The 288,358-nt window shown below is 46.9% G+C and overlaps 1 protein-coding gene, 1 long non-coding RNA gene and 1 pseudogene across 9 annotated transcripts; all 3 read right to left on the minus strand.

Annotated features, from left to right (window-relative positions):
* Window positions 1-16,281: 16,281 nt before the first annotated feature.
* On the minus strand, window positions 16,282-17,722 carry LOC136009985 (uncharacterized; annotated as a pseudogene).
* Window positions 16,347-233,672, minus strand: HDAC4 (histone deacetylase 4). 8 transcript variants are annotated; one of them, XM_065669696.1, is made up of 28 exons: window positions 233,535-233,672; window positions 216,313-216,407; window positions 206,303-206,551; window positions 149,262-149,333; window positions 122,164-122,408; window positions 110,776-110,926; window positions 106,039-106,159; window positions 100,763-100,884; window positions 91,079-91,210; window positions 88,917-89,029; window positions 83,915-84,031; window positions 83,625-83,823; window positions 80,740-80,969; window positions 71,124-71,381; window positions 69,665-69,851; window positions 61,440-61,573; window positions 55,656-55,776; window positions 51,952-51,998; window positions 44,049-44,156; window positions 43,493-43,548; window positions 42,660-42,747; window positions 41,373-41,492; window positions 39,517-39,614; window positions 30,978-31,096; window positions 28,638-28,771; window positions 23,535-23,619; window positions 22,083-22,224; window positions 16,347-21,591 (listed from the first exon to the last, which is right to left on the minus strand). In XM_065669696.1, the coding sequence occupies exons 3-28, from the start codon at window positions 206,322-206,324 to the stop codon at window positions 21,552-21,554; spliced, it is 3,261 nt and encodes a 1,086-aa protein (XP_065525768.1). In that variant the 5' UTR covers window positions 206,325-206,551; window positions 216,313-216,407; window positions 233,535-233,672; the 3' UTR covers window positions 16,347-21,551. The 8 variants fall into 8 exon arrangements, with proteins under 8 accessions (XP_065525768.1, XP_065525771.1, XP_065525773.1 ...); XM_065669699.1 differs by lacking the exon at window positions 216,313-216,407 and having other exon boundaries at window positions 106,045-106,159; XM_065669701.1 differs by lacking the exon at window positions 216,313-216,407 and having other exon boundaries at window positions 80,740-80,954.
* A 16,226-nt stretch (window positions 233,673-249,898) lies between these two features.
* LOC136011043 (uncharacterized) lies at window positions 249,899-265,596 on the minus strand. The gene is made up of 5 exons (XR_010611164.1): window positions 265,499-265,596; window positions 260,197-260,364; window positions 256,038-256,188; window positions 253,759-253,881; window positions 249,899-250,377 (listed from the first exon to the last, which is right to left on the minus strand). It is a non-coding gene; the product is annotated as an uncharacterized LOC136011043 (long non-coding RNA).
* Window positions 265,597-288,358: the final 22,762 nt, after the last annotated feature.

Below are 288,358 nucleotides of genomic sequence, written 5' to 3' on the forward strand. Positions count from 1 at the left end.
TCATTAATGACCCAACCCCATGTTGCTGTTTCAGATTAAATTGTTCCCAACACTATGCATTATTATTTGGGAAATGCATGGTTCTTTCGCATATGTCTTTGACCTATAAAATGAACATCTCCCAAAACTGAAAGGTTATTGCCAACTACAACGTGTTTTCATTTCTCGTCTTTAAGCACATTTCATGCTTTGCCAGAACTTTTTAGAAGATTGAAACTGAAGGTCTTAACTCAGGAAAACACTTCAAACGCATGCCAAATAGGACTTGAACATACACTTGCATCTAAAGCACAAGCTACAGGCCTGTGCTGTTGTGATGGCTTCCCAAATTGGTGCAAAAACCCATCTTCCTCTTCATTAACTCATAGACTCTCGATTTCTGTCCTCAGCTTTATTGACAGCCACCTCCAGGTGAAGTTTGGCTTGCAGATGTGCAGCTCCTACAATGCAGAGCGCAGTTAACGTGTGGGGATTGCTAGCTGGGGCTTATGGAAGCCGTAAAAAGCCAAAGTAAGTAGAAGTGGGTGTGATATTTTTCAATGGATATTTTTAAGCATACAACCATTTGCAGCATTTTCAAGGAGTTTTTGCTTGTAACAGCAACAAAATCTGGCAAACTCTCAGGAAGGCATATTTCTGATGTTCCTAAAGGAAACTCCAAAGAGACTTTGATTCAAAATCTCTTCTTCTTTCTAATTTTTACAATATAAAGCAGTCAGCGTCCAAGTACAATATCTCACTTCAGGCTGGCTCAGATATCTCTTTCTATTTATTTCTTTATGTACTTTGCCTGAAATGCCCAAAGTTTCATTTTTCCCTTCATCCCAAATCAGTATTCCAACTTTCTGGGTTTGTTTTTTTTTTTCCCCCCAGTTTTTGAAAAAATCTGCTTATATCCTGAGGACTGAAAACAGAGCTGGGTAAAGGGAGAATACAAAAGGCTGGTGCTAAAGTTTGTCTGTAAGAACTTACCAGTCAGCTGGGAGGAGTTCAAGCTATGGCACACACTGTGGGTATCAAAAGACACGGAAAACTGTATCGTGCTTTCAGGAAAGAAACATTTCATCATTACAAGGGAAAATACCAGACGGAGACCAGCCTCTCCCCATACTCCCACTGCTCCAAGCCTTCATCATTCCTACCTGCACTGCTAAATCCCCCAATCAAGCCACTCTTGCAGCGTGCCTTTTGTCTCAGCAGCACAACTCTCCTCATGAAAGAAAGCATATATTCTGTTTCAACACACTTCTAACATAGTAATGCCATTAACCTGCAAAGCACGGTTCTCACAGGAGATGTTTGAGCTGGGGAATGGGTGACTGCAGCTTCCCTCTTGAGAGCAGTCCTTGCCTTTTTGGGGTGAGGTCTTCAGTTCAAGACCTTGGACAATCATAGCAAAACTTTGCTTGTCCTTTCTAGCTGCAGAGAGCAGGCTGAGAAGTGTCTTGATTAATGACCATGTGTGATTTGCCCCACCACAAAGACCTTAGGAAAGGCTGCTGTGATGGAAGATGCAGGAACACACAGTTGGAAGCACTGTCCCCTGTTTCGGAAGCATGGTGCAGTGCCCTGAGCAGAGCAATGATGGCAACTCAGGAGAAGCTGCTTGTGGTGGCTCCTCTCCTGCCCAGATCAGTCCAATCACAGAGCCTCAAGACTGCTCTAAAAGACATCAACACTGCATCCAGTGATCATCCCACCGCTAAACCTACCCTGAGCAGACTGGAGAGGGCGCTTCTTCACCAGTATGCATCCCCAGGCAGTGCTTTGGAGATGGTCTTCCCCATGCACACAGCTTACATCAGCAAAGCAAGGGGAGCCCTTCCACTCCTATGGCTACCGTAGAACAAGATGGCAAACAGAAAAGGGAAAAATGCCCAAATCGCATTTTTTTTTTGATCCTCATAAACTTTGGTCACTCCTGAAATCATAGAATCATGGAATGGTTTGGGTTTGAAAGGACCTGAAGATCATTCAGTTCCACCCCCCCATTCGCAGGCAGGGATACCTCACACTAGACCACGTCACCTGTCAATCCTGTCTTTGAACACTGCCAGGGATGGAGCAGCCACCACTTGCTTGGGGAACCTGTTGCAGCGCCTCACCACCCTCACAGTAAAGAACTTCCTTATATCCAACCTGAACTTCCATATCAGTACAAAATGAAGAGGCTTTAAAATGCAGAGTTGAAAGAAGCAGTTAGGAAGGTCACTTGGTTCCATTCCTATTGTGAAATGGTAAAATTATCTTCAAGATGTCAGATGCCTGTGAAGCAAACAAAGCCCAAAGCACCAACTTCCTGACACCTCCCTCAGCAAGACACAAGACTCATGGACATTCATGGACACAAGGCTGCAAGACTTACATGGAAGGAATAAACCTCCTTGAGAAGGGCTCTGCCAAAGTTAAAGGGAAAAGAGGTTAGGAGCATTGGTGGGAAACAGTGCTGAAAGGGAAAAGATGAAAGAGACCAGAAAAAAAGAGGAGGAAAGAGCAGAGGGAGAGGACTAGGGCTAAGGCTGTGCCAGTCAGGAGGGATTTGGCTGGATGATGGTTTCACTGCATTTAAATGTGTAAGATATACTTTGATTAATTCTACTAGACTACACCAAAGTCATACTTGCAACTCCCAGAACGCTAATTACAGAGAAGAGGCGGACAGTGACTCATGTTGGAAGCTTCCCAACTTCCAAAAAGGGGGGCGGGGGGGGTGGGCAGCAGGAATCTCAGTGCTCAGGCAACCACGACAGTCCCATGCTGGGAGAAAGGTCAGGACTGTTCCCAAGTAAGGCTGGCAGGGAAGCCACCAAGAGGATGGGGGGCATGGGGAGAGGTGGAGGTACCTGGCTGTAGGGTTCCTTTCTGGGGCTGGGTTTGCCTCAAGATCTCCCCATCTATGCAGGCAGGGCAGCTGTTTCCATCAGTGCTAATCCCATCAATTGGAGTCAGGGATGTTGCCATCTCACATCAGAGAAGCCCTTGGAAAAACATCATTGAGGTCTGCTCTAGGTAGGATATTTCTCCTCCCTGGCATCCCAAAACCAGGTGGTGACAGAGGGCAGGAGCAACGTACCACCACCCTGTCACCAAGCCTTGCAAAGCTGAAGTGCTGGAGCCATGGACTTGCAGAGACACAGATGGAGCCCACCAGCTCCAGACTGCATGAAGGTCATGTGTGGTCACAGAGGGAAAACCAAGTCACAGACCCCATGTAAAACCTCAGGTGTTCCACTCTGTTCCTGCATGGGAAGGATCTCCCTCATATCAGCATTTAGCATGGAGGAGATGCACACACACAGATGTTTGCTCAGCAGTGATTACCACCAGCTCTGAAACATCTCCGGGAGAGACAGCAGAGAAACTAAGGGGGGTCCTTGCCTGATATTTATTATCCCATCTCAGCTCCATTCTCATCTACTCATTTTTATTTTGCTGAGAAGCTGACAGCATCAGAAACTGAAGCCAGAGCATCAGATTAACAGCATCTTTCTTCTCCACGCTTTTGGCCGCATGTTTGAATTGGTTCAGCCCATGAATAAAACTGAAATCCCTACAATCTTATAGGCTTGAGACAGAGGCAGGAGGTGGGGATGACAGATTTAATGCCTTGTATCCAATTATAGTTTCAGTTCTTTAAGGAGAAAATTACTTTAAACAATTATCTATATACATATTTTTAAAAGAAAGCAAGAAGCTGCAGGATGTGACCCCCCCCCCCCATCACCCTGGCTTAGATCACAGGGATGTGTTGCATGGGTACGCATCATTCTAGTTCTGAGCAGGAACCCATCTTGCGGCCTTCAGATGGCGTTAAGGAGGAAACGAGGCATAAACAAGCCTGCAGCACTGTGCTCCGTGACTCCACCACAGACCCGGCCGGCTCCATAGCCACTAGAGGGGGGTGGAAGGTAACTAGTGGAGAAGATGATTTCCTCCTATTGTGTCCTCCTGAGAAACAGACATCAGGCGGACTGGGGAGTTCTGCAGTCCTGGGTAGGATATGGATGTCCACCACACTCTGAGTTCACAGCATCCACATGAGAAGGTTTTCCCCATCATCCATGGCACCAGCATGCTGCTGAATCAACCTTCTGAATGGAGGAACCACGTGGGATGTCAAACTTGTTCTCCAGAGTGGGGTTGCTGCGATGCTGGTTGTGGAATGAAGCTGTTTGGAGTTCTCCCTTTGAAGAAGGGAAAATGAATGAAACCACAGGTTAGAGAGCTACGGAAACAGGCATGAAATGCAGAGATGGGGCAGCGCAGGTGGTGTGAGGAGGAGTTAAAGGCAGTGTCCTAATTCAAGATGTATGTGATCGGTCCCCTTCCAGAGAGGTCACAACCTCTCTGTTGTGCTCTCAGCTGGGATTCTGCCGTGAGAAATCTTCTGTGGCAGCAAATAAATCCAAACCCAATTAAAAGCCCATCATGTAAGAGACTATGAGGCACCTCATAGGCCACCAGCAAAGTCCTGGAGCAGCATTTGGGGAATGCTGGTAAACAAAGCTGGATGATAGGACAAGAAATGATGGGTTTGAACTGAAACATGGGAAGTTCAAGTTAGATATAATGAAGAAGTTCTTTACTGGGAGGGTGGTGAGGGTGCCCATCTGTGATTCTATGATGAAACACAGACTGGAATTACCTTGTTCCACAGTTATGGAGTCCAAAACTCAGTGCTGCAAGTGTATCAGGGGCGGTTGGTTGAAACACTTCACAGCAAGATGCACGGGCTATAACATACATGTTGCGTAGTTCACTGCAGACAGCCTTGGCTTCACCAGGGTCCTAGGTCTCTGTGGTGCCCCATCAGAGATAACACCACGAGGTCATCCAAGTACTCCCCTCACTATGGGACTTGGCAAGTGAGATCTTGCCCTATATATTCACTGATCATGAGCACTAGGGCTTCTCCTTTTCCTGTTAGCAAGCAGACCAGGCATTCCTCCTGGAGCACAACACACAAGTCATTGGGAAATGCTGGGCACAGTGGAGATGTACATTACATACAGGAAATGGAGTGCCAAGCCTGTGACATGAAAAACATTTCTGGTTTTGCTATTGCGAAGCTACATTTTACTGACTTAGGTCCCCAGCCCACAATAAGCTATTATTAATGCACTATGATATTGAGATACCAAGCAAGATTAATAGCTCAAGCTCAGAACCATGGTGGGCAGGGAGAGCTATCCGATTAATATGGTATTTCTCCTTAGGAGCACAGCAGAAGCAAAACCATGCAAGCTGGAGGAAGGGCAATCACTGAAGCACCTTTTCAGGCCATTTCCCCCCCACCCAGAGCACTGTGTTTGCACATCCCTGTCCCTGCTCCTCTCCCTTGCATCACACTTCATTCGCTAACACAGGCTTTGAGGAACCAGTGGCATCCCCCTGGGAAAGGCAGCTGCAAGGAAAGCAAGATTCCATGCTTCACTTTTGCACGCAAGCCCTGCTGTGCTCCTCTCCTTGACAAGTCCCCCCTCCCCCCACCATGGGGGAAAGCTTTGCCCAACAGGAAGCAGGGAGCTCTGCAGCTGAGCAGCAGGATGCTTGGCTTCATCACTAGCAAAGGGGTCAATATTTTTGCTCATGTCACTGAAACATGTGCCCTATAGTGCAATTTGGCAGGCTCTGAAGAGGTCCAGCTTGGCTATGGTAGCTCAAAGCACTGCCTTTCCACACTGCAGCATTTATTACCCTCTCCCCCCTAGAGAAAAAGCATTACTCCATATATCTTCTCGAGGTGACTGGCCTGGGCTCTGGTCTAATCAGATAGTTTCCCCCTTTTATCTCCCCCTGATCTGTCCAAGCAGCTCTGGAGTCCATCAACCCAGTGATATCATCCCTTGGCACAGCCCCTGCCTGTTTGCTTCCTGCCAGGATGAATCCTGTAAACACTCACAAGAAATCACAGCAGGCCCTGGGAGAAGCACTTCTTTTACCTCCTCCCCTCTAGAGAAAGGGCCCATCCCTCACGGCTCACACGAGATGCTGGGGAGGGAGAGGAGGAAAAGGAGGAGGGCTGGGGATGGAGCAGTGTGGAATGATGGAGCAGCGAGGATAACCTCCATAACTATGGAAAGCAAACAAAGCCAGGGATGAAGGAGCCAGCTGGGTCCTTTGCCAGCCACTTGAGTCTATGGAACTCTTTTCTTTTGCTGTTTGTTGTGGCATTTTTTGAAAAGGCTTTTCCTTGCTGTGTCAGAAGCATTGCAAAGTGTGGGGCAGCCAACACCCAGCTGGGACTGCGCCTAACCTGGCAGCCTTGGTCTGCTTACTTAAGCAAATGGGGCTCTGGGGATGAACAAGGCATGTATCTGTCTGGTTGCTTCCTTTCTCCTTCCCTCCAGCTGACTTCAGAGCCCATTCCTGGTTTGTGGACTAACTTAAATGGGAGCAGTGATCTCGGAAAGATTCAATTCTTCACAGTGCCTTGAGACTGCTCTGGCAGATGGATGGGGCTGACTGCAGCCTGAGCCCAGCCCAGCTTAACCCAACATCCCAACATGGCCAAAACCACCAGATGAGCAAACTGGAGCACACCAAGGGCTTGCAGGATGCCCAAAGCAATGCGAGAGGAGGTGGTCCACGGTCACCTTGTCTCAGTAACACTGCTGCTGCTGTGTGGTGCCACACAGACCACGGGAAGGCCTTTCTCAACCTAGCTGATTCTATGATTCTGTACATTCCTATTGATGAACAGGCAATTGCAGCCTCCTGCCAGTGTGAATTTCATCCCATTTGATCACACAGGAGCCTGTAGCACTGAGTTTCCTCATTCCAAGTCTCCTGCAGCTGGAGAGACCCTAGGGATACCTATAGGACAGTTGCTTTGAGCTGCCATCCCTGCCAAGCCTTGCACGCAACCATCCTGCAATATATAGAGGGAAAAGGGAAAAGCAAACTCCTAAGCAGCATAAACAAACCTCGGAGAGCACTCTGGCAGCCAGGATGATTAACATTCCTTAAGGAAGGAGCTGGGGGAAGGGAGACATAACACCCTCCTGCAGGTCCCACCTTCCCACCTAATCCCCCCATTGCCATCTGGCAGATTTACTGGCCGCAGAAACGTCGCTCCGACTGATATAATGAGGAATTGCAGGCGGTGCTATATTTCCTCATGAATTTCACTTCCCTGCCAGAAGAGTTCAGAGCTGGGTCAGACTTTTATATATATTTATGTACATAATATATATATATCTCTATAAAAACACATATATCTTCTTCTTCTTTCCAGGTGATTTCCACCTTTCCCCATCGAAGAACTCATTCATCCTCATTCATCTTCCTTACTCACCAGGTTTTTTACTGCTTGCCTAAATGGGTTAAAGAAAACTGAAGGACCAAAGCCCGCATCCATCCCATCCCCTCCAGGGTGCTTCTTTCTGTGGGTGCTTGGGGTGGTTGTGTTGTGCTGGTTTGTGTTGCAAAGGACCTTAAAGCTCGTTCAGTCCCAACCCCTGCCACAGGCAGGGACACCTTCCACTAGAGCAGGGTGCTCCAAGCCCCTGTGTCCAACCTGGCCTTGAACACTGCCAGGGATGGGGCAGCCACAGCTTCTCTGGGCAACCTCCCTCACCCAGCACCCCCAAGTCCTTCTCTTCAGGGCTGCTCTGGTTTCAATCAAGCTCAGCTCCAGCTTAACAGGCTCTAAAGAAGAGGTGGGTGGTTTGGACTTCAAACAGTTCTGTCCCTCCTCCCCCATCACAGTCGTGGTGGACTGCCTTCGCAGGGTCACGATCAGAAAGGGATGTGCACCAGCATCCTAAATCACTGGTCTCCAAGCTTCTACCATGCTGCTTTATCTCACGCGTATGTCTTCCATCCCAGCTCAAGGCAGGATGCTGAGAAACACAGGTTGGAGATTTTGTGGGTACCCATCATGGCGTACCTGACTTTCCTCCCAGGGATGGGTCCACATCAGTGCAGCAGGAGGGACAGCAAACAGCCTCCATGCTGTACTCTGCAGCAATAGGTGCCTTGGAGAAAGAAAACAGTGGCAGAAACCCTAAAGTCATTTGCTCTGCACCATTTACTTGCTCCTGACTACTGCCGCATGCTTCTGGGAAGAGAGTAGGACAAACAAGGTTTTCCCTCTCCACTGGGATTAGGGGATGGGAATACATGGAGAGGGAGGTCTCAGAAGACACAAGCACTAAAATCCCTGGGGACAAAGTGACCAAACAACTTTGTGTGTCGAGCAGCTGAGCTGCAGCACTGGTACTCCTTCATTGCCAGCTCGGATGCATGACTTTGCAGTCCCATTTCACCCTTGTAGGAGAAAGGCAAACACAAACAGGTGGAAATCACCTTTTCCCTCATCCCATGGCCAAACATGAGAAGCAGGACAAGGCCACGTCCTCTTGGTATCAGGAGAGGACATCAGAGACCTGCATTTCTGGCTGATCTCCTGTAGCAGCCTCTGCTGCCCTGTATTTCCATGGACACATTCCTGACCGCAGAAACCTGGATCACACCATTGAGGAGGGGAAGGAAAGGACTTGCTGTACCTAAAGGACTCCAGCTCCTTCAGGAGATCACTGTTTTAAAGGCATCCTTGTTAAATACAAGGCTATTGCCCTGAAGGAGCTGCCTTTGCCCCTCCCAACACCATTCCCAAGCAGGTCACACATCTTCTCACCAGTGGCTGGCTCTAAGCTGCCTTTTTCCCACCATTCGTAAGTTTTACAGCCAGCATTCCTCATTTTCCATGTCATTAATCTCCACGGGCCCTGGCTCCAAGTGGGCTGGAAGCCAAATCCTGCCAGACAGGTTCAAAGTGGAATCCAAGTTGTCTGGAAAACGCGAAATTCAACTACAAATTCAATAAGCACATGAACCATGCACTGGCTCTCATCAACCGCAACCACCCAGCAGGGCAAGCTCAAGCCAACACATGGGTTTGGTGCCTCTTCCCATTCCAATTGGCTTTTCCAGCAAGCAGCCAAAACATGAAGGGTTATTTTGAGCTAATAGCTTTAATCCCCACCAAACAAGAGAGATTTCCTTGCTTTGGGAGTTGCCATTGAGCACTGTCAGCATTTTCATAGCATTTTTGCAATGACTTTTCATTTCCTCTGCTGGCATCTGAGTTGCTTTGCTGTGAAAATCCAGTTCCCCAAGGTCCCAAAGCTGAGGACAAGACAGGCCAAACCTCTGTCAGACAGGGCAAAGGAAGGAAAAGAAGAAACCCATTCTACGATAGGAAAAGGGAGAACAGGAAGAGCAAAAACTCACCTGGACATCCCTTTAAGCTAAAAGAGGGAGATTCAGGCTGGATGTGAGGAAGGAATTCTTTACGATGAGGGTGGTAAAACACTGGCACAGGTTGCCCAGAGAAGTGGTGGCTGCCCCAATCCCTATAGACATTCCAGGGCTGGATGTGGTTCTGAGCAACCTCATCTAGCTCAAGATGTCCCTGCTCATTGCAGAAGGGTTGGACCAGATGAGCTCTGAAAGTCCCTTGCTACCCAAACCATTCTTTGATCTCTATAAGTGTCTCAAAACCAGCCCTCTCCCCATATTCTGTAGGCTGCCTGTGCAGTTTGTCTGTTCCAGAGGGTGATGCTCAGCACTGTAGGAACAACACAGCTCTTCACCCCTCCTGCAAGCTGCAGGTGATGTGCACATTAGACATTCCAGGCAGGAGGACTTCCTGTTATCTACCATTTGCTGTCAGTCTCTTTCCAGCATCTCCAGTGTTAATAGGGTGGCCCTCAGGGCTTTTGCTCAACATCCACCTATACTGCACATCCCTTGCCAACACCCCTTCGGTTGTCTGGTTGGCAGGACTGGCTTCCCTTGGGCGCGGGCTGTGCAAGAGCTGCCAATGAACTCAGGAAAGCAGGTACATCAGAGCCCAGGGCACAACCCAAGGCGCCATGTTCTTTGACTCAGGTTGCATGCTCTTTGCCTCCCTCCAGTAACAAACCCGGGCAGGGTCAAACCAGAGGAGCTGTGTGGCTCTGCACCAGGAATAAATGGCTAACCAGACCAGCAGCACCAGTGTGTTGAGCCGGGATCCTTAGGAACAAGGGCTCTGACAGCCCGTGGCATGATCCATCACCTGCCTGAGCCAAGCTTTCTGCTACAGCAAATCCACGATGCGCTCTTCCTTGCCCCCTCCCCCCCCCCCCCCCCCCCCCCCCAAGCCTCTTCAGAACGGAGCTTGGAAGCAGTCTGTGGTACTTAAGTCCTAAGTCCTGTCTTTCTCGACTCACAAAGGGAACCAAAAGGAATTGTTTTGGAGTAACAGTGCAAATCGAATTACCTGTGGCAGATAAGGGGCAGAGAGGTCAGCTCTGAAGAGGCTTTAGATGAAAGAGGCATTAGTCTGCAACCCACAAGGAATAACTCAATTCGTGTATCATTTTCAGCACCCCCAGAATCTGGCGAAGCAGAGGTTCCCTAATAAAGCCCAACAGATAAACCTGGCCAAGAGGATTTGTTGTCCTGCCGAACACAGAGCCATTCCACCAACCACATGCTGAGCATCAACCATCCCCCAGAAAGGGGAAAGTATAGCAATGTATTAGAAGCCATCATCAATCAACCCAGAGGAAACCAAGCAGCCCTGGTCAGGTTGCAGGCCAAGCCATGAGAAGCCACTCTGCGGTTTGGGGTTGCAGCCTCATGCACACCTCCTCCTCTTCCCAAGCTGCATCCCATGGATGCAGACACCCCCATGGCACCTTGGCCAGGAAAGAGATGGGGGTCGGGGTGGGGATGTGCAAACCCTCTGCTCTTGAATGCCCCAAAGGTGGCAGGGTTATTGATGGGTCTGGGACATGCTTGGGGCTCCCACCGGATGTTTTCCACCATCTCTGCTTCAATTCTCTTCCTTTTCACAGCAGAGCTCTCCCCACCTTTCCCAAAGATTCCTCCCTTTGGTTGGAACCTTCCTTCTTCTGGAGCACAGCAGGAAAACATTTGAGACCAGACCCAATGCAGCCTTACTGAGGGCCAAGCAGGGACCCTCACCAGCGCCAAGACCCACCTCATGGATAAATAGGCTCCAGGAATTCCTGTCACTCACCACCAAATGAGCCCAGCTGGCTAAAAGGTGGTTGCTAAGCTTGTGCTGGCCGCATGATCCATAGGGACTGGGGGGGATTTCAGGAACTGCTCCATGCAGTGGGGGAGGAGGGGGTTTGGTTTTTGTTATTTCTTCCTTATTCTCTTTCAAAGGAAAACATCTCGTTGAAGAGTGAGATTTGGGAAGCTTTCTCCAGGCCTCCAGGCATTCAATGCCTTTAAAAAACAGGAATTGCTCCCCATTCCCTTCCTGGTTTAAAGGGAAACAGGGCTGTCATTCCTCCAGGCCCTCTGAAACTGCTGACCATTGGATAATTGTGCCTTGATGGAACACAAACTAAAGAGCACGACACTGCCTGTGACCTTGTCCTCCTAAATACAGTAAAATGCTTTCTTTTTATTACACTGCATTGAATTTGCAGATTCCAAACATTTCCCCTTGCTGCAGGGGAATGAATTGATGAAAAAATAGATTAAAATGACTTCAAAGGCCTATAATAAAGCAAATAGAATCAAAGAATGAAACTGGTTTGTGTTGGAAGGGACCTTAAAGCACATCCAGTTCCAACCCCCTGGCATGGGCAGAGATACCCGCACAGTAAAGATCTTCCTTATCTCCAACCTGAATTTCCCATGTTTCAGTTTGAACCCTTTACTCCTTGTCCTATGAAAGGTATCCTAGATAAAAGGTACCTGTCTGTAGCTGGTGCACATCAATGTGCAATCAGGACTGTACAGGATAAAATGGTTTTCCTGCCACTGCCATGTGTTTTAAGCTTGGAGCATGCACTGTGCTGCCTTACTTCTCAAGGGGTGGCTGCAGCTACTGCCCCACCGTGTTGGGCTGGGGATGCGCGGGATGCAGGTGCCCATGACGGAGAGCAGACCCCCTCTATTCTCACTGCCCTCAACAAACCCAAGGGCTTTGCCGGAGAGGTTTGTGGTCCCTTTCTGAGCTCAGAAAGCAAAGTACATGACGGCAGTGGGCTGCTGCCCAGCGTTAGGGTCCCATGGAGATGATGCTCACCTGTTGCAGGGTAGCTCACCTCCTGGACCACTGCCATTGCTGCTCCTCTGCCCTCAGCCTGGTCCCAGAGGAGAAGTTGGTCCCTGGAGCAGTGATTTGGGGATCTGGGCAAGCACCGGTTGCTGCTGCTTCAGCCCCTGAGGTTTTCTGGGCACCCCCAGGTTTGGATAGCATGAGAGCACAGGAAAGAAACCTAAGTCGCGGGTGGCTTCCCACATTTCCACATCCTTATAATCACACTGGAATTCCACAGCCCAACGCAATGAGCCCCTCAGCAAACTCAGACACCATCCGCTTTTCCCAGAGCCTGTAATTAGCTCGAGCTTTGCTTCATCCCTGCTGAAGCCTTTCATTAGGTCTGCCTATGGGATGCTATTTGCACAGCCATGAAATACAAACACACTGTCAACCCTCAGCAGGAGACGCTTGTGCTGAGTTACACTGTTGTCAAAGAAGGCAGACTGTGACCTCCACACAACGCACAGAATTGGGGTGTTATCACCTTCACTGTTATTCAATACATTCCTGTTCTCCTGTGAACAGCTTTTCCCGCACCTCCAGAGATTTGCTGCCCACTGCTGGTCCCTCAGCAGCTCGTGAAGGAACAGCTCGCCATTCAGAGATGCTTGCCATCGCTTTCCTCTATTTTCCCTTTCTTCTTCTGCTTTGCAGCATTCTTTAGCCAAGACTTTGCACAGCTCAACCCTCCTGGCTCTTTCACTTACTAACCTCTCTTTACCCATACCCTTCTCTCCCATCCAGGCTGGAGAGCCTCACCCTACCCTTACCAGGCACATCGAGGACTCACGTTAGGTTGTTCACATCTTCATTCCAACCTGAAGCCACCAGGGTGTTCCATTGTCCAATCTTAGCAGCTGATGCTTGGGTGTTCTTTTGGGAAATGCCCGGTGTTAATGACTATAGAACATGGAATCCCAGGATGGTTTGTGTTGGAAGGGACCTTAAAGCTCATCCAGTTCCAAGCCCCTTTGTTACAGCCAAACCCCATGGCAGACTGCGAGGGCAATTGCTCTCCAATTCATACACACATGGCTCCATCCCATTGCTCTCTGTTTATACCACATACCCATTTGGCCAGCACCAGGCTTTCCAGAGCCTCTGAACTGACTTTCCACATGGAAGCAAACACTTACTGGCATTTGAAAGGCTCTGTCTTGGCAGAGTTACTGTGGGGTCTCTGGGTATTCTCCTTCGATGCTTTGCCTTGGACTCCTACAGCTCACCTACACCCCCTCGATTCAGCTCCCAGGACCTCTTGAGTTAAATTCCTTGTATATGTGATGGCTCTTTGGAGCTGGATTTGCTGCTGATGGATCTCACATAGGTCTCTGCTGTCTGCAGGCAGGACAAAAGCGCATCAGCTTCAAGCACCAGCTCCCCATACAAAGGGGAGCATACAAAGGAGCATCAGTTCTTCCTTAACATTGCGGAAATCACGGCAGTCACACCCATAGGGGCAGATTCTTGCCTCTTTGGCCAGGTTTCAGCCTTTCCTCCAGTACTCAGGCAGAAAGCCCTTAAATTCCCAGCTATGAGCAAGCTATTGCACCTTTCCACCATCTATCCCATTTTGCTCCAGGGGAAACAGTGTGAAACACCTCCCAGCCTCTCTACACTGGAAACTCCAGCTCAGCCCCCCATTCCCTTACTGCGAGGGTACCAGCATCCCAAAGCACCCAGCTTGTAGCACACATCCTATTCTTTCTGGCACCATTATTGCCACGTGTTTTCCCTAAAGCCATTACCACTTAAAGGCAACTGCATTTAAATTCCCACTTACTGGTTTTCAATAGTAATCCTTCCTTGCTTAGCAACAGTCCCTTTTGCAGCAGGAAGCCCTAAGCTGAACTTTACTTAGAAAAGAGCAGTCAGGCTTCTTGGAAAAGGACCGCATGAGAGGAAACAGCTTTTGGAGCCAGCCTGGAGCTGGGCAGCCTTGTGTTTATAGCTACCTCCCCTCCCGTGAGCAGCAAACCCACTCCTGACTCCTGTGGGGAACAGCAAATGACACCCCAGGGCAGTTCAGCGCATTGTGTTGATGTTTCTGCTTATAAGATGCAGGCAGGGGGAACAAAGGAGTCCCCAGCTCCCTTAGTGATGCTCAGAGCAGCCCATAAGAGATGAACCATCCACCAGCCCTAGGAGAAAGCTTCCACTCAGCAAACATCCAAATCCTGTCGTAAAAGCAGGATGTTTTTCTGGCACAGGCTGAACTCTTGCCCCCTGTGCTGTGTATTTAATACTGGACCCTGCTCTTTCCCCTGCAGCTACAGAGACGTTGATTTAAGGCAAAGCCTTGACTTGCTGCCCACAGTGAGAAACAGCCTCTTCCTCCTTTAAAGAAATGAAGTAATAAAGTTAAAATCAAACCCATCTCACTCGGAAGAGCCACGGGAAGGGTGTGGAGCAGTAGCCTGAACATCCCACTTGCACCCAGGCACAGGCTCCCATTGGAAGGAACCACCTCAAAGGGACCGGGGCAGCACAGACGCTGTTTTCTTTGGGATGAACAAATCTCTGGCTATAAAACTTCCCATGGCTGAAGCTGCAGTTATTAAAACACATCATTCCATGCTGAGACCCCGGCTTGGGTGCCGCACCATGGAGTTCAAACCTCCCCGCTGCATCGCATCAGGTTTACGTCCATGCGCTCACAGTGAGTAGCGAGAAATGAAGGCAGCTCTGGATCGCAGGTGCATTTGCAGGCCTGACATGTCAGCACTCACAGAGCAGGTCCCACTCCCTTGCAAGCTGCATGCCTGGGGCTGGACCTGGGGTTGGAACTGGTGTGTTCAGAGAAGGAAAAGGCATTGCTGGAAACACGGATAATCTAGTACTGCAGGTCCTGCGGATGCTAAAGGAAAGCCCGTCACAGGCTGCCCTCCAAAGCATCCAGGCCAGCACTTAACCAGCCCCACCCCCCCCACCATCCTCCTCATTTGTAGGGTCTCAAATCCACCACTCAGCAATGAGTGTTCATCAGAGCCCACAGTGCGCATTTGGGTTTGCAGGGCGAGACCTGGGGCTTCTTTAAGGATTAGCAGCCTCTGACAAATGCACTGCACAGAGCCTGAAGCTGTGCTGGAAACAACCCTCACTCCTCCCAGAACGAGCCCTCCAGGCTGTCAGAGCTGGCTGGAGCCTGGCAATGGAATTCCATACCCATGGATGAACTGGAAGACCCTTCTCAAAGTTCTGCCCAGAACAGCGCCCATGGCCATGCTGGCCCGTGTCACTCCTGGTCCCAAAGCAAGCCCCATCCCAGGCTGTCGCCCTGTCCACAGGTACACGCTTTGCCTGCTCAGACCTTCCCAGGCTACAGCTGGAGCAACAGACGATGCTCGGTGTTCCACAGCATGGTGCTACTGTTGCTGCCACAACAGCAGGGTGGGGATGGGGGGACACCGCATCGATCACCGCTTAGGCTCTCTTTAAGAACAGTGGCTTAGGTGGACTTTGGCCATGATCCTCCTTTTCTCCTTTTCCAAGAGGAAAGGCATATGCATCTGGACAGCTCTGTCCCTGCGATGCTTTGCTGCCAAGATGCTCCGAAGATTGCAAGTTTTTCCATGTGCTCTCCCCTACCCCTGCCCGTGGCAGGGACTTGGAACTGGATGAGCTTTAAGGTTCCTTCCAGCCTAAATCATTCCATGATTCTGCTTCTCCCACCTTAACTTGAAAGCAACACTGAGAAGCTCTCCTGAGCCTCAGAGAGTGTGGGCAAGTACAAAAGATCTGCTCAGACTGGGCATGGAATGATCTGTGGGTTTGGAGGAGAGCAGAACTGGATAATGAGGCATGGAAATGCGACTTGCCCCGGAGCGGCAGGACATCTTGGGAGGTGAAGGAACCAGCTTGGGAACCGGCAGGTATATACCCAGCTCCGGCTACAGCAAAGGAAAGTACCAGCTCCATGAGGCAGAAATGGAATGTCATATTTTCCCTCCATTGGTTTTCCTGGTTTTCACTCACTGGTGGCTTTTGTGGGGAATTCAGCTGCTCCCAGAGATTTCCTGCTGGGAATTCTGTTCTTCCATCACTCTACAACCCCTATGTGCACGTGTCAACACACACCTAGGAGCAGCAAGGAAACAGGGCAGAAGCTCCACCATGGGCATCCTTTGACCAAAAAGCCACTTCAAGCACCAAGGTCTCATTCACGACCTCAAGAAACCGCTTTGCTTAAAGCAGCTGAAAGCTCACATCTCCTCCCCCCCACCCCCAAAGGCACCAGATGAAAAGAAGCTCAGCAACAGAAACCAGGGTGGTTCTATAATTAACTTTGTCTTTTTATTTACACCACAAGAATAACAAGTTGTCATAATGTGGTACAAAATACTGGACTCCTAATAAAGTTGAAATCGAAGTCGGTACTGTCAGAGAAAGACACCATTGGCCAGTTCGAAACAAAAAAGAAAGAGAAAAAGAAAAAAGGGAGAAAAACCCTAAAAAAAAAAAAAAAAAAAGAGCAAAATAATAATTAAAAAAAACCAACCCAAAACAACAAATCCAAAATGAAAACAAGGAGGAAAATATTCCAAACTCCATCAAGGAAAAGAAAGGACCATCAGAAAACTTAGCACGAGGAATGCTACCATCACTTAAAGTAGGGTCCATACAATCTAAGAGCGAAACTGTGTCTAAATTACAGCGCAAACTGGGAGCTGCTACCAATGGTGACGTCATACTGAGCATGTATTAGGTATAAAGTAGAATATAATATAGTTACAACTTTTTGATACTACATATCTGTAATAAGCTCTCGGGTGAATAATGTTTCAACCCCTTCCCCCCCACGCCCTCCCCACCCCACTTTTTATATATATATTATATATATAAGTTTGTCATCCTCATAAACTGGAAAATAGCGCCTCCACTATGGAGCACAGAAAAGTGTTAACTTATTTCTTTCTTTCAATAGGATACTTCTTTCTCATCAATATCAAAGACAAAAGCGAAGTGCAGGCTGAGAACGAGCCCCACTCCGCCACAATGAAGAAACACGTTTTCCTTTCGCTGTAAAGTCTTGTTTTTAAACCACAGTGTTGCACAGTACACGACTGCTTTTAAAGTGAAACCGAGCAAGAATACATCATGGAAAAGGAAGCTTTAGAAAAGTTCACGCAGCTGTGCTGAAGAGTTAACTCGTTGAAGTCCTCCTCATTCACCTCCTCGGAAGGAATGACTCTTAGCTGTTGCCAAAGGGTTGCATCCAACCTCCCCACCCGGCCGAGAAAGCAAAGCAAACCTCCCAACCCAAACGAAAAGGAGAAAACTTAAAACCCCCAAATGACACAGGCAGTTTTGACTTGGTGTGTTCTGCGTAGTCGCCCTAAAAACACTGTTTCCACATAAATACAATAAGCTCTATTATTGGTAAGTTACAAGTGCTAGATAAACATCTTTTTTTCTTCTTAAAATGAGAAATGTTTAAGTAGTCATTTTTCATCTTTTTTTTTCCTTTTTTATGTATTTTTAACAATAAAAAGCACAATTTCTCAGTTAAGTTCAGTAAGACGCAAAAAAACCCCCTTCCCACTCTCCTTCCTTCGCGTGTAGCTGTGTAGGTGCATATGTGTGTGTGTGTGACAACAACATCCCGACCTTTTGTCTCTGCAAATGCCACGAGAAGAAAAACATAACACCCCCCCCCAAAAAAGAAATAGTCAAATAAAAGAAAACCAACCCAAAAAACAACCCCCAAAACCACACGTTTTTTATCCTTTTCTCATTTCTCAAAGCTGCCAAGTTTGGCGTGCAAAATCTGGGTACAATATAAACGCATGCCAACCTTACAGACCATGCAACCTCAAGGTGTAGGAAACTTAAAAAAATAGATTCATATATATCTTTATCTATATATTTATATATAGCAATGCCCGGAAAAGACGTGGGCCCAAGAAGGTTTACAAAAGGAAGAATGGAATGAATACATGGCTGCGACTACTAAAAAAAGGAATGTTTTGTCTCGAAAGTAAAAAACAAAACACAAATCCCTCCCGACCCCCATAAAAACAAACCACTAAACCCCAATGATTACTTGTGTACTGCAAACTGGGCCTTGCTTCTCTGTAAAGAGGATTGAAAGATGCTCCTTTCTTTCCAAGCAGGTACAAAGGATGTGCTGGGGGCAGCACCGTGCTGGGATGCAGGAGCATCCCGGGCTTCCACCACAGCAAAGTCATCTGAAATGAAGAAGCTAATGGCTCAAAAGGTGAATAAACCTCAAAACAAGGGCTCTTCCCCCTCCTTCTCTGAGCCTGCCCTGGCCCTGAGGATCATCCCCCCTCACATCAGGAGCGGGCACCGCTGCAGAACAAATTCACGTAGGTGGGAGTTAGGAGGAGATGAGCTTTGATGTCTTGGGGAAGGGGGGAAAATCTTTCCATCCCTGGCCAAAAGCTGAGTGAAAACGATGGAAAGAAATGATCCTGACAAGCTCCTCTGATTCCCACAAAGAAACCGGCTCAGCATGGTCAGCAGGCGGCTCTCGGAAAACACAGAAAGAAAAGCAATGGCTTTGCCACAACCAAGAGAAGAAACTACAACAAAGCCCCTCTGGGGAAGAGCTGACGAGAAAGGATGGTATAAACATGGTTGTTACTGCCCACAGCGTGGACACAGCGAAAGGAGAAGTTAAATCAGTTCACCAGATTCGGCAGTCAGGTTCATTTTAGATCACAGCAGCAAAGTGGTCAGTTGAAAGAAACAAACCCCCAAAACCACCACATCTCCAGGTACCTCTTGTTTTGACACAGGAAGATCACTTCTAGACTATGCTGAGGATGGTCCTACACGACCGAAGCTATTCATAACTTGAACAAGTACTTGGGTTTGCAAACCTCAAATACAGTAGTGTCTGGTTTGTAAACTGCATTCTAAATCAAGGAAGAAAACACAAAAGACTCTTGCATTTGCTCACAACGCTTCCAATTCCTCCCATGAGAGTGAGTCCTGAATGGAATGAAAGTGGCTTCTTCGAGAACTGGAAGGAAGGAAGTAAGTTACTGGAAGTGACCCTGTCAGTCATCATTGAAACAGAATCAAATGAGAATTACAGAGAGAAGCTACACTTGGTTGTTGTGAGGAGGACTGTGTGCTATCCTACACTGCTGTAAGAAGGCATGCATGTCAATCCGGGCTCCTCTGTGCTGCTCCAACTCTTCGCGGCAGGGCTCTGCTGCTTCTCCCCTTCCTGTCTGCAGGAATGGGGAGTGGGGCAAAAATACCTTCAGGAAAAGTTCTCCAACCCTACCAGCGATGGGAAGAAGAAGAGGAGAGAAAAAGAGGGAGAGAAAGAAGACACAGGGAGGTGTGCGTGCGTGTCTGTGTGTCCGTCTGTCTGGCGGAGAGAAAATGCCAGTTGTCCCATGAGTGTCCCACAAGCCTTTCCCAATGGTAGGCAGCACCAGGAGCCGCCAATAACCCTGGCTTCGATCCATGTGGAGGACAAAGACATCACCCATGGGAACACTACTATGTTGAAGGTAAGAAAAACTCTTATTTTCTTTACACAGCTACTATAACAGAACTGAGGCAATATACAGTCGGCGGTATCATTACACAAAAGAGCCCATCCCGGTTCCCTCTTCCTTGTTAAAACGCACCCGTTGTGGAAAATAAACCTCTGCCATGGTTCCTTACACCTGCAGAAAGCTGCTCACTGTCCAAAAGACTCAAGGAAAAGACAAACCCAAAGGAAAAATAAACAAGGCAAAAAAGAAAACGTGGAAGTGAGAAAAGTGGGAGGGGAGGAAAAAAAGGGGGTTCGATGCTATTGCCATTCGGAAACGAAACCTGCCAAATGGAAAGTAAATGTCAGAGTCACACAAACAAGGCTTCTGGAGGGTTTTGATATAAAAATTAACATCAAATTCATAGTCTTTGTTATAAAAAACTTTTTTTCTCTCTTTTTGTTTTGATAGAAAAAGGATCACAACTAAAAACCTTAAATTAAAATACAAATGTTTAAGGGTAGTTGCCCAGTGGCTTAACGTGTTGGCTTTCTGAAACACTTCCCAACTTGTCATCTCCAAAGTCCTTGACTTTCAACCTGGATCCTTTTCCAAAAGCACCTCTTACATTCCAATTCACAAAGCTTTCTCTAAGGAGCTTTCCAATGGCTACTGTTAAGAGTATGCATTTATTAAATGTAGTTTTCTATAAATGCATCCTAAATATTTTGTTCTCCGTAAGAATCCGGTTTTCTAAGCTTGGAATACATTTGGAATATACATTATACACATAGATAGAGTTATACCTAAAAATTTAAGCAATATCTCATGCTAGCTGCTTTTCATAAAAAGCATTCCAGTCTGAAATCCTGCAGTTGTAGTCTAATACATGCTTCAACAACCAAATTGAGAAGTTCAATTCAGAGATAACGTAGAAGAGAGAAAACGTTGGAAAAGTGGGTTTAAAAATGGCTGAATTTCAAAGACCCAACAGTATTTGCCACTTTTTTTTGGCAACTACCTTAATTTTTTTTTTCTCTTTTTTTTTTTTCTCTTTAAACAGCAATGAAAGAAACCAAAACAAATCCAAACTTGGAGAGAGTTTTTGGAGACGCTCTGTTCAGTTGATGCCTGCTTCCCACCACCATGCCAGCACAAGCCAAAAAGTCGTCTTTCCTGATGGCAGTTCTTGGCTTTCCCAAGCAGAGGGAAAAAAACAACTATTGATGAACTGCTGTGTTCTTTGTGAGTGTTTTTTGTGTGTGTGTTTTTACTTAAGGCATTGTTCCTCAAACTTCAGAAAATCCAGCTGCACCATATCCATCCATTAAAAAAAAGGCACAAACTCATCTTCAGATGGCTTTGGAGACAATAAAGCCGACTCCATCTGGGCTGTTTCCCCCCTTTCTCTTTCCCTTTCCTTTCGCTGTTAAGATGAGTCTCTCTTTCCCTGTCCCTCCCCGTTAAAAGACACCATCTCACATTGTCTTGCTTTTGACAAGCACGTCGTTGACTCACAGGCAGGCAAGAGCCGTTGGAAAAATCCAAGAAATGAAACTACACGATGGGTTTGAGTGGTTCAAGCGGAGATTGCTGAATCGTGGGTGATCAACTTGGAAAGCACCAGTTTTACTGTAAAGGTTTGTTTTCTTTCCGGTTGTGGTGTTCAATCTTTGACTTTGTTATTTCTTATCTCTTTTCATTTTATGGCAACTCTGCCAAAGACTTCACGGGCTTTGCTCCTCTTTGCTGTTCCCACTGAGGACCAGAGGAAAAGCGCCCAGTGGCAGTCCTTCACTGCTCTTCACCAGCATTTTTCTGTTTCAGCAAATAGATACTGTAGACGCATATAGATATGGAGAGATTGTTTTCTGTTGCTTTGTTTTACGCCTGGTTGTCCTTCTGTATTCTGGAGAAAACCATGACAGGACGCAGGAGTAACAAGAGAAAGCCTCTTGGCAGAGCTTCAAGACAGAAGACGAACAAACAAGAGAACTCCAGCTGGAAGGTGAATGCTACAGGGGAGGTTCCTCTTCCATGGGTTCATCATCGGGTCTGAGTGATTTCACAGCCGGGCAGGTAGGATGGGAATGGGAGGAAAGAGAGAAAAGAGAGTTGAGCACACAGAGCTGGACAATTTGTGGTGTAAAGTTTTATGCCTTATGTTCGCACCCCCTTCCCACCCAGGCAGTTGCACTCAGCTACCTCACCTGCAATTACAACTTGACACCAAGAACGGGTTTTAGGCAATCTGTGCAATGTTAACATCTTCTGCAGCAAAATCATTTTCCTCTCGCAGTCTAAACCCATGTTCAGCTCCAGTTGGAGCAGAAGGGTCAGGCACAGTATGCCTCATACTAAGGTCACACTGCTCACAGCACTGCTGTTCTCCTGCAGCCCAGGAGGTCTTTAGCGAACCCACAAAGGACAGGAGATATGGGGAATGTGTGTGATAGCTGAAAGAGGAGGATTAACCGAGAAAGCTGCCCACCACAGCTCATCCTGACTGTGAGATGGGAGGACAGACAAGAAGGAAAGCAACTCACCTCTTCTCAGCTGGCTTCACGCCTACTGACAGAGATGCCATGGCTGTTACTGTCTCTGCTTCCTCGTTCTCACACTTCTGAGCCTCAACCAGGGAGTACCCCACCGTGGAGGCATAACGCTGGAGTGAATGCCAATACTTGCCTGGGGTAGAGGTGGGAAGAGAGGCAGTAAGGTCACCTGTGCTGTTAGAGGTCCAGCACCACATTCCCACTTTCCCAAGCCCAAGAGATAGCTGAGAACTACCTGGGAAAGACTCAACATGCCTGTGCAAAATGCAACCCTGATCTGCCCTCTCTCTCAATTCAAGAACTATCTTGGAGTCCCAGGAAGCTGCAGGTTCCTGGGAATGTATGCCAAGGGAGTCCTTGGCTTGTGAGCCAAGGACAGAGAGACCCCTGTGAGATACATGCCATGCCACTCTAACAACAGAGGAGCTGCTATGTTTAAACCATTGTCCTGTCACCACAGTCCCTGATGAAGAGTCCCTCTCCATCATTCTTGTAGCCCCCTCCAGATACTGGAAGGCTGCTCTGAGGTCTCCATGCAGAATGTACAAGGAGTGTCAGAGGTGAGAATCCAAGCCGCACAGAATTGCAGATCACCTCTCTGCCTTAATGAAATGAGGTACTTAGGTGCTTGAAATAGAATGACATTTCCTTTTTCACTTCAAAACCCTCAGAAACATTCAGACCTAGAGAAAAATAAGCAAGACGGATGTAGTCCAGATTTGGGCTGGATATCTGCATTCAGTTGCTAAGTGCCCCATTCTTTGTAGGCAAATCACCCAAAACTGAAGAAGTGTAAGTTGCATTTCTCTTCTATGGTGGAACTTTGCTACCCTTTTTCAGTGGAAAGAGCACAGGAAAGCTTTAGAGGGAGAGAATGGAGACCAGTCCCCTCCAGCCTTAGACCACAAACATTTGAAGTCAGAAGATGTCAGGACATAGCAGTGGGATTCCCATGTTACTCCATCTCCCAAGAATGTCCCTAGGAAAGGGTCAACTACAATGATTTCAACCTCCCCAGCTAAATATATCAGCAACTTTAGGCCATACTCTGTTGAACTATCCATTTATAACTAATGGGTGCCACCACATCCAACAAAACTTAACATCACTCAGGGATACCTGAATTACTTTTGAAGGGATAAAAGCCTGCTCTAAGTGCAGGACAGCCTGTCCCTTACTGAGATTTTAGAGGTTTTAATACTAATTCCTCCCCAAATGCTAAAGCATTTCCCTGAATCAAGTGCTTGCTGTGCATTGCTTGATCAACACTTGCAAGCACAGCAAGACCAGCTTGCAGCTGCACAAATGCAGGTCACAAGGGTAGTGACCACCCATAAACTAGGACAAAAGCACACAGAGTTGTCAGTATGATGGAGCAGTCAAATGGGTGTCCCACAGGGATACCCAGCTGGAAAGCAGCTGGGTGACTGGGGCTATACTCACTGTGTATCTCGATTACTTTCTCCATTGAATGCACGGCATTAGCATTTGCTCTCTGCTGGAAAACCTTTTCTGGAAGAGGGTCAAGCTGGGAAGAGAAAGGAACACCAAAGAAATGTTATCTTAAGAGACCAGACACCTCCACTTCACTCCCCTGGTTCCTATTTCTCCACCTTCAGTTAAATAGGCAAAATACACAGACTTCCCAAGTGCTCTTGTGATACTCAGTGCAGTCTCCTCCACCCTGATGTTCCTCCGCACATAAAATGCTGCAGCTCAGCAGCTGTGCAGCACAGAACCTGCTGCAGCCACTGATGTAAACTCAATGTAGAGGCACTATTACACAGGCCAGACAGAATAAGGCCACTATTACTATTATATAAATACCTAATTTGGTGTATTAACTCTTACCACCAACCCCCACCATTCTGAAGATGGGGAGCTTCACTGAGCAGCTTGCCACTGCTGCGAAAACAGAATTCTCCAGCCCATGGGTGCGAATTAAGTCCATGGGTGTGAATTAAGCTCTCCTGGTGAGGAGGTGGTTTTGCCTCTGGATCTGTATCTTTGTCAGAGGTCCCTGTATCCCACTGGGATCAGTCAGGGAACACACACCTCTGCTAAGCGGTGCTGGTTCATAGCAGAGACTGCTGAGCCCACACTTTGATTAGCACAGTTGGTTTAAATAAAGGCATTAAATTGCTCCTAAGTTAAAAGCACTCAAAAGCCAGAAGCTTCTGCAGACTTGAGACTTGCTATATAGAAAAGGAATGTCCAACCTAGGTGCGTGTATTGCTTGGTTTTGGATACAAGCTCTCCTACCATGCAGGAGAGAGCTGTCCTTTCAGTCTGCAGTCAGGAGGTTACAAAACTACCTCCTGACCTACCAAGGATCCACTTCATCTTTACATCAAGCATGGACAAATGCACCTATGGTGACTGACAGGAACTCCAGAGCTCCCTTCAGCAATGAAGGGCATCACTTTTCCCATTTCTTTTCAGAGGCACGAAAGTGCTCTGGCAGCCAGGGCAAGGGAAAGGAATGAGGAAAGTGGGAGAGCAAGAGAAACGCTCTTCATTCTTGACAGCATTCCCTCCTATTTTCTAGGAGATAGAAAGCTGTGTCTGTATCCATCCCAGCCCCAGCAGCCTTCAGTCAGTACAGAAAGAGAGAAATTAGATCAACCCCCATGACAACTATATTCTTCTGCCAACTGTTCTCTTGCCCTTTATGAAGTTATTAAACCTTTGAATGTTGTAGTTATGATGCTTTGATTCACAGGAGGCAAGAAACCTGGGCTCAAATCAAACTAACGCACAGCTACTTGTGGTTCGTTTGGTTTTGAAGACCCAGCAAAGACCCTAAGATCCATTTCATGCGGCTCCTGCAATCCTTTGGAAACAGCAGCACAATAATGATAAAAAGGTCTTCCAAGGAGCGGAGATGGGGTTATTTGCTTTCAACAGGTGACAGTGCAGAGATTCCTGGTTTCTTCTGGCACAGCAGAGGTGTCTGCTTGGTACATAAAGATGTGCCAGCAGAGTAACCCTGCTTGGCTCACATACATGGTCAATGGCTTGGATTAGACCTCTCACAACCAAATAAATCCTCAAAGTAAAACTTACAGCAGCTCTGATGCTCTCCAAAGCCCATCTTTTGTTTCCTTCTTTCCCCCTGACCGCTGTCCCTACTTCTTCACCAAGAACATGGAATTCATCACAGACCTCCAAAGCTGGGTATCCAAAACAAGGGATATCCTTGTGTTTGAAAACAGTGGCCGAGGCCCAACCAGGGTTATTCCCCATCAAAGCAGCAGACACAGCTCAACAGTTGCAAATAGACAAAACTGACAGCAAAGTTCAACTGCAACTTGTGTTCTAAGCCAAGAGAAGCTCCAGCCAAGAGATGTGCTCTTATGACCATGTGGCAGCCATTCGCTAGGTCTTCATGAGGACTGGAAGATGCTCCATTCCACATTTAATAATCACAGATGGTGCTTTTTATACCTCTTTAACAATAACGCTGGTCCAGACTGGCTTCTGTATGACAGAAGTGAAGGCAAAAGCAATTCCCGGACGTATCTTTAAGTAAGAGCTTTCTAACGCCTCTCAGTCGATCTGACAGAAAGCAAGCAACATCAGGCAGCCCAGCCATACGTGAATCATTTCCATTGCACACTCCTCCCCTTGAAGTAATTCACAGACAACAGCTCTCCTGGAAAAGGGAGGAAACGCCTCCAGGCATTAGGCAAAGGTGTTATGCCACTGCTTATTTTCACCTTCTTGTTTATTTGGAATGATACCTGGATTCACCTCCTGATGGTTGCTGCTTCCTGTGCCCTCCAACCCTGCTATCAGAGGCCCCTTTAAGTCGTGATGGTTTACTGGTCTAAATTACTATAAGCACATCTTCCCTGCATCATAGAATAGCTTGGATTGGAAGGGACCTTTAAAGCTCATCTAGTCCAACTACAAGCAGGGACACCTTCAACTAGACCAGGCTGCTCAGAACCACATCCAGCCTGGCCCTGGATGTCACAAGCCCATCTTTGATTTCGCAGCTGAAGTTGTGTTAGTGTTGCACAGCTGAGTTTGCAACCAAAGCAATGTACATTCATTTGCAAGCCACCTTACCTGGCACTAACTGATTTCACATTAAAATGATCTGCTGCAAAGCTAAAGCTCTGGTTTAATTTCCTGGACAGTTGGGAACAAGACAGCTCTTGCCTTCGCCTAACACTGCATAACGCAAGAGTTTTGATCTCTGCCTGTGAACGCAGACACTCTGGGGACTGGCACCATTCCCTTCATTTCCTACCATTCCCTGTGTAACTCCAGCATGGCTCTTCAGGAGGCAAAGCTCCCCGCAGCCCGTCGCGGCCGCAGCTGGCTGTCCATGTGCACGCATGCAAGAGCCTCTCACACGCTGTACATCAAACTGCATCAAAGGGCCGCGGGACAAAGCAACAGCAGTTCCCTCCAGCTTCCTTGTGTTAAAAAGAGGGCATAAAAGAGCTTGATAAAACTAGTGTTTCCTGCTTTTTGATGTGGGGGTAAGGCAAAGAACATGACTGTGATCCCTGCACAGCCTTAGAGCCCACCTAGGAAAAGTGAAAACAGGTCCATCTCCAAGTATTTTAGTCCCTCAGAGCTGTCCTGATGCAGTGATGAAAAGTGCTTTTTCACCTTGAAGGATCATTATTAACTCTAAGTGAAACTACTCAGGCAGTTGGCAGCATCCAAGCTATTGTGAGTGCTGAGAGGCTAAAGCCTCGCACTTCCAAACGTGTTTGTGGCTTGGATCAGGCACTTATTTATTGCACACAGATCCTCACACCACACTGCAGTCACCTGCCTGCATCACAGGAGCACGTTAAGCAAGAGGAATAACATCCTTCACATGTTTTTTGTTCTGTCTCCCCTTCAAAGGGCATCCTGCATTAAAACCATCTGCATCCAGAGGGGCTGAGGAATTGTCTGTGGTGACAACAGTGCCATCAGCTGCCACCTTGAGAGAGATGGGTGCTGCAATAAAGACTTCACTGCTTCCATGCTGATGTAGTAGTTGTCTCATGAGATTTTGGCTGTCCCAAGAGCTGATCACAGGCTGGACTGTTGGATCAATTACCTGTGCTGAGAACTGCCTGGCCAAGCACGAGGATGCTCTCTGCGTGCTTGGAGATGGGATGCTGGATGATAGAAGCAGATGCTTTTTATAGATCCCAGCTGTTTTATCTCTTGGACTGATGAGTGAGGTTTCCCCAGGCACTGTTGTCCTTCATGTGGAGTGTGGATACTACAAGACAGAGCACTTCTACAACAAGCTGGAAGTAAAACATAGCTGATCTGCACCTCCACACAGATCCTGCTCCCTGTTTGTGGTGGCTCACCACCATCCCCAGAAGTAAGTTCCTGCTGGAGGCAGACCCCAAGCTAAAACACTGCTTGGCCTCTCCTCTTTGTGGTGCTGCACCGTCAGGTGTTGACCACATCCTCCCTCAGCTCCTGCTCCCAAGGGCTCTACAGCAAAGGTGGTGATGAAAGACCCTGGATGTGCTCTTCAAGACAGGTGAAAGTTTTAGGAGGAAACACCTCCTTTCACCAGGACAGGCAGAGAGATGTCTTGTGGAAGAGGCCACTGTCTTCAGAGGTCATCTCTGCAGCCTACTCATGTCTTGCTACTCTCCCTGGCCTTTGAGATTTGTTTTTTATGGAGGGCAATCTCTTACCTGAAGAGGAAGCCTAAAAACATTCAAACACACGTACTTCTTTCCCCTCTGCTGCCCCTGCTTCTCCACTAAGAACACGAGTTTGTCACAGATCTCCAAAGCTGGGTATCCAAAACAGGCCGTTAAGGCTGCCTGAGGTTTCACGGCCACCCCTGACTTCCAATTGGGGTGGTTGCTTTTCCCCCAGGGCTGAATTATTTAGCTCTATGGACTCACACTCTGCTGTTATCACAGAATCCCAGACTGATTTGTGTTGGAAGACACCTTAAAGCTCATCCAGTCCCAACCCCCGCCATGGGCAGGGACACCTTCCACTAGAGCAGCTTGCTCCAAGCCCCTGTGTCCAACCTGGCCTTGAACACTGCCAGAGATGGGGCAGCCACAGCTTCTCTGGGCACCCTGTGTCAGCGCCTCAGCACCCTCACAGGGAAGAGCTTCTGCCTTATAGAGCAATACAGCAATAGACAGAGCTATAAAATATAACATCAAGCTAAAACACGAAAACAATGTCAAGCAAGCTGCCTAACACAGCAAGCACAGGCTGTTGGTGTGAATTAAGTCATGGCAGGGGCAAAAATGATCTTTAACGCTGTAGTACTAGAGGGGGTCTGCAAAAAGGAGAGCTGGCTTGGACAGTGAATTCAGAAAGCAATTCAAACAGTTCTTCTCAAAAGAGCAGAAAGCAACGTATTAGCATAAAGAATAAACCCTAATTCAATTCTTAGTGGTTTCAAGCCTTACAATACACATTATTAAACACAGGTAGTGAAACAAGTAAAGCATGCAGTGTTTAAATCAATGTGCGTCAAAAGGACCCAAAACCAGAACAGAAATGAGGTGGAAGTTGTGGCTCTTGGTTTTTTGCATGTCTTCGTACCTCGTTTCCCAGCAAAGCAGAAACACAAGCTTCGGAGGCATCACAAATAGCCGTCAGGTCATGGCCTCCTTCGAGGGCCAGGACAACGCGCCCCCCAGCCAGGCCCATCAGCTGCTTCGTCAGGTACCCGAAGCCTGCAAAGAGGGAAAAGAGGAAATGCAGGAGAAGGGCAAAGGTTGTGGCTGGAATCAGGCTCCTGGCAAAGGATCAAAGAATTATAGAGAGGAATTACATCATATTAAAAAACCACAAGGGATCTGAAAGGACTCAAAGCATAATATAAGCCAGGTTGGATTTTAATATGCTTGCTGCAGAATTCCAGCCATGGTTCCCTGATGGACTGCCTCAGCCGCGTGTGCATGTGTTGGGATGGATATATATCTGCCCCATGAGCTACAGTGGAGTTTATCCCAGGTGAGAAGCAGCACTGTCGCTCCTAACTCCCCTCAGTGTCCCAGCTTAAATATCATAGAATCCCAGCCTGGTTTGTGTTGGGAGGGACCTTAAGGTCATCCAGTACCAACCCCTGCCACAGGCAGGGACACCTTCCACTAGAGCAGGGTGCTCCAAGCCCCTGTGTCCAACCTGGCCTTGAGCACTGCCAGGGATGGGGCAGCCACAGCTTCTCTGGGCACCCTGTGCCAGCGCCTCAGCACTCTCACAGGGAAGAGCTTCTGCCTAAGAGCTCATCTCAGTCTCCCCTGTTCTGGCAGGTTAAAGCCATTCCCCTTGGCTGGTCCCTACAGGCCCTTGTCCAAAGCCCCCCTCTGGATTTCTTAGTAGCCCTTTTAAGGTATCAAAATAATTATATATAAAAAAGTTGAAATAAATATATAAAAATGAATATAATTGAAATAAATATATATAAAATAAATAATAACTATAGCAGTGAATAGCTCCTTTGGAAGGAAGGAAGGAAAGAGGGTGGAAGGAGGCAGCTTTATGCCCGCTTTGGAAGATGCTGTCAGAGCAGTCATGGGGGAGGGAGGAGGAGAAGGGGAAATCAGTCAAACTGCTGCTGGTGCTTTCAGCTGAGATAGCAGCATCGGAGTGCCCCAGAGATATTTGACATCTAGTTCTTAACAGACATTTCTTCCCATATATAATACACTATAAAAATTCCTGGGGCAGCCAGGACTTTGATCAGATGACACACAATACATTTCTACCCTTTAAACAAAACAGAACCAAGCTGCGAGGGTTTAAAGAATACGGCCTCAAAGCAGCATCCCCCCCTCCAAAAAACCTCAACACATTCAAACAGAAGAAAATCCAGGGCATTTCTCCCCCCACCACCCCATCCATGCTCCCTGCTTTCTGCTTTGTAGTGACCTCCACGAGTGCCTTTGTGAGCTAGCAAATTAACAGCCAGGCACCAAGATTCATGGCTGAGCCCATAACATTTAGTGTTAGAATAGCATTTAGAGTAGCAGAGCATGGGTAATTCAACAAGCAGGTAAACAAGACCTTGTCATTACAGTGTTTCTGGACACCTTAAATAACTTATCTCTAGTAAATCTCTCTCACTTTATTCCTATAGGAAGTTTATAGGCTCAGCTACCTTACAAGGTTCTCAAGTTCACTGCACAGAAGATTCCTGGCTGAAACAAACTCTTCAAAAGTAATAATAAAATCCTTTTGCAAGAAAAATTGTCCTTGCGATTGACTGCAATGAAACAATGCTGGGAATAAGCACAGCATAACCAAGTGGAGGAATTTCAGTGCATCTCCTGTGCGGTGTAAACCACCAAAGATCTAAAGCTAAAGGGAGGTTCTTGTGGGCCTGTATCACTGCTGCAAAGGTGGAGAACAAAAATGTTCAACTCTATTTTTTATTATATTTATATTATTTATAATTTATATTTTATAATTTATCATATTATAGAATCTATAATATAATTATAGATTATTTAATTATACTCCAGGTATCCTGGAAGAAGGAATGGACTTTGGCTACTATTCAGAGCAAGGTGCCCTGTTTACATCTAGCATTGCCTCTTTCTGCAGTTTGCCGTTAGAACAACTGAAACGCTGTGATTCAGCATCTGTCTTCCGCATGTCAAGATGTGACTACAACTGAATTGGTAACTTATTTGCAGTCAAAACTGAAATATTCAATGCTTCAAGGAACTGAGTGCTTCAGCCAGACCAAAATATACACAGTGCAGTGACAAAACACATCAAAATACAAAGGAAAAGGCTGCAAAGTTTGCCATGGAAATGAAGGAGCTGAAGGACAGACCCCAAAATGTAAAACCTGCAAATAGTGTACTTTAGTCCCTAGGACAGCAGCAGTTTACACCAGTTTCAGCTCTCTGCTCTTGTAAATCCACAACTTACATTTTGCTGATAGATTATATCCTCCAAGAGGTGTGGGATGGCCTTCAACTGCATCAAAACCAGATGACACCAGCACAACATCTGGGGCAAATTCGTTGGCAATGGGCATTACTACCGTTCTGCAACACAAAGTTAACAATGGCAGACACGTTATTTTGGCTCAGGAACACTTAAACCACCCTGAACAAACCCCTTACAAAACCTTGTGCTATCATTCCACAGTTGGAAAGCCCATCTCCTACCTTTTGACGAGGAGAGAACACCATGCAGTACAGCTTGAAAGTCAATCTCATGTTTACTGTTATCAGTGAGGTCTATTATTTTCTCAACAGCAATACATTTTGACCAGGGAAATAAGTTGTCATACACTGTGTTTCCCATTTGGGATCATGTCTTGCTTTGCACAAGGGGATAAGGAGAAAACAAAAGGGCCTCTGGCACAGCCTGCAAATCCACCTAGGAAACCCATCCAGTGACTCGTGGTCCTTGTCTCTGTGTTCTCCTCTGAAATTCCTCCTTTAGCCTTCGCAGCACCTACAAAGCTCTTTATTTTTCCCTTGCTGCACTTTTCATTGACCATAATGAAAGGCTGGGGATGTCACACAGGGCAAAAAGCTTTCAGAGGCAAATGCTCTACCCAAATACACCTCTGCAAACTCTGGTTCCTCATCCTCTGGCATTTAGTTCACTGCAAAAAATGGCCTGAATTGCTTAGCATCCATAAACCATTGGCTGTTAAGGCTGGTATTTAAATGAAACATGAGGTCTGTGCCTGTTGTTTCTCAGCAAAAGGCCTTTCCCTTGTGGTTTCTCCCTTCAACCTACTCAAAACCAACACAAGGTTGCAAACACCCCACTTCTCAAGCCAAGACATCACGTAAGTGGAAATCTGAGCAGAGGAACAACTAGTTGCTTCTTCATATAACAGCTCCAGCACAAACATGGCAGAATCGAAACTACAGCAATTAAAGAAGTCAAAGGAAGGGAGCTTGGTAATGAACAAGATGCAGACACCCACACACTGTGCTCTGACCAACAGACTGTTGGATGAACTCCTTCTCATCTTCACGTTGGGGTAAATACACACAAGGGCTTGAAAGTTGTTTTGAAGTCTTCCATTGGGCACTGATAACAATAGGAAATGGTGGAAAAGCGAGGAGGTGAACAGATGGTTGTAAACCTCCACCTCAAAGCCCTTCATATAGAGTGGTGTTTTCCAAATGATGGGGTTTTTCTATTAGAAATGAATCTTGAATGTATCCCTAGGGCAACCTGCCCAGTGCCATCCCTTGCTGGTACTGAAGACACCAGCTTTTCCTTACTTCCCCAGCCTAGGAAGAGCTGCTGGCAAGGTTAACTTTCTAATATATGGAGTTATTAATATACCAAAGCATGAACCTGTAAATATCTTTGCATTCGCTTTTATTGAGTAGAGCTGTTACGTGACACTCCAAAACCCCAAGAGCGAGCCAAAAAAGGTCTGTTTAGTGCTGAGATTGCTTAAGTGCTATCAAGACACCCATAAAAATTCACATCTCTTGCTAGAATGCTGTTAAACAGCCACAAGACATCTGCTGGTGTCAGCAACTTGTATCAGCCCCAGCACTGATCTGAGCTGACGCACAGGGTTTACTTTTAAATGGAGTATTAACATCTACCACTCAATAAGCTTCTAGCGTCAGTCGAACCCATCAAGCAGTTTCCACTGCCACCACTGAGCAGGAAAGCAAGGACATGACGCATTGCATGGTCTGGTCAAGGCACTCAGACATCCCGTAACCCAAAAGAAGCATGTCTTGAGCTTTATGTTTTGCCAGCTGATTGCCACATTAACCCAAGAGCCTCCTGCAATCTTCGCACACACACAAAGACCTAGGCAAAAAGAACCTGATTTTCTTTCAATTCTTACAAAAGCTGGACGAGTTTGAATTCTTTTCCTTACAATCGACAAAAATCTGTTGAGTGCAACCCACAGACATTTCAAGGAGAAACCACCTCCTTCACAAAGGACTGAAGCAGCAGTTTTGAAGCAAGTGCACATGGGAGAGTTCGATCCCCCCCCCCCCCCGCCCCGCCCCAAGCTCTGAACTACTGCTGAGCTTGAATTCTAACCAAAGAAAAACTGCTAAAAGAACCAGATTTCCTCCCCATCCCCTTAAGTTATATTACCACAGGAGCTGCTAGTACATCAAGTGATGTGTGGGATCACTGTATGATGGTTGCAGAGCAAGCCCAAACCTGCACTCCTGAGCTATGGGCACGGTCTGTCCACAGCCCCAGATCAGTAACCATTTCTGGGCTGCGGGACAGCTCATCGAATCCCAGCCTGGTTTGTGTTGGAAGGGACCTTAAAGCTCATCCAGTTCCAACCCCTGCCACAGGCAGGGACACCTTCCACTAGAGCAGGGTGCTCCAAGCCCCTGTGTCCAACCTGGCCTTGAACACTGCCAGGGATGGGGCAGCCACAGCTTCTCTGGGCACCCTGTGTCAGCGCATCAGCACGCTCACAGGGAAGAGCTTCTGCCTAAGAGCTCATCTCTGGCTCCCCTCTGGCAGGTTAAAGCCATTCCCCTTGTTCAAAGCCCCTCTCCAGGTTTCCTGTAGCCCCTTTAGGCACTGGAGCTGCTCTAATGTCTCCCCTTAAGGAGCCTTCTCTTCTCCAGGCTGAACCAGCCCATCTCTCTCAGCCTGGCTCCAGAGCAGAGCTGATCCAGCCCTCGCAGCATTTCCACGGCCTCCTCTGGACTTGCTCCAACAGCTCCATGTCCTTCTTGTGCTGCTGCCCCAGAGCTGATCAGGACGGCAGGGGGGTCTCACAAGCTCTTATCAGCTCATCTGCTGACAGCCAAGGACGAATGAACAGGGACAGCCTGCGAGCAGTGCTGGTGATGCTCTGCTGAAGGTCTCCGCGGTGACAGCGGTTTGAAGATACCCTCTAGTGGCACAGCCAACACACAGCCAGCACTGAGATTTCACCGTGATCCAAAGCTGTATAAACTTCAACCAGAAACTGCTGCTTTTTCTCTCCTAAAAGTGAATCCATGGATATTTCACAGCAGGTAAAAAAAGCTGCTTAGAGATGTCCAGAGTTTTCTACAGTGTCGGATGGGGTGACCTTCCAGCTACAACTGGTTACTGCAGCAAGTACCCTCAACTCTGGGCAATTATTAGTGGTGGTCTGTATAGACACAGTAGGTTTTAACAGGTCCCTCAGATATTTAGGAAACATGGGTCACAGATCCCTATGTTTCCTCATCCAAGAGGAGCCAGGACAGACAGACAGTTTGTGCCCATGGACAAGTGCTGCATAATGCCCATCCCAGACAGAACCTATCCAGGAGCTACGTGTGTTGAGAGGAGAAGTGCAAGGTGACAAGGTGTCAGAATAAAGATGATGCTTTTGGTACCTTGACCATCACAAACTCATTCAAACACAACCACTCTCAAAACCAGACTTGAACCCTTTCCTTCACCCAATGCCTCCCACCCAAAATCTCTTGCTTCTGACTTTCTCCTAAATCCAGTACTCCAAACCTGCAGTCCTAACTCTGATGCTCTCCAGGTACGTAAAGCACCTCTATCTTTGGACATAAAACCTGACCCAGAAGGGCCAGAGCCCTTCTGCCTCTCAGCAGTCCCTCACTTTGCCTATCAATGACTATCAAGGAGGTGAGCAATTTTGTCTGCATCTTTTAATGAATGGCTGAGGTGGCTGTAGAATTACTGAGGAATGAAAGGGTTTGGAACCCTCAATATTCATTCAGGCCACACACAAAGGTTCATATTTCCTAAATGTTAAAATTTACATCCTAATGTAAAAGGGTTGTTTTGCTTCCTTAAAATAAACTAAATCCTTTCATTTAATTCTGATTGCAGCTAAGCCGAACAGCTCGGCATTAAACCAATGGCTGTGGAAAGCAAAAACTACCCCTTGTGTTCTGCAATCATTTGGGAGAGAAAAAAAGAACCCAAACAATGATTTTTGATGTGTTTTCCAGAAGACTGGGTAATTTTTAGGCTGCTATTAGCCAATTCACCAATTAAATGTCTAATAAATGACAGGCAGATTAAACAGTTCTACAGAGGATTTTTTCTTGCTTTTAAATGCTCAATTGCAGAGAGGAAATTGGCGAGATTTAGAAGGTTGAACACTTTCTTTCCAGAGACTTTTTCCCTACTGTTGGCCATATCTATATCTGTATCTACATCTGTATCTAACAACACATTATCTGTTGCTCCTACATCTAATCCTACATACCTAAGCCTCCGTCTTTGTTTCTCTAAGCAGCCATTGCCACAGCCATTTACTATGTCAAAAGGGATCAGGAGTTTGAGGACAAAATCAGCATCAGGAGAGCATGAAATGTGAAAGACAGAAACAACCATTTCAGGCAAAACATCATCTATCCGGCCTCCCTCTTACTCACTCCTGAAATGGTTTATGGATTGAAGGGAAAAACTAAATCCCCCCTCCAAATTGGCTCCTGAATTCACTGCATGCTTCAAAGCAGGAGGAGGGACCTTTCAAATATAGTCCTGGCTTTTGCTTCTGGTTGAGGTGTTTGCAATAAAACTACTATGGAATCAAGCTCTATTTGGAATTATAATTGTGGACGAGACCTCAGGGTAGGGGAAAAAAAATCTCTGAGACAACACAACTGCTGGAATCAGCAGGAAAAACTTGCTTATAGTAAATTCAGAGTAAAACTCCCGTCAATAAAATAATACCATTGAATTTCACCAAGTAGTTGCTGGGTTATAAGTGTAATAGGGAACTAGCTGCAGTCCTCGTGGTTTTACTGCAGGTCTCTTAGCTGGGTTTGCACACTGTGCCTTTGAGGATTTCTAAAGCAAACCTGCTTTCTGCTTGTATAACAAGTGAGGGAACAACAGACCCTGGTAAAAAAGAAGAAAGAAAACCCCCACGAACACGCTGGATTTTACAACTGTTTGTTTCTATAGCTACTGCATAACAGTGCTGAACACACGCTGATGAGTTAAGGGCTTTCGAAACTATATACCCTGCATTTCTCACATTAGAGTTTAACACATTTCTGCCTCATCTGTGAAATATGTATTGCCCACATACTTTAGTGTTGAGTTCAGAAGTGGGACCTTCGCCCAGCCAACGGTCAGCTAAATTAGAATGTCACGCTGTCTCGGGCAGGCAGAGCCCGAGAGCCACGATGGGGATGGAGAAGCGCCAAGCAAACTCCCCAAATCCCTTCTGCACTTCCTATTAGTGACCAGGGTGACTCCACCCTATACCCCCCCCTCCAAACACAGTAATCATGATATCACCCCAACCTTGAGACAGGGCAGCCGGTGATTTCAGCCCTCAGTTATGAAGACAATAAGTGACAAAGCGCATGGTGAGGCTGTTCTCTGCTCCGTGTTAACTCTTTTTCTCACTTTTGAAATGGCTTAGCAGGCTTAGTAAATACGAAGAGGTCAGGCTGTCCTGAACAACCCAATGCCGAACTGCAAGCATGGGGAGGCTTGTATCTGTAGAGTACTTGTCAATAGCAAAAATACTTGATGGAAGTTACCCTCTGTTCTTCAAACAGAGTAAAACAACACTGTAAAAGGGTTCCAGTGTGGGGATGATAGGATTCATTGGGGTTATTTATTCACACATCAGAAGACTTATTGCTGAGGCCAATGATTAGTTCACATGAGCATATGCTTTTATCAAACCCACACACCAGCTCATCTTGAAATACAACCCAAAAAATGAAAAGCATGTTGCTTGGTTTTTCTTCCGCTTTGTTTTTACATAGAAAGAGGGATTTCTTCCCTAAAAGCAGACAAGCATGTCAAGAGTTAAGGCTGAAGAAAAGTCTATCAGTATCTTTGCCTAGCTCAAAGGATTTCCACTGATGCCTCTGCAGACTTCAAAGCCTCACAGTTTGGCATTTGGACTGGTTTGAATTAAAGCTCGGTTCTCCGCTGTGAGTTTCCAAGTTCATGGCGAAAATGCCTGCAGCTTCTGGAGTTCATTATGGCCAATTTTCTTATCTTTTCTTCATCTTAGGTTTGATCCCCAGCAAATGCAACGTGGCATTCGATGGGGTGGAATAACAAGGTGCTGCCTTGAAGGCATGCATTGTCTCAAGGGGCTAACACAAGAAAAGAAGGAGGAAAAAAAAAGGATATATGACCCATTCCCTTCACTTTCTAACTCTCAGGGGACTATAAATTGCAAACTTCAAAGCATTATTTTACATTAAAATCAATAGAAAGATTCGGTGGGGATGGGGGGGGGAAATGTTTCTCAAAGAAGCTGGTTAAGATTTAAAAAGGTCACTTGATAATGTATTATCATGACCAGACTTGGCATAAGATGAAAAAAACCATCCAATTTAACTCCTTGACTGAAGGTGTACACATGGGGCAGACTACGGGAAGTGCTACCTAAGAGGATGAGTCACAACAACCCCCAGCTTCCCAACATCCCCCCCCCCCCAAATAAAGGCTGTGACTAGCTCCAAAATATGCTCCCCAAATAGCTGCAGTCTCTGGGCAAAAAGACACCAGTGCCTGTTAAGGAATGGTTGGCAAAAGTCTTACTGTGCAGACGGAGCAATTTTCCAGCAGCCTTGAGATTCAATTAATGTTTAATAGCAAGTATGTCACTCTGTCAACATACTTCTAACTGGTCTCTTTCTAATGAAGAGATCAGTCTCGTTGACTGCTGGGATAAACAGACTTCCACTCTGGAGGAAAGCGCTGCTTTCCTGTAACAGGAATAAAACAGTGAGGCAAATGACACTTATTTGACTAGATGTGATTTTAAACTGCACACGTTCTTTGAAGGCTTTTTAATAGCAGGCTGAAGAGTAAGAGCTCTTTTTGCTCTCTATAATGGAACACAAATACGTGCACAGGGAAGGACAGAAAATAATGCTCTCAGATTTTTAATGCTCTTCCATGAAGGCCAGATTTCATTCGCATCCCATGTTTTGGCAAGTGCATGTCTCTGTGAATGCACGCAGGGTGGTCGCCAAAAGTCCACTAAATCTGGTTTGAGGACTGAAAACCACTTCAACCCATAGCTGTTAAAAGACAGGCCAGCTGGAGAGGATGAACCCGCAGCACGGGGGTTAAGGGGGTAGAACTGGACAGCCTAAGAAAAAGCAAGCCTCTACATCCGCCAGGTCAGGGAATTGGATTTGCTCTCCTGGAAAGAGTAATCTGAAAGGAAAGTGTGGTCTCACAGCAGCCCCTATTCACTCCTGCATTATTTACGAGTTCTCCTCTACCCACAGATCCACCCTCATTTCACCTTGGTATTAACGCTGCTTCCATCATTAGTTTTAATACCTCACTTTTCCCGCTCTCTGAAGCTCTGGCAAATGCATCATGGCCCCTGAATGCCAGAGATGTACATTGCCCCACTGGGGTATTTTGCCCATTAGGTACTCAGAGCAGCAAGATATGTTCAGCCAACACTCTTGCAGTGCTCCCATAGTGACACTGCTCAGACAGACCACAACCTGGGTGTCCATGACCATAGATCAGCTAACATGTGTTCTCATTCATGCATCTCTTCTGATGATGCTGGTATGAGGAAGAAAATAAGGATCAGATCAAAGGACTCCCTGCAGATACCTCCCTGTGATCCTCAGGTATCGCATGCTTCTGTGAGCAGAAGAAGATGAGGAGGACATCAACAAGCGGCTTCATCCCCATCTCCATCTGGAGAATCAAACGATGCCAGGGTTTTTTTGAGCATGCTTGGATATACTTGTACAACCCAGCACAGTGGTTTGTATCTGGCTTTACTATTACTGCTCATGAATGAGGATATCCCAGCAACACATGAATTCAGCACCACAGCTTTGCTTACCTTCATTCACACTCTGACAGTGTGTGATGAGTAACACTTAGTTAAGAGATGGTTGTGTTTTTATTCATAACACAAAACATGCTGCTTCTGAGGAGAAACCAGAACCCAGTAAGAAAAGCACAGACCCAGCCTGGCCTTGAACACTGCCAGGGATGGGGCAGCCACAGCTTCTCTGGGCACTCTGTGCCAGCGCCTCAGCACCCTCACAGGGAAGAATTTCTTCCTTATATCCAGCTTGAGCTTCCCCTGTTTCAAGTTTGAACCCATCACCCCTTGTCCTATCGCTACAGTCCCTGATGATGACAGAACAGTAAAGTCCTTCTGGACTCTCCTCTCCATCAGCTGGGTTTACCCATAGAAACACCCCAAAGAGGTAAAAAGCTTTTGAGCTAAAATCAGAAAAGCTTATTCATATCAGCTGACATTTTACAATCATACATTAATCAGTGCTGAGCAGCAAGTATGTCAGTCCTTTAATGCCACAGCCACACTTATGGCCCGAAATAGCCTATTCACTTAATTCAGCTTTATTTTTATGCTGGTACTCCAAAAGGAACTGCAACTGGATATAAATCTCCTATTTCTAAACTTAGCAAGAGAGAAACTCAAGATTAAGGAGGACTGTACAAGGAAAAAGAAACCCAGTTTAGGTAAAATAATAAGTTTCTAAGAGGAAAACTTCAATATTACCTGAAAGCAGTTAAGTATTCTGTGTCTCCCATCGGTGGATCGAGGCCACCAGTAAAGGCCATGTTAACATTGAAACCAACTCCTGCTCCTGCGCCAACCTGAAAAAGGGAGATTGCACTCTGAATTACACATATGGAAGCTGTCTTAATATCCTTCCAGTTGAATATGGGTTTTGGTTCAATAGCTTGGTAGCAGTGAGGTTAATTTTTTCCTCTAAAGCAACCTGGTTCCCAAAAACATGAGTGAAAATAAAGTTCCTCCATGCCCTGGTCTTTATAGGAGTTGTGGACCTGCTCACCCCAAACCTACTTCATCATCAACATCCTCTTCGTCGTCTGCAGGAGAGTGTGTTACATGCAATACCTTTTTGAGCTTCATCCAGAAGCATATTCTGTCTTTCACTGCAGTTGCAACGGAGGGGGAGAAAACCCAGTTTTAATCAGAGTGAGCTCCCCCTCTGCTGGGGAAAAATATGACTGACAGAGATTCTCACTGCTTGAGGGCCATCGGGGTGGTGAATGTCAGTACATCCCCATCCTTGCATGTCCTGCAGAGATCCCTGTCTGCACTGACTGAAAATACCTGAGAAAGGAAAAAACTGAACACATAAATGAGGGGTTTCTAGGAATTGGTTTGCCAAGAAGCAGGGCCATGCTTTCCCCATCCACATCGAAACCCCAAAGTAATCAGTCCCTTCATCAAGCAGGGACCTTGCAGCAGCCTGAGCACTGGGCTCTGAGCTCCTACACACCCTGTTTGTGTTCTGTGGGGCTGGTTTTAAATCTCTGCATATGAAAACAGAATTTAAACTGCAAATCAAAAACTAAGGTGTTCTACAACACACAGGTATTGATTCAGGCTGGATAAAGCTGCAGGGCTGTTAGTACACATTCTCCCTTGTATTGGTGCAAATACCACTGGTACAAAAACCCCAGGGGATTCACCCGTCTGCAGTGGCTTATTTAGTCCTCTGCTGCTTTAACTGAATTTGGTTTGTAGTCTTAGCTTCATTTGGTCTGGAATGACACATTAAAAATACTACAAATGGTTAAATCTGGAGTGGATGGTGTAGTCTTGTGTTTCTTTTATGACAGTAGGTATTTTGTAAGACAGATTAAGAGAGCACTAAAAGTTCAGCCAAAAAGTAGGTATTTTACATATCCTGAAGCAGAAATTAAGCCTGCTGCAAAGGCCTGCTGTTTATTCCCTATAACAGCAGTCCACAAACAAGGGAATGAAGCAGTATCACAGAATCAACTAGGCTGGAAAAGACTTTTCACATCATCATGTTACGTTTGAGTTTCTTTAGGAATCAAAATGGAAACAAGGATGTTTGCTGAATTGGGAAACATAGAACTGACAGGGTCAGAACTCTAGGTTTCAGATGTAACCTGGTGTGCTTCAGAGTATCCAAAACTAAGTATTTCATATAATTTCTCTTTGATAAAATGACTCTGGAAGGACAGTATCTCCTGCTAACCTAGAGGGAAAGGAAGGATACAATGGATGTAAGAGCATTCATCCAGACTTCAAGGAGAAAGACCTCCCAACTTCACTGGCCCAGCCTTTCTGCTGCAGGCTCTGAGGATACCACCAGGAACTGATGGAATTGGCCCAGTAGCCTAAGTGACCAGGGCTCAAATCCCACCATCCATGGCTGTTAGGACTTGGACAAGAAGGCACCAAACACACAAACCCAACAGATACATTCCCAAAAGAGCGCTAACAAGCATGAGCATGGGAGTGGTGGCAGGAGCCTGGCAAAGCCTCCTGAAGATGCTGGGAGGCACCTGAATCACAGCCCATAGCCAGCCCTATTAGAGACAGATGGATACTATGTCAACTCATGCTCTTACCTCATCGGGAGCACCACTGCCTGGAAAGAAGTTCCCATCATCATAGCGATGTAGTGAAATATAAAGAACATTAGGATCATTGTAGAAAGCTTGCTGAGTACCATTCCCATGGTGAACATCCTTCAGGGAGAGAGATTGCATTATATGAGGGAGGTTAGTACCTTAGTCAAAATGCAGATTAAAGCCATCAAACTTTGGATTCGGAGGGGTTTTCTTTGCTGCTGTGCTTCATTTTCTGTGCTTCTTTCTTATAGCTGAAGCAGCTGATTGGAAATGAGAGTAACGTGCTTTGCACAGCTGGCTTCAGGTTACACTCCTTGTTTAACACATGGGATAAATTGGGGTAAACACAATCTTAGCTGTGCATCAAAACTGAGGATAGGCTCAATTTACTTGGATGGAGAGAACTGGATTCTTACCAATCTTGGGGGCTGCAGAGACGCTTCATGAGTTACCCCAAGTTTGCATCTTTAATGGGTCTGTGGGGCAACCACTGATACAAGTGCCCAGCAAACTTGTGTTGGACCCAACAAGGTTAAACAACACAAACCTATTACCTGCATCCCCTATTGCATTTCTACTAGGCACATAAATGTGGTCTGTAACAAGACAGGTCTTCAAAATGCCCCTTCCTGACATGAAAACCAGTTGGTGGGAAGTGAGGAGAAGGATGTCCACCCAGTAAGTCAAAAAGCCAAAGGCATTCATTTCAAATTGTGGGTCTAGCTCATGGGAGATATGTGGCAATATCATCAAAACTCATGGCTGATACCCAGCAACTCAAATGCCTTCACAACCATATAAATACATCGCATTCCAATGCAGAGATCACTTTTGACTGCCTGGCCTAGAGGCAGGACACTGAGACCATCCAGATCCATGTCAAGTCATGTGAGACAGCCTGTTGCTCTCAACCAGCTGGTCCTCACATCTTGAAGAGAAAGCTGGGATGGATCATAACACTTTGGGTCAAAACCTCCATTAATAAATAACCATAATGCAGCATACTTTGCTGTTACCCATCCTAGAGACTGTGTCATGGGCTTGTTTAGGAAAGCAACTGCTTATTAATTACAATTTTATTTTCAAAACTGGAATTTTTCTTTTATTAAAACACTTTGATGAAAAAAAGCCCCAAACCTGAAAAAAACCCAAATTTTGGCTTTCAGACCATAGGCAACATTTGTTTTCCCCTGTCTGACAAAGCCAGGGCTGCCCTTGCAGGATAAAAACCCTAGGACAATATCCACCTGCTCTCCTGGAGGGTAGAAACAGGCATTTACTCACCCAGTCCACTATAAGGATTTTGCTAACGTTCAGTCTTTGCTGGAGCAGCTTGGCTGCGATTGCCACAGAGTTAAAATAGCAGAACCCCCTGGAGGTGATGAGAGGGAAAGGAGAGGTGTTAATTCTACATATCCTTGGTCCCAGTGCATCTATCAGCTCGATGCAACACATTTGGAAGAGATTTCTTCTGCTCTTAACTCTTCTTTCCTCCCTGGAAGATACAAGTGCTCAATGCTGGGTCAAGAAGAACTCAACAGCAAGCACTCATCTCCCACCAAAGAGTGCTGAAGCACCCAAGACATGAAACTTCATCACATGTTAAGCCAGATAAACAAAGCCAACATGATTTATACACAGGACCTTGATTTGAGAACAGTCTGATGGCAAAAGCCCTGCTATAGTAAACATATGCAAGATGGTCAACTTGAGCTTTTGCTATGTGAAGCCTTCCTACTCTGATACTCTCCTAATTCAGTGTTGTGAGCACAGGACACATTTATATTTTTATAACCACTGTTACTTGGGTACCCTTGTTTTCTTCACATTGGACAAGCCATCAACATTGAACATAAAACAGTTCAAGAGGTTAAAGCAAACAGAAGCATCAGTTCCTTTTTCAAAGCATGACTCTAGTGCTGATTCTGGCTCAAAACTATCCACCCGAAACCACTAAGCAGGATCTTGCCCACCTTCCAGAGAATTACTGGGAGCTTTGACTACAGAAATGTCTTATATAACAAAAAGCAAGATGTTCTGTAACGAAAACCTAACCAACTCCCTTATTTCCTGCTGCAGCTCCCACAACAAACACTGAAGCACATATGCATACTCACATGGGTGTGCTCTCTTCTGCATGGTGACCCGGAGGCCGAACAACAGCAAATCCATTCTACACATGAAACATAAGGAAGAAGAGACAGAAAGAAAGGTTTAGAGCACCAAGAACAGAAGCATTAGTTCTGCTTTGGAACTATGTAGTTGTTCGGGATGGTTTTCTCATTCTCCCTCGTTTTGGAGGGGGGAAAAACATCCACATGAATGGTACAGAAACTGGTTGGTGCAGCATTTCCTTTTATTCAAGGGAAAGAGAAAGTCTTCATGAGGTCACTGAAACAGCAAAGGGGCTGGTTGAAGGCAACAACAAGACCCTCATATAATGCCGGAATAGTGATTTCTTTTGCTGCTCTGGTTTCTTTCTTACTCTTAATCAGTGCATAAGAACATTCTCCAGGAGCCTGTTGTTCACTTGCTCATATCCTCAAGGATTTTTATGACTAAAGCCAGATGGTGCCACTAAAACGAAGCTAACTGGACCTCCTGCATATCACAGCTCTGAGCAGAGTCCTGTACAGAGCCTGTATCAAAGCCAAGTGTTATTTTCATACCAACCTTCAGTTCTCCCGTGGCTACTTTGGAAACGAGCTCAATGACACAGCCCACTGCCAGGCGAGCGGCACCAGACGAGTGAACTTCGTTCCAAATGGTGTCACTGTCAACCTAAGGGAGACACACAGGAAACACATTTAGGAGCAACAAGGACAGCCAGGAAACAAGAGACCCACAGTTTCTAAAGTTCTTCTTCTGTACTGAATGCATCAACGCATTAAACACATTAATTTTAAATGCATTAGGTTGCAGGACTGGTCTAGGCAGTACCAGTGCTGGACCCCACTCATGAGCATAACATCACCACTACTGTGTGTCCATCCAACCAAATGGCGCTCAAGAGATGATCATTTCCAACAGCTCTGCAATGCTAAAGGGTCAACGCTGTAACAGAGGAGCAAATTCAGCATCTCCAGCACTGTGAAGTCACAGGTGTCTCCGAACAGTAACTCCTACCAACACCACGGTATTTCTCTTTTAATTGCTGAAGGAAACTAAACCAGGATAAATAAAAAGGTTTACAAAATCATTAAATGATTCTATAAAATAAAACACACATGATAAAGAAGGGTGTTTAATAGTGGATGTTTAAAAGATGCCTGCCCAGGACTGCCCGGATAAGGTTATGCTGCCAGCAGCTTCCCTGGGGAGCCATCCTTTCAACCCTGTCTCATCAAAGCTAACAACAGACCTTCACCATCGAGCTGCTGACTACAGACATTTACTTCCATACTCCATACTTGACAGGACCACCATCCTCAATGGTTTCCTCCCCAAAAACATGCAAAACAGGCCAGAGGCAAGGCAAGGCATTCTGCAGACATCCCCAGGTCGTTATTCTATGAGAACATGTCCTAACTTCAACACAAAGGGAGAAGCATTGGCTTTTACCCCATTCATCCCAACAAGCTAAGTCTGCAGATACATGATGAAATGCCTGTTCTTTCTTTTACTGCCACTCAGCTGTGACTCTGCAGAGAGCAGAGGGGGAAGGAGGGCTCCTCAGGGGCGGGGGTGTTCCAGGCTGAAGCTCTGGATCTCCTCACTGCACCCATGTCATCAGACCCATGTAATGTGTCTCAGTGCAAAGGATCACCAGCTGTTTCTCACCTATGACTCTGCGTTGAGCTTATTTATGGAAACAATGCCAACAGAGAAGGAAAGAAAGATTATTTGTTTTGTCTGGCATCCAGTCTACTCACTGGAGATGCCCCAGAGGAGACTGGTCCCACCTCCTTCACAGCTGTGCTAAAGCCAGTGGAAATAGGCCCAGGTCTGTTATCAGGAATGGCTTCTGGCAGCATCTGCCCTGAGGATGCTTTCGAAGTCATAGTAAACCAAGAAAGCATTTGAAGGACATCAGAAAGCCATCTCTGTGCAGCAATGCTGCCAATGTATGCTCTGTCACAGACTGAGGAAAGCCACTGCACTGGTGGAAAAGCCCTACAGTGACTATTTGTGGTATGAGGGTATCTAACCCATCCTTGAGAGTATCTAGCCCACCTTTGAACATATCTAGCCCATCTTTGAGCATATCTAACCCATCTTTAAGCATATCTAACTCATCTTGGTCCTGAAAGAAAATGCTCCAGGACACCAGTAGCTTCTGCCTGGCTACAGCAAGTATCAGGCCCCTTCCATGGATGCAGAATTGTTGAGGGCTATCCTCATTGACTGTGAGGCACTAGAGGAATGGAAACAGAACACCACAATTCACACGTCCAAAGCATGGCTTTACACAGGAGACCAACAGACCCTTCGATCTCCTCAGACATCAGTTTGTGCCTGCCTTCCCCTTTATAAAGCATGCAGAAGTCACCAGTGCCTGAGACAAGCACTGCTATGTTCAGGCCCTTTGATGCCAGCAGAAACCAGGAACCAAACCTGGTTTGATGGAGAGCAACACAGGGTGGGTTTAAAGGGAAGGAAAGAAATTAAGTACTTGGATAAAAACACTCCACCTGTGATCCAGAAGCCGAAGTCAAGGGCTCTGCCATGCCCCCACACTCAGCTCCCAATGCAGAGATGTCCACTGCTACCCACGAGCTCTCCACTACCCCATCCCACGTTCAAGGATCTCCGAGATAAGGATTTAACACCCAGCCACCTCCCCTGGAATGGATGTCTGGATACCACTGGGCCCTCCTCCAAAGCAGCACTTCATCATCTGTGAGGCTGTAAGTGTTTGAACAGTCCCGCTGAAGCCATCAGCGCTCCACAGCAGGGGGGGGTGCAGACTCTGCCATGGTGGAAAATGTTATTAATGTGGCCCTGAGCTGGACTGCTCTCCAGCTCTGAAGCTGCTGCTGTTCGGTGCACAGGCTGCTGTTGACCCCTCCATCATTCCTGAACTCTGAAGTTCATTACAGGCGAGACGCTATTTGGCTTTCTCTGCCTATGAGCTCTTTGATGTAGCTGCCATCACAGGAGCTGTTGCTGGGACAGCACATCAAGCCTTACCATCTGGAAGGACTTTACAGAAAGGGGATGCATATTTCTTGCCTTGTGTGGATCCAACAGTGTATATTCCTCTTTTTATTCCTGAGCTGGAGGATACAACTGTGTCAGAGATACCGAGTCTTCCACATCTGCTGCTGCTGGATGAGGAGCAGTTGTCCTAGTCAGTACACTCCTCTTCTTGAGAGTAATAATGCCTTGCTCATTCTAATACAGAAGCTGCTGTTTCTGTTTGATAAGCCCATAGGAGAAGGCTCCTTTAAAGGTGGGGAGAGGGAACTCTGTGCCTGGGACCTGCTGGAGGCTCTTAACATTCACCGCATGTACCATTATTAGCAAATGATGAGGGAATGCAGAACAGGAAGGGTCAACAGCTTGACACAGGTTCTCTCCTATGAGCAATGTCTGAGATGCTTCAAGGTGAAAACGAAAAGACTTTGTCCTTCCTTATAAACTGGAAGTCTTCATTAATATACATGATGAGGTTCCTACTCCCACTGTATACACTTCTATACCCTCATGTGCAGCTCCTTCAAAGTGAAATGAGTGTCTTATAAAAGGTTTCATTATTTCTTTAGCTGAAGAGCTATGCAGATAAATTTAGCCTAGGGACAGGTAGAGACAAGCTGTAGTGCTTCTTTGCAGTGTTTGAAGCTAAGAGAAGCAAAGGAGTTGTGCTCTTCCCTTCATTACTCCTTATCATCACACTGAGGCAACAGCAGCACACATTATATGTGCTGCCAGTGAGTTGTCTTTACCTAACCACATCTCCTCCTGGTCTTAAGCACTGATTAAACAACTATACTCCTATTTTGTTCTTTTAAGACTGGCTCATTAGTTTCTTCTCATTTCTGTTCCATGGAAGAAGAAAATATTCACACCAAAGAAAACTAAGTTATTAGCTACCATAACATCGAGTCTTTGAGTGTTTCCAAGAAGTTGGATGCAAATCTGCTTTTCAAAGCTTGAACTCCTTGCCCAAAAATCTTCTTCTAATTATCCTGGATTAGGTAATGGTGCATGTAAGCCATACAGTAAGGAAAGAGCATGTGCTGCACGCACGTTACTGTGAAGGTAACGTCCCAAGTTCTGCACTTGCAGGGGCTGCTGAAGAACAGTAGGAATAAATTACTGTTGCTTAAATCAGAGCTCACATCTGTTGATATACGTACTTGTGTGCTTTATTCCCTTCTTGCTACGATCAGAAGCCTGCAGATGGGAGGAGGTTTGGCAGTGTCAGCTACAGCAATGTCAAGGCTTCACTTGTATTAAGCAAACCAGTGAGGAGAAAGAATTGACAAGAGTTTCCAAGCACCAGGGAACAAATTAACCCTTTTTCTCATAGATTTGAAGCCACTGTGACTTCATTTTTAAAGAGAGAGATTGAAAGGTGTTGTGTGATGAATCAATTTGCTCTAAACTTTTCCCTGCTCTTTCACTCTAAGTTGCTTTGCCTTGCTGGCGGGTAAGTACTCAGGACTTCATACCGCCATCCTGGCTCTTAACAGCTGTTCATGGGCTTCTTCCCCATAAACTGCCCTCCATTGCCTTTCAGACCCATCTATTCTTTACATAGAAGTCCCTAAGTAAGACAACTGTGTTTAATTGTTTGCAGAAAAAGAACCTGCTTTCAAGCTTTCCAGACCATAATAATAATACCTGACACTTTCAGCTCCTGAATTACAAAGCAACAGCAATCACTGAGCTTTTACCTGCTCCAGGCCAGTCCTTCTCCTATCCACAGGCATTATTTTGCATCCAACATTGAATTTCATGTGCTACATCACTATTTAGTTTCTCATTATCATAACAGCACCCTTATTTCTTTGCAGGCAGCTTTTGCTTTGATGACCATCAGCATTTGCTTTAGTAACACTGGCAAAGGACACTTGCTTATGACAACACTGCCAGGGATGGGGCAGCCACAGCATCTCTGGGCACCCTGTGCCAGCACCTCAGCACCCTCACAAGGAAGAAATAAATCTCTTCTACTTCAAACCTGGTCTGCAAACCATTTGTGGTCAAGCTGATGTCCTAAAGGCGCTCTGATCATCACTTACACCTCATGTTCCTTTCACTACCAGGAAACAATCACCACCATGAAGTGACTGGAGCCTACACAAACTTCTCCCGGCACCAGGGCTGCCTCTCCACAACCTTCTCAGCTTTGAAGAAGAAGAGAAAACAGGGACTGATGACTGCTCAGCAATGAGTAATGGTCTGCTAACATGGCAATCTCTAAATAAATCTCCATCACCATATAGAAACCCATCCATATAGAAACCCATCCATATAGAAACTCATCCATATAGAAAAGCTATCTGGCCACCTTGCAGCCTGAAAAGGGCCTGGCAAGCAACAGCAGAAAAATACCAGTTAAACTCTCTTGCTAGAACAATTTGAAATCATCGCATTACACCACAACAAGCACTCCAGCTCCCAGCAGCATTCATATGCTGAAACTTCTCACATTTACGTGACACCTCCTCTCACACTAAAATCCTTCCTAACTGATGCTTTACCCTCAGCTTCAATTTATTTAAATTCCCTTTTCTGATTTCCTCAAAAAAAGAAGAAATTATATTAATCTCAAACCCATCTTTGGTGCAGAAAAGAACTTGGTTTTCAGCTGCTCCTGCAAGGTGTGCCTTATGGCCCCAGCTAAGATCCCACTACAGGGCCGCTTCTAACAGGTTCCCATAGCAAATCAAATTAGGAGCAACTTGTCTCACAGCACTGGCATGCTAACAAAGGCTACAGCTTTCCCTCTGCTTCAGTAACCAAACCACGCTGCTCAGCCTGCTTTCTGCACTGATCTCACACTCTGAAAGACAGTATAAAACACTATGGAAAGGACTCCATGAGTTCACTGCATGGATCTTTGACCCCAAAGGAGATGGTCTATGCTACAACCCATCCATGGGATGTACAAAAGTGAAGCACACTATGCTCTAGCCAATGGTTTGGTATCATAGCCTCATTTTCCCTATAAATATACAGCTCAGATGTATATATTATCTACTATAGATAATATTGTATAATACTTATATCATATATAATACTTAAATATTTATAGTGTAATATTTATCCCCATATCAGTGAGGATGATGTTTTCCTGCACCAACCATGAAAGCAGCACCAGTACATAAACAGTCACTGAGGTAACTGGGGAAGGAAATGCAAACAGAGCAGCAGAAAGCCATTTTAATGAATAAATCTGACTATCATGTAGCTGAGGCCACAAGGATGCTCAGGGGCTGGAGCAGCTCTTGCATGGAGACAGGCTGAGAACATTGGGGCTGTTCAGCCTGGAAAAGAGAAGCTGCGTGGAGACCTCAGAGCAGCTTCCAGTGTCTGAAGGGGGCTACAAGGATGCAGAGAGGGACTCTTCATCAGGGACTGTAGTGACAGGACAAGGGGTGATGGGTTCAAACTGAAACAGGGGAAGTTCAGGTTGGATACAAGGCAGAAGCTCTTCCCTGTGAGGGTGCTGAGGTGCTGGCACAGCATGCCCAGAGAAGCTGTGGCTGCCCCATCCCTGGCAGTGTTCAAGGCCAGGTTGGACACAGGGGCTTGGAGCAAGCTGCTCTAGTGGAAGGTGTCCCTGCCCGTGGCTGGTGGTTGGAGCTGGATGAGCTTTAGGGTCTTTTCCAATCCAAACCATTCTACAGTTAGGGTGATGAGGCACTGGAATCGGTTGACCAGGGGGGTTGTGAGTGCTCCATCCCTGGCAGTGTTCAAGGCCAGGTTGGATGAAGCCTTGGGTGGGATGGTTTAGTGTGAGGTGTCCCTGCCTGTGGCAGGGGGGTTGGAACTAGATGATCTTGAGGTCCTTTCCAACCCTAACTATTCTATGATTTTATGATTATTTATTAGTAAATTACTGGGTTTAAAAAGCTTTTCCTAGAAAACATGCGAATTACCCATTAAGACTGCTAAAGCACTGGACAAAAGACAGCAAATGGCTTATTTAAAAGTGAATATTGAATATTTATCCAGCAAGTTAACTGCAAACTTTGTCTTCCTTAGGAGCATATCGATAATTCCAGCACCGTGGCGTTTCCTGCCTTGATTTGGGATTTAATGCAAGACTTGTGGGCCTGCACTAGGCTCAGGCACTGTTCTTGACTTGTTACCCTTCAGCCTTCATTTGCAAATGATAATTTCTGCTTTGAATGGCATGCCTGACTGCAGGGCAGAGTAAATGCAACCCTTTGAAACTCCAGCCAAAAATTTGCCATGAATTAGGAGGCTGCAGCATATTTACAATACAGAATGAAATCTCTCCCCACGTGGTGGTAGGAATAAATGCCGATTATTCTTGTTTTGGGCTTTTCTTTTCTATTCCCCCTCCTTTTTTGACGGGATAATTTTCAAAGCAGCGATTTTACAAAGACTCAGGAAGAAAACAATTTTGTTTCATTTCCATAACAGAATCCAGACCTCCAAATTCAACTCACGAGCTACAATTATGCCTGAGAACCACCACTGCGAGGTTTCAAACACAATGCCTTTTATTGTCTCTTCTCATTCTTTCCCCTTCCTGCTCTCTGGGATTTTCTCCACTGTCACCCTGCACAGAAACTTTAGAGCAGAAAGTCTGACTTGAAAGGGAAATTTTCAAGCTTTCAGGCTTCAAAGAACAAGAACATAAACCTTTGACATAAAGTATTTGCATGGCATTGGGGGTTTTCAACCTTATGGGAACAAACAACAAGAGAAAGTTGCTTTATTAGATAGACTCTTGACACATCAAAACTGATGTTCAGCTTTGCCGTGATGAATGAAGGGATATTTTAGTCACCTCCTTCCGAATCCGCATGTGATTGTCCTGGAGGAAGATGCCAAATACCGAAGCCTGCAATTCCCTTGTGCTGCATAACCTGCGAGACATTACATTCAAGGACAGTAATGTAGCCCAGATCCAAACACAGCAACTTGCTATTTACAGGCACTTCCCAATACTGTCCTTCAATATCACTATTTACTTAATATGTTTTCCACCTGCAGGACGAGGCAAGGTGCTCTGAAGTACAAATACTGAAGATGAAACACCTACACAGCATGAGCAGCATGAAAAGCGCATCCTGCATTCTGTGCCGAAAGCATGTTTGGATGTAAGGGTTGCCTTCAAATCTAGTAACCTCTAAGCCATTAAACATGACTGCCTAAGAAATGAGGTTTCTCCTCCTAAAAGCCAGAGACAAAACATGCCTATGAATGTCACACACACTTCAGTGCTCCAAAATAGCTCCAACATCTTCATGCTGCTTTTGAAGAAAGGCATGTGAGGCTGTCATTGCAACCCCGCACCCCAGGCAGACCCTGTTTATGGGTGACATCTGGTTGCAATTACCCACTGGCTGGAATGCAAAGCAAGGAGTTTTGGTACCAATGGGACTTGGGAGAACAAACAAGACGTTATTTACACATTAAAGAGAGTACTCACCCCGACACCACCGCAAGGAAGCCTGACAAACATCGATGTTAGGGAACCTGGAGGAAAACAACCAAAAAAGGGACCCTGTAAGTCAAGAAGTCAAAGTTCACCACATTTTACCCCAATTTGATGGCAATGCTGCAATCTTTCCAAACACAGCTCTCAGGAAGCACACAGCCAACCCACTGCAACGCATCCATACACAATGTACACACTTGGGCTTGTTTAAAAGCCTTCCCAGTATAAAAGCCTTCTATAAATCACTACTTTTTATGCAGGGTTTGTGTGCCGTCCTACGTCTCAAGCAGTCATGCTGCCTGTAAATGACTGAGAAGCTACCAACGACTGCTTGGCATGAACATTTTAACCCCTTTCAACTGAAAGAGGATAGGAAATCATAAACCCAGCCTCATTATTTGTCATCAGCTGTTCCTAGGAGACTTTGGAAGACAGGGAAAAGGAAGACAAGAAAATAAACCAGCGGTAAAGCAAAGCAAACGTGTTCCAACTAAAAGAGTAAAACCAACACTAAAACTTGGGAGAAAAACACAGAAAATCTGGAGGGCTCATTTTGCATCTGTAACAATTTTCCTATCACTTGCAGATGAGCAAATCACCCTCCATGGTTTATAAACCGGACACTGAAACAAGCACAAGCTGTCTCACATCCATCACCGACCTACGTGTACGACTTGTGCACTTGCCTACACACCCCAGACAAAGAGGGAGAAGGAAATCTGTGTGCAGACACTGTAAAAGATCTGGAGTACACTGCCCGAGGTTCATTGACTTGAGACCTATTTAAAGTTAATGGTGAAATAAATTGGTTGAATTGGATTTTTCTATCACCAAATCAGGTTCTTGTCCTGGTCACGTCTATACTGAAAGAATGAATCCCCTTAAATGCTAAGTACCAGCTTTGTAGAGCATGAATTAGACATGACAGCAGAAAGATGTTGCTGAGGACCATGCTGGTGTCAAATGCGTTGCAGACACATACGTTACCCCCTGTGACTGACAGCAGAGTGAATGCATCTGTATTATTAATCTGAGTGCACAGCAAGATTCACTCCTTGATTAGATCCACATGAAAGTTCTCAGATCATCCTGCCTCGGACCTCCTGTCACATCCTTCACTGCTAATCCAGCCATTACTTTGATATTTATCTTCTTGAAAACAATTTCTGATTGCTCTCTCCAAATCAAAAGCAGCCTTATTTGCCCAAGTTTAAACTTGTTCAACAGGTTCCAAAGCTGCCAAATCAGAGATGGATTCCTATTTTCCATCCTCAGACTTGAAAAGGCTTTAGCAACACTTCCAGGGGTAGAGCTGTGCAACTTGCCTTGCAGGCCACCATGTTCAAACCCAGCCAATAAACCACAGCAAAGCAGATCTTTGTGATGCTCAGGGCCCATAGTGCTGGGCTTCTGTTGAAAGTCTCTTCTATAGAGTTTTCTCTTTGAGAAAGGAGTAAGACTCAGAAGTAGGAAGCTACAGGACAAGTGCAGCAGTAAAAGGAGCCAGCAGAGCCACAAGGAAGCCTGCTTACAATTCTTAACCCCCTGACTTATCTACCCCCTTCCTGCTTTCTCCTAAAGAACTGCCAGATGAAGAGACATCCCCCTGTGCATTTGCAGAAGCTTAAGAAGAAACATCCCCCGTTTTCATCTCCCAGCTTTACAAGCTCTTCCTCTTAGGTTGAGGTTTCTCATGTTTTAATTTTCCTCATAGTCATATCAAAGGCAAAGAGTTTATATGGAGTCAGCCACCAGGTGTCAAGGCACTCAGGTCTAACAAACTTCTATTTGCGTATGTGAGCCTCACATCAAGCTTTGGTCTCAGACTTCAAACCTGCCATACATGTAACCTCTAATGTATTTAAAAGAACCCTGGAAAGCTGGTTTGTAAATTTAAAAGCCTTTTAAACTCTCAACAGGCTGAAGAAGGGGCTGCTTCCAGGCTCGCTCACCTTTTTTGCTCAGGGAGGTTTCCCCAGCACATCACTGGCTGTTCCCCTTGCTCAGCTCCAGCACTGTGGAAGTCAAGTTAACAAACTGGTTTTAGGGCCAGCATCACCCTTCCTACCCTGCTTCCAAAGCAGAACTTCTCCCTGGGTGCTATGCACACACCTTAGCTAGGCGCATGTACAAATCATACACGTAGCGTGGTGATGGACATGAGACAGCGTGTTCTTGTTTCAGGATCCAGTTTACAAGCCTGCAAGATTTGGAGGATGATTTGCTCATCTGCAAGCCCAAAAAGTGATGTGAAACCTCTTACAGATGCAAAATGAGCCTTCTAGATTTTCTCTGTTTTTCTCAAAGCCTTAATGTTGGTTGTCTTTCAAGCCACCAACTTCTGCCTTGTTGCCTATTGGCCAAAAAGAATGGTGTGAAGCTGTTTGCTCTCTCTCCAAGCTCTGTGCTCAACACAAGTCTCAGTGTGGCCCACGCACAGCTCAGTGTGCAACAGGAGGAGAACTGGGCAGTGGGAAGAAGCATTCCACCACTGTCTGGGCAAAGACGGTCATGCGAGCTGGCAGTGAGTCCCACTGCTAGAAGCTCAATGCTAAAATTTTGCCAAGTGGGTTTGGGAAACAAGGTCTGAGCTTAGCTAAGAGCTACTGGAAAGCTCTTCCTATTGGAGATCCTGGGGACCTGACCTTCTGCCTAGAGTTTTACACTACCAAGGATACGAGAGCATAAATGCTTTAAACTTCACATATGAATTGTGCAGTTTTTCAGCCAGATGTATCTGCTTTTTGTTTCTCTGGATTTTAAAGAGGTGGTAAATTAGCTATAAATACAGTGCTAATTCCATGTTTAGCCAACAGGCTAATAGCTTTCCTCTTTGGGGATCCAATGTACATTCTGAATACGCTGCAAAATCTTTCCAGCTCTTTTGCTGTGACTACTCTAACCTGCAGACCATCAAGTTAATCCTCTTTTTATATTGTCCAAAGTCAAGCTAATCCCAAAAATAAACTTCCTCAGCTTCTAGGTTCCAGAAGTGTCTTTTTGCTGACCCTCACAGGAGAACCTACCAAACTGCCCCTCAAGCTTATCACAAAGGCACAAAGGGAAATGATGATGATGATGACTCCACAGAGGTGAGGTGTTGGAATCCAAGTGGTTTGGTTGCTGGGGGGTGTTGGTTATCTGAACAACTATTCCCTATGTTTTCTGCAGGGAAAATGCCTGTATTTTATGACAGATGCAGCCCTGTTTCAGGAAGAGACAGTGTCCAGTGAAAGGGATAAACAATCTTAAGCCAAATGAAATGCAAGACTAAGAGGCCCCTATTACTCTCTTGCAGTTTATCTATAGAAAACTGACAGCCTTTTGTTGATGTCTATGCAGCTGGTCGGTGCTGCGGGTCCTTACTATGGTGTACCAGCTCCTACCTAGCAATGGACAACATTCTAACATGCAGATAAGAGTGTCCAAGCATAAAAGAAAACATCTGAATCACCTTTCCTCCCCAAGGGAAACCTCCTTTTAGGTTTTGAAGACATCAAAATTTTGGCTGTCTAGGGTTCAGAGATCTACCAGAAGAAAGGGAGATGTTTCTTGTACTGCTCTCGAGCAGACATTGAATGGAGATGGGAACTGCTCAGCTCCTGGAGATGCTTTCATATTGCTATCACAAAGTGGGTACCCAGCAGGGCTGAGGACAGCAGTGTGAATGCTAGAGGTGAGGAAGGAGACAATACCTAGAAGTTTCTTGCTGTCCAGTTTCTGTCTGTTCAGAGGGTTTGTGCCGTACAGCAGTGTATGGGCTTCAGAGTGGACTGTCTGCAGCTCTTCTAGAGTTGCTTTTCTTCCACGAATGCACTGAAAGAGGAAAGAAAAGGAGTGATGAAATCACTGCTTAACTCTCATTAAAGAACTTTTTCCTTAGGAAATCATAAAGACAGCCAGCAAAGAGCTAAAATGGGTTCTTAGGTGGCTTGACTGTAAGGCAGATTTTGGTTTAGTCCCTTATTCAAAATATTAGCTTGACATAGAAAGTCATCTTTTTACATAGAAAACTGCCACGGGCAGGGACACCTTCCACTAGAGCAGGGTGCTCCAAGCCCCTGTGTCCAACCTGCCCTTGAACACTGCCAGGGATGAGGCAGCCACAGCTTCTCTGGGTCCCCTGTGCCAGCGCCTCAGCACCCTCACAGGGAAGAGCTTCTGCCTAAGAGCTCATCTCAGTCTCCCCTGTTCTGGCAGGTTAAAGCCATTCCCCTTGGCCTGTCCCTACAGGCCCTTGTCCAAAGCCCCTCTCCAGGCACTGGAGCTGCCCTAAGGTCTCCCCTTTAAGGAGCCTTCTCTTCTCCAGGCTGACCCAGCCCAGCTCTCTCAGGCTGGCTCCAGAGCAGAGTTGCTCCTGCCCTCGCAACATCTCTGTGGCCTCCTCTGCATCAGTCAACAACAAAATATGACTAGTTAACAGCAGAACATTGGAAGGCTCTGAAAGCCTCTTATAGAGGTCTGAGGGTCACTCAAAATGTAAGTCTCAGGACTGAGCATCCTGCTGTGCAGCTCGCATCCATGCAATCCATGCAGGATCACATGCACCTCCTTCACTGCCTTCACCTGAGCTGCCTCAAAGCGAGACTTCCACCTTCCTGGAGAAGCTGAGGTTCTAATAAGAACAACAAAAACTGATACCTGAAAAGAAAAAAGGGAGGAAAAAAGAAATCATGCTCCTCCGAAGAACAGGCTTTCAAATGGGAAACTTGTTCTGAAGAGAAGGTCAAGAGCATCTTGTTCCTGAGAGCTGGTGCAAACCTGCCTGAGGCATAACGCAGCAGAAATCAAAGCCCGGCGGGATGCATGTGCACTTTGCTGCTCCCCATTGTGGCATTCCTGCTCTCCACTTCCTCTTTCTTTCCCTCTATGCTCTGCTCCACCAACTAGGCTTCCTGAGGTCAGTGATGAGGCAAAACTGCAGCATCCCATTAAAGAGGCAATAACCAGAAAAACCCTAGATCCAAGAAGAGATAGAAATACCTGGCAAATCAAATCCCTCCAGAACTTTCATCCTGTTTTCTTTTTTTGTCCATGGTAAGCCTGCCTCAATCCCCCCCTTAGAGGCTTTCACAGCTTCCCTCTAACCTGTATGCCAACTCTGTTCCTTCGAACAAGATGTACTGACCCATTTTCAGATCCTACATTTAGGGGATGTACAGAAATAGCATTCTCAATGCCTTGGTGTTATGTGAAGGCACCAGGAGAATGACAGCCTGTCCCAATAGGATGCCAGCACCTCCATGGACACAAACAGCTTCAGCTCCCCAGGTCCTGTTTAAAGGAGGTGGCTCTACCAAGACATCTGTGCTCTTTAGGAGGGTTCTCAATGCTGTCTTCCCCTGCATGTGACACCCATAACCAAATAGGAACTAGGAGTGGATGGAGAGCTTCCTTTAGTGCTGCAAGTAAAACACATGCAAAGATAAAGCTACAATTTACTGACCCAAATCTATGTATAATAAACTGCAAAGCAAACCATGTCTGGTTAGAAACAATGGTGCTTGAGAGGCTTTTGCACCTTTCTCATCTTTCAGCTCATGGGCCACAAACTTTGCCCTTGGCTCTAACACAAGAGATCTGGAAAATGAATTAACACCCCCCCCAAGAGTAAAGTTGGAAAACATATACGGAGAACATATTCCTCACTCCTGTTCCCAGACCCACTGTGACTTGTACATCAGTCTACAGCTCAGCCTGCCCCCCGTGCTCCTAATTTGAGCAGCTCCTTGCTTTCTAAGAGCTCTGAAGTTCTGCTACTCTTATCTTTGAGGCTTTGCATTGCCTTTGGAGCTTGCTTACTCCATATTACACTCTCCCCTTTGCCGACCCTCAAGTGACCACGAGCCACATCTTGTCCCATCTGTGGCTCTCCAGAAGCCACAAAAGGCCATGAAAACAGCTACAAGCTTCTCTCCAGAGACTTGACTTCCCATTGCCACCACCTCATACACACTGGTGATGGGAAACCTTTAAACAACACAGGATTGCTGCCAGTGCTTGGAGTAGGACCCCAGTTGAGGATCTTGTTCTTCCCCATCCCAGTTGAGGAGTGTGGGGATTTGGTGACATCCAAAACATAGCAAACACTACATATTTCCTCCTGCTTTTGATGCTGGTGGGAGGATCCTAGTACACCACAAGTGCAGGTCTACATTTGGGGGACAGAGTCTTCAATGGGGATTGCCTCAAGAATTGTTGCTTTGAAACTCTGAACATCCACCAGAGTAATGGCTGTGTTTCATAAAGCTACTTGATTAAATCAAACTTAATTAAACAAGCAATACCCTAAATCGCAGCTGTCACCAACTCTGGACAACTGTTTTCACTCCAAAGGGACATCTTTAAGCTCGTGCGACTCTGCCAGACTCTTACCTGTCACATCAGAAATCTGGCAACAGAGACACCAAAAGAACATTTCCAGGAGACAAGACACACAGAACTGCTGGAGCTTGCATGAGAAAGCAGAGCTGGGCTTTCTTTTCAGCATGTAGTTAGAGGGGAAACAAGAGCTGTTAAGATGAGAGGGATGCAGGGGAGACTCGACTGATCCCACACTGTGTGTATGGGATTATTTCCTATGGTTTTAATCTGTGCCAAGCAACTACTTGCAACCAAGAGAATCAAACTATACCAGTGCATGGACCACAGCAAAGGGCTGCTAAGGAAGGAAGGGGAAACGTGACAATAAGGAAATGTCAGGGTTCAAACTGTCCTTTTACAAATGTGAATTGCAAGGAATGGATGAAACTACATAAATCACAATTTTCACATCAGGCCTGTGGGTTTACTTAAGTGACTCTTCACATCTGAGCCACAGGGCAAAGGACCTGCGACAGTGAAGATGTGTCTTTCAGCAAACCCAGCTAAGAACAGACCAGAATGAAACAGCAGCTCAGCAAACACATCACTGTTCAGCTTGGCAGAGTTCTGAGTGTCAGAATCCAGGTACTACTGCTCATTGCTGCAGACCTACTACTAACACTGAAGATACTCACCTCTTTCCAAGTGCCTGTAGGGCTGTTATGCAGATGGAGCAGTTCTAATCTATAAAAAATGATGTAGATACATAGCAGGCTGCATTGGTAGGGAAATGTCACCCTCCTCATATAAAGTTAAGTTCACACACCACATGCACACTATTGTGGGTGGGGATAGCAGGCACAGCTCATGTTGTCCTGCATGGAGCTTTGCTTAGGCAAGAGGGATTTGAAAAAGTTATAGAATTATTCGGTGTAGTCACAATTAATAGGCCAGACTTCAAAATTCCTTTTAAATAGGTCGTGTAATGGAATATGTCCCACAGAATTAAGCTTTCACAGAATCTCAGACAGATTAAAGCCATTCCCCCGTGTCCTGTCCCCACAGGCCTTTGTCCAAAGCCCTTCTCCGGGTTTCCTGGAGCCCCGTTAGGCACTGGGGCTGCTCTAAGGTCTCCCCTTAAGGAGCCTTCTCATCTCCAGGCTGAACCAGCCCAGCTCTCTCAGCCTGTCAACTCAGACTTTCTACATGTCCAGTCTACAGCATTCTTGTCCTTGTGGTAAATGCTTGGTCCCTGGCAGTGCCAACAGCTCATGCTCATGCTCTAAACCCAGCTGCAGAGATCTCTTGTGTCTAAAAGCTGTCCTCTTGCCATGCAAGTGCATCTGATGTGGAGGTAATCTTCACTGAAGGAAAAACCTATACGGTCCTCTCTGCCTGCTGGCAGAGAGGTTCCAACCGGAAAGCTTCAGAAAGCCTCTGAAGGTCAGAGAAGTGACCAAATGGCTTTGCAACACAGAAGAGAATGACATCAGTCAAGAACAGCAGAAAGTGAGGAAAACAGAAAGTAGAAGAAGAAAATCAAGACCAAAAGAATGAAGTGTGGAGGCAGGAAGGAGATGGAGAAACAGGGAAAGGTTAAAGAAGGAAACCTTAATACAGTTAAGTAAGCAGGAGTAGGAGATGGTGGGTATAAAGGAAAAGCTAACTAGAGAGAGAAATGAGTGCATTTAGAGCAGCTGGTTAACCTGAGATGGCAGATTCAACCTCGAGGGAAGGCAGAGAGAAGAAACTCCAGGAATTAAGGCAGAAAAGCGAACATCATTGTGTGAGGTATCCCTGCCTGTGGCAGGGGCTTGTAACTGGATGAGCTTAAAGTCATTTCCAAGCCAAACCAGTCTGGGGTTCTATGATTTTATCACCTATTTTCTGACAAATGAGGCTGAATGTCAGCAACAGGCAGAAGGGAAACATGGGTGGGAAGCAGGCAAACGTCAGGAACCACTCCAATTGGAGCACTACCCAAAATTAAGGCAAATAACAGTTGCCTGGGATCACACAGTGAAGAATTTGCACATCAGACAATGTCTATAACACACGTTTAGGAGACCAGGCAACTCGCACTGCTCCTGAACAGAGAAGTTAGGCAGCAGTGGGGTACGTTTTCCTTTTGTGTGTCCCAAATAACAATCCCTAAATCCATTGAAAAGGACCTCCATAGACAGAAACGGGTTTGAGGTTCTTCCTTGTTCTCTGCAGGGCTTGAAGGGGAACTTTAGGCAGGGGCAGTGCTGCCACCCAGTGGAAGCCTTTTCTGGTTGCTCAGGAAATATTCCCAGCCGTAAATCAAACATACTCTGTGCTTCAGGCTCCTCAGATGCTCAAAGAATAGATGATTACACATCACCATTCATTTATGACCACCGCTTTTAGTTATCAATATTAATAGTTATTAATCACTATTATTAATCATTAATCTTTGTATTTTAGTATCTAAGCTTTACACTTGCCTTGCTCTTAAAATATATCTATTAATTTAACCTCTTGTGATGCAATAGTGCTTAATTACATCATCCACCCTCATTCTTTTTACAGTAGCTTTACTACAGGTTGACCATTACATACCAAAGAGTATTAAAAAACTTATTAAACCACAGAAATATACACTTATTGCTCCACAGCCTCTCCCATTATGACTGGAGTGATAAATAGCACAGTTGCTTGATATCTTGCTTTTATATTTGGTTGTTCCAAAATTCAACACTTGGTTGGGAATTCCAGGACTGAAATTGTAGGACTGGAAATATTTTCAGACCAGAATAGGCCTGAAAATCACAGAAGCAGTTCATGGCATCATTGGGCAAGAGCATTCCCCAATGTTCCATGAACAGTCAGCTTGCTAGTGAAGTACTCCTAACATACACACACACACAAGCATAAGCAGTCATCGAGGAATGGATTAAATTTAGGCCACATATGGCAAAACACTGCCAAGAGCAGGAGCTATAACAACATCAATCCAGGATGCAGTGTAAAGTTTGCACATCCAGCGAGCAGTCAACAGCCTGAGCAGCAGGCATGGTACAAACCATCCGGACCAGAAATCAGCCCCCCTCAAATGCTCATAATCCAGCAGCTGGATCAACCAGACAAATCCAAATTCCCTGTTTTCCCTGGCCCCCAACCACCTCATCCCCTTTGGCTGGTATTTGACTGACCTCACACTTGCCACGAAGACCCGTCTCCTGCAGCCGGGACCAGATGCTCTGGATGCGCCCTGCGTGCTCTGGGTGGCTGTTGGTGTTTCCACAGGTACACTGATGTTTCAGCATCAAGGTGTCATACACAAGACCTGCAGCAGAGGTGACAAAACTGCTCTCAGTTAAAATAGATATACAAAGAATTTGCCCTAGATGGAACAAAACCTGCTGTTTTCTTTCTATTCAACTGAACAGTTCTAGACAAAGACTGTTTTTCCAGCAGCCACCACGCTCTGGGGAATTAAAGGCCAAGACAACCCCAAACCTGCAACACTGGCTTCCTGTGGAAACCTTCACCAACTATGGAAAACAACCTCTGCAGGCTGAAGCTGTGAATGACAGAAGGAGGTGACAACTGAAAGCATCACTCTAAGTACAGGGGTGCTGGTATAGGAACGTGATCTAGGAGGGGACTGAGCTGCAGCTTCTCTGTGAGGGTACTTAATGTTGCTGCTAAAACCATAGAATCCCGGCCTGGTTTGGGTTGGAAGGGACCTTAAAGCTCATCCACTCCCAACCCCTGCCACAGGCAGGGACACCTTCCACTAGAGCAGGGTGCTCCAAGCCCCTGTGTCCAACCTGGCCTTGAACACTGCCAGGGATGGGGCAGCCACAGCTTCTCTGGGCACCCTGTGCTAGCGCTTCAGCACCCTCACAGAGAAGAATGACTCTAGGGTTTGGGATTAAAAATCAGAAGGAATAAGTCATTGGCAGGCACTATGCTTCATTACACAGTTTGTACTGAAGTCTTCACATCAACATTATTTGACAACACACTAATTTGTGTGTGACAACACACTAATTAGGGCACACACTTGGGCATAATTACTCAACACAATATGTAGGTATTTAGCAGTGTTGTTTCATTTGAATATGGGAGTCAGGCAGCTAAATCCCCTTGCATTATCAAGTATTCATGGCATGACAACAGCATAAGAAACTTTGATTCATGCTCCAGAGTTGTCTGGATATGTTTTTGGAAGGGGAATTAGGATTTCATAGCAATGTTCCAGGTCCTCCACAACTCTGCAGTCCCAGGGACAAAAGACCTGGGTTTTTTATGTTCACTCAAGCAAACAAGACATTCCAAATGTTTAAATTATCATAGGATCACAGAATGGTTCATGTTGGAAAGGACCTTAAGATCATCCAGTTCCAGCCCCCTGCCACAGGCAGGGACACCTTCCACTAGAACAGGTTGCTCCAAGCCCCTGTGTACAACCTGGCCTTGAACACTGCCAGGGATGGGGCAGCCACAGCTTCTCTGGGCACCCTGTGCCAATGCCCCAGCACCCAAAGGTCTTGGTAAGAATCCAAGGCCTTTGAATTAGCAGTGAAAGGAGGAAATATTCCCGGATCCCAGTGCTAAAGGTTCTGTAACAGCAAACAGTATCGTTGAGCACACCCATGCTGTGGCAGGAAATGTGAACCCACCACAGCTGGTTTGCAATGGCACAGAAACCAATAAATTCCAAATGCAGGGAGTTCAAAGGGGCTTGTAAGAAACCAGACTTGGAGAACAGACATGGACATGCAGCCTGAAGCCGAGTGCTGCGCTGCAGCACGTACCCAAGCTCGGCTCCAGCTGCAATCACACCTTGGGACTGAGTGCAGGCATGTTCTGCCACTGAAGAATGTGACTTTCCCCATGGAAGCAAACCCTGGCATTGACACTTGCAGGTATTCAGCCTTAGGGGAGGTATCTGACAGCTCCTCACTTCGCTGTAGGTGAGAGTGTAAAGGGAAAAGTACCCCAAACCACATGCAGTTCTAGGAAGAGAAGAGAGCACTGGCTAATTTGGCTGCTGTTGGGTTAGCCAAGGTTCAGTTAAACAAGATCATGCTGCAAAGCTCTGTAGAGCTCTTCCACATTTGATTCACGGCATCAAACTTCATTAGGAGCTGCTGGGCAAAGGCAGGCACTATAACTGTCACCTGAGGAGAAGCTATAGCCCAAAGGCAAGGCTGGTTATACGCAAGAACTCTGCAGTCTAAGTTCATTTAAGTCAGTGCAAGGTCTGCAGTAACCTCATTTCATGTTAACTTGTTCTTGAAGGAAAGTCTTCTTCAGGGGACATCATCCATTTTTATATCTGTTGAGGCACTTGCACTGGGTGCGCAGAGAAGCTGTGGCTGCCCCATCCCTGGCAGTGTTCAAGGCCAGGTTGTACACAGGGGCTTGGAGCACCCTGCTCTAGTGGAAGGTGCCCCTGCCCGTGGCAGGGGGTGGAACAAGATGAGCTTTAAGGTCCCTTCCAACCCAAACCAGGCTGGGATTCGATGATCCTATAATATTTGTTACCCAAAAGAACCCCATGTAGATGTCCTCCTAGATCATATGGGGCTGCACTTGTCTGGCTAATTCATTCACGTTAAAGAAAGGCATAAAGTGGTTCTGCCTTCTCTGATTTCCTACAGGGACTACAACCAGGCTTTGTAGATTTAAAGCCAAAAAGATGCATGCATATCTATTCAACACAGATATTGACAGTCAACAAGTAGCCTTGAGTTTAAACAAAGATGCGCAAGCAGTAAGTCATTCATCAGGTATCTTCTGACCTGTTCTGGGTACAACCCTGGCTCCCTTCAGTCCATGGGCACTCTGCTGCTGGCATCAGAGGGGCCAGGACTGCACCTCCTGAGGGCACCAAACTTAGAGACCAAGGACTAAAAGACGGTGCAATCGAGACATTCAGGTGATGGCCAAAGAGAAGGGCAATGGAAAACCACACTGCATGGAGCACAGACAGGAGGGTGCACCTCAGAAGGGTGTTTTCCACAAGTCTTTTAAGCTTTAAATACTAAGTCCTGAAAAACTGCCATGGTGCAACAGGGAAAACACTGCCCAGGCAGATGAAAAGTCTCCATCTAGTGTACCTGGGTAAACTTAGAGCCTGGTAGGGCAGAAGCTAACAGAGATCAACCCAAAGGTAAATGCAAATGAAAACAAAGCTTTCTGCATTGACAATATATTCCTCTGTTCTTAATCAGAGTCATAGAACAGTTTGGCAGGTTAAAGCCATTCCCCTTGTCCTGGCCCTACAAACCCTTATATAAAGTCTCTCTTCCTTTGTCTTCCCCTGTTCTTCCCCTGTCTTCCTACAGTGCAGCAGATCTTCCAGGTTTTTTGGAGGCAGTTTGGTTTCAGCTCAGAAGCAGGCAGTGATATTTATCAGTTCATCCTGCTCGGTGCCAGCTATGAGACCTGCCCTGGAGAGACCAAACACAGGGAGCAAGGGGCAAGATCTCCCACCACACAAACCAGCACCTCCTCATGTGCAGCCACTGGAAAGCTACACCTGCTTAAAACATGTCCATACTTCCAAAATGGGGTTTGAGAATTGAGTCTATTCAACAGAGGTAGATGAAGGGGTTAAAGGAAAGGTTTTAAGGATACCTGCTTGCCTGCATTTGCTAACAGAGGCTACAAGTGGGGTTTACAGGATTTGGTTGACCTATAAAGTTTCTCTTTCCCAATGATTCAATGATAACAGCAGTGTCTCAATGAAGTTCTATGCTGTAATCATATGGCCCTCACCACTTCTTTTTAACAAACTAAATCCCTGGAAAGAAGGGAACTGTTCCAAGTTCCTTCCTGTGGTTGGAGACGCTCAGCTGAAGACACACACAGAAAGCAAAGCTCAGTGATTTAAGCTTAAAATACAAACCTATGTTGGCCATTACAAGTTAAATTAAGTGGTGCTGGAAGCAACCCTCTAAGACATGAGCACAATCATTCCTAAAGGTCAGCACTAAAGCATAACCAACGTGCTTTTCCTGGCAGAGCAAACATATGATTTGAGGTTCAGATAATTACATTGCTCTGCACAGGAGAGAATAAACGCCTTCATGAGAACTGAGAAATACCTTAATGCAGAACATCAGGATAATTTGTGGATCCATTTTTACAGGAGATCAGAGACTGGATAATTGGAGCTATGCAAATTAATGGCCTAACCTGAGAAGTCTTATTCAAGTGTGTAGAACAGTGCATGCAAAAGTATTCATTAAAGTCAATGGGGTTATTTGTGCTAGCGAGGGCAAGTTCAAGGACTAGAGTTCTTTCATATGCTAGTAGGAAGGAAAATGAGATGTCATGCTTCAGGACATAAACCTGAGTGCTTGGAGAAGTCAGCAAGGGCACTTGTTTTCACTTTCATGTGGAGTAACGCACATCATGTTTGTGAAGCGCATTATGCTGTCTTTCTACACATACCTTTGAAGTCACAGGTATTGGACACAGAAAGAGACAGGGAAATAAATTATACATAAAGCCCAGAATTCCCAGCTGTCTGCTCCTAACTCTGTCCAGAGAAAGCATTACTGTTTGCTATAGAATATCCTGAATATGAAAGAGATGAACAACGCCTTTGTGTGCTGGACAATAATGGATCTCTTAAGAGACGCATCCATGTCTAGAGTGATCACGGTTGGCTTCATTAGGGCCATAGAACGAGGCTTGGTTTTTCCAGCCCTCTCACAGAATGATCACAACAATTCAAATCTGAATTTCTCTGAAATCGTGTGAGGATCAGTCTCCAAAGCAGCCACTCATCAAACAGACGGATTTGCCTTGTGAAAAAGAAGCCTCATGGACTTCAGCACTGCCTGCTTTGAAAAACACCCAAGACTTTCATTTCCTGCCTTTCAAAGAATAACTCAAGCCTAGTGATTAAGCTTTAGTACCCACTAAAGACACAATCTGCGACACACCATGGACAACTTCAAGCAGATATTAGCAGTTGAACTCATGCACACATGCTCAGCAGCTGAGCTGCCTACCTTTCTTCTCCATGCTTGCGTGCTCAGAGTTGTAAGCTTCCCCTTTTATGTGAGATGAAGGACTACTTATAGGACTAAAGTTCTCACCTTCAATGCACTGCACCTCTATTAGTGCCAGTGAATGGGAAACACTCCTCCCTTGACAGCAATTTATTGTGTTTTCCCTCCTCCATTCACCTAGCATAAAATGTAGAGAACTGCACGAGACAGGAGGCTAAATAAGGGCCTTGGAGTCTTAACATGAATAAATGCCATGAAAAGGATATTTTACAGGTGAACTACACTAAGCTTCCTTTATATCACTGCACTGGATTGTGCAGTGCTATATAAAAGCAGTGTGATGTTCTACCTCTTATTTTAAGCCACTTTCTTCTTTTAAACCCAAGGAAAAGAAATCAGAACATTGTAAAAGTGTCTTTTCAAAGCAGCACAGTTCTCAACATCTACATTCTTACAGTTACTTGTAATTGGAATGAAACTTAGAGGTACACATCTGAGTCAAAAGTATATCCTCTGGTAGGAAATGTTATTGTATGTTCCAAGTCTTGCATACGACTGACAAGGCAACTTAAATAGCAGAGGAGAAGAAGGGAAAGAAGAGAAGGAACGATTGATCTCTTAAAGTAGGGCAAGACTTCCTTGCTTTTAAAGCACCAAGATTTGGGTCTAAGTGGATTAGATGCTCAAATTCCATCTGGTTTGACTGTGAGCCAGAGAACTACGCATCTTTACACCTTTGGCAAAAGCCACACTCTAGAACCATCTCGCTATAGCTGGGTGCATTAAAAATGCAGTTTTATTGAAATTCAAGGTTTCAGTATTAACAACAAATAGAGGCTAAAAAGGCTGATTTGCAAAAATGAGGTTTTACAGAGCTGGTTGCACATGCTTTCAGCTGGAAGCTGAAGAACAAAGTTGTATTTAACATATCTACTAGATCTATGTAACTACTATACAGGTTGAAGGAGGTGATCCTGCCCCTCTGCTCTGCTCTGATGAGACCCCCCCTTGCAGCACTGTGCGCAGTCCTGGTGTCCTCAGCATAAGAAGGACATGGAGCTGTTGGAGCAAGTCCAGAGGAGGCCACGAGGATGAGCAGAGGCTGGAGCACCTCCTGTATGGAGCCAGGCTGAGAACATTGGGGCTGTTCAGCCTGGAGAAGAGAAGCTGTGTGGAGACCTTGGAGCAGCTTCCAGTGTCTGAAGGGGGCTCCAAGGATGCTGGAGAGGGACTCTTCATCAGGGACTGCAGTGATAGGACAAGGGGTGATGGGCTCAAACTGAAACAGGGGAAGCTCAGGTTAGATCTAAAGCAGAAGCTCTTCCCTGTGAGGGTGCTGAGGTGCTGGCACAGGGTGCCCAGAGAAGCTGTGGCTGCTCCATCCCCGGCAGCGTTCAAGGCCAGGCTGGACAGGCCCTTGGGCAACATGGTCTAAAGTAAGGCATCCCTGCCCATGGCAGGGGGGTTGGAACTGGATGAACTTAAGGTTCTTTCCAACCCTAACTATCCTATGACTTCATCAGTATCTGAAAATAAACCCGATTCACAGCGCTGATTTTAACAGTGCAAAAAGTGTGGGTGAAAGAAATGTATAAGTAAAGAGAAACAAAATCATGGGTTGCTCATATTGGGAGTGTTCTGGATTTTCTTCCTTTTCCTTTTCCCAGGGCACACATCACATTGCAACATGTTCATTCACAAAATAGAGCTTGACATTTGGGGAAGAAGGCAGACTTCAAAACACATAATCCTAATCACCCAACATAGGACTTGGAAAGCTGCACATAAATTAACTTCATCTCTTACTAAGGCTACTGAATAGACAGAAAGGGTTTTGGGGGAAAAAAATGCTGGTTGTCAGGATGGGGCTTTCCAGTTGTGGTTTAACCCCAGCCAGCAACTAAGTACCACATAGCTGCTCACTCACGTCTCTCCTGCCCCCCACAGTAGGATGGAGAGGAGAAATGGAAGAGTAAAGGCCACAGGTTGAGATAAGAACAGATTATTGAAATTAACTCTAATAAGTAACAGAATCCCAGCCTGGTTTGGGTTGGAAGGGACCTTAAAGCTCATCCAGTCCCAACCCCTGCCACGGGCAGGGACACCTTCCCCTAGAGCAGGGTGCTCCAAGCCCCTGTGTCCAGCCTGGCCTTGAACACTGCCAGGGATGGGGCAGCCACAGCTTCTCTGGGTCCCCTGTGCCAGCGCCTCAGCACCCTCACAGGGAAGAGCTTCTGCCTAAGAGCTCATCTCAGTCTCCCCTGTTCTGGCAGGTTAAAGCCATTCCCCTTGGCCTGTCCCTACAGGCCCTTGTCCAAAGCCCCTCTCCACGTTTCCTGTAGCCCCTTTAGGCACTGGAGCTGCTCTAAGGTCTCCCCTTAAGGAGCCTTTTTTTCTCCAGGCTGTATCAGCCCTGCTCTCTCAGCCTGGCTTCAGAGCAGAGCTGCTCCAGCCCTTGGAGCATCTCCGTGGCCTCCTCTGGACTTGTTATAACAACAACAATTCTGCTATAATAATAACTACCAGCATTGTGAAAAAGGGAGAGGGAAATAAAACCCAATAAACAGAAGTGATGCACAATACAACTGCTCACCACCCACTGACCTATACCCATCTGACCTGAGCAGCAATCAGTGGCTCCCAGCTAACTCCTCCCAGTTTATATACTGGGAATGATGTGCTGTGGTATGGAATATACCTTTGGCTAGTTTGGGTCCCCCCAGCTTCTTGTTCCCTTCCTCACTGGTAAAGCATGAGACACTGAAAAGTCCTTGATTTAGAGGAGCAACCAAAACATCAGTGTGCTGTCAGCATTATCCTGAGGCTAAAGCCAAATCACAGCACTGCACCAGCTACTAAGGAAAAAATACCTCTATCCCAGCTAAAAACAGGATAATCTTATTTGTGCTAACCTACAGACACAGACTCTAGGGCAGAGGCTGTGCTATAGAAGGACGGGTAGACTGGCACAGAGCCTGGAGTGGATAACTTAATGGCATGGGGCTGCACAGCGACTGGATACAGCCATCAGATACTGCAATTGGCACACTGTCCTTTGTCAGTACCCTGCCTCTCTCTTGCCTCGCATCTAAATCAGCTTTGTCACAGCATATGACTTGTGTTTTTCCGGAGGGAGATCCATATTTAAAGTACTGTGCTTGCTTCTCTTATTATTTGCTGTCTGGACTGTAAGCTGTCCATCCCCCTGCAGAATGCACAAGCAGGACAACAGGGTGTAAGACACCTGACTCTTATCCTTGAAGACGACAGGATGTTATGGAACCCCCAGACACAGCCGAGACACAGATGGCTTTGCAGGGATAAGGCAGAAAAGCACAACATTAAGGCAAAATGGTAACACCAAGCCCACTGCTTCAGCCTCCAGCGTCCCAAAACGTTACCTGTTGTGAACCTTGGCTTAGTGGGTGGCTCCTGTACAGACATTGGGAAGGTGGCCGAGGCGGGTGAGGACTGGGCACGGGACAGGGGCCGATGGCCTCCGAAGGAGACAGGCATGCCAGCTGCCTCCAGCGATGCCTGGTAGTTCCTCAGCTGGTGGATCCGTTGCTGCTCCAACAGAAGGGCTTGCTGTGGGGAAAAGAAGGAGGTATAGAATCATTGAATGGAAGGGACCTTAAAGATCATTCAGTTCCAAGCCCCTGCCCACACCCAGGGATACTTTCCACTGTTGTTCAAATGACATTTGTTTTATGTATTTATTTATTCACTAAGGCAATGAGGCTTGGATGTGACTGCATAAATCAAATAACAATTCAAACAAGCATGGTTGTCTATGGCATTGATCCTTCAAGGCAGCACTGTTATGAAGATAAAGGAACCAAGCATGTAGTCTCTGAGGAACAACAGCAGCTCTACGAGTCAGCTCCACAGTGCTGGGAAGAAAGCAGAGCAGTGAGATGCAGATGACTTCATGGAGCAACTCATTTGCACCTGATTCTCAAACACTGCAACTACAAAGCTGGCACAAGTCCGTTTTCCCTAGCCAAGGGCTGCTCCTACACCCTGGCATGGCTACAGCAATCTGCTCTTGGCTGCAGATCCTGGGCAGAGGTTATGCAGGGCTGTCAGTGCTGAAGGCTGTAAAGATGAGCAGAGCACTGATGCCGGAGGAGAATCACCTTCATTACTGCTACCACAACAGGCAGACTTTGGGAGACTGCCATGTAACTGGGAAGATTACTCTGTGCTATGCTGTTCTTGGATTTATCACCTGCAATCCATAAGCCTCCAGTGCTTGCCCTCAAAAGTGAGAACAGTGAGGTCTCTAGGATCTCTAGCTCTGAAGAAGGAACCCTCTCCCATGGATACTGTCCCCTTTTCCCTTCACTAGCCCTTCTCTTGGGCTTGGGGCCAAACTAAAATCCTCTAGCAATTGAACCACACTTGTCTTCCCAAAGAAACAGAAAGTGGGTCAGTGGCTGCAAACACATTGTCTGCATTTGGTGCAGGTGATCCAGATTCTCCCTAGGACTTCTGAGTTAACATGGTGACAGATTTTACCTGCAGGTTTCTTTATGTAGCCAGTCTTCTAAAGCTGGTTCCCCTTAGCTTACCACAGAGTCATGGAATAGTTTGGGTTGGAAGGGACCTTAAAGCTCATCCAATTCCAAACCCCTGCCATGGGCACAGACACATTCTTGCTCCAAGCCCCATCCAACCTGGCCTCAAACACTGCCAGGGATGGGGCAGCCACAGCTTCTCTGGGCACCCTGTGCCGGCGCCTCAGCACCCTCACAGGGAAGAAAGCCTCTCATCCTAGAGCAGTATAAGGTGAGCACCAAGAACCAACCAACTTTCCACAAAGAACCGAGTCCCAAGCATGGTGTGTTGCAAGCTCACCTGACGGAAGAGCAGCTCCTGCTCAGCCTGCCTCTGCCCAGACTCCAGCTCCTGCTGCGGCTCTGCTTCTTCCTCATCACTCTCGATGGGTTCTTGCTTCACTTGCACCATGTTGGCCAAGCCTGGGGCCTCCTTTTGGCTTGCAACTCTGTCGCTGTATGGCTCCTCCAAAAGGGCTTGATGTTCCCGTAACTCTTCTTCTGTCTCCTCAGGGTGGCTTTCGTGCTGGCGAGCTGGTTCATTGGGTTTTGATATAATCTGAGAAGAAGAACCCAGAGATGAAGCAATAAATAAACTGCAACTCACCAGAGGCAAAGTTCACTCTTTTCTCCTCAAAGAACACACTTCATGGAAGAGGAATTGGGAATTACAGCTTTTAGTTCATAAATGAGGTCCAAAACAACTGCTCAAGGGGAAAGTCAGGGCATCCTCGCTGTTAAGTGCTATGAATTCCTGTCTCCCAGGTAATGACAACTCTTCATTTTCCACTTGCTTTTCCCTCTTAAGAAGTGAGAGCCTCTTGTGCCTACACACCTATGGATGCTACTCCATTTACAGAGGCACAGAGAACCATACACCCTCTAAGAGGCTTTCTGCTACCTTGTTTTCCTAGCTTCTTTTTGAATCACCCCTCAATTTTACCTGTCAAGTGAGAGGCTTTCATAAGGATTCCTTTGTCACTCTTCTGAGATGAGTTAGGAGGAAGCTGAGGACACTCAACTTAGTGCATCTGTACAGAAATGATCCACAAGAGAGGTGTCCATTCCAGCCAGCCTTTCCTAACTAGAGATGGTGAACTTCTCTGAAAGCAGCTGCTAAATCAAAGGGAACAACCGAGTTTTCACTATAATTCAGACAGGCTCAGACTTACTGAAGGTAGAATTCACACTTCTCATTCTCAGACTGCTCCTGATACCTATTTGGGTAAAAGCCCAATCCAAAATCATGAACTGCCTTTAAATCCAGCACAGGTAAATAAATCCATTTCCTTGCTTGAAAAGAGCTTAGCCTGAACCCACTTCCTAGGCTTATAAAGAAACTGCTGAACTTTGAAAGCTGTCAGGGCAGAGCTTTAGTAAGGATTAGGTCATCGGTATGAAAAGCAATATTGATTTTAAATCTAATAAAGCTAAATCAAAACACAGCTACTGAACACATGCAGAAAGAGGGACTACTTGTAAGTAACTTGCTCTTTGAAGAACCATGGCTCAAACCTGAAACTAAGCCCTTTTCCCCAAGCACAGGGGTAGAGACTCTGGCATATAACTTCAGCAGCCCTATACAAAGCAGATTCAGGCAGACAGTGGCAATATAAAGGATTAATTGCCTTCAAGGATCACAGTGGGGACAGCGAGAAGTTGTTCATAGCTCCAGCACACGATCTCAAACAACTGAGGCTCAAAACCTTTAACTTTGGAGCACTGGGCCACAGGTTTTCAGCACTCGGTGAATTACTGCATCTTGGATGTCTTGATTCCTGAGAGGAGCAGGACACACGGGAGGGCATGATCTTGCCTAGAAGCTTAAGGCAAGCCCCAACTCCAGCACAGATAGGGGATGCAGCCCACCCCTCTTTTCACACCCCTCAACCCCAGCATCAACCTTTTAGTAACGAGAGCCAGCGTTTTTGTACTGACTGACATCCCGTTTAGGCTTTTTAGGAAGAACACCTTCCACTAGAGCAGGTTGCTCCAAGCCCCTGTGTCCAACCCGGCCTTGAAAACTGCCAGGGATGGGGCAGCCACAGGTTCTTTGGGCAGCATCAGCCAAGAGCTTAAATAAGTGGACAGACCAAGATGAGCACTCCTGAGGTGGGCAGACTGCTGTAGACCTCCTGATCAGGAAGAACTAGATGAGGCCTTCATCAAGCATGCAGAAGAAGCCTCACGTTCACAGGTCCTATCTTGATGGGGTTCTACCCACTGTGGTGTTTGATGAATGGACAAGACAGCTCAAGCCATCGAGAAGATTTGGGTGCACTGATGGTGAAGTCCTGACAGCAGCGATCAAGATGCCAGTGAGGAATGTGGCCTCCTTGGACCCAACACTTACAAACAAGGAAGGACTCTTTGGGGATATGGAAGTCCCAGAGGCAGCACTGGCTGCAGCCACCATGAGATGGTGCAGTTGAAGATCTGGAGGGGAGAGACCAGGGCAAAAATCAGGACCACAGCCCTGGATTTTGGGAAAGGAGACTTCGGCCTCTTTAGGGATCTGCTTGGAAGAGTCCCATGGGATACATCCTGGAGACTAGTGGGGTCCAGGGCTGCTGGCTGATACTCAGGGATTCAACAAGATCAAGAATGATCCACCCCAACTAGTTAGAAACCAAGCACAAGTTGCAGAAGGCCTGCATGGATGAGCAGGTTGCTCCTAAGTGAACTCAAGATATAACCAGGCACTCTACAAGAGCTGGAAGCAGGAGAGGTGACCCAAGAGGAGTAGACAGTTGCTATGTGATCTTGTATATACGGTGTTAAGAAAACCAAAGGCAACCTGGAGTTGAATCTGGCAAGGGATGTGAAGGGTATCAAGAAAGAAAAGAGTCAGACAAGGGAATTCATGGGCCTGCTGCTGAATGGGTAAGGGACCTGGTGACAAATGACATAGAAAAGGCCATGGTACTTAAAGCTTTCTCTTCTAGCAAGGCCATCCCTCAGGAATCCCAGAGGAAATTCTGGAGCAAGGAAGACTTACCCTTGGGTAGACGACCACCAGGTTTTGGAAGAACTCAAAACTCCGGGGTGTACATGAATCCATGTGGCCTGATAGGTTGCACTCAGATAATGGGACAAGAGGCAATGGGCACAAATTAAAGCACATTAAATTGCTTCTGAACACAAGAAATACATTTTTCACTGTGAGAGTGGTCCAGCAGGTTGCACATAGATGTTGTGGAGTCTCCATCCCTGGATATGTTCAAAACCCAACTGCATATGTCTTGGGCAACTTGCTCCAGCTGATCGTGCTGAAGCAGGGACATTGGACTAAATGATCTCACAAGGTTCCTGCCAACCTAAAAGATTCAGGGATCCAAACTTCTCAAGGTGAGAAGTACCTTTTCACCCACCCACCTCCCCCCATCCAATGTGGTACTCATTGGGTAACTAAACCACATTAAGCTAAAAGAAGTTCTTCCATCAATATTAAGCTCTCTAAGGCTTGATGAATTGAATCTGTTTAAAAGCTGATTAAACCATGATAAACTATCTTCTGCTGCTTTCTTTTCCTGCTTGAATCCAAGGCCTCCAGCTTTGAATTTAATACCTTTTGCACTTAGGAACTACACAAGGTAATTGCTGGGAAAAGAACTTCAACTGTCCTTGTCAAAAGCAATGGAAATGAGCAGCAGTGTAATTCCCTAGAGGTTTTAAATTATTCCAACTCCATATAAAAGGAAGAATGAAATGAAAAACATCATGAAGGTTGAAAGCTCAAGTGCTCAATGACAGGGACACTTTAAAACATTCAGTTTGCTCTCCCAGTACAAAGTGAATCTCTTGGTATGGCGTTTGTTCTACCTGCTGCAACCTTACTGTCCTTCTAAAAGGACAATTCTGCAAAGCAAGCACATTGGTAGGAACATACTCCATACAATACATGTGCATTCCAGGCCCACTGAACTCCCTAAAAACCTTCCATTTTTGCCATTTCATGAACATGTGTTCATGTAATTTAAGACAATTTAAGGTAACAAAATTTGTGTTGGCACGTGGACAGTGGGACTGATACACCCTCAGCAAGTTTACTGATGGCACCAAGCTGTGTGGTACGGCTGATATACTGGAAGGAAGGGATGGGATTCAGAGGGACCTGGATAGGCTGGAGAGCTGGGACCATGTGAACCTCATGGAGTTCAACCAGGCCAAGGGCAAGGTCCCACCCCTGGGTTGGGCAATCCCCAGCACAAGCACAGGCTGAGGGTGACCGGATGGAGCAGCCCCGAGGAGAAGGACTTGGGGGTGTTGGGTGAGGAGAAGCTCCCTACGACCCAGCTTCAGTGTGTGCTTGAGCCCAGAACCCCCCGTGTGCTGGGCTGCATCCCAGCAGACAGACTGTCTCTTGGCCCTGACCATGCCATGATGTGCAGAACCCAATGGAAACCTCACTTTCCTCCTCTGGAGATGAAAGAGAAACTCAGGGCAGAACAACCCTGGATAACTGGAGACACAACTTTGATGAGAATAACAGGAATAAATGAGATGCTGAAGGCTCAGCTCAAAAGCATTCAGAAACAGCCAAAAAAGTGTTGGTTTTGAGTCAAGCAGTGGCTAGGAATGGAGAGATAGGTGGTGAGGGGCTGGTACCCTGGCTGAGATGCTCAAGAGATAGCAGAGAGCCATAAGGCATCTGCAAGGTTGCTCAGAGCAGGAAACATTGCTGTGGGCTCGAATTAAATGCTGGGAAAGCTAAAACAAAAGCCTTGCTCTTCCAGCTATCAACACAACTATCAACACAACTCCTCCCATGTGCGGCACCCCTTGGATTCTCATTTTTAACTTGTATAGACTAAGAAAAACCAAGAGCTGATAAGGGAGGATGGGAAGAGGCCGAATTGGGCATAGTAAGGAGCTGACAGAGCCTTATGCAGCAGCTCAAGCCTAGAATAATCTGTTATCAGTTGGTTGTTTGGGTTTTTTTGCCCCCGAAGAGATGAGACAGCAGGAAAAGCTATCAGTCTGAGGCAGCCTACCTGCTGGAAGCACCATGAGGATGCTGGCTAGACCAGAGGGAACAACCCAAGTGGAATTAATCAAAGGTCAGGGACTGCCTGGATGGAGCGAGAAGGAAACACCTTGGCCCCAGCCAAAGCTGTTTGCTTTCCCTTCTCTAAATAATTGGAGTTGTGTGTTGATTATATCAGCTACACATCTAGACATCACCCGCCCTGCAGCAACAGACACCCCACAGAACAACAGCTCCTGGCAAAACCCCTAAACATCATTTTCACCCTAATAGGTGCATTGATGCACAAGAAATGTGAATGTCAAGTGCCTCATGTCCTGCTGGAGGGCATTTCACGTCCAACCAACTGAGACAGCAGGAATGCTGAAGGAGCTTTCCCAGGGATCATTTTGAATACCTGTTCTATCCCAGGTTATGTCTGGGGAATTCCAACCAGACTCCCTTAAACCTTTCGAAGGGGAAGAGCCCTACCTGAATGCTAACACAATCTAATACACTGCATTTTTCCGCTATCATAAATGACATATGTAAAGGAGTCACTTGAAGCTAAAGAGTTAATGAATTCCAAGGGAAAGAAAATAAGGGAACAGCAAAATGAAATTCTAGGTGTTAATAAAAATGTATCCACCCAATGCTGCTGCACAAGACAAGTTGAGGCATTATAGCGTGGTGTATATGTTGCCATGTATATATATGGCCCAGCAGGAGAAACACCTCACTTCCCAAAGCACGCTAGAAATAAGGGTTACTCAGAGGAAACATCATTTGACCAGAGAAGCTTGGAATAAACCAGCTTAAGAATACAATTCAGGGCTAAACAGGAGATTACCTGTTCTAGGAAGGCTTTGTGAAGGCATCCAGGAGACTAAAGCCAAAACACCCATTTTCACTACGTCAAGGGAGTAAGTTGAGTGTTCTTGAGTATTTCTCTTTAGAAAGGGTGTTGCTGCTTCAAGACCTATCACGCTGCAAAGCTGACACTTGTAACTCAAAATACCTCAGATAACAGGGTCTTTCTTTGTGATGTTCACTGTCACAACAAAATGCCAACCTCTAAATGCCACAGAGGATTGCCTCACATACTTCTCCTATTGCTGAACAAGCCTTTTTGACCATGGGGAAAACCTATTCATGAGGGTTGAACATTACAAATGCAAAAAGATGGGAAACAGCAGCACGCCCCTGTGGCAAGGGGATGGACCTGGATGAGCTTTAAGGTCCCTTCCAACCCAGACCAGGCTGGGGTTATGATTAATGTATAGCTTTCATTTTCAGGGCTGTTTAGAGTTTACTGGTTTAGGGCACACTCCTCATTCCGATCAAAGGCTGCACAGAGCTCAGTTTGCAAGCAGGGATTCACTATCTTATCTGGAATCTCATTTAATGTCTCAAACCCTTGTTCTGCAGAAAAGAGTTGATTTCTCCACAGGGTTTTGCAGTGTGAGCACACGAGTGCTCTACAAATATTAGCACATCTGTGTTGACGATGACTTGATGGCAAAGCTGCTCCCATGCCATCAAATGCGCATCTGGGGCAGAGGTTATGAAACCTCACTGGATGGGGCTTTCCATATCATTTGGTTGATGTTAAGATATGATGGTTTAGGTGTGCAAACAAACCTCTGCAGCTCACAGCTCTGTTTCCTTGTCCTGCAAACAATATGGAGAACATGAGTGTGCCACTGCAAGCTGGATCCACTCAGTGGGATGTGGCTCTGTGGCAGAGGGGAGAAAGCCAATTCCCTGATGCAGTCTCAAACTGCATTAGCCCTAAGGTCCCTGTCTCTCTCCCACTCCAGTTCCAAGGCATCACACCACCAGAGAGCAGCCTCATTCTTACCCTTCTCTGCAGTAAGTTCAGAATCCAGTTAATCACCAAAAACTGGATCAAAATGATGCAGAAAGAAGAAAATGTAAGCAAGATTTGCATGGGAAACTTCTCTAATCCCATGCCCTAACTCGAGTGCCCAGCTTGACAGCTTCAGTAATGCTCTTTTCATTTCCACGTGCCAAGTGTCCCCATTTTTTGAAGGGAATGGGTGCATGGACTTCTTCCCCCACCCTTAAAGCAAATGTCACCACCAGATGACAACAAGACCACCAGACGAGCAGGGTCCCAGCCTGGACCGTCAGCAAGTTGCTCCTGAATGGGATGAACCATGTGCTTCACTATACTCAAGCAATCCCCAATTTGCTGCTGAGAGTGGCAAAGCAGGGACTTCAGACCCCATGCTGGAAGGGACTGCATCCATAGGAGTCACCCCAAGGAACCCTGTTCCTCCTTTGGACCCATCCTATGCAACACATCCCTCTGTGCTCTCTTCCCCTACCCAGCCACCCACCCTGTCCTCATGTGTCCAATTCCAAATTATTGCTCCAACACGGAGTCTTCACAGCCAAACCCCAATTAGGATTATTCTTAATCAGGAAGAAAGCAACCCATTTTTCCGTAGTTGCCTTCTTGGAAACAGCAGGACTTGTTTTGGCTGCGATCTTCTCAAAGATGTCATCTGATGCTGACACCTAAAAGGGGAAGTTTAAGGCCAAAACCTTCAAGTTTGGAAAAACCCACAAGCAATTGAAAGCAGCCTCATGTTATTTACAGGAAATCCAACCCCAGCCTTAACACAGTGCTGACAGTTCTGCTAATAATTAAAAGGCAGCAATCTCTTCCCTTATTTTTAGTTGTGCCCTTAACTCTCCTACACACAAGGCTCTTAAAATATCCGCGCATCTGGGAAAAGTCTTTTTCCATGTCAGCACTTGGATGCTATCCCACGGGATAAATTTGCCACACGCACACAGTGCTAGGACCAAAATGATTTTAACTCCTTGGTTCTATAAATCAAACAACAGGGAAAATCGCCCCTGTGCAACCAGTTTCATGACACTCCCCCTGCTTCCCGCCCTGCCTCTGCTTATGGATGCGATGGATCATGGCTCAAACAAAGCTGAAATTCAGAGAGCTGCAGGGCTCCAGTGCCTGGGAGGTCCAAGTGAAAGTCTCAATGAGTTCAGTGGGTACGTCGTGGCAAAGCCTTTGGCCACTTACAAGTGCTGGCAACGGCATAAACCTCCAAAATCTCAAACAAACCAACCGCCGAGCTGACATCTATTGCTGAACAAAGAAACCCTACCTAGCACCCCAGAGCCGACCCTCCTGCTCACAAAGAGCATTTAGAGAGGAGAAAAGGGTGTTTCTAGGGCAGCAGCAGCTCCCTACCACCCCAGCATGAGGGGCTGAATGCAGGCCAGGGCTGGCACAAGCGGTGCGCAGTGGCAGCTCTCCAGAAGTACATGACTGACGTCAGTAACTTGTGTAATCATCCTGCCTTAGCTTGAGTCTATAAACAAAGTGTGTTTGGGGGGGGGGAGGGAGTTGTGTGGAGTGGGGTTTTGTTGTGTGGGGTTTTTACATCTCAGGAGTTGTATTTTCTCACAGGACTGGAACAGTGGAAACATTTGGAGGAACCTCTGCTATCAATGAAAGTGCAGTGATGCAAAAGGTCCTCCTGCCACCAAACTCGTCCTCCCAATCCTGAAATCTACTACTGCTTGCTTCTTAAAGAAACTCCTTCAGAAAAGCCTTTAGAGAAAGGCTCAAAACATGGGCCAGCGGAGTCAGAAAAATATCACCCTGATTAGGAACCATTTCCCCCTTCCCCAAAAGCCTTTTCATAGTGCACATCTACCAACAGACTGCGCCTTCTGTAACCCTAGGGGTCAACCTCAGCTTGGGTAAAACATCACAGCTCCATCCGTACCATTTGTGAGCATACCTCTTGTACCTAAAAGGTGAATTTTACCTTCCCATAGGCTAAACTATCAGGTTAGATTTTGTCTTTTTAAATGGATGATGGATGCAGTGATCTCAAAGCAGCTTGTTGCAGCTTCATTGCATTACTGGGATGCCCAGACAGATGCTTTTGGCTACAAAGCAATTGCACAAATCTGTGCTCTGGTGAATGGTGCTCTGCAATATCCATCTGATGTGAAATCGTAGAATGGAACGGAATACGTGTATTCCATTTCATAGAATGGAATGTCCTCCAAGGGATTTAGAGAAAGCGAGACAGGTTGGACAGAGCCTTGGGTGGCATGATTTAGTGTGAGGTGTCCCTGCTCATGGCAGAGGGGTTGGAACTAGATGATCTTAAGGTCCTTTCCAACCCTAACTATTCTATGTTTCTACAATTCTAATAAAGTAGTGCTTGCTTCCTTCAAAGCGAGTTTTGGATCAGAACTAGCTGATCTAAACAAAACAACCTCTGCAGGATGCACACCAATGTTCAGCATTTAAAGCCACAAGTCTGAACTGTACCGCCTTTCCACTGTGCCACAGAGGTATTGATCCTTGCCTTCATGGAATCATGGAATGGTTTGGCTTGGAAAGGACCTCAAGATCACCTAGTTCCAACTCCCTGCCATGAGCAGGGATACCATCCACTAGAGCATGTCACCCAAGGCTCTGTCCAGCCTGGGCTTGAACACTGCCGGGGATGGAGCAGCCACGTCTTTGGGCACCCTGTGCCAGCGCCTCAGCACTCTCACAGGGAAGAGCTTCTGCCTCATATCTAACCTGAGCTTCCCCTGTTGCAGTTTGAACCCATCACCCCTTGTCCTATCATTATAGTCTCTGATGAAGAGTCCCTCTCCAGCATGCTTGTAGCCCCTGTCAGACACTGGAAGCTGCTCTGAGGTCTCCACACTGCTTCTCCTCTCCAGGCTGAGCAGCCCCAAACCTTGGCAATGGCTGCCCACATCCCTGTTGATGTACTTCATGAAGAAAAGGTTCAAGGATAAAGGCCATTTGGTGGTGGAGGTAAAGACCACATACACACTACCACCAAGAAACTCCCTACTAGCACTGCCCAAAGTTGCTATCAATGCTGTATAAAGCAAAACCAGAGTTTAAAAGCATCGTGCCTACCTTGTTGATGTGCAGTTGCTGCTGCTGGAATTGCTGTTTGTGTTTCTCCAAGAACTGCTGGTGCTGCTGCTGGATCACTAACTGCTGGAGAGCCTGGGCGTTCTGGGGAAGGGGAGCAGACTGCGTGCGCCCCAGCGGGCGATGCTGCCGGAGTTTGTGTATTGAAGGGGAGACCCGTTCTCCACCAACCAGAGACTGTGCATGGAGGGGCAGTCCTGAAAGATACCAGTCTGAAGATAATATGGAGGAAAAAACAGCAGAGAAGGAAAAAAAGGAAGAAGAAAGGAAGGGAGAAAACGGCTGTTGAGTAACGCTGATGGTGACAATGACATATAACGTTAAAACCAGCCACTTCACCAGTTACAGCTGAAGCATCCTTCAAAGAGAACAGATAACAATTAATCACCACTGGGTGGAGAAATACTTTGCTTTCCTTTGAATCCTTTGTTTTCTTGGTCACTCAAAGCCCATAGGGAAATACTCGTTTCTTAAACCCAGCAAAACCTCACTGAGCCTTCCATCACTCCATGGGTGACATGAATGAACATCACAGTGGTAGTTTGGAGAAGTTTAAGGGAGTAACCCCGGGTTCATTTCTAAGCAAGCAGAAACCCAAGCTGCCACCTCACAGCATCCAGCAATTACACTTTACAGGGGGCTCATGGGATATGCTGAATGATGATGGATGATGATGAAGCTGCTGCTTACTCTACACCACACAGGGCATAGCTGCCCTTGTCTGTGCTCTATATCCTCTTGTAGAAAAGACCAGGGATGAAAAATTCCATGTGATAAACCCCTCACCAGGTCTGCATTGGGAAAAAGCACTTCCTTGAAGTATTTCAGTTATATGGGAGCAATCAGGCTTCGGTATTTCTATAGAAAGAAGGTAAGTTAGAACCCAAGATGACAAACAGCTACAATTGTTTTCACCACTGTCCTGTGCGTACATGCTAGCAACTTAATGAAAACATGAGGTTATTTTGGGATAACTTGAGTTAATCATATGCCCCTGGCAATCTGGGTGATGACTACCATGTGAAACACTTACCTAAGCTCCAGTAAGGGCATGTCTTTAGAAAGTGTCATGTCTTTTGACCTCTTCTTGAGGTAAACCAGTTCTTGCTCTACTCTCCAAAAAGACCTTCCCATATTTCTTAGAAAGCTGGGATATGGAGACAGGCCCAACCCAAGGGTGGAGGAACTGAGGATAAGCATTTACTTTTGCTCATTACAACTTGGGATAGAAAGGCATTGCTGCTGTGAACTGCTGTCTCCCTGATGTGGATCAGCCTGCACACACTTGTAGGAAAGGAGTACTCTTTTGCCTAACCTCATCGCATAAAACCAAGTAAAGCCTTTGCAAGTGTTAGCATTCAGAAATACTGCCCAGTTCAAGGGGCAGAGAAGTTGCATCTTGTCTTTGTCTTTAGTCTTTAGTTTAGAAGAGAGAGAAGCTGCCCAGAGTTCTACAGCCAGAATGCAGCAGTTTAGAAACACCTTGACATTTCTGTCCAGGACATTACCTCATTTTCCCGTTGATTCACCAATTGCCCTACGTGGGAGAATGTGACTCATTTAAAAGCCTCTCTTTGTAGGGAAAGATTTACTGACTTTCTCCCACTTTTGCTCTTCTGAAAAGAATAATGTAAAAGGGCATCCTAGCTTATAAATGCATGTCTATAAATTCACGTATACACATATACGCACACGTCTGTGTGTGTATGAAGAGATGAATAAGGGGGAAAGGTGTGTTCCATTTCCCTCGTAGCACAGTTCCTCTCACTAGCAGAGGAAGGGACCCTATACAGTTTGCATAGGATACCTTGGAGAACTTTGGAGAACTTGTGTTCGTTTGCTCTCTTTCAGTTACTGCATCCAGAACATGTGTTTCCTCTTGTTGCTCTATTGTATTGTGAGTGTTTCTCCTAAGTGTTGGTTTACGATATGTTGTACTCACTCTGAAAACACCCCACATAGCAGGTGGACTAGAAGGAATACACTTGGAAGCAACCATGATATACTGCAAACTGAAGGAACCTTTGAGAGGTTGCATAGGAAGCAGAACTGCACTTCTCTTGTGTGTGCTTTAATGCAAACACCAGCACAGAAAAGAAAGTTTTGGTGATAGGGTAAGAGCAGAAGTCTTCTCCAATGGCTCTTCATCAACAGACCTTGGGCAAAGGGTAACTGGTGAAGAGCCACGTCTTGACTCTGAGTAACCTCATCATGCCACCTTCCGCTAGCCCTGGTTGCTGAAAGCCTCGCTGAACATGCTTATAAGCTTATCAGAACCCCATGTATATCCCTGGGATTTGAATGTAAAACCAGACAGGAGCCAAAGAGCTGTGCTGCAGTGCTTCAGTGACCACCATCTCTCAAGAATTCCTATTAGAAATGGAATAAATGAAAGTAAAATCAACACGTCTATTAGAACTTCAGCAGAATATCCTTTGTCCCAGCATTACACACTGTAAAACCAAATCCTACTGTGGATTGTTGCTTTGAATTAACCCTATTTATAGAAATGTGCCTTCCCACAGGTACTTCATGCTGAAAACACGACACAGGGAGTGATTCAAAGCAATTAGCACCCTGAAAATGTAACAGACACAAACAAATACAATCTGTTGGAATGCAGCTGATGTTGCCGTGGTTTTGCCACTTCAAATAATGATGAACAGCAAGTATTTCAATCTGTGAGTTTTTAAACATGTGCTTTTCCTATATGGAATAGAAACCAGAGGTGATAAACAGGAATGTTGTGTCTCTTTTGTGCAAGAGACAGACCTTATCATCAAACAACAGATGCCACTTACTCTCTCTCTTAAGCTGTCCCTGCATTTAGGGACTGGAGTTTTGCACATTACCTATGGATCACTCACCTGTGACTAAGGGAGTTTGTGCAGTTGGCTGTTCCAGTAAGACCATGTGTTGCAGAAGAGGGTTATGTGCAGTTCCCCCATCTCTTTCCAACGTTGTAGTGCTCAAGTAGGGTGTGAGGTGAGTGCCAGGAAATAAAGAGATCCGCTGCTGTAAGGTTGGGATAGTAAGTCTCTCTGCATCTTGCTGTGCTGATCCTCCCTGCAAATGCACAATGGATGGCAATCACATTAAGGGATAAATCAGGGCAAACAACGACATTCCAAAGGCTGTATCCTCCCTTCCCACTTACACTGGAAGGGCCAGTTGCAGGCAGTCCTAGCGTGATGTTGGGCAAAGAAGGAGATGTGTATAGTGGAAGCTGTGTAACGGAGCCTTCACGATTCACAAGTCTGTGAGCCAGGCTGGTCTGGAAACAAAAGCAAGAACATTGTCCTGGTGAGAAAGCATCCACAGATCGGATCAAGGACACAGTCCATTTGCTGTGAGAACACACCACAAACATACAGAGTGTGTAACTTCACTGCTCGTATTGGAAATACTGAACAGGGAAACTAAACTGTGCTTCAGATCCAGCCTAAATAATCAAGTTCCCCCTCTGCTGTACTCTGGGGAGACCCCCCCCCTGCAGTCCTGATCCAGCTCTGGGGCAACAGCACAAGAGGGACGTGGAGCTGCTGGAGCGAGGCCAGAGGAGGCCATGGAGATGCTGGTGCAGCTCTGCTCTGGAGCCAGGCTGAGAGAGCTAGGCTGGTTCAGCCTGGAGAAGAGAAGACTTCTTAAGGGGAGACCTGGCAGCGTTCAAGGCCAGGTTGGACACAGGGCCTTGGAGCAACCTCCTCTAGTGGAAGGTGTCCCTAGCCATGACAGGGGTTGGAGCTGGATGAGCTTTAAGGTCTCTTCCAGCCCAAACCATTCCATGATTCTATGATATTTTCAATAAGCTTGAATGCCATTTAATGAAAGCACAAGAAGGCAAAAGGAAACAAGAAAGAATTAACTCTGCACCGGACCGTAGGACAACTGGGTGACTTTGTTGAACACTTGGAACTGAGATGCAACTGAACATGAGAAGAACATCTGGCAAGTCAATGGCACATAGAAGACTGCATTTAAAAGGCAGTCCAGTGTCTGAGAACAGTGACACACATAGGGAAGGCCTCCTCCTGTCCTTCTTGCACAGGCAGCACAACCCTCAGCTGCAGAGGTGGGGTGTTCTTTCAAAGTCAAAGCCAGGACCAGCTGCTCCCCTTAAATACTGATAAACCAAAGAGGTGGGATTGCTTTCGGAGGTTGTTCTATAGAAAACATTTGGTTTTCAGTACCACTTCTGTGATTCCCCCCAGCACGTTACTACAGGGTTTCTTTGTAGTCTTTGAGGGAGAAAAACAGGGGTTTATTATCCAGAGCCAGCCAAGCCCTGCAACCAAGGAAATAACCTGCAAAGTCTCATTGACTCACAGGACTTTGAATTTAAGTCTGAAATGTATTAGGATACCTATTACATCGATACAGACTGTTCCACAGCGTAACACGACGCTAATCGTAATCGCTTTTCCCACAATAGCACCTGAGTTAAACAGTTGAAATTATATAGAAAGTAATTTAGATCTAAACTGTATATTATTTAAGTCGGAAAGTGGCCTGTAGAGAATTGAGGATGCTCAGAACACTTGTTTCCTAACAGGAAAATCAGGCAGTTTATTGTCATTTTCATAATGGCTTTTCTAGCACATAAATCAATCTTGGTTGGAAATTAAAGGTATTTTTACTTAAGTGTTCCTGCCTTACATGGCCATAAGATAACTCAGTAAATCAGGAAACAACTCTATAAATGCAACTTTAAGGCTTTTGGATGAAATGTCTGATTTAAGCTAAAGCACACTAGTAAGTAGGATAAATTGTCTGTGATTTGCTAAAGAGAACAACAGTCGTTGTAATGCCTTTCGGTTTTTAAGGTAATCTCTCTTAGCTTTAAAAGGGCAAATAGTTGGGAAGGACAAGTAAGCTGTTAAATCTCTTTGCAAAAGCTTTTTGCAGTGACTCTGCCTGAAGCCTGAGCAGCAGCAGAGTGCTGGGGAGGATGCAGGGGTGATCCTTAGTCTCCAGGAAAGACCAAATAAACTGTAAAAGGTCTCTCTGAAGGGCAGAGAGGTTGGTGGCAGTTGCAGGGTGAGATCATCCTTGGTTATCCTGGTCTCATCACCCCTTCATAAGACAGCGTTCAGGGCATGCACTTGGTCTGTGCTTCATAGAATCACAGGACAGTTTGGATTGGAGGGGGCCTTAAAGCTCATCCAGTTCCAACCCCTGTCACGGGCAGGTAACACCTTCCACTAGAGCAGGGTGCTCCGAGCCCCTGTGTCCAACCTGGCCTTGAACACTGCCAGGGATGGGGCAGCCACAGCTTCTCTGGGCACCCTGTGCCAGCGACTCGGCACCCTCACAGGGAAGAGCTTCTGCCTAAGAGCTCATCTCAATTTCCCCTCTGGCAGGTTAAAGCCATTCCCCTTGGCCTGTCCCTACAGGCCCTTGTCCAAAGCCCCTCTCCAGCTTTCCTGGAGCCCCTTTAGGCACTGGAGCTGCTCTAAGCTCTCCCCTTAAGGAGCCCTCTCTTCTCCGGGCTGAACCAGCCCAGCTCTCTCAGCTTGTCACTTCTTCCATAGAAAGAGAAAATGTGTTTTTAAGGTCTCACTTCACAAGCTGGAAAGGAGGAATCTGCAGGGAGTACTCTGCTGCTGAGCAGTACCAGGGTAAGGACATGCGCAGAGCGTACCCACACACTGCTTCTGCCAAGTAATTATGAGCACCAGTGGCAATTTGGCTTTAAGTTAAATGACATAACAGTAGCGTGCTACATTGAGAAGATAGTTATTGTCACCAGAGTAATGTAATATTTTCTTGATATCATAAATGAAACAAAACTACGCCCATTTTCCCTTCAAACAATCAATACTCCGGAGTTATGCCTCAAAGTATCTCCTGGGGATTTGTTTGAAAAACAGCGAAGAGCAAAATGCAACAGCTTGACACTATCAGCATCTGGTATTTAGCAGCATTATCATCACTTTAAATATACAGATCCCATCTACAGGGTGTACAAAAACATTTGCTGAATTGCACAGAAGAGAACGATTTCAGCATGCACGATTTTGGGCTGTAGACAAGTACTTTATTTAGTTTTGCATCAACTGCAATGGCAATGGATATCAGTACCTTGCAGAGATGGAAAAGCCTTTGGATTTCAAACCAATATTTAAATAGACAGTGTCTATTTTAAAGGGAGGCAGAGAGCTGTAGTCTTTCTCCACTGAAGACAAGCACTGGAACTTAAATAATAGATTTACCAGATATAAACCAGATATTAAACAGATACCATCTTCCACAAGACTTGAAAAGGTTCAAGAGGTGACTGAGCCAACTAAGAAGCAAAGAGATGTGTTTCTCATTTAAAACAAAACCTGAAGCTGTCCTCAGCATAAGAAGCACATGGAGATGCTGGAGCAAGTCCAGAGGAGGCCACAAGGATGATCAGAGGCTGGAGCACCTCCCATGTGAAGACAGGCTGAGAACATTGGGGCTGTTCAGCCTGGAGAAGAGAAGCTTGTCCCCTTGTCTCCAGGTTTCTTTTAGCCCCTTTAGGCACTGGAGCTGCTCTAAGGTCTCTCCAGAGCACAGCAGAGGGGCAGAATCCCCTCCCTGAGCTGCTGCTCACACTCTGGGGGTGCAGCCCAGCACACGGGGGGGTTCTGGGCTCAAGCGCACACTTAAGTCAGGTCATGGGGAGCTTCTCCTCACCCAGCACCCCCAAGTCCATCTCCTCAGGGCTGCTCCATCTACTCTCCAGCAGCCTGCGCTTGTGCTTGCCTTAATCTTTACACTAATTGTCTAAATTCTGTAAGTTCTACAGCAGACTAGAGTGAATGTAGCGGTGTGTTGGATAATTTGGCAGAAGAGAGGGTACAGAAGGTGATGCATTCCCCATATTAAATACTGTTACACTACATTAGAAATAAAAATAAAGTGAAAATCTGTACAGAACTAGAAAGCATTAAGGGCTCACATTTATACTGCAAGAAGCCCTTTTCAATTCTGAATGACAATTTGGGAAGAACAAGCCCGGGCCTGTTTTTACAGTCCTGATGTTAAAACAGAAACTACATTCATGAGGAGAACAGCTAATGGTAAGCTGGATAAAAAGAAATACACCAGTAACATTACACAATGGCACTGGGTTTGTACATACAGGGTTTACAGTGAGATCCAGTTAATGTGGCCCACACCCCAATATCTGCCCTTAGAAGAGGGTGGGCTTCAGTAACCCTGAACACAGGAGCTGTTATTTCCCAGTTTACTCAGTCCGACACCCTGCCCTTGACATATGTAGCAGATGCATCAAGTAATGGTGAAAGCTTTGGGCCATGAGGACGAGCAGGGGCTGGAGCAGCTCCCATACGAAGACAGGCTGAGAACATTGGGGCTGTTCAGCCTGGAGAAGAAAAGCTGTGTGGAGACCTCGGAGCAGCTTCCAGTGTCTGAAGGGGTTTACAAGGATGCTGGAGAGGGACTTTTCATCAGGGACTGTAGTGGTAGGACAAGGGGTGATGGGTTCAGACTGAAACAGGGGAAGTTCAAGTTGGATACAAGGCAGTAGCTCTTCCCCGTGAGGGTGCTGAGGCGCTGGCACAGGGTGCCCAGAGAAGCTGTGGCTGCTCCATCCCTGGCAGTGTTCATGGCCAGGTTGGACACAGGAGCTTGGAGCACCCTGCTCTAGTGGAAGGTGTCCCTGCCCATGGCAGGGGGTTGGAACTGGATGATCTTAAGGTCCCTTCCAACACAAACCATTCTGTATTATCAACTAGCAAGTTAGTACGAGGCACCAAGCTTTCAAATCACTGCATGGGGAGGAAAAGGTTAAATTTGTTTCCTTTAATACAGTTCTCATTTGTTCATATTTAGACAAAGCTACTGCACACAACTTCACCCTTTAGACAAAATACTCCCGTTTGACCAGGAAACCTTGTTAAATCCCTGTATTTTGAGTCTCTCCTCACAACAAACTCTCTACAAGTCACCACAAGCAGCTTGTGAGCTGGCTCAGCTGAGATTTTATCAACAGATAATGCATCCTGTCATGCCAGATAGAGAGGTAATTCCCAAAGCCTGCCCCGAGTCATGAGCTAGGTTTTTGTTCCTGTGGTGCACACCGGTTTGTCCACTTCAATTCCTAAACCTCTGCAAAACCTGATTAGAAACCCAAGTGTTAAAACCCAGAGGGAGGAAGAGCTCTGTACCTCTGCTTGAATACTCGTGACTGATCCTGCAATTCCGTTCTCGGTGCTTATGTTATTGGAGCTGTTGTTTGGAGAGCTGGGCCCAGATCCAGGAGCACTGTTGCATGCAGAGTCTAAAAACACATCCAAAACCAAATTTCAGTGTTACAAACAATCTCCATGATGGTATTTAAACAGATAACAACCCTTTAAGTTTTGTTTTGGAGGAAAACAACCTTCCTCCTCCCCATCTCCCTCTGCCTAAACCTTCCCAGGGCTCTTAAAATACCAACAACTAATTTCAAATGGGCTGTCCAAGTACCTACTTACCATACTTGAGTCTTCTCCTCCTGGGGGTTTCTCTTACAGTGTAATAATAACTTTAAATACAATTGGAAGATAATGAAAGACATTGAAAAGGCTTGAAAAGGCCAAAGTGGAGGATGTCAGCTTGTCCTGCTTCAGGTTTCAGACAGTGCTTCTCTCCCCATCTTTCGCCTATAACCCCAACGACACCCTCTACTCATGCACTGCATCAGACTTCACACTGGAACAAGCAGGGGAACTGTCTCAGCCTTGACATTTTCCCACGCAGGCTTCTGGTCCATCTGGATTTACTGGACAGCCACGACTAGCATCAAGCCCTCATGCTGGGCACGAGAACTGACCTTTGCTTTTAGAGCATAGCACTGAGATTTTCCAGTGCAGGGGATGGGGCACGTACCTGCCCCCCTGCCAAGTGCCCACACCATGCCTGGTCCTCAAAGAAACAAGACCTGCCTTGGTCTGCCCTTCATGCAACTCCCACAGCACTGAGCTGCCCCCCGGAAAAGCCTGGGGACTGACTCCCAAGGATGATATTTTGCCAGGATGGCAAATTCAATTGTCTGAAGGGATTTAAAACCTGTGTGAGTGAAATGGGGCTGGATGGACCAGGGGCCATGGCTGTGTCTGAACATATTTCACCAGAATCAGGCAAAATGCTACAGGGTCCAAATCTGTTTAAATCACTGCCTTTTCTATCACTGCCTTTAAATCACTAAATCAGAAAACCCTCTCCATATTATGTATTTTATGAATACGTTCCCTTTGAACTCGCTACCCAGAACCACAGAGGTGCCCAGCCTGAAATCAAAGCCTCCCATCGACAACACAGAAATAACAACAAACAGAAAGAGCGTGTGAAATGGCAACAGCCTGAAATCTTCCCTTATAAGGTGCCTCACGCAGTGCATAGCCCAGCTTCCACTGCTTCTTCTTTTAGTTTGGAAGATAAATAACATTCTAAACCTTTTCTTTAGCCTAAAAGCCATGGGACATATAGCAATATATGAGTGAAGTAGACTGGATTTTCAGACCTGCTATAAATGATGCTTTAACTCTTGAAATCATCTATTCCCTTGAAAAACAGAGAGGCACCAAGTGGTGCATGGCTACCCCAGGGTCACCCGAAAGCACTGTGCTCTCTAAAGACAGCTCACTCCGAGCTTCTCTGAATGATGCTACTGTGCCTTGAAGTGAGCCAAGTCCAAAAAAGCTGTTACATAGTGGTACTTACACACAGGCATCCCTAGGTGGTGCTAAGAATTAACTTTATGGTAATCTATACCATCTACCTTACCCTGATTCCTCACAAATTTGACTCCCAGAAGAATATTCTTCTTCAACAAGAAACTGTCAAATAAGTAGTCAAAATACCATATATATATATATATAACAATGCCTTACATGCTTTAAAACTTTGCTGTAATTACCTAACAAGGAACTATGGCAGTCTGCCCAAAAGCTTAAACAGGGTTATAAAGCATTTCCTGCTGGAGGACAAAAGCCATGAATTACAGCCTTCCCAAGGATATTAATAGGATCGTCTTTGAGAAAGTTGATTTCTCAACGTGTTGCTGAACATCATAGAAATGCTTGGTGGAACCAAAACCCCAGCACTTTGGTGGCATATTTCCATGTCTTCGAACCAAACCCAAGCTCCTGGTGTTGATAATGTTATCTCAGCAGATCGGTACTTAATGGACCGATGCTGCTGACGCACACTTACATCCCCCACTGCCAACTTCATCCCAGTTTCACCAACACATGAGAGATGCAGACTGAATGCAGGGATTCATTTGGGGAAAGGAACATCTCATGGAGCGTGTCGCTGCAGGGTGGATGCCTTGTCACCCACCTACCTGTGACATCCAGCGGGCGCTTCTTCAGAGCGGTAACCACTGGGCCATCTTTTCTGCGCAAGAGGGGGCTGCTCCGTCTTTCAGCAACTTTCTGCTTTAGTCTGGATCGTAACTTCAGGTTGGGTTCAGATGCTGAACGGGATAAAGCAGAGAGTGCTTTGGTTAATATTGATTGGTTCAATTAATATTATTTAGTTAATAACAATTGGTTCAATATTTTATCTATTTCAGCAGTTTTTAACGCAAAGGCTGGGTTCAAGTTCAGCATTTGCAGAAGCCTAAATGGAATTAGACATTTGGTAGCATAGATGTGGAAGAAAGACTTAATAGAATGAGCAGGTCCCAGCCCATGAGACAGCTGAATTCACTGGCAATGAAAGTCAATAGCATTTTAATTGATAATCCTGCAATCTCTTCTCTTGACTGAAGACACTGACTTATAAGCAACTGTGAACTCAGACTACTGCAGAGAGCATCATTCACATTCTGTAACTTCCCAACTTGCTTCCAAGCCAGTGGTAAAGCTAAACTACAGGATCAAAACCATCAGTACAGGAACTGGTGAGACAGCTGAGATGTTGCTGTTTGGTCAAGCATGGAGCGTCACCGTGGGGCTCAGGCAGCATTTGCAATGTGCTGCTGAAATGGGCAGCTTCCCACCCATGGAGTCACCCAACCCCAGGGTGATCTGGCTTAGGGAGGAACACTAGTGCAGGGGAAAGAATACACAAGAATCAAAGCCCACAACCAAACCAGGAGTGCTTTCTTGCTGGTTCACCTCCCTGAGGCAAGTCACCTTGGAGAGAGGTGAGCCTGTGTCCTCTGTAGCCAGTGTCAACTCAAGCAAGAGGGCATGAGAGCGTGGCCAAGGCCAAAGCCAGCACCAGGGAGGAGAAGGGTTGTTTATTTGGGGAGCAACTTGGTTTGCATCATCACAGGCACAAAACTGAACCATATTTAAACCAACATCAAATGCTTTGAGAATTCAGGGCTGCCAAGGGTAGGTGTGCATGGATTTCCTGAGACCACAGCCTGACTTGCTTTGTGTACATTAGCCTTTGGAGAGCCTCTCTTCAACACTTCTGCTGTACCTAAATCCTGGAATCTTATTTCTCCAAAAGGCAAAGCAGAGCTCTTAGGAAGCTCTATCCTAATGCCTCTGGGTTAATGACAGCAACACGGAACACATTTGTATGGCTCAGATTATCAAGGTTTTATAAAGGTAATGAAGCTTTAAGTCAAGATTCCTCCTGCAAGATGACTTTCTCTGTAAACTTCCTGATCCCTTCAGCAAACAGGAACTATCTGCTTTGGTGCTTTATGCTATGAGATTTGTGAACTGGTCCAATCTTTTCCCCTCCTCAACCTCTTAACAACTCTGCTGCTTAACCCCTTTGAACAAACAGATCCTGTGCTCTCCCTATTAACTGTCCATACACTCAACTCCCTGTACAATGATCTGTATTGCTTTGGGAGAATTAAGAGAGGGTTTACAAACTGATTTGAATTAACTAAGATATATTTTCCCTCAGTTGGCTTTGACCACTGGGTCATGTCAAAACTCAAGACTGATAACATGAATTGCAGGGTTCAAATCTCAGAAGGCTACTGAATTCAAGACCAAATGCTTGAAGTTAAGCCACCAAAACAGTTCTTTGATAAAACTTTTGGGAAGGGGGAAAAAAACAGAGCTTTTCATTAATGTTTTGGACAGGAAAACACCAGCAAGAGATAAAGGGAGCACTGAAAGTGTCATACTCCGCAAGATGATGCTTAAAATGAAGGATGAAGTGCATTAGCAAAGGGGAAATAATCTTACAGGGCATTTGCATGTAAAGTGGCAGAGGACTGAATGCCAATCTGTCATCCGCTTGGAGGGCAACACTGGAAGAGTGGACTAGTTAAAATACAAGCATAAGTTCTAACTACTTAATTCATTAAGTTCTCTTCAAAACAGAAGTTGACTTAGTGCTTTAAAGGTAGCCTTTAGGTACATGAACATTCAGTACCTCATCCCTCAGCCTTTAATTCCCGGTTTTAATTGGTTCCAAATACTGAGGATTAGTAAGCGGGTAGATGCTCCAGTCAAGACTTTAAAGAACAAATGAGAACTAGATGCTGATACATCCGGTTTGGATACATTTGTACTGCCAACTAGTAAATGAAATAGAAGCCTATGTCCCAGCTGTTGAAAGGATCTGTCTTCTGCCAAAGCAAAACAAGACAATAAAAACTGTACTCAAGCACTGATTTTATTCCTATGCAATGTAGGTCCTGCATGGTGCTCAGCTGAAGTATGTCTTCTGTTGGGGACAGACAAGTACTTGTGAGGTTTTCCATGTACAGAGAAGGGATTGGTTAGAAACACCTTCAAAATGGGCAGGGAAACAAAAGATCCAAGGCTCACAGATTACCCAACACGAGCAGATCTGCCCCCTGTGCAAAGCCACAATCCCCATGTCCTTCCATATAACAGGAAGGGAATAAACACAGACAATTCCAGCCTTAACAGAGAAAACACCTTGAGAACAGGTTATTGCGAAAGCAGGGTATTACAGTGTCAGCCAAACTCTTTTCAGGCAAAACCATCCCATATATTCCTCTTTTGCTTCCTCAGCTGGAGTTCTGAAACACCAGTCTCTTGAAAGAACTGTATTGCTTCAGCTCCTTCTGCTTGTGGTTTTATCTCCAACACCCCGCTATAATCCCAAATCTAACCTGTCATCAAGACCTCAGACAGCATAATCCCAATCCACATTGAACTGGGTGCTATACAGCCCAAATGAGGTGAATTCAAATTCAGCACAGGCAGTGCAGAACAGTCTTAAACTGAAGGAACTGACACAGAGCATCTTTTATCAGAAAAGACGAAGATGTAGCTTTAAACAGGCATTTCCAAACCTCAAAGCAATCATTTAAGCTGATTCAGATGGTTTTTAAACTAATAGATACTAGCAAATAGTTTTAAAATGAAGAGAGCTGTCCTTTAAATGGAGAAAGCAGGAATTCAAGCAACATATAACTATCAATACCAGGTACTCAGCGCAGGTCAGATGTTCTCCCAAGGAACACTGCGGATATCCCAATATTCACCCTGCCAGGCAACATGCCCAAATAAAGCCAACTAAACCCATCACTGCTACCTACAGTAAGCTTAAGACTGAATTACACAATTTACTGGTCTCCTGCATTTTAAGGTGAAACCTTGAGGAATAAACACTGGGAAGTTAGGAAGAAATCAGGTTGACTCCTGTTTAGCAAACAGATGGAGCCCGTGCCAAGTCTGAGTCAGCTTCCACAAAGCCAGTGGGATTTCTTCAGCAGTGACACACTTAATTTGGCCTATAATAAGGATTTATACAAAGAATATTTTGTTTTCCTCCACAGAAATTAATAACTAGAGCAGAAGCCAAAAGCTTCCCTAGTTTGCACAGGCTCAAACCTAACTTACCCCTCTTATACATCATTTATTGCAGCAGGACCCATGTAATCCAATTCGCCAACATTTATGTCATTCTCATTGTTTTCTTCCTAGAATTGCATCCCCTAAGCTGCTGAACTAATGGGACATTTGAGTCTGTGCAACGCAAAAACACAACGTCCTGGGCAGATGTTGCCAGGTTCCTGATAAAATAGCCAACAATGCACCATGAAAACCCTCATCCCAGTCCTTGAACGTCTTGATTTCAGCAGCTGGGCATTGTGAGGGTGCTAAGGTGCTGGCACAAGGTGCCTAGAGAAGCTGTGGCTGCCCCATCCCTGGCAGTGTTCAAGACCAGGTTGGACACAGGGGCTTGGAACAACCTGACCGATTTAAAGCCATTTAAGGCTCTGAGGTCTCCCCGGAGCCTTCTCTTCTCCAGGCTGAGAATATAGCAAATATCTTGTAAAAATCTAAAAAATCTGAAATTCAAATCTAATATAAACCTCTTAAAAATACGGCAAAATCTTTATCCAGCCCTTTTTACCTACATTAGTAGACACATTAGTTCTGGTGATGCCATCCAACAAGCTAAGACAGTTGGGGCTGTTCAGCTTGGAGAAGAGAAGCTGCATGGAGACCTCAGAGCAGCTTCCAGTGTCTGAAAGGGGCTACAAGGATGCTGGACAGGGACTCTTCACCAGGGACGGTAGGAACAAGACAACGAGTGATAGGGAATAGGGGAAGTTCAGGTTAGATACAAGGAAGCTTCTCTAGGCACCCTGTGCCAGTGCCTCAGCATCCCCACAGGGAAGAGCTTCTGCCTAAGAGCTCATCTCAATCTCCCCTCTGGCAGGTTAAAGCCATTCCCCTTGTCCTGTCCCTACAGGCCCTTGTCCACAGCCCCTCTCCACGTTTCCAGTGCCCCTTTAGGCACTGGAGCTGCTCTAAGGTCTCTCCTTCAGGAGCCTTCTCTTCTCCAGGCTGACCCAGCCCAGCTCTCTCAGCCTGGCTCCGGAGCAGAGCTGCTCTAGCCCTCTGATATATAAGTACATGTAGAGTTGCAAGCATGGATGTCCCTTTGAAGCAGAGATGGAGCTGAGAGGACTAACGAGGAGAAGGGCAGGTTCACTGAATGACTGAGAGCTAGTCCCTCGGCCTCCTGGAGCCCCTGCTCCACAGTGGTGACACTAACCCAGGAGACTTTGGTCTTCTATCGGAAGAGGTTTCTTCTACAATGCACCATTGATGGTACTCCTCAAGAAGTACTTTAGTGGGAAGTACTGCCTTTCTCCCCATGGATCCCCAGCTCTTCTGTCAAAGCCCCTGCTTTACCTGACTAAAAGGGGGCATCCCCTCCTTTTGCCTTAAGGCAAACCTCAACACGGGAGAGGTGTGCATTGGAACAGAGCACACTTCAAGCTGCTGGTGCCGAAGAAAAACATGGGAGTGAAGAATTCCCTCATGTGCATTTAGACATGATAGTCAGAAGAAACGGAGGGATTACAGCAAGTATTTGCTGGTCCTCTAACTGCACGTTGGTTTGTTGCTGCTCTCTGACAAAGCAATTTTTGCCTTTAGGAAGTTATTTTTGGACTAGAGACACTTATGTCATAGAATTCTAGAATCAACTAAGTTGGAAAAACCTTTCCTTGCAGCAGGAAAGGCTGTTCAAACAACAGGGATTTCTCAGGCAGGTCTATGGCTCCTCTCAGCAGAGTGCACACTGAGGCAGTGTGTGGGTCCCCAGGAAAGCCAGACCTCCACCTCCATCGGCTGGGAGGGCAACACTGGTGGGAAAGCAAAGCTGCTCTGGAACTTGACTGACACTCCATGCCATAGAGAGCTCAATGATTTTCTCTAAAGCATACTCCCACACTACACCAGGATTTCTGCCTACTCTATTTTCCTCTAAACAATCTCCGTGATAAAACAAACCACTTAAAGCATTCCAATGATCAGAACCAACTCAGGGAAGTATTATGCCTTTTCTTGACAATGGCAGCATTTTAATCACTGACAAACCCTTTCTTTTGCTCTCTGCTTCCTTTGAAATGCAAGGAATTCAGCACAATTTCACCTGCTTAGCTGCAAATAATACTCAAACCAGTCTGTGTTGGAACCAGTGAGCACATACCGTGCACAAGCACTGATTCGTGGTGCCCAGCAGGTAGATGCACATGGAGAAGGACCATGCTGCCTGTTTCATGGCAGCTCTGTATGGGCAGCAAGTGATCAGGACCCTGACAGCCCAGGTACATGTCACCATCGAAGTGCAAGATGGGGCTTAGAAGAAGTCATTGTTCACAATCTGCTCGTGCTTGATGCAGCCCAAAGAACATAATCACCTTTTCTATTTCTTTTAGAAGAAAGTGGGCTGGAAGCTGTACTGGTTGCTGGCATCATCAGCACAGGCAATGTATTTGTCAGATTCCTTCTGAAGGAGGTCCCAAAGCTACAAGAAGGGGTTTCCTTTTTGTTGCATTCCTTTATTCCTTGAGGGAAGTCACTGCAGCAAAGAAGTGCATAACCATGGTCTGACAACGCTGAGCTAAATAATCCCTCTTGAACCTTTCCTGCCAGTTCTTAACTGTGTGGGCTGGGAAGGCTGAGGACAGCTTTTTTCCCTTTACCACAAGCCCTAAGACACAGAACTTGACCTATAACCAGTTCTCTTCCGTCGCAACTTGTGCAGAAGGCAAGAGACACTGCTGGGATGGGAAGTTTTCAGGTAGGATACTGGTTCTTCCCTGCTCCCCAGAGAACAGGAGCTGAAAGAGGGGTCTGTGACACTTCCTCCTCATCCTTTCTGCCCAAGCCCATACCACACACACACTCATTTACTATCTAGGCAGGAAATCCAGAGACATAGACTTGCCAAAGATGTCTTTGTAAGCTCCCAGTCTGGCATTCAAATCTGTCTAGCTTTGGAAATAGTGGAAACTCACACCCTGAGATGCTATCCCACAGTTCTGCAGTGAAAACATATTTGGGACCACAGGAATCTTCTTGCCTCCTTCAAATCTTCATGGCCATCAACTTCCTTCTGATGTTCAGCTCCCCAGTGCAGCCAGCTGTGATACTGGAGTAAAGTGAAAGCCAGCGCCCAGAGCATCAGCAATGCTTCACAAAACAGTGACAATGGCTGCAGCAGCCCCAGAAACCAAGCCAAAGACACCAAAACCCAGCTCTTAATAGATTCAGGAGGTCTTTTGATGCACATTGAACCACAGCAGTTTGGCAAACAACAGAGGCTTGAAAAGCACCAGTCAAAACCGAAACAATAGCGTGGGTTTGATAACATCAGCTTGGGCCAAAATCCCACCTCTGCTGACAGACCTGCCAGGAGAAAGGTTGGAAGACCAAAGTACTTCAAAAGAAATGGGCTGGGTTTCTCCCTTTGGGGTCAGGTTTAAGTATTGATATGGGGAACCACTTCCAGCTCCTGCATGCAGTGAGTTGAATGTGTGTTGGCTCTAGCAGAGGTTGAGCTTGGCAAAACTTCTCCTGATTTTCACGACAACTGATTGGAATGCTGTGGCTTTCCTTTGAAATCTTGATTAGCTGTCAAGGCCCAACAAAGACAAGGAATCCTTACCCTACCTTTATGCAGGAGGAAGTGGGAAAGCTAGTGTCCAACATGACACGGTCCAGCCCTGCGCAGGATGCATAGAACGTAAAAGCAAATAAACCCCTATGTAAGCAAGAAGAAAACCATGTTGAAAAGTTGCACTGTTCTCTTTTTACCCATCTTGATGCTGGCGGCTGTGTCAGCTTTGTAATTAACAGCATCTTTCAATACATCCACTGCACAGGTTTCAGAAAGCAGGGAACCCCATCAACTAAGGGCCTTGTTCCTGGGAGAAAACGTGGACACCGTAGAATCATAGAATGGTTTGGGTTGGAAAGGACCTTAAGATCATCCAGTTCCAACCCTTGCCATGGGCAGGGACACCTCACATTAGACCACGTTGCCCAAGGCTCTGTCCAACCTTGAATATTCTTCAGGACAGCAAAACTGAAAAGCTGTGTTAAAAACAAACCTCAGGAGCTCCAAGACAGCTTCTGACAAACAGCTCCTGGAGTCTGTCAGTACATGAAGTCCTGCATCCACCTCTGAAGCAACAGCACCAGAGGGATGTGGAGCTGCTGGAATGAGGCCAGAGGAGGCCATGGAGATGCTGGTAGGGCTGGAGCAGCTCTGCTCTGGAGCCAGGCTGAGAGAGCTGGGCTGGGTCAGCCTGGAGAAGAGAAGGCTCCTTAAGGGAAGATCTTAGAGCAGCTCCAGTGCCTAAAGGGGCTACAGGAAACGTGGAGAGGGGCTTTGGACAAGGGCCTGTAGGGACAGGATAAGGGGAAAACTGCCTTCCTGTAGACCCCTTCATCACCCTATCCCTAACGATGCTGGTTGGATTCCAGGCCCAGTAACCAGAAGTGTATTGTGATGGACTTTGTTATTTGAAGGGCAAATATTGAATCAAATTGGCCTACAGGAGATGGCAGTTTTACATTACAAACACAAAGGCAGAGTTTTGCCTGGTGCCAATAACGTGAAAAGCTCCCCCATAATCAAGAACTTTAGTTAGGATGGGCTCCAGCCTTCCCTGTCTTTTGTTTACACCAGACTGCTCAGGAGCTTTTCTTCTCCAAGCAACTTAACATTCTTGGCAAGGGGAATTCTGCAGGGGAACACTGTGCCAGAGACTGACGTGCTGCTGCGTTGAAAGGGAAAGAAAAGGAAGACAAATCAAAACAACAATAGTTCTCTCCTGAACCTTGCGAGTGAACTCGATTGTATTACAGAGCAGTCCCCAAAAGGTTAATGCTGGGGTCCATGAAGAATAAGCATCAGCATGCTGGAAAAACAAAATCAGCTCAACGTCTTCCTGCTTTAAAACAACAGGGATTTTGATTGGTTCCATTTTTAATAATGTGATTAAGTACATTTATCATCCTTAATTCCCCCTGTCTGACAGGGCTTTTATTCAGCCAGAGTCTTATTGAGAACTCAGTTTGGGTCACAGCAAAGGGCTGAGCTCTGCAGAAATCCCCTTCCATAACACTGGGAACAGGAAGGGTGGCTGATCCTCAGACCCAAGTGACAAGGAAAGCCTGCATGAACTCTCAGATGGGCTCTGGACAAAGCCCTGTAGGGACAGGACAAGGGCAATGGCTTTAACCTGCCAGAGGGGAGCAACCTGCTCTAGTGGAAGGTTGACAGGGGGTTGGAACTGGATGAGCTTTAAGGTCCCTTCAGCCCAAAGCAGTCTGGGATTCTATGAAATAAGGTCCCCTGCATGATGAGCATGGGGGTTCTGAAGCACGTCAAAGCCCATTTACACTTGAGAATGCTACCACACTAGAAACGGATCACCTGCATTTAGAAGGTAAAGGAAAGAGCTAAAAATCTTTTGAAATCAGGCTGTCCACAGGCCCTAAGCAATAGGAATGGTGCCAAGGGATGTTTCCCTGCATGGAAATGCTGTGATTTCCCAGAGCAGCCTGAAAGCCTTCAACAGAAGAGGAGTAAACAGCAGCAGCAGCTGATAGAGCCTGTCCCTACCCATGGCAGGGGTTGGAACTGGATGGGCTTTAAGGTCCCTTCCAACACAAACCAGGCTGGGATTCTGTGATTCCCGAAAGAAAGCAGCCGAGGATCACAAGCTGGCCAGGTTAGAAGCTGAGGCTGTGTTGGCTTAGGCATGCAAGATGGAGCTGAGGATGAGAGCCAACCAAAACAACCTGGTTTACATAATATATAGCTGAGAAATAACTGACCTGCTAAGCCACCGTGCAGGGAAAATCCTAACTGAGAAATAACTGTCTAGGTGTGAACCAAACCCCTTTGCAGGAAGTCCCACTGCTCTGACTGGTAGCACCAGATTTATTTACTTTGAATATAAACTTGTATATAAAATGCAAATCCCTGAAGAAATGAACTTTTCTTGGTCCTTTTCTCACTCAGCAGAACACACTTGGACTTCAGACACCCAGATCTCTGTATTAACTTTGACTCTGGGAAAACATCTCACAAACTTTGACACACTGTCTCCTAACCGCACATCCAAAGCAGCTCCAGGCTCCCTCTCACACTGAGCACAGTGACAGATGAAGGGGGAGCATAGCAGAGTGGGTGCTTGTTGAATAAACCACCCCATGAAACACAGCTTTACAGTAACGCAACCCCTTTAAAATAACAAAACAAAGAGGACTGAGTGTGACAGCAAAGACAGAGCAACATAGAAAATCACTGCAAGAACTACCTGTTTTTCTGAGTGGGAAGTCATCTTTGGAATCATACATCCCCAGTACAGGGTGATTGTAGGTGCCGGATACGCCACTTTGGGGTGGGGAGCTCTGGTCCAAAGAGCTGTGCTGGGTCTTCCTGCATAGAAGGAAAGAGAAAGAGAAGGAAGAAGCTTTACATCAGTGATACACAAAGGGAATGACTGCAGCTTCACCTAGGTTATCTCAGTCAGCGCGGAACAGTGCAAAGGAAAACATCCTGGTAGTATCTTTCTCCTTCTAAACACTCATACAAGACTAATAGAGGAGATAACTAAACATAGGCTTGATTTTTAGTAGAAGAACGACCCTGTTGAGAATGGCTCAACTCATGAAGCTATTTAACCATGAGTATAATGTCAAGCATCTACTTGGATTAGCTTTTGCTAAGTCATATTCTTGAAGCTCAGCATTAGTGCTCTTACTCCCTTCAACAATCTCCCTTCAGTGAATACAATGCAGATGCAATAGACAAAGCCCAAGAATGAAACAAAACCAAAGGATGAGGTGCCACAACTGGCTAATGGAGACATGCTGCATAGGTGGTCTTCTGCCTTTGCCTTCTCTGCCTCCTGACCCCAGTACTCAGCAGAGATACGGCCAAAGTACTCAACACCCTTCCAGATTAACTTCTCGAAGCTGGTAATTTATAGCTTTGTTTGAGCAGGCTGCTGGAAGTAAATTGCACTCTGTTTGCTAAGGATATTAAATAATGAATGAGTTTTCTAAGCCTCCTACCAGTCTGTTGGCTGCATCTTTAATACCTAATGACTTGTGCCCAGCTTTGACATTTCCCAGGAGCTCGACCAACCCCAACCAGCACAGGCTTTGAGAAGTCTCCAAGCTGTGCATGCGAGCAGAGAAGCTCCATCCATAGAATGACTGATTTAGCCATATAGGTAACAGCCATAGAGCTGTCAAACAAGCTGACATTTTAAGTTTAAAGAAACACAATTTAAACCCTGTATTACTTCTTCCAAATACTAAAGAATATGGGACAAAGTGAGCACTTTGTCAAAAGAAGTGCATATTTGAGATACTACATTGCCTAATAACCAGGCATTTTGGAGACCTTGGTTAAAAACATTGTCCTACAAAAGGTTCTTTACGGAAACCAAAATGAGTCATTCCCAGTTGAAAATGGCACCAATCCATCCCATTCCTTTGGCAGTACCCATTTTGAAAGCTCAAATCCAAAGTAGGCTGTTGGGTGAGATACATTGCAGCAACTCCACTACAAGTTATACCTTTCAAAAGGAAGGGGCTAATGAGGCAGCAGGAAAACACATCCCATTTTCTTCATGGTTTTGTTGCAAGTTTACCTGAACACCTACATTAACATTTTCTATAGCCACAGCTCTTCCCAAGCAATGTGATTCACTGTGGTTTCCTAATCCTCCCCCCTTCCTATCCCAACCATGGAAGCAGAATGATGCTGCAGGCTCTTACACAGTTGTGTATTTCATGAGCATTTGCGCACATCACGTACCCCCTGCACATTCACACCAGTAAATGCCCCTGCACACACGCAGTTTAATCATCACCTGCAATCAAAACACCAAACTGACAGATACTTGAAGCCCTCCCGAAAACAGAAGGTGCTTTCTCTGCCCAGGTCTGCTCATAGCAGGGGAAGGCAGCACAGAGAGATGGTTCACAAACAGGAAGCCTTGGATGCTGCAAGCCAAGAGCCCTCAAACCCATCGTGTCACACAATGACATTTTTTTGCCTATACAAGCAAGAGGCTTTTCTTTCCTCTTTTTAAGTCATGACTTAAGCTGCACAATCATGTACATTGAAGCTATTTTCATCGCTTTGTTAAGGAATGTGCAGTAACTCAAAGGGCCTGTTTAGATGTGCTTGGGGGTTGCTGAATGACAGATATTTAAACTCTGCAAACAGGAATACATTATATGGCTCAAGGACTGGGATCGAACACTCCTACCCTTTTTGGAGCTAAACGCAATGCTTTGCATGCCCATTCCAGCCTTTCAGAGGTCTTGAAAGAGATGAAGTTGTACATTACATCGAGTTCGGGAGCATTCCTGAAAGCTCATAGCTTCACAGAACGTATCCCCTGTTCTTTGAGCTTTGAGGTCCTCTGTAAAGCCTTCAATCTCCATGTGCACAGCAAAGCATGCATGAGACTTCAACCACAGTCATGGAATGCAACCTGGATATATATTCAAACATATGTATCTGTGCTAGAATGTTTTGTGTACCAAGGCTGTAGACACCTACGGACACTGGTATAATTTAATGTGTGATTATATCTCTCTACCTCCTTCCCATGCAAACACTCAGCTTTCATGATTGCTACCACACTGAGAAGTTACTACCCAAGTGCATTTTTAACAGCTTCTCAGGGAAGTAATAGCCCTGTTTGCTAAGCCCAAGGCGCTCTGTCTGTGTTCCTGCTAAGCCACTCTTACTTAGGTTAAGTAAGGTTTTCAAACACATGAATGCTCAGTACCCAAGATACACTTGAACATTTAATGAAGGATTAAATGGTGAGTTGTCCAATCCAGATCTGTCCAGGCCTCTTTAGGATTAACTCCCCACTTTGCTCAATTGATGTTTAGAATACGATTTAATAAGAGAAACAGCAATGAGACATTCATCTGGCTAAAAAGAACAGCCACAGTAGATACACATGGGCCAAAGCTGAAATACAAGTTCTGCCTGTATGTCTCAGGGCTCTGCAATTAGGCCAGTGATGCTCCCCTCCTCTGCAGACCTTAGCGTCAAGTGGGATCAGCCCTGTGCTGGGGCTTTGGAGATCAGAGCCTCCATGGTAGTCCTGCCCTGTGTATCTTCTAGAACTGGGACAAGGACCTTAGGCATTCAAGGCCAGGTTGGATGTGACTTGGAACAACCTACTCTAGTGGAAGGTGTCCCTGCCCATTGGAACTGGATGAGCTTTAAGGTCCCTTCCAACATAAATGAGTCTGGGATTCTATGCTCTTGAAAAGCAAAGCCTCCTGTGAGCAGGGCTGTCCAATGGGTTCAGGATCCACAGGAGGGACAGCCTGACATTGCAAGTCAAAAGAATTTCTTCTGTTGTTGCCTATCACCAATATAAACTGAAAACGAGGCCCACAAATCTGTTTTAAACAATTACATATAGACTGCAGATGTAGCTATTAAACAGAGTTTACCAAGTGGCTTGAATACCACAGAGCTGAAAACAGAGCAAGACCTCCGTGATAGCCCACAAGAAACAGAATGAGAATTACCAAGTCTCTTTCGCTCATTTAGCAGATCCTTTGGACTACAACTACATCCTGCTTAAAAACATCTAAAACTGGCCCCTTGTCATCTCAAGGGCTGATCCACACATGCAACTGTGCCCTTTAACATCAGTGATTAATTAGGAACTATTTACTAGCTATAAACACTCAATGTACCAGCAACCAGCAGTGTTGAATGAAGTTCAGATACAAAATCAAAGAATCATGGACTGGCTCGTGTTGGAAGGGACCTTAAAGCTCATCCAGTTCCAACCCCCTGCCACGGGCAGGGACACCTTCCCCTAGAACAGGGTGCTCCAAGCCCCTGTGTCCAACCCGGCCTTGAACACTGCCAGGGATGGGGCAGCCATGGCTTCTCTGGGCACCCTGTGCCAGCGCCTCAGCACCCTCACAGGGAAGAGCTTCTGCCTAAGAGCTCATCTCAGTCTCCCCTGTTCTGGTAGGTTAAAGCCATTCCCCTTGTCCCGTCCCTACAGGCCCTTGTCCAAAGCCCCTCTCCAGGTTTCCTGTATCCCCTTTAGGCACTGGAGCTGCTCTGAGGTCTCCCCTTAAGGAGCCTTCTCTTCTCCAGGCTGACCCAGCCCAGCTCTCTCAGCCTGGCTCCAGAGCAGAGCTGCTCCAGCCCTCGCAGCATCTCTGTGGCCTCCTCTGGCCCTGCTCCAACAGCTCCACGTCCCTCTTGTGCTGGAGGCAGATACTGAAGGCAAAAGCATTTGGACATCCCAGAGGACAACCAAAGCCTGGCGCAAAGGCTACGTCACATGTCAATTGAACACACTTCACATCACGGCCATTGACGCAGAGCCGCTGTGGTGTTCAATACCCTCAGGAGAGCTGTTGTTTCCAAGTAATGCTTTCATTTCTTGTTTTTAAATGAACTCACAAACCTTAATAAGACCAAAAGAAGTGCTTAAAAACAGGCGTGTCATTTAAAAGACTATTTCGGCATCTGTTACGACTTAATTGGCTTGCCTGCTCACAGTAGGAGCATCCAGTCTATCTACTGTGAGCCTCATCTGTGTATGCTAAATCCAAACACCACCCAACTGAATCACATCACAAGTATGTGAGTACATAAATATCACTCTAACTGAATTGCTAACCTTTGAGATGCCATATAAATAAATACTAATATGTAATTAATTTCAAAGGTTTTCTCTTCTTTTTAAAGAATCCTTTTTAAATAAAACGGAAATGAAAAATCTTTGACTTCTGCCTTAATAGCTGAAGGGTGCATTGACAATCCTCCTCCAGCACTAGATAGGACACTCCAGTCACACAGCCCAGCTGCCATCTGCCCTCTTCAAAGGCTGAACACAACGAGCTCATGCCTGCCTGCACCTTACTACCAAGACAGACCCTTAGAAATCCTTGGGAGGCCTTTGGGGCTTTCTTCCCGCTTCACATCTTGTGTTAGATCTAAGAATATTGATCCTTTACCCACCACAAAGCAGGTGGAGAGAAGACAAGGGGATTATTTAAATCCCTATGGATGGCCCCTTGTGCACCAGTTTATATGTCTCTATCCACTAACATCCTGCAGCATCACAGGAAAGGGATGTTTTGATTAACATGTGCCACAATAAACCTAACAAATAGACTGATGTTTGGAAAGCTCTCAGCATTGGATGGGGCCCTGGAGCAACCTGCTCTAGTGGAAGGTGTCCCTGCCTGTGGCAGGGGGTTGGAACTGGATGAGCTTTAAGCTCCCTTCCAATCCAAACCAGGCTGGGATTCTCTGACTCTATCTGTGCTTGTTCAACTACTCTTGAGTTGCAATACACTAAACATAAAAAGTAATTTACGCATTTTATTGAAGTTCAAACAATTCACACTGAAATCCTCTGAAAAATGCATTTTGGTCATGTACAGCACAGTCAAACCCTGGCTCTCTCTGCTCTGCTTTAGCCAGTAAACACATCAGGTCCATTCCTCACATTTCCAGCAATGTGAAAAAAGGTGGCACAGGCTGAATCATAAAGATAAGCCCAGTACCACTTACCCGTACCAGAAGCGAGGGTCACTGGATATACAGTGGTTGAGATTCCGGTGTGCCAATGCCTTCTTCTTATTTAAGACAAACTCTTGCAATTTCATCTTGACTTCTGTGCTTGCCACCGCACCTAAAATGTCAAAACACATAAGAAAAAGACAATTTAATCAATTGACATACTTGAAAGAACTGAAATTTCTATAAGGATCTGCAATTCAATCTCTGATTTCCAGTCTAAAAGCAGAATTTCTTATTTCAAAGAGGAAAAGAACAAAGTATCTCCAGTAAGAAGCTCTCTTTTTATTCCCCTCTTTGCCTTTAGGTTTGCATATAAACACAACTCCTGTTTGAAAATAGGGATTGAACCAGAGATTTCTCATTTCACTATAGAAGTTTTCTGAAGAGGATTTTACACGTGCAGGGAAGCACATTCAGAAAAGAGCCCTTGTACGAGGTATTTGCAACTTGCTTTCCATCAAAGGTAGTTAAGAGAAAGGGTCTTGTGTACACTAAACTTTTAAATGTCACATCTGCAAGCAGAAGGGGAATGAGACCACTGTCTCATATGGGGATTTAGTCTTGAAAACTCTTGTAAATAGGGCCCTCTTTGTTCCCAAGTATCTGTGGACAGTAAGACCTACATAATATTCCGATTCATTTACAAGTGTGCAATCTCCTCCTTCAAATAGAAAATCTCACAGTTAAAAGAAATAAGGAATTTTGCAGCTCAGAGTTAAAATGTCAACTGTGTAATTTCTAGCCATGACTTCCTCCACAATAGAGACCAGTTTGTTTTCCTACCATGATGGATTAAAACTATCATTTGCTTGACAGAACAGATTTGCAGGCAGAGAGCTCCTGATGGAGTAATGCATAGGAAGTTTGGCAAGCAGAACACGTGGAAAAGGATGGTTCATCCATACCTTGGCGTAAAGTAAGAATTCCAAAGGAAAGTAGCCTGGCTACAAAGAAAAGCTGTCTGCTCTCCTGGGAATAAAAGCTTCAACTACAACAGGGTAATCTTTTGCCTCCTGGATCCTACTCAGCAACGTGCTGCCATTTGACAGAGTGGGGAAACACTTCTTGTACTGCTCCAAGAGAAGAAAACTGCACTGGTTTTCTGCAGCTCTGCCTTGAATCTTGGTCAACTGTTTAAAAGCTTGAAAAGCCACCTTTTTGGAGCCCTGCCTTTCTCACTGCATTTACATATGTAGATATGGTGTGTAGCCCAACAGGAAGTATCGCTGATGAGCTGGAGACAAGTTCATATGAGTGTAGCAAGCCACACGGCTAGAGCAGAAGAGGTGACAAAATCATGTTTAAAGGCCTTATCTTTCCAAAAGGTGTTATAATTCACCTATGGGCATATCTTTAAACTAATCAAACATGGCTGCATTCCATCAGTTTGGGATCAATCTGACATGACTTAGGACATCTGAAATGAAACAGTTTTTGATGCTGAGATTTACAAAAGCTTCCTGGCTTGTCTTCCTCTGGAATTAGAAGCTGAAAGGCCCCATAGCAAGATAAAAATGCGTAGGCTTTGCCTTCCCTCAGGAATACTGGAGCCATGGACCAAGCTGTCATGAAAGACCTTCTGACCATTACTCAGCTCTTGAACCTTGAGCTGAAAGATCAAAAGAAAGAAAACCCAAGCCCAATGATCTAATTCACTTTAAATAAATATAAATCACTTTAAATCACTATAAATAGCTCACTAACAAAATAAACACACTGGGTTATTTTGAACCCAGTCACATAAGCATTGTGCAATATCCAGTAGAGATGTTAAAGAGGACTCTAAGGGCGGACAACCTGTCACATAAAAAATAGTATACACCATGCAGGGGTATAAGTAAAGAGGACAAGAGAAAGCTCATGTGTATGGATTAAGTGCATAGGCAGGAAGCAAGACACTCAAACCAAATGGAAGCAAAAGGCACGGCAGAGTCAAAGGAGGAGGAAAGAGAAGGAACTGGAGAGCAAGAGCTCACACAGCAACCCTGGCAAGGGAAGCAGCTTTGCACGTGGGAAAAACCAAGCTGTGAAGCTGGGATGTTCCTTTTGGAAAGTGAGGGTATAAGAGGAGCAGGGAGCAAAGAGCAGATCAACTGATAAGACTGCAAACAAGAGAGAGCCACAAGGAACAAAGTACTGCAGGCAGAACAGCTCTAAAGAGCCAAAAATATGTATCTGGATATATCCAAATATAGTACATCCAAACCTAGGATAAGGCAGGGTTAGTGGGAAGAGACTAAGGGAAGGCAGTGGCAGGACCAGGCTCTTGTAGAAGGAGGAGGCTGCACAATGCAAGAGGAGAGAAGCAGAACTTTTAACTGATGGTGTGGGCTTATCACAGTTTACGAGGAAGTCCAAGGCACGCCACAGTCCAAGACTGAGCAACAAGGGATTGAATGGTCCATGCCCAGAAGTGTCTGGAAACACTGATGCACAGACAGGTTGCAGGTTCAATCTGAGCAGTGGAAAGGCAGGATGACCAAGTATCACTCCTTATCCTACAGGAAAACTACTTTCATATATATTTTCCTTCCTTTAAGGGAAGTCATACTTTTAATCCAAAACTTTTTGATAGCACGTATCAGTTAAGGCTCACAAGATGAGAATGCAACAAGCTGATATTGGCTTAAACTAAACAGGTTTGTGATTTGCTTCTAAGAGATACAAGCCAATTCTATTTGGGCTTACAGTGATGGAGGAAAATAAACTACACACATCTATTAATGCTCCATCCCTGGCAGTGTGCAAGGCCAGGTTGGATGGAGTCTTGGGTGACATGGTTTAGTGCAAGGTGTCCCTGCAAGGGGGTTGAAACTGGATGATCTTAAGGTCCTTTCCAACCCTAACTATTCTATGATTAAACACTCTCTGTATTTCAGAACAGGACAATTTTAGCTGTGTTGCACTTAGCAAAATCTTCTGATGTGAGAAAAAGCAGTATTCTGAAGAGCTGAGGTGCTATAATGATTATACACCATAAAACTTCTTCAATAAAGAGTAACTTAAAAATAAAACTGTAGCCATGGGAACAGGATCTTCAACTTACCATCCCCAAAATCTGTTTTTTCCTCTACACCTATGTGTTTCAGCCAAAAGGTGCTTTGATGCCTTTGAAGCTCACAGAGATTCAGGCATTTTGCTATATATTCAAGAGACTCTAAGGAGAAGAGCCACATACCAGTACTACAGAAGTGCCCAGCAAAACACTGACACAGTATCAACAGCTGATAAAACAGCATGGTGAAGTGGAAATGCTTATAGCTTCCATCCACCTTGAACCCATTGCCTTTAGTTTGGACAGTAACATAAAGCAGCAAGAGGAAAATGGAAAGCAATGGACCTGGTAGTCAACCGGGCACCAGAGCAGCAAACCCGCATTAGCATCCCTTTTATTCACTCCTGAATGTTACACTGCTTCTTTTAAATAGATTCAGATCCTTTGCTCTTTCTAGTATCTAAAATGAAACAAAACCAAATCAAACACACAAAACATGCTGGATCTCCTACGAACTGCTTTACAAAGGCGTTGGGGTAGGCCTGTGTGTTCCCTTGTTTGGCTTCAGTTTAAAGCCTACTGCTACAAGATACACATGCAGGGAGGGGGGAATTTAACCTGCACATGGTGTATTTCTTAGCCTCCTACACACCAGTCCTTCCCTAGAATCCCAGCCTGTTTTGTGTTGGGAGGAACCTTAAAGCTCATCCAGTTCCAACCCCCTGCCACGGGCAGGTAACACCTTCCACTAGAGTAGGGTGCTCCAAGCCCCTGTGTCCAACCTGGCCTTGAACACTGCCAGGGATGGGGCCGCCATGGCTTCTCTGGGCACCCTGTGCCAGCGCCTCAGCACCCTCACAGGGAAGAGCTTCTGCCTAAGAGCTCACCTCAGTCTCCCCTCGACCACTTTAAAGCCATTCCCCTTGTCCTGCCCCTGCACAAAGCCCCTCTCCAGGTTTCTTGTAGCCCCTTTTGATGCTTATTCCTACTAGAAAAATTCTTTTGAGACCTTTATCTCATTCCTGGTTCCCAGACAGCATCCTGTCTCCTCCAGCCCTTTCTGCTTCTTCCATCACAGGCTGCTTTATTCCATTTGAGCTGAAGACCTAGCGAGTTGCTAGTACAACTTGGTGAGGTATTTTTCCTCCCATTCACTTCCAAAAGAAAACCAAACAAGCAACCAAAGTGCCTTTGATAAGGGGAAATTGTGAGGCCATAATCACTCTACTGAATCTTGTCAAGTGCATAATGACACATGGGAAAGCCAACCACAATCTGTAACCTCATGAAAGAAGTACTTTCTGAATGAAAACACTTTCAAAAGCAAAGAACTGAGAACTCGGCTCCATCTTAAGAGGGGAATTAAAGTAAAAGAAGAAGAAGAAGCAGCAGCAATGCAGTGTGCATCTGGTGTATTTTATGGGCTTAATATTCTGCCGCCATTAGGAATGCTGCCAAAAATACTTCAAAAAATGTTAAATCAAGTAAAGAGATGAGAGGCTTCCTTTTGAAAAATGCTCAAATGGCATTTCCTAAGACAAAAATGAAGATAAAGCAGAGAAATACGTTTCTCTCTGCACTCAATACTTCAGTTTACGTAAGCTCCCTGCACACCCAAGCTCTATAAGAGAGGCCATCAGGAAGGTTTCTCCAGCTTTATAAAGCTGCATGATGGCTGCCATTCATCTGCTCTACCTGTCAGCACTGACACAGGTGAGCTTTTTGCTACTTACTCTCTTTTCCTTTCTCTTTGTTTTTTAGCTGCTGAAGTTTCTGCTCTCGGTGCTGCTTCTCCAGCTCCTGTTCCTGTCGGTGCTGCTCCAACTTCCTCTGGTGCTCCAGCAGCTCCTGCTGATGCTTCATGGCCAGCATCTCCTGTTGCTGCTGTGGAGAAGGGATGAGAGGAAAAAGAGTAAGTTAACACTGCAGAGTTCCCAGAGCTAACCCAGAAGCTGCTGTCAGGTGACAACAACATTGCTTAATTCATTGAAAAAGCAAAAATGGTGTCTTCCTTGTCTAGAGGCTCTGGCACCACGATTCACTTTATGTAATCGCATTTCCATTTCAGGGATATGCTAAGTGATAGGGACTGTACGCTCCAGGCTTCAGGGTACGGTCTGTTTACAAGCATAAGCATCCTGTTCAGGAAGCACCTCCTTGAGAACAAAGCTTCTACCCAAAAGAGGGGAGGCTGAGATGAGCTCTTAGGCAGAAGCTCTTCCCTGGGAGGGTGCTGAGGCGCTGGCACAGGGTGCCCAGAGAAGCTGTGGCTGCCCCATCCCTGGCAGTGTTCAAGGCCAGGTTGGACACAGGGGCTTGGAGCACCCTGCTCTAGTGGAAGGTGTCCCTGCCCGTGGCAGGGGTTGGAACTGGATGAGCTTTAAGGTCCCTTCCAACCCAAACAATTCTGTGCCGAAGGAGCGTGCTTGAGCTCAGCAAGCCAAGCACTCCCAGTAAATACACCATTATCAACATGGGCTTTGCAGACCAGTTCCCTTGTGCTTTTTGAATAAGCCTCTAATTATATGACTTTGGACTCTGGTTTCTCCAACAGCCATTCTTCCCTCTCTGTGTACAGACATGAGTTCCCATGGACTGGAACACCTCTATCTTCTTAACTCCATTAAACACCAGTTACTTTCAGGGTAAGGGAACCCTCTGAGAATAGGTCTCACCCCATCCTTCTCCAAACCCTGACAGCATGAGCAGACGCGCTCCACATGCACTGATTTCTCCTATTGCACATTTGTGCTACCCCGACGCTGCAGCCACGGATACATTCTAGACCACAGACATCAAATGAAACCATTCTATACAAAGATGCAAAGAAAGAAATGTAAAGAGGTACTTTCCAATCCGCCTGGCTATCTGCTGGCAGCTCTGGATGGAGGAGTCCCTGCTGCTGCCGCTTCCAAGCAGGCAGACTGTTGTAAAACACCCAACCCCAGTTATAGCGGGATTCACAATAAATTGCACCTATGCTTCCCTTCCTCATCCTATGGAATTTTATGTAAACAGCAAAAAAAACCAAAACCAACACCCAAAACCCAGACTCTCAAAACCTAAAGAAGAAAAAAAACCAACCCCCCCCACCCCCAACCCTTGACAAAAGTAGTTATTTTTGTTTCATAATTAAGCAGCAGCTTCTACTAACACATCTCCATTTGGAGCAAGAGTATCTTTTCAGGCTTCCAACAAGTCCACCACATGGTGGGCTTTTATAACCTAGCCATAGAAAGTATGCAAATGAACAATATTTAATGCACAATATGTTAAAACAGGTTTTGTTATTTTTATGAAATCAGGAGCCTTTTCTCTCCATCTGCAGTCTCCTAGGCTCCACGTGCTTCGCTTCCTGCAATGGTTTACATACATTAGGGTGCCTTAGAAGGAACTGTGCATTCATTGACATCTGTAGTGAAATGTAAATGAAAGACCAATTTGTATCTGGATGGCTTATAGAGGTTTCATTAGAGAGGTATTGTTCCTGCTGATGTGGACCCCAGTTGCCACAAAGCCTATTCTTAATATAGTTTTCCCATCTTTTTCAAAGTTGGAAAAATAAATAATAATGAAGCAACCTCTCCAATCATCTCCATGAAAAAGGGAAAGAAATCACTTTGTTGGTGTCTGCTGTAGCCTCAGAAAATGCCTCCAGAAAACCCATCCGTGTGCTCTGTCTGAACTAGGATGTCTTCTTACAGCATGAACACGTCTCCAAGCCCAGGGCTGAAAACAAGCCACACAGACAGTATTTGATAGGAAATATGTGGTGCAGGCTCAGCACAATGCAAGGGCACAGGCAATGTGGTGCCTTTACCAGCTGTAATGAGAGACCACGTCCAGGGTCCACAACCACCACAAGGGCCTCTGATAAGGATCTGGGGCACTGACCCAAGGTGAGCACCCTAAATCCTTATCATGGCTCAGCCACATCATTGCGCTGCTCATCCCTGCTGCTACCGGTACCCATCTTGTTCTAATAAAGCCAAAGGGAATATAACCACCATATTAAAAGTGCAAAAAGGCCTTTTTTAGCTTTAAAACCATAAGCTTTAAAGCCAGACTGTGCCCCAGTTTTATATTTTGGGGTTTCCACTTTAATTTTCTCATGTAAAAACAGGGTTTTCTGCTGATGCTTTGTGCAAAAAGACACATAAGCCGCAAGAAAACCCACCTACAACAACTGACAGGAGGAGCAGGAAACCTGAGGACATACAAAAAGCTGTCATAGGCACAAAATGAACTTAACTTCAAAAGAAAGATGAGATTCTGCTTCATCTAAAGCTATCAAGATTCATTTTAACAGTCAGTGACCATTCACCCCCATGTGTGGCCAACTGCAGCGCAGTCATACCCTCCCCTCACGCATCATGCACTAAGCTGCTTCTGCCAAGGTAATACCCACACATTGTGGGCTTGGTCTGGCATTGAAGCTTCCCATTCCCAACAGTAATGCCACTGGAATAGCTGTGAAAGACAAAGTGTTATGCCAATGGAAATCCCTTTGCATTCAGCCGAATTCAGCTATCAGTTGGAGGAGCACAGTGTGTGGCAGCCAGGCACACCGCACTAGGGAGCGCAGCTCGGAACATCTGAATTAGGTGCTCTTGCCAAAGTAAATGTTTGTCAATATTTGTAACTATGGGGATTCCTGCATATGTTTAATGTCATTGCTTCCACTATTTACGAAAATTGCACAAATGCTCAACTGTACCTGGAGTTAGTGTTGCTGGTGCTCCTATAGCATACATTAATATTAATCAATGTAATCAGGAGAACGCAGAGCATTCCCAATGCAGCTCGCCGCTGCAGTGGGTTTTGCCATTGCATTCATCCGTTGTGTCTTCAGCGTATCAACCTACAATGGGGACTGACACCTTACCAGTAACCCTGCTGTCAACTTCCACCGCACAAAGCAACCTCTTTGTAAGCAAAGAGGAGCTAAACCAGAGGGAATAAGGATGTGTTTCATGAGGACATGTCACATTAAGGATTTCAGAATGACTCCTCAAACTGCTAAATGAGCAGCAAGAATGCGAGTCCTTCCTGCATCCCGGAACCTTGCAAACACTACCTTAATTCTTCCCACAGAAGCCAGGCACTGCTCTGTGCTGCTTCTTTCCCATCCACCCATCACTTTAAAGGTGCGTCTGTCATTTACTTTCACAAAATGGACTAAAATCTGTAAAGCAGAAGAGGTTTTGAAGCTCAGACTATGGCTCCTAGGGTTTTAGATACATGTATTTGCCTAGCTTACTGTAATTAGTGCAAGGCAGTATAAAAGCATCTGTACCCGGACAGCTCACCCTTACTCATGCACGTAATCACAAGCCTGGCTGACCAACAGTTTGCATACTGATTGCTGATATAATATTGCAGGCTGCAGAGTTCTTTATACAACTACTTCCCCTGCCACCTTGGAATGAGAGGTTGGCCTCTGATGGAGGCAATAGCTTTAAGGAAGTTGCAAGGATGTGCAAGTAAAATAACACCTTCAAACCCAACAACTTGGTGCTAGACAGGAGCAAAACCAACCCCAACAAAGCAGATCTTTGAACTTGTCCTCTTCAAGGCAAGAGTTGAGGCATGACTCAGCACTTTGAGAAGCTAAGCTGGGTTCAGCTTCTTTCATTGAAGCTTAAGTCTTCATGACATTCTTCCTATCTTAGTCCTCTCCCTCAGCAGCCAGCATGGTTGGGGTTTTGGCAGAAACAGTGGGGTTTAGGGAAAATCATCTGCAACGTGCTTTGCCAAAATTCCATAATTTTGGGGGGTTAAATCTGATACTCAAAATGATTAAGAAATAAGCTGCCAAACCATGTACACATCAAAACATCCCCCGAACAATCACTAGCTATGTGTGGAAGCAAAGTAGGGACATCAGCTTTGAGGGAGAACTGTTGTATTGGGTGATCCCAGAGCGCTCTCAAAACTGGCCATTCCTTTGGCCAGACTGCTTCATGTTCTCCCCATCCTGTTTACTCAAGTCTCAAGCTGTGGCTTCAGTTTCAGGATTCACTCCCTTGGCTCCATCCCGGCATGTTTCAGACAACTCCTGGAGCACCAGGGGCTGCTCAGAATGACTGACTTGTAATGGGATGTGGGAGGGGGGGAAAACAACACTGTGGTTTCCAGCAGGAGCCAAGATACAGGAATTCTAAAGCCCAGCTGAGCAGAACAAATGACTATCATCCTTCTCTTGGACACATCAGCAGCTGAACATTTGCTGTGTCCCCTTCCAGCTACCAGACAGCACCCCTTTGCTACACAGGGAAATGACCCTGCCCAGCAGACAGCTTCCCGAGCAGGAGACTGATGCCGGTTAGACATATCCTACTGGGAATGTCTGGTGTTCCAAGTTTATGAGGCTCAAATGTCTCCAGGAATGGGAACAAGGGTTGTGTTCTCTCCTAGCCAGCTCTAGGTGACAAGATCCTATGCTATTAGTTTGGCAGCTTACATATGGATATATAATTTCCCATCACTGTTTCTTTCCCATGCCATTACTGCTCACTTCCCCTAAAAGGCTGGAAGCTCACATAGCAGCTTCATCCCTCTAAGTCCTGGATATTTGTGCTGGGAATGCATTTGTACATGCCTTTTGCTCCCTGACTGCCACTTTAGGCTAGTTTTCACCCTATCTCCAGAAGGCTAGCCTCTTTAGAAAGCGCTGAGCTCCATTTGTAGTATCCAGCACGTTCAGCTCCATCTCCCATTTTACCCTGAGCAAAACTCCCTTGCATTTGCCTCTGCTTTGCTTTACATGGTTATTACCGAAGGGGGGGACAAATCCTTGCACCAGGAGCAGGGAACATCCATCCAAATCATGCATGACAAGAAGGAATCTTTGTAAATCAAAGACGTATATAAACTGTCCTGTAAAGGAAGGAGCCCCAGATGTTTAATTCTAAGTGAGATTTTATGATGCCATAAGCAATCAGACCTCAGTCCTTGGAGAAGCAGTTACGTCCTCTGAACAGTTATGGGGTGCAGAGAGTAGATGAGTTGGAATGGGAATGTTATGCTAAAATCAGGATCAGGAGTGGAGATGAAGGACAAACAGATCAGGAGCAAACAGAGGAGCCACCACCAGGTTTTGGTTATTGCAAAGAAGGAGACACTGGCACAGGGTTCCCAGAAAAGCTGTGGCTGCCCCATCCCTGGCAGTGTTCAAGGCCAGGTTGGACACAGGGGCTTGGAGCACCCTGCTCCAGTGGAAGGCGCTCCTGCCCGTGGCAGGGGTTGGAACTGGATGAGCTTTGAGGTCCCTTCAACACAAACCAGTCTGGGATTCTATGATACACACCACCAACAGTCAAACAGGAAACTTAAACACAGATTTATCCACCACCACTGTTCATACCGCGTGTACTTGAGTGAAGTTATTCACATGATTTATGTTTCAAATGCAATGTCATTCACCCACATACCAGCTCAATGTTGTTAAGAGACCATATGCACCAACAGGAATTACAAGTTTAGGAAGGTTAAATTTATCAGCAACAGTGTGTATTAACAGGTCAATATTCCTGCAGGATCCACTCGGCTCTCTCTTTACTCCTGCCCTGATTCTCTGTGTGCTCTCTCTGACTACTTCCCATCTATTTTATCTACTTCCAAAATAAGATGGAAGTTGAAAAATCAGATGTGTGAACTGCAAAATATTCTTGTTCCTGCCATTTACTCTGCAATTCCAAACTGAATAAAGACCATAAGGGTCTAGGCTTTAAAAGAAGATCATCCAAAGTAATCACTGCGCCCCGCACACATTGTACTGGGAGGCAAGCTCACACTATAAAGGATGGAAGAACAGGAACCTAATCACTTGAAAAAGCTGTTTGGACTGCTGTTGCCATCAGCCATTCAGCCTTCAGAACACCCAAACTTTGCCCAATTTAAGTCCAGCTTCAGGAGATCCATTCACAAGAACATGCAGTAGGTGAATGTCTGTTCTTTGACTTCAACGAAGGAACGTGAAGTGGCCAAGCACAGGGGGCCACAGGCTTTCCATCTCCCACTGCTGATGAATTGGAAAACCTCCATATCCTGCTGGAAAACTGTGAACCCCAAAGCAAAGAGACTGAGTAATGGTGCATGAAGGACAAGGCTGGCTGTACCACCACGCTCCATGCACACAGGTCCAGGGATTCACAGCACAATCCACACCCACTGTCTGCAATGAGATTCGTGACTTGACTTTTGAGTGAGGTTTTAGCATCTCAAAGCTGGAGATAGCTGGAGTTCCCATTCAGCTCCTTCCAGCCAACAAACTCTGGCCTACCTCAGAAGCCCAAAGGAAACACGCTTCTTTTACCAGGTGTAGAGTACGACCAGTGCAGACAACGTTCCTGACAGCGCAACCCAGCTTCAGCCCAGAAACCATCACCACTAGGGAGGTGGTGATCTGCCCCCGAATGAACACAGCCTGCTGCATGATGACTTCTTCAACCAAGAGAGGGGGCCTAGAGGTGTCCAAGCTACTCTACGAATCTGTTGACACTACCCACCCCTCTGTGTGAAGATTTGTCTTCAGCGCTCTTGGGAAAGAGCTTGTCTTTGAGGCAGAGGAAAGTCACTCCCTGCCCTTCAAAGAGAGCAAATGCTCTGATCTTACAAAAGCTTTCCTCAGGGTTACTTCCATCAGAAGTGAAGTTTTGCAGGCTCCAGATCTAAGTCTTGAAGGCAGCTCCATGGATCAGAAAACCAAGGCAAGGTCACCAAAAAAGAACAGGAAGCTGTCTAGAAATAGCAAGGGAGCACATTACAATGCATTCAAGTAGACAGAAGGCACAAAATGTTCAGGCTGGGTTTTTTTTTTTACCACCGACTGTACCCAGCTGCAGCCTTCCAAGATGAATAATCTTATCATGTCAAAAGGCAGACAGAGGCGGGCACCTGGTATCTCTGCGTTTTTGAAGTTGCTCTTGAACAATGCAGGCTGTGAGGAACGGCTGCTCTGCAGACAAGCAGCACAAACTGGAGCAGAAGGAGTCTCTCCGCATAGGCTGCTGCAGGCAGGAAGGATGGAGCAGACCCAGTCAGCAATGGGAGTTGGGGTGTTTGGTGGGGGGGGGTCAAAGGGAAGTTTGCCTTCAACGTGAAGAGGAGGATACAGGGGAAATGGGTACCTTCGGCAGCCCTGACTTGGGGCATGGGGAAGGTGCCACCCAGCAAAGGGGAGAAGCAGATGACACTGATCCCATCAGCAGATGGGAATTTAAGTTAGGAAGCAGGAATTAACACAAAGAGGCCACCAGAAGAGGCTCTAAGCACTGGCATAGCTACAGCTGAGAGAGGATGAGATTTGTGCCCAAGGAGCAATCCTGCAAGCAAACCTGCCATTCCAAGGGCAGGTGCCTCCAAATAAAAGCAAAAGCAAGATCAGCGTGATACCTGTCAAGTCTAGATATCTCTACAGCATTCCAAGATGTGTCTGGAAGACTCCCTCCCTGTCAGCCTTTTGCTCTCAAAAACAAAAATAAGGAATGGCCAGAGTTTCAACCTATATCTCTTAAGATATCTCTATCTGACACCTCAGATGTGTTTTATCACCTCTCCATCAGGGCGTGGAAGCTAAATTGATTAGAACTATGCCATCTGAAACCAGCCAAAACCTAACAAAGCCATCTCCTCAGCTTTATCTCAACACTGCTATGTATATAAAGCTATGTCTGAAAACATTCCATGTACTTTTATTAACTGGCTTGAAGCCATGAGGCAGCACAGCACACTGCTCCACAAATCGCTGCACCCGTAAAAAGAGACCAATTTGGGAATCACTCCTCATCAAACCTCACCACGAAGCTCTTTGGCTGTTGTTATGGACTCCTCTGCCCACCCTGTCTACATTGCATGTACAGCCTCATCCTCCCTCTGCTCCCGAAGCACACAAACCTTCTTTTCTCAGGTAACTGGAAAAGCAGGAATAGCATTGCAGAATTAACAACCTTGAACTTCCAGGTTAGGATCAGAGGTTCATGAGGAGCTGTGAGGCTCAGCTGCTTGCCTATCTTGCTATCCCATCGCCTTCCTCACTCTCTCATGTCTGCTGTCATGTGCTAACACTAACATGCGTCAGCATCCTGAATAAGTTCCTGGCTTTAGCTATAAACCAGCCAGAGCTGGGAAGAGCCCTGCTCCAAGCTCAGGCAGCACAGGGATTAACCACGTTACCCACGACATCCTTCACTCCCACTGCTCACTGAGCTCACACTGCCCTGCCAAAGCTCCTGCCCCTCTTCAACCACCTCGCTCCGGCTCTTGACCAGAAGGCAAATGGAAAAGCTTTTGGTAACTTCCAGCTGATCTTGGCTGGGACGGAGTGACTCACAAAGGAAAAAATTCCCTGCCGATTCCTTCACAATCAAAGGTCAAGCAAAGCTCACACTGGGACCTGCAGTGAGGCTTTCCACCGTCACAACGGCCTGGGCATCAGGCTCCTTATTCCATCCTTAGTTTTGTTTAGGAAGGCAGATCTGAAGGCTATAAATATTGTTACACATCTGGCGAGGCACTCCGGAGTGGAAAATCCGTCTCACTGAAGGTAAATGGCTACAGGAGAGAGGAGCTGTCACCTCTGCCTCCAGCCAGCCCACAGCAGCCTCCAGTGCTCACCAGCTCCTGCTTCCTTTCCATGATGCTCTCGCATCTTAGCAACCTGCAAAGCTGCACGATCACTGTGAAAAGCACTTTTCCCTATTTCTGTATGAAGTTTTCATCAGGTTCCATTCATTTTCCCTAAACAAGTCAGGGTTTTCCTGTTACTCCTTGATGGCAACAATTCCACTCCCGCCATGTGCCAAGCAGTAACTGTGTCCACTGTACTTCCCTTCCACAAATACTGTTTCACTTGGCTCTCCAAATTCTAGGATCTTCTGGAATTTCCACCCACATTTGCAGCCCACTTCTTCAAAATCCAATGCCTACAAAGCAAGGACTACTTAGGAGGGAAAGGACGAGGGAAGGGATTGCACATGCAGGCAAGAAGGGCTGTGACCACCCCATCATCTTCTCCTCTTGCACTAGGTCAGATGATTCAAACTGGGCTGTTGGAATGAAACCAAGCTCTGGAAAACGCCCAAACATCAGATTTCAATAGGAAAAAGTTATCTACTTGAATAGAAAAACAAGGAAGACATGCCAGCATTTTTCAAGCCAAGTTTCACCTACTTCCACACCTTAAGGTGTTCCTTACACCAGTGCTTTGTTTAGGGGTGGGAGGGAGAGATGCTTCCCCCCCTTTTAGCCCACATTGAGTCAGAACAGGTTCTCTGCTCACACTGACACCAGAGTAAGAAAAGAAAGAAAACAAATAAACTCTGATTCCTCCTGTACTAGCTGAGGCTTATTAACATGTCAATGGAGTAACTTCTTTAAAATGTCCATAGAGCTGCTGGCTGTAACTGACCCATGTTGGTTACACAGATGCCTGTCCAAAACACAGAGGAGCTGCTTCAGAATCATAGAACTACAGAATGGTTTGGGCTGGAAGGGACCTTAAAGCTCATCCACTCCCAACCCCTGCCACAGGCAGGGACACCTTCCACTAGAGCAGGGTGCTCCAAGCCCCTGTGTCTAACCTGGCCTTGAACACTGCCAGGGATGGGGCAGCCACAGTTTCTCTGGGCACCCTGTGCCAGCACCTCAGCACCCTCACAGGGAAGAGCTTCTGCCTAAGGGCTCATCTCAGTCTCCCCTGTTCTGGCAGGTTAAAGCCATTCCCCTTGTCCTGTCCCTGCAGGCCCTTGTCCAAAGCCCCTCTCCACATTTCCTGGAGCCTCTTTAGGCACTGGAGCTGCTCTAAGGTCTCCCCTTAGAGGAGTCATCTCCAGGCTGAACCAGCCCAGCTCTCTCAGCCTGGCTCCAGAGCAGAGCTGCTCCAACCCCTGATCATGCACCTCCCCACACCTCTGTCCTGAGGAAAACACAGAGGACCCACCAAGGACAGAGATATTCAATCATTCCTCAAAGAGCAGCTGCTCTTCCAAATCCTGTGTTTGAAAACTCTGTAAATAATACACCATTAACTTTTAATCCTATCTTCCCCACTCTGACATGTATTTCGTATTAAAACAAAAGTTATATAAGGTTGAATTGAGGTTGCTTTTTAATATTACATTAACGCCATTAACCATGTGCAGGGCTAATCCCCATTTGAAAGGAGAGCATATTAGCAATGCTGAAAGCTTCTGTTACCATAGCAATAGTCTATCACTGTGAAATATTTATATAATGTCTAAGGTTTTCACTATGCAACAGCCATCTTATAAACCGCACTTCCTACTTCTCCTGTGTGTTACGTGGCTTCTTCGTCCCATGCACTGGAGCAGTGCAAACACCCGCTGCAGGCACGGCTCCTGCCACTGCAGAGACACTAAGGTTCAAACATCTGATCTGCACCTTGTGCTGATGTGCAGCGAGCACTTCGATGGGCGATTCTAGTCCCAAATATGTGGCTGTAGCGGAGAGATAGCCTAAAAGCCCTCCTGTTGGGTTAAATTCTACTGACATTTCCCAAATCCAGGCAAAACAAGCCACCTAATGGCAGTGGGATACAGTAGCACTGAATACAGATAGGGGTAATGTTTAACATGACACCAGCTTACCTTGCTTCCTCTCCTCCACCCTATCCCCCTTTTTAACTCTTGGTGCTTGCATCCCTTTACAAAAGATCATTCAAAGAATCCCAGACTGGTTTGGGTCAGAAAGGACCTCAAAGCTCATGAAGTTCCAACCCCTGCCACAGGCAAGCACACCTTCCACTAGAGCAGCGTGCTCCAAGCCCCTGTGTCCAACCTGGCCTTGGAACACGGCCAGGGATGGGGCAGCCACAGCTTCTCTGGGCACCCTGTGCCAGCGCCTCAGCACCCTCCCAGGGAAGAGCTTCTGCCTAAGAGCTCATCTCAATCTTCCCTGTTCTGGCAGGTTAAAGTCATTCCCCTTGTCCTGTCCCTACACAAAGCCCTTCTCCAGGTTTCTCATAGCCCCTTTAGGTATTTTCTGAGCAGAGGTTACCAAGTCCAGCACAGTATTCCTATCCCAAAGCACATCAGTTGGATCACCTCAAGGTGAGGGGATGCTTCCACACAGTGCCCAGCGCAGGGCTGCTCATCACTTACTTTGATGTGCTCATGCAGCTGGGCCTCATGCTGCCGGGAGAGCTGCTCATGCTGCCGTTGGAACTCGGCTATGAGGATCTGTCTCTGGATCTGCTGTTTCTGCTTGAGTGCCAGGAGCTCCTGCTGCAGCTGCTGTTCCCGCAGCGTCGGCTCTGTCACGGGCATAGAAAACTGGTGGTCCAAGCGCAGATCCATTGGGACTGAAGTCGGTGCAACTTGCAAGGGCAGTGCTGTGGTCACATCAACTACAACATGAGAACAAGAGGAGAGATGAGTGTAGTCCTCACTCACACAGGGGTCTAGCTCTCATATCATGTCCTGTAAAGACACTGAGGAACCATGGACTGAATCAAGAACAACACCTTTAAACTCACATCATCTTTTAAATGGTAAAAAAGCATTATGGGAGTTCAGAGTTCAGGAAGTTTTCCTCCAGCCACCACCATCTGCAGCTATGTGCATTTGCTAACAGTAAAGGACTTCAACACATCACATATGACCCTTCTAGATACCATTCTGCATCTGAGGATTTGAAACATACACCTGTGGTTCCACTCTGCGAGCATCACTTGAAATAAGAAAGATTAACCCCAGACTTCACAGAAAGGATCTACCACAGAATCATGGAATTATTTGGGTTGGAAGTGGCATTAGAGCTCATCCAGCTCCAACCCCTGCCATGAGCAAGCACACCTTCCACTAGAGCAGCTTGCTCCAAGCCCCTGTGTCCAACCTGGCCTTGAACACTGCCAGGGATGGGGCAGCCACAGCTTCTCTGGGCACCCTGTGCCAGCGCCTCAGCACCCTCACAGGGAAGAGCTTCTGCCTAAGGGCTCATCTCAGTCTCCCCTCTGGCAGGTTAAAGCCATTCCCCTTGTCCTGTCCCTGCAGGCCCTTGTCCAAAGCCCCTCTCCAGGTTTCTTGTAGCCCTTTTAGGCACTGGAGCTGCTCTAAGGTCTCCCTGCAGACTGCATACGCATCACATGGAGATACTCTGCAGAGCAACATCAAGAGGAACCAGGTTCCCCAGTGGTGACTATGCAGAGACTTGCCTGTGTCACTCCAAGTACAAGTGGGACAAACTTGAAGCACAATCAAGGCACAGACAGAGAACAGTTTGTTTAGTAAGAGGTGTATGCTAAGAGAATTAAAAAGGGAAAATTATCAGCGTGATTATCTGTGGAGTAAAAATCAGTCCTTTGCTTGCACAAAAAGCATCTCCCTGAAGACAATGGGATCGTGGTAAAAAAGGGCAGCAAGAAACAACTGTGAAAAATCCCTTTGCAGTAACTGAACTCAGCTTGTTTGTGCTAAAAAAGAAAATCACTGCCATCACCTGATGACTACAAATGCCTAAATGCCACCTGAATTCTGCATTCCTCCTACACTCCATACACGGACCACATTTAATGCCTCTCTCTACAGTCACTCAGTCACTCCTCAGCAGAATGAAAACAGGGTCATCCTTCAAAAACACTGAGCTTCCACAAACTTGGAAGCGAAAGTTGGGTCATAAGTTTTCATTCTAGCTGCTGTTTTCTCTTTAAGATATGTTTGTGCAAGGTTGCACAAACTCTGCAGCATCCCTGAAGCTGGACCAGTCACACATCTGCTAAGGTACCTACTCCACATGACAGGGTTACCCAGGGCTTGCCTGGGACTGTGCTTGGGGAAGGCTGAGATCTCACAGGGGTAGACATGATGCCCCACTACAAGAAGGACTGTGCTGAACCTGCCCTGCTTATACAAGCTACTTCACTGTTACCTTTCTATGCCATCCCCAAGAGGAAGACACTGTGATACCCTGCGATGCCCACACATAACCTCCATCAGGACACTAGTATCATCAATCCTAGGCGAAGGAGTTTTCATAGGGTTTTGTCCCAGTTAGATGCTTGTAAAACCTGAGACTGATTAAAAGAGAGACACACCGTTAAAGAAACCAAAATAGTGGAGTCATTCCTAAAAATCCAGGTGTTTTGGAAGTTGTAAACCAAAATGCAGTGCCCTGCTGCCAACAGGGACAGGGACCACTGGAAAGGCAACTCCATCTTGGATAGCAGCTCCTTGGAAAGGGGGATGTGGAGCTAAGTGGTGGGGTTTCAAAAGCACGGACAGGTTAGTGCTGCTGGAGCTGAAGGCAGAGAACAACAAAGCAGCACCAAATCACATTCCAAGAGATGCATGCAGACATTTTGCTTGGTCTACACAGAATCACAGAATCCCAAGGGTTGGAAGGGACCTAAAAAGATCATCTAGTCCAACCCCCCTGCAAGAGCAGGGTAACCTACAGTACATCACACAGGAACTTGTCCAGGCGGGCCTTGAATATCTCCAGTGTAGGAGACTCCACAAGCCCCCTGGGCAACCTGTTCCAGTGCTCTGTCACTCTCACAGTAAAGAAGTTCTTCCTGATGTTAACGTGGAACTTCCTATGCTCCAGTTTACACCCATTGCCCCTTGTCCTATCACTGGATATCACTGAAAAAAGCCTAGCTCCATCATCCTGACACCTACCCTTTACATACTTGTAAACATTGATGAGGTCACCCCTCAGTCTCCTCTTCTCCAAGCTAAAGAGACCCAGCTCCCTCAGCCTCTCCTCATAAGGGAGATGTTCCACTCCCTTAATCATCTTTGTGGCTCTGCGCTGGACTCCTTCAAGCAATTCCCTGTCCTTCTTGAACAGAGGGGCCCAGAACTGGACGCAATATTCCAGATGCGGCCTCACCAAGGCTGAGTAGAGGGGGAGGAGAACCTCTCTTGACCTACTAACCACTCCCTTTCTAATGCACCCTAAGATGCCATTTGCCTTCTTGGCCACAAGAGCACATTGCTGGCTCATGGTCATCCTCCTATCCACCAGGACCCCCAGGTCCCTTTCCCGTTCACTACTTTACACAAGAACAATTTGCAGGAGAACATCACTTCTAAGTAAAGAAACGCAGATTAGCGTAGGAAATGGAAAGCACAGTAAAAACCAAGCCCAAATCCATTGCTTTTCATTGAAAACCAAAGATGCACAAAAGCAGGGGGAGGGTGTTACAGAGACCAAAGTATCCAAGTTGAGTTTCACGTGTGCATGAGCAGTGTCCTTCCTCCTCCTCATGCTGGGGAGGAGGAGAATTTCTCTTTGGTTTTCTCTTTCAGATGGAAACATTCTCCTAAAGGTCACATTACTGGAAGTGTTGCTATTTTTCAACTCACAAGCTCTTCCCTCCACTTCCCTATTGTTTTCCTTCCTGTGGCCTTTTCCCTGTTCCCCTCTCTCCCCCGCAGGACCTGAGCTGGGATTCCTTCCCTCCAGGGCATTCTGGGGCGAGCCATTCAACCATTCAAACCCACCTAACCGTGTTCCTAAGCCCTCCTTGGGAATGACTGATGCTTTCCTGCATGGCTGGAACTGAGGGTAGACCCTTCCAGTTCCTGCCCACAGAGCATCCCCTATGGCAAGGGCTGCACAGAAGTATCTCTCCATCCTTTCTGTGGGAGATGATGGCTTGATACCAGCCCTCTCATTTCACAGACTATCGCTTCAGAAACTTCTCACCTTAGATGTGATGCTTTAAATTAGATTTAAAGCAGCATTTCATAGTGACACAAGAACATTTTGGATCCCTCCAGTACGACTCAAACTCAGGCAACCCCGTAACAGCTCCATACCTATGTGATACCTGCCTCTGCAGCATGGTGTATGGGGCAAAAGGTAACATCTGAAACCATCGTGTCCCAAGGGCTGTAGGAAACAGGATGTGTGCTGGAGAAGAGATGAGGGGTGACGGTTTTAAACTAAAAGAGGGGAGATTCGGGCTGGACACAAGGAAGAAACTGTTTACAGTGAGGGTGGTAAAACACTGACACAGGTTGCCCAGAGTCCCCCCTCCCTAGATCCAAGAGAGCTCAAACCAGTTAATGGTAGAGGATCAAACACAGTGAGTCATGAAGCAAGCAGCACAGTGGGCTCTGTGAATCACAAACCTTTTAAACGTGTTCCCTGTTTTCACATCCAGCTGAAGATTTCTGAGCACCCGGAAAGAACATCTCCCATCTTTCAGACGTGTGGACCAAAGGTCAGAGTTACTAATGCAGAGGTAGGAGTCACTCGAGCTGCTTACCCCTTCTCCACGTAAATCTGTTTATGTTCAATACGTTTGGTAACGCTATTTATAGATTCATAGGCTTGTTTGGGTTGGCAGTGGCATTAGAGCTCATCCAGCTCCAACCCCTGTCACGGGCAGGGACACCTTCCACTAGAGCAGGTTGCTCCAAGCCCCTGTGTCCAACCTGGCCTTGAACACTGCCAGGGATGGGGCAGCCACAGCTTCTCTGGGCACCCTGTGCAGCGCCTCAGCACCCTCCCAGGGAAGAGCTTCTGCCTAAGGGCTCATCTCAGTCTCCCCTGTTCTGGCAGGTTAAAGCCATTCCCGTTGTCCTGTCCCTGCAGGCCCTTGTCCAAAGCCCCTCTCCACGTTTCCTGTAGCCCCTTTAGGCACTGGAGCTGCTCTAAGGTCTCCCCTTAAGGAGCTCTCTCTTCTCCAGGCTGAACCAGCCCAGCTCCCTCAGCCTGCCTTCAGAGCAGAGATTTAGACTAAATCCAATTTGTCTCAAAATCCATGTACAGTTTCTAACACACCTTTAAGAACTAAGCACTCTGTGCCCTAAAAGCAGACAATAAAAGCTTTCAATGTGTTAAAATAGGCACAGTTTCAGCCAGAATGAACACACTACTCCTTTTGACTGCTACGACTTGTGCTTGTGTCCTGTGATAAATTATAGAATCATAGAATGGTTTGGGTTGGAAAGGACCTTAAGATCATTCAGTTCTAACCCCCCACCACGGGCATCAACACCTCACACTAAACCATGTCACCTAAGACTCTGTCCAACCTGGCCTTCAACAATGTCAGGGATAGAGCATTTACAGCTTCCTTGGGCAACCCACTCCAGTGCCTCAGCACCCTTACAGTAAAGATCTTATTTCTTATCTCCAACCTGAACTTCCCCCGTTTCAGTTTGAACCCATCACCCCTTGTCCTATCACTACAGTCCCTGATGAAAAGTCCCTTCCCAGCATCCCTGTACTCCCTAAGCAGAGCTCGAACTTGCACCATGTTGGATAATGGTCCCAAGAAAACTTCACGGTCCTTCCATTTCCCATCCAAAGGGATTCATCCCCCCTGCAACACCCGATGCACGGGGCACCAGCTGTGGAGAGCACAACCACAATTCCCATTCAGAGTCTTGGCAGAGGCTGCGTCATCCTCGGCTCTTACTATTTCTTTGAAATGCCATGAGCTCCCCACAGAAGCAGTGAGTGCTTTTGACCTCCCGAAAACAATCCAACCTTCTCTGCTTAATGAACACATCCTCAAGACAGAAAAAAGCCTGTGTTCTTATGAATATTTTATGGTAGACTAGAAAATTGCTTTTCTAGGTTCTGCCTTGAGAACATACTAATACAATTGGCTTCATGACGCTAGCAAGAGCACAAAGACTACATTCAGAGGTTGAATGCAAAATGCCAAAGCCATGAATTTGAAGACAAGATCGCTATTATGAATAAGCAACTATCTTGTGTTCTCTCTGCTTTTTCCTTCCCTGTAGGACCACAAGGAGAAAACAGGAGGGATGTTACTCATTAAGCTTTGTTTTAACCTAAGCATGGAAAGATTCTTTCTATTCATGCTCAAGTTACCATTAGTTTTAAACCATGTTAGAAATACTCTCCTTGATGGTTCTCTCCAAAACCATCCAAGTCTGCCCATGTTGGATGTTAAAGCATCGTTCTCATCAATCACCAGCACAGAGCAGCCTCCTGGTTGAGGCTGTCAATTTGACAGCTCACGGCCTGCTCTTACATAGAATGCAGCTGTTAAACACGCTTGCTGTAAATGAACTGGTAATCTCCAACCTGAAAGCAAAGGTGTGTTTCCTACAAACAATGTTGGACATGAAAATCATTGCCCATCAAGGCTGCATAGAAACAAACTGCCAGAGAAGAGAGTTTTTTCGATGCTCCTAAGCGGAAAATAACTTCTCCACAAGTACTAAGCAGTTTGGAAGCGATGAGGAGAAGGGGACACTACTTCAATATGTGCACTGAAATAAACTTAACAGGAAAAACTGTATACTCCTCCATTCTCAGATACAGCATTTCCATGCAGGTCCTTAAAGGATTAAAACATCAAACGGCCGAGTCCTGAAAACACACTAGAATGGAAGTTAAAACCAAATATATCGGGGATATTTGAAGCACAGCTTTAAATTCAAATCTTGCTTCAGCATAAACTTTCCTTAAGCTGAACTTTAGAAACACTGCTCAAACTTGCTTTCTTTTTCTTAAACCAAATGCTGTGCCAGAAAGACTTGCCTTTTGTGTCTGCATGTGTTCAGACTGAAGCAGAACAGAAAAATGCCTCTCACATTTGAAATACGACGTCACCTTCACATGGGAAGTGCAGGGGACACCTTCCTTGAGGCTGCCACCAGCCCAGCACAGAGTGGAGTTATATCTAATTCCAGGGAATTAGATCTAAGGAAGAAGCTCTTCCCTGTGAGGGTGCTGAGGCGCTGGCACAGGGTGCCCAGAGAAGCTGTGGCTGCCCCATCCCTGGCAGTGTTCAAGGCCAGGTTGGACACAGGGGCTTAGAGCAACCTGCTCTAGTAGAAGGTGTCCCTGCCCATGGAACTGGATAAGTCTTAAGGTCCCTTCTAACCCAAACCAGTCTGGGATTCCATGGGGTTAAAGCCACAGGGAAGGAAGCAAGGAGCAACCAAGGGAGTGCTTGCAGTGATTTACTCTGGAAGGATGGCTCACGTTAGTTGGGTGTTGTTAGACCATTATGGATCCAGTCCCTGTCCAGCAGGAACTGGTGCCAGCATCCCCCCCCCAGCCCCACCCACCCTCCCCCAGGCCATGCAGTGCTGGGCAGCCAGGGTGCTCCTTCCCACTCCTGAAAATGCCCAAACTCGCCAAAACACTGAGCGAGGGTGAGATCAGAGCTATTACTAGAAACAAGCTACTGCAGTATCTGACTGCAGAGCCAGAAGAGAAGCAGCGTATTCTGTGCATAAAGCAGAACAAAGTGGACGAAGACACAGCACCCTCAGAGCACATGCTGCATGTCCCATAGATATGGAGGGCGGGGGGGGGGGGGGCGAAACCCACAATACCATCTATACTCAGCTGATTCTCTAGGGAAGATGTAACCAGGAGCCCGCAGACTTGCCCAGGACCCCATGAAGGAGGTCTTTGAGGTGCAGCTTCCTTGACACCAGTCCTGCATGGCACATCACAAGCATCATCCAGGGGCAGGATGAAGGCATGGCCCTGCCACACTCCTCTATCAATCAGTAGTACACATGTGCAGAGGTGGGGAAGTGGCGTGCTGTGAGGCAGCCTGGAGCAACACTTCATTACCTCTGCTTTAATTCTTACCTCTGCTTTCTCAAAGGCAGGAACCAGGATCTCAGCAGAGATTACTTTTGGGCTAGAATTACATTATGAGTTTAAGCTAGTAATTATGAGTGCAGCTAGTCTGAAGGATAGGTATGTCAGATTAGACATCAGAAGGTGGTCCTCACCTATGGGGACAGGCCAGTCGTGTGGCGACACAGCTCTGGACTGGGAAGCAAGCACCAGTGATGGAGCCATCCCTCTATAAAGCAGGCAGGACAGTGCACCACAGCAGCCAGTGTGTTTGTAGAGCTTGTGATAAGAGAGGTGTGGGTGAATGCAAACGCAGCCTCGATCTCTTCTCAGCACACAAGAGTAAACAGCAGCTGAGGTTTCCAACCAGTACCACACATGCTGCAGTTCAGCAAAGGGCTGGAGTCATTCCCTGCTAGGAGAATATTTCATGCTGTATGAATGGGAACCAAAATTAATCATCCCAGCACCCACTGAAAGGCATCATGAGGCACTGCACTGTAGGCAACAGATGGAGCTTTAAATGTCACTCACTCATTCATGGCAATGAAACTTTTTGCTGATTACTACTGAGAGCTGAAGATGTAATAAGGGTGCAGTGATGCTGGATTTTCTGTAACCAGCTTTCTTTGATCCTAATCCCTTCCCTGGAAAGATCTATCAGCATTTACTGGAGACCTAGATACACATTTTATTTGTGGTGATAAGAAAACCAAACCTTGATGAGCAGACCACTTCCTCCTCACTTACTCTACCCTAGGCTTAAAACAATTAAAGCCATTCCCCTTGTCCTGTCCCTACAGGCCCTCATCTAAAGCCCCTCACCAGGTTTCCTGCAGCCCCTTTAGGCACCAGAGCTGCTCTAAGGTCTCCCCTTAAGGAGCCTTCTCTCCCACAGCTAAATATCTGGATCTTAGAAACCATCTGATGGTCCCATCTAAAGTACTGGAAAAAAAATTCAGTGTTCCTGAGCAGGGGCTGCAGCAGAGCCCTCATCTCCTGAGCACCATCAGCATTACGTCCTGCCCAGAGGGAAGCCAAACGCTCCACAAAGAAAACAGGGCTCTGCCAAGCACACAACATGTAATAAGTCCTAAATAAGACTGTAAAGAGTTCATGTCGAAGTGCCTGTGAGGAAGCAAGGAAGAACACCTTGATTACACAGATGTCTCCAAAAGATGAGCCTGTGCGGATAGCGAAGCACCAAAGGGAGACGCTTAAGTTCCACCACCTCCTCCTCATTCATTATCCTACCCCACCTTCAATGACATCTTTCAAAGAAGTGTCTTGGAAGATGCCAGTGCTTTTACTGGAATCAAAAGAGTCAGCTTGGACTACTTCTTACTTCAGACTTCACACAATTGTGGTAAGCATTTCCTTGTGTTCTAGGGGACAGACAACCAAAACCCCCATGACTTTCCACAGGAAAAGGCATCTAAGTAAGTAATAATATACAGCATTAGACAAATCAAAAGAATACCTACCCCTTCTTAAAAAGCATTCCTGGGAATATCATTTCTCCTGCCTCCTTGTTCCAAGCATTATGAAGCAAGTGAACCTCTTTGATCCACCTGTCTCACTGTTGGTACAATAAACTCCTCACCTTATCAGGTACCCAAGGAAAAATGGCAGGCTGGGGGAAGCCCTGCTATACTTCTGAAGAGACAAACCCACCCAGATCTCTCATATGCCTCTCTCTAATCTCATTATGAACTTCATCCAAGGGAAACTGGTACTTTAGAAAAGAGAATCAAACATGGAGCAGACGAAGAAGGAGCCTCATCTGAGGTTATAGATGAAAACTCCCCACGATGACAAGAAACCCTACCCTGTTGCATCACTGTTAAAGAGAGTCCAGAAGAGGCCACGGAGATGCTGTGAGGGCTGGAGCAGCTCTGCTCTGGAGCCAGGCTGAGAGAGATGGGCTGGGTCAGCCTGGAGAAGAGAAGGCTCCTGAAGGGGAGACCTTAGAGCAATTCCAGTGCCTAAAGGGGCTACAGGAAACCTGGAGAGGGGTTTTGGACAAGGGCCTGTAGTGACAGGACAAGGGGAATGGCTTTAACCTGCCAGGGGAGCAGCTTCATAAACCATTGATGAGCAGCATTTCAGAAGGTATTAAGAGCACTGCTGCTCACCCAACGCATCCAACACAACCAGTTGCATTTAAAAGGCACCTGATATTAAGAACAACTTCTGATTATATCAAAACACTGCTTCTGTAAGTGGTAAATGGTGCACTCCAAAACAGCCATCTCCCACGTTTCACATCAACCAAAAGTGGAGCACAAGATGTCTTGATCAAGGAGCACTGCAACCAGAAAGTAATGTGCAAAACAGGGGAAAAAAACAGAACACTTTATCCCCTCCCTGCATCCTTATTATATTGGATGACCTACCCCAATTGAAGAGCTATGACCATGACACTCCTGGACCCCTCCAGCGCTCTGCAGACAAGATGGAAGAGGATGACAGCCTTTGTTCTCTTACTCTGATGTGTATTGCCAGAGAAAGAGCACACAGTTTTTCAAGCAAGGGTGGGTGAACAAGGAGGAACACCCACACAACTCCCACTTCCCTTCTTATTTTCCTTATTGTACTTGCTTCACCTTCTCTGTAGCATCCCATCACTCTGGCAGATTTAGGAGTATGCACAGAGAAGTAGAAAGAGCAGCATCAGCTGGATACAGGAGTTAAGAATCAGCTTTATTCTGACCCTGCTACTGGAAACCACCTAACTAAGCAGCATCCAAGCTGAAGACAACTCATTCACAGCTGTATAAAATGTGGGCTACATCTCCTCTATGTCTACTACAACCAAAGCAAGATGTCAGCAAGTCTTCCCTCTCTGCTCCAATGAATAAGGCAATTCTGGTTTATGTTGCTCAAAACCACAAGTCAGTATTTTAGCCTCAAATGTCATTTAATTCATCAAAAATGGTGGGTTTACTAAAAGAAACATGGTCATGATATAACTAACTAAAAATGACATCGCAGCTAAACCTGACACTGTCAAAACGCTTCACAAAGAGCTAGTTTTCTGCTGTGGAACACAAGAAAAGCCAGGAAGGTTTGCTCACCAGGTTCATAGGGGAAGATGTTTCCTTAAACCAAACCTGTAATAGCAAAGCATCTCCTTTGAAGATACAATGCCCTGCTCCTCGGAGATCTGGATTTCAGTGTGTGCACAGCACCCACCTTCATCACAGGGCCATGGGGGAAGCAAATAAAATCTAAATCACAGCTAAAGAACTTCCAAAGTTATGGAACTTTCTATCATGAAGAGTGGCATAGGCTCAGTGAATTCACTACTCTATGAAATTTAAAGGGTAGTATCTAGTGCAAGTTCGACTGATCAAAGGACAGGATAAACATCAATGAGTTTGGGAACCCATAGCTGAGCTTGACTGGAGTGTGCAGGGGACAGACTCTGCCATAAGAAACTCCCATTGTGCTCACAGTCCCCACAGTGTATATTCAGGCAACTTCTCTGCTGGGGCTTGACTGTAGCCTGATTCTTCCCCCAAAAGGATGCTATGAGAAGCCCAAAGGTGAGAGACTTAACACACACACACACATTATATATATAAGGATGTTGATCCTATCTGTATCCTTACCTAAACTAACAATGACTGACTTCTTGGACAACTTGAAAACGATAAAGGACTTTGGAAAGAACCTGAAAGGGTTCAGTGATTCAAATACCAAGTCTTAAGAGGACATTTGGTTATGAAGGGGAAGAGTAGACAAAAGGCATTCAGAAAACTAGAAGAAAGAGATCAAAAGGACATCCAGACATGCAGCTGAGGAACAACTACAGGAGGAAGAGGCTGACCATGAAGCAGAACTTGCACCAGCATCTCCCTTCTGAGGTCTGGAGAAGAATTAGTATGAAGCTCCCCATCCATCCACCACCATTTGAAGAATGGTGGCAGAAGAGCAGAGGTTAGATGTGAGCGCAGAAGGTACCAGCCTGAACAGACTGTGAATGTTAATGGAAGTTCACCTCTCTCCAGATTAAGGAATGCACAAAGTACCACAACGATGATGTAGTTCCTCCAGGTCTGTTTCCGCATCCTATCTCTCTTTTTATAGCATCGTGCAATAACTGAAACATGAGGAAAATGGGGCATTCCATTCTTGCATTCATTTCAACATTCCTACACAACAACTTGTCTCAAAGAAGGTATCTAAAGCTGAACAAGATCAGCACTCCCAAACACCCAAAACCTTTCCATGGAACCAACACACACTAAATGCCTTCTCCATCAAGCAAATTACATTTTATACTAAGAGTATTTTATCTGTAGGCCACTAATGAAGGACTGTGTGTTCTACACCTCCATCCCTCCCTGTTGCCTTTGTAGTGCCTGAAACACAGCAAATTGTTGGGAACAACATCAGGGAGCTTTTCCTATTTGGAGTAAATACTTCATAGACTGACTTGTCTTGAATGTCGAGTTCTCTTAATGTGCTAAGGCATTTAAAGCAGTTCTGAATTTAAGCTTAGTTTGATGATTTGGGTTTTTTCCTATGGAGTACAGAATCTATCCAACAAAATACAAGCCCAAAAGATTAGAGGAATCAAGTCAGCATTGCAAGGAAAGCCAGACCATTTGAAGCTTTCATAGAACACAATGGCATGTGTGAAAATGCACTGCTCAGCTCTCTTTAGAGCATCATTCTCTGAAAAGGCAATTCTTGTTCATAAAACCTAAAACAAGAGAGGGGACATAAAGGGAATTTTACTTCTAGATGGCTCTGAGAAAAACCTACAGATGCAGTAAGGGGTTTCAAAGCTGTGTGTTGAAGAACTGGGACAACTGCAGAGAAAGACTCCAGTGGCTGGGAGACAGCAGGGAATAAACCACCATGAAGGATGGCAGCTGGATGAGCCCACTTAAACTACAAAGCCACTGGGTTACAACATGTAAGCACCAGCTAAGAGGTGGCATCATGTGCCTGTGGGCTCCAAGCTTGCAATAAGAGGCCTTTCACTTGGGAGAAGCAAGTTTAATTGAGGCCAAGCTAATTGCCAAGGTGACCTTATAGCAGCCTTACACAGAGAAGACTTCCAGTACCTAAACGGGCTACAAGAAACCTGGAGAGAGACTTTGGACAAGGGCCTGTAGGGACAGGACAAGGGGAATGGCTTTAACCTGCCGTAACAGGGGAGATTGAGATGAACTCTTAGGCAGAAGCTCTTCCCTGGGAGGGTGCTGAGGTGCTGGCACAGGGTGCCCAGAGAAGCTGTGGCTGCCCCATCCCTGGCAGTGTTCAAGGCCAGGTTGGACACAGGGGCTTGGAGCACCCTGCTCTAGTGGAAGGTGTCCGTGCCTGTGGCAGGGGTTGGAGCTGGATGAGCTTTAAGGTCCCTTCAACCCAAACCAGGCTGGGATTCCATGATTAAAGGCCACGATAACTACGAAGAGAAGCAGTTGATCTTCCCCCTCCCAGTTCCCAACTCTCACCAGATGACAATCTCTGGCAAAACACAAGGCACTGACCTAAATGTCTTTGAATGGCACTTAAAACACAGTGGAAAGCCTGGCAAGGTGATCTAATGGCATTTTGGGAGTGACAGCTTGTGTATATTTGTAGCTGCCACTCAAACCCCAGAGCACACTAAAGTTCTTGTGCCACAGCAGGACACAAAGCCTACAACAGCCCCTCTGCTCTCCCAGCTGATGAGCCGAAGGAGCCAACCCTCAGAACAGCACTTTGCATTTCCAAAATGCCACTGTTACTGTACTTTTGTATACAGAAAGGTCTAGAGGTTGATAATCTGTGTGTGCCTGTGTGTCAGACCACTCAACTACAGAGATAACCAGTGTATCTTCAAGTACGTTAAATCCTGCGTCAGTGTTTCCATACTGAAATAAAGCTGGTTTAAATCACTACAGCCTAATCCTCCCATGATTTAGCCTGCTTTCATTTGCATGTTTCCACTTCACCACTGATTTGTCTCACGTTTGCTTCACTCAAAGCAGCAGGTTTGAAGTGTAGAGCCCTGCTCTGGTGGGTCCCATACGACAGCACCAACCTGTCTCTGCTTCTGCCTATTGATTTGGGCACTGACATGCACCAAGCGAGGGCACAGAGGCAGATTTGGACAAAGCCTGTGTAACACTTTGGCAGTGCTCTACAATGACTTCAAAACCAAACAAATAAACCCCAAGAAACAGTTATTCAACCAAACCAGACTGAAATCCTTTTTGAAGATTCCCACTATACGCATCTGTTCCCTGTATTTGCTTCCAGTTATAGTAACCTGCTTCCTCCAAATCTTTAAAACGAGAAACAAAGGTACCTCTCCATCACTATAAGTAAGTCTTCTACAGGCAGTTCCACGTTTATTACTTCAAGTCACTTTGTCATCAGAACACAAGTACTGGAGCAGAATTCCTGTGCAGCCACACGCCATTGCATGATATGAAACCAAACCCGTGGTGAGAGAGATGCTTCACTACAAGATTTCTCCTCCCATTGTGAGCCCACCTCAGATGCTTGAAAAAGCTTTCCCACCCATACTGGCACGTGTAAGACTAAATGTCTGCTGCTTGTGAAAATGAATGTCTTAAAATGAGCATTTGCATTAAGATCTGGTTTACAATAGCTTAAAGGAAAGTTCAGTTTAACCCGAAACACTTTGCTCTTCCAGACTACGTTATGCAGGAGGTCTAAAGCTATTCATAGCTAAAGGAGAAAGGGAAGGCACTGAAATCCAGGAGTGCTGGACTTTTGCACAGCCTTAATGCAGCACCTGGCTGCTTGGAAGTGCTTTAACAATGACCCAGCATATCCCGTTTGTGGGAGGCAACCACAACTCTTCCAGATGCTCATTACCTGGGAAAGACAGATCATAGAATGGCTTTCATTGCTGTTGTCAGCAACCTGAGGGCACTGATGGAGAACAGAATTGAGTACAACACACAGAGACAACAGAATGCTTGCGCAGCAGATATTCAGTACCCAGCCGGCTGCAAAGAACTTAAACGGTTCAGTCACAGAATCCCAGACTGGTTTGGGTTGAAGGGACCTTAAAGCTCATCCAGTCCCAACCCCTGCCACGGGCAGGGACACCTTCCACTAGAGCAGGGTACTCCAAGCCCCTGTATCCAACCTGGCCTTGAGCGCTGCCAGGGATGGGGCAGCCACAGCTTCTCTGAGCACCCTGTGCCAGCGCCTCAGCACCCTCACAGGGAAGAGCTTCTGCCTAAGGGCTGCTCCATCCAGTGTCCCCCAGCCTGTAGCAGTGCTTCTGATTGCCCCAACCCAGGGGCAGGCCCTTGCACTTGGCCCTCAAATAACATGATATCCCTAACACTATAGCTCTCCTTTGCTCAACAGGATTGACAGGGGCAGGCAACAAGGCAGAAACCCACTATAACCATATTATAGATGGTGTTGAATCCATTAACTAGGTGACACCTTTAATAAGGGTTTAACCTCCATCATCATCATCATCATCTATGTTGCACTTAGACATGTTCTCAATACTCTCTGACAGTTATATGCACAGAGAGATGCACAGCTTAGTCTTTTGGATGTAAAGTAGTGCTTAAATATAAAATAGCAGCTAATAGTATAATTCAAAGGTGCAAAATAATACTATGCATTATAAAACAGCTACTTGGAAGTTGAAATCCTTGTCATATGCAAGATCTTATTTTATGGGATAAAGAGTAAAGAGTGTTTTAAACTGCACACCAACTAACATCTAACGTGCTCCAAGACTGTCTGAAAACCTCTATCTGGAAACCTCTAAAAGCTGCTTTAAAAGGACGAGAATTAATCCTCTGGTGATCTTCACCTCTCCTGTCATTCTTACTCATATGTCACCTCCTGCACCACACTCAAAAGTGCTATTTCTCTTGTGCAACAGAACTAAGGTGTAGCTCCTGCCCCCTAATGCTGCCTCAGAACTTTGTTTAGTGCATTTACCACATAGCCACATCTCTACACTGAAGCTCAAATTCCTAAGAGAAAACCAGAAAATTGCACAAAAGAGCTACTGGTTGGCAGAAGTTAGCATTTACAAGCTTTAGGAGTTTGGTGGGGTTCAATGATGTACAGAGGGGAGTTGCCAAGTGACTGCATTGTCTGCTTCTCTCTTGGTGTGGCAGTGCAGGAAGCCTTTGCCAAGCCAGCAAAGAGCTGCACAACTTCAAAGCTCCCTGCCTCTCTGTGCAAAAGAGCACAGTTTGTGGTGAAATTGGATTCTTGTGAAGAGAGAACAGAGTTTATCCAACAATTGTGTCCTTCAATAGGAGTAAACCATGGGTTTGACCCCGAAAATGTACAACTGGCATCTCTAAGAGACTGCCCGGAGAAGGGGGGGGACAGTGTCTTTAATGAAGTTCCCCGAAAAGCCCCCCTCCTTCTTCCAATTAGGAGCAGCTCTCTGTCTGTGCCTACCTGAAATGGCTTTCAAGGCTGTTGTCAGCAACCTGAGGGCACTGAAGGAGAACGCAATCAAGTACAACACAGAGATGCAACACAACGCTTGCACAGCAGATACTCAGTACTCAGCCAGCTGCAAAGAACTTAAAATGCTTCAATAACAGCATCCCAGCCTGGTTTGGGTTGGAAGGGACCTTAAAACTCATCCAGTTCCAACCCCGTAAGTGGGAACTACGCTCTTGGATGACTCCTGATACATGGAGCTTGAAGGCTTTCAATGGAAAGCAAGCAACACAGCTGAGACAGCTCTTCCCCAGGACACAAAAGGAGTGGAGATGGTGGCATTGTCAGCTTTGTGCCCAGTCCCACACATGAACCAGCAAAGGGAAACTGGGCTCCCATTCAGGCTCCCTTTGCTGCTCCCTCATGTCCATGAGAGCACCAGGTCTGCAGAAGGCTGCAGAGGCAGGAGGTGGCAGATCTCAAGGAAGACCATGTTCTCCTCACTGCCAATCCATCCAGGCAAACATTTCACAGCTTCACTGCTGAGCTGTCATCTGTGGGAGCAGCGCTTGGTGGGAAGCAGGTCAGGCAGTCACCCTCGTACCACTCTGTGCCCCTTTCCAACAGCCCTAAATGCTGCTGCTATAAAAAGAAGGGCATAGCTGGTAAAAGAAACCGATATAGCACAAGGAATGAAACAAAGGCAGGAACAGGAACCCATGAAGCACCCAACCAAGCAAACATTATGCACCGTAGAGGGTGCTGAGCACAATGGTGTGATTAAAGTCATAATCTCCAAGTCAATATTCACCAAGATGCTCTGGGAAGGCAGAACAGCACCTGCACAACTGCAACACACGGTTCGGCAGCAGAAGCCTTTTCCTAAGATCTAACCTAGATCCTATTGCTCAAAAGAGGCATAAGCAGCACATCAAAGGAGGTGATCCTGCCCCTCTGCTCTGCTCTTGTGAGACCTCACTTGCAGCACTGTGTGCAGTTCTGGTGTCCTCAGCATAAGAAGCACATGGAGCTGCTGGAGTAAGTCCAGAGGAGGCCATGAGGATGAGCAGGGGCTGGAGCAGCTCCTGTATGGAGACAGGCTGAGAACATTGGGGCTGTTCAGCCTGGAGAAGAGAAGCTGCATGGAGACCTCAGAGCAGCTTCCAGTGTCTGAAGTGAGCTACAAGGATGCTGGGGAGGGACTCTTCATCAGGGACTGTAGTGACAGGACAAGGGATGATGGGCTCAAACTGAAACAGGGGAAGTTAAGGTTGGAGACAAGGCAGAAGCTCTTCCCTGTGAGGATGCTGAGGTGCTGGCACAGGGTGCCCAGAGAAGCTGTGGCTGCCCCATCCCTGGCAGTGTTCAAGGCCAGGTTGGACACAGGGGCTTGGAGCACCCTGCTCTAGTGGAAGGTGTCCCTGCCCATTGCAGGGGGTTGGAACTGGATGACCTTAAGGTCCCTTCCAACCCAAACCAGTCTGGGATTCTATGATTTGTGAGGTTCAATCCCTCACATTGAGTAGTGGAAACCTGAACCCCACTCTCTGGTTGAGTCCCAGGGTCAGAACTGGATATTCATATTTCAGCTATTTCCCACTTGTTTAACTGTGCTCTTTCTTGAGCATGTGGAGGTCTCACATCAACGTGCTCTTGGAGGCCAAGACAGAAGCATGTTGCATATGAGAGTGTAGCACATTTGAGTGCTGCAGGGAATTAGTGTTGCTCTCCAAGGTGGGTTTTATCACCAGAGCTTTAGTGCTCAGCTAAGCATCATGTAACCTGGGCTGAGACAGACGGGGCAGGTCTAATGCCATCTTAAGAGACTTCCAATTGAAATGTAAAGCATGCCAGTTCCCTGGCTTACTGTCAGAAGAGCAAGAATCAATTTTGTTTGCTTTTCCCTCTCAGTTCACCACAAACACCTCCACAAACCTACTGCTGATCCCAGGACTTCAAGTCACCTCCTTTCCACAACAGAAAACCAACAGGAAAACTCACTGCTTAGCAAGAGAACAGCTTTGGAAATGGAGGGATAAACACCTACCAGCTGGCTGGCCAGACCTGTATGTGGGACACTGGAGTCCCAACACTCTCTGGGCAAATGCCTTTAGCTCTGCCTGTCACTGTGATAACAGCACCTAGTGAGACAAAGCTGTGCATGATGGCAATACAGTGTCTCCTCCTAAAAGATCTCTGCTCGGAACAAGACTAAAGATTGTCTTCATGGAATGGTTTGTGTTGGAAAGGACCTTAAAGCTCATCCAGTTCTAACCCGTGTTGGAACTTCCCTTGTTTTAGTGTGAACCCATCACCCCCTGTCCTATCACTCCAGTCCCTGATGAAGTCCCTCTCCATCTTCCTTGTAGCCCCCTTCAGACACTGGAAGCTGCTCTGAGGTCTCCACGCCTCCTAAGACTGGAGGAATAAGACTCTGCTTCTATGCTCCCCCATCCTGCAAGCCTTGCAATATCAGCACGACATCTGAAAGGGTCCTGATGTGCCCTCGCACTGTGTCAGACACATCATCTGCTTTCTCGCAGCCACATCCATTTACCTTCACAACCAAATATCCCTACCCTCACTAGTTACCTCACTCTGTTCAGTTGACTCTTCCTGCTGTTACCATCTCAAGACCCTGGTGAGACACTCACCACGCACCCACAACCCACCTCCAATAGTCACACAGCAGCGCTATTACTGAACACAGTGCTTGTCTACTTACCCTAATACAGTCAAGCACAGAGCCTTGGGTGACATGGTCTAGTGTGAGGCACCCCTGCCCATGGCAGGGGGTTGGAACTGGAGGATGTTAAGGTCCTTTCCAATCCAAACCAGTCTACGTGTCTATGCAACCTGCCAATTTACATCACCCCTCCAGTCTAAGACAGCAATGAAAGCTTTTGGCAGCATTTCCAACAGGCTCCTCAGGAACAACACCGCTGAGGTGCAATCATTTCCCAAGTGCAAAATGAACTCGAAAATCCTCACCTCAAAACTCTGAGGCTGTCCAGCCCTCCCCCAGAAAGTGTGAACAACCCAAAGCTGCTAATTTCATTCATGACAGATTGCTCCTGCCCTCAAGTGGAGTTATTTCAGCCTACCCAGCAAAATGGAATGGAAATCACTCAATCAGAACACGGGTAATGCTGCCTTCACAGGTACATTATCAAGTAGATAGGCTTGCTTTGACTAGTTTTGCATGATATATTCCTTTCCTAATACATTATACAGGCATCAAATGTTTAAGGAAGTATAGCAGAAAATAACCTGGGCCGAGCTTTTCCTAATAAAAACATTTCCCCAAATACTGAAACCACAAAGAGAAGCTCTTGTTATAGTCAACAGAAAAATACTTGAAAGTTTAAGGCAGGTTTGGAATAGTAAAAAATAGAGGATAAAGGTTCTCCCTCCATCAATACCTTATCATAACAGCTTAAGCTACTTTGAGAAGAGATTGAGTAGTAGTCTGTATTCATTTGTTGAAAAGAAACCAGATCAGTGCCCTTAGTGACAATTAAAGCCTTCCGGGTGTCACTTTACCAATGCACATGACACCCTGAGAACACAGGATCTTCAAGACCTTCATTAATATCATTACATCCTATGAGTAGGACTACAAATGTGTCAAGTGAAGCAAGTTTTGACCCAAATTCCACCCATGGTTTGGTCTTCAGCACAAGCTGGAGACCTGCTTGGGACTAGTTCCTCTGGCCAGGGGAGAAGTTCACTCACTGGATTTCATTAGAAACTTGGAAATCAATTTCCCATGTAAAATTCATTAGCAAGAAGTGTAACAGCTTGAAAAATACCTGTCAAAAGTAGCATTAAGATGTGCCATACATTTATTCTCTATATTACAATTCCAGTTCCAAGCCAACGATTCCAACACCTTTTATTAAATCATAAAAAACTTCAGACCCACTTATAATGATATCTCTAATCAAATATGAATGAATCATTGGAGATGAAACAATTTCATGAACAAAAACCAGATGGAAAAGTAGTAAGGAACGGAGTGGCTTAAATCACAAGATTTAAAGGGAAGCCAAAGAAGCAGATATTTAATCACAAGCAGTCATTTCAAGTTAAAAGAAGACACCAGCCTAAGGTAGACCTCAAATCAAGCCATTAAAGGGGGAAGTGCCAAGGCAGCACCAACCATAAACTTAAATGAGATGGCTTTAGTGTGGATGAACTTACTCCTGCATCCAAGACACAGAAAATGCTGATTTCACATCTGCTTGGTGGTGACAGGAATTAGGTGAGGATGGAGAAGGGAAACCCAGTGTGGTCCTCTTTGAGAGCTCACAATGTAGGAAAGCATGAGCATGCACAAGGAAACCATGCTGGTACAGCTGAAGTAAAACCACACAGTCCAGTTCTTCAAAGACCCTCCTTGTTAAAGGCCATCTTTCAAGGCCTACATACTTCAGAAGCCAAACCAAAGTTCAACCATTACACGTCATCAACTGAGCGTGTCAGTGTTGCTAGGGCTTTCTGGCTTGAAGTACCTTGGTTACAGTTTTTATCCATATACTTGGTGACTTGTGTCTCAGCCTAAGTCATTTTGGGGTTTGAAGCAGGTTTTTTTGGGGAGTAGGAAAAGGTGATGAAAAGAGAGAGGAAAAGTCTACTTAACCAACCAAGGGCAATGTTCCAGGGCAACATCTGGAGAGTGCTGCAGTATTTTAGGCATCACTGCACAAGCCATTGACCTGATATTCCCTCCACTGCTCAAAGACAAAGCAGAGCCAAATATAGCCCTGAAAATCAATATACACTGCGGAAGAGCTACTAGGATGCTGATAAATGCATCTTGTGTCGGAAGAGGAATTCCTAGGAACACAGGTGGCACGAACCTGTGGCATCTATTTCCCCTTTAGCAAGAAATTACCCTGAGTAAATCTGGGCATAAAGCTCTTTGGGTTGCTCCACGATACAGGGAACACCAACAAAGGGAATGTGAACCAAAAGCAAACAGGCTGCTAATGGAACGGTCCACAATGTATCCAAAGGCTCTTCCCTCCATCAGCTGCTTATACAGAAAACCAAAGCACTGAACAACCTGTCCTTTGGTAGAGAATCAGTAAGATATCTGCTAAGCAAATCCTGCGCAATATATCGTTATCAGTGTGAATTAACAAACCAAACAAGGTGAGGGAAGAATAAAGCACAGCAAGTTGGGCCTTGCAGTGAAGCAAACTTCCCTGCCGCTTGCTTTTCATCTAAGGAAACAGCTCTATATTCCAGCGCTTAAGATTTAAGTGCTGCTTTCAGCTCTTAAGAGAAAGAAGTTACTAATTCATCCTACCTCCTCTGTTTAATAACCATTTTCTTGTGGGTTAGGAAGGAGGTGACAGCTAAACATTTTTGCTGAGGCAAAACACACCAAGGCACAGTCTATGAGCTGCAGGCTCCTGCTTTTCCCACCCCACATGATCAGGGCATCCACATTCTGGGCAGAAAATCCCATCCAGCAAGAGAAGTGGTTTAATTCCTTGCAGGACACAGATGCTGAAGTTCAGGCAAGAGATGGTTGGAGCAGCTCTGCTCTGGAGCCAGGCTGAGAAAGCTGGGCTAGGTCAGCCTGGAAAAGAGAAAGCTCCTTAAGGGGAGACCTTAGAGCAGCTCCAGTGCCTAAAGGGGCTACAGAAAACCTGGAGAGGGGCTTTGGACAAGGGCCTGTAGGGACAGGACAAGGGGAAAGGCTTTAACCTGCCAGAGGGGAGATTGAGACGAGCCCTTAGGCAGAAGTTCCTTTCCAAACCAAACCAGTTTGGGGTTCTATAGTACCCCATCAAGGTGGCTCCTCTTGCTTACATTCCCATATGTGCACACAACCCTGCAAGGCACACATGCTGATGGAGAGTTAGATTATTCTATGAACATGACTTTGGGTGCAATATTAGTCCAACAAAGAGCTCCAGAAGCTTGAGCTTCCCCACTACTCCTCATGGAGCTGCCCAGAACCTTTAGATATGGTAATTCCCTCCTCTGTCCTGCATAAATAGCCCCAGATTTGCTGACCACATTCTGCAAAGGGCTTTTTAGTAAAGCACAACAATACAGCAAATTCGAAGACTGAAGTGGTGTGCAAAGCTCTCCTTGCTGAGCAATAGGCTGCAAAGGTGAGCTTTAGTAGCATCTATAGCTGGGCAAACACTTTTTATTGTCACTGCATGGGCTACGTTTTGAACATCCAGCTCTGAGCTGGATATAATACCCATTGCTTATTGCAGGTTAACTGGATTTTAACCACCAATGCTTACTATTGATAATTTAGGGGTCTGGGTAGCTGTGTGTGTGTGTCCCAGAACTCCTGGGAGAATAGACCAGGATATCTTTGCTATAAAAGGATAAGTCTTTCTATGTGTGAACTACACTTCTGGAGCATGATAAAACTATACTGTCCCCACACTAACACATCCCAGTGTGAACAAGAAGGCGTGGGCCCATGGGGAGCCCCAATCCTGGCCCATGGGCCAGCAATGTGAACCTGCTTCAAAGCCCCACTGCACCACGCTGCTTTGGTACCTTTCTGAAGGAGCTTTTGAAGCAGAGACACTATAGAAAGCAGACAAGGATGTGAAAACAGAGTGCAGGGAGAGGGCATCCCCTTCCTTTGAAAGGGTAAATGAACAAAGGCATGGGATTCTGCTCTGTTAGACCAACTGGGCTATCACCCCTCCCTCTTGGGGACAGGGATTAATCTCTTATTTCAAAAGCCTGTAAAATCATGTAACAATATTAGTCCAGAGGCTCTAGCAAACCATTTATTCATACATACATCAAGATCTTCTTTCTTCAAATGAATTTGGCAGTGAGACTGGATAATTAAGCCCAGGAAGAAGAAAAGGCAGAGAACTGCAGTCTCATACGTAATCCTCTGCTCGGCCCTGCCACACTGCCCTTGCTATTGGCAGTGGCACATCCAGAAGAGACATTTTGGGCAACTTAATGTAGAAGATGCAGTCTGATTGCTGACTGATGGCTGCTGACCATAAGCAGCTTGTGCCCAGGCAGCCAGGAAGCCACCAGCATCCTGGCCTGTATCAGCACCAGCGTGGCAGCAGGGCCAGGGCAGTGATTGTGCCCCTGCACTGGGCACTGGTGAGGCTGCACCTCCAATCCTGTGTTCAGCTCTGGGCCCCTCACTACAAGAGAGACATTGAGGTGCTGGAGCGGGGCCAGAGAAGGGCAATGGAGCTGGTGCAGGGCCTGGAGCACAAGTGTGATGGGGAATGGCTGAGGGACCTGGGGGGTTCAGTCTGGAGAAGAGAAGGCTCAGGGGGGACCTTATCGCTTCCTGCAACTGCCTGACAGGAGGATGGAGCCAGGAGGGGCTGGGCTCTGCTCCCAAGGAGCAAAGGATGGGACAAGAGGAAATGGCCTCAAGCTGCACCAGGGCAGGTTTAGATGGAGCTGAGGAACAATTCCTTCCCCAGAGGGTGCTCAGGCATTGGAACAGGCTGCCCAGGGCAGGGCTGGAGTTGCCGTCCCTGGAAGTGCTCCCACACCGTGGAGACGAGGCCTCAGTGGCATGGGTTAGTGGTGGTCTTGGCAGGGCTGGGGAACGGCTGGACTGGATGAGCTTAAAGGGCTTTTCCGACCATGTTGAGTCTGTGATTCTATGAACACCAGCACCATTAGGATATATCAAGCCCCTGTTGCTCTTGTAGAAACTGCTCATCAGCAACCACCCCAGTGCTTTAACTCACTAGTTCCTAATGCTTTGCAGGATACTACTACCACCCTCAAAAACCTGTCCTTAAACCACCACTGAAGTACATGAAACACAGCTTACACAAAGGGAAACTCATTCTACAAAGTACGCTAAATGAAGACCTATGTGATGAGTCTCAAGGATGCTATCAACAGCACACAACTGATGTTTTTAGAAGGATTAGCTACAAAATATCTGGTTATTTACGTGATCAAGGTCTTTAAGACTGGCCCCCCAGCTTTGCTGTATTAGAAACTTGAAACATTTCTCAATTAAAACTCACAGGAAGGAAAAGTGAGAGTCCAAGAGAACTCTGTCCATCCTTCCTTATATAGGAATCAGTCCCCTTATGCAGACAGCAGCAAAGTTTAGTGTTATAAAGAAGAAAACCATTCCAAAATACCCAAACTTGTGGGACAATTCCCATCCCTGCCACCTATCCAAACCAGACACTGCCACCTCCGTGTTCCCTTAGCTGAGAAACCTTCTCTCCAGCTAATCATGGCTTCTTAATCATCAAGTGATTCCTTCATGTACCATGAAGTAAGATAAAATGTGTAATCCTCGCTCTGAAGATCTCCAAATTCAGCAAGGAAAGGTTAAGGCCAAGCAAGGTTGCACAATAACCTCAACAATTTATTCCCCTCCCTCCCACGAGCAAAGACGCAGTAACATTCTGAAGCCAGAACAAGAGAAAGCAGCACTATCCAACGGATGATGATATTCCTGGCAAGATGTGGGCTGGTGCTTTGGTTTACCTCTACAAGCAACTAAGAGATTCAGAAGCACCAATTAGGATGCATTTTTGGAAAGAGCAAATGTTTGCCTTCCTCGGATTAATCCTTAATTTATGGCAAAAGAAGATAGAAATGTTTAGGACTTGGGTATCAGACATCCCTTTCTCATCTTTTTACACCAGAGAACAACAATGAACAAGGGTTAAAGCTCTTCCACATATGGTTCATGGTGAAGAGAAACTGTTTTGGGTTCCTACAAACACACCACAATGATTTTATCATGGAAAGGATTGGGTTGGAAGGGACCTTAAAGCTTATCCAGCTCCTACCCCCTGCCATGGGCAGAGACACCTTCCACTAGAGCAGCTTGCTCCAAGCCCTGTCCAACCTGGCCTTAGATCTGAGGATAACTGTCCATTGTCCACACTAGTGCTACCAATCAGTCACTTTACCATGGCCAGGATGGGATAAAGATTTAAACAGAACATCCCAGGCTATGATGAAGCAATTTTCTTTTCCTTAAGCTGTTTTTCAACACCATTATTTCAGCCATGCCTGAGACTTGGACCAACACCCCACAAACCCACACATAACTTGTTTTTCCAGAGCAATACTTGGTCATGTTTCTCCTTTCTTCTCTCCGAAGGATCTGCAGCAAACTCACAGAGGTAATATGATAAAACTCAGACATGAGAATGGTTTTCCCAAGTGGGTAACTCCCACAGCCTGACAGCAGCTTGTAACAGGGTATGTAAGTATAGGCTGGCACGATACTTGAAAACCAGCTGAAGAGCCACTTCCAAGCCAAACGATATTTGCTTGCATTTATAAACATGCTGAAACATCTTTTGGCCAAACAGCTTTTAAACCTTGCTCTGCTAATCCAAATAGGAGATGGCCATTTCCAGCCTGTGTATGCACTGCAGGGCTGAAAAGACTGCCCCCAAACACAGCAGAAACTGAGTAAATGTAGGGTCTTGAGTGACAAAAGGAACTGCACGACTCCTGTCCAGAGTCAATGCTGCTCCTCAGATAAGGTCTCATTTGCATTCCCAGTCAGTCCTACCCTTCTCCCATTACATGCACAACCAGCCTGAGCTTTCCAGTGTGACACAGGAATTCCCACGGCTGAAGGACTGGCAGAAGACATTGGACACAGATGTTGCTGCCTCTCTCACAGGCTGCTTGCTATCATACAATCACAGAGTGGTTTGGGTTGAAGGAACCTGAAAGCTCTTCCAGTTCCATCCCCCTGCCCATCACCCCTTGTCCTATCGCTACAGTCCTTGATGAAGAGTCCCTCTCTTCATCCAGGGACAAACAGAACACTGAATTTTACCACCAGGTTACCCGAGTTGTTAACCAGCATCAGCCTTTGCCCTAAAACACCTCAGAAGGAAACATCAAACATGAGAAGCAAAAAGAAAATGGATTCCAAAAAGACCAACCACCACCACAACAGGAAAAGATGAAACCCCATCACATGCACAATTCACAACAGTGGCCATTGATCTCCTGACAGAAAAGGGGACGGTGCCTCCTCTTCTACAGAGCTACAAACCCTATCTAAGCATGTGGATATGAAAGAGGGAATACAACACTTAAAGCTGAGCTGTGTTTCCTCAGTAGGCTTAAAATGAGAACCTCTCTTAGGGTCAGGAAAACAGAACCTCCCCTACCTCACAGACACGTTTTGGAGCACACAGAGGTGGGAAGAGAGGTTTCTCAGCATCCGAAGCCAAACACTCAGATCTGGTTAAATGAAGATCTCTTCCTTTCCCCCCCTCTGTCAACACAATAGGTGTACCTCCTGGAAAGTTTCCTTCCCCCAAATACACATTGAAGTCCACAAAAATCTAGGTTAGGTCACAGCCCATCTTCTTTCCCCCTCCCTATGATCTACTGAAGTTGTTTTGAATAAGCTTCGTTTACATCTTTCCAACTTGCATTACCAGAAGTACTTAGATCTCCTGGGAGATCTCTTCCTTAATATCTAAGGACCTGAGGGCATTTTGGAAGGCAACAGAGAAGAGAAAGTTGGGGTTTTGGAAGCTTCTACCTGGAAAGTAAACGACGCTTGATGTATCCTATCATTCCTAGCATAAAGCTCTTTGTCTGAACCTGAAAACAAAGCCCTTTAGGAGAACAGGGGAAACACAGAAGACAGCAGCAGATAGCTTTCTGTGGCATTTTATGTCCTGTGACAAAAAGGCTTGGATTTTCACTCCAAGTGCTGCAGTTTTGAGCTGGAAGATCTCTCTCAGCTCCAGAAAGATGAACAGTGGCTGCTGTGCCTGCTTCATACCAGGACAAGACCCACAAGATACCATAGCTGGATCATTAGAAGAGGTAAGTAAACCAAACAGCCCAGAGCCCAGCACAGTACACTTTGATCAGCCTGTTTGCCTCCTCATTTCAACACAAGAGTTCCCCTTAATTGGAGCAGCAACTCAAAACCCTCCTTTGCTTCACAGTGCTCCTTTTAGGCTGCAAAAGGAATCAGAAGGTACTGCCTTCTTCTGATGTTCTCTCTTTTCCATGTAAACCCAAGCAGCTCCAGCCAGGTTAAGCCCTCCTTAGCCCCCTGCCAAGCTGCTTAAGACTCCCCAAGGCTGCTCCATCCTCCCTCCACTCCCAAGTCCCGCTCACCCAGCCTGGGAAAGTAAATGCGTGCAAGTCCTAACACACTTTGTTGCAGTATTTGGCATTTGCATTGTGCTTTCCCCACTTGCAAGATAGGGCTGAGGAACATTTTCCTGCATTCCCAGAATAGGAACAACGTTTAATAAGAGTTTCTTCTTACCAGAGCTAGGCATGTGGTTCACTCTAGGTGGATTCAACAGCTCGACTGGCTGGTCTCTGCCAGAAAGCCCATCTGGAAAGAGAGAGAAAATAAAGTGAAATCACATCAAGGCTATTTTTAGCTATTCCAAGGATTAGAAACCATAAAAATCACTAACCAATTATTAATGTAAAACAGAGACACAAGTAGCACAGATCAATAGAAACAAGAGCAAGAACAGGACAGCTTACAGCATAACAACTGCGTACAGTAAAGCATGAAATCAAAGCTACCGTAACCCAAATTACACTCAGGTTTTCCTGGCCTTTAAATCCACAACTGTTCCTGATCCCTATCCAAGGCTTGTGAACCTTACCATACAATAACTACATTGCAATTCATCCCTCACTTGAAGAGCTGAGTGAGTTAAGACAGAAAGGCAGCCCTGTGAAGCAGAGTTGAAGAATGGCTGTAATATGGCAGTGAGAAGTTCAGGAAACCTGACAAATCACTGCAGGAGATTAAAATGCAGAGACATGCATAGCAAGCCCCATTTTGCATAAGTTTGGATTTCAGAAAGGCATTAAAAACATACTTTGTAAATGATATGCAGAAATCCATCTTGCTGAAGCAGTTCTCCATTTAAAAGATTTCAAAGATGGTATCTTGTATGCAGGTAGAGTTAAAACAGAAGAACACAATAGCTGCTGCTGTAGACTGCCCGACCAGATTTTCTAGTCCCCCATTCCCTTCCCAACCTGCACACCCCCCCCAATCAAAGCAGAAGCAAAAAAAGCAGCTAAATGATGTTTTCAGTACTCCGGCTGTGAAGACTGAAAACTTCTCTCAAATCCATTTGGAAATCTCTCCACCTATGCCAGTTTAGTCTCACTTGCTCTTCTCTAATGCCTTTCTAAATGCACAGATAGGATCAAGCCAAACCCTGTCTGGAGACATCAAAGAAGCCACCCCATCTCTTCTCAGACAAAGCAAAGGATTATAACAATGTGAAGATGGCAGTGGAACATTTAAAACATACCAGAAATCGTCCCCATCACACTTATTTTCTCCACTCCAGCTTTGTGGAGAGAAAGCCTACTTGACTCTTCATCACTTGCACGGGTTTGTCTCCAGTGACCATACCCAAGGATCAGTGCAGTCTCAACAACACAGCAATAAACTATAACTACACTGAGTTCTCCTTCTCAAACAAATCATTTAGTTTATTCACTTCATAATTTGGGGGTCTTTTGGTTTGTTACTTCAAGGCTTTGCTGTACCAGAGTGGCCAGCCTACAGTGGTGGGATGACACTTGGTACAAGCAGCAGCTAATGATAATAAATGAGGAGGGAACTGGATTGAAGTGGTAGAGCAAGACACCCGCACTTAAATATCATCAGTTCCTTAGCAAACTGCATCCCTACTTGCTGCTGAAGCTTCACTGTTCCTGTGCTAGACATGCCAGCATGGCCCAGCAACCAGGACCATCCATGGAGAGGTGAGAGCAGCTCCAGGAGCCCCTGGTTTTTCCTGGGAGCAGAGTATTTCCAGCATCACTGCTGAGCTATTTCAGAGGAGGAACTATCTACAAAACAGAGCCTTGTACCAGCAGCCTGGGTGCTCTGTGGGACAAACCTGGGCCAGTGCAGCCCAGAACCCCTCCATGTGCTAAATGCACCCCCAGAGCCTGAGCAGCAGCTCAGGGAGGGGATTCTGCCTCTCTGCTGCACTCTGGGGAGACCTTAGAGCAGCTCCAGTGCCTAAAGGGGCTACAGGAAACCTGGAAAGGGGTTTTGGACAAGGGGAATGGCTTTAACCGGCCAGAGGGGCTTCACTCAACAAAACACTGAGCATCTGGGACTCCGGCCTTTGTGCACATGCAAGAGCTTTTGAGCTCAAAAGCAAAGCAAAACCAACCCCAGAACACAACTTGACCTCTTGAAGCAACTGAACATTCCTGTTGTCTCCTCAGCTTCCTACAAACTAAAGATGCTACTCGAAGCAAAGAAATCATTTCAAGAGCCTAAGCAATCAGTGCATTAGGAATTTGTAAACACCAATGCATTAAATGAAGCATCCTATCTGCTGCCAACACAATACTGCCCAAAAAAAACCCCAAACCAAAGCAACTGCATACCTTCTGAAAAGAGCAAGACAAGGAAGACTTGAAAACCCTACATATGCTCCATTAAATTGTGATTGAGCACTAAAATCCATACACCAAATAGAGCAGGATTCCTCCTTGCTCAGCTCAGCAATGCTGCTGGCTCACAAACCCCTTGCTTTGATCAATTCCTTCTCTCATATAGATGAGCTAACCCAATGTCAAACTGCTCAAGCAAACCTGAGAAGCGAGCACAAACATGAAGTTTGGAGTCCGAGGCTGTGATTCTGTGCACTACAGAACTTCAAAAGAGAAAAACCCAAGCCTACGCTTTGCATATTCAACCGCATTGCTTCACTCATCCTGTTGCACTATTAATACTGACGATACACTGATCACCTGGAGGGATCCGAGCCTCAGGACAAGTGTGTTTTCAGCTATTGCTGCAGTGGGGCTTCTTCCTTACCACCAACACTGCAGACTGTCTCCTAAAGCAGTTGATGTATAGTGGGACTTGTGTGACGAGGGGAAAACATGATGGTTTACGCCAAGAGTGGTCTAGGTCTGCAAATGTCAAACTGACTGCAATCAGTTTCCACCACAAACAAGTTTTAACCCCACCTCCTGCCTTCATAAAGTATTAGCTCCAATCCTCTCCCTGCTTCACCAGGTAGCTACAGAGCGAGCTGTGGCAATTACAGAACTAAAGGGAAAACACAGAAAGGGAAAACACAGAAAGCACTCAAGTTATCTGTGCCACACACGGATCCCTGTTCCTGCTTAGAAGGGATCACATGGGTGCTTCTGCAGTTCCCAGGAAGTGGACAGGGATTGGAAGCAGTTTGTCTGGATGCCTTGGACAGGCAAACACAATGCAAAGCGGTCAAAAGATGCACTCATGATTTGACTTTCACAGGCCCTGGTTTGAATAGCACTGAGACAAACCAGAATACCCACTAAATATCTTCCAGCTCTCTACTGGCCAAGGTTTTACCTAAGACACTAAAATGAATTGTCAAGAAAATGTCCTCTTGAATTGAATTTGTATGAAGAAACTTGGAGAGGGACTTTGGACAAGGGCCTGTAGGGACAGGACAAGAGGAATGGCTTTAACTTGCCAGAACATGGGAGACTAAGATGAGCTCTTAGGCAGAAGCTCTTCCCTGTGAGGGTGCTGAGGCGCTGGCACAGGGTGCCCAGAGAAGCTGTGGCTGCCCCATCCCTGGCAGTGTTCAAGGCCAGGTTGGACACAGGGGCTTGGAGCACCCTGCTCAGTGGAAGGTGTCCCTGCCCATGGCAGGGGTTGGAACTGGATGAGCATTAAGGTCCCTTCCAACCCAAACCATCCCATGGTTCTATGACTCAATCTAATGATTTCACCAAGACCATCAGAGCAGCACTGGGGTGAACTGTCCCAGCTGCACCAGTTGGGCTGAACTGGGTACATCCATTTTAGGGTTACTGGCACCTGGTTATGGAGCAGTGCCTGCAGGGCATCCAGTCTCAGAGCAAGAAACACTGATTGTCCACAGAGCCTGGAAGGAAGCAGACAGCAGCCTGTCTGATGTATGGCTTGACTTAGAGAACATTTAGTGTAGCTTCATTTCCAGATGGGTATTTCTTCTCATTAATTAATAAGATGAGGCCATTATTAATAGATGGAATCTTAACACTTAATTTTTATCCTAGTCTTTTCCAAAGAGTCACTGAAGTTACTTTAAAAATCTCAGCAGGACAGGTTTGGAAGTAGCTGGGATTTCAGGATTCAAACCTGTGGAACACAGCAAAACCAAGACAAGATGGCTCCAGGATGCTCCAGAATAAGACAAAATCATGGATAAAACCCCTCTGAAAAGACAAAGCAGCAAAACGAACAACAACATCCAATGCAAATCCAAAACCAGATGAGGAAGTATTACTAAAGATAAATAATGAACAAACCCAGAAGGCTGAAAGCATTCAGTGAGCTCTTCCAGCAAACTGGAAGCAGCCTGACTGCCATTAAGTGTTGAGTTTCAAAACGCAGGGCACAACTGGGAAAGGAGACGTTATTTAAATAGTTTTCCATGTATTTAGATCTTTCAACCTGATGCAAATCACCCTGCCCTGCTTGGATGCCTTGACTAAAGTACTGAACAACTGACAAGTCTCTCTAAAGGGCACCCGGAATAAAAGAAAAGTTCTCTAGGGACACAGAACTCAAACTTTAGGAGAGGAAGGAGCAAGAGGTACAGAAAATGAGCATTATTGACCAGGATTGGGGTTCCTGAAAGAAAGGAGAAGTTTAAGAGACAGAATGAGCAATTAAATAAGCAGGAAACAGGAAAAGCAAGGGGAATCTGAAGCAGGCACAGGCTGTGCTTCTCTGTCAGAATGGCTGGCAAACAAGGTTGGATTTCACTTGAGTTGAATAAAAAGACATGAAAACAAAACCAAACCTCCCCCCAGTCCACACTGACAGTCTACATGGGGCACATCTGTAAGAATCATAGAATCACACGGTGATTTAGATTGGAAGGGACCTTAAAGCTCATCGAGCTCCAACCCCTGCCACAGCCAGGGACACCTTCCACTAGAGCAGAGTGGTCCAAGCCCCTGTGTCCAACCTGGTCTTGAACACTGCCAGGGATGGGGCAGCCACAGCTTCTCTGGGCATCCTGTGCCAGGGCAGTGATTCACAAGACATGAAGTTCATTCAGGATGCATTAGGAGATGCATATGCAACCCAACAGATTCCCAGTCTTCTTTATGCAAACACTTACTGGACAAGACTTCACAGCAGCAACTGGTTCTGAGAAAGCAGGGAATTATGTCTCAAAAACTAAGACCTAGCCAGTGAACTGCCATCCACATCCTCCACACAAGCTACTACCACCTACCATTCGCTGCTTTGGGTTCCTTTCCAAGCTGGTTCAGAGGTTGCTTGGCACACAACCTGCACAACCTCCAATGACTCCACTGTTTTCAGTCACACAGGGGGAACTAAAGCTTTTTGTTTACCTATTCCCAGTTCTTGGATAAAAATATGGGAATATAGAGTAAAACTGTTAAGCTGTAAGACATCAGCAACAGTCCCAAGCGATGAACTGAAGGACTGTTTCTTTGCAAGGCAGTTAACAGATGATTTGGGCTGGTTTTCAGCCAGGAACATACAGCTCAAAAGCTTGTCCCCCTCCCTTCAGAGCCAAAACACAAAGAAGCTGTAACCTCTCAGTGCCCAATTGATAAGAAGCCTCAGACAGCACAAGGCAGTCAAGCCCAGGATAAAGAATGTGTCATCAGTTGGCATCTGAGATACTATCCCAACCACATCCCTCAAGAGCACGCAACTAAAAGTAAGCTCCTGGTAAGGTCTGAAAGAAAGGGGATGTTTCTGGATCAATGAGCCCTGAATTTGTAGGCGTCATCAAGCAAACAGTTTCCTTGTTCTCCTTGCTGCTTTCTAATAAAACTGGGAACCTGGTTCACAAAGAAAAGATGCATTCATTCCCCTTCTCTCCACCCATCTCTATACTTCAACACAACAACACTGCACTTGAGAGAAGAGCTCCAAGACACAATGAGCTTCACAGTTATCTTCACTCAAGAGATAAATAACCTACTGTGTGCTTGACCAGGGTTACTCTTAAAGCCTACACCAACAGGAGCACTGCCAGGAGCGGCTTTCACTTGGGAGCAGGCTCTTGGAGCAAGCCCCTGGCTGCCCCACTTCCCATCCTTCTCCACATCCTGTGGTTTTGGTTGCGTCTGAGCACAGAGACAGGACTTTTTCAGGGGAAACACTTGAAACTCAACCCAAAACACCCTTCAATTCACTTAACACACTGAGACACTAATGGAGACTTGTGTTCAAGGTGGAAGGCGGCCCTGCCCATGGCAGGGGCTGGAACTGGATGAGCTTTAAGGCCCTTTCCAACCCAAACCAGTCTGGGATTCTACGATTAAGTGACTGGACTGAATGAAGCCCTAAAGCCAGGTTCAAACACCTCCTCAGCATCATTTGCTGCGCTTCACAGAGCTGATCCTCTGTGCGGTACTTGCCATCACAAGCTCCATCCCTCTGATGAAGGCTGCTTAGTGGTCTACAAGCCAGCATGAGCCTCAGCCCTTGTAATCACACTGCTGTCAGCAGCTTACAAGAATGTACACCTTCTGAAATCAACTCCTCACTGGCACTGCCCACAACAACTCCATGGACCTATTCCAGGCCCAAAACATCTAGTTTTTGACCCATTACCACTATATAATGTACCATAATCCCATTATATAAAGTTACCTTGCACTTCATACCCAAACTGGGGGGTTGGTTTGATTGAGTAAGTGCTTCTGGTATCGTTGTATTTCTCCAATCAGACTATGCACTACCCCTGTGGGATGCCAAGCAGTTCAAGCAGGATTACTGAGGAATAAAAGCCTCCAACCATGACCATTAAGCACAGTCTACTCAACCATCCTGTCTTGCATTTTAACACCTGCAGCATGGAACACCAAGCGAAAATATGAGTTCTGAGAATGGGAATTATCAGGGACCTATTATTTATTTGTCTACTCAATTGAAATACCCAGAGAGGGGGAAAATAAAAAAGACTTCAGCATTTACAAGAAAGCAATTAAAGCAGCAAATGGATTATTTCTCTTTAAACCTATGAGAAAATGCTCAGTGCATATTTCCTCTCTAATTTGTCTGCACTCAAGGAGCTATTTTTGGAAGTCTCCCTAGACTGTATTGTAGCACCACATGTACTGTAATGGCATTTTAATTAGCCCAGAGAGCTGGAAGATGCACTGTGCATCCAAAAGAGAAGCAGCCTAACAAAATGAGAGCATCCTTCTCTTCCCTTCGTTCACATTTACAGTCAAAATACCGATTCTGGTTTCAATTGGAATCGGCTGCTAGAAAACCCCAGAGCATCACAACAGCCCATAGAATACAACAGAAACAAACCTAGGAATTAAGCACTATCTACTTGTATTTCAAGTGTGGATGGTAAGAAGGAAATGTTACAGGCAGAACAGGGGAGAGGAGGAGAGGAGGAGAGGAGACAATAAAGAGATATTATAAACTGGGCTTTCAATATGTTAGATTTAGGCCTGCAAGTCTAATGAATCAAAAGCCCCATTAGATGAAAGCTAATCCAATCTTGGTTATACGGGGTTGAGGTTTGTGTTCTACTACTTGGGTTTTTAGTTAATTCTTAGCACTACTACTACATCTAACACCCAAAGTTAGCCACATGCCATTGCCAATGAGTGATACAGCACAAAACCATCAGCAGCATGGTCTGGTATGTATTTCATTTGCTGTTATTCTGAATTCTTTCTCCCTGTGCCTCAAGCTGCACCAGGGGAGGTTTAGATGGAGCTGAGGAACAGTTCCTTCCCCAGAGGGTGCTCAGGCATTGGAACAGGCTGCCCAGGGCAGGGCTGGAGTCACCGTCCCTGCAAGTGCTCACACACCATGGAGACGAGGCCCCCAGTGCCATGGGTTAGTGGTGGCCTTGGCAGTGCTGGGGAACAGTTGGACTTGGTGAGCTCAAAGGGGTTTTCCAACCTGGTTGATTCTGTGATTCAATTCTTACTTTTGATGCATTAGAAACTAAGTCAGGCTGATACTCACCTCACTTCCAGAAGAGGCTGATGTAGCTGGAATCAAAACTTCCTTCCTGCCCTTGACAACAGTGATGACCCCAGAGCCATTCATAGCTCCACATGTCTGGTGGAACGTACCCCTGAAGCCAGCAGCTGATTGACCACAGCACCCAATACCTTGCGAGCAAGAACTATGATGGTGTCAGAAGATACTCAGGGATTACATCTACAAGAGCTTCATACTACTTTCCTACACAGAACTTAGTAAAGATAAACCCAACAGATCCCACTTTGATGACCATCAAAGTAAAAAGCATACAGTAAGAAAAGTAACCTTTAATATATTACTAGGAAGTTATCCTAGAAGCAAAATACCCAAGCTCCATTACAACAGGAAACGCTGCGGTCCCTTCAAGGTGTTCTAATACCCAAATGGCAACACACTCCTTTTCAAATGCTGAAAGCATAAAAGCATTGTGTTCTGTTTCCTGTTCCATTCTTTGCCTTAACTTTCTGCAGTGGGAGGATAACACAACTCCTACTAAACACAGAACCATAAAATGGCTTGGGTTGGAAGGGACCTGACACACAATGACATTCCGTCTCTTCAGCAGACTCCGGTGACTTGATCTGCACAAGATATGGAAGCTGGTTCAAACTGAAACAGGGCAAGTTCAGGTTGGAGATAAAGAAGAAGCTCTTCCCTGTGAGGGTGCTGAGGCGCTGGCACAGGGTGCCCAGAGAAGCTGTGGCTGCCCTATCCCTGGCAGTGTTCAAGCCCAGGTTGGACACCGGGGCTTGGAGCAACCTGCTCTAGTGGAAGGTGTCCCTGCCCATGGCAGGGGTTGGAACAGGCTGAGATCTGAGGTCCCTTCCAACCCAAACCAGGCTGGAATTTGATGATTCTATGTTGTTTTGGAAATCCACGGTAATAAAAGTATCCTTTCCATGCAAATGCAAGGAACCAAAGGGCTGTGGTAACCTCTTCATTAAACCAAAGACAGAAAGCTCCCTGAATGCAGTCCAATATCCGACACAGACTAAGCATTAGGTGGAGACGAACATAAAATAAAAAGGGAAGAATGACCACATTAAGGAAATAGATAGCAAGTACAGTGCCCTTTTTAGGTCTGTTTTCTCTTTATAGCCAAAACTGTCCATATTTAATGTTGTTTTTCATTCCATTCTTCTGTAACAAGTTCCCAGATCAGCTCGCTTGGTACACAGAAAATAACCACAAAGTCCAATCACAGACACGCTCCATCACTCACGTAGTAGAGATAAAGCCAGCATCCTACACCCTGAGCACTTCTTGCACCTTGGTCGAGATAGGAACCCAAGAAACACACCTGCTTGTACCCAACACCAAACACCCACCCAGCAAATGCTGCCGACCACAACAGTGTCCCAACTGTCCCCAAACACACCCTGACTCCGAAGGTAGGAGCCAGCTCAGCCTCCGCTTGAGAACTTCAACACTTCCCATGGGCGATGTTCTCCTCACACAACCACTGATCAACCTGAACATCCAACCATGTTACTCCTCCACTTATAGGCAGAAGACATTGCTATCTCCTTCCCTACACACAGTCACAGTCAAGCATGCCATACCAGGACAGCACTGTGTCAAAGCCTCTATTTTAGGCTTAGCTTACCCAGTCCTTTCCAGCAGCCTCTCTTCTGCAGCCACCAGAAGGTATTGGTGATGGGCATTCAACACCTTCTCCCATTTAGCACTACCTCGGAACCTAGCTGAGGATTTCAACCACATGAAGAATAAAACACATCATTGTGTCCGTGCCTCCCAGAGTGCCTGGAGGATCCCACAGGATCCCACTATCTCCTGATGTTAAATCCATCTCATGAGACATGCTGCACAAAGAATCAACCTGGTACTTTGTATGGTACTTCCCCATTACCCCAGCTCTACCAGATAGAAAGTCAATGACTATCAACACCAGGACGCAGGAAAACTGTCCCAGTCTACTCATCCCTGACACAACACCAGTGATTATCTACCAGATTTAGACAGAATCATGGAATGGTTTGTGTTGGAAGGGGCCTTAAAGGTCATTCAGTTCCAACTCCACCCTCACAGGGAAGAGCTTCTGCCTAAGAGCTCATCTCAGTCTCCCCTCTGGCAGGTTCAAGCCATGAAAACAGTCCATATGCACTCTCTTCACATCATCTGATGTACAGGGTTCTAAAATTTAGACAATATATTTTTAAATCCCAAGGAAAGGAAAAAACCCCAAACCATCATTTCCAAGCATCTAAAAGTAGCTTCCACTTCCACAGACTCGGTGGAACAGCAATTTCCCCCTTTGCAACGAAGAAGCAGAGACTCTGCTGTTTCTTGCTATAAATATATCCATAGATACTTCTGCTGGCACAAAGCGCTTCAGTTTTTAAGGCAAGAGATTCATCGACTCTTCCGGAATGCTCCATCCTTCCCAGCTTTTGTTCTGTCACTGAGCACACACTCCTGGCAGGAGAGGAGGAGGGGACAATCTGCCACCATCTGCAGGGTGCTCTCCATCTGAAAAGGTGCCTGTCCTTGAGAAATCAGCACAGGCCAAGCTTCAAACCGGAATCTTGTGTTCAAACAACAGATTCCATCCAAGTGCCGCTACGCAAAATGTTCCTTGTTTCCTGCTAAGCGCAGGGAAAGGGTTGGTGTGGGTTTGATTTGGCTTTTGGGGCTTGGGTTGGTTGGGAGGTTTTGGGGTTTTTAGACTTTTCTATCCCTTTCTATCTGTCTGGCTTTCTATCCCTGCAGTGCTCAGGGCCAGGTTGGAGAGAGTGACATGGCCTAGTATCATGGCAAGGGGTTGGAACTGGATGAGCTTAAGGTCCTTTTTAGCCAAACCATTCTCTGATCCTTCCTGGTATGTGGATACAGTGAAGTCAGTATTCCACAATCACCGCTAAGTATTTCAACAGGAGATCAGTATTAGCAATGTGAGGTCCTTCATCTGCTGGGCCAGATCCCAGGAATTTCAGCCCACCAAAAGAAGCCAACTCCACAGGATCCCCTTGGCATTCAGCAGGAGAGGTGCTGCTGGCACCCAGCCATTTCCCAATCACAGCCTATTCAGAACACATGAATTCAGGGTTGATAGCTACACATTCCCAGATACAATGCTGCCTGAATCCAAACGAACACTCCAGTAGGCTTTCAGAACTGATTGGTGATACAAAAATGAAGCAAGGAAAGAAAAAAACACCTTGAAATTATCTGTAATTGTCAGCAAGTGGTGACCTAGGAAGCACATTTTTAAGGCAGGAGAAGGTTCAATAACCTGCTTGATTTCCCCTTCTCTCCAGTTGAATAAGCTGTCAGGAAGAAACCCAGCTGAAACATAGCCTGGCTCTTCTAGAGGTCCAAACAAGCCTCCAGCTCCTGCCCTCGTAGGATGCTATGTACAAGGTAATAAGCTACAAAGTGAAGAAAAGGCTTTGCCTCCTTAAAGAGGGAAGGAACTCTATGTTAACATGACTGTGGGTGTCCCTCCTCACCCCAGCCTGCATTTAGGTAGCACACACTGTAAATCAGGCTTCTCCACAAGCCTAGTTCCAAAGGCAGGCTGTGTCCAAAGGCTCTGAGCCTTTCCACAGCAGCAAAGGGAAGGGATAATAATGACTCAGCAACCCATTACACTGATGCTTTCAGAAAGCAAAGTAACCCAGGGAAAATTCCTGGATGAAGCAGAGGACAGGGAGAAAAGAAGCAAAGGAAACTCATTCTTGGATCGCTCCCTGGACACTGCCAGCTACGGGAATCATCTCCAATTGAACTACAAAGCAGATGCTTTCTCTCCTTACAGGCTGCAGCTTCTGGAGTGGATGGCAGAATTGGAAAGACCAGAGGAAAAAAGGGAGATTTGTTGAGGAAAATAGAGACAGAAACAGGACAACCGGCAAACAGAGCAGGACACGGGCTGGGAAGCTGGGCTGGGCATTCCTGCTTTCCACACAGCTTGTCAGAGACCTCCAGCTTCAGAAGCTTGAGTGAGACCTCAAGAGGTGTCTTCTCACCTCCCTGGTGTCACACCAATGTTATTCAATGTGCATCAGGACACTACGCTTGGAAACAACAGCAGTACTATGAATGCTGGTGCCTTGCAACTTTATCCCCCATGTATCACAGTAACCATAGCTCCCCTCTCCCCCAAGGCTTGAATCATGGAGGACAGTGTGACTTGTTTAAACCTGGCTCCCTGCATCTTCACATACATCCATCGGATTGGCAGGATTCATCATGATCCCATCCTGAGGGAGACCAGTCTGCTCCTACCTACCCAGTGCCAGGGTAGCCCCTTTAGGCACTGGAGCTGCTCTGAGGTCTCCCCTTAAGGAGCCTTCTCTTCTCCAGGCTGAATCAGCCCAGCTCTCTCAGCCTGGCTCTAGAGCAGAGCTGCTCCAGCCCTTGCAGCATGTCCGGGACCCTGATTGAGCCATTGACCACAACTCATTCAGTGTGACCATGCAGCTAATTCCTTATCCACCAAGTGGTCCATTCATCACATCCACGCCTTTCCAGTTTAGAGACAAGGATATTGTGCGGGATAATGTCAAACACTGTGCACAAGTCCAGGTAGATGATGTCAGCTGCTCCTCCCTCATCCATCAATGCCAGAGCCCCAAAGTAGAAGGTTGTAGAAGGCCACCACCTTTCTCAGGCATGATATGCCTTTAGTGAAACCATGTTGGTGTCACCAATCACCCCCTTATTGTCCATGTGCCTCAGCATAGTTTCCATGTAGAAGCTATGGAAATCTATGGAAATGCCCATGATCTTGCTGGGCACTAGTGAGAAATCCTTCTGTTTTAAGGATCAGAGACAAACTGACCTATTAGCAGCCTAACCTGCAATCCACCCTAAGCTCACTGAAGACAGCAATCACATATTAAGATCACAGAATCACAGAATCCCAAGGGTTGGAAGGGACCTCAAAAGATCATCTAGTCCAACCCCCCTGCAAGAGCAGGGTAACCTACAGTACATCACACAGGAACTTGTCCAGGCGGGCCTTGAATATCTCCAGTGTAGGAGACTCCACAACCCCCCTGGGCAACCTGTTCCAGTGCTCTGTCACTCTTACAGTAAAGAAGTTCTTCCTGATGTTAACGTGGAACTTCCTATGTTCCAGTTTACACCCATTGCCCCTTGTCCTATCACTGGATATCACTGAAAAAAGCCTAGCTCCATCATCCTGACACCTACCCTTTACATATTTGTAAACATTGATGAGGTCACCCCTCAGTCTCCTCTTCTCCAAGCTAAAGAGACCCAGCTCCCTCAGCCTCTCCTCATAAGGGAGATGTTCCACTCCCTTAATCATCCTTTGTGGCTCTGCGCTGGACTCCTTCAAGCAATTCCCTGTCCTTCTTGAACAGAGGGGCCCAGAACTGGACGCAATATTCCAGATGCGGCCTCACCAAGGCTGAGTAGAGGGGGAGGAGAACCTCTCTTGACCTACTAACCACTCCCTTTCTAATGCACCCTAAGATGCCATTTGCCTTCTTGGCCACAAGAGCACATTGCTGGCTCATGGTCATCCTCCTATCCACCAGGACCCCCAGGTCTCTTTCCCCTTCGCTACTTTCCAGCAGGTCAACCCCCAACCTGTACTGGTACATGGGGTTGTTCTTCCCCAGATGCAAGACTCTACACTTGCCCTTGTTAAATTTCATAAAGTTTCTCCCCGCCCAACTCTCCAGCCTGTCCAGGTCTCGCTGAATGGCAGCACAGTCCTCTGGTGTGTCAGCCACTCCTCCCAGTTTTGTGTCATCAGCAAACTTGCTGAGGGTGCACTCAGTTCCCTCATCCAGGTCACTGATGAAAATATTAAACAGCACCGGTCCCAGCACCGACCCCTGAGGAACTCCTGCCCACTTGATCACAGACAGCCTTGATGTCATTACCAAGTTCAAGTCTTAGTTTCCTTTCCCTTAAAGTGAAATAATATTTTCTTTCTCTTCCAACAAGAGCTTAATCTTTAGGTGAAATGTTTGGGTTCATCATCTGCTCATCCTGAGGATGAGGAACATGTATTTTTTAAAGTAGGATTCCTTTTGGCCAGCATCTGAGGCAGTCTGGCCCTGATTTTGACAAGGCTCTGAAGACATTGCTGTAATGTAAAAATATTCCTGTGTTATTTTCTCATATGGAGTCCACCGAAATTCCTGACAAACTTGAGCACCGATCCTAGGCTCTGCTCTGCTTTTCCTGGGAAAGGAGGAGGGAAGATGCCACCACCTTTCTCAAAAAGGCAAAAAGATATGTTTTGCTTCCTTGCTATGCTCGTATTTTGGGTACATGCACATAAAATTAGGAAATTGGTAAAGTCTGGGCCATTATCTTTGTGCAGTCATATAATAGGGTATCCAGACAAAGTAGTTACTACCAGAAATAGCCCACTAAGGAAGAGCTGCAACAGCATCAATGTGTGAAGGAACATCCACATGAAAGGAACAAGCTATAGCCTCCAGGGTTTTCACCCACCAAATTCATGGTGATGCTCTGGGTGAAGCTGCCATGCACACCGAAAAAATTACCCATGTCCAGAGGTCAAAATCCTTTCAAACATCTTCATCCAGGCTGCTCAAAACAGAAGAGCCAATGGAGACACTGCCCAGCAAAAGGCAACTGTTTCATCAAAATCAGCAGTTCAACCCCAAAATGATCCTGGTAAAGCAGTGAAGAGGCACACATGAAGAGCACTGGATGGAGCCCACAGAAGCCAGTGCAGGGTGTATCTGCCCACACTCACACGAGAGGACTGCAAAGACCTTCTGCTGCTGGCATGATACCAGCAACAGCAAGCAGAGGCCTTTTGCTTCTTGTCAGAAAGAGGGAAGGCATTAATGTACCTTCCGAACTGCTCCTGACTGCATGTTGGTAGTGGTCCATCTATAGAGTCCAGAAAGGTCTTCCCAGCAGGCTCTCCCCAGTTCACACCACAGATGCAGCTCATCTTTCCAGGATTATGGAGGGTCTTGTTTTGGGTTTAGGCACATTTCAACACGCAGATATTTCTGTTCCAAGAAAGTATTTAATGTTTCATTGCATTCAGTACCAGCACATGCATCTGGCAGGCATTTCCAGGCTTGTGCCATTAACTTGGAGCAAGGAAGACATATCACTCAGGCTCTCCCAAAACCTCACTTGCCAACAGAAAAAGCACAAGTGGTACCCCCTTACAACCACTGAAAGCCAAGAAAGCTCCTCAGTACCTGACCTTCTTGTTGAACACTGTTTGTGTCACAAGTCCTGTTTGCTGTTGAGCTTGCCAACCAACCCCTGAGGCAGGCTCCCTCGAATGAGGCTCTCCAGCTTGCTCCCAGATTTGCTTCTCATAACAGGATGCACTGTTTTAGTTGCTGGCTATACAGCTGGACATTGGAGAAGGTGCTAGGAATGGATGGGTAAGGAAAGCAGAGCTGAACCGATAGCCAGCTGAACACCACCACCTCGGAAGCATAAAGAGATGTTTTGGAGGATGCAACACAAGCATCCACGGATGTTGCCCTGTGCTCTTCTACATTACACTCCAGGAACCTCTGATTTTCATCCATGAGATTACACAGGCTTCAGCCCATGGGATTCCAGGTCTGAGTTACTACTCAGGCCCTTCCACTGCAGCAATTCCTTATGCCCTATGGGTTCTTCACATCTAAAGCCTCTTCCAATGTGCTCAGGGTGGTTCAGTACACTCAGATCTATGAGACCAAAGACACTGGGACACACGTTTCCATTTGGATCAACTGTGTGCAGTGTGCACAAAATCTGTTGCATTTCTCATACACCCAAGCCTCCCTGGATCTCTTCTCTTGTCAAGGTGAAAGCCAGGCTGGTTTACACTGTCACTACTCCCTGTTGTTGATGAAGATGGAAATCACATTCTCATGACACTAAGAATGCTCACAGTAACCAACTTCAGCTTGTGGCTTGGAGATGGGACTCACCCAGAAGACATCTCCTAACACTTAACCTCAGCTCCTGCTTTGATTCCTCCTGATGACAAAAAGCAACAGATCTGGCAGAGGAAAATCTCACCCACATCATGAGAAAGAGCCCAATGACATCTCCCTTGCAATCAACATTTCTATTTTCCCTGCTCTATTGCAAATAGGAGTTAACACAAGCTGAAATGCTTATGGCATAATCACGGGGTTTTCTTACCACTTTACCACAGTGGATCATTACTCCACTGTTATCTACTACAGTAGTACTAGACAGCAATACAGATTTGCTACAGTAAAAGCATTTTAAATCACATTAAACACAGTAACATGAGGATAGCACATTTGGAAACAGTAATTTCTAGTCCCTGGTCTGTTGAGGAGCAAATTCCTCTTCCCAAGTCAAGGAGGAGCAACCATGGAGCCAACGCAAAATACTGGGCTTTGAATATGTTCCATATAACACCAGACCCCCAGTACTAGGGGGTGCAAAATGTGCTGTCTGCCACCTTCCTCCCTTCATCCTGGAGGTCCCTGTTACCCAGTGGCTGCACGTAACTAAAATGCCACTCATTTGTCAGGTATTACAAGAAGGCCCAAGTTTCTCCTCTTTACGCAACTGGGACAGGCTCCTCTCCCTCTGAAAAGCTTGCAAGATGGTTAGACTCACCTGACTGATGGTGCTGAGCGGCTTCTAACAACAAAAAGACGTGTTAGCATGCAAAATTCACCACAAAAGAGGCACAAATCCACTCTGTGCCAAAGCTTCCTTGACATACATCTGAAGGGAGCCTAAAAGGATGCTGGAGAGGGACTCTTCATCAGGGACTGTAGTGATAGGACAAGGGGTGATGGGTTTAATGATGGGCTTGATGAGCTTTAAGGTCCTTTCCAACAAAAACCAGTGATTCTGCGAAATGAAAGAGTATTAATGAGTAGTACTTGTCCACCACACCCTTTACCTGCAACCTGGAGTCTCACAGGCTAACAAGCACCAAACCACCCCACAAACTGCACTTGCATGAATGCCATGGCCACAGGGATGTGCCCTGTGTACAAGGTCTGTCCTCAGTGTTAACGCATAATGATAAATCTCAGGAGGTTTAACACCTCGGTGAGGTCTGAAACCTGTGAGGTGCCTCTGCATCAGACAAGTGCATGATGAAATAGCTTCTGCGTGTTACAAAGGAAAATGCTCTAAAAACAGTGTTATGTAAATGTCTCCAAACATGACAGCGGGAGGGTTTGCTGCAGGAGTTAACCTCTGATCCTCCCATTCCTACCCAAAGGCACTATTCAGCTTGCACCAGCGCAGTTGCCGGGTTTCATGTTCACAAGTAGGGAAACCATGATGACGGACTGCAAACAGCACCCTATGAACCACCTGAACATCACACAACCTAAAATGCACTGGACCAACAGTGAAGTCCCTATTGCTGGCTGAAGAAAGCCTAAGATAGCAGCAGCAGTGTCCCATCACCCTGTGTGCCAGCAGGAGACTTCTTAGGTTCATTGAATCGTGCTCAAATATCTTACTGCATTAGGAGAACAATGATATATCTCCATGCATGTCATCAATACATACACGTGCATTTAACTAAATGTGTTTATTGATGTGATAATGTTATCTTCTATATAATAAGCCCCATCTCTGGCAGTGTTCAAGGCCAGGTTGGACAGGGCTTGGGGCAACCTGCTCTAGGGGAAGGTGTCCCTGTCCATGGGACATCCCAACCCAGATCAGTCTGGGATTCTATGATTCTATTTTATGATATTCAACTTATATAACATGGATTTGGAAAGAAGCTCTGAAGGAAAAGGCATTCCTTTTACATTCATTTAAAGAGAGAGCGTTCACGGTCCATTAAGCATTCAACAGAACTATTCCATGAAGATATGAGCTCCTAACTCCAGGCAGCATATGTCTCCTCTCCAGAGTCCTTCTTGTGAAAGCAGCACTGCTTATGAGGGTGAGAATCACTGAACTGAGAAACACAGACTGATTTTGTCCAGTCTGCCCTAGTTTGGAGCCCTTTTATCTTCCTGCCTCTTGAGCAGAGCCAGAAGGGTAACACAGACTCGGATCTAGGATTTGCCTTTGTTTCTAAGGAAAAACATGAACACATCTCAGCAGCATGGGAGAGGAAAGAGTGTTCCCACACACTGTGGGCAGTTCTGACTGCATCGCCCTGGGGTTCTGGGTGCTGCTTCTAGTGACTCCCAATTAATAATTACCTGATTTCAATGCGCCATTGTGGAATCATGGAATCAACCAGGTTGGAAAACCCCTTTAAGCTCATCCAGTCCAGCTGCTCCCCAGCACTGCCAAGGCCACCACTAACCCATGCCACTGAGGCCTCGTCTCCACGGTGTGTGCACACTTGCAGGGACGGCGACTCCAGCCCTGCCCTGGGCAGCCTGTTCCAATGCCTGAGCACCCTCTGGGGAAGGAATTGTCCCTCAGCTCCATCTAAACCTGCCCTGGTGCAGCTTGAGGCCGTTTCCTCTTGTCCCACCCCTTTGTTCCTCGGGAGCAGAGACTGACCCCACCTCACTACAACCTCCTGTCAGGCAGTTGTAGGGAGCAATAAGGCAATGTTCAAGGCCAGGTTGCACGGGGCCTGGAGCAAGCTGCTCTAGTGGAAGGTGTCCCTGCCCATGGCAGGGGTTGGAACTGCATGAGCTTTAAGGTCCTTTCCACCCAAACCATTCCATGATTCTATGATTTCATACTTTGCCAAATGCTTCCATCAGTTTTGGCTACACCTCCCAGAGTTTTACACCAGTAGCTATTTTTGTTTTCCTTTCCTCCAGCCAGTAATGGAGAAACCAGCCATGCTCATCTCTCATATGTTGCCGTGATGCCTTTTGCTGGCACAGCAGCATCCCGAGGCATGTGGCAGTGACAGCCCTGTCAAACCACAATGCCATTCAACAGCTTCCCTGAGAAATCCATTCTGGCCCACTTTAGTATACATGGATCACCCTGCTAGCAGGGACTGCTCATCCTTTGTACCGCAAGAGCAATGGAGCGGCTGAAAACACTTGACTTGTGTCAATTGAGTTCCTCTAGATGAGATTTCCCTCTGCACCGTGAACATTTTCTCACTTCTTGAATTCGAAATGCATCAAGGCAAAGCAGATCCCACCATTATCCAAGTGCTGTACAAGGACTTCATCCAAACTGAAGCCTTTGGACAGGCTTTCAGAGCAGCCCCAGCAAGCTCATCCACAAACAGACCTGCAGAACAAAACGGATCTCTGCATCAAGCCATATTCAACCCAAAACTGGCCGAGAAAACCCCTTCATGTGCTTCTTCCTCAGTCATATCTCTGCTACTGGGATTGAATCCCAGCCTGGTTTGGGTTGGAAGGGACCATAAAGCTCATCCAGTCCCAACCCCTGCCACAGGCAGGGACACCTTCCACTAGAGCAGGGTGCTCCAAGCCCCTGTGTCCAACCTGGCCTTGAACACTGCCAGGGATGGGGCAGCCACAGCTTCTCTGGGCACCCTGTGCCAGCGACTCAGCTCCCTCACAGGGAAGAGCTTCTGCCTAAGAGCTCATCTCAGTCTCTCCTGTTCTGGCAGGTTAAAGCCATTCCTCTTGCCCTGTCCCTACAGTCCCTAAAGAAAGGGACTGCAGGCAAAGGATGAGGAAGTCAGGAACGACCCTCCTTTCTCCATCTCCTACCCTTCTTCATTGCCATAGATCATGCGGTTTGACCTGTCTCTGCTACATATTAAGAAGTCAGAGAGTAAAGCAAGAGAAAGCCTTACCTCAAACTCCTCCTCGATACCCAAGGCATGCATTTGACAGTTCTCTCCGAACATCCTGTTCAGAATCCATGGTTTAAAATGCCTCTGTGGCCCTGCATGGCTGTCAGCCTGTCCTCCTGTCTCTGGCATACATGAGGTTTGACCTTTCAGATTTACATTTCGAGAGCTCCGAATCTTTGTGAGCCAGAGAAAAATGAACCAAGAATGGGCAACCGAACTCCTGATGTTTCCTAGGGCAAAACACATACTGCTTGTGGTCCAGCTTCCTAATGCCCTGGTAAACAAGAGAAAATTGAATGACAAAAGCAACCGAAGGAGCTGGAATCCTCTGAAAGATGGAAAACAGACTTCCACAGCTGCCCACATGAAGTGAAGATGCTGCAGCAGTGCATGTTCAATGGTAGCATGAACAATGCTCCAAAGAAAGAATGAAGCTGGGGACAGTAATACAGAGCAGCAATTGTATTTCAAAGTGGAGAAAGCCAGGAACTTACTTCCCAATGTGTCCCACCACGTATACGAAGCCTTTTTCCTTTGTGCTGCAGATGCCACACTCATTTTAATGGGGCATTTAATCCATGCAGCTGCCTCAGTACCAGCATTACACAGTGTGTTCTGTGGGACCCCCAGTCCTTTCTCTCCAGTACCAGTCCCAAAACGGAAGCACACAGGCTTTTCCTAGTGTTCAACACTTGTAATACACGCTGGGACCCCAGATTTAGCAGTGCTCCCACTCTGTAACCATAACAGTACAGAATCAGGCTCTGGGATAAAGATGCTCCTGGATAATGATGACCATTTCTTAGGCAGGTATATCTCTGGGCTTAGCTATTGAAAGTATCACCAGACTTAGGCTTCCTCAGTCCTAGATGCTCTTCAGTGCTATAAAGCACCCACACCCAAGAGAGCAAACAAGAACACAGAACAGAATACACCATCAGCACTAATATTGAGTTATAGCATGGAAAAGTTAAGTGAGGAGAAATCCTCTTGGTCATTTAACTAAAAACAAGTTAATCTTTAAATATGACTATAACTGAATACTGGGAACATGAAGAGGAAGAGATGGGCTAAGTTGAAGCACAGCAGCATCCCCCAGGCATCTTCTTTATAGAGTCCCTACCCCAGTGCTGACATCTCACTTTGGAGCTTGCCATCCTTGCCTCCTACAAAATGCTCCAGCTCAAAATCATCCTCCATCCAAACAAACTCATCTGCAATATAGAATGAACTGGTGAGGGTTTAAGTGGTTTGTATTTAATCACCTGTGGGTATTCCCAGCATTGTAATACTGAACACACAGGAAAGGTGCTAATGTGCGCGTACAACACTTAACCATCAGAAGCACTTGTCTCACTTTAGCAATGTTCTCCTAAATGACTAGACCATGCACAGTCCATCCATCAAGTTCTCCATCAATAAAATCCATTGATCAGTGGCAGCCACAAAAATCCAGCAAAAAGGGAAAAAGCCACAAGAAATAGCTCACTGCACAAGAAAGCTCATGGCACAGAGGACATGGGAATTACTGTCAGAAGGGAGATGAGCAGCACAAGACTCTAAGAAAGGTGCAAAGAAGTAGGAGAATAAAACACAAACCTTGACGGCACTGCTTGGGGCTAAGAGCAGCTCACAACATCCATCAGCTGCTGAACAAAGCAGCTAAAGAGCCCTTTGCTACATGGGAGGGGTAATGACTCACACACCAGTTGCTCTGTGGTGCCCTTCCGAAACCAAGAGCCAAGAGGATGTGGATGTTCCTCTGACAACTTGGATATGCTGTACATAGAGTTGTCACAATCCCAGCGCCATAGCCCCAGAAAGCAGCTAAGGAAGCAGAAAAGGCACCTCTAAGTCTTCAATGGATGGCTGATTGTCCATTCACAAGGAATTAAATATTGTACTGCGCCAAGAAGAACAAATTATCAACTGAATTAAGTCATTTTATTCATTCTTAAGCTGAAATTCCCACAACAGAACACATGTTTGATCACCTGGGCTAACTGGAGCCTCAAAGTGATGTGGGGAAGAAACTGCTGTGTGTAGCTACTGATGGACCCCTACCCAAAAGGCCCTGAGCACTGTTCTAGTGACACCTTACCCCTACAGCACAGCCCAGTGACCTGCACTTAGCCTCATATAGACCAGCTCATGAACACACCCCATCACAATCACAGAATGGTTGGGGTTGGAAGGGACCTTAAAGCTCATCCAGTTCCAATGCATCACATCGGTGACTCTCAGGGAAGGACACTCAATCAATGTTGGCAGCACCTTACACCAGGCTCCCTAAACACCCATCAACTGATTCATCAAACCACATAAGGCAAAGCTATTTTGACCCCTGTGAACACCAGCAGAGACACAAGCTATCCTGTGCAATGTGGTGGGGGTTATTACGCACAGAACATTATTATCTGTCCTCGAAAGCAGATACTATAAAGTCATCAAAAAGGACTTTGAACGTGCAGTTTAGAAACGCACAGATCAACAGGGCTCTTGTTTACCTGCAATTCAGGAACCTGACCCTCTTAAGGGGGCTCCGCACGTGGTGCTCTATTATACACTATAATGTGGTGCTGGTATTACATAGCTGAACTCCTACATGTGTACTCTACAGATTTCGCAGAGGGGAGACCTTAGAGCAGCTCCAGTGCCTAAAGGGGCTATTGGAAACATGGAGAGGGGCTTTGGACAAGGGCCTGTAGGGACAGGACAAGAGGAATGGCTTTAACATGGTTCAAGAGCCTGCTCTAGCAGCAATCCTGAGCTTTTTTGGAGGCAGAAGCATTATTGCTATAGCAGCAATGGAGCAGAATCAAAGCCAGGGCAAACTCCCCACCAGAATGAAGTCCATCCGATATCACCAAGGCCCCCATTTCCATACTGCACGGGGAACAAGCAGCCCATCTCCCTCTTCCAGCTGAACAGGCACCACCAGCCACGCATCTCCTCTTGTAACACTGAGTTCATGGTGTAAAGCCAAGACCAAAACACACTCAGGAGACGACAGACACTCTGTAAGTCCACCTATGTTTGCATGAAGCAGCTGCTGGGCTAAAACCTGCATTCTGAGATGCTCCAAAGCTTACAAGGGTAAAAGACACATGGAGATGGGCCACAGAACCAGTCGCATGAGGTCTTAAACCCCCTCAGCCCAGTACTATGCTGGTTTTGCAAATCCTCCCTTCCCTAAGTTCAGGACCAGCCTCAGTTAGTTCAAAGCCATTTTGTAGCTCTCTGCCCTTTCACTCCCTCCTCAGCCTGACCTACAGCCATTTCCTAATTGCGAAATGCACGTGGTCATAAATCAAAGTTCAAAAGATGCTTCAGATCAATTCAGTCGCTGTAAGCTGGTGACTGTTTATCTGTACAACGCTGGTAACTCCTTAGTAGGGAAATACCCTTCTAACAGTGGAGGCAGCTGAGCAACTACTCTGGTTGTAGGCTGTATTCTCAAGGGTTAGCTTCTAATAGCAGTGAAAGCACCACAGATTACACAGCCACTTGTCAGCCCATGGAGACCTGCAAGACAAGGACAGTTCCAAAGGTACCAAGAATCCACATGAATAATCCTTAAACAACTCAGATTTGTCCCATACCCCACAAACCACAGGAGAATTTCTGCTCTCAAGAACCATCTCATCTGTCACACATCTACAAGGGCAGCTGCAAGTGCTCCTAAACACCAACATGGAACTAACACTGACACTTGCAAACACTCTTTACGTCCTTACATAAATCTCTTCCTGCAGACAGCCACATGCAGACAACACAGTGACAGAATAGGTCCCCTCCTGTTGTCCTCCTTAAGCAGACAAAAACAGGACACTGTCACTTCAAAGCCTAAAGAGAGCAAAGATTCAGTCCTACATACTGCAAACACTCCCTCTGACACATCTTTAATCAAAGAGAAGGGATCGACACAACAATTCCAACAGAAAAGGACCCATTTCGCCCTCTTTTGGGAGACATTTGATGGCTTAACCTTTATCTAATTTACATTCACCTTTCCTATATGCAATAGGAGGAGAAGCTCCGCAGAAGAAACAAGATCCTGGAGAGCATTACCGTTGTTCTGCCATCACTAGTACAGGAGGACCCAGAAGCAGAGTAGTATGACCAGGCTCTTCAATCACACTACTTCTGCTTTACCAATAGGATCTAAAGGAAAGCAAGTTTCCCAGTCATATAATCCAAAGGCATTAGAAGATGCATGGAATACCCCTCTGCCACCACACCTGATGCAGACAAAAAAAGTCGATCACATTGACAAGTAAGGATATGGAAGAGCATGGGGGTGACTGCTGTACCAACTTAAAACAAGACTAAAAAAAGGTGTTTGTGTAAGGAAAAGAGCTGGTAACAGTTGGGCACATGAGGGGTCTTTTTAACATTCCTGGAGAAGAGAAGGCTCCAGAGAGACCTTACTGCAGCCCTGCAATACCTAAAGGGGCTCCAGGAAACCTGGAGAGGAGCTTTGGACAAGGGTCTGTAGGAACAGGCCAAGGGGAATGGCTTTAACCTGCCAGAACAGGGGAGACTGAGATGAGCTCTTAGGCAGAAGTTCTTCCCTGTGAGGGTGCTGAGGCGCTGGCACAGGGTGCCCAGAGAAGCTGTGGCTGCCCCATCCCCGGCAGTGTTCAAGGCCAGGTTGGACACAGGGGCTTAGAGCACCCTGCTCTAGTGGAAGGTGTCCGTGCCTGTGGCAGGGGTTGGAACTGGATGAGCTTTATGGTCCCTTCCAGCCCAAACCAGTCTGGGACTGTGTGACCTAGGGAGATTGTTTGATCTCCCCAATTTCATATCACTGTGAGCTTCCATACTGCAAACACATGATGTAGTGAGCTGCCAGAACGGCTCCCTCCTCACCAGTCTGCCTCTGAGGATGAAAACCAGCCAGCAACAACACCCCCAAGTCTGGAGAAAGAGACAAGCCAGCCTCTTGGTGTTCATTTCCACAGGGAAACACTAAGCTTGTCCAAAAACCACTTAAAACCAGCCCAAAATTTAACATTAGAAAAGGCCAGAGGAGGAATAGATGGGTAGAGAACCCCCAAACCTGCATGTCCTCTAGGGTTTTATCAACATTTATAGATCTCCTTTAAAAGTTTGGGAGAACAGAAGGAATTAATAGACTGCCATAGGCCCATGTGCTGCATTTGCTCCAGCAATTTATCCTTATAGCTATTTTATTACCTTCTTTGGGAACTGAGCGAGATAAGGATCATAATCCTGACACTTGGAAATTAGCTTGTTTCCATGACTGTCATCAGGAAAGCAGGAATTAATCCCCTCATTCCAGCCTGAAAAATAGTGAGAGCAAGTCCAATGAAAGCAAAATAAATTGCTTTGTGCTTGTAGGAAGCGGGGGGGGGGGGGAAGAAATGTTTGGAACAGCAATAGCCTTATTATGCTGGCAAGCCTACAGCCCATAAGATCAATGTTTTGATGAGCACAAGGACTGGTGCCAAAGGGGGACAGGAAGGAGGAGAACAGACTTCAGTGAGGAGCAAGGAAGAGGCAGGGAGGTAGTCTGAGCCTGAACTAGGTCAAGGGTGGGTTTAAGGACAAGTGAAAGCAGAGTGTGCTTGTATAGGAACAACAGGGCTAAGCAGGACCTCAAACATGGGTATTTAAGGCTGGGAGATGAAAAGAAGAAACAGGGTCACTCTCACCTGCAAGTGATAGGAGTATACCAAGAGGTGGGAAACAACAAGAAGAAGCATTTACAGTGGACCTTACATGCACCAAGACAGCATCCACCTTCATAGCATCATAGAATGATGCTATGCTTTAAGCCCATCCAGTCCAACCATTCCCCAGCACTGCCAAGGCCACCACTAACCCATGCCACTGAGGCCTCGTCTCCACGGTGTATGAACACTTCCAGGGACGGTGACTCCAGTACTGCCCTGGGCAGCCTGTTCCAATGCCTGAGCACCCTCTGGGGAAGGAATTGTTCCTCAGCTCCATCTAAACCTGCCCTGGTGCAGCTTGAGGCCATTTCCTCTTGTCCCATCCCTTGCTCCTTGGGAGCAGAGCCCAGCCCCTCCTGGCTCCATCCTCCTGTCAGGCAGTTGCAGGAAGCGATAAGGTCCCCCCTGAGCCTTCTCTTCTCCAGACTGAACCCCCCAGGTCCCTCAGCCGTTCCCCATCACACTTGTGCTCCAGGCCCTGCACCAGCTCCATTGCCCTTCTCTGGCCCCGCTCCAGCACCTCAATGTCTCTCTTGTAGTGAGGGGCCCAGAGCTGAACACAGGATTGGAGGTGCAGCCTCACCAGTGCCCAGTGCAGGGGCACAATCACTGCCCTGGCCCTGCTGGCTACGCTATTTATACCTCCAGCGTGCCTATCCTACAAGGAAAACCTCCACAAAAAGGGCTCCAAAAGGGAACAAATAACACCTCTGTGGATTTCCAGGAACAGCTCCATAGCTCTATTTTAAGTGAAGGGCAGATACGACTGTTGTGGCTTTTGGGGTTGTTGCTTTCTTGGTAACACCTCTCCCAAAGACTTTACTGCACAGCAGCAGTGTGAAGTTGTGTCCCACCCCAAGGCTGCATCTGCCAAAGGGACTTATTTCTGGGCTCACAATCCGTGTCGAGGTGGGAGCTCCAGCTTGGCACTGACGCTGCCTGGCTTGCGATTCTGCTGCAGGCAGAGTTCCTGGGTCAGGAAGTACAGACTTCACGGCTAAAAGTATACAGGATTCTGGAGGCAGGGCCTCCCACGTCTGGAGAGCTGGAGCGAGGAGTCTGTACCAAGCTGAATTTGAGCAAAGCTCTTCTCAGAAAGATAGAGAATTGAATGGAAACACAAACCTGTGTCCCTTTACCTCAATACACTCATCACAGCAACCTCCTGGCTTAGTGATGGCAGAGCTGGGATGTGGACAACGTTGGTGCTCTCCAGGATCTTGTTTCCTGTGCACGACACTCAACAGCAATAAAACCTTGGGGTTTATTACAGAATAAACCCCTTGCTTCCACAAGAAACCTGTATCTGTCACTGTCAAACCCAAACCTTGTACAATGCCAAATGCAGAGTTCAGTGATAACTCATGACACCAGTGGAAGAGATCTGAGGGAATGGAAGGAAAAGAAGTGCAGCTCCTCATCTCCCATGTAAAACCAGCTCGCTGCCCTCAGAGCCTGAGCCCACTGAACCCAGTTGGAAGAGGATCTGCACAAAGCGCTGCTTGCCTTGGGCCTGCATTCCAAAGTGCACACAAAGCCTCTCTTAAATGTGGTTTGATTGACGCAAATCAGGAGCCGAGCGGGTGATTCATCCTTGTCAGCCCCTAACACTTGCACAAAGCCAGCATGTGGACAAACTTGCTGATGCACCCAAACGCTCAGCACCAGCATAAAATGCATTAGAGTCAAACACAGACTGCTCAGGGTAAGGTGGAGGGGGTTTTATTCCTCCTTTCCTTGCCCTGAAAAGACATTCTGGATTCTCCTAAGTAACAGAGTTGTAATAAACCTTCAGGCATGAAGGTGTCATTAGCACCTTGCTAATTTCAATTCACTACTGCTTGGCAAGAAGGATTAGGATGTTAGAGTTGAGGCATAATCCCACTGGAGTTAAAGGATAACCCATAACCAGAGCTCACTGACCTGCAGTGCTGCCCACACTGCCAGACATGTGTTCGACCTCCCCATTTCCAATCCAAGTCTATTCCCTCTTCATGGCAAAGACATTTTCCCTCCTCTTTTCCTTTCCCATGGGCTTCATGCATGGGAGAATAAAGAGCAGGAGCAAAGAGGTCTGTGGCTGGGGACAAACATTTCACCCCATTTCTCTTGAGGAAAGAGCCAAAAGCAGCATCTGCCTTAACCCCATGCTCCAGCTCTTCTTGCTGGTCCTGCACTGGCCCCACTTCCCTTGCACTTCCTGAGGGCTTGGCACAGGATATGCACAGGTATATACACATCACAGATGTGCTCCCCATCCCTGGCAGTGTTCAAGGCCAGGTTGGACACAGGGGCTCGGAGCAAGCTACTCTAGTGGAAGGTGTCCCTGCCCATGGCAAGGGGTTGGAACTGGGTGATCTTAAGGTCCTTTCCAACCCAAACCAGGCTGGGATTCTATGTAGATAAAGCTGGGATCTTCCTGTACTCCCCATGCATCTCAGTCCAACTTACCTAGAAGAGACAGAATGAAAAGCAAACATGACCCGAGCCCATGACTCCAACCTCAGAGTAGTCCAGATGGAATGCTGCTGTCTAGACTCATGCCATGACACAGCTAAAAGAGAGCACGAGCAACAAGCCTGATTTCACTCCATGCCTTCATGCTCAGAGCAGTCCACTGGAAAACCTGCTGGAGGAGGGTAGGAATGGGCAAATGAGGACGGTCCCCACCACCAGCAGCAGGCTGGTGCTGTGCTGCTCTCCTCACAACACACAGCCTACAACCCCCTCTGTAATTACAACTAATGACACCATTATGTTCTTGCAAACAATTAGGAAATAAAAGAATGCACCAAGATCCTGCCAACACCACAAAACAAAGTGGAGGTGTTGTTTCAGACTCAGCTTTTCATTAACAATCTCAAGGCAAACACCACTGTAGGTAAGGGGATTCAAACAAGCATAAGTTCTATAGTAACTTACATCCAAGATGCACCTCGATGGTGCTCAGCTTCGGAAGGTCCCTAGAACTCTTCTCCAGCAGTCTGCCTAAATGAGATACCTCTTTCTCTCTGAGGGGATGGAGAATGGTGGCAAGCTGTGCACAGTGGCCTGCACCAACCCTATGCTCCTCAACCTTCAGCTCTGCTAGCATGGCAATCCAAGCACAAAGCCTCTGTATCCTGAGCTGGCTTTACTGAAACAAGCCCATGTTCCACACCCAAGTTCCCAGAAGAGGCTTCCTGATCCACACATTACCCACAGTCGTCTGGCTCCTGGTGTTTTGAGGCATCCTTCATCATCACCTGCATTTTCCAGCCCCTCACCTCCCCTTCCAGCTCGAGTCTGCACCCCACTGCTTTTCAATGACCCAGGGAAATCCATTCAGGAATGGGTAAAGGGAAGGCTACGGAAGGGCCCACCATCTTCAGTGCACAATGCCTACCTCCTCCCCACATTTACTTAAAGTTAGCTGGAAAAAAACCACTAAACCAAGCTGGCAGCAACATCCAGGATCCTGGAAGACAATAGAATCAAATACCTTAGACTCAGGTTACATCCACATCAACGTTACAGTATGGGCCAGTGCACTTCAGAAGGGCATCTCCTGGGACACATCACTTAAACCACCTTTGAGTTTATAACCCAAAGACATTTCAAACACACAAACCATGTCTGCTCCTGCTCTGAGCTGCCCATAAGTGCCCCTCCACAGCCTGGCTCCACTCCTGCCTTTGCCACTTACTCATTGGTGTATATAAACAGTGCTGCTTCGCTACAGAGGGTGAGACCTAAAAGAGCTTTTGGTGTAGCACCCCTTCCAGCTGGCTCAAAAGGAACCCATCCAAAAGGCTGGAGTAATGGAGTTCAACATCTCCATCATTGCAGTAGGGAGCAGCACAAGAAGAAGTCATTCCATCAACCCAGGAACGCCAGATCTAACTCACCAGGATGAAAACAGTTGGGGAAGAAAACAAGGAAAGCTGATTTCTCAGGAACACATTCCCATGAAGGAGCGAATTATAACAAGTGCAACACCACAGCACTGTAGCTGTCACCCCTTCTCGGGTTCTGCTTTAGTTATCCTTAAAACAAACATGAGGCAAAGCACAAAACCCTTATGAAGCTGGCTGATGAAGCACTGCAGCGTGTGGCTGAGAAGGGAATTAAAAGCTGATTTGACTCAGTATTCCTCCATATACACGCATTTAGTCCTGAGGTGTTTCTAAGACCTATGTCAAAAAACTGCAAGCCAGTGGAGCTGAAGAGAATCCCAGAATCCCAGCCTGGTTTGCGCTGAAGGGACCTTAAAGCTCATCCAGTTCCAACCCCTGCCACGGGCACAGACACCTTCCACTAGAGCAGGGTGCTCCAAGCCCCTGTGTCCAACCTGGCCTTGAACACTGCCAGGGATGGGGCAGCCACAGCTTCACTGGGCACCCTGTGCCAGCGCCTCAGCACCCTCACAGGGAAGAGCTTCTGCCTCATCTCCAACCTGAACTTCCCCTGTTTCAGTTTGAACCCATCACCCCTTGTCCTATCACTGCAGTCCCTGATGAAGAGTCCCTCTCTGCATCCTTGTAGCCCACTTCAGACACTGGAAGCTGCTCTGAGGTCTCCACGCAGCTTCTCTTCCCCAGGCTGAACAGCCCCAGTGTTCTCAGCCTGTCTCCATACAGGAGCTGCTGCAGTCCCTGAGCATCCTCATGGCCTCCTCTGGACTTACTCCAACAGCTCCATGTGCTTCTTACGCTGAGGACACCAGAACCACACAGTGCTGCAAGTGTGTTCTCACCAGAGCATAGCAGAGGGGCACGATTCCCTCCCTGAGCTGCTGCTCCTGCTCTGGGGGTGCAGCCCAGCACCCTGGGGGGTTCTAGGCTCAAGCACACACTGAAGCCAGGTCACGTTCAGCTCCTCATTGACTACCCTCAAAAGCTCTAAGTATTACAAGCCCCTAAAACAAGAGATGCCAAAAACCTCCTCGCAGCTCATACTCGAGAGTAGGTCAAAACAAAGACTGAGGACAACAAGGTGTTACCAAAGGGACAGCACTAGAACCACTCAATCCAAGCTTCAATAACCTAAGAACTTCTATGCGTTACACTTAGCTCCCAGGAAACTCCCTTTCTCTGTTAAAAGAACGCTTCCAACCAGAGAGTTAACTAGCGTTGAATCCCCTATTGCTCCAAGTAAACCAGGGTGTGCCCATGCAGTTGTAGCAGGGTTTTTCCCCTGGTTCCACTGCTGCCCAAGTACACAGCAGGATGTGGCTTCAGCTCTGCTCTCCCAACAACAGATTGCTTCTTATTCCCTGGGCTCAATTAAGAGGGAAGGGATTTTACAGGCAGGACCCTGCAAGCAGCTGTCCACAAGTGGCAGCAGCTGGAAGCAGAAGCACATCACATTAAGAATAGAGAGGGCAACAGAAGATGAACACGTGAAAAGCAGGACAAGGTGACAGACATGAGTGAATAAATACTTGCAAATACAGTAGGTTTCTATAGCTGTTAGGGGTTTAGGAAACCATCAGCATTCCGAACAGATTTAGGAAGGCCAGAACTGAATCTTGCATTGTTTTTGGCTTCGTGCAGGAAATGAGCTTTAATGACAACCTGCAGTTAGCTCTGTAGTGATTTACTTTCTGCTTCATTGACAGCAATGACAAGACTTTATTAGCAGGGCTAAAATTAAAACCAAAACCATTTTTCCCAGCTGCAAAGAATGCTCCAGCGTTCCCTGACACCTGAAAGGAGACAAAAAAAAGCCATTTCAAAACAACTCCATCACCTCTTTGTATCACAGCTTATCCCACACTGAGGACTGTACTATGCACACCCATGACCATAGATGGAGATTAAGTGCTGTGACAAACAACTGTCCTAAAGGGATAAGTATTGTCATTCTCCAAACAAAAGCAGGATTTCTAACTTGGAAAACCAGCAGGAATGTACTCAAAGGGAAGACCATTTGGGCAATATGGATTCTGACTTAACTCAATGCAATTTCACACAGCCCAGTTACTACCGTTAGGAAAAGCATCTGAATAGATTAAAAGATTTATGAGGGTGAGAAGTGATGACCATTTAAACTGCTGTCCCCATATTTAATATCTAAACTCCACACAATTTATGCTTCCGGGTGGAGAGTGAGGGAAAACATTGCTACCATAGTTTAAGGCTGAAGAATTTAAAGCCCCCCCCAGTCTGAAACAATATCACCCCAATGACTTTGTCCCTCACTGCTTCTCAATCAAGATCATTACTGGCATCATCACAGACTGGTTTGGGTTGGAAGGGACCTTAAAGCTCATCCAGTTCCAACCCCTGCCATGGGCACGGACACCTTCCACTAGAGCAGGTTGCTCCAAGCCCCTGTGTCCAACTTGGCCTTGAACACTGCCAGGGATGGGGCAGCCACAGCTCCTCTGGGCACCCTGTGCCAGCCCATCAGCACCCTCACAGGGAAGAGCTTCTGCCTAAGAGCTCATCTCAGTCTCCCCTGTTCTGGCAGGTTAAAGCCATTCCCCTTGTCCTGTCCCTACAGGCCCTTGTCCAAAGCCCCTCTCCACGTTTCCTGTATCCCCTTTAGGCACTGGAGCTGCTCTAAGGTCTCCCCTTAAGGAGCCTTCTCTTCTCCAGGCTAAACCAACTCAGCTCTCTCAGCCTGTTTCCACAGGAGAACTTCCCATAGGACTCACCTGAACCATAAGCAGTATTCAGATACTTCAAAAGCTCTATGGTTGCAACCCCACTGAACAGCCCCCCCACACACACCTCCTGTCCCATTGATTTTCCACTGCCCTAGATGGGCACAAAGCATGGTTTAAGGACTACTGTTTGCAGACAGATTTAAAGCAATCCAAACCAGTTTAAGGGATGCCTGGCAGAACAAAGCCTTTGATTGTTGTCTTGTGTATTTAGAGTCTCATTTCTAGCAGAGATGTTCTTTGTTTCACATCCTGTGCAGGGACACCCTCCCCTCTCCCAAGTACCTGTCTTTGCTTCTAACCATCCTGAATGTTCAAAACACCTCTTCAATATCTATCAAGTAATAACACCTACTGAGTCTTGTGCTTGGAGGAGTTATTTACACTAGTCTGGCATGATGAGGACAGCTCTTACTGCTTTACCACGTGTGGATAACAGACACGGTGAAAACCCACCAGCAGTAAAACATCAATATGAAGTATACTCAGAATGCACATCTAAGGCTAAGGGGTGGCAAGAACTGGTTAGAGCAGCAAGGGCATCACTAGATCGTTTAGTGCTTCTTTAGCTAGCTCAGAGTAGCAACCAAGATGAAAGACACCGGTACAAGGAAGCTCACACTTCCTAGAAGGATTGCACATGGATAATTGCAACCTATCAGATCTGGAGCAGAAGTATTCAGAGATTTGGAAGGACAAAACCAACGCAAAACCCTGGAAGAGTCTGCTCAAACCTTTCTATCTGACATTAGAGAACTCTGCTTTAAAAATGCAAAGGCTGAGGATTAGAGAAAGGAATAAGAAATGGTGATCATGGAAAGGAAACTATCACCAGAATCCTGTCGGAAAGTTATCCAAGCAACTGATGCTGAAGCACAGCAAAAGGCTCCCAGGCCTGCCCAGTCAAATGTCAACGGGAATGCTCATGCAGGATCTTCCCAAATGGGAAAGAAAAACATCCCAGTTTCCTGGAAGTCAGCAAAAGCAGAGTCCTTGACATGGTCATCCCTGTGTCCAGCTGACTCCAAAAGTTCACCATGGAAGCACAGCTCACATTGTAATCTAGAAAGTAGAAAACCTTCCTGCCTGTGTAATGAGTTACTAGTTTGTGAGAGGTAAATAGGATGAAGCAACTAAAAACCAGGGATCACCATAAATGTTGTGGCTGCAACACCTTAACTATTTGCACGGCTGAAACTCTTAGTACTGATGCAGAGGGTTAACCAATATACAAGGGGGTTAGAGGAATTTGCTTGCTTAAACAAAAGTATTGTCCGTCATAAACACCTATCATGCTTACTAAGCAGAACAAAGGCACAAACTACTGATAAGGGGAGAAGCAGAGATCTGGTTCTAATGATGAGCAACTATCGACAAAGAAACGCGAATGCCTGAGTCTATTGATAAGGGGGAGAAGCAGATGGTTTATGGCTGGGACACCAACCAAACCCTAAAGCCATGCGCAAAGATTAAAAGGTGAAAAGTTTAAGAAGAGGAAGACTCATTTACTTCATCTTGAAGACCCCTGCCCACAGGAGAAAGACTCATTTACTTCATCTTGAGACCCCTGTCCATGACCAGAGGGGGGCACTGCGCAGGCGCAAAGGACCTTCTAGCTCATTATAATATGAAGCGGGGATATTAAATATGTATAGGCGTATCAGTAATCTAATGCATATGTATACCTTAAGAGAATAAATGTGAAGGAAAAACGACCCTGGGTGTGCATACTTTGGAGAAGCTATCCCCATGCACCTCAGTGCTGAATAAAGCATACCTACTTTACAACTTTAACGAATTGTGGAGTCAATCCGCATATCAGTACGGATTCATCAACCATTCTATCTGACTGAAAACATGCCCATCACTTAAATAAAGTATTGCCATACAGAAAGGTACCTCCAGAGCTCACCTCAAGCATGTTCCTGACGTGGGCAGTGTTCATCGTGTCTTAAAGAATCACCAACTCCAATCATGCTGCTTCAACACCAATTGGCAGTGAGGGGAAGAAAGCAGGAGGAAGTGTTATTGTAAGGATGGAACTCAGGATAGCGAGTTCCAGGTAAGGAAAGGGCACTTCTCAAACCAAGGAGGAGTGGAGAGACAATGCTGGCACCAGCTTTCACCAGTGTGGGAACTACTCTCACTTAACTCCCACCAGCTCAACACCAAGGTGCCCGAGATGGCAATCCACAGAATCCCAGCCTGGTTTGGGTTAAAGAGACCTTAAAGCTCATCCAGTTCCAACCCCTGCCATGGGCAGGGACACCTTCCACTAGAGCAGGGTGCTCAAAGCCCCTGTGTCCAACCTGGCCTTGAACACTGCCAGGGATGGGGCAGCCACAGCTTCTCTGGGCACCCTGTGCCAGCGCCTCAGCACCCTCACAGGGAAGAGCTTCTGCCTAAGAGCTCATCTCAGTCTCCCCTCTGGCAGGTTAAAGCCATTCCCCTTGGCCTGTCCCTACAGACCCTTGTCCAAAGCTCCTCTCCAGGTTTCCTGGAGCCCCTTTAGGCACTGGAGCTGCTCTAAGGTCTCCCCAGAGTGCAGCAGAGGGGACCATCCCTTCCCCGACCTGCTGCTCACTCTGGGGCTGCAGCCCAGCACACGGTGGGGCTCATGCTCTGGGTGCTGCAGCTCAGTGCAAGGTACACACCGCTGCACTCAGCGAGTCACTCATCTCCGCAGGACCTGATCGACACAGCCCCGGTTACACACAGTTGCTCCGTGCTCATTCCCACCGCTCCCTCATCTCCACTGGTGGAACCGCACTTCTCAGTGCAGCAGCTGCTCCCCAGCACCAGCAGCAGCTGCAGGGGCTGTCCCTGGGAGCTGGAGGTGAGGCTGGGGAAGATGCTCAAAGGATGCAGCTGCAGACCTTGCACAAGCAGCTGGATGCAGGCACAGATGAGCTGTCATCTCTTTGCACGCTATTTTCCTGCTATCTGAAAAAGCCATAAAGCCAATTCTATTTCTCCCTTGCTATATCCTTCTTTAAGCATATCTGCACTGGTCTGTTTGGGTACTTACAGGGTAAAAATGGCATCCAGACTGCTTTCAGAAAAGACAGTCCAATTCCTTTCCAAGCTATTACTTCATTAAGATATTATTCTCTGTAAATCTATCCTTACCTTTCTGCACCTTTGCATAGAAGACACAGCAATATTGTCCCCACAAAGCAAGTGCAGTGTGCCCAAAGCTGACCACCCCTCTCTATTCAGTGCCATAGGACTGTAACATCCTGCTCTGTGGGGTTGTGAACCAGCCTGGCCTTGTGCAGGACCAAACCTGGGATGTGGAGAGAAGTGTTTTATTTCTTAAGGGTCTGGAAACCCACACCAGGAGAAAGAAGACGACGAGCCACCATGAGTGAGACAGACTGCTCCTGGAGGCTGCTGCTGCTCAGGCTGGAGGCACCAGAAATAGCTGGTGACCGTGCACAGATCAAGGGGTGAGGTGGTCAAAGGTAGGTGATAAACACGTTCAGTGACAACATACAAAAGCCAGAACAAGAGCTAAATGGGCCTTTGCAATTAACACCACTCCCCAAGCAACATGAGATGCTGACAGCCCCACTTACACCCCCAGTGCTTGGGGGAGAAAAATAAGGAAAGAATCAATAGAATCCCAGACTGGGTTGGGTTGAAGGGACCTTAAAGCTCATCCAGTTCCATCCCCTGCCATGGGCAGGGACACCTTCCATTAGAGCAAGTTGCTCCAGGGTCTAAGCTCTCCCCTTCAGGAGCCTTCTCTTCTTCAGGCTGAACCAGCCCAGCTCTCTCAGCCTGGCTCCAGAGCAGAGCTGCTCCAGGCTTGCAGCATCTCCGTGGCCCTGAGGAACACCACTCATCACCGGGCTCCACTTGGACATCAAGCTGTTGACCACAGCTCTCCAAGTGTGACCATCAAGTCAATTCCTTATGCACCAAGTGGTCCATGTGTCAAATCCATGCCTCTCCAGTTCAGGGATAAGGATGTCGTGTAGGTCAGCGCATTTCATATATATAAGCAGTAGTAACTCCCATGTACCACAAAAATCCCATTACCCTCTGATAATGCTTCAGTTCAAAGATAGAACGCTGTATTTACCAAACAGCTTGCACAGATGTCAGCAAACTGTTCCATTCCACATCCTTTTCCTGGTCCTGTCCCTGAAGAGCTGCTGCAGGGAGCTCTCAGCTCCTCAGGCCATTGAGCTCAGCAGCAGAGAAGACAGCTCTCTGCATCCATCCCAGCAAGGTGGGGTTTCCCCCCCTCTTCCAGAGATGATGAAAGTTTTATTTATTCAGGCCCCAAGTACAGAGAGCTCCAGCTTACCTGGGAAAGCTTCCCATTCACCACAGGCAAGCGGAGCTTGCAAGACATGAATGTCTGGTTTATGAACATCTGCACTCTATGAATGCAGAGTAAGAGGTTTATAAATGTGAGGGTTGTGCACACAAGCAATACATTATATCTCTAAGGAAAAAAAAACCATGAGATGCAAAACAGTAGCAAAGCCTAAACCAGCACTGGTCCAAGATCATACTGCCTCATCTTCTAAAATGCACAGGAGAATGTCTCTACCTGCTCCATGTGTGACATCTCTCCAATATGCTCTCAACGTACATCACAGCCCAAAAATCATCCTATGCCAGGTGTGCCATGGGCATCAAAAGCATAGACCAAAGCCCCACCTTGTGCAAGCCTGTCCCATGCTGTACTGAGTAACACACCCCAAGGCATAAATAACCTCACGTGAGATACCTTAATCACAAAGGGAGCTTAAAGCTCATCCAGTCCCAACTCCACCCTCACAGGGAAGAGCTTCTGCCTAAGAGCTCATCTCAGTCTCCCCTGTTCTGGCAGGTTAAAGCCATTCCCCTTGGCCTGTCCCTGCAGGCCCTTGTCCAAAGCCCCTCTCCACGTTTCCTGTAGCCCCTTTAGGCACTGGAGCTGCTCTAAGGTCTCCCCTTCAGGAGCCTTCTCTTCTCCAGGTTGATCCAGCCCAGCTCTCTCAGCCTGGCTCCAGACCAGAGCTGCTCCAGCCCTACCAGCATCTCCATGGCCCAGAGCAAAGACATCCAAACCAGTATCCAAGATATCCCAAACCAACTGCACCACCTTATTCCACAGAGGGATCTTTTCCCTGCAAAACCCTTCCCACACCACACCAGTTTATAGCCCAAAGTCTGAACCACATAAACAGGGGCAATTTTAAGCTGTAGCTGAGCTGTTGCTGCTCTGGATCCTCCTCAAAGTGTGCTCAGCTGCACTCACAGCAAAGCTCACTCTTATCTCGCCATTGTAACTTCCACCTATGAGCCAGAGCCCTGCCACTGCAGAACCTGGTTTCTGACACTAACATGGATAGTTAAGGAATGACATTGCACCTTCCTGCTGTACTAAACTCCCTTATGTAGCAGGACCAGAGAGCAAGACCCCAGTTCTATACAGATACACAATTACACTGGCAATACACACTGCTACTAACAGAAGAACTTCAAAGAAGGTATTGCTTCTCTGACCTTTCATTTCAAGCGTAACCATGGCCTATAAAAGCTACTTGAGGGAAATCTTGGGCTCTAGGCAAAGATTTTAGATGGAAGCACTTATATAAAACTATAGCACAATTTTCCATACTTCCTCTTTGTAGAATGTCCATTACCTGCCTGTTAACAAAGCCATCCAGTGCAGACCCATACAGGTTCATACCTGATGCTATGGTTGCCTTAACGTTATGGATGAACTCCCCAAGTCAAGTTCAGCACTGTGCACCAGTGTCCCTCTCCACCAAGAGACATCACACTGCATGGACCTTCATGGCAACATAAACACTGCCCAGGGCAGGGCTGGAGTCACCATCCCTGCAAGTGTTCACACACCGTGGAGATGAGGCCCTCAGTGTCATAGGTTAGTGGTGGTCTTGGCAGTGATGGGCAATGGTTGGACTGGATGAGCTTAATGGGTTTTTCAAATCTGGTTGGTTCTGTAAATATCTAAAACTCTCCCCTCCACCACATGGAAAATAAAGCCCTCCTGACCCCCAGTATCAAAGCGCAGAAGCAGAAAAGAAAGCCAGACTTCAGGAATAGGAAGGACAAGGACATAACTGAGCAGAGATGTTCCTCATTCCTCTCACAGCGGCCAGAAATATCCCCATTTGTGTAAATACAGCCTTAGTCAACAGGGTGACAAACCCGTACTGAGATAAATGTCACAGGCTGACGTCAGCGCTGGAGCAGCCTAATCAAAGTTCAGCCTTTGGCTATTTTTAAACCCCAAAGAATTTTTCTCTTTCAAAAATACCAACAAAAAAAGAAAGCACTGAAACTCATCCTTACAAAAATTCCCTTCTACAAAGTCTCCACAGCATTAAACCAGAGGATTTCTTCCTCTCTGGTACCACAGACATCAAAGCGAAGCTCTCCCCAGCCCCAAAACCGTCCCAGCCGATGGGGCGCTGCACTAGAAAGTGGAAGATACGGATTTGGGAATGTGGGCAGCCTGGATTGGCATTACCAGATACTTTGTATTGGAAGCTTACCCAGACAGGTTAAAAATAACAGGACGCAGGCCTGAGGCTGTGCTGAAGGTCATGCCAGCACAACTGCTGTTGGAGTAAGAGCTGCTGGAGACATGCAACCCGTGAGTCGTAGTATTTGTGTCCCCAGCAAACACTGTACAACCAGTTCCCTTGGCTGGGAATTAAGGTCATAGAGGTTGGTCACAACCAGCACAGTGCCACAGCAGGGGAATTGAGCCCAACATCCACTTGGACTGACTTGTGTTCCTTCTTAAAACGAATTGTCCACCAGGTTTGACTGCAAAGAGTCACTGCTGTCTACCAGCATGCTCTGGCCAACATTCCCGTTACACATTCCCATGGTTTTAAGCCCTATTAGCACAGGATCCAGTTTCCATAATGGGAGAGCAAGCACAGCACAAGGTGTTTACATGGACCAAGCCACAGAGCTTCCCCATCTCCTGGCCTTGCAGAGTACTAGCACAGAAAGAACATCATTGCCTGCAGAAAGGTGCCTTTGTAAGTGAGCTGGATCAATGTCCACAGTAACTAACCCAAGGGGATGGTCCCCGCTGGGCTTTATGGTCTCCATTTGGAAAAGAAGCAATTCAAACCAGGAAGGCTGATGCTGCTTTCAGATCTGGCTTCACCAAGGCCAAGTTGGATGGGACTTGGAGCAACCTGCTCTAGTGGAAGGTGTCCCTGCCCATGGCAGGAGGCTGGGACTGGATGAGCTTTAAGCTCGCTTCCAACGCAAACCAGGCTGGGATTCTATGATTCTATTTAAGGATTTCTTGAAATTATCTGTACTTAACAGGTACATGAGGATACCAGCTTCATTAAAGACTTATTGTACTTTGTGAGGAAAAGGCCTTGTTTAGCACCTAAGGTGCTCTGCACAGCAGCCACCCAGGGAAAGCTGTCAGTGCAGAACAAACTGATGTTCATTCAGTGCAACATGAAAGCTTCACCCATAACATTTAAAGTCATTGGTGAAGCAACACACCAAGAGGAGCTGTGCATCAGGGGTGCCAAACCCAGGCTGCAGGATACAGCACAATAACCAGAAGGTTAAGAAAAAGAGAGAAGGATGAAGGCAAATTCCTATCAGCCAACATTCAGTGAGATCACAGATAGGCCTTGACTTGTGAAGGTGAAGATAGCTGTTTATCGATTTCTTTCTTGACCAAGGGGTTGCCTTATTTAATAGAAGCCAGCAGAGATAAACCTCCTGGATAAACTAGCAATGGAAGAAGCCATTTCCCCAACAGAAAGAATCAATGCTTATCCATTTTCTCTTTTATCCTCCTACTCACATGGTGAATTGAAGAAACAGAGCTAACCACAGCTCCCAACTGCTCTGCTCCCAGATGTTTCTTCAGCTCAAGGAAGCAAGGCAGAGCCTACCCCAAACCAAACCAAACTGATGGGCTTTTCCTTCTAAAGGATAAGTAAAGCAGCTCCAGGTTGGTAAGTACACAGCTCTGAGCATACACCCCGCAGAGCCAGGCATGCACAGGTGTTCTCCTGGGACTGAGTTTGTCCAGCTTATCTTCAATTGGAACTGCAGATCCAGAGGCACACACAGGCTTTAATTACATGAAAGAACACAAGCACTGAATAACAAAGTCTTTAAGCAAGAAGCATGCTGAGAGCTCTGCATCCCCTGCAGCACTTTCCCAACACCACCACCCCCCCCTCCAACAACAAATAAAACTTCACATTTCGGGCACAGGGGGTGGAATACAAAGTCCATTTACTGTAATACTCACAGATGAAGGACTGTAATTGCTTTGCCTTGACATCTGGTTTCTATTTCGCTCCCATTAGATCAGATGACATAACAAACAGATGATGCACCAGCGCTCACAGAGTTCTGCTGTGAGTCTTGCTGTTTACATTCTTGTTCATAGAAATGTCAGCTATGCCACACACAGCAAAGGCATCAAAGCCAAAGAAGCAATTGTCAAAGGGAAAAGTAAGACAGGGACAGGTATTTTAGGAGGGGGGAGGAGAATGGGTTTAAATCCATACATAACATATTCTGTTGCACAATCCAGTTCTAGACACTAAATTTGCACACTGCCTGTGGACAAAGTTTATGTGAACAAGCCACAGGGAACACACCAGTTTACACCCTAGTTTAACAGTTAAGTAAGCAAGTGTCAAATGTAATGATGCAAACACAAATTCCACCCTGCCCTGTCACATTACTGTTATCTAACCACATGCAAATCCACATTGCCCATGTCCTCGCTCCACCTTTCAATTTGGGTCTGTAAAGTGGTTATTTTTAAGTCACTTCTGCTGTCACAGTGATTCACAGCCTTAAGAGCATATAGCAAGCAGGTAACTTCCTAAATCAGACACATACTTTGCTGACCTTGGCCCTAAAACCACATTATAAGCCTTCTGAGTCAACAGCACATCCTTCCTTCACCGCAATTCAGGAAGCTATGCAGCTGGGAGGAAGCTGCTTCAGCTGAACGCAGGTGATCCGCACACAGCAGTGAGGTTTCACTCCATGCTCCCTGCACAAAGCCTGTTTCATGCCTCATGGGAATAGGCCATGTGTGTTTGCAGCCCAGAACCCTCATCCCATGCGCTGGGTGCACCCCCAGACCATGAGCAGCAGCTCCGGGAGGGGATCCTGCCCCTCTGCTGCACTCTGGGGAGATCTTAGAGCAGCTCCAGTGCCTAAAGGGGCTACAGGAAACGTGGAGAGGGGAGGCTTTGGACAAGGGCCTGTAGGGACAAGACAAGGGGAATGGCTTTAACCTCCCAGAACAGGGGAGACTGAGATGAGCTCTTAGGCAGAAGCTCTTCCCTGTGAGGGTGCTGAGGCGCTGGCACAGGGTGCCCAGAGAAGCCATGGCGGCCCCATCCCTGGCAGTGTTCAAGGCCAGGTTGGACACAGGGGCTTGGAGCACCCTCCTCTAGTGGAAGGTGTCCCTGCCTGTGGCAGGGGCTGGGACGGGATGAGCTTTAAGGTCCCTTCCAACCCAAACCAGGCTGGGATTCTATGACAGGTTCACACACAATCACTCACAAGAACTAATTATCATTTCCCTCTGCACAAGCCCACTCATAGGAAATTCTGGATGATGCAGGAAACCTTTGATACCTGAAGACTGCAGTGAATAACACTGCAGGCAACTCCTCTTTCCAAAAGCCTACTAAAAGGGGTTCAACCACATACAACTGACCCCTTCACACACTCACCTACTGTCAGGCTTGCAGGGACCTAGCCCTGCTTTGAGAAGGGACCCAATCTCATTTTCAGCTACTACAAATGACAAAAACCTTCCAAAACAACTTTTTTTCTACCCTGTTTCTTCCATAACAGCTTGGGTTTGGTCTTTGGGACAGGGAGCCCTGACATCTGAACCAAACTGACAAGAGCAGCTACAAGATGCCTGTGTTCTGCTTGGGAAAGACCTGCCAAGGCTCCCTGCAGATGGGACCTCTCAGAGTAGGAGGCTTGTGACATTTAAGTTGGAGCCAAATAGGAATATAATAAAAGCCTTGAGAGATAATCCCCTTAATCCCTTTGGATTCCCAAAGGCCAGTTACTGGCTTTTCTCCTCACCTTACTCTTACATACACACCCTTTTACATTACATGGTGTGCAGAGGGCATCTGAAGTGTTGAAGGCATTAGGAATGGGTAGACAGGTGGAAAAATACTCCCAAATACCAGTTTCAAGAAGCAGATCCCTCAGGTGCTACAGGTACTTGCTGACACAGAAGCAAAAACGGTGTTTTGGTGGCCAGAGAATCCCTTCTGGCCATGCCTGAACAAGTTTATCATTAAGCACCAAGCAAGCAATCAATAGCATTAATCTTGGAACATAAAGACAGGATGAGGTATATTCAAACTTCTTACCCTCTGAAGGTATCCACACTGGACTAGGTTCTTAGTAAGCCCAGAGGAACTACCTGAAGGAGTGGTTTAGGGGAAGAGAGAAAGCAAAGGGAGGAAAAAGGGAAAAGCCAAACCAATACCACTTCCTACATCACACACATCAGGGCTGCATTACATGCCTAAAACAACTGGACTTCAACAGCTCTCTTATAAATGTAAGAAATCCCTGAGGTTGGGGGTATTACTCAGTGTTTTCTGGTTGCTCTGCTAAGGCAAAATTTGTAATTGAGGTAAAAATCCCAGCCTTGTTTGGGCTGGAAGGGACCTTAAAGCCCATCCAGCTCCAATCCCCTGCCACGGGCAGGGACACCTTCCACTAGAGGAAGTTGCTCCAAGCCCCATCCAACCTGGCCCAGATTTACTCACTCCTACTAAGACGCCATTGCCTGCTTATCTCCTGCCCCATGCTGATGTTTATGCTGGTGAAGAAGTTCAAAGCAGCAGATTTGCTTTGAATACCTCCCTGCTGCACACAGGGGGGAGCAGGCAGCAAGGGGGGAGCAGGCAGCAAGGGGGGAGCAGGCAGCAAGGGGGGAGCAGGCAGCAAGGGGGGGTCCTCTCCAAAGCATCAGCACACAGCCCTAGTCATAACAAGTCCTTCGAGCACACCAAGAGCAGAGCAGTGAAACTCCACAGGGAGGATGGAGGAGGTTCCATTCCATGCTTCCTGGCATGTTTATATTTAGGATAGCATGAGAAAAGGGGCTCTGTGGCTCTAACTCTTCCAGAGGCCAAGCTGAAAAAGCTGCTTCTTCAGCACCCAGGTTTTAAGCGCTTATTCATTTCTGCTTGTCATCTGCAAGCAAGCTACTCCTCCATTCATTCCCAACTTGCAGAATGCAAATGCGTAGTGCAGAAGCCTTCACTTTTACTATTAGGAATGATGCTATTTTTGTCTTTAAGCCTCCAGCATCACAAATCACAGATCCTTCACACACATCACCCCCAGCTCCCTCCACTCTGCTATTGTGCCTTGCAGAGCTGTAGGTGTTTTCCTCCCATAGCTTTACTTGCTGTGAGCAAGCGGGAGCACGTTGTGACATCTGGCTGCTCTGCACCACAGTGGCAGCGTTGCAAAGAGTTGCATGTGAAAGACTCTGTACAACTGCTTAGTTATAGGCCAGGCTAAGTCATAGGGAGCCAGCAAATCACAGTGACAACACAGCTGTCACACAGACTGCCTGATTTGTGCTTTCCCCCCCGCCCCCACCATGAATGTCACCTTTCAACACAGGAGAAGGAAGTACCACAACCATTGGCCATCAGACCAAGCCAGGCACCCAAACCCTCAGCGTGCATCGTGTTTTCTGCCCTCTCATCTATTTCCACCAGCACTAAGTGTTCACTTCTGCTCCAACGCCAGACAAAACATCTTCAAGCTGCCAGCACGCTCCTCCACTGGCACAGCCAAGGGCATTCTGCAAAGGTCAGTGGTTTGAAGGATCTGCACAAGGGATCAGAAAGCCCTGTGAGCATGTGATGCTTGGAATGAGAGACTGCTCCATACTTAGGTGTTTTAGTGGCTGTTCTCCTGGAAAGAGATCCAGAGCAGCATTTCAGGAGTCCAGTAGCAGCAAGGGGGTGGGAGGAGTCCACACTGTTGAATTCATAGTCTCGGCAGCTGAAAAAGGGCTTGAACTACGATGTGGAAAGCAGCACAGTGCATGCAGCCCAGCAGGGCTACCTGTGTTGAAGGTGTCCAACCCCTCCGACTGCATCTGAGACATGAATCAGGTCACGGGGAAACTCCAAGCCAGGTATTTTCTAATGAAAGGAATCAGCAACCAGTGAAAGTGTTCAGCAGGCTCCACTGGTTCCCATGTGGGAGGAGGAGGAGGGAGAGGAGACACCCAGGTCCGAGTTTTCCTCCCTGCATCTTCCCTGCACACAAAGGTATGCTCTGCACAGCTGAGTCAGCAGAACTGCTGACTTGGAAGCAGCAGAGTGGTAAATAAAGGGGATTAAGACAATAAATCACTTCGACTTTGCCAATACAAAGAATACATTAACAAACCAGGATGTTATTAACAACTTGCAAATGTGACAACAACAGGCGAGCTCACAGACACGATGAAAATACAGTCTTGCAGGAAAACAGGAGGAAAAAAACAACACTGAGTGAATAATGAGCATTCTGCCTCCTTCAGAATAAGAGCCAGTTCCAAGCTCAGTGCCAGCAGTTTCTAAACACTACTTGCTATTTCTTAGTGCATAATCATTGCAGTTTAAGACCCCGGGGGGGGGGTGGGGGGGGGTGAGAGCTACTACAAGGAGTCCCACACTTGTTACTTGCAGGAGAATAAAGGAGTTTCTAGCACAACAAAAGTAATCATACTCATACTTTGCTAAAGCCACAACTACATCTGTGTCTAAACCACCTACGAGCAACATTATTTCACTATAAAAACAAGTGCCTTCTGCAGAGCTTTGGCAGATTGAGGAGCTCAAAAAGCAAACCACAACACTGGAAGCACACTGCTTTCCACCAGCCCTGCTCCCAGCTCACCTGCACCAGGAGGGACTATGGGCTGGCAGAGCCCAGCTCCCATGGCTGAAGGACAGAGCTTGGAGCAAGCTGCTCTAGTGGAAGGTGTCCCTGCCCATGGCAGGGGTTGGAGCTGGATGAGCTTTAAGGTCCCTTCCAACCCAAACCATCCTGGGATTCTATAAGCAACTGACTTTCAATGGAAGTATCTACTCAGCAGCAGTGTCATCTACCCTTGCTTTGAGCCCAATACCCCCAGAGCAACGCATTACTAATTCATTACCTAGGCAAAGGCTGCACTGTGCGTGTCCAGTTCTAACTTGCTTATTCAGCAAGTCTTGTTTCTCTAGTTGGTGTCTAGCTGGCCAAACCCCATAAGTTTACACAACTACTGCTAGAAGCATCCTGCCACATACACTGTGCACGCTGTGAAGGCACTACCAGTGTGCTGGATGCTCCAGCAATGAGCACCAGTGAAGACTGGTTACATAGCAGCCATTAGACAGAGCAGTACTTCTCAGAGGTCACCTCTTGGACTTAAGGCATGTCAAAGAGGCAACTTCATGTGTAATGGCCAGTGCTGGGCACCTTCAATCCCTGTTCAAAGCTCCCAGAACCAACCCTACCATGTCCCGGTCTGATTAACATGGGTGTTTAACCACCAGCTCTTCAGTGACCAGCTCCTGGGGGGAGGAAAGCAAAGCCCACCTTGATGTAAGACAGCATTATTCAGCAATCACCAAGTTCTTCTCTGTCCCAACATCACTTGTCATCTATACCACAGACCACGCTGATACTCCATTTACCCAAAGGTATGTTAGACACATGAAACAGGGGAAATGAGTGCGATGAGCAGGATACAACACTCTAACCCAAGATCAGGCTGCAGGAAAGCGTAGCCGGAAGGTATGACCTTGAGCCAGCTCAGACAGGAACAGCCTGGACAGACCAGTGGCAATCACACCCTGAGGCAAACAGGAGCTGTCTGTACCCACTGCAGAGGAGGTCTCTGAAGCAAAAGGTGATCCCATTATCAACTTAAACAGAACTCTCTCACAAACTCAAGCTTTCGTATCGAAGGTGGAGTTAGGATAGACATGCACACACGTGAATACACACAACCCTAAATCCCCAAGCCAACTCAAAACAGCCTTGCTGCTGTCTAACAGCATCATATACTCCTGAGCAGCCACCTTCTGCCAAGATCCTCTGACACAGGCAAGGCACAGGCTCATTACAGGAATGGCACAACAGCAGGAACACAACCATTATATCATAGAATGGTTTGGGTTGGAAGGGACCTCAAAGCTCATCTAGTTCCAACCCCTGCCACGGGCAGGGACACCTTCCACTAGAGCAGGGTGATCCAAGCCCCTGTGCCCAACCTGGCCTTGAACACTGCCAGGGATGGGACAGCCACAGCTTCTCTGGGCACCCTGTGCCAGCACCTCAGCACCCTCACAGGGAAGGGCTTCTGCCTAAGAGCTCATCTCAGTCTCCCTTCTGGCAGGTTAAAGCCATTCCCCTTGTCCTGTCCCTACAGGCCCTTGTCCAAAGCTTCTATCCAGCTTTCCTGGAGCCCCTTTAGGCACTGGAGCTGCTCTAAGATCTCCCCTTAAGAAGCCTTCTCTTCTCCAGGCTGAAATTTCCCTGCAAGAATCAGAACAAGACTGTGTTTGTACTGTGAGACTGCAGCTACTGTGATGGGGAAAAGAGTCTTTCGATCTAGAGTCCATCATTCATACACATTACTTTAGTGCACACAGTGTGTATATTCCTGCCTCCATCAGCAGGACAACACTTCAGAGCATTCAGTCATTTCAAACACCTCCCATTTCCACTTGGCTCCATTCCTGCCTGCAGGAAAACTGTCAAACCTACTGCTGCGTTCTGCAATGGCTGTAGCCAGCTGCTCCAGCAAAGCAGCAGCTCTTCTGGCCAAGCTGCAGGCACCCACAGCACCGCACAACCCAAGTGCCACAACCTGTCACCTTCTGCCACAGCTTATCCCAAGATGGGACAGCAACACATGGGTTACATTTGGGACATCCTGGTTACCACCAACAGTAAAGTTGTTGCAGAGAGTGATTTCACTTTACACAGAGGAAAACAAACAAATACAACCCAACAAACCCCCACTGCTTTTTGCAATAGGAAAAGCAACCTGAAGAGGAGTATTTGCATTACTGAGCTTTGGTTTCCTTTCAAAGGAGAGCAACTGGATCTGTTACCCAAGCCAGGCACACAGACAGCAGTGATGGATACACCTGAAACGTGCATACAGGCAATTAAATCCATGTCTTCATCCTCCTATCTAATAAATACAGGCACTGCATTGCCCCAAACTTCAGTTCTACCCTATCTTTAACATCTGCCAAGTCATTTACCAGGTTTCTTACATTCTTGAAGGATTCAGCACCCGGTTTACTCAAGAGCTGTTCAAATGGCTTTATAGAAAGCTGCTTTCACCTGAGTGCTAGAACATCTAGAGATGAAATAAATGTTGCCCAGTGACTCTGGGCAATTATCCCCAAACCATCCTGTTCTTTTGTGCAGTGCCACCCATATTCTCCATGAGAAAAGCACACATCGATTCAGCTTTGAAGAAGGACCAGAAGAAAGCCAGCAGCTCAGAAGTGAGCCTTCCCAAGTGACCAAATGTGAGGTCTCGGACTCACTCAGAAGCCACCCCAAAGGTGGGGAGCACCAAGCAAACACAGCTGTGGACCATCACAGATGCTCTTCTGAGCTCAGCGGCCTCTTCAAACAGCAGCCTTGGAGCAGAGGATTGCAGCAGCCAAGCTCTGAAACCACAGATACACATCAGGATAGCAAGAGGTAAAGAGGTGTGAGGAGCAATCAAGTCCACTGAAGAAAATCTACAAAGCCTTGAGCCTCTGGGTCAAGCAGGCTGGTGATCTTCACTTCATACCAGCAACTGAAGTATGGTGAGAAAGGCATTTGGCTTGCTTATAGCTGTGAACACACACACACACACACACACACACACACACACACACACATTAGGCACAAGTTCTGCCCTGTGACGGTGCTGAGGCGCTGGCACAGGGTGCCCAGAGAAGCTGTGGCTGCCCCATCCCTGGCAGTGTTCAAAGCCAGGTTGAACACAGGGGCTGGGAGCAACCTGCTCTGGTGGAAAGTGTCCCTGCCCATGGCAGGGGGTTGGAGCTGGATGAGCTTTGAGGTCCCTTCCAACCCAAACCAGGCTGGGATGCTATGATTTTAATTCAGAGCATGCCCAAATGTTTGTCAACATGCCAACATGGACCACTGCTACGTTTGTTGAGCTCACCCTGTCTCATGATACATTTGTGGGAGGCAGAAGTGGTGACCCTGCAAGTTGGCTCTACCTGCTGCAGCGCTGGATATTAAGAAGTAAACCAGTGGCAGAAGTCCCATGAGCTATTTTAAATAGCTCCTGCATGAAGCTTCACTCGAAAGAGAACCAAAAACGCAAGAGTCTTTATGGCAGCCTGAATGAACAGCATCACCCCTACCTGCCAAGAAGCCATCATACTAAACCTGTCAAGAGTTAGGAGCCTGCAGAACAGGCCTTCCACCTGCTGGAAAGAAAGTAGAAAGAAAGGAAGGGAAGACAAACCTAATGCCAATCTGATAGTTGCTGCTGGCAGGAAACAGATGCCAAAGCCCTTCTTCTGGGTTTAGGAAGCTGCCTTCTCCTGGCAAAGGCTGAATGAGACCACAGTGGTACCTGATTTCGAATAAAGCAAGTACTTGGAGGTTTTGGGATCAGTGACAGATGTCAAGGATGCGATACTTGAATGGACTATCAGAGTCTGGTTTTCTCTTGGTCTGGGTTATTTTTGGATGGGGTATTAATCTAGTTCAGGCTTCTATCTTCTCCTAGAGCAGCTCAAGTGGTTTACAGACCATGAGCACCCTAGTGTGAAAAGAGTTTTCAACTAAGATGTTTTTCTTTATAGCCATCACAGAGCAAAGGTCACAGTTAAAGGAGGGAGAGGAGGCTGTTTAACTGGAAAACTCAAGTTTTGAATGCCCAAACAGAAGAGCAAAACCAAACCAAACCTCATTCTCAGTGGATTATCTTCAAACCACCAGGCTGTAAGAGTCTGCTGCCTGAAGAACTGTCCATTGATCAGAAATACTGCAACCCACTTCATAGAAGTAGTAAAATTGCCTTTGGATCTCCACAACTCCACCAGCTGAGGAAGCAGAGCAGTGACCACACATCCAAATAGCTGCATTGATCTTGGTCTATTGAGCAGAAGGTGAAACCTGACAGCAAAGAGTCATTACCCAGCAGTTCATGGATAGCACCACCGAGTAAAGCATGGCAAAACACACAGTCCAGCGAGTCCACTGCCAAGAGAAGCACAAACCCTCACCCCAAGGCTCATGATCCTTCCTATTCAACAAAGCCTGATGGGGTTACACCACTCCAGCCGTCACCTTCCAGGACAAAGGGGTTACCTGGAACCAAGGCTGATATTCAAAGCTCACAAACTACACCTCACTCCACTTACAATTTTCCCTGTAAAGCTATTTCTGTGCTTTAGCAACCCAACAGCTCTAGATCCCATGAGTACATAGATCCCCAAATAGCAGAAGGGTCAGGATTGAGGGGATTTGATTTTTAAGTGATTTATTTGAATTAATCTGTCCTTTCCCCAACATTGTGATGGCAGCCCCACCACTGAGCTGTGGCATTGTGAGGGGTTTCAGTATTCCCACCTACACAAGCAACTCTAGCTTACCAGGCTTGGCAGTGTTCAAGGCCAGGTTAGACACAGGGGCTTGGAGCACCCTAATCTAGTGGAAGGTGTCCCTGCCCGTGGCAGGAGGTTGGAGCTGGATGAGCTTTAAGGCCCATTCCAACCCAAACCAGTCTGGGATTCTGTGATCCTTGTAGAATGTACTCAGACTCTACAATTCATGGCTTCACAACAAAGCTGATGGCGCTGCATCAAAGTTGAGTAGATCAGATACAAACACTGGAACGATTAAGTCCGGCCTGTGGACTCCCTGGCAAAGACTGTGTTGATGGGGTTCAAAGGAGGATTAACGGTGCCCCACTGCAAGCCCCACACATAATAACACTCAGGAGAACTGGTGCCACCAGTTGTATCACCTTCAAGCTGAGTCTCTCCATCAATGCCGGCTGACAGACAGACAAGGAAAGGTTTTCACAGTCATAAGGACACACTGCACCACCGCTTAGGAAAGTTAAATAACCACAGAGAAGCAGCTTAGCATTACTTTGTGAAGAGAGACTCAGCTTCAGAACTACTGAATACAGATGTATTAAGTAGTGAATATTCCCAGTTTTGGTCTTGATATTCAAGATACTTGTCCCTTCAGCAGACAGGAGTGTGGGTAGGATGCCAGGGAACCCATAACCCATGGAGGAAGATGAAGGCAGAGCATGCCCATGCTAGAAGGTTCACAACTTGCAACAACAGCATTCCAGGGTATTGACTGTATTGCTGGATAGGGTCTAGTCCTACAAGGGCTTTTACAAAGTGCTTCTCTGGGTTTTCAGCATTAAAATAGAAGCTTGAATCATGCTTGAAGTTGAAGACCAAACTGCTACAGTCAGCACAGACTGCTTTTGGTTCAAAGTAGATATTAAGTCATCTTGATTGCCTTCCATTTTAAAGAGATCACAGGGAGACAGGAGGATCTCAGAAAAGCAAATGAGTATTTCTGTGCATGTAACTCCATGTTCAATAGGTGCAAAGTTTAATATTAGCTTCACCCTTTGGAAAGACTAAAACCTTGCTTCAACATTGCAGCACATCAGCCTTATTGAGCACCAAGTGTGAGAGTAGCTCCCAGGGGAATCATGGGGAGATGCTGGGTATTCCAAAGCAGACAAGGGCACTGCAGGTAAAGCAGAGCTGATTTCCCCAGTAACTGATGAACAACACTATTTTGATCTTGGTAATAGAAACAGAACCTTTAAAAGATCTGCTGATAGACTAAAATTAGGCTTCTAAAAGGAAGAATGAATTCCATGCCTCATTTCTCAGCATCAAAGATGCTAATGGAGATTCACTTGTCTGTCCTCTTCTTGCAATGGTGTCACTGGAGCCATGGCCCCTGCCCCAGCCAGCCTCCACCTCTCAAACGCAAGGGAAAAGAGAAGGAAAACAAGCACCACAAATATACTAAATAAGAGATAGGAATACAGAAGACAACAGCAACACACTGCACAAAGGGCCACAGAGTCTCCATTCGGCCAGAGCAACACAAGGGTTAATATCTAAAGAGGATGCTGCAGTTTTACTCTGCAGCACAACTGCACAAAGGGTTAAACTCATCCTACCTCAGTACTTGTGCAACACTGCCAGTTAGCTAGATCAATTATTTGAGACTAATCCCACTGAGCATATCTTTGAAGTTCCTAAATTCAAATTCATGCAAAGCAGACAACAGCCATATTACAGGTACCCTAAAATCCAGGCAGTGTGTTTCTTGCCTGGTGTTAACCTATGAATATGATCATTCTCATTGAAGAACAGGCTGAGAACTGGGATGGTTCAGCCTGAAGAAGAGAAGGCTCCTTAAGGGGAGAGCTTAGAGTAGCTCCAGTGCCTAAAGGGGCTCCAGGAAAGCTGGAGAGGGGCTTTGGACAAGGGCCTGTAGGGACAGGCCAAGGGGAAAGGCTTTAACCTGCCAGAGGGGAGACTGAGACGTCCTCTTAGGCAGAAGCTCTTCCCTGTGATTCCATGATTCTGTTTTGACCAAGAGCTCTCAGAAGTAAAGGGATATTTTCTCCTTTAGCAGTGAGGGTAAAGCAGTACCTGCCAAAGCACAGGTAAGCACAGAGCAGAATTCCTAAAGGATGAAAAATGCCATGCACAGCTTACAACCTTCTGAGAATAAGTGGATTTTCTGCCCCTGCTCTTGAACCTCTTTCAGAAGCAGTGGGGTGACTGAAACGTTCCTTCACCATCAGCTCTGTCTTAATAGATCTGACCACATCAAAGGCACACAACCAAGCCTCAGCAGTGCGAGAGCCTGGTGAGAAGACAACAAGCTAAATACCTTGAAAGACATGCTGAGAATATCCACCTTGGTACAGTCCAGTAACTAACGTAATGCGGGGAAGTAGATATGAGATCAGATACAGCTCAAATTCAGGTTGACCAAAAGCGAGTAACAAAAAATGTAGTAACTGTATAGAAAAAGGTTTTTCTCCTTTCCAAGTGAGATGCAGGGTCCCAAGGACCATCTCAAACAGCATCATCCGCCTTTAGAAGTACAACCTGTTTGATATCCTTTTCCTATCCTGTACCTCGTTCCAAATAAGCCAGAGTTCTCTGCCTCTCATCAGCAGTACCTGCTTCTCATCTTTGCACTGCAGGATACATCACAGGCTAAAAAACTTACTTTAGAAAGAGGCTTTTAAAGAATTCCAAAGTGCAAAGAACTGCATTTAAAGCTAAAGTAGAAATGAGAGGAGCATACTTAGCAGGAACACTGACCTAGGAGGAACTAACTTGAACCCCAAGTTGAAGCACAAAACAATTCTTCTCTTTTGAGGATACAATAAAAACCTTGTACAGAAAGTCTCAACTATTTGATGCTCCAAAGAGTGAAAACTTCACAGGTTTCATGGTAATGGCCTTAAAACTTCCAAGGTCCTCAAAATGATACAACCGTTCTTAGAGGAAATCCAGGACAAGTTTTGCTTACATGATTTCATGATACGTAAGAAGCAGAATGCAAGTGGAATAGGTGTTCTGTTGTAGGCTGAGGAAAGAAAACTATACAGAGATGTGCCCCATTCACATCTACAAGGGTTTTCAGCTATTCTAACCAAGCTTCTTACTGTCAAGACCTTGTTGCTGAGTGTCCTTCTCAACCAAACCCCAAACCTAGGGGACGACACTGCTCAGGACAATAGCTTCAAGGCATAGCAGCAGCTCTTGCTATTGAGCTCCTAGTCCACATGCTGAACACAACCTACTGCTGTAAAGAACAGGCATCAGAATCCCTTCTAAGGAGCTCCTCTTACCTCTGCTGAACCTGCCAAAGAGTTGAACCCTACCCCAAAACTTGAGCTCCCCATGAAGCACACACATGGCAGTGTGAGAGGACGAACAGGTCTGGAGAAATCTTTGTATTTCCACCAAAAAAATAATGTAAAGACAGCCTCAAAAATCACGAGGTTCTACCTATACTCACTACTAGCAATATTTTACTAAGAGCCTGAATGCCCAGCATAGAATAACCCAGCCATAACAAAGCAGAGCAGCAGACAGGTAGAAGAAGCAGGGCTATGCCGTCCAGATGTTTTTCCAGAGGACAGCCACCAGGTATCAGTTGTGCCCCAGCCTTGCTAAAGGAGGCCTGGAAAGGACTCCTCTAGTCTTTATGCTTCTTTAAAGAATGCCCTTGCCCCCAGATTACTTACAGAAGCAGCATCATGAGTGCCAGAAAGTAGGTCAGAGTCATTTAAAGCCGCTTTGAAATGCATCTGCACAGAAACTTCTTCATCTTTCAAAAGAGAAGGTATAAAATATTTATTGCCTGGTGCAAACTGTTCGAGACACTCCCAAGGCAAGCTCTGAAATGGCTTTGCACGCCTCATTGAGCCATGCATGGCCTGGGAGAGGAGAGGGGCTCCTTGCACTTGGCAGATAAAGCACCACCACCATACACAAGTACTCATGAGCCCAGCAAATCACAGCACGTGAGATGCTCAGCTTCCCATGGTGTGGGAGCAGGGAGCTTTCCGCTTCCGCTGGTATCTCCTCTCGGGCTTTATGATGCTGCTGCAGAGCTGGGCGTATCTGAGAGGCAGCTCATTCTTCAGCTTCAATATTCCTAATTATCAAACATTCAGCACTTCCAAATGTAAATGAAATGTGCAGCTCTGTGAGAGCAGCACGGAAGAAAGAATAGAGCATTTGCATTCCCACTGGCTAATCCCTGCAAGATAACATTTCACAAACAAAATGCTTCATTGAACATGGAGATTTGCAGCTTTTACAAAGGAAAGTGAACTTTAAACAAATACAAATCAGTTGAGTGATTAACTTCAAATGTTTGGGCTTTTTAAATCTAATCTTTATGTAGAACTAGTATTATCAGAACAGTCTTTCCTGATTAAAGAACCAACTGATAGTGAAACTGGAGGCATTGAAAGTAAAGGGGGGGGGGAGAGAAGTTCAAGGCAACCACAAAAAAATCATTTAAGGTCAATGGGGGTGTCAACACTGGTGCTGACTAGGTTGTGAGTAACACGAGCAGCATCAGCACCACAGGTTACCTAAGGTAAGCATAAACTGTGGGCAACGGAATAGGTTAAGAAGTGAAACTAAACATGCTTTCCCCTGAGCTTTACCATAATCCTCCATGTTATCTTAATTAGCCTCATTTTTTTAATTATACTTTGCAGCGACTTGATCTTTTATAGCACGATTTCAAAGTAGTTTTTCCCCCCCCACTTTGTTCCAGTGCTGTTAGAAGCAGCGGCTCCTCTGCCAAAAGCCAAAGGGCGCATCATGCCTCTGAGCTTTGCCTTGACTAGGTCTTATGCAGCTGCATGGGAAAGCCCATCCTCCTGCCTCCCACCCCTTCATCCTGCCCAGCAGGTCACGGAGGGGATTCTGCCCCACTGCTGTGCTCTGGGTAGACACCCCCTGCAGCCCTGATCCAGCTCTTGGGCAACAGCACAAAAGGGATGTGGAGCTGCTGGAGTGAGGCCAGAGGAGGCCATGGAGATGCTGTGAGGGCTGGAGCAGCCCTGCTCTGGAGCCAGGCTAAGAGAGATGGGCTGTGTCAGCCTGGAGAAGAGAAGGCTCCTGAAGCGGAGACCTTAGAGCAGCTCTATAGGTCTACATCCTACATCTATGGCTCAAGAGAGATTGACTTACCTATTGGAAGTTACTGAAGACTAACTTTTCCCACCTGGGTATTCTTACTTCTACCAAAGTTATGTCTTATTCTCTGAGAAAGTATAGTCCAAATAGAACAAAAGAAGTGGCAGTGATGGAGGCAGCATGAGAGGGCAAACTCATACTTTTCTTAGGCTTTGCTCAGTGAGAAGCCTTCAGGACCCACCATTTCTCACCATTGAGTTTAGCAGATGAGAAGGCAGAAAAAAAGGGGAAAGAAATTACAAGCAAACCACTTCCATTCATCTCTGCTGCATCAGTTTGATAGCACTGCTTCTAAAACAGCCCAGGAGATTAGAGAAGAAAGCTTGTACCCACTGAATCAAGGCTTAACAGGCCCAAGTTAAGCCAGGGCTTTCTCTTAAACCATGGCCATCATTAGCAAGAATTACCTGTAGCCATGTAAACAAAAGAGCTATCAGAAGTGACAGGAGAAGTTCAGGTGTCATCTTTGGCAAGGCTTGGAAACTATTTCTACCTATTACCATACAACTGATTCTAAAGGAGAACCAAGCAGCCAGAGTACCACAATACACTGGGTACATGACCATTACACACTAGAGTTTCAACTCAGTGCTTAGAACTACAGGCAAAGGAAGAAGCCAACACATAGGAAAGGCACAGGGAGAGTTTCTCAACAGCATTTGATGAGATTTAAGACTTTGTGGAGGTTGATACTGTTTGAGAATATGCTCAGCAAAGCCTACCTGCAGAACACCATTCTATGGCTCTGGAACAAATAGATCAGCTTGCTCAGAACCACATCCAGCCTGGCCTGGAATGTCTCCAGGGATGGGGCATCCACCACCTCTCTGGGCAACCTGTGCCAGGGTTTTACCACCCTCACTCTAAAGAATTTCTTCTTCCTCACATCCAGCCTGAATCTTCCCTCTTTTAGTTTAAAACCATCGTTTTCATCCTTTAAATGATCTCCAGTGGACCAGCTGACAATGGGACTTGAGTTTCTATCACACGCCCTTCACGTCAATAGGAAATTTAAGCTGTATTTCTAAATACAACTGCAATAGTTTCTTTACATTTGACAGGGTTAACTACCAGAGTAGACAAGCCTTTCCCCTATTAGTAGTCTTACGTTCCACTAAACACCCCCTCAGTAGTTACACCTGCAATTCTTACTGAGCCATCTCATCTGTCACTCCAAGATCTTACGTGAAAAGAGCCAAGAAGGTTTAGGAAGAGAAGCACAGGAGAACACAGAGGACCAAGGCCATCCAGCACCTCCCTGGGTTTAGATTACACCAGCCGTAGCAGCAAGAGTCACTGCAGTTCCAACGGTCCTGCATCAACAGAACAGCCCCACTAAGGCCAGCCCCCTTTCCCAAGTACCTGGAGAGCTGCTCCTGAGCAAGTAAAGCACTGACAAGCTTGTTGGGGTTCGAATACAGTTATATATTGCACCTATGCCACCCCAAGGAGATAAAAGCAGGTAGCTTTCTGAGCTCCTGACTTGTATATGAGGCAGTATTCAAGTAACTATCCACTTGTTTGAAGAATAGAACCATTTCAGTTCATACACAAAGGTGAGGTTTTCAAGGCTGCTGCTGCTTGTAAACTCCATTATCCCCTCCGACTGCAGCGTTTCTTGCTCCCAGCCTCAACATGGAAGCATTTCTTGCTTCCCAGCTCTCCAACACAAACAGGCTGCTAGAAGGAATTGTGAAACAAATTTTACCCACAAATACACAGTTCCTTAAACCTTAGGAGCTGTTTGTTGGCTTATAACACTTCAGCCTTATTAGACTGATTAAACTCAAGTCACAAAAGTAATCTCTCCAAGGCATAGCTGAGTCCTGTCAAATGCCTCTTGTTGGATTATTTTGCTTCCCCGCAGCCATCTTCTTCTACCATAAACTGCAAAGTCAAAGCAGGCACATGAGAGCACAGCAAACATTCTTCTTCCAAAGCACTACCTCACAAAGCTCTGCCTAAAGTTACCCCAAACTCACTAAACACTAACAGAGAAGGCAACTTTAAGCAAGAAAGCAGGTAACTGAGGTTCTTCCTCAACTGACTCTTGTTGCAACAAAACTATTCTTCCCTAGTAAAAGGTCCTTTAAAAGTCAAAGAGTTTCCTTGGGTATCACTAAAGACACACCAGCAGAACCATGACCATTCCTTAGAGGTACACTACAGAACATATAGACTCATCAGCATATATTTAACAAACTGAACATCTGGTTATCTCCAAAACCACCTCCAACGTTCAGTGACATGTAATGCAACAATCAGAACCCTAAAAAGGCAGGATTTCCTTGGCACTCTGCTAACAGTGTCCCAATTCCCCATCAAAAGGCCGAGTCAGAATTTTACACAAAGCAGTAGCACAAGGAGAGGGACTGGATTATCACTGGAACCCAACAACAAGCCTCTTCATGCAACAAACACGTGGTGTTTTGCTGCTGTTACTGCATTTTAAGTGGATTTGCCCTTACCTGGATGGCTTTGGGAGCTCATTGCTGGTGACGTCAAGTCCTTTGGAGAAGGGATTGGAGCCGGAGCAGTTTCCACGCAAGTCCCAGCAGCTCAAAAGAGCTCCAGTGTTTCACCAATACATAGAAATTGGAAGTGGGGATTAAATCATGGCCACCTTATAAAATCCAGGGCACAGGGACATGCTGAGTTGTAGAGAAGTAATCCAATGGGGTGGCAGAATATCTTCTAATAGCTTTCAAACTCAGAACCTGCAATTAAAGAAAAAGATGCCTGCATTAGAGAATTAAGACTTTCAACCATTTAATTACCCACTAGACAACATATTTATCCCCACCAGATTCAAACTAGTAGACTATTTCAGGCTTTCAAGGTTGCAGAGAGTAATTTTCATGTAGAGAGGCAATTTTGATTAATAACCATAAAACTGCAGCCTAATATTTTAACAGCATTCAAAAGCAAGACTTAAACAATAAAACTCCAACTCCACATTGGAGCCTGAAAAACCCAAACTTGCATGTTAATTCTCAGCCTCCAACAGCACCATATGAAGTCACTTCGGTCCAACAGCTTCCATATTTCCCAAACCATATGTATGAGTGGTAACTGTACTTCAGGCATCTGTTCCCCAAAGAAGTCGAAAGAAAAACTCCTCGGTGCCAAGAAGCAGAATTGGAGGAGGAAGGAAAAAAAATTCCACACAAGCAAATCCACTCCCACTCTAGCAGATTATTAAGAAGCAACTTCACATTACCCCAAGGGAAAAAATAAACCCACCGTTTCCTAGTAATTTTAAGCTGTATATTAGAGGGAGGAAGAAAAGGGGGTGAAAAAGACCACTGAGTAAGAAACCCAGTGTACCCCTGCCCACCCCCATGAAACTAGAACAGCAGCAAGGCCAAGCTGGATGGGGTTTGGAGCAACCTGTTCTAGTGGAAGGTATCCCTGCCCATGGCAGGGGGGTGGAAGTGCTTGCGCTTTAAGGTCCCATCCAACCCAAACCACTCTGTGACTCTGTGAAACCAAAGTGTGTCCTTTAACCAAAGTATTTCACAACCAGAGGTTATTTCCCTTCTTTGTCCCAAAAAGTCCTAGAAGCACAGAATGGTTTGGGTTGGAAGGGACCTTAAACCTCATCCACACAGGGAAAAACTTCTGCCTAAGAGCTCATCTCAGTCTCCCCTGTTCTGGCAGGTTAAAGCCATTCCCCTTGTCCTGTCCCTACAGGCCCTTGTCCAAAGCCCCTCTCCAGGTTTCCTGTAGCCCTTTAGGCACTGGAGTTGCTCTAAGGTCTCCCCTTAAGGAGCCTTCTCTTCTCCAGACTCCCAGCAAACAGATAACCTCTCCTGGATACCAAGGATGACATGTTGACACACAGATGGTACCTGGGGTTCCTCACTGCCCTGACAAGGCGTTTCTGCCTTCCCAGCTTGGAGAACAAGACCAGTTTAGAATCAGCGCTCCCTAACCCACTTCACACATGAAGTCAGCCTGCTGGCAGAAATGGACCAGTCACCCCATCTCAGTGAATCCCGCTGACTCTGCTCAAAGCACAGTGGGGAGCACTCACCCCAAACTGCTTCACCAGCAGATCTAAGGGTGTGGTGACCTTCAGCAAAAAGACAGTGAGATGGCTTGGGCGGGGGACGATGATGATGATAGTAACTACTATTGCTGCTTGCACAATGAGCATCTGTCCGCAACTTATCTGTACCATCTATTCTTGGAAGAGCTCTTACCATGCTCAGATATTCATGTTCCTTTTCAATAACGCAGCAAAACCAGGTCAAAGTCTTTAACTACCACCCACTGTCACTTATGGAATCATAGAATGGTTATGGTTGGAAGGGACCAACCCCCTGCCATAAGCAGGGAAAGCCTCCTCTAGACCAGGTCGCTCAAAAGGTAGATTTAGATTAGACATTAGGCAGAACCTCTTCCCTGTGAGGGTGGCTCAGGCGCTGGCACAGGGTGCCCAGAGAAGCTGTGGCTGCCCCATCCCTGGCAGTGTTCAAGGCCAGGTTGGACACAGGAGCTTGGAGCACCCTGCTCTAGTGGAAGGTGTCCCTGCCCATGGCAGGGGCTGGAACTGGATGAGCTTTAAGGTCCCTTCCACCCCAAACCAGTCTGGGATTCCATGATAAGGAAACCAGACCTCCCAGGATAACGACAGCAGTCATTTCCGAACTCATGTCACCACCAAATCCTAATATTCAGCCACCACTTGCACTGGTGTAAATGCAGTTTAATGAGACATTTCCCAAGTAGTCAGAAGTGGTTGTCAGGCCCCAGTCTGCCACAATTCTTATGTAAATCTGTCATTTTGCCACTACCTCACAAAACCACTTCTCAAATGAGGAGCAGCAAAACGCTGATTACCCCATGCCTGGTACATTTGGAGTTCTATAGGGTTTTCCAAGGAAATTCCCTCATTAAGCAATAAAACAGTGAACAGAGATTGTTCTACTTGTACCCCACTGCTTTCCAGGACAAGGGCAACCACCTCACACACAGCTGTGGGAGCAGCATCGTCTGTGGCACACGAGCTCCTTGGGCATGGGGAAGTACCGAATCATGGCCATGATGAGCTGCTCAGGCAGCCTGCCCACTACTAACCAGATACACACTGTATGTGATGGGATGAGATGTGTTTGTTTACAGCAGCACAAGCTTCTCATGAGTAACTTCAGAATCAGTTTTAGCCAGACAGGTCCTTCCTTTCCTATGGGGAGAGGGATGGGAGGCACAGGAGTGGTGCATGGAACCTCCCTGCTGTCTTCAAGCAAGTCCAATGCTTGCCCGCTGGCTTAGGGAATTGTCTTGGCCTCCAACAAGCAATGGTACACTGACCATTCCAGCTTTGGCAATTCACCTGGAGGCCTTCCCTAGGTACAGCCCAAGAGCATCTGTGCACAAGCCTGTGGGGATGGCACGTTTCAGACTACAGGGCAGAAAGGGTGAGTACGATAGTAGGCTGAAACAAGCAAGAGTCTAAAACACACACTTTCTTCAATCAGGCTCAGCAAACAGGACTGGTATGATCAAGCTTATTCCTTTCTGAGTCTGGTTCCTGCTGGAAAAACTCAACAGAAGCACAAAGAGTAAAGCAAAATCTTCCACTAGAGCAGGTTGCTATAGGCACCTGTGTCCAACCTGGCCTTGAACACTGCCAGGGATGGGGCAGCCACAGCTTCTCTGGGCACCCTAAGCCAGCGCCTCAGCACCCTCCCAGGGAAGAGCTTCTGCCTAAGAGTTCATCTCAGTCTCCCCTCTGGCAGGTTAAAGCCATTCCTCTTGTCCTGTCCCTACAGGCCCTTGTAAAGGTCGCTACCTTTGTCCTCTTCAACTGCATGACCAGGCTTGCCCCCTAAAACCACTCCACAACTCAGTTCGGCACTGTTCCTTTCACTTTCCATGGCCACTTTCTCCCCACTGGGCATCCTGACAGCCATTAAGAGACAGAATTGCATGTGAACTAGAATATACAAGTAATCCAACAGTTTTCCAAGTCTTTTTCCATACATTTCTCAGCTCCCAAAATCCTTAGTAACACGGAACAGAAACATTCCAGTTCTGCCACACAAATGTTCTGACAGGATGAATGCTCACCTTCCCCTCCCCAGCCTATTCCAGATGTGCATCTCTCCAAGTCCCAAGTACAGATGTGCAGTACCCAGTCATTAAAGTTCTGGGCAAGCTCTCTTTACAAAGCTCTAGTTTCCAGAGCTTAAATTGCTGCGGTACTTCAACCAAGATAAAAATATTGGCCTAAGGGTGAACTTGCAAGATTGTTTTAAGCCAAGTCAGGCCGGTTGCTTCAGGATACCATCAATGAGCTTGCTTCATCTGCAGGCCCTCTCAGGGCATGCCACCACCACCCCCAGACAGCAACACTACAGCCAGCTGACAAGATCACTTGAAACCCTCAGTTAAACAAACCTAACCGCTCGCTGATTCAACGCATCAAAACATGGTGTAATTCATATACCTACTATACTCATCACTCTGCTTTGAAGGTTATTTCTATGTCCAGAGAAAGCTGTGCTGCATTTCAGACCCCTGAGATGCTGCCTTTTAGCAGGACAAGGAGGGCAATTCTGTGAAGAGAACAGCAGAAAGGATGCTAGGAGAGTGCCTTCTGCATCCTGGCACTTCTGTAGCAGCACTACAGCATCCTGATGATTGATCTCTAAAAGCCATGGAAACACCCATCATCCAAAAGCATTATCACAGAAGATAACTCTGGAGCAACAGCACAAGAGGGACATAGAGCTGCTGGAGTGAGGCCAGAGGAGGCCATGGAGATGCTGCGAGGGCTGGAGCAGCTCTGCTCTGGAGCCAGGCTGGAGCTCTCTAAGGGGAGACCTTAGAGCAGCTCCAGTGCCTAAAGGGGCTCCAGCTCTGCTCTGGAGCCAGACTGGAGCTCTCTAAGGGGAGACCTTAGAGCAGCTTCAGTGCCTAAAGGGGCTCCAGGAAACCTGGAGAGGGGCTTTGAGGTCCCTTCCAACCCAAACCAGGCTGGGATTGTACGATCCTGCTGCCTGACACCACAGATTAAATTCTTATAACAAGATGATTTTCATCACATGCCCCCCTCAACAAAGAAAAATCAACCAAGGTATTAGGCCCCTTCCTGTATTAACAGGCACAAACAGTATTAAGTTTAATCCCACATGCTCCGTGTAAGATGATGACACCATCCTGGTGCTTGCTTGGCTTCCTTCCATGCAGCTGGTGAACAACCTGCTCCTGCAGCATGTCCATGCTTTGCACAGACTAAATCTTCTTTGACAAGAGACCCCAAAGTTTACCCAGAGGAACAAGACAAAAGCTGCCTTTGCTCTGCAGTGGTTGTTTATGAAACCCTGCCAATACAGGATCTATACATATGAAAGGAGGAGGAGACAAGGGAAAGGCATATAGCTATTTGAAAGAAATAATGTACTGTGACCACAAAATGATTTCCTACATCTTTATTTAGTGCAGAGGCAGTGTGAAACATTCTCCAGGGCTGATTCTTCTCTCTAGGGACCATGTCTCCAGAGCCACTGCTTTGCAAGCTGACAAGGCCAGTAGCAGCAGTCCTGAGGACCCAAACACAACCCTTTTACAATATCACTTCAGCTTCTGCTTCTCAAGCAGAAAACAGCTTCACTGACTCTGTCCCTGGAGACCAAGTTCCATGAGCGCTGCCCACTGGTTTTCCTTCAGTGATTCTCAAACCAGACTTCTCCCAGAAAACACATTTGCAAACCCCAAACATCATCACCCTCTCAAAGAGTTGAAGGTCTCTGTAGGCAGTGTTTCTGTCTCTGGTACAAATTCCTCATGCAGGTGAAGCAGATCATGAGATGACTTAAAGATATTAGAGTGATGCAGAATCATGGCAGAGAAGTCACCAATCCCTTTGTTTTCCATCCTTTTCTCTCAGAGCAAGAAGTTTTTCCCACTCTTTTCCTGGGAGAGAGTTTGGGTGGACAAGAAGGAAATAAAGAGATCAGAAAAGATACTGTGTGTGGCAACCTGGAGCAGAGAGCATCACATGTTCCTTCTTAACTGCACTATGACACACGGGAGTGCCTGAATTCCAAAAGCAAATGGACAGACTCCATAGGAAAGGGGACAACCACCAAGTGTTTCTTTACAAGACAAGTCACTGGCTTGCAGGAGGGTGTTTCAGAGGGGTGCCACCATGTGCATGTCCTGTTGTGAAACACCTCCCAGGGTACACCTTGGATGCTGCTGGAGAACGTGGCGATCGAAGTACCTTTAAAGACAAAACACCTACACCCCACTCTACAGTCACCAAATCCATTCAGTTCTGGGATGTGACCGTCCTACCTTTTGCACAACAGTTTACTCCTTACAACTTTCTACTCTTGCACTGAAATCTCCCAGCAAACTCGGTTCCTGGGTTTCCACACAAGTGGTAAGTATGCCTGCATTCATTACAACACTCGCAACTGGAAGTACCTACACAGCACTCAGGCACCCACACAGAAGAGCAGGGAGCAGAGTGAGTTGGAGTAGCTGAAGCCTTCGTTACAGTTAGAAGGGTGTAACTAATAATTAATCAGAAACCCCAACCTAACCGCTGTTACAAACAGCTTCTCACACAGTTAGCACAGATCCAGACTGACCAGTCTGGCTCTTATACCTGGAGCATCCCATCTTTGCCACTTGTTTTCTCCACACTCTTATCTTGCAGTAGCACAGCCAGAGGTTCCTACCTGTAAGATCCAGAGATCCACACAATGATTCAAATGTACAACCTAAGGAACACAGAATCATTACCCAGTACTTGGAGGAATTAAAACACAGTGCATTTGTTTAGCAAATGCTGACATTTCAATGCCAACCTTTACAAGTGCTATTCTCACATGGCAGCCAAGAGCAGAACAAATAGTGTGTTTCTGCCTCTCCCTTCAACTTCCACTTCCAGATATAAGCAGTAAATGCTCACAGCATGTATGTTCACATTAAACATTTTAACTTTGTGACAGGTTTTGTATGGTATAATGTTCAGAGAGAGCTTCTCTCTCTAACCACATTCGTCCTAAGTGTTAAATTACAGTCTATGTGCATTAAGACTTCAAGAATAACCAATACTTACTGTGTATTTACACAGTTCCTTCAGGGAAGACTATAATACACTGCTAGACAGTTCCTGGTAGTTGCTTTTGGAGCAATCCTTCTTTATTTTAGGCAGTGGCTTGTTAAGCAGTGCTATACATGCACTGAAGACACCAGCAGACATGAGAATGAACTGAACACCAGTCACAAAAGGCACAACACTAGTAACTAACTGTGAGCCACCTTATTAACACAGAACTAACCCACCGCTATTCAAGGGTAGGAACATACATAGAAGTCACTATGTGCAGCACAAATTCTTCATAAAAACAGTGAAGAAAAAAGGCTTTCTACACTTTCAGCTCCTTTTGGTTCTTGCTGTAGAGAAATACCCCACTATGATGGGAAGGGCACACAGATCCCTTAAGTAAGGCTGCCTTTCCCATGCTTTAGTTTGGTTTTGAAGTGGAGTCACCAACTCCAACTGATCTCTGGTGGCAGTCCTTCCACCTTAGTGGCGTCAATCCACACGATGAGAAACTAACCCAAACTGGTATTTCAGTAGAAACATTGATATTTCAGTACAGGTGAAGACTTCTTCACCCATTTCAATATTAAACTAACACATAATGCCACCACTAGAGCTTGCCCTTAGCAGAAGTCCGCTTTCCTTACTGGACTTGAAGATATTACAGGTCTTTTCCAGGCTAGTTGAGTCTATGACTACTTGGAAGCGTACAAGGTGAGGTTGGACACAGGGGCTTGGAGCAACCTGCTCTAGTGGAAGGTGTCCCTGCCCGTGGCAGAGGGGTGGAACTGGAGGAGCTTTAAGATCCCTTCCAATACAAACCAGCCTGGGATTCTATAACTAGATTTTGTACATCTCCTGCATCCAATCCTTCCTACCATCTACAGACCACCATGACCAACAGTTACAGCTGCTTTGAAAGCTGAAGATGCCTCCATGTCCTAAAAAGAATGACATTAAGATCTACTGGTGGATACCATGCAGTTTTTGCAGCCCTTCATTGCCAGAAGTACACAAAGTATTATCATTTCTACTTCCCCATATATGACCCTAATAGCTGGACAGATGAAAAGGGGATCTACTGGTATCCCCCTTATTTCTAGACCTTGATACTCATTGCTGTTAAAGCAGCACTGAAGGCATCCCAAATCCACATGAAAGCAAAAAACCAAGGCTTTGGGAACAACCAAGTGAATGACAAGTGGACCTAAAGCCTCCAATGCATGATCCAAGACTATGAACACAGGATCACCTTTAGGAACATGAGCAAATCTGGAAATACTACCTCATGTTCACTCTGTGGAAGCTCCACTTGACAGAGTGGGCAACAGCTTGGAAAACTGGGTTTAGAGTCAAGTGGGAGCAGGGCTCATGGAAGAGCTGCAGATTAAGAAATGCAACTGCCTGTGTGTAAAAACCTGGGAATACATAGGATTCCAGAGCCCTCATTAACTAGCAAGGCTCTGGCAGAGGGTCTGAAGGAGCAGGATGCTTCTGAGCTCGATCCAGTTTCTCAGCAAGAGCAGCAAAAACAAGCAGTCTCACAGATGGATTCACGTGGGAGGCAGAAAGGAGAGAAGTCTGCCTCAGGAGCCCGCTCCAGCTGCTTCTGAAGCCTTGGAGGAGATGGAACAAATTGGGCAGTTACACATAGAACTCGATCATCTTGGCTTTTCCTGAAGCCCTCTTCTGCCCTCATCCCATGTTTTGCCTCCATCCTAGTATTTCTGCATGGGAAAGAGCTCAAATCAGATAGCTGAAAGCAGTGCTGGACAGAAGGCAAAAGAATGCAGGGAATTTATGGACCACCTCCTCCTCATTTCTTCATCCCTTCCCTGCAGATCACAACTACAAGAATTAAAAGCACAAAAAAACCCACAACAAAATTCTTAAATACTTAACTGAAAAGTGAACAAAAATGGTCAATCCTTGTTAATCAAACCCCCTAACCCCATTTCAGTGCCAGGAAGAGTGTGTGCGTGACCCAGCAGGCAGCACGCTCACACCAAGTGAACGTTCCCATTGCAAACACAGCAGCACCTCAAGCTTCCTTTTGGGTGCCTATGATCCAAACACAACTTCCACTACATATTTAGATCCCCTTAAATTCATGCAGGGCAGTCACATGGAACAGGGTGCCCAGAGAAGCTGTGGCTGCCCCATCCCTGGCAGTGTTCAAGGCCAGGCTGGACACAGGGGCTTGGAGCACCCTGCTCTAGTGGAAGGTGTCCCTGCCCGTGGCAAGGATTGGAACTGGATGAGCTTTAAGGTCCTTTCCAACACAAACCAGTCTGGGATTGTATGAATAATGCAGGTTTCAAAACAAGCCTTATTTTCTCCAACTGCCTGTGCACACACAATCCTTCTTTCCTTTTAAAACAGCTTGATATAGACAAAAACCCCAACACTTATGTAATTAGTTTTGGGAAACAACTGAACACCAAACTTGCCAACCACATTTTCACTCTAGCTCAGCTCTCAGAACTGCTAAAAATGTACAATTCATCATTCTTTACCTGGGGTGTTTTCAAATCCTCATACGTAGGTAGGGGGGACAAAAACATAGACTGGTTTGGGTTGGAAGGGACCTTAAAGCCCACTCAGTTCCAACCCCTGCCACAGGCAGGGACACCTTCCACTAGAGCAGGGTGCTCCAAGCCCCTGTGTCCAACCTGGCCTTGAACACTGCCAGGGATGGGGCAGCCACAGCTTCTCTGGGCACCCTGCGCCAGCACCTCAGCACCCTCACAGGGAAGAGCTTCTGCCTTGTATCCAACCTGAACTTCCCCTGTTTCAGTTTGAACCCATCACCCCTTGTCCTATCACTGCTGTCCCTGATGAAGAGTCCCTCCCCAGCATCCCTACAGGCCCCCTTCAGACACTGGAAGCTGCTCTGAGGTCTCCATGCAGCTTCTCTTCTCCAGACTGAACAGCCCCGACCATACTTCAGCTGCTACAACCCACATCTGAACTTCTTGTTCCTTCTGACAAAGAATCACAATTCCTGGTCACTCGCTGTGCCCAACCCATCTGCTCTAGCAGCACAAAATAGCTGAGTACATGTGTCATCAATCACTGCAATTTATTTCATTAACTTGCAAAAAGAATATTGACTTTTTCTTTCAAGAACAAACATTGTTTAAGGTTAGGCCAGTTCTTTTTTTTCCATGTTATTTAATTGAATGTTATCTGATTACCACAAAAAATAATTAAGTCTAAAGCAACCCTGTCACATCATTCTTTTGTCAAGTAAAACATTTCCCCAAGTCTCTTTTGGAACTGACTTCAGTACAGGGCTAGTTTGGACCAGAAACTTCATTCCCCATGTTCTCAACTACCCTGGTGTTCAGTGCAGGATGAGAACCTGCCTGTTCCCATCTACCAGCACCACTGTGCTTTTTAAGCACTGACCTTTGTCATGCTCTTGGAAAGAAAAATGCCTCAAGGTCTCCAACAAACAAGTTGTTGAATCATTTTCAAGTGTCCATTTAGCCCTCTGCTGCTCCCTGGAAAATAGGTGACACAAGAACAGGGGTATTACAAGGGGTTGTGGGGTTTATTCTGCAATGTGGGTATCCCAGTGTTCCTGGCACAGAAAGAACACCAACAAAACACCAACAACTGGTGTCACACTGACAGCACAAACTGACACCAGTTGAACGATGCAAGCTTAGAATCACAGGATCAACCAGGTTGGAAAAGACCTTTAAGCTCATCCAGTCCAGCTGCTCCCCATCACTGCCAAAGGCCACCACTGACCCATGGCACTCAGGCCTCGTCTCCATGGTGTGTGAACACTTCCAGGGACGGCGACTCCAGCCCTGCCCTGGGCAGCCTGTTCCAATGCCTGAGCACCCTCTGGGGAAGGAATTGTTCCTCAGCTCCATCTAAACCTGCCCTGGTGCAGCTTGAGGCCGTTTCCTCTTGTCCCATCCCTTGCTCCTTGGGAGCAGAGCCCAGCCCCTCCTGGCTCCACCCTCCTGTTGGGCAGTTGTAGGGAGCGATAAGGTCCCCCCTGAGCCTTCTCTTCTCCAGACTGAACCCCCCAGGTCCCTCAGCCGTTCCCCACCACACTTGTGGTCCAGGCCCTGCACCAGCTCCATTGCCCTTCTCTGGCCGCGCGCCAGCATCTCAATGTCTCTCTTGTAGTGAGGGGCCCAGAGCTGAACACAGGATTCAAACACATTCTTTTCCCTGGACTTTCCGACTGCTACATAGGCTTACTTGGCTCACCCATGAAGGTCTCAGCCCTGGTCCATCACCTCCACCTCCCCATATGCAGCACATGATCTCACCCACCTTGCAGAAAGAAGGCTCCTTCCATGCATCCATGCCTGCTCACCCAACCTTGCCCATCCATGGTCTGTAAGGAGCCACTTAGCTCAGTTCTGCATTATGTTTCTCCATGCCTTAGTTAAGTGGCTTAAACACTCACTGTTAACCCCCAGAAAGCTCTTTTGTTTGAGGACAAGACCAATGCCATTTTCTACACCTAGATGCCACACACCCGCTGCAAAGAACACCTGTTAATGCAGCCTTACTAGGCCACTGGCAGGAATTGCTATCACCACTCACACACACATCCCCTTTCACTCCCAAACTCCAGCTCCCATGAGCCTGCCCTACAGAGACAGGGCTGTTAATGCAAATATCCACTGCAGGAAAGCATGCAGGCCTCGAGGGTGACTGCCCAGCTCATGAGACAACAGCACACCCTCGCCCACAAAACAGAGCATCACAGGAGCTGCAGTTTACATGTTGGCATGTTTGACTGCTTCTGCCTTGCACTGAATGCTAATATTGCTACCAAAACACTCTGGTTTCCACAGCAACACAGCGATCCAGACCACAGTCCTCATGATCTTGTGGTGTCACTCTTCCATCTCTTAACGTGCCTCTGTTTTCGTAGAGTCAATAAAAATCATACAATCATATGAATCATAGAACAGGTTTGGTGGGAAGGGACCTCAAAGCTCATCCATTCCCACCCCCCTGCCATGGGCAGGGACACCTTCCACTAGAGCAGGTTGCCCCAAGCCCCTGTGTCCAACCTGGCCTTGAACACTGCCAGGGATGGGGCAGCCACAGCTTCTCTGGGCACCCTGCGCCAGTGCCTCAGCACCCTCACAGGGAAGAGCTTCTGCTAAAGCCTAATCTCTACCCAGTGTATATGCAGTGCATTATGTATTTGCATATCTTCTTACTCAAAGGATCTTAACCAGGGCATCACCTAAGCACAGATTTCATATATAAACACAGAGGATACTGCAGTGAAGAGGAAAATAAAAATACAGCTTAAAAGGGAAAGTGCAATATAAACTTCTTTGTGTTACTTGTTGGCAAAACCTTTCCTCCTCTCCTCATCAGCATATGAAAAGTGATGTTGACATACACCTGTAACAGCATGACAGAGCTGGCAGTCAAACACTGAAACACATAACAGGGAACACTAGCAGCTAAGTCAACAGTTCTTTTTGACATCAAAAAACCTTTAAACGAACAAGAAAGCTGGAAAGGAGCTTTTGACAAGGGCATGGAGTGATACGACAAGGGGGAATGCCGCTTGCTCCATGTTTAACTCACAAGTCCCACTCTCAAGCCACACACATGGCTAGAACAGAAGATCAACTCCATCAGCAGGACCATGTCAATTCCTGTGTTGTAGCCCTCTAAGCAGGGTTCCATTTTTAATGGCCAACAGCAGCCTTTAATAACAACTAGACTCTTCAGTCAGTATTTCAAGCTTGCAGCTGATAAGCAAGAAAAGCAAGGCAGAAACAAGTGGAACTACACGTACTTAAGGGTCTTTGGGCTCGGGGTATAGCACCATCAAAGCAAACAGGACAAAACCCTTTGAAGAAGCTCTTGTCTATAGAGAAACAGAAGCCACCCAACTTTGGGACTTCACTTCCCAGGTGTTGCTCCAGCTCCAGGGCTGTTATTGAACTCGGAGTAAAGGAAGAACTCCATTTACATGAGGATTTATAGATCCTATTTTGTCTGCTTGCACAATACAAACGCAGCAAGACAAATTGGAATTGGTCCTTGAAAGAAGGCAACTGGATGGTAAAGCCACAAAAACTGGGCTGTATTTCAAGGACTGATACAGTATCAGTCACAGAGGCGGTTTGAAGGTAGGTTTTAAAGCACTGTCAGTCACCAGTTGAAGAGGCATCAAGTCAGCATCCTCAAGGAAGCCTTAGAGCCCAAGCTCACACATGCAAGGATTCAATTGTGTTAGCTTTCTATGATCTAGAGTAAAAATTATACCCCTGTTTATGGCTTTATACTCTAAACAGCATAAACACACTATTCTTCCCTCTAAGACATTCCTCTTTCAGATTAGGAATCAAGCAAAGTCACTTAAACCAGGGTTTGACCCTCTTCAGCCTTCTCCATCCATTTTCCAAACACCATGGCCCGAACTTCAGGATCTGTTATCCCCTAGGCTGGATTAGGGGATTTTGCACTTTTGCATGCTCTTAAATATCCTCCTGAAAGCTTCACACTAACAGCTTCAACTGCTACACCAGGAAGAATTACTCTGCTTCCAAGATGACAAGAGGACACGGGAAGGTTTAGAGGTTTAGATGGAGCTGAGGAACAATTCCTTCCCCAAAGGGTGCTCAGGCATTGGAACAGGCTGCCCAGGGCAGTGCTGGAGTCACTGTCCCTGTGCACATGTGGTGCTCAGGGACACAGTTTAGTGGTGGCCTTCGCAGTGCTGGGGAATGGCTGGACTCAATGGTCTTAATGGTGTTCTCCATCCTCAATAATTCTCTGAGCTGCCATTAGGCACCACAGCTCTGCTGTGCAGAATGTCCCTTCTCGTCATCACCTGCTACAGAACTGCTACTCTAAAATATATGAACAGGAATAGAATCATGGAATGGTATGGGTTGGGAAGGACCTTAAGATCATCCAGTTCCAACCCCTGCCACAGGCAGCGACACCTTCCACTAGAGCAGGGTGCTCCAAGCCCCTCTGTCCAACCTGGCCTTGAACACTGCCAGGGATGGGGCAGCCACAGCTTCTCTAGGCACCCTGTGTTTTCCTGTGCTGCAAACACACACTGCTGGGTCATCCAAACAACTCCTCTGCATTTGAGCTGTTCAAGCAAGAGCACATAGCACTGCAAATCCAACATGCCTCCCTGCTCCCTCAGATCACTCTGCATGCAAAGCACAGCGCACGCTGGGGCAGGGGAAAGCAGGCTGTCAAGATCTGTTCCTAAGCTGGAATGGGGAGATAAACTGAAGTGGAAAGGAGCAGAGGCTGCTGCCACATCCAGATGCACAGAAGGCAGTAAATACATACCAGTAAATATGTACATCAGCAGCCACTTCTAGGAAGAAGCCAGGAACATCCAACAGCACCTTCAGTTCTGCTGAACTTCACTGTGTTAAAGCAAGAGCCAGAAGAGTTCCCTCTGACAGAGCCACCTTTAATTCTCCCTTCAAGGAAACACTGGACTAGATCATAGAATCACAGAATCATCCAGGTTGGAAAAGACCTTTAAGGTCATCGGTTCCAGCCATTGCCCAGCACTGCCAAGGCCACCCATGGCACTGAGGGCCTTGATGATCTCTTAGGTCATTTCCAACCAAAAGCCTTCTATGATTCCAAGGTTTCTATTAAAAAACAAGTCCCCACATTGAACATAACAGTATTTGCAAGTAGTTTTGAACATTTACCTTTCAGCACCCTCATTTGGAAGCTCTACGAAAAACACTATCAAAAAGACTCTACCTGAAGCTGTAAACTACTCTAACAAAGCTTCATCAACTCCCAGTTCCAAATCCTTCCACAGACCAGAAAGAGCTTGCTGCCCCAAAGCCACAAACAGCCCATTTCCCACAAGATGCCAGAGACAAGGAAATAAAGGCTGTATCAACCATGCACCCCTGAAGGCAGATACTTCAGAGCAAGAGCTGCAGTTTGTGGCTCGACAGCAGATGAGCAACTTGGGAGAGCTGCTTCTGAAAGGCAATACTGGGACATCCATCTGTTGTCCTTGAAGTTTTGAAAGACACATCAAGCAGAAATACATCTATCTGGAAAGATTAAATATAGAAAGGATTCATATAGATCTCTATGAAAGAGATTTGTGAAATAAATATATACATATGTGTATAAACATATTTAAATGTGCCTATATGCATATATGTACATACACATGTATATATATACATATATATATTATATATGTATATACACATATATGTAAATACATATATGTAGAGACATATATGGCTGCCCCATCCCTGGCAGTGTTCAAGGCCAGGCTGGATGGGGCTTGGAGCACCCTGCTCTAGTGGAAGGTGCCCCTGCCTGTGGCAGGGGTTGGAACTGGATGAGCTTTAAGGTCCCTTCCAACTCAAACCAGGCTGGGATTCTGTATTGAAACATCAGCACCAAAGAAAGCATTTCTCTTTATTCTCACTTCCTTTTATATGCCTATCACCTCTGAATCAGAGAGACAAGCTCAAAGAACAGTTTTGGATATAGCCCCAGATGTGCATTTGGCACATTTATAAGCAGCTCTTCCCTATTGTGGCAGGGACCAAACTCAGCTTCATTAAGTTATTCCAGGAGCCTGTTTCCTAAAAGAAAGGGAAAGAAAGTACTCCAATGAGGATACCTACTTGACAGCCTTCAGTTTCTCCTCTCAAAGTACATGGGGAAGTCAGCTACCTAATGAGCTCAAAGAAACTCATCCATTGCTAGCATCAAAAACCAGCTGTGTGCTGGAGCTACACAGATGTAACAACCAACAAATCAGACCTTTCCAGGCTGAATAAGCCTCCCACATACGGCACAATACAACAGAAATCATTTACCCAGGAATGTAAGAGATGCTTCAGAGCTTAGAACACCCTCCAACTCCTCAAAAGCTCCGTACCTGTGGTAAACACAACAGCAATTTACACTCAGTAAAGCTCCTAGCACTGATGCTCCCGAAGACAGGTTATGACAAAGCATGTTTGCTGGCAGGGAGGCGACATGAAACCATAGAAAGGGTCTGTAAGGGCCTGCTCTAAGAGATAAGAGCCCCATAAAGGGCAGGGAAAGAGATAAGCAACTGCAAAATGCCAGGTACTGAAACACCTATGCCCAAAATGTGCTCTTTTCCATCACAGCCACCCCAAGCACTGCATCGGAAGCCCATTCTCTATTGCCCAGAAAGCCCTTCTCATTTAGGAATCCTCCTGTAGCTGCAAGAAAACATTAGTACCTTTTCTTGTGTTTGCTTGAATTTCACACCCACACTTGTTGGTTGGCTACAGCATATGCTCAGAATTCATTTAGCTGTATTCGGAGGCTCTGCTGCTTTCCATTTGTGTTGCCAGTGTTAGGAACAAGCCTCAGAGCTATACACTGAGGCCCTGGAATTTAAATATACGATAACACTGTAAATAAAAGGAAACAAATTCCTTAAGGAAAAGCTTGTCGCATGCCAGATCAGTTCCCAATAGGAACCGCTCTGCTTTGACAAGAGATAAATATTTACAGTATAGAACAGAGAACACCTTGTGTTGCAAGAGGAGGAATTCAAGCCTCATCTGTCCCCGGTATACTTAAGAGGTTATTTGGATTGATAAAGAAAGAAAATACAATCCCAGTACCTAGAAGCAGACACTGCTCATTTCTATCACCAAAACACAGAACGCAAGGGAGTCACACAGCGAGATCGTCAAACAGACTGAATCCAGAACAGATTTTCACAAAGGGAGACCTCATCCCCCAGGGAATGCAGACAGTTTACAGCAAAAGCCGAAATTACTGCCAAGAATATGCTGCCTTCCTTTTTTTTCCACCTTTTCATTTAAATATAGCCTTAACTTGCTCCTCTTTAAGAGTTGTGAATGTAGACACTGAAGATGCTTTCTTACTGGGACAAACAGGCAGCAAGAAGGACTAGATTGTCCCTATCGAGCTCCTCAGACTGGGGGATATCACACTGGGGATACCCTCGGCAGAGGGAAGAGAAAGCTCAGGCATTAGTTCATTAGGCTATCTCCCCGTTTCCAGGTCATCCTGGCTTGACCAGCTCCTTCCAGCAAAGGAAAGAATGTGCGGAATGTCATTCAGAATGGCACTTGGGAAGACCTAGGAATGGGAAGTATAAAGTAACTGGATATCCTTCTCCGGAGGAGGGGTGATAAGCCCCATGCAAAGAAGATGCCCTCGTTTCTAGCATTAGACAGCTACATCTCAAGTTGCTTGGGGTTTTCTGTCATCTTAAATGAGACAAGCACCTCATTAAACAGAAATGCAATGGCTTTATGGTGTCTCTGCAGCCCTAATTCCAGTTTCTAACAGGACCTGCACAAGGACAGCCTGGCTTCGCTGTTACACCACAGGATTTCCTATCTGGAGCGTAATACTCCTCACCCAACTGCTATTTGGGCTTTTATTGCACATACCCTTTGAAAAGTGCCAGCCCAGCCGCCCCTAGGTTTATGGAAGAGTTCAATGTCTATCTCCAAGTCTCAGTTTCCTTACTTCCTTCTCCTCTTACAACAGAATTATTACCTTATGCAAAACTCGCTTGCCTTGACTTCACTCAGTACGAGAAGCATTACTGTGTGGCACCATCCCTGCCACCACTCCCTGTGACTGTGTTCCACGCACCAGCTCTTCACCCACTCCCCTGCTCTCAGCATCCCTCCGCGGCAGGTTATTTTTATACCAGCATTTTTACAGCAAAGACCAGAAGCAGCACAGTTTCAGAGCCAAACTGTATTCAGCTGAGCCTTCTAACACTGCCAGTGACTGGCATCATGACACTGTGGTCTGATGGCCTTTATGTCTGCAGCAGGGCTACTGTCAACCCCACGGCACTCTCTCAACTGCCTCACACCACCAGGTCACCAGCCAGTTCACCAACTTCAGCCCAGTACTGCCTATGAAGGATTCATACCATTCACACCCCCATCAATAGAATGCACTGTGCTTTGTTTTTTCATGGGTGTGCAAGCTTTCTGCACTGAGAAGGGTTTGATCCATCCCCTAAATGGAACACCACCTACCTTGACACTTGCAGTGCCATGAACTAGACATGAGAATCAGATTCAGCAGGTTCCACCACGACCTATTTCTGTTTACAAAGCATGAACTAGTACAGGAAGCATCAGCCTAAGCTACCCATATCCAGCCACAGATGTGAACAAGACCATGTAATCTGTGTAAATCCACTCAAAACCAGCGTGGATTGCTCATAAGACTGTATAGTAAAAGATTTGTCTATGTTCAATCACTCGTAATTCTCATGAAAAAGATTTCAACTTAGAAGGCCATCTTCTAAAAGTGATACTGCAGACAGAAACAGAGCTACCCTTTGCTCTGAAATCACATCAACTACCCTGCTGTTCACTTCTAGTCCTCTCCCTCCTCCTTTGACCATGCCACCAGACTAAACCTCCTTACTCAAATGCATCCTTTAGCCTCTACCAGCATCTTAAAGCAGGTAAAAATGGGAGGGGGATAAAAACTTAACACTGGGGAGGGGAAGCTGGGTGAGGAGAAATTCCCCATGCATGACCCAGCTTCAGTGAGCGCTTGAGCACAGAATCCCCCCTTGTGCTGGGCTGTACCCCCAGAGTGTGAGCAGCAGATCAGGGAGGGGATCCTGCCCCACTGCTGCGCTCTCAGGAGACCCCCCTCCCCCCCCACCCCCACAGCCCTGATCCAGCTCTGAGTCAACAGCACGAGAGGGACGTGGAGCTGCTGGAGCAAGTCCAGAGGAGGCCATGGAGATGCTGTGAGGGCTGGAGCAGCTCTGCTCTGGAGCCAGGCTGAGAGAGATGGGCTGGGTCAGCCTGGAGAAGAGAAGGCTCCTGAAAGGGAGACCTTAGAGCAGCTCCAGTGCCTAAAGGGGCTATAGGAAATGTGGAGAGGGGCTTTGGACAAGGGCCTGTAGGGACAGGCCAAGGGGAATGGCTTTAACCTGCCAGAACAGGGGAGACTGAGATGAGCTCTTAGGCAGAAGCTCTTCCCTGTGAGGGTGCTGAGGCGCTGGCACAGGGTGCCCAGAGAAGCCATGGCGGCCCCATCCCTGGCAGTGTTCAAGGCCAGGCTGGACACAGGGGCTTTGAGCACCCTGCTCTAGTGGAAGGTGTCCCTGCCTGTGGCAGGGGTTGGGACTGGATGAGCTTCTAACCCAAACCATTCTTCAAGTCTGTGATTTTCTCACAATCACGACATTGCCATTAGATTCAAACAGAAAAATCAGTCTTGGGTAGAAGTGCACCACAGAATCCATATGGAAGATAATAAATTATGTCCATTTACATTAAGTAGGTCAGGAAAAACAGAAATGCAAATGCAGCTCAAGGTAGCCAGTATCAGTTCCAGTCCACTGGCAGGTTCAGTTACTCAGCAGCATCTCTAACACTAGATTCAAACACACCTCACTGTGTGGCCTCTTCACCTTGCTTTACCCTTTCTCTTCATCACAGAACTAAGGCAAGATGTAATGTTTTGTGTATACTCACTACCAAACCCATCGGGGCCTTGCTTCATCATGCTGCCACTAAGAGCAGCAGCAACCGAACTAAACACAGAGAACCTCGGTAATCCATGACAGCAATCACTACCCACAGGAAAGGGAAGGTTTACACAAGCCCAGGAGCTGCGTTGTTGACAAACAGCAGGAAACAGCAGCGCCAGAGCTGTACATGGAGAAAGAAAGGGCTCTGCTTAGCACTAACCCAATAAAGACGCTGCAAGCATCCGAGGGAGCCATTTCTTTCACTGGCCCTGAAGGCACTACAACAGCCCCAAGCACACTCAAACTGCATCAGGCTCCTTGGGAAAGAAGCAGGAGGCAGCAGGAAACTGTACCTTACTGTTTTCCTGACCTCCCCAGGTTTATAATATGTGCCATCATTCATCCCCTCCAACAAGACCTCCACAAGAAACATGACCCTGTATGTCCTGAGATACCCCACACAGGTGCCTGTGCTCCCTTTTCCTCCCCAACAGTCTGAAGAAACACGCCAGGCTTCCTGCTGTGCCACAAAAGATCAACCTCTGTGTCTGAGTCCTGCCAGCCTCATCCCCACCATAACACAGAGAGGTCCTCCCCTGACTCAGCCAAAGCACTAGGTACTTATTTATTGGTAAGTCTATGCTGGCTGGAGAAGCAACTCTATTAGTATGCAGTGCCCTAAACTACAATCCAGCCTGCAGGAAAGCTCAGTTTTACTTATGGATTCTCCTTCCAGGACCCCTAGAACCTGGTGCAAACATCAACAAAACCTGGAAAACTCTTTCCTGTTGGGAAAATGCACCTTTCTGAATACTTTGACCAACACCTCCTTCTGAGTACTTACTGGGAACAGCATCCAACAGAATTCATTCATTGTTTCAGGCTTACATTTTGGATTGTTTTCATAGAGCAACACACACTAGACAAAGTTTTGTCCATGCAACATCCAAACTGAACAGTTTTCTGCTGAGCAAACACAATGCAAGTTATTTGAGCACACAAGGAAAACACAGAAGGAGAGAAGCTGCGTGGAGACCTCAGAGCAGCTTCCAGTGGCTGAAGGAGGCTACAGGGATGCTGGAGAGGGACTCTTCATCAGGGACTGTAGTGATAGGACAGGGGGTGAAATGAAACAGGTTGGAGAGAAGGCAGAAGTTGGTCCCTGTGAGGGTGCAGATGTGCTGGCACAGGGTGCCCAGAGAAGCTGTGGCTGCCCCATCCCTGGCAGTGTTCAAGGCCAGGTTGGACACAGGGGCTTGGAACAACCTCCTCTAGTGGAAGGTGTCCCTGCCCATGGCAGGGGTTGGAACTGGATGAGCTTTAAGGTCCCTTCCACCCCAAACCAGTCTGGGATTCCATGTTAACAGAGTAAGGATAACATCCTCAAAGCTTTAGGCTTTTACTGAAGGAAAATGAAAACCCAAACAGGAAGACAACTTGGAAATGGCTGGGTGAAAGGGGACCAGCATAAGATACTCCCTTTAATCCTGAAGAGCCAATATAAGTAACGGCTTACTCAAGTCAAAACGTCCAAAGGCATTAGTGTGGATGCAGCTGTGATGCTATACACACCTTCCTCCCTATGTCCTCACACACAGCTGCACACAGGACAAAGCACTGGTTCAGACCAGTACAACATCTTCCAACACCTTACACACCAGTAGCAGGGACAGGGTAGCCCTGAACAACTGCTGCTTCTCACATTTAATGCCAACTGTACCAAACTAATGCCCTCATGTGTGTTTGACAAATGAAGCTCCATTTCACACAGAACCGGTTACAGAATACTAATGTTCACAGAATTTAACAGTAATTAAGTCTTGCTGACAGACACTTCATTAAAGCACCAGTTCTCCAGAAAAATCACAAAGTGAATTATTTCCTACGCAGGAACTGGCAGCGTTTTTTCACTCCTCCTAAAAGATAAATGGAGGTAAGTTCAACTGGATGTCAGTGCTCCCCCCAGTAAGAGTGAGCTGCTTGAAAAGATTTAAAACAATATATCGCTATGCTGCCAGCACGGAGATGGTCATCTCCTCGACATGATTTTATCCTATGATTGCAAAACCAGACCCCTTACAGTAAGAGTTTGTCACCCAGCAGCTTATGGCTGGTTATAAAACGCACAGATACACACATCCAGGAAAGGCTATGGGAGATCTAACTTGGAAGAACACAAGGGAGTGAATACAGCGGGCTTCAACCTGTCACTTCAGCAAGTCACATCTTCACCATGGAGAGATGAAGAACTTGCTGAATGTGTTCCTAGGCATCCTAACCTCATGGGAAACACACTGCCAGAGTAACAGTCATATCCGATGGATTAGTCCAAACTACTGGAATGATTATAGAATCACAGGATCAACCAGGTTGGAAAAGCGCTTTAAGCTCACCCAGTCCAACCGCTCCCCAGCACTGCCAAGGCCACCACTGACCCATAGCACTGAGGCCTCGTCTCCACGGTGTGTGAGCACTTGCAGGGACAGTGACCCCAGCACTGCCCTGGGCAGACTGTTCCAATGCCTGAGCACCCTTTGGGGAAGGAACTGTTCCTCAGCTCCAGTCTAAACTATGTTTCAAAAGAACAAGCTTTTTCTTTCTCAGACCTCAGATAAGCCACATGAGCTGCACACATGCCTTCAGCTTCCCCCAGCACCTCTCTGGCTCCTTTCCACACCTCTACCAAACTAAACAGCTATCTCAGAGGACTATCAGGTTAAAACTACGTCTTGACCAAACTAGAAAGAGGTTTTGCATTAGGCTGAGATCCCATTTTCAACTTGTAACTTTTTGGTTTTTAAATGCAAAGGTTAAATCACTTGATGAGGGCAAGCGGCTGAGTGTGCCCATCACAAGTCAAAGCAACATTCCTCTGCACTAGTAGATGGCAGTTTGAAGCAGCTTTTAATCAAGTCATATCCAATAGGAAAATATCAGGGGAAAAAATATGAAGTTGATCAGGACATGTCTAGCAATGAATACCATGAAAAACAAAATGAAAAGCCTGAATTTTTATAGAGGAAGGCCAAGCTGTAATTCCTTACAAAGGGAAAACCACAGAAGCTTTCCAAGAGATTTTACAGTCTTTTCCTAATTGTTCCCTTTTGCAAAGCTGTTATGCAACCTCTGCATGCTTTCCTGCTTCTCCACCCCCCTTATTTCACCCATTCCCCCCACCCACCCACCCACCCCACACACTCTGAGGCAGCTAGTTCCAAACAGCCAGCAACACAGGAGATATCTTCTCTCAATTTAAACTGCCCATGTTTTCCAGTGAAGCAGCATCACCCAAAATCTGCTTGCTACTCAAGCAACGACAAGCGTCACTGCACAAATCATCTGTTATGGATTGCCTTATCAACATGGGCCAGTGCAGGAGAAAGCAAACCTGGCCCACTTCAGTTTTCTGCAGAACACAATCATGCAGGTGGCACGAGTTACTAGAGCAGTCTGAGGAGTTCCCTCACCCAAGGGCTCAAATACAGAGACAGTGTTCATAGCAGAGACCATATAAAACAGATCAAAATGCTAACAGATCACCAGCTTTTACTCCCATTTCTTATGCCTCTCAGCAGGTTGCAAAATTGCCACATTTCTCATTATTAAAGCAGTCAGTTTTAGTGTTTCTGCCTTTTCTCAGCTCAAACAATGAGGCAAACCCACGTATTTTCATGGGGTTTCCCCCTGTACCCAGACCTCTGAGAGGAGAACTGGGTTCCTTTCATTGCTTAGGAACATCTGGATGCTTGGACCTTGGGAATCTGGGAGCAAAAGCAACTGAAAACCAGAAACTAAGCATTAGGGAGAAGGGCTCAAAACTGACGAGCAGGTTTGAAGTGAGTGACTAAACACATCCTGCCAGCTTTTCTCTCCAGCAAAACAGGCTTCTACAAAACCCAAAGGATCCCAGCAGGAGTCTGACAGAATTCAAACCCAACAGCCGGCCTTGTAGGCTAGGTAAAAGGCTACAGACAAGCAATGGGGTAACTAGAGGTGACCTGGAGGAGCAATGAAGACGACACCGAAAGAGTCATCAAAAATACTTAGCAAATATTCCATGAATGATGTTACCAGTATCCAAATAACACGTTCAGTTAACATCTTGTTGTGGTTTGTGACAAGTGTTGCTGTCTGGAACCAGCAACAACAGATACTGTTCAGCAAATAAACTATTCTGGTAATATTACTGTGAGTACTCAATAGGTGCAAGACAAGTAAAAATATGGTCCCAAGACTCTGTTACATACACACACACACAATGCCAAGAGTATTTATTTCCAGTAAATACAAAACCATCCAATGCCAAGGAGTGTAACACAATCACTTCTTTAACTGGAAGAGGACACCAAAGAGATGTTTTAAGCCCAAGGTTACGTTGGCACAGCTGGCCAGTGAGCATCCAGGTTTTCAGATCCTGAAGAGAGCATCGCACTAGCAGATGCTTCACTGCACTTAAGCCAGACAGATGCATGTTACCCTTGAGAAAACACGAGGACAAGGAGGTACTGTGGCCTTACAAAACCCTTCCAGCATGGCAAACAACCACTGGAGAAACACTTCAAGCAATCCAAAAGTGCCAAAAACAATTCAAAGCCCCTTTTTCTAAGTGCCCTCTTGTTTTCCCTTTTTATAGAATCCCAGAGTGGTTTGGGTTGGAAGGGACCTTAAAGCTCATCTAGTTCCAAGCCCCTGCCACGGGCAGGGACACCTTCCACTAGAGCAGGGTGCTCAAAGCCCCTGTGTCCAACCTGGCCTTGAACACTGCCAGGGATGGGGCAGCCACAGCTTCTCTGGGCACCCTGTGCCAGCGCCTCAGCACCCTCACAAGGAAGAGCTTCTGCCTAAGAGCTCATCTCAGTATCCCCTCTGGCAGGTTAAAGCCATTCCCCTTGTCCTGTCCCTAAAGCCCCTTGCCCAAAGCCCCTCTCCAGGTTTCCTATAGCCCCTTTACGTAGTGGAAGACAGCTCTAAAGGTCTCCCCAGAGCCTTCCCCTGTCCAAGTTCTCTTCTGGGCTGATGAGAACACAGAAGCCTCTGTAACATGAACACAGCAAAGCAAGAAGCTGCATTTTGACCAACACAAAGATTAGCATATGTAAGAAACTGCTTTCTCTGGTTGATTCTTTTTCCTAGTAAGTCACCATCAAAAGGCAAGTGATCAGTGAAACCAACTTCCACTAAAGAGTTCACAGGCCCTTGGTGTACCCAACCTGCTACATCCTAATCTGGAGCTGACAGATGTTCCCTGGGCTCCTTGAGGACTTTGTGTGTTTCCCTTGGTGCTGACCACAAGTTGAGTTGCTCATACCTGCCTGGTTTCTCCTGCTTTAGGATAGTCTGTTGGAGAGCACATAACATGAACACAAACTACTCCACAAACAGTTGCTCCCAAAGGAATAAAAGCTTTCATGCCATACCTGTGCTTTTCTTTCATGCCCCCAACCCATTAAGTAAATGGCAAATTTCTTTGGTATTCCAAATTTTCAAAATGCAATTCATGCATTTTCTAATCCGTCTCCTTTCTATAGCCAAGTCCTGAAGCAAACCCAAAAGAATTACAGGACGGCAAAGTTAAATTGTAAAGATTGAAACATTTGGGGACTCTTTTTTTCCCCTTAATTTGGGCAACCAAGGGCACAGCTTAATATCAGCAACTGGAATGTGTCAGATGCACATTGCAAAACATCCAAACAGGAAGCATATAATCCTAAAAAGTCATGCCTTACACATTTCTCTTGATACAGAGAGGCTGCAGTTGCTAAAACTTACTCTAACTGGGTGGCAATTTACATCTCTAAATGGAGTGAGCACATTGCCATGGCTACAGGAGGATTCTGAACTAACTTTGTTGCCTCGTAATTGCTGTATATTTGTATACACGCAGCTGAGCTTCCTTAATTCAGTGCCCTCAAAGAGGCTGCTGAGTGCCAACGGCAGCTTTTAGGCTCGGAACTCCATAGAAGGGTGATGGGAACATCAGAAACGACTAAACACCCGGTGCCGCGACAGCCCGCATTAGGGAAAGCAAAGGAGAAATAGGATTAAGAAACCTTGCCAAGAAGCAGATTATTATATAAACTTCACAGCTCCTGAGCTTTTACAAATGTTGCTATTAAAGAAAGAAAAAAAAAAAAACAACCCATCCCTAATTCAAATAATTAGCTCCAGGTAGCTTTTGGCAACAACCAAAAGCGCTTTGATGGCAGAGAATACAGTCCCATTTATTGACAGGGCATAAGAACAGTAAATCAAAACGCATTGGCAAGGAGACTGGAGTGCCAACAGCCAAACTCATGTTCGCTCCATCTCTCCAGGCTCACATGAGCACGAGGAAGGCAACAGAATACAGCTGTTGGGAACAAGCACAGAACCAAGCTGCTTGGTGAGAAGAAACACACACCACCAGCGAGCGCCTCTACCCCGCTCCAGCACCATGCTTCCCGGCTTTACAAGTGATTTTCACATCCTGAATCCACCCACAGCTTTCTAACACCGATCCCACTTCTTGGGAACATTTTTAGACCTGGAATCCAGTCTGGGATACCAGGCAAGATGAAATCCTCACTTAACAGGCACAAAACAAGCCGTTTGGTGACAAACCTGCTTTATGTAAAGCTCCCAAAGCAAGCTATTGACAAGCAAGCCAACCACCCGAAAAAGCCTTCCACTCTCCCCAAATGACTGCCACAACACAATTACACAAGTGTTGTGCATCAAGGGCAGGTTTACATCCCTTTGAACGGGGAGAATGATGTCCGAACAGCTATTATATAAACACGTTCGGCTTGACGAAGGTGCCATGCACCCAGCGGGGAACCCCGACGGAGCAGAGGGACTGCACAGCATCTTCCCTGATAAATTCCTGCAGCAAAACCCACACACAGCCAAACGCTCAGCAACACCCTCCTCCGAACGCACCAGAACCTCTCTTTTTTAGCTTCATTTCTCATTGCACAAGCCAACTCTTTTCATTTTAGAGCGGTTCACGCACTTTATTCACCCACAGCTCCACAAAATGCGTGTTTTAGGGGGGAGAAGCCATAGTGTAGAGCCCTGCCTCGCCTCGGAGCTGTCATCTTCCCTTTGCAGCATAACGTTACCTCCTCAAAACACGATGATGTTAAGAGGAACACTCCTTGTTTTCTCCTCCTAGTTACCAAAAAAGCCATTTTTAACGGTGCTTTTTAGCGCGGGGCCATTGGACAACCTCCATGCTCCAACCCCGGAGCTGCTGCCCCATGAAGCGCGTCCCCACAGACACAAACTTTCCCCAAGTCCACCTTTATCACCGGAAAGCGCCGAGCAAGACCCGAGCCCGCTCCACGGCCCGCTCGGCTCCGCAGGGCCCCGCCGCAGGGCCGCCGCGCTCGTCCCGGCCAACACCCGCGCCCCGCCGCCCCCAGGCCCACGCCCTCAGCACAGCCCACACGGCCTGGGCCCGGCGGGGCTGGGGCTGGGGCTGTGGCCAGGTGCGGGCCCGGCCGCCGGCCGCCGCCCGCGGCACTCACCGCTGCCCGCATCGCTCCCGCCGAGACCCCGCGCAGCACCGAGGCGACGGCGCTGCTCGCCGTGAGCGGAGGGAGGGAGGGAAGCAGAGAGGGGAAGGAGGAGCTGCGGCGGCCCGAGAGAGGAGGGGCGGGGCTAGGCCGCAGAGAGAGAAGGGGGCGTGGCTTGCGGCGGCGCCGGCCCCCACCCACCTCATTCACAAAAACGCGAGCGGCAGGGAGGTGCCGCGCGCGCTGATTGGTTGACGAAGCTGCCCGTCACGCCCCTCCGCCCCATGGCGAGCGATAGCGTGCGGAGACTCCGTCACCGACCAATCAGAGCGCGGCAGAAAACGCCGAGCGGCTCAAATACCCCCACCACCGCTGCAAGGGCAATTCTGATTGGCTCAAACTGCTGCCCATCACCTCCCCTCTCCAGAACGCTCCGCGCCTCACGGCTCGGAACACGGAGAGAAGGGTGAAAAACCAGCCGCGCTCAAACGGTCCCTCGAAGAACGCGGCGGCCGGGAGCGTCCCCACCGCCATTACAACCCGGCTGGTAACGAAAGGGCCCCACGCCACGGCAGGGGTCGGTACGGAGAGGCCCGATCCGGAGCGAGGGCGTGGAAAGCAGCGGTGCGCCGCCGCGTACTGACCTGTGTCGGCGGCGGGCGAGGCGGGAGAGCCTTGCGGCGATAGCTCCGGTGCGCGGGACACCGCGGCGGGCGCGCCACCGACGGACTCAGCCCGTGACGGGATCCGCCATCTTGGAATTTTTAGATGGAAAGTCACGTGGTGCAACCATTTTTCCCCGCGGCCAATCAGGAAGCGCTTTTTATTTATAGCCCGGCGAGGGAGGGGGAGAAGGGGACCAATCAGGACACGCCTTCACCCTCACGACACCGCCCAGTGGCGCGCGGCCCGTCGCCTTGGCGACGGCGCGGCCGGTGGTGCTGGGTGGAGGGGGTGCTGAGGCCGGGGTCCGCCATGTCTGCTCTAGGCTCGTAGCCCCGGAGCGGAACAGAGCTCAGACCTGTGGCGCCGGGGCCGAACACGGCTGTGGGTCTCCAAGGCCGGACGTGCCCGCTCGGCTTTGGAGGCCCGGACAGGCCTGGAGGCTGTTTGGGATGTGGTGGAGCGTTGGCACAGCAGCACCCAGTTCAAACCCCTTGCCACAGGCAGGGAGACCTTCCACTAGAGCAGCTTGCTCCAAGCCCCTGTGTCCAACCTGGCCTTGAACACTGCCAGGGATGGGGCAGCCACAGCTTCTCTGGGCACCCTGTGCCAGCGACTCAGCACCCTCACAGGGAAGAGCTCCTGCCTGAGATCTAGTAAACAACACCAGTCAAAAGACAACTAGAGGTGATGGATTGTTTTGAAGTGAATTCTTTCACTTATAACAGGAATGTGATGCATTCTGATGTTTTCCTTCCTTGGGTAGTTCGAGATAGTGAAAACTAAGGGGTTTTTTTTGATTCTCAGGATACTAATGGAGAAGGATTAACTAGAAATACCAGAGCAAATGCAAGCCAGGATAGGTGAAAACCTGGAGAGGGGCTCTGGACAAGGGCCTGTAGGGACAGGCCAAGGGGAATGGCTTTAACCTGCCAGAATAGGGGAGACTGAGATGAGCTCTTAGGCAGAAGCTGTTCCCTCGGAGGGTGCTGAGGTGCTGGCACAGGGTGCCCAGAGAAGCTGTGGCTGCCCCATCCCTGGCAGTGTTCAAGGCCAGGTTGGACACAGGGGCTTTGAGCACCCTGCTCTAGTGGAAGGTGTCCCTGCCCATGGCAACGGGTTGGAACTGGATGAGCATTGAGGTCCCTTCCAACAAAACACATTCTATGAGTCAATATATAGTATTTTCATAGAATATGAAACTTTTTGTCAGATTTCTGCACCCAAGTGTTATTTTTTTACCCCTCAAGTATTGTCTATAAAAGATGGTTGCTGAGTGCTCTGCTTTTAATAGCAAACAGCTGAATCAAGATATAAAAAATCCACAAAAAGGGGAGAACATACTTCAAAAAATCTCTGCTAATCTTGGCCTCAATTACCAAGAGTAAAGAAATAAAAAGGGATTGTTCAGCGCACTGCCTCTACCCATGTGTTCCTAGCAACCATTCAACATTTAATTGATTTTGCTATTTTCTAAAGAATTACTCTATTGAACTGTCAAGTCTTCTCTAGCTGCACTTTCTTCATTAGCCAAGCCCAGAGCTGCCACAACTCTCACTTTGCTTGTGTTTTTATGATTTACCTTTGACTAGGACAATGCAAGAAGCGAGTCACACATTCCCAGACTGGTTTGGGTTGGAAGGGACCTTAAAGCTCATCCAGTTCCAACCCCTGCCATGGGCAGGGACACCTTCCACTAGAGCAGGGTGCTCCAAGCCCCTGTGTCCATCCTAGCCTTGAACACTGCCAGGGATGGGGCAGCCATGGCTTCTCTGGGCACTCTGTGCCAGCACCTCAGCACCCTCCCAGGGAAGAGCTTCTGCCTAAGAGCTCATCTCAGTCTCCCCTGTTCTGGCAGGTTAAAGCCGTTCCCTGTGTTCTGTCACTCCCTTCCCTTGTAGAAACCTACTCTCTAGCTTTCTTAACATTCCATATTATGGGAAGCAAAATATTATGGGATCTCTATGAGCTGGTGCAAGAAAGCTTAGCCTGGGGACACCTGTGAGGCATGCTCTGCTGGGAACATCCTGCCCAAGATGTAGTAGATACCATCTCAGGCTTCGTTGTAGAGCTTGCCAATGGCCAAGGGAAGTCCAAGTCTCAAATGTCACAACATCAAATATTATTACTCCCTTTTTCATGATGGCTTTCAACCTTTTGTTGAAAGCAAGCCACTATGGTGGTCCTAGAAAGAAGGTGACCCATGCATTGTCCAGTTCCATTCTGAGTTTAATGCCATCTACACAGCCTTCAAACCTCTCCTATCCAGGCAGAGCTTGCAGAGGGTTCTTGTACTTCACATAGGTGGAGCCGTTGGCTTACACAGTTAAAGTAGTTCATGGTACGAGCCCTGGGGACACAGTGGTCTGCTCTCACACCTCACCTAGCAATTGTTGTTCCTACTCATAGCCCATTCAGTACACTAAGGGGGACTCCCACTTAGCTTTCACAGAGTTCCTTAACGTCGTGGAGTAAGACAATCTGAAATACAATATTCTTACTTGTAGGCAGCCGTCCCAGCGCACTTCTGCTGCTTTTGATTTATTGACTCTTGCTAAGTTGTTTTTAAACATCCAGATTTGCCTTAAAGAAAAATGAACTCCTGTAGTTCAGCCATCTGGATTTCCATACATTCTGGAACCAGAAGGGAATTGCTTACAACTTTGGCCCTCCCTCAAAATTTGCATAGACATGGTAACATAGAAACACCTTTTTTCTTTACTGTGAGATGTTTAGCAACTACATTTCCATTTGAAAGGGCCACCCATCTCAAAATCCTTACCATACTGATCTGACTCCTCCCGTTGCTCGCTCTCACATGCTGTGAACAACATGCTCTGGTGTTGGCAGAGGTCACGGTTATTCTTGACAGTTCCACCAGCAATAGCATCCTATTAACTTCAGGTTTCCACTCTTACTTTAAGAGATTCATTTGTTACTGATAACTTACATTACATTTTGCTTACTCTAAGCTTGAGCATGCAGAAAGCCTGAAGTCTTCATAGAATCAACTAGGCTGTAAAAGACCTTGAAGACCATCATGTCCTACATGCACCTAAGAGCACTGCTGGCATGAAGAGCACCACTTCTGCATAAAGCTGAAGCCCTTTTTGTTTCATGTTTAGCTTATACTGGCTTGTGGGCTTGTTTGTTTGTTGTTCTTTGGTTGGTGAGGTTTTAGGTTTCCTCCTATGGTTGTTCTGTCTTTATTCAGGGCCACTCTGTGTGCTCTCATGTGTGTGTATAAATAATCTTCAATTATTTTTGTCAAGAGATGGAAGTGCTTTAGGAGTAGAAGTCACTAATGCAGCCTGTGGAGCAGACAAGGTACTATTTGCAGAGGCTGTTTGCCCTCTCTTGTGGCTCCCCATTTCTGGTACAGCTGGGAGATGGTCTGGTCACCAACGTGAGTTACAACCAACATCTTGTTGCCTATTGCAGCTTCTAAACTCATGGAGCCCAGAGGTACATTTGGTGTCACCTATGCCCTCAACATGAATGGTTGGATGTTGTGCTGTTGTACTGTAGACCCATTATCTTGGCTACAAACTCCAGAGGCTACTTGCCTGGCTACAACAGTTGCCTCCAATGCTTTCTGCACTGCTAAAATAGAATCACAGAATAGTTAGGGTTGGGAAGGACCTTAACATCATCCACTTCCAACCCCCTCCACCATGGGCAGGGACACCTTGCACTAGACCATGTCACCCAAGACTTCATCCAACCTGGCCTTGAACACTGCCAGGGACGGAGCATTCACAGCTTCCTTGGGCAACCCATTCCAGGACCTAACCACCCTCACAGTAAAGAACTTCTTCCTTATATCCAACCTGAACTTCCCCTGTTTCAGTCTGAACCCATCACCCCTTGTCCTATCGCTACAGTCCCTGATGAAGAGTCCCTTCTCAGCATCCTTGTAGCCCCCTTCAGATACTGGAAGGCTGCTGTGAGGAGCTTATGAGGTAGCTTAAGGAGAGGAAACAAGAAAAGAAAATTGTGCCCTAAAAGTTGCTATGGAGTGTAAGTTTTCTCTTCAGGGTTTGATTGATGCAGTAGTAGTGGCTGTGGGTGTGAATATGTGTATCTATTAATATCCAGTCTAGGCTAACCTGTGCATAATGACAGAAAATTAAACCTTGTAATCGTTCATGTAAATTAAAGCAGAGATTAACCAGAACAAGTATTCTTCCTATATTCTAAAACCCAACTGTACATAGCACAGTCTGCTTTTCCTTCATCGCAGCTGAAACATTCCCTCAGAATCCATTTGAAGTAAGAAATCAAAATAAGATAAATAAAAAAGGAATTGGCAGAGCTAATTCACAAAGTCTGAAATAAAATGCAATTCCAGAACTTCGTGCCTACCTCCACCACGGCTTTACCTCAACTGTTCTGCTTGTTTGTCAGGCATGGTTCCACTCTTCATGTTCTTAAGCAGGAACTTAATGTTCATGTTCTTAAGCACAACACTGCAGCTAATTTCCCTCTTTAGTCACAGGGAGCTGGTGACAATAACAGAGGATGCTTCAGTCTTCCACTCTAATCCTGCCTCTCCCACCACCTCCATGGCCAATAAAAAGAAGGTAGGAAGAAACCCAGCAGGATCTTCCTCTAGAGCCCAGCCAAAAAGCCTCCTTCAAGTGCCACTGGCTTCTTTAGACAGGGGCAAGCCTAGATGTAAGTTTTTACCTGGTGACTGCTTACTCTTCTCCCTGATCAGTTAGTTGCCATCATTGCTCTCCCTTGAAATTCCTCTCTTGCCAGCTACCCTTCTTTTCTATAGCTCCCACTCCCATCTGTTCTGCATCCTTCCAACAGCATACTCTTTTTCTGCCTTCAAAAAGAAACCCAACAAACCAACCACACTTCAGACACAGCTGTAATAGAACAGAGAATGTTAAATTTACATCACCCCACTCTTGTGTTTTCCTCCATGTACCTTTTGGGGCTGTTTTTTCCTGGTGTATTTTGCTTCAGCTCCAACTTCTTCTTGTGTCTTTATGAAGAACTGTAAAATCTTGTCCTCTTGCAGAAAGAGACATCTCTGGTTTTTGCTGTCATGTGAAATCTGACTTCTGTGCAGAGCAATCCTGTCTGCCTTAATGTGAGCTGTAAAGGAGGTTCCCCTCCACTTCTTGGAGTGCTTGTTGAGGCTGAAGAAGCCTGTCTGCAGGAGCTATTTTTCCAGCTTGTCTGCAGACCCAACACTTCATCAAGTCTTCAACACTCAAGGACTGAAAAGCTTAAATGCTGAAGCATTAAGAGCCAGTCTCTAACAAACAAGTTATTGCTGTTGTCTTGGACAGACTCAAGTCCCTGTTGCCCACTTGGGGGGGTGCAGAAAAAAACAGCAAGTGAAGTTCAAAGTAAAGGTCACAGTGTAAAATTTGCTCTCCTCTTCTTATTTATGCTTCTTAAAATGTACTGGTTCTCAAATTATACTCTTTATTTCAGTAACATCAAATCCAGTGGAATGCAAGGATTGGTGGTGGTAGATCAGAGAGCCAAAAACCAGGCAACGCTTAACTTCCCGTGCTGGAGGTTTGGTGGAAGCTTGGTGCAACACAGCTGGAAACTCACACCCAGGTAGCTCAGCTCCAGCATATTCCATCCCTGAATTACACCTGGAAATGGCCATCCTGTGCAGCCTGGATAGCAGGGCAACCGCTCTCCTCTTTGAGCTGCAGTAAGGAAAAGCCACGTTGATGCTGTTAGAAAAGCCAATCTAGGGAAGACAGACATACTGAGAAATCTGGTATGAAGGCTGCTGGTGAAGATAGATTGGAGTGTTATGGCACTCCTGTTAGCCTAAGTACAATAAATACCCTTGTAAAATACATATCCTTGGTAAGATTTGTTTTAACTGATTTTTGCTGGATTTTATAAACTATTTATTTAGCAATGGTCAGAAGGGGTCTTGAGCAGCCTGCTCTAGTGGAAGGTGTCCGTGCCTGTGGCAGGGGGCTGGAACTGGATGAGCTTTAAGGTCCCTTCCAACCCAAACCAGGCTGGGATTCTGTGATACAGAGAAGAAATGTTCTGCAGCCATTAAAAAACACTGCCAAAAAGTTCTTACTGTGTTATCATCCATCTCGATTAAGCTGAAGAGTTGAGAGTTTGAAAGAAATCTCTTTTCCCCCTCAACTGTCATTTTGATTCAGTCAATTTTAGTGGCTTACTAAGGCTTAAATATAGACATAAAGTGAGAGCATTATTGAGAGTAGCCCTGAGGAGAAGGACTTAGGGGTGTTGGGTAAGGAGAAACTCCCCATGACCCGGCTTCAGTGTGCGCTTGAGCCCAGAACCCCGCCTTGTGCTGGGTGCACCCCCAGAGCCTGAGCAGCAGCTCAGGGAGGGGGTCCTGCCCCTCTGCTGCACTCTGGGGAGACCTTAGAGCAGCTCCAGTGCCTGAATGGGCTACAGGAAACCTGGAGAGGGGCTTTGGACAAGGGCCTGTAGGGACAGGACAAGAGGAATGGCTTTAACCTGCCAGAACAGGGGAGACTGAGATGAGCTCTTAGGCAGAAGCTCTTCCCTGTGAGGGTGCTGAGGCGCTGGCACAGGGTGCCCAGAGAAGCTGTGGCTGCCCCATCCCTGGCAGTGTTCAAGGCCAGGTTGGACACAGGGGCTTGGAGCAACCTGCTGTAGTGGAAAGGTATCCGTGCCTGTGACAGAGGGTTGGAACTGGATAAGCTTTAAGTTCCCTCCCAACACAACCAGTCTGGGATTAAACAAGAAATCAGAGTAACATCAATATGGAATGCTTGTGAAGCTGAGGCTATAAAAACTGTTGGATATGCTTAGTTTACCAGTGATTGTTTTTTGATTGTTTCCTTGAGTTTTCACCCATGGCAGCTGCTGGTAGAAAAGTGTGTCTGTATAGTGGGAACCTTAGAGGAAATACTGATTCATGTTTCTCTTCTGTCTTTTTCAACTGGGGGGTTGAGGAGTGGAAAACATCCTGCATGATACAGGGTGAAAACCAATTAAAACCTAAGTAAATGTAAGGAAAAAAACCCTGACAAACAAGCAAGTTACTTCTTCAATAAAAAATATATGCAGTGTGGCCCCTGGGTGCTGGCTTGAAGTGAAGATATTGACTTCCAACTGAACGACGAGAAGATTTTGCTACTGAAATATTGAAGGCAGATTACACTAAACCACAAACTATTGCTGTAAAGCCCATCATTTCTAATCCTAATGGTGTTTTCTTTCCCTTGGATGACTACTACATTCATGATACGATGGCTTTATTCTATCTGGGGGGAAAACTTTCTACCATACAGCTGAATTAACTTGTCAAAAGCTGTCAAACTTCGGAAGCTTTTACAGCTCAATTCAGAGCTATTATTCAAGATTGAATGAGGAGGCTGTGGACTGTAAAAGCTGGCAAGAAAAAAAACTGTGTTTCCCAAGCATTCACGAGTTGAATGGAATACTTACTTTTTGTTCAGGATGTGTGTGTTTCATTGAGCTGCCTCCAAATAGCTGGATTTTGCCTATAACCCCCTTGCTCTGCAGGGAAATGCAGGACACTTCTTGCTGCTGCCGCTCTTGGTGCTGTGACCTAGTGTGTGCTCTTTCACACACACACTCGGTTATATTTAGTCTGTGCCAACCTAAATAAGCATCAACCAGCTCTCCAAAAATGGGGGAAGCACAAAAGAGAATGGCTCACTGCTAAATGGAGGCAGAGCAAGAACACAGGGAAACTTAGTTTTAGCCTTGTAAAATCAGATCAGAGCTATCTCACAGGCAGTTAGTTACATCTTTCCCATGCAAAGGAAAATGCCTGGCTTCAGGAGCAGCAACTGCCTTGAAGGAGAAGCCTCTTTCAGGTTTAACAGACAAGTAGCAGGTGGCAGAGCTTGTTCTTAGAGCCTTTCCTTTCCCAGATCCAGCCTACTCTGGGACAAAGCTCAAATCAAAAGGCAAGCCAACAATTACAGACCCTAGAAGGGAACCCATGGCTCTTAGATCTAGGACTCTGTGGGAGAGCATGAAAAAAAGGTGACAGAATGGGATCCATAATGGCCAGCATGGCAAGTGGCCTCAGTTTGGCATGTTCTTCTTGCAGCTGCCTGTAGCTGGTCCATGGGGAATGCTGAGCACAGGAGCAATCTTACATAAATCTTGTCTCTAAGGCCTGCAGGGAGGTTCTGCCATTCACTCAGGACCCATAACTCAATCTGAACTAGAGACCTTCACTTCTTTAACTGATGCATAGAGCTTGCAGCATTTTCCAGTGTTCAGAAACCCATGAAATGGGGGATCCAAGTTCACTCCCCTCCAGATTCTTCCTCCGTAAATGCCTGAGTTCATAATGGCATAGGGTAACATCCCTCCTGCTGTGAAGGCAGGCCACTGAGCAGAAAGATGATGTGCAGGATGCATGAGTTGAGAAAGCAGACAAGATGCTAAGTTCCTTAGCTGCTACAGAGAGGGTTAAGGAATGTTTAGCTTTTGGAATAACGTCTGAATTTAGGCTGCTGTTGACTAGATCAGCAGCATAGCACCAAGATGTTCTGGAGCTAAGCTCTGGGAAGCACTTAATAGCTGCCTTCATAATAAGGTAGCAGCCTCCTGTAGCTTAGGGAAGAGCATCTTTGAGCTTAGGTTACTAAACGAAAGCAAACTATATTATTGGATGGGGCCTTTTTCCTCCAAGTGTATCTTGCATCTGTAAAATAAGAACATTATTGTTCCCCTTCCTAAGAATAAAATGAGGAGAAATACATTGGAATCTCTTATCCATTTGTAGGAGGCCTGTAGTTATAAGTGATGCAGCAGAGCATCAGAAAAACCCTAAATCATCACCAGCCACTTTTGTGATTGCATGCAAGAAGGAAAGCTAAGTTGTGGCCAACTAACCAAGTAACTGACCATTTCTGCCCACTGCAGCTCTTTGCCTTGAAAGCACACAGCAGCTCAGATATCTACCACAGATGTACAAGACCGATAAACAGGAATTCTCTGTTGTCTTCTGTATGTTTTGACATTATCACTGCTTAATTCTCTCTGCTGGTTGGAGATGGCCACTTGACATCAACACTGACGAGCACACGTCAGTCAAAGCCCCATTAGGTAGCAGATTGATTTTATGCCCACGGAAGCCAAGACCAATCCAGATACAAAGGATATCAACAGTGCCCAAGGGCAGGAGCTCAGTGCTGCTCAGGAATAACTCATGTTTTGTCAGGCATGGCAGGTTTTGACCAAGGTCCAGGAAAGAAAAGGATTTCAGTTTTAAGCAGCTGAGACTAAAAGGAGCCATGATGGATGATGGGTGGGAGCATGCCTCTCAAATTCCCAATCTCTTCCTTCTCTCATTTGTTTTTCTAAGGGTTATTTAATCTCATTTCATAAGGGTCACAGCTTTCTTATTTAGAGTCCCTGCATTTCCTGAATACCTCTATCTATTAAAAGGCTTGAGCAGCTGTGTTTTCCACTTGGCAAACCTCTGTCATCTTGTTTTTCCCTTTCCTATGGCAAAACCAAACCCACAGCTAGTTTGGGATTTGAACCCATTAGAAAGTACTAAAAGCCTCAACTTTCCTTTAGCTGCTTATAGGGAAGCAATCCCCAAGGTGTATCAGCTTTTGAGATCACACCTTCCTGTAGCACATTCAAGAAAGAAGGGGCAAAAAGGAGGAATACGCGAACAGAAGTGTCAATGGGTGTGCTCAGAAAGCAGAGTAGAGCATTAAGATAAGAGAGCTAGGAGCAAGATCTCTTTTTGCTGAATACACCTGAATGCATTCATATAAGAAAGCAGGAGCTCACACTGGGAGGCCGGCTGTGGATGTGCTGAAACATGTCATCTACATATCATCTACTGGTTCAGCAATATCTGCAGAGACACAGAGGCATCTAAAGAGGGTAAATGCTCAGTTCTTCGTATCTCCTCTTGGAGACTTTTTTCTCTTAATGCTTGCTTGTGCCTTACTCTTTGTACCTTAAAAACTCGTGTTCCTTACAAGCACTTGCATTGAGCTCTTAAAAAGCATCCCAGTGGATCAGGACGTGCCAGCAGACATACAAGTGTCCAAATAGCAACAGTGAATCAGGCTTGTGGAGAATGGTATCAAAATAATGCAAAGAATGTCTTGGAAGTCTGTGGAGTTATGCTCAGCCCCTGTTTGGCACTGTTGAATGACTGGGTGGGACTTTTGAATCTAGGACTCTCTTATGCTGTTTAATAGCTAAAATGTGAATATTCAAACGTCAGTGTTGGAACAGAATGTATTATGAGGTGAGGTCAGAAGAGCTGACACCTCTGCAGCCCTAGAAATAGCTGTGTATGTGCCTATAAAACGTGGGCAGGAAGGAGAGCATACAGGCAAGATGAGGCCTGTGAAAGAACAGGAGGCCCCTCAAGCTTTCTGCCCTAAAACAAAGGAAGAAAAAAGGCAGACTTCACATTCTGTAAAAGAGCAGATAGAAGAAACCCCATGATGACATGGACTAGCCAAAAGGAATGGAAGGAAAGCAGTAATGTGGAAAGTAAAACTGAATCTTGGAATAGGTTCAATCTCATCCAGTTCAATCTCATCCTTGGAATAGGTTCAATCTCATCCAGTTCCGACCCCCTGCCACAGGCAGGGACACCTTCCACTAGAGCAGGGTGCTCCAAGCCCCTGTGTCCAACCTGGCCTTGAACACTGCCAGGGATGGGGCAGCCACAGCTTCTCTGGGCACCCTGTGCCAGCGCCTCAGCACCCTCACAGGGAAGAACTTCTGCCTTGTGTCTAACCTGAACTTCCCCTATTTCAGTTTGAACCCATCACCCCTTGTCCTGTCCCTACAGTCCCTGCTGAAGAGTCCCTCTCTGCATCCTTGCAGCCCCCTTCAGACACTGGAAGCTGCTCTGAGGTCTCCACACAGCTTCTCTTCTCCAGACTGAACAGCCCCAATGTTCTCAGCCTGTCTCCATACAGGAGCTGCTCCAGCCTCTGCTCATCCTCACGGCCTCCTCTGGACTTGCTCCAACAGCTCCATGTGCTTCTTATGCTGACGACACCAGAACCACACAGTGCTGCAAGTGTGTTCTCACCAGAGCAGAGGGGCAAGTGAACAAAGGGCAAGCAGTAACTTATGTGATTGCAAACACTTATGAACTAACTCATATATTGGATAAGTCATGTAGGCATGAATGAGTTGTTAGAGTATGGCAGTAGAACACTGGCTGAAAAGTGGGATGTTGCTTAGGTTCGTACTTTCTTCTGAGCCCAGCAAACCCCAACCACTTCCCTCCATCACTGAAACTTAAGAATACTTTGTCACCTTGCTTTAGTTAAATGTGACTGCTTCAGAGATGATTACTTGTTAAATTGCCCACAGTGCTACAGATGCTATTTATTTTGGTCAGATACTGCAAAGAGCAGAGTAACAGCTGTGGCTGATGAAAGTCCTGGGTATAATCATTATCCTCTTCTTCCTGATAGAGACTGGCACAGATTTACCAGGGAGGCCTAGATGCTGGTGCTCTACACTCAGCCAGAAATAAAACTGGAACAGATTATCTTTACCAGGAAAAAGGCAAAAGAAGAGTTTTCAAGGTCAGAAAACTAAAGGAATTGCAATTATCAGACCAGGGGAAGGAGTTGGGGCCAACACAGGGACAAGAATATACTTTGAATGTGACTGTATCACTGCAGACACACCTCTATATGGATTTTGCTACAAGAAGGTGGTCTTCTGTGCTGTTGTGAAAGAAGGCTGTGAAGAGCTCTTACATGTTTCAAAGCTGCATTCCCAGGAGCATCCTTTTTGGATGCATCAGTTTTGGGTGCCGGAGTTTAGCAGCTCTGTTCATTAAGGGCATGATTGTGTACAAAACTGCCTCAGAAGTCACAGTCCAAAACTCTAACCTGAGGTTTCTCCTCAGGTAGAAATCCTACAGGCTTGGAAACCACTTGAATAGTATGAGCATCCATAGCCTTTAACACACATCTGTACAGCACACAAGTACAGCTCCACAGCAGGATATGGACTTGCAGCTCTTCTACCATCCATATTTGTGGTATGTAGGAAGGTAACCTACCCATCAGCATTAATGTCTGATGTAGCCAGCAGATCACTCAGATTTGGATTTCCTTTGCTACCCCTTATGGGACAAAGCAGGCTCCCGCTGTCTTGCTTGCCCCTCTCAGCAGCAGCCTTGAAGACTTAATGTAGGGCTGCTCAGTGCCCTTCTCTGTCCATTCAATGGTGGGTCTGTCTGCACCGGCTTTCTGTGTGGATGCCAAGTAGTGGTTTCTGTGATGCACACACCTGACCACCAGGAACTGGAACAAGACCACCAGCTTCTTTACTGAATAACCACTGGGAGGTTTGCAGCTTTCCCTTGCTACCAGCCTGGACAGGATTCAAACCAACAACCTCAAGCACAAATGATCCCTCATCCTGATACATCCCGTGTTCTGTGTGTTTCAATGAGTGAGGAGGACAGCCCCTGGTACAAGTTCACTAGCACAGCTCTGGAGGCAGTAGCATTGTTTCTATGTGTGAAGAATACACAAAGTCCAACCAGCAGAAGAGTGGCGCTTAAACCCAATCCAGATGCATTGAAGTCCTCAGCTTCCAGCAGCCCATCCTAAAGAAGCCTTCCTAAACCTTTATCAATATATCCCAAGCCTTCATGGGAGCTTTAAAGAGAGTGAGGTGCAGAGGTGCTGGAGAAGAACAAAAAGCCCTCAAACAATTAAAAACCCAAGTGGCAGCACACAGCTCCTGCTCATCAACTGACTTCAGATGATACCCCAGCTTGCTGGCTTTTTCCACAGCTCTGGCAGGGAATGTTTTATTTGCCTAGTAAAGTTTTCACATGCAATATGTTGTTGCTGGTTTGTTTTGGGTGGGGATTTTTTCCCCCTCTTCAGATCCCTTACCTATATATTTATTATAGACAGATATACCCTTGCAGTAAAGAAGCACTGCAAAGTGCTAGTTAACTTCTCAGAGCTGACTGAATAATACTGTAAATACAAGGGGACTAAAATGACAACAATAAAGGGATCTGTACTTCGAACAATAAACATGAACTGTAGCTGTGCTCTGGATTTTATGCGTACTCCAGCTAATAGGTATTCAGCTTGTGTGGGCCACTGCCATTTCAATAAACACATGTGCAGTCCAAGGGGGTTGGCTGCAGAGCCTGTCGTCAATTGAATCCAGCCCTGGGAACTCCAAGAAAGTGGTTCAGGATTGCAACAGTTCCATGCTGGGATAGCACTCAGTGGTATCCCTCCTGAAAGCAGCAAATATCATCCGTGGGGGGGGGGGAAAGTGACAATGGGGATGAGGAGAGGGGGAGAAGGCCCCAAAATGTATGGCTTCAAAGAGCTACTGAAATACTTAGATGTCTGCCAGCCTGCCCACTGCAGACTCAATAACTCAGGTCCTCATAAACAGAGATAACTTGTCTACATTAACAGTGTTCCTACACCTCGTGGGACATACAATCACCTTTGAAACAGAGCGAAGCAAGGCCACAGAGCATGCTATGCAAATACATACTGATAGGAAAGGAACAGGCAGCTGTTAGAGGACCCAGAAGGATCCTGAGACTACAGCTTTCTGCAGCACACAAGCTGTTGAGGCTACCTCTGCATACAAAACCAGGTTTAATTAAGGTGGAATAAGCTTGATTGTATTTCTGAGAAGGACTGATGCTGTAAAAGCTCTCTTTACCTGTCCCAGCAAACAGTCAGTAGTCCTAGAAATAGAGTATTTGGCAGCATGAGACACACTGGGCAGCTACAGGATTGGTGTTAATCCTCAGCACCTCATTCCAAAGTAAGAAAAAGACTAGTAAGTGTCATAGAAACATAGAACCATGGAATGGTTTGGGTTGGAAGGGACTCATCCAACTCCAACCCCTGCCACAGGCATGGGCACTTTCCACTAGAGAAGGTTGCTCCAAGCCCCTGTGTCCAGCCTGGCCTTGAACACTGCCAGGGACAGGGCAGCCACAGCTTCTCTGGGCACCCTGTGCCAGTGCCTCAGCACCCTCACGGGGAAGAGCTTCTGCCTAAGAGCTCATCTCAGTCTCCCCTCTGGCAGGTTAGCATCATTTCACATCCAGGTATGATGTTTCCCCAGCAGATGAGGGATAACCCAGGAATAACATGACATCACCTCTGAACAAGGGAAGTTGCCAGTTAAAAACCCCAGCCAAACCAAACCAATCCAAAGGGGAATTCACTGAGCTACTTCCCACTGAGTTTTAACACTGAGCAAAGCAGTAGAGGCTATGGAATCGCACTATCAATAATTAGTATCCTGGGATTGAAAAAAACCATGCTTTCGGTAGCTGGAATCATGCCTCCCGGGGAATTCTTTGTGGGCATCAATGCATATGTGAGTAGGGGCAATTTATGTGATACAGTGTTCTCTGCTTTCTCAAAAGCTTCCTCACCAGGGGCTCTGAGGAGATTAATCTCTCCTGGGATTAGAAGAAAGGTTCTCAAGTGAATTCCAACCTGGTAGGAAATAGGAAGGGGCAGGTGGGAATAAATGGTTATTTTTCACAGCTGAGGGAATCCCAGGGGAATCCCACAGCCATTTGGGCTGTGACATGGGTTGTTCTCAGAACCTAAGGAATCTGGGAGTGGAATATAAGGGAGATTTGGGGAGGATAAAGAAAAAGTACTTAAAGTACTACTTCAAGTAGCAGAAGTCAGTGCTGTCTACAAAGAGCTGCAGAAAGACCAAAGGACAGGACAATAGAACAGAACCAAACTGACCCCACCATAGTCCCTCTATTAGTTGCTACCACTCAGGAAAGAGATAATCAGTTCATTCCTAAACAGCGAGCAAAGAGATGAACAGATCATAAGGCAATGCCAGGGAATGGCTTCATAAATCCCTCTCCTAAAGTTACAGTTCATGTCTGGCCAGTTACTTCTCTGCCTGAAAAGAGGTGACTGGATCTCCATCTCTTTTCCATCAGGTGTGTGGTGATGGGGAACACATCATAGCTCCTTCCCACAGTACTGTTTGAGGCCCGTTCTTACCATGATGCGGATGAAAAACCAAAGCAGAACACTTTTCCATGCTTCTACTCCTATATCCAGCTGTGGAAGCCAGACAAGCAAGAGCCAAAACAGGTGAAGGTAAGCAGAGCATACAGGAAACAGCTCAATAAACTAGGAGCTTACAAGGAGGGTTTGCTGGAGCCAGCAGAACACCTGGGTTTGTGCTTCTTTCATTCAACATCCACTAGCAGAGCTATTGCACAAAGCTCACTGAGCCTCCATCCTGCTCTGGTGGTTCAAAGATTCACTTTGGATCCGGGAATACTTGGTACAGAAAGGATAGCACTGAAGAGAAGCCTGGGAGAGAATGTCTAGCATGCATTCCTAATGGAGCCAGTGCTTCAAAACAGCTCCTCTAAATATAGCTTCCCCAAAAAAACACTCAAGTCCATAGGATTTAGGCATGGATGTAACTTCTAAAGCATGCAGCTATGGAAAAGGAGGCTTTGGGGAAAGGGGAGTGTTTCTCACAATGACGGGGACAATCGGATAGGACCCTGTGTGTGAAGTGTGTGGAGAAAAGGCTAGACAGGCAGTAATCAAGTCACTGGAATCAATTCTCTCTTGTTAGCAAAGTCGTTTATGCCTCCTAAATGAACTTAGGGATGAAATGTTTAAGCTACCTGTCAGACATGTAGCCAGTCATCCTATCCTGCCTTAGAACCTGGAATCTTGCATTTGAAAAGGGAGGATGGATGGATGAATATAGCCATGGGGAATCAGCAAGATTCCTATAAGGGGAGGTTTTGCCTCTCCACACTATGGGGAAGGAGTCAGCAAGCACATGTATAAAGGAGACAATTGCTCTGATCTTTCTGGATTTCCTACAATGTTTCCACTGATCTGGGATAAGAGGGAAGGTTCTTGCACAGATCAGAAGTAACGGAAAGCAAGAAAGAGCAGAAAAGCAGAAGGTACAAAGCTAATGCTAGCTGAGGCTGGTGATCCAGAGTGAACTGGATGTGTCAGTATGTGCTCATTTCTGCTTTGACCAGAGCAGAGATGCACAGATTCACTGATGCCCACAGCTGTGGAACGTGTCCCTGCCCATGGCAGGGGGTTGGAACTGGATGAGCTTTGAGGTCACTTCCAACCCAAACCAGGCTGGGATCCTATGATTTGCCAGACATTTCCCAAAACATCCGTTTAATGGAGAAATTCTGACCGCATCCATGTCTGCAGTCAGCAAGACATTGTGGATCCCCACCAAGCCAGTCTGCTCCAGGGGTAGCTGGAGGCAGTGCTGAGGCTGATGGACGCAGCTGCTTTGTCTCATTCTTCCATTTAGAAAAAATGGGATGCTGGTCAGGGTGAAGCTGGGTTGAAAAGTGAGAGGTGCTGCTGTGAACACGGCACAGATAGAGAAGTTGCATGTCTTGGGGTACAAGGCTGCCTAGCAAAGCAGACTTGAGCTCTGTAAAATAGATTCAAGGAAGAGGATGCTGCATTTATGTACCTAAGGTCACTGAGGTCCATCTCTATAGAAATACCTTCAGTGCTCACTGAGGTCAATCAAAAGATGCTAGCACAGTCCTCAAGTGAATCCATGGAATACATTTAGATCCAATCACAAAGTTAACCACGGGGGTAGTTGCTTGAAGGCCTTGGCATAATTCCCAGCATAGCCAGCAGCATTCCCGATCCAGCCATAGTACTGTGGTCCCATCTCCCCTCCTCAGGTGCAGGAAGCCCATGGAGCGATGGGTTTCTTTGAGGGATGAGCATCACTTTGCTGTTGAGCCTTGTGGGTAGAGGATCCAGCCCCAAATCCTGACACGGTGCCCACCTGGAAGCACAGATCAAGTGCCAGATTTCAGAGAGGTCATAGAGAATGCCTGCAAACACCTGCCTGAACACAACTGAATGGAGACCACCAACTCGCTTTGCACAGACTCCAAAATATTTACTATGCTTTCCCTACCCCAGCGAGTGAGGCTCAGATATCAGATTGATTGGGTGCAATGCAAGGAGCTTGACAGACAGAAACGCTGGAGCAATCTGGAAAACACAGGAAGCTGGGCTCCACAGAACAACGTGTCTTTTTCCAGACAACCAAATGCAAGGAACAAGAATGCACACTGCATTAGGAGGACAAGGGGCTGCATACAGTGGGGACTGCAACCAAAGAGGCCCTGGCAAATAAGAAGCTCCACAGGAACCTGCAGGAAGAGAGGTCATTTTAGTGCTTGGATACTGATGTATGGCAGTAAAATCAAAGCCCTTTGGCAAGAGCATGGCTGGAAGGGTGCAGAGAGCACATCTGGAAAGCAGCTCTTAAGAGCAGAGATCTCATATGAAGCCTCACAAACCTGCCCTGAAACCCAAGGCTGAAACAGCTCATCTCCTCTGGGCAGGAGGGATGGCCTGATGGGTCCATAACAACATGGTTTGGAAGAGCAGGAGAAAGAGGTCTCTTGAATTGAGGAGAAACAGCCTCAGGAACCCACTGGCCAAGTACAGGACTCAGCCTCTGGACTAGCAGTGAAGGGTTCATGCACTAACAAGAAGAGCAGTCAAAACACCCACTGCCAGACAAGACTCTTAAGTCCGAAAGAGATGCTCTGGTGAAAAGATGAGATTTACTTTAGTGAGGGGACTATTTTCTTCCAGAACTGCAGGTAGCCAAACGCCCCCAAGGATCACATTAGCTCTATCAGAAGCTGCTGTAGGATATTGCAACAATAGGTGCTGTATCTTTTGGTGATCTACTGCTATGCGTTAGGTTCTGTGCTTAAAAAGCTGCCATGTATTATGGGTCATTACATACATTGCGCTACACTCAGCTGAGTTATTGATGACACAAAGTCTTTGTTAACCATCACAGGACTGTATTTCTTTGGGATGGAAAGGTGATACCATCATACCGCAATCAAAACCAGCTCAATGCTTTCCTCTGGAAAAATAACACCACCCCACCCATCCCCCCAACTGCAGCAATTGCTGGTTTTAAGGAGCCAGGTCTTGAGCCATGAGGCAGAGAAACCCCTTTAGAAGCTGAAAAGGTGCAGAGCAGCACCTTCACTTCCCTCCCAGTCAATTTCTTTCCAGCTGGTTTAAGATGGATTCTCCTGTGAACAGCTATTCCTTGACAGTAGGAAACCAGTCTCCTTCACTGGTCTCAGCTGGCGCAGCTGAAAAACAGCCTTTCTCTTGCAAGTTAATTATAGGAGAAAGCTGTTTTCTGCTTAACTCTTTCCTCAGGCAACCTGCACAAGAAGCTTGGCCGCAGGTTTTTTGCACAGCTGTGCAGTCAAGTCTGGCTTTGGAAGCTGATAAGAACAGGAGAGATAAATCGGGGGATGCACATGGGAATATTGTCCTCACTGCTCAGCTGAGCTGTTAAGCCCATAGCCACCAGCCCTTACTGTTGCTTTCCAGAGCCTCTGGCCAGAAACACTTGTGATCATAGAAGACCAGTGCCTATACCAGTTAACTCTTATACAGTCCTTGCATTTTAGTGGTTATACACCACATACCTGCCTCCTTTTGCACCCTGAACTTGCAGACGCTTGTATCTTCTAATATTTGCTCTTTCTAGATTGCTAATGCAGCTGTAGATTCAAATCCACAGATCCCCAAAACCACTTGGATTTGGTTCTTGTGTTACCAGATACCTGCTGAGAGCTGCCTGTGTTGATGTTTTACTGACAGCAGAACACTTCATACCCTGTTATGATCTGAAACCACCTGGAAAAATAACACATCCAGAAGGCTACCATGAAGATGGGAGCTGCCATCAATGATGCTGACATTTCAGGATGTAAACTAAGTCACCATTCATGGTTAGACCATCTATGCTAGTTGAAAACAAGTTCAATTAACCCTATTGCTGGTAGCCCAAGTACCGTCCAACAGGTAGCGATGCTCTTCCACAGAGTCCCAGACTGGTTTGGGTTGGAAGGGACCTTAAAGCTCCTCCAGTTCCAACCCCCTGCCATGGGCAGGGACACCTTCCACTAGAGCAGCTTACTGTTTTTATAAACAGATGGCACTAACAGTATCTTTATGACCACCTGGATCACATAATGCTTTTGTTTTGCATTTACTCACAGTTACATCCATCACTTCGCAGCCTGTTACATGAGCTGTAACTATAACTTCCCTGCAGTACCACAGTAATACTGTCCTATCTGAGTGCAATGTACTATAAGTTTCATTTAAATCCTGTGCATCTGATTCGCTTGCCCACTTCCAGTAACATCCTTCAGAAAATCCCACTATTCCAAAGTAAGGAAAAGAGTTCTTTCAGAGACAGGAAGCAATTCTGCACAGGATGGGAAGGCACAAGCCCTCAGAAAGACAAAGATGTGTAGAAAAGGTAAGGTCAATGGGCTTTCCCCCCACTCACTGTTCATAGTGCTTCCAAAAGAGTCAATTTATCTCCTTTTGTTCTGTCCCCTGTAGCAAACATCAATCCTTCCCTTCCTCACCTAGCCCCTTGCCATGAGCAGAGATGAAATAAACAGCAGGGCTCCCCTTGCCAAGAGCTATTACACCCCCCAGCAGTGCCAAAAACACCGTTGTCTGCATCCTGGCATCAGCTGGTTCAGCACAGTCTCGGGAACAGGATTTGCACAGCCAGCAATAGAAAGAACTTGGCTTTTCCTCTGTCTGACCAAAATAATGGTGATTTAAAAATATCCTTGGCAAGGAAATGGCAGAGCACACCTGAAAACATACATCAAACTGCTTCGAATCTGCAGGGACTCACCAGGGCATCACAAGAGAGAGGTTTAACACTGCAGATAGCAAAGGGCGGCATTGTTAGAGCTACATGGAAAGAAAAGTACTTCCTTTTCAAAGGGAGATGGTGACAGAGTTAAGTTTCAGGGGGTTTTGGTTAGGTTGAGGTCTGGGTTTTCATTTAAACCTTCTCTGTGGCCTTAGGTTAACAGTTGGATGTGATCTTCGAGGGCTTTTCCAACCCGAGTGATTCTATGATGCTATGAAGGGGAGGCAGCACTGCCAGTCGGCTTGAGGAGGAGAAGCACTTTGCCCAGGAGCAGAGGGATGCTGGGGCATCTCTTCTCCCCGACAGGCAGCCAGAGGAATAAAGCGGTGAGGAAGGAGGTGGGCCTCCAATGGACATCTGCTTGGGCTCCCTTCCTTGGAGCCAAACTGAGCCCATGAGACATTTCAACATCAGCGCAAGAGGGTTCCCCCTTACCGTTGGAATCCCTGGGGAGTTGCTCACAGTTGTTAGAAGCTGCAAGGAACAGGTAACACAGCAGAATGCCGGGAGTAGCTGATCTTCAGGGTGCTCTTCTCTTCAAGATGCCAGCTTCAGCTCCTGCACACAAACCACATTGGGCTGAGTGGGTTATGTAGTTTGGGGTAGCAAGAAAGTGCATGCATGGAAAAGCATGACCTCAGACTCAGCTTGCAGGAGGCTTTTAGGGACTACTCTTCTGGTGTGGAAACTTTATGGACCCTGAAGCAATGAGCAGAACCACAAAGTCACCGACTGGTTTGTGTTGGAAGGGACCTTAAAGCTCCTCCAGTTCCAACCCGCTGCTAGGAAAGAGCTTCTGCCTGAGAGCTCATCTCAGTCTCCCCTGTTCTGGCAGGTTAAAGCCATTCCCCTTGTCCTGTCCCTACAGGCCCTTGTCCGAAGCCCCTCTCCAGGTTTCCTGTAGCCCCTTTGGCACTGGAGCTGCTCTAAGGTCTCCCCTTAAGGAGCCTTCTCTTCTCCAGGCTAAACCAGCCCAGCTCTCCATCCTATCCAGGTCTCTTTGGATCCCATCCCTTCCCTCCTGCACCACTCAGCTTGTTGCCATCAGCAAACTTGCTGAGGGTGCATCAATACCCCTCAAATACTAATGTCAAAAACTGTTCCAGGAGGACTCGGGCATCCTGAGATCCCATGGTTGCAGTGCCAGCAGTGCCATGTTACAAGCCTGGATGAATCCTGGGCTCTCACTTTGCTGACAGCAAGCACTCTGGGGTGCCTATTAAAATAGACAAGCTCAAAGAGCAGCCGGGTCACAAAGCCTGGCTTCCTGCTGTCTCTGCCTTCTCCAGGCATTTTCTGCTCCTCTTTTTCATGTCTACAAAGCTTGTGGGCTAAGAAAGCTGAAAAAAAAAGCCAGCAGAGAGAGCTCAGCTCCCCAGCACTGTGGGTTTCTACAAATGTCTTACTGCAGAAAGGCCTGAGTACAAAATACACCCGGAACTGCAGCAGAGGTGTGGAAAAGAGCTATTTGCTAGGCCTGCCAAAGGGGTCAGAGTAAGAAGGGATGCTATTGCATTACCTGGGCAGCCAACTGTGGCAAGAACCACCTTGTAGCCAGGGTGCAGCAAGGCTGCAGGGGTACTGGGCTTTACTACACCAAGAGATAGAAATGGGGTTAGCAAGGTATAAATCAGTTGATTCTGAATCTGAAACAGCTTCTTTGGAGATGTTGGCTTTGGGGTAGGATTCATGCAAAGGGAGAAGGATGCAGAGGTCTAATTCTAGAGGGATGCCTCCAAAGAGGCAGGGTAGAATAAAGAAAAGAACCACTTGTGCAGGAGGGACAAGGCACAGACTGATGTGGAAAATGAGGAACAATTTAGCTGGTGTGAGCATCATGGTTTCAGCAGTAAGAATGCTGGTAAAAGATGCCTGCAACATAGCTAATGCAGATCTGAAGATTCTCATAGGCTACAGGAGAAAACCAGCACCAGGTACCTTGCCAGGTTTGACTGAGGCCAATGCTAGAAGCAGAAGAGCCCAGAAAATGCCTGCAGTTTGATGCAGGGAAAAGAGAAAAGGCATAAATTACATGAGCAATAAAGAGTAAGAGAGCATTGCACATGGACCCAACAAGCTTCCTTTACAGCAACCACACATAAAGAAGTTGGAAACTGGTTCAAAGACCACAAGAAATGAAGAACTACAAGATCTAACAGATATATGAGCTAAGATGATAATTCCCTGTGCTCCATACTACCCATTTATCCTCTGCTGAGGAGCTGACCAGAGAGACTTCAGGCAGATACAGCCTGTATCTACATGGATCAGCAGTGCTGTACCAAAGCAGCAGGCTTGTAAAGTTATTCAGTTGCTCTACATCCATGCTATGTATGTTTTAGGGTTAAACTTTGGCTAGCTCTAGTCTGAGCCTGTGACCTGGATGCCTACTAGCACTGCGCATGCATTACATGCCTGATGGGAAGGAAAATGTTTCTCTAAATATACCCATAGTTAATGTGGGGTGCATGTAATGTGGTCTTCTGCAGGTGGGTGCCAAGCAAACTCTGCCCCTGTGCCAAGCTCATGCTACCTGGGAGCCCATGGCAGTGCAGTTAGCACAGATGTTCCAGCATCTGCTGCATTCATTGCTGGGATGATGCCAGCAATGGGGGTCTGTATTTGGGTCACAAACCATTTGCTCAATTGTTATTCCAGTTTCCAGCATTAAGCAGAAAATAAAGGTTTTATTGAGTGATATAGCACACATGTACCTTATACACAACACTATATGGTGCTTTGTCCAACTCTGACGCTTCCCAAGGGTGGAATTGTCCTACATTATCCCCCTGTGTTTCCCCAGCAGGTCTCCGTCTGCTGGTTCCTTAGCCTGATCCCCTGCTCTACCTCCTTAGGGCTGGATCACTGCAAACATAAGAAAACAAACAAGCTTGTTATTGATGTGTTTTGGCACTGCTCCATTCATTATTGATGTGGTGTGTAAATGATGGCCTGCTGTCCATTTCCTCTGCTGTAAAGTATTCATATCAATTATTAAAAACAGTCTGAGGCACAAAATACGGGGCATAAAACACACTTGCCCATGAGTGATGGGCATGCAGCTATGATACAGATACATCCAAGCTGCATCTTTAATGCCACTTCCTTCCCCTGCTGAACCATGGGACACTGGACAGAGCCTTGGGTGACATGGTCTAGTGTGAGGCATCTCTGCCTATAGCAGGGGGTTAGAACTGGATGATCTTAAGGTCCTTTCCAACCCAAACCAGTCTGGGATTCTGTTCTATGGACATGGAGGGACTACTTTCATGCAGGCAGGAGATGCACAAACCCTTCAGCTCAGCCTGTGCCACCTCCCTGTCCATCACTTCCACCCCATCAGCCTATGTATACCCCCGTTGTCATGCAGGACCATACATTTCCATTCCTCAAGAGCCCCTGGGACTGGCATCCATCAGGGAAATGAGGAGTCCCCTTGCCTGGGATGTGCTGTTGGAGAACCACAACGTTGACCATTACAGCAAAAAGACAGATTATTTGAGCTCAGAATCTTAATCTTGCATCACTGGAGCCATGCAACAGTGTGCCAGGAGCTGTACAACAGAGATGGAGATCCCTTCCCCATCATTTACTCATCCAGAGTCAACAAGAAGCATGATATGGTGGAGAGACCACCTGGACCATTCATAGAAGGGTTTGGGTTGGAAGGTGCCTTAAAGCTCATCCAGTTCCAACCCCTGCCACAGGCAGGGACACCTTCCACTAGATCAGGGTGCTCCAAGCCCCTGTGTCCAACCTAGCCTTGAGCACTGCCAGGGATGGGGCAGCCACAGCTTCTCTGGGCACCCTGTGCCAGCACCTCAGCATCCTCACAGGGAAGAGCTTCTGCCTTGTATCCAACCTGAACTTCCCCTGTTTCAGCTTGAACCCATCACCCCTTGTCCTGTCACTACAGTCCTTGATGAAGAGTCCCTCTCTGCATCCTTGTAGCCCCCTTCAGACACTGGAAGCTACTCTGAGTCCAGCAGTGTACACAGATGAGACAACCCAAAGCCAGCTTTGCATCAGTCCCATCAGCTCCACGAGAGTCCAGCCCTCACCCCACCACACAAAGAGGACCTGTCACGGGATGGAGCTGTTTTGGCAAGCATCCCTTTGGCTATATAGAAAACAGTTCCTAATACTGCATGCCCGGACAGAGTTTTCCCTCCTTCTTTCCTCCACCCCCTTCTTTCTGGGGATGGCAGGCAAGGAGCAAATGCTGGGTTTATTCATACCCTCTCCATTCATTGCAGCGTGCGTCACCAACTGCACGAGTGTGGGAGGTGCAAGCATGCCTCACAGTCAAATCACCAGCCTTTCAGCTTAATAACACCTCAGGGGAATGGATGCAGGTTCTCTTTCCCTTTTTAACAGGGAAAAGAGAGGAAATATATGTTCCAGCAATATAAACCATAAAAAAAAAAAAAGGGAGGAAAAATCCTCCCATCCAAAACCTCCGCAGCAGGAGGGGAAGGAAAAATAAAAGCCTGGGAAATAAAAGCCATCTTGTTTTCTTTTGTATGAGGCAGAAGAGAGATGATGTTGAGGATGGACCCTGAAGCAAGGATGCTGAGCAGCAGCACAGGGTGGCTGGGTTGCACCAGCCCTAGGGAAGGGCAGTGCCACCACTCTCCATCCAAGCCAAACATCCCAGAAGATCCCAAAACACTGGGCAGGATGGCACTTAACAAAAGGAGCCACTTGGTCAGCAGTGGCCATTTACGTCAGTACTTGTGTGCTTTGGGATCTCTGTTTAGAAGGAATGCTGGAAGGGCTCAGGGTGGAGACCTCAAGAGAGGTCTGCACCCAAACTCCCCAGCCCTGACTGCCACCATCTCCCATTGGCACTTCCAAAGGCGTAATTCCCACCACATGCTTGCTCTCTGACATCTTTATCTCCTGGAGAGCAGACACAGTAGACCTGAGCAGGCAGACCCATACCTAGGCTTTTACTAGAGATGGAGGCATTTGGTTTGCTCAGTGGCTTAAAGCATCCCCAACACTCCATGGATGTGGTGGCTGTACCAGCTGCAAGGGAAGTGGTGCTGGACCAGAGGGTTTGCAAAGTGAGATCAGCCATTCACATCGTGATGAAGACCCCGAAATTCAAGTGCTCAGCACCATGGGAGAAACGACACAGTGGGTGGATGACAGCAGATCTCCAATAGCAGAGAGGAGGCTGGTTTACACACACACAAGGAGATTCCTTTACAGTGAGATATATAGGGCTTGGACAAGGAGGTAAAGAGCATTAAGAGGAGTAGCACAGTGTGGACGGACCCAAACCCACAGCTGGAGAAGCAGGAAAGCAAGCAGGAGCCCATTCATCCCCTGTTCTCATGAGCTTTCCCATCACCCGGAGTTCTGTGATATTCAGCTAGAGCAGACCCCAGTGCTTTGAGAAGATAGAGTATTCATCAGGGTTGCACATCCCCTGTAAAGGCCATAAAACTCTCTTCATAGCAAGAGCCTGACAGCGATAACATGCACAAGCTTGCCATTACCCATAATTTTCTGCCTGGGCTTGCAGATAACCAATCCTGCAGGGTGCTGATGGCCACCAAACCCTCCCAGACTAGAGCTATAGGACAGCAAGAAGAGCTCCAAACCAGCTTAGGACTCACAGGATGAAGCTGACCCATGGATGTGAACCACCACACTTGCTGCCACATGCCACCACACGCTGCCTGTGCTGAGGAGCCCATGCTCCAGCAGGCAGATGATGTTTTCCGGAATGCATCCCCATTTATAATGGGACATTACTCACAAGCTGGAGAATAAAATGGAATAATAGCATCTCTCAGAGTTAGTCATGTCTTAAATGTGCACCTTTCAGAGCGGCAAGGGGTTTGATTGGATAATATCCCAATACACACGTAGGAAGCTTTCACTGAGGGACACGGCCCTTGCTGGCACAGTACATCTTGCTGCTCTTTTGTGCTGCTACTACAAATGCTGCTGCCAGTGCAAAGCACAACTTAAGGAGGGTCCACAGCCTCTTAGAGAGATGTTCTGAGCAAAACAACAGGTTCGGGGAGTTTTGCAAACTCCAGATGCCACAATTCATCATAGAATTCCCAACTGGTTTGGGTTGGAAGGGATCTTAAAGCTCATCCAGCTCTAACCCCCTGCCATGGGCAGGGACGCCTTCCCCTCCCCAGGTTTCCTGTAGCTCCTTTAAGCACTGGAGCTGCTCTAAGGTCTGCCCAGAGCACAGGAGAAGGGAAGAATCCCATCCTGGGCTGGTGCTCATGCTCTGGGGGTGCATCCCAGGACACAAGGGGGTTCTGGCCTCAGGCACACACTGATGGGTCATGGGGAGCTTACTCTTTTGGCTCTTCATGTCAAGCAATACCTGATCAAAGCTGCATAAGAGCTTTTTCATCCCCTTCCTCTACTGTTTAACTCCAGCATCCCCAGGGGATGTATTCCTCTACCCAAACAAACCTTCTGCTGCTGCAAAAAAGAACACGAGCTGATTGAAAAGCATAAACTCATCTTGCTGATGTGGAATCAGGCCTCAAACGTCTGTGAGTAAGGAATGCCACAGCCTCCTGCAGGCACCGTGTTTGGGATGCCTTACCAGAAGGGGCTGGGAATTTCACCAAGAGGCCATTATAGCTGGGAGAACCACGTTTTGTCTCTTAAACCCAAAACACTTATCTCATGCATCTGTTTTGATGATCCCCTGATGAAAAACAGAAACCAGGAAAGCTCAGCTCTCCCGCGTCCTATCTGAGGGCTGCCTTTGTGGGGAGCCCAGTGAGACAAACTGGCTCAGCACCAGCCCCCACTGTGTTTTGTTGGAAAGAATTCCCTGCAGGATTCCAGCTCCTTTTGTTACTCATTTTTCTTTAGGATGTTCTTTACCTCATAGTTGAGGCACAGTGAAATCTGCCAAGCAATCTTTTCTGTATGCTTAAGGAGATGGTTCCCACTCAGATGCTCTTAACCAGTATCAGCAACGGTGGGATGTGGGAGAAGGGCAATCAGTGTGGTGATGCTCCTCTTAGCCGCCTGCTGCTCTGAGAAAGGATTCTGTAATGAATGAACAAAACAGTTCAAGATGAACAAAACAGTTCTCAAGGCCAGGTTGGATAGGGCTTGGAGCAACCTGCTCTAGTGGAAGGTGTCCCTGCAATGAGCAGGGGTTGGAGCTGGATGAACTCTAAGGTCCTTTCCAACACAAACCAGGCTGGGATTCTATGCTACAGTTCATCCAGGCTCACACAGTGGGTGCCGATGCTCTCAGTCACGGGTAAGCTTTGAGCAAACTCACCATCCTTCCTTCCCTTTCCTTTCTCATCCGGATAGAGACTGAATTGGGGAAAGAAACATCTGATTGACTCGATGGAGCTTTCAGCTGGAGGGATGATATCCCCTGCACACCTCTCCCCCATCTGTCTGAGGAGCATCAGGGCTGCAGACCCTGGTCCCTGCTGCAGGAAGAAGGAAATAGAGCAACAACTTTCCCTTTAAATTAAATCCTGGGGAACAGAAATAATTAATAAAAGGAGTATCCTGCACGTTTCTGAGCATGAGACTATCATACAAGTGGTCCCCGCAATGTTTAAACCATTTGGGCTCGTTCCTTATGCTGTTTCTAAGTTTGAAAAATGCCTGCTGGGGATGATTAATATTCCTCCTCCTACACTTACCCGTTACTCCTGACAGCAAAAATTAAAACAGGAGCTTCTTTTCATTCAACCCCAACCCACAGGAACGTGGTTACATGGGGAAAGTTGCTAATAAAAAAGGGGAAGATTTGTAGATGCACTGCATTCACAGCCGGGAGAGGTGTAGCTCTCATTCAGCATCCGTGATGGATGAAAGATCCCTCACCTCCTCCTGACAGCAAGAACACTGCTCAGCTGGGGTTAGGGGGGAAAGACACAGCAGAAAGCACCTTAACTCAGGTCCCTCTCATGATAGGGGTGCCCGTGGGATCACTGCAGCCTTACTTGCACCAGGCAGTGTTGCTATGGGCACTGCTGCCTAGGAGCAGCCAAGACAACAGGGAATAGAGAGGAGCTGTCCCAGAGCCTTTGATGTTCAGCTTCTTCTGCTGCACGTTACTGCCCTCATCTTCCCTCCTTTTGTGCATCTCAAGTCACCTTTCAGCGCTGGAGAAAGCTTTACCCTTACTGAAAGCACTGTTGGCAGATGTCTTGACTTGTATTACATACACAGATGTTTAATGAGGGATGGGACAGAGTGCACAGCAGCTCAGCACAAATCCTTGCTCTGAACAATCCCACATCAGCCCAACCTTCTGCAGGTATCCTTGTATAGGACATCCAATAGGAAGAGCAGAGGACACACCACAAACCAAGGGCCACGCTGAAAACTTGTTGGCACCTGCAAAGGAGGAGCATGCCCAAAGAGCTGCCACTTTCTCATTGCACCTAGGAGTACCCAGGTACCATTGCACCTGTCTTTGCTATGGAGCCAGACTGAGAGAGCTGGGCTGGTTCAGCCTGGAGAAGAGAAGGCTCCTTAAGGGGAGACATTAGAGCAGCTCTGGGATTCTATCTTAGGTCTAGCACTTATCCCTTAGGTGTTAATGCATCACAGATGGGACAACTATTGCTCTCACATGACTGTAGGAACAGCACTATTTAGAGGGTAAATAACATGTGCAGGGGAATGCAGAAGTGGTTGGCAGCTGACTGACATGCAGTGCCAGTGATGCTGCAGATGGGCTCTGCTTGCTTGTATCTGAAACTCAAGCTGCCATAGAACAGTGATTTACTCCAGTCTCGCCCCAACAGCTCCACATCCCTCTTGTGTTGCTGCCCCAGAGCTGGATCCGGACTGCAGGAGGGAGAGCAGAGCAGATGATGATAGCATAGGCTTGTGGGCTTTCTCCTTCCCTCCAGAACCCAGGTACATCTGGAAAAGCACTTTTTAAGACCCTTGAAAACCTCCATGGTCCAAACCACAAGGCATAGCCTTCCTGCGGAGCAGGGACAAAACACGCATGGCAAGGCTCTAACTGGGCTGGGAAGGAGGAAAGCTCCCAGCGTCACCACCACCACCCCAGCTGGGTGCCCTCAAACTCCACAGGTCTGCTTCATTAGCACATGAAGTTAATCACCAGCTCACACAAAGCACCTTCATGGGGCAGATGGACACCTAGGTGAACAACACATCCCTCTTTAATGAGGGTAAAGAGCAAACCAGAGTCAATTAAGCCTGGTTCTGGCAACATTTGTCTCGGTCCATGAAGAGGGTTTAAGCTCAAGCAAAAGGAGTTATTTGAACTCCGTGGGCAGGATTTTTGTCTCATTTTTCTTTCCTTTTAATTAGTTTTTCATGATGCATTTCAGCTTCCCCCCCCCCCCCCCCGTCGCTGGTAGGTTCAAAGGACATGTGGGACAGATTCAACTCAACAGTTTGTAAACAGCTGATGTGGGAGGGAAGAGGGCACAGGAGCAATTGGAATTGTTTTCATTCAGAAATCCTGCAAATTAATTCCTCCTCCAAGTGCCGGCTATAAACACCACGGAGCCACGTTCCTCCTCTTCAAAGGGAGCGTCATCCAGACAGATGTGCCTTCTGTTCCCTCGCAAGCATCAAGCCTTGCCTCGCTCACTGGGTAAATGTCAAGGTGCTAATTAGTTGTAACAGGAGTCAGGCGAGGACAAGGCAACACGGCAGGAGCATGGGGAAGGAGCCACTGCTGCTTTGTCAGTGGCCTCCCCACACACTCTAAGCCAGTGTCAGCATCGCAGGGACCAACGACAGGCTAAGGAGGAGGTTCCCCTTCCCCACACATGCTGGGTGCTCAATAGGAAAGTGAGGGCATCCCCGGTGCTGTGGTGCACATCTGGAAGCAGGGAGGAAAGGGAAGCATGGGCAGGGGAGGCATCTAGCAATGCAATCTGGTGTTGCAATGAACACCAGACCCTTCTTCTACAGGGTGGCACTGACAAGTGAAAGGCTTCTCTCTCAGCATCTTTCAACTCTGAGAAGTCAGGGCACTGTTCTATCCATCACATTTCCATCAGTCCTTCACTATTCCCCCCCTTTACCACAATGTAATAATTTAAGCCTCAGGACAGAGATGTCACTGAAGTCCTCTTTGTTTAGACAGTACCTGTTGACCATTTAATTGCAGAGTGATTACCATGTAGCACCAATGTAATTGCATGGTAAATACGCTTGCAATGCTTCTTTCTTCCTGTCTGTGATGCAGGCCATGAGGCAACTCCTCCTGCCTTTACCATGGGTGACTGCAGTCCTTTATTACAGCCCATAATTACCAAGCCCTTACAGGGTGCTTACTGTGTGTGCCTCAGATGACCATAGAGGAAGCAGACTAAAGCAGAGGTGGCAGTAGAAAGGTGCCCAGCTCATAGAACCATAGAATCCCAGCCTGGTTTGGGTTGGAAAGGACCTTAATGCTCATCCAGTTCCAGCCCTTTGTCCTGCCATCAGTTAGAAAGCAACAGCCCTGCATAACAGCGCCCATCGCCGATTCCTCCCCATTGTAGCAGCAGAGCAAGGCAGGAGTAGGCTGACAGATGGAGGAGGTTGGTGGTGAGTAGAGAAGAATTTGGCAAACCCTTCCAGGTGTCAAAAGGAAGAGTCAAGGCATTTTGGCTCATTAACAACAAACTCCATTTCCATGAGCTTCTCCATGTGCTCCCTGCCTGCCCTCCATTCAACACGGATGCTGAACCAAGATGAGGTCCTACCTGTTGGTACAGCCACCCAGGGGATGGATCTTACAGATGCAGGCACCATCACATTACCAGGTGCTGCAGCAGGGATGCTCTGATCCTTGGTACCCAGGCTGGTTCTTCACCTGAATTATGACCAACCACAACCAGAAGATGGGCCCTTTCCACCAGGCATCAGAGGAAAGCACCCAGCATCTTCTTGCCCAAACTTTTAGGAGTGAGAAGTAATTCTATGTTATTTTTCACTGGTTGTTTCTTCCCCTGCCTCTTGCATTTGGAGCTTGCTGGGAGCATCCCTGGGTTGCCCTTGCTGTGCTTCATCAAGCTGACTTTCCCAAAGACTCCCTTCTGCGCTTCCCTGAAGGAAACAAGGATAGCACTACCTCATAATCCTTTATTCAAACATGAGGCTTATTTAAACCTAAGCAGGGATTTCATATCAGGGTTTGGAATACCAGGGGCTTGATAATATTCAGTTCTACCATTTTCTCTTTAGCACACTAATTCCTATCATCCCACTGCACTGAAACAGAGCAGGAATACTGAGCAGCCCAGAGGCGGAGCTCCTCACCTTCTACTGACTGGGAAAAGGCAGGAATCACAAGGCAATGCTGCCCACCTCCTGGAGGCAAAGCATGAAGCATCCAGAGGATGTCTCAACCAGTCCCTGGTTGCATTGCACTGTAGGGTCAGCTCTTGGATGCCAAAGAAACACTTGCGGCTGCTGAGGCTGTGCCATGGTGCCCAAAGGCTGAGCTTGCATTTCCCCTTTTCTTGACCTGCAGCCTTGTCCTAAAGTCTCCAGAAAGCTGGATTTCACCATGTCTGTCTGCAGACAACAGCACAGGAATCCGGAGCCTGGATCCTCAATACATGAGCTAATGTGGATGCAAAAAAAATCAAAGGAAAAGCACTGGGATATCCCCAACTATAAGAGCTATGACAGCACATTGATACCAGGGATGCTGCTGTGCAGGACCCTGCAGCTCTGTGAGGGTAAGACAGGGAACCACACAGACCTGCTGCTGCTTAGAGCAGCTCCAGTGCCTAAAGGGACTCCAGGAAACCTGGAGAGGGGCTTTGGACAAGGGCCTGTAGGGACAGGACAAAGGGAATAGCTCTAACCTGCCAGAGGGGAGACTGAGTAGGTCTCCCCAGGAGCCATACAGGGAAGCAGGATACTGTGGTGCTCAGACAAGGGTCCTGGAATTGAAAGGATCAGGATGCTCACCAGCAGGATGCTCCCAACACACACAGAAGGAGCATTTCTCCCAGCTGAGGACCTGCTAGAGCCAGGTTACAGCAGAAACCCCAAAGCATGGCCACACTCCTGCACTGATGCTCTGCCTGCATCACTGTCTCTGATACCACTGCCCCAGCACAGCCAAAACAATGGCTGGGTCAACAGGGGAGAAGGCCTTTACTTACACACTTAATCCTAGAGCAAATACCCCATTAGCCTCAAAACCCCAAAAAGGACTCCTTACCTTTTGTACTAGGTTTGCACATGCAACTTCAGCAGCCCCATGAGCATTAACAGCACAGCTCTTCTATAACCATTGCTGGTCTGCAGACCCCTGCTCCTCCAGCCATCACTGCAAGCACCCAAATTGCAGCTCTACCCTCCCTTTTAAGCCCATTCTTCAGCAGTTTTTAATTGGGCACTTGATTACAGCCTGGATAGTAATGAGGGGCCTCATTAACCCCTTTCAGGTGGGATCATGGAATCCCAGACTGGTTTGGGTTGGAAGGGACCTTAAAGCTCATCCAATTTCAACCCCCTGCCTGTTCCTCTTTCAGTTCAAAGCCATTCCCCCTTGTCCTGTCACTACCTGTCCTTGTCAGAAGCCCCTTTCCAGGTTTCTTTTCCTCTTTAGGCACTGGAAGGATAGAACAATGCTCTGCCACCATGTATGATGGTACACACAAGCATGCTGGGATGGGGCTGAGGGATATCATGGAACACTGTACTTCCCAGAACAAGGGAATATGACTCAATGTCCTTCATGCTGGTGTTCCCAGCGCTGCTCCATGACATGGTGCTGATGGCAGGGCTATCATGGCAGGGTGGGGGGGGATGTCTGACTCCCGAAAACACACCATGCCCCTGCATGGCCTTGTTTCCACATGCAGGGGTGACAGTGCAGCCCCAGCCCTGTGAGCATGTGTGTGTGCCTGGGAGCCAACATAATGATGCTGTGTAGGAGGGAGGCTGGTTCTGAGTCACCTGCTGCTCAAAAATACCCTTTCCTCTGGAGGGAACCAGCTGTTTCCTCTGCTCCTTGCTTTAAAGAGGGCTCTGAAGGAGTCTTCCCTCACCCCAAACCCGCAGCATCTTGCTGGTGGTGTCGTAGCCTGCATACCCCCCTAGCGTAACACAATAATAAAATAAAATAATAGAATAAAAAGAAAGGAAAAGCATCAGGTTATCCCAGCACACTGCTGGCTACAGGGACCAGAGCCATGTTGGGGGCTTTCTCTCCAAAACACCACCCCTCTTCCAAATGCCTTCAGTGACTTAGTTGAGGTCAAGGTGATGCAGCCAGACCGGGCTTAGGAGCACCCCCATGCTTCTCCTTGCAGATGTAATGTATGGAATCCCTTCTCCCATGGGTGTCATACCCTCTGCAAAAGAAGAGCAATGAAGAATTAGGTTGACATTATGATCTTGCATCCTTGCCAGCAACCTCACCCTAGCAAAAGGGAGCACTGGGCTGTATACAGTCACATACGCCCTCAAGCGTAGTTGTGCAGTGATAATTACACCTAGGTCAGTGCACCAGGCCTGATGCAGAGGTAACTTCAGTTTGTGGCTTCTTCAGGGGCTCGTGGTGAGTGCAATAAGGAAGTTTGTGACCATAGAACCGCAGCCTGCTTTGGGTTGGAAGGGACCTTAGAGCTCATCCTGTTCCAACCCCTGCCACAGGCAGGGACACCTTCCACTAGAGCAGCATGCTCCAAGCCCTATCCTTCCCACAGGGCAGGAGTCCCTCTGGAACCCAGCATAAGAGAAACAGCCACCCTGTTTCCCATGGTCATCATCGAGCTCACCCCACCCCACTCTGCTCAAGCACCAACCTCTTCATTCCCTATGGACCTCCTGCACGCTCTCTATAGAAAGGTCTTCATGCAATTGGGTGTGAAAACACTCACTAAAAGGGCTCTTCGAATGTGCTACCAGTCCTTATGTATATCATCCCTCCTTTGATTCTACCCAATTAGCCTGTCATTGATAAGCTGTATTTCGCCTTCTAAAAGAGATAGCATTTACCGTTGACTCCGTGCTTGCCACCTCTGTTTGCTCTGTTGTTGGGGCTTCTTTTCATCCCTGCTGGCTTCAGCGCATCCCAATTGCACTGATCCCTGTCTCTGGAAGCTGACACTGTGCTCAAAGAAACCACCCTCCAGCACATCTCACCACCCATTACCCTGCCCTAACATTGCTGCTCTCCCTCTTGGCACCACAGTTATATCAGCAAGCCTTGAATATGGTCATTTCCCCCCCTTCAGACTGAGCATCTTTATTAGCAGGTGCTAAATTGCTGCTCCAGCTGCTGAATGGTAACAATTAACTCAATTAACATCTAAACAGATGCAATTTTGGAGGAAACGAACAACATTAATAACAACCAAAAGGGGGAAAAGGCTGCAATTAGGAGTGTGGAAAAAATGCACTGCTGCAGACAGGCGTGTGCTGTTCCCAGTGTCCCCTGGAGAGCCCTTAGGGCACCGCCCTTGCTCACAGCGTTGGCAGCTCACTCTATGCGTCTTTCCTTGCTGCTGGAGGCTGTCTCTGCAATGGATGCAATGAAGATATGTGCCTGGTTCGGCGCTCCGAGGCCTCAGGCTCATTGCAGGTACAGAGGGATGTATCTGTATCCCTTTCCAGCATAAGCAGGACTTTACCCCTCAAACCAGCACTGCAAATGGTGTGCTTGGAAAAGCTATAGAGTTTACACATGATAATTTTGTGCCTTGGTAGGATATGATGAGGATGTGAACTGGATGTATAGATGTGTCGGATGATGCACTGAACCACAGCACATTCTGTAGTTTATAACCCAGCATCCCCATGGACTCCAGCCTTTCACTGCCTGCTCCATCTGAGAGCCCTAGGAATGACCTTCCTGAGTGCTAACCCCCCTGGATACAGCACAGCACACAAACCCATCAGTGCAGGTGTAGCCCCAGCCTCTCCTGCAGAAAAGGCGCTCATTAAAGAAACCAGACAAGAGCCACAGAGACAGAACAACCCAAAGTGAACCCAAACAAACCCAAACCACCGGCTTCTGCGCTGCTCCAGCTCGGTGACCTTTGCTGGCCTTGTGTCTGAGCTCCACGTAGCACACAGAGACATCTAATGGCAGAAGAACAACACTACGAATGGTGCGACTCAACCTAACCACCCATGGAAACTTAGGTGGGAAATGACCATTCCCAGCCTCAGATGCAGCCATAGCCTTGCCTGTGCTTTTCCAGCTTCCAGGTCTTGTGAATGTTGGTGGGATGAGACTTCGCTGCCCCAAAAGTCCATGGAAAGAAGCCTTGTCTCTTCCAAAGTGCCTTTGTTTTTAGATCCACAGCTACTTCATAGAACCATAGAATCTCAGCGTGGCTTGGGTTGAAGGGACCATAAAGCTCATCCAGTTCCAAGATCTTGCTTCGTGCACCCTCGGCTTTAGAACTCATCCCGGTGTGTTTCAGTTAGCACAAAGCACTGGGTGCCAGTGTCAGGACACTAATGGCCTTCTTCAGGGGATGTGGGTAGTGATACTCTCTGGTAGCCCCTGTTTGGTCACCAACCCTAAAAGAGTCCATCCATGCCTTGTTGTGGCTGTTCAAGGACCCCCTTTCCCCTGCCAGTCGTGTTCCCCACAAGCAAGGGAAAACCTCCTTTTCCTTGGGTCCTCTGTGCCCAGGAGCAGGGCAGCAAGGCAACAGGGACACCAGCCATATCAGCTCTCAAAGCACCCAAGTGAACCAAAGTGCACTGCTGGAGATGCCCAAGGAGGGAAACAGACTGCTGAGCTCCTAGGATGCTCCTAGCCCTGGGATGCTCCCAGCTAAGTACATGGCAACTCTTGGCTCCACCTCAGCTTGGAGGAAGCAAGCGCTGCACCTAAGGGCTCCCATGGCACATCCAAAGGCACTGCAGAAAGGGAATGTGCCCAAGCCTTGCCAGAGCATATGGGTCTTAGAGAACACATGCTTGAGCCAGCTGCAGCGGGCAGAGACCGTAAGCGCAGACCTCTCTTAGGTTTAATCTCTTTCCTTATGGATGAGAAGATGGAGGCTTACAACACCTTTAACACTATTCCAGGATCCCCATTTGGATTGACTGCTGACAGAAGGTCTTATATTCCCCTGGAAATCAGTAATGCTGCCAAGGCTTCCCAGGGCAGGCAGCAGCATTCCCCTAGGCACCGAGCAATGCCCAATTCCCACTGGCATATTCACTAATGAGCTGCAAACCCATTGCAAGAGAAGGAATACTGCTTGGTGGAGGCTGCAGAATACTAAAGGCAGCTGTTCCCCTACCCCTGGAGACAAGTTTTAACAGATCAGAAAGGCACTTGGGGCTTGGATTTTGATGGGGACTGAAATAGAAATGATGCTTGAAATGGTCTCCCCAGCAGTCCCACAAGCAGGAGATGCAGCAGCAGCATCAGCATGGGCTTTGCATGGTAGTATCCCAGATTTGGTCATCCTGCTGGGAAAACAAGGAGAAATAAAGAAAAGTAAGGATTTTTGGTTGGATAATCCATTGCAGAGCACAGTTGGGTATGGACAACCCCACAAAACCTCTTTGGCCTGAAATCCCAAATGCTCCAACACCACATGGCCTGAGCCTGTGCCCGTAAGGCATGGGTGGGTTCCCCTGCAGCAGAGAGGGCACAGTGGGGTGTGAGCATTGAAGGAGGCTCTGGTTTAGCCCCCCATGGCTGCAGCCCATCAAGCAGGGGACCACCCCTGTGTAACAGGGGTGATGGTGCCTGGCTCCTGTCCTCCAAGCTGCTTTGAGCCCCATAGGGTCACCCCACTGCACAGAAACACCCAGCTTCCCCCCAAAACCTGCTCCTGGGGGCACTGATAGGTCCTGAAGAGCTGCTGGGGTCCAGATCTGTCCCCTCTTCAGCCTCAAGCTAGGGCTGGCATGGGATGCAGGAGCAGGATGCTCCCAGTGGAATCCCATGGCTTGCTGCTCCAGAGGGACTTGTGGGAATGGCAGGGAGCCAGGCTGCACAAAGCCATCTGGAACAATTATGCTCCTTGGTCCCATATGAAAGAGCCTTTCAAGTAGGGCAGGGTCTGGGCAATCTCCTCTGCATTTGTGGGCTTGAAGAGCATGCCTGTTGTTAATGAGGTTTATTCATGTCAGTGTTTCTCTGTGTATTATGTGCAGGATCTGGATAAAATAACCCTGTCTCTCAGCAGGGAGGCTCCAGCACAGTGGTCTACACAAATACAACAACAAAACCCAGTTGCTTTTTCAAGCGATAATGGAAGTCATTCAGGAGAGGAGCCAATTCCCATCCCTTTCAGCATCCACTCGGTCTCTACTCCAAAGCTTTTTGGAAACCCTTAACTGATAGCTTTGAAGCAGTTGGAAAAAGATTGGTTTCCCCTCTTCATTGATGCACTGTCTCTTTTTCCTGCCAAAACCCACACTTTTTTGGCCAAAATAAAAACCCACTGGTGTATGAAAGCAGAGCACATCCTCCAAGGAGCCGAGAGCGAGCAAGTAAGAGCTGACAGAAATAGAACGGCTTCCAGGAAGTAATATCTTCAGTACGGTTTTATCTGCTTCATCACACTGCAGTCAGTGGAGGTTTTACCGTATGAGCCCATAGGAGCCCAAGCAAAGCTTTCTGTGTAAAACAGACCCCTCCAAAGGTCACAAAGACCTGGTGAAGGCCATGCTTCACCGTCACAGAACCATAGAATCCCAGCCTGGTTTGGTTTGGAAGGGACCTTAAAGCTCATCCAGCTCCAACCCCTGCCACGGGCAGGGACACCTTCCACTAGAGCAGGGTGCTCCAAGCCCCATCCAGCCTCACCTTGGACACTGCCATGTGTGGTAAAGTTGACCCCATCTGGCTGGAATATGTGGCTAAGAGGGCAAACACACTGGGACATCCATCCTCCACCAGCAGCTCCAAAGGAGATGGTTTCACCAAGGGGGCAGAAAGGACACTAAAATCAACAGCTTCCATGGGAGCAGGGGCAGGGCCACCCCTTCCATGACTTGAGGATTCCAAGCAACCACAGTCCTGGTTTTCCACAGGTATTCTCTGAACGCAAAAGCAGGGAGGGCTTTGCCTCTGCACATGCAATCCCTAAAACCAGCCCCAAACCACTTCACTTTGAGGGCTTGTTGAGAATGTGGTACTCCAGGGCAGCCTTGGATGTAGTGATCACGAGATGGTCGAATTTGAGATCCCCACGACAGTGATAAGAGTGTGTAGCAAGCTCACTGCCCTGGACTTCAATAGAGCAGACTTTGGCCTCTTCAGGAGCCTGCTTAGTAAGGTTCCATGGGATATAGCCCTGGAGGGCAGGGGAGCCCAAGACTGTTGGTTGATATTCAAGGATCACCTGCTACAAGCTCAGGAGTGCTGCATCCCAACTAGAAGGAAGTGCAGCAGGAGGGCCAGGAGGCCTCCTTGGATGGATAAGGAGCTGCTGAGGAAAATTCAAAGGAAAAAAGAGGCTTATAAAAAATGGAAGCAAGGACAGGTGGCCTGGGTAGAGTACAGGGATGTTGTCCGGGAAGCTAGGGACCAGGTTAGGAAGGCTAACGCCCAGTTAGAATTAAACCTAGCCAGGGATGTTAAGGATAACAGGAAGGGATTCTACAGGTACGCAGCAAACAAAAAACAGACTAGGGACAACATAGGCCCCCTGAGGAAGCTCTCGGGAGAACTGGCTACACAGGATTTGGAGAAGGCTGAGGTTCTGAATGACTTCTTTGCCTCGGTCTTCACTGGCAAAGGCTCTGACTGCACCACCCAGGTCTTAGAAGGCAGACGCAGGGACTGTGAGAGTGAAGACCTTGGGCCCACTGTAGGAGAGGATCTGGTTCGAGACCATCTTAAAAATCTGAATGCGCACAAGTCCGTGGGACCTGATGGAATCCATCCGCGGGTCCTGAAGGAGCTGGCAAATGGAGTTGCTAAGCCACTGGCCATCATATGTGAAAAATCATGGCAGTCAGGTGACGTTTCCAATGACTGGAAAAAGGGAAATATAACCCCCATTTTCAAGAAGGGGAAAATGGAAGACCCGGGGAATTACAGACCAGTCAGTCTCACCTCTGTGCCTGGTAAAATCTTGGAGCACATTCTCCTGGATGGCATGCTAAGGCACATGAAAAACAAGGTGCTTGGTGACAGCCAGCATGGCTTCACTAAGGGGAAATCTTGCCTGACCAATTTGGTGGCCTTCTATGATGGGGCTACAGAATTGATGGACAAGGGTAAAGCAGTTGATGTTATCTACCTGGACTTGTGCAAAGCATTTGACACTGTCCCACACGACATCCTTCTCTCTAAATTGGAGGGATATCAATTTGATGGATGGACCACTCGGTGGATAAAGAACTGGCTGGATGGCCGCACACAAAGAGTTGTGGTCAATGGCTTGATGTCCGGCTGGAGACCGGTAACGAGTGGTGTCCCTCAGGGATCGGTGTTGGGACCGGTCTTGTTTAACATCTTCATTGCTGACATGGACAGTGGGATTGAGTGCGCCCTCAGCAAGTTTGCCGATGACACCAAGCTGTGTGGTCCGGTTGATATGCTGGAGGGAAGGGATGCCATCCAGAGGGACCTTGACAGCTTGTGAGGTGGGCTGATGCCAACCTTATGAAGTTCAACCACGACAAGTGCAAGGTCCTGCACCTGGGTCGGAGCAATCCCAGGCACAGCTACAGACTGGGCAAAGAGGAGATTCAGAGTGGCCCTGTGGAGAAGGACCTGGGGGTGCTGGTCGATGAGAAAATGAACATGAGCTGGCAGTGTGCGCTCGCAGCCCAGAAAGCCAACCGTATCCTGGGCTGCATCAAAAGAAGCGTGACCAGCAGGTCAAAGGAGGTGATCCTGCCCCTCTGCTCTGCTCTTGTGAGACCTCACCTGGATGCAGTTCTGGTGTCCTCAACATAAAAAGGACATGAAACTGCTGGAACAAGTCCAAAGGAGGGCCATGAGGATGATCAGGGGATTGGAGCACCTCCCGTATGAAGACAGGCTGAGGAAGTTGGGGCTGTTCAGCCTGGAGAAGAGAAGGCTGCGTGGGGACCTAATAGCAGCCTTCCAGTATCTGAAGGGGGCCTATAGGGATGCTGGGGAGGGACTCTTTGTCAGGGACTGTAGTTTCAGGACAAGGGGTAACGGGTTAAAACTTAAACAGGGGAAGTTTAGATTGGATATAAGGAGGAAATTCTTTCCTGTTAGGGTGGTGAGACACTGGAATGGGTTGCCCAGGGAGGTTGTGAGTGCTCCATCCTTGGTGGCGTTCAAGGCCAGGTTGGATGAGGCCTTGTGTGGGATGTTTTAGTGTGAGTTGTCCCTGCCCATGGCAGGGGTGTTGGAACTAGATGATCTTGAGGTCCTTTCCAACCCTAACTATTCTATGATTCTATGATCCAGGAGCTTGCTTAGGTGAATTTGTGAGAGCAGGAGTGGAGCCACTGGGGTACAGGCACGCCAAAGGGAATGGGGAAATGCAGCTTGGGAACATCCCCCTCAGACCAGCACTTAGTCCCCTGATGCCAGACCAACATCTCCTGAGCTCAGGGAATCTCAAGGTCCCACCCTCTGTTTCTCAATTACTGTTTCCCATAGGGAATCCCACAGGTTTCAAGCTTCTCCTTGAGCAGGGCCTGAGCAAAGTCTGTCTTGGAGATGGTGCTGCCTTGATTGTACAAGGTGCCAAGCAAGGACCCCAAGCCTGGTGCTCAGCAGGGAGGGATGCAGCCCACATCCCTGCAGGCACATCAGCATGCCGGAAGGTGCTCTATGGGGAGATGGGCAGCAGGTCCAGCCGCAAAGCTGCCGCTAGGACATGTGTGTGTTCCTTTATGGGTCCAAAGGGAACGTTTCTCATTATTTCTCCTCACAATTTAATTAATCCGCGTTCAGTAATGAACCTTGAAATTTCAATTAAAACCACCATTGCTAATCAGGACAGGATTCAGAACAGTCAAGGGGCTCTTCATAGCTTTGCAGCGGCAGGAAGTTTGGGTTCAGGCTATAATTTGTGTGCACCAAGCTCTTTATTTTGAATGCAGACCCACAGCGTTTTACAGCCCAGTGTGTGTCTCTCCTCCCATGCTGGTATGGCAGATAGAGCCTGATTTGTCTTCAGGCTTCTGCTTCCCGTGGCAAGACCACCATAAAAGAGAAGTCCTCAAAACCATGGCCCCCCAAAAATAAATTGGTGCCGACACTGTTGCTCCTCCTGGGATAGCCAGGAGCAGTGCCTTGACCAGGGATTAAAGCCTTGCAAAAGGGCGTCTGTGTATCCTCAGCATAACTGAGCTGCACTGTCTGGCTGCAACTCAGAGAAGCCACAGAGCGCAAGCCCTGACCCAGCCGTGTCAGTATAACCTGACCCAAAGCAGTCAGCTCTTGCCAAGGCTGGATGTGACTGATGGTGCCCTGCTGCTCCAAACACCACGAAGCCATAGGCAATCACTGTATGCCTGTCAACAGGGCTTCGAAGTTGCTCCTGTGACTGTAAATCACAGCTGAAGTACAGCCCACCAAGTAGAAACTGGTTTGTGGTCAGAAATCCAAGGAAGTCTTAGCTGGATAAAACAGCAAAGGTAAGCAGGGTAGGAAGGGGCAGAAGAGACACCAGTCCTGTCTGTGTCCTTCAAGTTGCCTTTAAAGTCCTTTAAAACCTGAAGGAATCGTGTATATTTCAGAGTGCTCAGTGCAGACATTTCCACATTGCTGTGGAGCTGCACTGGGAAGGTCTCTGGAGCATTGTATGCCCATTATTTCCCACATCATGTTTGCATGTTCATTGTACCCTGCTGTAAATGCCCAGCAGATGGAATTATCCCACCCAGGTGGTATCTCTGTAATGACACTTAGTTCGTCTCCAGTGCTACACCAGACTGACCACTAAACTCCCACGGGATTGGCTAGGAACAGACCTGGAAAAGCATGGGGAACAATGTGGACTCGGATTCACATGCTGCTCATGCCACACAGCACAGGACACATTTCTTCTCCCTTTTCAGCTCCTGTGTCCTGAATTCCTGCTCTGCACCGGCTGCTCAGGGGCAACAGGCACAAATGATTCCCTAAGGCACCTTTGCAGATAGCTTTGATCTGTGGATGTGGTGAAGTTTGAGTACAGCTACATCAAGGGCAGGTAAAAGCACCATCATCCTGGCTGCCTCTCCAAGGAGAACACAAGCAAAAAGGGTAAATGTGGAGGGCAGGAAGAAACCCCCTCTCATTTCATGTGCTGTTTCCAAAGCCTGGCTCGTCTGCAGCTTCGATAATTGGATTGCAGCCAGAGAGGCAAAATTCACCCAATAAATTATTAATCACAGATTGTTTTCCCAGTATCAAGTGAACAAGAAGTAAGCATTCAAAAAGCCAGCAGCTTGGTGTTCCCACTGCCCTACAGAGAGATGAGGGGCAAGCACCAGTGCCTGCAGCTCAAGGGTATTCTCCCCATCCCCAGCCCTGCAGTGCTGCTCTCTGTGTCAAAACTGGGATGGTGAGATGTTTCCTTCCCATCCAGCATGTCCCAGGATAATCAGGATGGTTGTGCCATAGGAAGACCTGGGCTCTCTTCCCAGGTGCTTCCAAGCATCTCCCACCCAAACCCCCTATCCACACACACTGTAACCCTAGAGGGGCTTGGTCCATGCAAGGGGGCTCTAATCTCACTTTGTGGCCCCTGCAGCTGGTTTGTACCTTTAGCTACCCATGGAACAACCACTCTTTCCCTGATCCTGGCTGCTCTCATGGCTTAGGGATGTTCCCTGGCAAGGAGTGCTTGTGTGGGGCCCACACCCAGGATTACAGCTTTGGAAAAGGAGGAAACACAGGAGCGTGGCTCCAAGGAACACACTAATTACCTGAGCAGGGGGGAGAGAAAGGGAAGAGCCTTTTCTTTCCTGGTAGAAAGCATCTGATGAAAACATGAGACCAGTGGTATTTATATGAGATTTTACATCCTCCTGTGTGTGTACTTGGACTGTGAGATATAAATCAAAGCAGGGGTTCATTCCAAGAACAGTTTATTTTTATCTGGGAAGTATGTGCTGGCAAACCAGCTATCGGTATGTTGATTCTGTTGGTTCAGTGTGATTTATAGGAGTTGCTATTGTTTTATAGCGTGTTTCACTCCGGAGTGCTTCATTTAACCCAAGTCACGAGTTCAGGGCTTTTGTTCCATATCTGTTTCCTTAGGGGTGGTTTTAGGTTGTAGCGGTTGGCTGCAGCGTTGCAGCATTTCCATGCAAAGGGAGAATGTAAACCCATGAAAACAAATCCTAAATGGGTTTTAGATCAGACATATCCCTCTCTAAATTGACTTGTGTGAGGTGGAGAGCAAAGCAGCACAGAGTGCTTCTCAATGCATCACTTCCCTTTAACCACAGCACATCGCCACTGGGGTTTGGGGACCAGCCTGCATCCCTCGAAGTGATGCATCAGGATGCTGAGGTCCAGGGTGGTACCTGCTGCAGGGGAGGTAAAGCAGGCACTGGCAGCCCTTGGTTGCTTGATACTGTGCACAGGATGCCATTAAGATTGGCAGCCTGAAATACGAGCTCTCCAAAGCAAAACCCAAGTGGGGTGAAGGGAAGTAGCTGGAAGGAGATGGTGGGAAGCACTTTCCACCTCCAGCAAATCCTGCCTTGCTGCTGTCCTGAGCCTCTTGGTGGGGTTCTCTACAAAGCAGCTTGCATTTCGGCTCTTAGTCCTTTGCTTTAGCTGCACGGCATTGTGTATCACCTAGGATCCCTTTGGTGCACACCATACCCGCTGCCAGTCTCCCATCACAGACACTGGGATGGAACCTGGTGCCTGCATGGACCTGGGGAAATTCCACCCTTGCCAGCTCCCATTTTACTACACCGATGCCAGCAGCCAACCTCATCATGCAACAGAGGAGGGAAGGCAGGGGGATGATCTCTATTCCTCCATCCCTGTCTCTTTTTATTAGCAAACACAATAAACACCAACATCAAGAAAGGGACGTCCCTGTGAAAGCCATGCAGGAAAAGGCTGCATTCACAGCTCTGTGCCCAGGTTTGCTTGGTATCCCCTTGGCTCTCCCGAGGTATTGGTGCAGATTAGAACTGGAGTCCTTGGAAACCTTTGTAGGGGTGGATTTCAGCGACTGTGTGAGCATGACTTGGCTCTGTTGTGCTGGCTGGAGAGCTCAGGCTCTGGCCATAGCAAGGAGAGTGTTCTCTGCACTCTGTCGGGCATCGGTGCGATGCCTGTGGCTCTAATTAGAGGAGGGAGAGAGAACAGGAATAAAAAAGGAGAGGAAAAATCACCTTCCTCAAGATTTATGAGCCTATAAATGTGGGAGCTGTGATGTTCTTATCACCACCTATGAGGCCCAAGAGACAGATTTGACTTAATGCAGGTTTGGATGTTTCTCTCGCTTATGAATCCAGAAGGTGATCTGGGGAGTTCAAAGCGCAGACATATGAATGCTTAAAGAGGAGCACGCAGGAGATTTGGTGCTGCCAGCTTCGGTCTCTGCCTCTTGTTTCTACTGCAGTACCCAAAGATTGCCTGGACACAGGGAGGACACCGAAGGTCCCCCTATCCCAGGCCAGCAAGAGATTTTGGGGAGGAGGAGGTGGTCAGCAAGGTGTGAAGCCCACATCCCCAGAGGCACATGGACAGTAATCACAGCAGCAACTGGGCTGAAGAGGTGCCTGCCCCACCAGGCAGGGGTTTGCTGCCCTAGGATGGGTTTTGGACTCTGCCCTGGTGTATCGGCTGCTGTTACATTCTCCTTGGTCCCCTCAAATCCTTTAATGCCTGGTGAATGCCTCTGGTGAAGGCACCCATTAAGGAGGCCAGAAGGATCATGAGCCTACTTTAAAAAGCAACTTGTTACCAAGGAGAATCATAGAATCATACAATGGTTTGGGTTGGAAGGTACCTTAAGATCATCCAGTTCCAACCCCTCACCATGGGCAGCGACAGCAAGGAAAAAGCAATGCTTAGGGCTCTCCGGCCCTGAGTGCTCCAATGGTGCAGCAAAAGTGAAAACATCCAACCTGGAGGCTTTGTATCCACTTTGGGTCAGGATGGAGCCACCTGAAGCTGAAGTTTCTATAAGCTGCTGCAGACTTCATGTAACAAGTGGGGAAAGCAAGGAGAGCTTCACCATTACTGGCGTTAACCCTCCATGGGGATCTTGTTCCCTCCTTGGAGGGATCCCCAACTTCACTGATGAAGTAGCCACATACATTCCAGTTAGAAGGTCACCTCCCGCCTTAATAATTCACAGCCTGCTTTCAGGAAGCTCAGAGGAAAACTGGAAGCTGCTGCATACATTTCAATGAGCAGTGCCTACCTTTATTAAAAATAAGGAATGAAAATCAGTGAAAGCATTTTTATCAAGCTACAGGGTCAAGTAAGAGATCCTTCCAAATTAGAGATGTCACATCTGGCTTATTTACACTGGTTTTCTCCCCTTAAGTCACATAATAAAAGCATTATCCCGAAAAGAAGAGAAAGAGCTTAAGATAAAGGGAGTGCTATGTGACAAATAGGCTTTTCACAGCCTGGCAAACCAAAGTGCCTCCTAGGGAGTTTGTTCTGAAGGAGCTGTCCTGGAAGGAAAACATCTCCAGAGCTGGCTTGCATGCCTCCTTCCGTATTGCCATCATTATATGCTTTAGTTGTCCTAATGGCATTCATGCAGGGACACCTTCTACTAGACCAGGTTGCTCCAAGCCCCATCCAACTTTCCCTCCCTGCTGTGTCCAGGAGCACTCTGAAACAGAGCTTTGGTCCTCCCTTATTTCCTGGAATTGTGAGAAGTTGGGCTTCATTGAAAGGCAATGGTGGTCTCAGCATGCACCTTAGAGCAAGGTGATGGCTTGATGGCATCATCTGCTCTAGAACTAAACCCACCTTTGTCTACACCCCTTTTCTTTCTCAAGCCTGTCCAGCAATATCTCTTTTCCCAGCTCTCAGTGTATCTCCTCTGTACAGCATCCTCAGAGTCTCCTAGGGATGCTGCATGTGGGCAGCATCACTCATCCCAAACATGCACCCTCAATCATGCACCCAACTTCCTGGCCCTGGGTACCACTTGCTCCTGCTGAGGGCAGTAGATGCATGCCCTGTGGTACCTGTAACCACAGGTACATCTTCTCATGATGTTTAGTGTCCAAAGACCTATATGGGCATGGGTTGCCTTTGAAGCTCCTACCTCCAAGCACAGAGCCCTCCTTGACCGATCCAGCTGGAAGCAGTGTGGTGAATAAGACAAAACCCCCAAATACCTCCAATTGTAACCTATCTCCTGCTTCCTGGCAGAAAACATGAATGCCTTAAAGTGGCTGAAGATGAGATGCTCATCTAATTACAGCCCAGGCAGCATGCTCTTCAAATAGAGCCTAAACAATAGAGCAGGGTGGTTGTGAAACAGCAGAGCTCACAGAGGTCTAGGGAGCTACTCTAGTCTACCCCAGCTCAAGGGCTGACCATTACGGACCAAAGACTCTTCATTTACTATTAAAAGAATCTCTTTAGCAATGCATGGTCTTGGAAGTCGAGCACTGAAAGCACAGGGGCAAGCCAGCACATGAAGAGCCAGCAATCCTGCAGCATGTCCTCATTTGATTGCATCCATGACTGCCCATTTGCAGCCTAACTAGGAAGAGCAAAGCCACTTCAGTCTAATTTAGTGCTCGAGTGAGTGCATCTGGAGCTGGATGATCTTAGGGTTCTTTCCAACCCAAACCATTCTAAGATTCCGTGAGGAGTTTGTGATTTACCCACCCTGAGTGTCATCAGGTGTCCTTCCTTCTACCTGTTTCTTCCCACAGGAAAGGATGCCTCCCTTTCCTTGTTAAGAATACACCTCTACAGAGGAGAAGGTGTTGATTTTCTCCTCCTAGATGAGATACTCCTCTTTCCGTGTTCTCACCACACCCACCCCCTTTCCCTTTCCACACCACCTCTGTTTTACAAGGAGCTCTGGCTTTCAGCAAGGTTTTGTAATCCCTTTATGAGCCTTGGCTGACTTAGCACAGTTCTCAGAGATGACTGAGGAATGGAGACAAGCATCTGACTGGGAGAAGAAGAAAAAGCCCTATAAAACCACTTGAAGATGTTTCAGAAGCTGGTCTGAATACAGATACAGACATGGACTGACACCACTGCGGTCCATCTTCCAGGCATAAGGAAGCTCCCGTAACTATATAACATTCCAAAAGACTGAGGTTATGAAATGCATCCAGCCTACAAATGTTGCCACCGTTGAAGCAGCAGAGGCAGGACCTGTAGCACCAGCCTTTGAAATTCATGGGAACTCCTCTGGAATTCTTCTAGGAGGTTTTCCCTGTCAAGATCCACCACCAAGAGTCACTGTCTGAAGGCAAATACCATGCTCCTGCAAATCTCCAAAGCTTCCAGTCTCCAAGACCTCGATTATTGTCTTTTAGCCCATGATTTCCAAGTCAACATAGGATTTACCCAAGTAGTGCCTCATGGCACCTGGCTAATAGCAGCTAATTGCATCCAAAAGACTCAACAAACCTTACAGCATGGCTCTGACTCCTTGTTCACAGTCACAGCTTCTTGACTTTCCTTTCAGGCACTATAGAATCATCCTGCAGTCAATTACTCCCACTTTGGGCCTTTGTGCACTGTCAGGTATTTCAGACAGTACGAAAGACACTCTGAGACGTTCTGAATGACTGCTCCAGGCTGTTGCAAGCAAGCGCTTAACACAGTGCAAGGGGAGCAAATAATAAATGCCTCTTTTTTCCTAGTGAAGAAGCCAGTGGGCTGCTTTTGTGATGAGGCAGTAGCTTTGTGGCTGGAGCTGCAGTTGGGGTTGGGTATCGAGTGGGCTCGCTATGATGGATTGATGCTGTTGAACCAATATTTACTGACACTGCAGAGTTCAAGGCTAAATTGGTCAAGTGATTCTCCTGTTTTATTTCACCAGGAGGAAAGGCAGAAAAGGAGGCAGGAAAGGAGCAAATAGCTCAGAGGCATCTGAGGCCAGAGTGGGAAGGTGCAAAATCCTGTAGCGATGATTCTAATAAACCCTTGGTTTTGGTTTTTCCAAGCTTTCACTTATTAAGTGCATCTAAGATTAGTTTTACTTCCTCTTTCAGCAAAGGGGGCATGGAAAACCCACACAGGGCATGCAGAGAACAACCAGGGAGGCACAAGATGTGGCTTTAGCTGGTTGGTTTAGTACCTACATTTCAACCAAGCAGCTGGGAACCAGCAGGGACAGTGTGACCATCACTGTATAACCAAATTAACCAAGACAGCAGTGAGCATTCCAGCTCCATTCCATTGAACTCCACTGCTTTACCACCTGAACCTGCTGCAGACACAGGTGTCCCAAAGCTGGGATGGAGATGCAGGAGGATGGAGAGTCAAAGGGAGGGTGGAGTGCAGTCACACTACACACGCTATACAGGGCTGTGTTATAGAGCAGCTGCTAAACCTCCTCTTTCAGACTTGATGCCTTTATCTGCTGTGATGAGAGGAGAGCCCCAGTATGTGGTGTGTTGAACCCAGGCCAGGAGTAGGCCTGACTGACTGCAATATTGTTCAGTGTTCCCCACAAACACGCAGCTTCTTCCCAATAAGGAATTCCAGAAGGTTTGCAGAAAATGAGGTCTTTTCTTTGGAAAGAAGCTGGAGAATTTTGGAAACTTTTTAAATTAGGTAGAAAATGTCTCATTAGAGATGTCTGTCACCATCACTTAAGAGAAGGATGTCACATCCATGGATGCATGTGCAAATAACATCTCGCATCATCACAAACTTCTGACTCCCTGTAAATATCTGTGCGCACAATGCTCAGGTTTCAGGGCAATCTCCAGAAAATCATAATCCATGTAAAATCGATAGGATCAGCTTTCCCAACTGTAACAGCAAAGGTCAAAGGGAGATCAAAGAGGCAGAAAATACCACCCCTGGGACAAGCAGCAGCAGCAGTAACAGCTCTACAGCCTGGCGATGCTCCAGGGTCCCTTCTGCTTCTCAGGCTGGCCCTGATATCTGCAGTGGGCTATGGATGTAGAGCAGCATCTCCTTGGCAGCGTGCATTAGCCTGCTACTTGGTCACCCCTCTCATAAATCACTGCTGGCTAATGTGAGAAGTGTGTCTGGAATACTTGTGAGTGGCCTCCTGGCTAGGGCTACCTTTTCCATATGGAAAACTAGCTTTCAGAAGCCATTGTTCACTTCACCCTTTAGTTTGGGGACTGAAAACGTCAATGGACTGAGTATTTGTTTAAGGAAGCACAAAGCTCGAACAATAGTGGACAAAGCACAGACAAAGTTCTTGGAAGAACACACATTTTACTTTCCCTTGTTTTCTATTGCTTGATTTGACCAGAAACTGCAGCATTGCAGTACCAAGGAGGTGGTCAATGGTTATGCAAGAGTACTTCTGTGCTCCACCAATGCACATTATCCCTTGCAGGTAGGTATACAATCTGCTGCATCTCATGGCTCAACACATGGAGTTTCCTTCTGTAGTCATTCCAGGTATGAGCTATGTAGATTTGGCTCAGGAGTGCCTCAGGACTTTCTGGGCTTTAAATTCCCTTCACAGAGCTTTCCCTCTTTCATCATTAGGTCATAAACTGAATGGCACAGGCAACAGGAGATCTTAGTTTCACAGAGTATGATCAGATGCAAAAAGGCCCTTTTGGGTGGCAAACACGCTTGCTCACAGCACGTTAACCTAGGCAAGTCTGGGCTTGTAGCTGGACCAGGCACTGGGGTAACACCAGCATATGTGTGGTCAGCCCCTGAGGTGAGGCAACTGATCCCCACGGGCCATGTTATTTCTGCTGTGCAGACTGTGGCTTGCTCACTAGTGTCATCATAGACAGTCGTGGTTCAAGGGATGCATGGGGATGATGACAAGGGAATGGCTTTAACCTGCCAGAACAGGGGAGACTGAGATGAGCTCTTAGGCAGAAGTTCTTCCTTGTGAGGGTGCTGAGGCGCTGGCACAGGGTGCCCAGAGAAGCTGTGGCTGCCCCATCCCTGGCAGTGTTCAAGGCCAGGTTGGACACAGGGGCTTGGAGCAACCTGCTCTAGTGGAAGGTGTCCCTGCCTGTGGAAGGGGCTGGAGCTGGATGAGCTTTAAGGTCCCTTCCAACACAAACCAGTTTGGGATTTTCTCTGGTTCTATGATCAGCATGGGAGAGACCAGTGGAGATCCTCTTCTGCCTCTTGAATCTTGGGTTGGTTGGGACAAAGAGCCTCAAATCTTGGGCAGGAATGAAAGGGAAGCACTGAGGCAACCTATCAGTAGTCTCTCAAGCTAGCTAGCTAGCTTCAGGGTGTATGCTGTTGTGCTCCAGATTGGAGCTTCTTCCCAATGCGTTTGGCAAGGACATAGGGTGTGGAGGTGGAGGGAGTGGGGGTGAGAATGCCTCCGGGATCCAGATGAAAGAGGATGGAGTTCAGCCCACGCTCTGTTTGCAGTCCATCAGAGACACCGTTTTGTGTGAGAAAAAAAGTGGGGAAAAAAGGAAAGTGGATTTAAAAGAAAGAGAAGTGTTTGAGAAATGCCTCCCTGTCCCTGGATGCCCATTGCAGCAATGGATTTGAGTGGCTCATTGCATTTGGGGCTATGAAGGAGCTCACCCTGCCAGTGCTTCCTTCCAGGCAGAGCTTCCCTTTCAGGATTTCATGGAGGAAATTGTTTCCCCAAGAGCTTTCCCACTGGTTTGACATGGAAAACCTGGTGTGTTCTTGTCATTGGGAATGATGGTGGGACAGCATGCAGAAGGGAAAGCCCAGTACTAAGGAAGAAAAGGCTGCACCCAGCCAACACATTGGGACTGGGTCTTTCGCAAGGCAGGTGGTGGCTCTTCAAGCTCCTTTTTGCAGTCTTGCAGGTGAATAAACTGGCAAACCCCAAGTTTTTATGGCCCTGCAGGCCCCAACACTTTGCAGCCACGTCACCTCCAAGCATTTTGATGCTTGTGCAAAGCTGTTCTCCACCAGCTATCTGCTTAGGTCTGGCTGATAATTCGGTGCTTTAGTTTGATTGGAAGGCTCTGTTTTTATGCTCCGATCACAGTGTATTCACCTTCCTCTTTCTAAACCTTTCATCTTCGCAACCTTTCAAACGGGCAACTATCCAAGTATTCCATCCCCTTCCAGCTCAAGTATATAAACCTAACGACTAATAAGCAATTAATGCGTTAGAATGCCTTGGTTGACTCTTCTTTGCATCATAATAATAACAAAAGACATAATCCCCACATCCATTTTAAAGGCATTTTATTACCTCTATTTCTGCTGCTTGGTGTTGGGGCTTTTTAGGTGAACAACACCAGCTGAGCTGTGTTTCTGACCTTGACGTGCATGTCACCATCAAGCTTTGCATGACAGAAGCCACCCACAATCGAAGAGAGCAGATGCTTATTCCCTGACCAGAAGGAATTAACGTGAGAGATTTGAGCCTTTGATATTTGGAATAAATTCCTAAGCAGAAAATAGAGTACAGGAATGCTGATGGAGAACAAGGCTTTCTATGACAGGAGTCTTTCTGACAACGGTGACACAACACTGGGCCAAGTCCTCTAAAGGTGAGATGCATTGTAATCCCATTGATCACATTAGGTGGATCTGGTGGGGTGAAAGAGGTGGAAAGCCACTGAGGGAAAGCAGATAATCACACAGTCCTCTCTAAGGATCATATCTGCAGGGAAAACACAAGGAGCAAGTGGTTATTTCCTTTCCAGCCTGAGGCAGAGCAGCAGCAACATCTCTGATGGGCCCTTTCCAGCCTTGTTTGGAGAGTGGAGTCCCCTACAGGCAAGTAACTCAGCGTTCCATTGCTGAGGGATGACAGAGTGTTTCAGGTGATGACTGTGATTTATATGTCAGAAGAAAGAGAATCGTGCTGTGCATGTCTGGTCCCATGCTCCCGAATCTCAGACTGGAAATGTCTATGACAACACAAGAGAAACACAACAGCAAATGCATGTACTCTGTTGAGTACTACACAGAACAGGAAAATATGAGGGAAGAACATGAAACTGTGATAGCACATTTTACCCTGGAACATTACCCCAGGGCATGTGTTGCATAGGCACACATGGCTATGCAATGCACTGGGATAGCTTCACCAGGAGTTCAAGGGGCAACGTCTCTCGTTGTATAACTCCTTGATGTTTAATAGGAGAGTTGCTCACCTCCATGCTGCGCAGGCAGCACTTACCAATGGCTCATTAAACCCAGTGAGCCTTAAAAGAGAGTGGGAAGGAACTGGTGAGAAAACAATTGCATTGTATAGCCTTCCTGCATTGTTTGGCTCAGGTTTTGAGGGTGAGCTCCATGGGATGGGAGATTGGGCAGATTTCCTACAGTATTACCTATCCCTTGCTCTCTCCCATCAGGTAAAGACAAGGGCAGACAGGGCCTCAAAATGACCCTGAGGCTGCTGACTCGATTGCACTCCTCTGCATGTTCAGGCCTTTATGAAGTTCTCTACAGCACCTTTGTTCTGGGGGGGTCCACTGGCATGTTGGGATATAGCGCAATGTCCAGGGAGCTATGAAATAGAGCTCATTGCTGCAAGGTTATTGTCAGTCTGCTACAGGGAAGTGCTTCTTCACTATAGATAGACCGGGAGCCTGCAAACCTAGTGAATATGAGGACAACTGCTGTGGGGTACAAAATCTGTTATAAGGATCCAATGTGGGGAGAGGCTTTGCTTGTCTGTATCCCTCCCATTCATCAGCTCAGAGATGTGACCTCTTCAAGGGAAGCTTGAAAATGGAATTGCTTCTAAAGCAAAAAAAAAAAAAAAAACAACAAAAACCCACAAAAGAAACAACAAAAACACAACCACCACCAAAATACTCACCCAGAAACACTTATTACCATGAGCCATCCCTTCCAAATGTGGGTGTTCAGCACCTGGCAGCCTATTTTCTGAGGCTATATGGCAACACAAGGCAGGATTGGCTCCGGAGCCACCCGAAGAGAAGTGTCAGGCCCAGGCTGCTCTGCTAAAAGGGCTAAGAGAAAGGAGAGAATGACAAGGAAGAATGGCAGGGCGTCTAACACTTCTCATCTAATGCCTCCACATGGCTGCAAGTGCCGTGGCAATTTGGCCCCGCTAACACGGATGAAGAGATGCTGCTAACATATTGCTTCCTTGTCAAATGTCTCACTGGTTTTTGCAGCCAAGTCTCCTGCCAGCGAGGCCGCAGCAGTGCCTCTCCGCTACTTTTTGCTATGCAAAGAGGTTGTTAAGCGCTCAGTTGCCAATAGAATTCTAGTGGGTGGAGAGGAGGACATCTGCCTGTCTGGTCCTGTGCTTGCCAACATGGTGCTTTTATCCCTCCAGAAGCCGCGAGCTCCTACTCGAGCTGGTATTTTGACAAGCATTTCTGTTTTCTTGACACAATGGGCAAAGTGGGCACAGATCTCGCATGCCACTCGGAATATGTTTTCTGTGCTGTGATTTGCATCCTTTCTGGAGGCTGCCTGGCACAGCCCTGCGCGAAGCGGAGCAAGCAGCTTGGACAGTGGTTTTAGTCTGACATGGAAATGTATCGCTTAATTACGGGCGATTGCATTAGGAGAATGGGAAAAGGGGGCTCTGTGGGCTGGAGTTAGGTTGAGGGGTGAAGGAAGCAGCTTTGGAGGAGGGGGAAAGGAGGATGGGGGTGATGCTGAAGGAAATGAGCTGTTTCTCAGGAACCACACAAAAATGACATTGGCTTTGTGTTAAATTACACAACTAAAACTCTTTACTCTCTGCTGCTGCAAGCCTGAGGGGCTCAACTAATCAAAACTGCAGCCCCTTAAGGATGCTCCCCCAGAGCAAAAGGGGCATCTGTGCTCTCAGCACGGTTGCAAAACTGCCCTCCAGTCCCATCAGTACAATTGCAGTTGAAAATGAAAGCTACCGAGTTATCAGAGGTGACAGGAGTGGGGTAGGTGGACTCGACCCCCTGGGGCTCACAGCTGGACAGCATGATCTCTTCCAGCCTTTTCCAGCCCTACATTTTGGGTAATCTCTGCTTTCACTGCCGAGTATCAGCCACCACCTTTGTAACTGCATGATGGGGTTATAGCTATGAGAAGAGGCCAAGCAGCCAGAGGGATTAGTGTGGGAAAGGCCTAGGCACATCGGACTGTACAGATGGTCAGAGCCAGAATCTCTCAGGTATCACACAGGGCACAACCAGCTCTCCTCCATCCTCATCTTCCCCAGGCCTATTCCTCTGTGCCAACCACGCTGCTAAGCCTCATAAATTCCCCTCTCTGAGCACTGCTCAACAGAGGGATGCTGAGGCACAATCCAACTGCATGTGCCAAGGGTACAGCAGCCAGCCTGCTGCTCTGCCCCTCAAACAGACCCACTTCCTCTTTTAGGGATAACCACAGAGCTAAAGGACAGCTCAGCTCATGTCTTAGGAACCAGATTCACTCCAGCACAAAGGAATAGCAGAGAACTTTCTCATCTCTCTGAGGACTGTGTTGAGACTCAAGCTGTTTTATTATCTAGGTTAGTTTGACACCGGAGAGGAGAAGATTGCAATCTGAAATCTGGATTGGGAAGGGAGTTAATCAATGTCATTTCCTATGTTCATAAATAAATGACCAAGAAGAGATGCGCGTCACTCTGTTTTCATTTATGATGGTGAAAGTTCATCTTTAGAAGAAAAGATCAGGAATTTATTGTCTTATTAAATATCTGGAGGCTTTTACTAAGGTGCTCTGTTCCTGTGACCATCTTACCCTCCTGTAATTTGATTATCCAGTCTTTCTGGTTCTTCATTGATAATTCATTTGAATACCGTTCAAAGAATTGAATGATGGAAGAGAGAAAGAGACACAAATGGTTGGTCCATGCAGCTACAAAACATTAAACAGGGGAAAGAAGGGATCCCATTTGGAGCATGATAATACACTTTGTTTATCTCTGGGAAGGGACAATGGCATATGTTGTGGTTCACGTCTTCAGACCTCTACCCTGGTAAAAGAAAGGAAAGAAAAGATGGGAAAAGGTGGATAGGAAAACATGCAAGGGCTTGAGAGCTGGCAGACATGAATTCTGGCATAGTCTTCACTGGATAAGAGGGATCCAAAACATGTAGTTTGTTGGAGATC

The sequence above is a fragment of the Lathamus discolor genome, chromosome 3 (assembly GCF_037157495.1).
Source record: "Lathamus discolor isolate bLatDis1 chromosome 3, bLatDis1.hap1, whole genome shotgun sequence".
NCBI classification, from domain to species: Eukaryota; Metazoa; Chordata; class Aves; order Psittaciformes; family Psittacidae; genus Lathamus; species Lathamus discolor.

Bases quoted from the DNA above. Each gene is read 5' to 3' on its own strand.
- HDAC4 (XM_065669694.1), bottom strand. From the start codon at position 206,324: ATGAGCTCCCAAAGCCATCCAG. The intron at 122,409-149,261 runs GTAAGAAGAAAC...CTCATGTTGTAG, and splicing joins GAACCACATGCCTAGCTCTG to TTGATGTGACCACAGCACTG. The intron at 41,493-42,659 runs GTGAGTAAATGC...CTCTCCCTGAAG, and splicing joins AAATCCTTATAGTGGACTGG to GATGTTCACCATGGGAATGG.